Below are 288,358 nucleotides of genomic sequence, written 5' to 3' on the forward strand. Positions count from 1 at the left end.
AAAACTGACATTGTCATTCAGTGTCCTTTCCCCATCATTCCTTAGAGGTAGAGGGAACTCACCAGAATTTAGTACTATTGAGGGAACAAGAGCTTAAGGGCGGATCTGATCATTAAGGCATTTGTTAACTTGAGACTATTTCAGGGCGTCCAAAGAATAGTCTTAAAAAAAGAGACATCACGGAATGCTGGTCAAATCCTGTGAAAGCAGACATTTCTATAGTGACAGTCAGGATAGCTGCAGATGCCTCTCACTGATGAAGCAGCCCGTGTGCGCCCGGCTTTGCGGATGGCGGGCACAATGTTCAGAGCTTGAACCCTGAGGTTAGGCCGAGGTTCCCGTCTTGGCTGCGCCCCCAGCTAGCTGAGTGACCTGGGGCAAGTGACCTAAGCTCTCTGAGCCTCGGTTTCTCCATCTGTAAGATGGGGATAATAATAGTATCTCCCTTATGGGGGGAAGATTAGCTAAGATGTAAAGCACTTGGCACAGTGCCTGGCATGTGGGAAGCACTCAGTCATCATGACCCGCTAGTTTTTTTTTTTTTTAAAGATTTTATTTTTTCCTTTTTCTCCCCAAAGCCCCCTGGTACATAGTTGTATATTCTTCGTTGTTGGTCCTTCTAGTTGTGGCATGTGGGACGCTGGCTCAGCGTGGTTTGATGAGCAGTGCCATGTCCGCACCCAGGATTCGAACCAACGAAACACTGGGCCGCTTGCAGCGGAGCACGTGCACTTAACCACTCGGCCACGGGGCCAGCCCCATGACCCACTAGTTTTTAATTTAATCCTCACCACAGTCCTGCTGGGCAGGTAGTGATCCTGCCATTTTACACATGAGGAACAGACATAGAGAGGAAAGGGGACATGGAAAGGCCACACAGCTGGTAGTAATAAAGCTGAACTCTGATGGGGAAGCCCATGTTCTTTCCACCACCCTCTGGTTCCTTTCTTTCTTTTTTCTTTTTTTTTTTTTTTAAAGATTTTATTTTTTCCTTTTTCTCCCCAAAGCCCCCCGGTACATAGTTGTGTATTCTTCGTTGTGGGTTCTTCTAGTTGTGGCATGTGGGACGCTGGCTCAGCGTGGTTTGATGAGCAGTGCCATGTCCGCGCCCAGGATTCAAACCAACGAAACACTGGGCTGCCTGCAGCGGAGCGCGCGAACTTAACCACTCGACCACGGGGCCAGCCCCTCTTTCTTTTTTCTTTTAATTTATTTTTCCTTTTTCTCCCCAAAGCCCCCTGGTACATAGTTGTACATTCTTCGTTGTGGGTCCTTCTAGTTGTGGCACGTGGGACGCCGCCTCAGCGTGGTTTGATGAGCGGTGCCATGTCCGCGCCCAGGATTCGAACCAACGAAACACTGGGCCGCCTGCAGCGGAGCGCGCGAACTTAACCACTCGGCCACAGGCCCAGCCCCCCTCTGGTTCCTTTCTTAAATGAATGCTTATTATTGGAGACCCTCAGGAGATTCTTCTGGCAGAATCCGGTCTGTCTAGGCAAACTTCACGTGCCCCAGGGACGTCTGCAGTGCTTGTCACCAGATGGTCCGCACGCAGTTACCTGACGTGCTTTCACAACACACACAACTCCTGTCCTGCCACAAATCTTCAGAATCAGACTCTCAGGGGGTGGCGTGAAGGCACGAGTATTTTGAAAAATCTCCCTGCGTGGTTCTGCAGGACAGTGCCCTGATTCCTAACAACTGTGTAACTCAGACATCTCTGCTCCCCCCACAGTTAGATCTCTCTCTCCATGTCTACCTTGGGTTTTTCTCCATTCATTTGGCTGTTTTCCTGCCAGCAGATTTGCATCTGCTTTTTCCCCACCCACATCCAGATTAGCGTCTCTGTAAACCGTAGCCCTTGGCCCACAGGAAACTCCTGTGCGGCTGTGGCAGGAGGAAGGAGGTGGTACTTCCTTCTGGGTGACGGGCTCTGGGAAGGGGAAGTGGGAAGACCAAGTCACCCAAACACCAAGGCCTGTGAGGGAAATGTCCAGAGAAGGCCACTTTGGTGGGGGGCCTGTGCTTGGGAGACCGTGTCCCATGGGATCTGATGCGCTCCATCTGCCCTCTCTGTCCCAGGCTCTGGAAGAAGATCTGAACCAGAAAAAGCGGGAGCAGGAGATGTTCTTCAAGCTGAATGAGGAGATGGAGAGCCCGAACCCCACCACCCCGAACAAGGCCACCAAGTTCTTCCCCTACAGCTCTGCGGATCCTTCTTAACAGCCCCCGGGACTGTGCTGGCAGGTCGGCGGGCCTCTGGGGCCCTCCTATTCTCTGTGAACAAGTAACTCAGGACCCCCTTCCTCTTGCTTCCATGCCAGCTCGAATCCAGCCCCTAGCCTTGTGCTACCCCAGCTGTGCCCGACAGCCCCACCCCGGTGTTCCTGACTTCTTGCTCACTCAGAGGGTGAAGTTTTATGATGTCACCTGATCCTAGTGAATGTTCTCTTTGAGCCCCAGATCCTGCCAAGATGTCAGTGATTTGGGCTGTTAGAGGGTCAGGGTCCAGGAGGAATGGGGGTGCTGTGGCCTCGAAGCCCCTCCTGTTTGCCAAAACACCAGTTTTGCTGTTTGTGGCCACAAAGTGCTGCCACTGAGGTCACCACAGGCCATCCATATGGTGGCTATTCAGCCATTCCCTGCAGTGTCCGACAAGAATCACGGCTCCTACCAGCCGTTTTGGTTCCCAGGGGAGCCTGGCCTGCAGCCAGCCGCTCAGGGGTGTCCTCGTTCCTCCAGTCCCCTCAGTTTGCTTTCCTCTTGAGACAGGCTGTGTCTATGACAGTGGGATGGGGGAGAGCCTGGACCATTCATCCTGCTGGTCTCGGGTGTTTTGTGCCATCTCGTGTCCCCACTTTCTACACACACATGTGCACACGCAGGGCTTGGCCCCTGGCACTACCCAGGCTTGCCTCTGCCCTGGCCTCTTGTGCCATGTAGGTGGGAACACGTTGGCTGCCTAGGCCTGCCCCTGAGGATATTAGGTGGAGCCATTGGTGTGGGGTGTGCTGGGTGTCGGCAGCAGAGACACAAGGTAGCACGGGCTGAACTGTCAGTCTGCTTCCTTTTGGCCCCATGTGGGATCCTGTCTTCAGGGATGAATTCCTCATCACACGAGACCTTCACAACCCAGTCCGCTCCCATCTCAGCCTTGCCCATCCCGTCTGCAGGCGATACGGGAAAGCCATTGCCTCCTGCCCTCTGGCCCTCCTAGTTCAGGAGTCTGGCCTTACGCTTCACACAGAGGAAGGCAGTCACTGGGACTTCTGTTCAGGAAGAAAAAGTGTCAGGGAGAAACGTCATGCCTCCTGCCCCCAGGAACATGGCAGAAGCAAAGCTTCTGTGTCTCAGATGGAGTCCTGGGCCTTGGGTCCCCCAGTCAGCCTCCCGCAGATTCCCATCCCCACCGGCTGCAGAGTGTGGATAACCCATAAAAGCAAAGCTCAACCCAGCATTCAGTTTATTTGCAAAGCAAACTTTTTTCCACCTTGATTTCTAACTTGAAACAAATATAAGTAAATGGCTTTTTCAGGAAGATACCTGCTTTAGAAAAATAAAACAGAAAATGGAAGATGGTTTCAAGGAAGCGTGTGGGCATATAGAGTCTGGGTACTGCTTTGCTGGGGATGGAGGGGCTCACACACCCGGGAGGCCGTTCTCCCTTCTTCACTCCTAAAGGTGAAGGTTCCACGCTTTGTCTTCCTGAGGCAGTTCCCTGGAAGGCTTCTTGGCACTGGTTCTAACTGGATCTTGGGAAGGAAGGGTTGCCATTGACCAGGAGAAGGACCCGGGGTTCCCAAGTCTTACATACGCAGTAAAGATGCCCTGGGGGCCGTGGGAAGGCAGTGGTCCTCTTAGGTTAGTGAGGTTCCACTTGCCTGCTCCAGTATTTGACCCAGATAGGACAGTTTTCAGGTCTCACACAAATGAGACAAGTGGAACGGTTGTCCCCGTTGGTTCTCCGTGGTGCATGTGCTGGGAGAACGAGAACTACAGCAGTGCAACTGCAGAACGCAGGCCCAGTGCCGCCAGGCGAGGCCAGCGCGGGCAGATCGTCAGGCAGGCCTCACTGGGGCTTTGTTCACCATCCTGCCTTTTCCAGCCGTCGGTGCGAGAATGAGTGTGGGTGAAACGCGGTTTTGTGGTTCAGGTGATGTCTTTAATCGTTCCCTTATTGGGCTTGTCATTCACATTGGAATCTCGTTCAAGGAGGTGCCGTTTCTCTGCTCAGTGCCACCCGAGCCCCAGGAGCTCCCGGTCCTTCCTGGCTGGGGCTGGTCGGGTCTCCCAGCCTCACAGTCAGTGCTCGCCGCCGAGAAGGCCCGCGCAGTGTTCCTCACGTCCCGTGCTAATGTTTGCTCTGTAAGGGCCAGGTGGAACTGTTTCTCATTTTCAGCCCATTTTTGGCAGAGTAAATATAACTAACTTATATTTTCCCTTTATGAAGGATAGAAGTTATTTTTATGTAGTTTCCAAACTTTATGCAAAACGTTTGTAAAATGTTCTCTGCAAAGTTAACTGCAAAAATGTAAATAAGCTTTTAATAAAACAACAAAGTGAGAAACTCGGTTTTCCACTTGAGGTCCTTCTCTTGGGTTGTGGGTGACGAGCAGGGCAGACTTACCCACATTTGTGGGTCAGGAAAGGGATTACCATCTTCTGAGCACACTGGGTTGTCCCGCAGGTCAGCCTGCGGGGTTTCTGTTCTGAAAGAAGTTAGGCGTGGCTCTGTGTGGCTGTTATCTCCAGACCTTTCATATCATTCTCATTTAACCACAAGCGTTCCACCTCTTAAGAGTTTTCACATGGTAACTTCCCGAATCCTTTCAACAGCCCGTGAAGACGACATTGCCATTCCCATTTTATAGAAGAAGAAATGGACCCTGGGCAAGGGGAGGGTCAGGCCAAACCTGCCAGCACCGGGATTCCAGCTGAGCCCTTCTGGCGGTGCCGTGTCCACCACACCTCCTCCCCCACCCCAGCTGCCCATCACACTCAGCAAGTCACGCAGGCACTTAGCCCCCAGCCATCTGTGCTGTATTTCACAGTGTTTCTCTGCCATGCCTCCCAAACGCCATTTAGGGGTTCTTCGCCTGGGATCCATGGGCCCCCCGCCCCCAACAGGGGATCCGTGGGCAGAATTCTGGGTGTCTCTGTTGCACTAATGTCTGAGATTCAGCATTTGCTTTCCTTATGGTGTAGGTAACGAACTCCAGTGGTCTTAGCCGTCCCTGTGACCATGTCAGGCATCAGAGTTGAGCTCACCTGACAGCTGTTGCAGACATCTCAAATTACATTTTTGTTCATCGGTTTGAAATTATAGTAGTTATTAGGCCTATCGCTAGGTCTTCTTACTTAATGAGAAATAATACATCTATCGTATTACATATATATCACACATAGTTTTTCTAGTATTTTGAAACCTGTATTTCATTATGATTGGCTGTACTTGTAATCTCTGTGCTTTATCTTGCGCATCTGAAAATAGCATTCTGAGAAGGGGCTCCTGTTCTTCGTGGAATCCCCTAGGATGAAGCACCCTGACTCTCCAGCCCTGAGCTGTCACTGTCCTAGAAACCTTCTGGCCAGCAGGTGGCGAGCCACTGTCACAGTGTCCTGCAGGTCTGTGAACTTAGAGGGTCTAGGATTTGCAGGCGAATAAGCAGCTGGCATGCCTCTCCCATTAAGGGCCAGCAAAGTGACTGGGGTTCCTGGGGAAGAGGATTCATGAGACTGGCAAAGACGACGACGCACAGGGGATGCGTAGAGCTTGGGAATGAGATCATCCCACGTTAACCGATGTTTCTTAAATACCAAGTGCTGGAGAGGCTGAAATACGTAAGACACTGACACTGTCTTCCAAATGCTTGTCCTGCTGGGGAAACAGACGTGGAGAAGCAGAGGGTCGGTTCAGGCTGACATAGCCGGGGAGAGTCAGGGAAGACTTCCCAGAGGCGGTGGTGCTGAGCCTGGGAAGACGAACTAGTATGTGCCCAAACACACGCACTCAGAGACTGGGGTTGAGGGTGAATGGTTTATGGGCCACGAGGCTGGAGAGGACAGGGCCAGGCCCACATGCTGGGCTCAGACTGCTCTCTGCTGCCCTGAGGGCAGTTAGAAGGCTGGGCGAGAGTTTACTCAGGAAGAACAGTTGAAATCACGACTGTAGCAACTCAAGAGACCAGCTGAGAAGGCAGGCGACGATGCTGCGTGTGAGTACTGGCGCACAAAGACTGGAGGCTTCGGGAAGGAAGGGCAGACCACAGGCTCCATGAGGACAAGGAGTGAGACTAGCTGGCTGCTAAGCACCCAGCACTCAGTGTGCTGGAACACCAGCGATACCCACGCTGGGCTCCTCATGCCATAACGGGTCTGCAGAGGGAGCAGTGGGGGTCTGGGGGCTGTGGACTGGATGCATATTAACTCACTATGCTCCCCGAGGTGTTCACTAGATCTGATTAACAAGTGTGTCTTTCATTAAAAATAAAACTGCAAGAACTTCCACTTTCAGTGATGGCAGACTTGGTAATTCAGGTCAGTCCTAACACTGAGGACAATCAGAAAAGCTGGATAAAAATACTAAACACATCTATTTCAAGGCATGTGAGGATTACAAGATAGAGGAGAATTACCAGACCTGGATTCAAGCAAGGATGGAGAGCCAGAGAGAGGATGCTGGTATTCTGCTCTGGGCACATTTGCTGATCCCAGAGTGGGTAACAGATAAGGAGCTGAGCTTCTGACCAACCTCCCAGGGCTAAGAGCATGAGGATGAAGGCCAGGGTCTGATAAGAGCAGGGTGGAGGGGACCCGGTGAAACCATTCCCTTTGTAGGGACCTCAAAGGGGTACACCCATGAATAAGAGTAAACCTGATGTTGACAGGCCTCCTAGGGACCGTATTTCTCTTTCAAATAATCAAAATCTCTGAAATTGGCCTGGGGTGATCCAGGATTGCTGGTGCTCACAAGCACCTGGCAGAAGCAATGGTGAGTGAATCCTGTCTGGAGGAGAACAGTGTCTTAGGCTTCAGTTATTTCTGCAAACAATTTTACAAATCAAATGCTTAGCACGCAATTAGGAAATAGCTCGGTGCATAGAGAAAACTTTAGAACTAAACCCAGCAGAAACATGGACATCAGAAGCAGACCAGGAGGGGCACCAGATGCTGGAGGAGTCTGACTATTAAAACACTATGCTTATTATGTTTGAGCAGATACAGGACATGATTTGAAATTTTCAGCAGAGAGCTGAAAATGAAAGTCTGAAAAAGAACTAAGTGTTCTAGGGGGCTGGCCCCATGGCCGAGTGGTTAAGTTTGCGCGCTCCGCTTCAGTGGCCTGGGGTTTCTCCGGTTCGAATCCCGGGTGTGGACATAGCACTGCTCATCAGGCCATGCTGAGGTGGCGTCCCACATGCCACAACTAGAAGGACCCACAACTAGAATATGCAAGTATGTACCAGGGGGCTTTGGGGAGAAAAAGAAGAAGAAGAAGAAAAGAAGAAGATGGGCAACAGAAGTTAGCTCAGGTGCCATTCTCTAAGGAAAAAAAAGAAGTAAAAAGTCTCGATGTGAAACAGAAATAACTGAAGCGCTCAGTCTGTAGGCACAACAGTGGACTCCTCAGAGGCCTCTGTCCCCGTTCTCTATCCTTCTTACCTCTACCAGTCCTCATCGTATCACTTTGACTGGGATGATGAGGCTTTGAAAAACATTTTCGTTACCGATTCCACAAGAAAGGGAACGTGCTGAAATCTGATGAAACAGGAGAACCAACAAGATGGGTGACTCTTCCTTCAGGACAGCGAAACACCAGCAGGGACAAAGCTGAATCCATCAGAATCTCTCTCCGGGCCAGTGAGAAATGGAAGTCGAGAGGCTGAAATGTCAGGACGGAGTGAGGAATCAGAGAGGCCAGAAGGTGCCAAGTGCAAGCTAAAGTTAGAAAGGAGCCGAAACTCCAGGATGGCTGCTGACTTCCTGGCTGTGCTGATCAAGCAGGTAGAGATGTCATTTACAGAATTAGAAAGGACTGGCACGGGACAAAATTTGGTGTGGTGACAGGAGGGAATCAGAAGTTCAGTTTTAAAGTGTGGGCTCCAAAAACATGTTTAATGTTGCACATATTAAATTTGAGATGTCTACAAGACAACCAACGAGGAATGTTGCTCGTCTACATACCACTCGTGCTCAGAGGAAACATCTGGGCTGGGGATATAAATTTGAGAATAAAGTATGAAGTGGGTAGTTGAGAAAAATGAAGTAGGAGAGAGAGGCGTGACCAGACAGACAGACGTAACCCAAGAAATGAGTAGGGATTTTATCCTGAAGGCCATGTGTGACGTCAGCCTCGCATTGTAGACAGGTGACCAGGCGCAGTGTAAAGGGTGTGTGGGAGGGGTAGAGGCTGCAGGGAGGATGATAGTTAGCATCTGTAGAGTAAACCAGGTAAGAGATGGGAATTCTCAGCTGCAGTTTTATATCCTGACTCTTTTCTCATATATTATGAGCATTTAACAACGTCACTGAAAGTCCTCTGGAAACACGGGTTTTTAAAAATTTTTATTTATTTATTTTTTGAGGAAGATTAGCCCTGAGCTAACATCTGTTGCCAATCCTCCTCTTTTTGCTGAGGAAGACTGGCCCTGAGCTAACATCCACGCCCATCTTCCTCTACTTTATATGTGGGACACCTACCACAGCATGGCTTGTCAAGCGGTGCCATGGCCGCACCTGGGATCCGAACTGGCAAACCCTGGGCCACCAAAGTGGAACGTGTGCACTTAACTGCTGCGCCACCGGGCCAGCCGCTGGAAACATGGTTTTAAATGGCTAAATAATCTACCCATTTGTCAACGTACCTAATCTATTTAACTGCTACTGTACAGTTAGGCACTTTGGTTATTTTCAGGTTTGTTGTCAGGAACTTTATTCTTTCACACAACTACCTATCCTTCGTGCCAGGTAAAATCTTTTTCCCCTGCCTTGGTGATAAAGTCTCTGGCAAATCTCATAGCTTTCCTAAAATTATTTGGTCAAGTCTAGTTACCAAGTTTACTTTCTCATTTGATTTAAAACTTTTTCTCATTCAGCTCAAGCCTGAACTAGACTTAGAAGCTTGTAGTGAAAAAGACTGAAAAGCCTGGCCTGGTTGGGGTGATACTCCCCAGCTGCACCATTTCATCCAGCCCCTACATTTCTCGACCCCTGCAGGTAGGCAGCGCCTCGTGACTCATTCTGCCCAACGACATGTGACTGTCATACCTGTGCTGAAGCCCATGCATAATCCTCCCCTTAAAACAATTGGGGAAGCTGTGTATTCAAGATGGTGCAGAACAGGGGCCGGCCCCATGGCCGAATGGTTAAAGTTCCGTGTGCTCCACTTTGGTGGCCCAGGTTTGTGGGTTCATACCCAGGCGTGGACCTACTCCACTCATCAGCCATGCTGTGGAGGCAGCCCACATACAAAATAGAGGAAGATTGGCAGAGATGTTAGCTCAGGGCTAATCTTCCTCAAGCGAAAAAAAAGGAAAACTGGCAACAGATGTCAGTTCAGGGCAAATCTTCCTCAACAAAAAAAAGAAAGAAAGAAAGGAAAGTGCAGAACAAGATGGTGGATCCTCTAACAACTTTAGTCCCTAGTGACCTTGGGGTGCACAGCCCTCTGTCAGTTCACATGGATATGAGGCATAAGCAAAACATACACTTGACTGTGACAAGCCGCTGAGATTTTAAGGTTGTTTGTTACTACAGTACAACCTAGCCTATCCCAATATAGTTTGCTTTTTCATCACTTCTGCTACTTTGCTCTCTTCCTCCTCCGCACTCCCAAGTTTCCATCTGGTTCCTCCAGGGTGGGGGGAGTGACAAGGGAACTGGGGAGGGAAGGAAAGGGAAGGTGCTTGCGGTGGATGCCGTTGGTGCCCCACCCAGATCCCCCTGTAAGCTTTCTGTTTGCCTCTCTCCCAGCGTCTGGGTCATTTGCTTCTAACAGTCCACACCCGAGACTCTCTTCAAAGGCCAGTTCTCGAGCTACTGGAGCCAGTGTGCCCACAGGCAGAGAGTCAGGAGTGCCTGGGAATTTGCATCTGCCCACCCTGAGGCAGGCCCTCGCCAGCGACTGGCTGGTGTGGGAGTATGAAAGCCCCGCTCCCTCACGACAAGTCAGGACAGACTCAGGCGAAACTTAGATTCTGAAGTTCCCGGGGGGCCAGGCTGAAGCTGCCCTCCACGGGACCGTGAGGTCGCACCCTGCTTCGCTTTCCCCTCCCCTAGCCTGCGTGTCCTCCTCATTGTCCAGTTTTTCCTGGGAGCATTTCGTAAGTAGATTACTTGCACACGAATTCCCATTTCATAGTCTGCTTCTGAAGAACCCGACCTAAGACATTTGGAACCAGTAGTGCTTGTAGGAAATAGACCTTAAGGATGAGATTTTGGAATTCGATCACTTGCTGACCAGATGGCAACAAAGACACCATTACTTCCAGTAAGTAGCGTTGTTAGCAACTGGTACACTCTAGCATTGCCATTACTAAAACGTGTACCTGTGGTAAACTGGAATCAGACCTAGCTGAAAGGGGTCGCACTGGCTTATGCAATACAGAGGAGACAATAATTTAAAGGACTACAGAATTAGTTTATTGTTGCTGGACGCTACTGATGCACGGAAGAGAGAAAATGACAGGCCCAGGCTGCCTGGTGGAGCAGAGGTTAAGTTTGCACGCTATGCTTTGGAGGCCCGGGGTTCGCCAGTTCAGATTCCAGATGTGGACCTACACTCTACTTGTCAAGCCACGTTGTGGCAGGCGTCCCACATATAAAGTAGAGGAAGATGGGCACAGATGTTAGCTCAGGGACAGTCTTCCTCAGCAAAAAAAAAGAGGAGGATTGGCTGCAGATGTTAGCTCAGGGATAATCTTCCTTGAAAAAAAAAAAGAAAAATGACAAGCTCAGGGCAGATGTTACCAATTTAAGGCAAGATGTAAAATCCAGAAGGCCTTTCTAGCAGTTTTAAAAAATCCTGTCAGGTTCCGTCGCTGGAAGGTAATTGTGCTAAAGACCAGGCACAGGACTCTATTGTAAGAATAGTACAACTTGAGTGATGGCTAACTTTGCAGCCTCAGTCAGTTTCCTACACGGAAGTCAGGCCCCTGATAGGGAAGGAGTGGGACTCTGAGACTTGGGATGGGGATATCTGGGAAGATGCGCTTGAGAACATTTAGCCCTTCAATCCCTTTGAACTTTCTGGGCTCGTGAAAGTGAACCACTCCCCGATGCTAGAGGACAATAGCACCCCCTCCTTGTAGAAACTATCCAGAAGCCTCAACTGAGGCAGATGTCCTGCAAAACTACATCTGCCTTCCTCAAGACCTCCCACAGCCCCTCCTGGACAACTAGGCCAATAAGCAGTGGTTAAGTCTCAGCATGACCCACCTGGGGAAGTGCTGGCCTGCTAAGCGTGCAAAAGGATTACTCACCAAAGGAGCCACAGGACCAGGCTAATACGTACCAGCAAGAACCAGGAGTGCTTGCTTTCAAATGCACCTTGAGGACGCTGAGCCAGGGTTTGGGGTGGTGGGACACTAGCCTAGTTAAAGGAGTGTTGGCTGATATGGGGTTACTCTTCCAGGGCTCAATATTTAACACCCTGACTGGAACCCAGCCTCGTAGCAGAAGAGTGTTTAGATATTTGGAAAAAATGATGCCCACATTAAATGAGATACTATACTGGGACTACCATGACAGAGTGCTAAGGAAGGGATTAAAAGGGGATCCAAAACTAAAGCATATCGAAGACTCATAATTAGAGTAGGGTTCTGGAGGTCAGGTAATAGATGTAGAAAGACCCAGGTCTTTCTTACGGTGGGTCCAAAGTCTTCACAGATATAGCTGGTAATCATTTCCTTGGTACCCAAATGCGTAATCAGGTTGTATATACTTAGCATCTGGGAGAACCCTCACATTAGTTCCTTGACCTGTGGAATAAGGACTATTGTAGTAGGAATGGCCAAATGAAAGCCCCCCTGAACCACTACCCTCGGCCCCCAAATCTGGCTAAGATACTAAATCACAAACAGTACTGCTACTTGGTGGAATGGTGTGCTAACCTCAGAAACTTACAGGATGCAAGGGTGGTAGTGCCCATTACATCTCATTTTAATTTACCAGTCTGGTCCCTACAAAAACCACATGGACTATGGTAGATGACAGTGGACTGCTGCAAACTTAACTAAGTGGTACCCGCACTGCAACGGCTATGCTGTATGTGGTATCTATACCAGAAGGAAGCAGCATAGCCTTTCTTACACTGCATGTGCCTATCGAGCTAATGAATGTGTTTCTTTCAACACCCATCAGAAAGGAAGATCAGAAGCAATGTGCATTTACATGGGATGGACAACAGTATACATTCATAGTCTTGCCTCAGCGCCTTCCTGTTAACTCCTGGTCTCTGTCCAAATGGACCTTGATTTTCTGGACCTTGCATGTAATATCACATTGGCCCATTATATGGACAAATAATACTAAATGCACCTGATGAGCAAGAAGTGCCAATTACTCTAGATGCCCCAGTAAAACCATGCGCTCCAGAGGTTGGAGATAAAAATCTTGTTATGCCAGTTTTGAAGCACTCAATGATCTGGGGCATGTCATGCCAGGACATCCCCATTAGGATATAGGAATTATTATTGCACCTTGCAATTCCTAACACTGAGAAAGAAGCACCTTGCTTGGCAGGCCTCTTCTGTTTTAGAGACTGCACTTGGAAATATTGCTCCAACCCAATTTCTTGAGTGACTTAACAGGTTTCCAGTTTTGAGCCCCATTGATGCTCTCCTTCAGCTGATACCTATGGCTTCACTGGGGGAAGGAGGTTCTCTACAACCAGCTGATGGAGGAGAAGAAAACTGGGGTATTTTCTGGTATGGCTGAGTAAAGAGTAAATCTGATGTTCCCACAAATACCAACTATACATTCTGGACCAAGTGCAAAACAAAAGCAAAAAACACAACAATGAACAACTATCTGAAGACACTGGAGAGGAAATAAAACTGAGTATATACTAGAGAGGAGTTAAAACTTGAAAGAAGAGGGGCCAGCCCGGTGGCACAGCAGTTAAGTTTGCATGTTCAGCTTCGGCAGCCTGGGGTTCACCAGTTCGGATCCTGAGTGCGGACATGGCACCGCTTGCCAAGCCATGCTGTGGTAGGTGCCCCACATATAAAGTGGAGGAAGATGGGCATGGATGTTAGCTCAGGGCCAATCTTCCTCAGCAAAAAAGCGGAGGATTGGCAGCAGATGTTAGCTCATAGCTAATCTTACTCAAAAAAAAAAAAAAAAACTTGAAAGAAAAGAATAGCACAAGGTGAGTTTCCAATTTTGGGGGCTTTTAGCCTGAGGGTAGGGTGCAGTTGGTGCTGTGCAAGGCAGCTAAAACTCTGAAAGAAAATTCTCAGTCTTTCTGGCCTTAAAAGCCAGAGAACAAATTTCAGGACAATTATGATGCTGTAAAATGAGGAGGGATAACCCAGAAAGGAGAGAGTGAGAGAGAAAAAGTCCCAGCTTGTGTGTGTAAACTCTGCCTAAAGTCTAGCTGACTGCTGAACTATGCACAGGCCTGACTGAAGTCCAGGTAAGAATAAAAGAACTGAACTCAGATTTGAGCAGATGCCCAGGAGATGGAGTTGACAGTGTGAATCCAATGAAATCAATTGCCTGCTTAAAAGCAACAAGAAGAACAAAACTACTCTCCAGAGGAATATAACAGAATCCAATCTGTACAACACAACCTTCAGAACAGCCACAAATTACTCAACATACAAAGAAACAGGGAAATGTGACCCACTCTACAGAGAAAAGATAGTCCATGGAGACCAATTCTGAGATGACCTAGATGTTCAAATCTGCAGACAGGATTTTAAAGAGTTTATTACAACTATACTCAATGATATAAAGGAAAGTAAATTTGCAATGAATGAAAAGTTAGGAGATCACAGCAGAGAAATAGAAGCCATATATATGCAGACATACATATATGTCAACTAGAAATTCTAGAATTGAAAATAAATATCTGAAATTAAAAAATTCACTGGATGGGGTTTACAGCACAATGGGGGTGAAAGAGTTGTCAGGAAAAGAAATTACCTTTCTTCTGCAGAAGGAGAAAAAAAGATGGGGGGAAAATGAACAGAGTGTCAGGGACCTGTGGGACAATATCCAGGAGGAGAAAGAGACAGGGCAGAAAAATATGTGCAGAAATAACTGAGACTGACAGAAATCTGGTGAAAGATATAAATTTATGGATTCAAAGTCAGCAGATCTTAAGCAGAACAGATATTAAGAAAACCATGCCTAGGCACATAAGGTCAAATGGCTGAAACCAAAGATAAAAAGAAAAGCTTGAAAGCAGTAAGAGAAAAATGACAAATTACATGTCGGAGAACAACTTGAATGACTACTGACTTCTCATTATAGAGAAAGGAGGCCAGAGGACAGATGGAGGGGGTTGAATTGTGGACCCCAAAAAGATATGTCTGGGTTCCAGTTCAAGATGGTGATGTAGGAGGTCCCTGAACTCACCTCCTCCCACATGCACACTGAATCTGCAGCTACATATGCTACAATATCCTCTGGAAAAAATCCTCAAAAATTAGCTGAGTGACTCCCACACATTGGGCAAATGGGAAAAAACCCACATCGAAGCAGGTAGGACAGGATGAGATGCAACCTCGCCATAAAACCCACCTCTGATGCAGCTACTCAGAATCAGGAGGGAACGCAAAACCCTGAGTTTCTCCCTGAGAAGCAAATGGTTTGAATTCCACATCTGCCACCCCAACTTTCAAGACCTGCACCTGAGAGATGAACCCCCAAAACATCTAGCTTTGAAAGCCAATGGGGCTTGCATCCACGTGACCCACAAGGCTATAGCAAACTAAGAAATAATTCTTAAAGGACTAGTGTATGTGGATTCATCCACCCCAGGGCCCAGAACAGAGGCAGTCGACTGAAAAGCACCTAGACTTTCTAGGAAAGAGCCTTATTTCTTTATCTTAAAGCGCTGGCCTGAGGGGCAGACACCTAATTTAACATACATCTAGGGGTCTACTGAAATACTCTCCAAACATGGAGGCCAGCAGGCACCATCTTTTTATTCTTCTTCTGCCTTGCTCCACTTGCTGGTATCTCTCAGAAGGGATCTTTTACACTAGTCTGGTGCTCTGGTTTCTGTGGCTGCTGCTCAGGGACATCACTTGATTGCCTGGCTCTTGTGGCCAGTGGGGCCTGCATTCCTGGGTCCCATGGGACTGTAACAATTGGAGAGAAACCCCCAGGGCACAGTGCAGACAGCAGAATGAAACACATCTGTCTTTCTGTGAAGAAGCCTATTTACTTTCCCTGGATCTTCAGCCTGAGGGGCAGGATTCTGGTGTGGCACACATCTAGAGGCCTACTAAGGTGCTCTCTGGGGACAGAGACCAGTGGACATCCTTTCTGTGCTCTCCCTCTGCCTTCCTCCAGGTTGCTCACTGGTATCTCCTGGAAAGGAACTTGTATACTAGTCTGATGCCCCATCTTTACAGCTGCTGCCCAGGTGACACCTCTAGATTGCCTGGCTCTGATCACGAGTGGGGCTTATGCTTGTGGTCCCACAGGATTGTATATACTTGCATACTTTAAAGGCTGCTGCCTGAGAGTCTGGCTTTCAGTCAGCCTTAATCAGGTACTGACTGAGATCCTCCCCTCTGGGACACTGACAGCTCTGGGCACACCCTCAAGTACTGGAGCTACTAAAAATAAAGTAGGCTGCTTGAACAATCACAAGGTTTGAGAGACAATCAAGAGCTAGGGCAGGGCTGAAGGATAAGGTTCATCTTCTACCTGTGGCTACTTCTTAAAGACTGGGTAGGTGGTTGTTTTATCTAAGGCATAGAAACAAACAGAGAGAGTCAAGGAAAATGAAAAAAGAAAGAAATATGTTTGAAATGAAAGAACAAGATAAAATTTCAGAAAAAGATCTTAATGAAAAAAAGATAAGTGATTTACCTGAGAAAGAGTTCAAAATAATTATAAAGATGCTCACTGAGCTTGGGAGGAGAATGGATGAACAAAGTGAGAATTTCAACAAAGAGATAGAAAATACAGAAAAGTACCAAATAGAAGTCATACAGCTGAAGAATACAATAACTGAACTGAAAAATACAATAGAAGGTTTCAACAGCAGACTAGATGAAGCAGAAGAAAGGCTCAGTGAACCTGAAGTCAAGGCAGTGGAACTTAACCACTCAGAGCAGCAAAAAGAAAAAAGAATGAAAAGAGTGAAGATAGCTTAAGACACTTATGGGACCATATCAAGTGTACCAAAATTTGCATTAAAGAGGCCTCAGAAAGAGAAGAGAGGAAGAAGCAGAAAACTTTTTTTTTTTTAAAAGATTGGCACCTGAGTCAACAATTGTTGCCAATGTTTTTTTTTTTCTGCTTTTTCTCCCCAAATGCCCCCAGTACTTAGTTGTATATATATATATATATATATACATATATATATATATATATATATATTTTTTTTTTTAATTGTGGGTCCTTCTAGTTGTGGCATGTGGGACACTGCCTCAGCATGGCCTGACGAGCGGTGCCATGTCCACGCCCAGGATCTGAACCAGTGAAAACCTGGGCCACCAAAGTGGAGCAGGTGAACTTAACCACTTGACAACAGGGCCAGCCCCAGAACTCTTACTTGAATAAATAATGGCTAAAAACTTCCCTAACCTGGGGAAGGAAACAGATATCCAGATCCAGGAAGCTCAGAGAGTTCCAAAGAAAATGAACCCAAAGAGACCCACACCAAGAAACATTATTTTTTATTTTTTAAAGATTTTTAAAAATTTTTCCTTTTTTTCCCAAAGCCCCCCGGTACATAGTTGTGTATTTTTAGTTGTGGGTCCTTCTAGTTGTGGTATGTGGGATGCTGCCTCAGCATGGCTTGATGAGCAGTGCCATGTCTGCGCCCAGGATTCGAACTGGTGAAACCCTGGGCCACTGAAGCAGAGCACACGAACTTAACCACTCGACCATGGGGCGGGCCTCTCTAAGAAACATTATAATTAAACTGTCAACAGCTAAAGACAAGGAGAAAATCTAAAAAGGAGCAAGAGAAAAGCAACTTGCTATATAAAAGGGAACCCCCATAATATCATGAGCAGACTTTTCTGCAGAAACATTGCAAGCCAGAAGGGAGTGGCCCAATATATTCAAAGTGCTGGGGAAAAGAAACCCCTTCAAACCAAAAATACTCTACCCACCAAAGCTGTCATTCAGAATTGAAGGAGAGAAAAATAGTTTCCCAGACAAGCAAAAGCTGAAGGAGTTCATCACCACTAGACCAGCCTTACAAGAAATGTAAAAGGGACTTAAGATGAAACAAAAGGGCACTATTTATTAATAGGAAAACATATTAAAGTATAAATATCACTGGTAAAAATAATATATAGAAAAATTCAGAGTATCTAATGTTGTAAAGGTGGTGGTTAATTGCTTACAAAACCAGTCTGAAGGTTAAAAGACAAAAACAATAAAAACAACTATAACTAAAATAATTTGTTAAGGGATACACAAGATAAAAAAGATGTAAATTATGACATCAAAAACATAAATGGGGGAGGGGTTTGAATGAAAATGTAGAGCTTTAGAATCACTCAAACTTAAGTCATCAACCTAAAACAGATTGTTATAAACATAAGTGGTTTTATGTAAGCCTCATGGGAGCCACAAAGCAACAATCTATGGTAAGCACACAAAAGATAAAAGGAAAAGCATCTAAGCATAACACTAGATAAAATCATCAAATCACAAAGGAAGAGCACAAGAGAAGAAGAAAGAAGAAAGGAATTACAAATTAGAAAACAATGAAAAAAATGGCAATAAGTACATACCTATAAATAATTACTTTAAATGTAAATGGACTAAATTCTCCAATCAAAAGACATAGAGTGGCTGAAATGGATTTAAAACAGACTCATCTATATGCCGCCTACAAGAGACTCACTTCAGATATAAGGATACACACAGACTGAGAGGGAATGGATGGGAAAAGATATTCCATGCAAAGGGAAACCAAAAGAAAGGATAGGTAGTTATATTAGACAAAATAGACTTTAAGACAAAAACTATAAGAGACAAAAGTCATTGCATAATGAAAAAGGGGTCAATCCCAGAAGAGGATGTAACATTTGTAAATATTTATGCACCCAACATAGGAGTAGCTAAATACATAAAGCAAATAGTAATAGACCTAAAAGGAGAAGTAGACAACAATACAATAATAGGGGACTTTAGTATCCCACTGTATCAAGGGATAGATCATCCAGACAGAAAATCAACAGGGAAACATTGGCCTTAAATGGCACATTAGACCAGATGTACTTAACAGACATATACAAAACATTCTATCTAAAAGGAATAGAATACATATTCGTCTTAAGCACATGCGGAACATTCTCCACGACAGATCATATGTTAGGCCACAAAATAAGTCAATAAATTTAAGAAGACTGAAATAATATCAAGCATCCTTTCCAACCACAATGGTATAAAACTAGACACCAATTACAAGAAGAAAACTGGAAAACTCACAAATTCAGTAGCATGTAGTATATTAAACAACATGCTACTGAAAAGCCAATGAATCAAAGAAGCAATAAAAAGAGAAATCAAAAAATACCTTGAGACAAATGAAAATGGAAATACAACACAACAAAACGTATGGGATGCAGTAAAAGCAGTTCTAAGAGGCACATTCATAGTCATAAATGCCTACATCAAGAACCAAGAATGAAGGCACTGGCCCAGTGGTGCAGTGGTTAAGTTTCCATGTTCTGCTAGGGCGGCCCAGGGTTCGCTGGTTTTGAGCCCAGGTGTGGACCTACGCACCGATTGTCAAGCCATGCTGTGGCAGGCATCTCACATATAAAGTAGAGGAGGATGGGCACGGATGTTAGCTCAGAGCCAGTGTTCCTCAGCAAAAAGAAGAGGATGGGTGGCAGATGTTAGCTCAGGGCTAATCTTCCTCAAGACAACAACAACAACAAAAGAAACAAGAATGATCTCAAATAAACAACCTAACTTTACACCTCAAGGAACTAGAAAAAGAACAAACAAAGCCCAAAGTTAGCAGAAGGAAGGAAATACAAAGATCAGAGCAGACATAAATGAAATAGAGACTAAAAGGACAATAGAAAAGATTAGTGACATTGAGAACTGGTTTTCTGAAAAGATAAACAAAATTGACAAACTTTTAGCTAGACTCACCATGAAAAAAAGGAGAAGACTCAAATAATAAAATCTGAATGAAAGTGGAGATGTGACAACTGATACCACAGAATACAAAGGATCATGAGAAACTACTATGAACAATTATACACCAACAAATTGGACAACCTAGAAGAAATGGATAAACTCCTAGAAACATAATAACTTACCAAGACTGAATCATGAAGAAAGAGGAAAATCTGAACAGACCAAGTACTAGTAAGGAGATTGAATCAATAATCAAAAACCTTGCAACAAACAAAAGTCCAGGACCAGATGGCTTCACTGGTGAATTCTACAAAACATTTAAAGAAGAATTAATAGCAATCCTTCTCAAACTCTTCCAAAAATAGCAAAGGAGGGAAAACTTCCAAACTCATTTTATGAGGCCTGTATTACCCCAAAACCAGATCCAGACAAGGACATCACAAGGAAAGAAAATTACTGGCCAATATCCCTGATGAACACAGATGCAAAAACCCTCACCAATTTTATCAGCACACTGAATTCAACAATACATTAAACGGATCATATACCATGATCAAGTGGGATGTATTCCAGGTATGCAAGGATGTTTCAACATGGGCAAATCAATCAATGTGATACACTACATTGACAAAAGGAAGGATAAAAAATCACATGATCATCTCTATAGATGCAGAAAAAACATTTGACAAAATTCAACATCTTTTCATGCTAAAAACTCTCAATGAAGTGGGTATATAGAGAATGTACAATGTACCTCAACATAATAAAGGCCATATATGACATTCCCATAGCTAACATCACACTCAATGGTGAAAAGCTGAGATCTTTTCCTCTAAGATCAGGAAACAAGACAAGGACACCCACTTAAGTCCACTGTTACAGTATTGGAAGTCTTACACAGAGAAATTAGCAAGAAAAAAACTAGAAGGTATCCTAATTGGAAACGAAGAAGCAAAACTGTCACTATTTGCAGATGACATGATATTATATACAGAAAACCCTAAAGACTCCATCAGAAAAGTGTTAGAACTAATAAAATAATTCAGTAAAGTTGCAGGATACAAAACCAATATACAAGAACCTGTTGTTGGGGCTGGCCCCATGGCCGAGTAGTTAAGTTCACACACTCCGCTTCAGTGGCCTAGAGTTTCGCTGGTTCAGATCCTGGGCGTGGACATGGCACCACTCGTCAGGCCATGCTGAGGCAGCATCCCACATGCCACAACTAGAAGGACCCACAACTAAAAACACACAACTATGTGCTGGGGGGATTTGGGGAGGAAAAAAATGAAGAAGATTGGCAACAGTTGTTAGCACAGGTGCCAATCTTTCAAAAAAAAAAAAAAAGAACCTCTTGTGTTTCTACACACTAATAACAAGCTATAAGAAAGAGAGATTTAAAAAAATGCCATTTACAATTGTATCAGAAAGAATAAGACATCTAGAACTAAATTTAATCAAGGACATGAAAGACCTGTACACTGAAAACTATGAAACATTGATGAAAGAAATTAAAGGCATAAAAAAGAGAAAGATATTTCATGCTAATGGATTGGAAGAGTTAATATTGTTAAAATGTCCATACTACCCAAAGCAATCTACAGATTCAATGCAATCCCTATCTCAAAACTCCAATGGCATTTTTAATAGAAATAGAAGAAACAATCCTAAAATTTGTATGGAACCACAAGAGATCCCAAATAGCCAAAGCAATCTTGAGAAAAAAGAACAAAGCTGGAGGCATTACATTCCCTGATTTAAAACTATATTACAAAGCTATAGTAATCAAAGCAGTATGGTAGTGGCATAAAAACAGACACACAGATCAATGGAACAGAATAGAGAGCTCAGAAATAAACCCAAACATATATGGTCAATTAATTTATGACAAAGAAGCCAAGAAAATAAAATAGGGAAATCACAGTCTCTTCAGCAGACAGTGCTGAGAAAATTGGACAACCACATGCAAAAGAATAAAACTGTATCACTATCTTACATCATATACAAAAATTAATTCAAAATGGATTAAAGATTTGAATGCAGACCTGAAACCATAAAACTCTTAGAAGGAAATATAGGCGGTAAGTTCCTTAACATTGGTCTTGGTGATGCATTTTTGGATGACACCAAAAGCAAAGGCAAGAAAAGCAAAAACAAACAAGGAGGACTACATCAAACCAAGAAGCTTCTACACAGGAAAGGCAACTTCCAACAAAATGAAAAGGCAACCTACGGAATAGGAGAAAATATTTGCAAATCGTATATGTGATTTAATATACGGGGGTTAATATCCAAAATATATAAATAACTCCTACAACTCAATAGAAAAAAGAAACAATCAGATTTAAAAAATGGGCAGAGGATCTGAATAGACGTTTTTCTAATGAAGACGTACAGACGGCCAACAGTACAAGCAAGGGTGCTCAACATTGGTAATCGTCAGGGAAATGCAAATCAAAAGCACAATGAGATATCACCTCACATCTACTGGAATGGGTATGATCAAAAAGACAAGACATAATAAGTGTTGGCAAGTACATGGTGAAGAGGGAACCCTTGTGCACTCTGAGTGGGAATGTAAATTGGTGCAGCCACTATACAAAACAGTGTATGGAGGTTCCTCAAAAATGAAAAATAGAACTACCATATGATCCAGCAATTCCACTTCTGGGTATTTACCCAAAGGAAGTGAAAACACTAACTTGAAGAGAGTTATCTGTAGCCCCATGTTTATTGTAGCATTATTTACTGTAGCCAAGACAAGGAAGCAATCTAAGTGTCTATTAATGAATGAATGCATAAAGAAGATGTGGTATATACACACAACGGAATATTATTCAGCCATAAAAAAGAAGGAAGTCTTGTTGTTTGCAACAACATGAGGGCATTACACTAAGTGAAATGTCAGACAGATAAAGACAAATATCATATGATCTCACTTATATTTGGAGTCTAAACACAAACAAAAAACCAAACTGATAGGTTTAGAGAATAGATTGGTGATTGCCAGAGGTGGGGGGTAGGAGGGGGTGAGTGAAATGGGTGAAGGGGGTCAAAACGTATTAATTTCCAGTTATAAAGTACATAAGTCATGGGATATAGTGTACAGTGTGATGACTATAGTTAAAAATACTGTGCTGTATATTTGAAAGTTGCTAAAAGAGCAGATCTTAAAAGTCCTCATCATAAGAAAAAAAATTTGTAACTACGTATGGTGATGAATGTTAACTAGATTTACTGTGGTAATCATTTTGCAATATGTATAGATATCAAATCAGTATGTTGTACACCTGAAACTAATATAATGTTATATGTCAATTATATCTCAATTAAAAAAAAAAGATATGTCTTAGTCCTAACCCCTGGTATCTGTGACTGTGAGCTTATTTGGAAAAAGGGTCTTTGCGGATGTAATTAAGTTAAGGATCTTGAGATGAGATCATTCTGTACTAACTAGGTGTGCCCTAAATCCTATGACAAGTGTCCTTATAAGAAGAGAAATACAGAGGCAAAACAATGCCTAGAGCCACCGGAAGGTGGAAGAGGTAAGGAAGGATTCTTTCCTAAACCCTTTGGAGGCAGTGCAGACCTGCCCACACCTTGATTTTGGACCTCTGGCCTTTACAACTGTGAGAGAACAAATTTCTTTTGTTCTAAGCCACAAACAAACTTTGGGTTAATTTTGTACAGGAGCCCTAGGAAACGAATACAGAAGACCAACATCTTTAAGCGTGGAAAGAAAAACTGCTCAAACCAAAATTTTAAATCCAGCTAAAATATCCTTCAAGAATGATGGACAAATAAAGACATTAACAGATAAAAGAAAAACCAGAAGAATTCATTGCCAGGAGAGATGCACTACAAGAAATACTACAGGAAGTTCTTTAGACTAAAAGGAAATGATTCCAGATGGAAAACTGGATATTCAGCAAAGAATAAAGAGAATCACAAATGGCAAATAACTGGGTAAATACAAAAGACTATTTTTTCCTCTGATTTTTAAAAGAAATGCACAACGGTGTTTAAAGCAGAATATATAACTTTGCCTTGTGAGGTTTATAATGTATGTAGATATAATACATAGGACATTTACGGCATAAAAGACGAGAAGGAATAAATGGACCCATTGAGTTGCAAGGTTTCTATATTTTCGTGAAGGGTCAAAATATCAATTCTAAGCAGACTGTGAAATGTTAAGGAGGTATACTATAATCCCTAAGCAACCACCGTGAAAATAATGAAGAGTTATAGTTAAAAAGCCAATAGATCATGACTGGTGCTAAGTGGGTTGAGTGGAGTTCCTTAAGTAGCATGCAGCAGAGGATGCTAAAGATTGTTCTAAGGAAAAGGAACATAAGGATTGGTAGTAAAATTGCTTGTGGCAAAAGAGATTAGGATGGATATCTTAGTGGGCTGAATAGTGGTCCCTCCCAAAATATGTATATCGAGAATCTCAGAATGTTACCTTATTTGGAATAAGGGTTTTTGCAGATGCAATTAAGGTAAAGATCTCAAGATAAGATCATCCTAGATTAGGGTGGGCCAATGATGGGTTCTTTATAAGATACAGAGCAGAGGAAAAAGAAAGAGACAAAGGGAAGAAGGCCATGTGAAGACAGAGACAGAAATTGGAATTATGCTGCCAAAAGAAAAGAAATACCAGGAACCAGCAGAAGCTGGAAGAGGTAAGAAAGCCAAAAGAATAAAGCCAGACCCTTATTTTATACCATAAACAAAAATGAACTCAAAGTGGATCAAAGACCTAAATGTAAGAGCTAAAACTATAAAACTCTTAGAAGAACATAAGGGGAAAGGTTCATGACATTGTATAGGCAATAATTTCTTGGATATGACCCAAAAAACACAGGCAACAAAAGAAAAACATCAAAATTTATGACTTTTGTATATCAAAGGATCCTATCAACAGAATGAAAAGGCAACTACAGAATGGGAGAAAATGTGTGCAAATCATATATCTGGAAAGGAATCAATATCCAGAATATATAAAGAACTCCTACAACTCAACAACAACAAAAACCCAGAAAACAACCAGATTAAAAAATGGGTATAATACGTGAATAGACATTTCTCCAAATAAGATATACAAATGATCAATAAGCACATAAGAAGATGCTCAACATCACTAATGACAAGGGAGATGTAAATCAAAACTACAATGAGATACCACTTCACCCATTAGGATGGTTACCATAAAAAAACAAAACAGAAAATAAGAGGTGTTGGTGAGAACGTGAAGAAATTGGGACATTTGTGCATTGCTGGTGGGAATGTAAAATGGTACAGCTGCTTTGGAAAACAGTAATGGCAGTTCCTCAAAAAATTAAAAGTAAAATTACCATATGATCTAGCAATTCCACTCCTGAGTATATACCCCAAAGAACTGAAAACAAAGCTTCAAGAGAGATTTGTACACCCATGTTCACAGCAGCATTATTCACAATTATTCACAATTCAAAAGGTGGAAGCAACCCAAGTGTCTATCAACAGAAGAATGGATAAACAAAAATGTGGTATATACACACAGTGGAATATTATTCAGCCTTAAAAAGGAAAGGCATTCTGACACACGCTACAACGCAGATGAAACTTGAAGATGCTATGCTAAGTGAAACAAGCCAGTCACAACAGAACAAATACTGTATGATTGCACTCATGAACTATCTAGAGGAGTCAAATTCACGGAATCAGAAAGCAGAATGGTGGTTGTTGGGGGCTGTGGGGAGGGGGAATGGGGAGTTAGTGTCTAATGGGTATGGAGTTTCAGTTTGGGAAAAAGAAAAAAGTTCTGGAGATGGATGGTGGCGATGGTTGTACAACAATGTGAATGTACTTAACGCCACTGAACTTGTACACTTAAAAATGGTTAAAATGATAAATTTTGTTATGTCTATTTCACCACAATTAAAAAATGGAAGAAAAATTAAAAAAAGAGGAAAGGAAGGAATCTCCCTTAGAGCCTTTGAGGGAGTGTGGTCCTGTCCATGCCTTGATTTCAGACTTCTGGCCTCCAGAACTGTGAGAGAATAGATTTCTGTTGTTTTAAGACACTAGGCTTGTGGTAATTTGCTGTGGTAGCCACGGGAAACTAACACAGACAACTGAGACTGCAGAAGGGAAATAAGAGGGAAATGAATCCAGAAGACTCGGCTAGAGGAGCCCAGGCAGATGCGACGAACCATTGAGAAGAACCAGAGCAGGACTTGTACATTCCCTATGAGGGAGGATGGAAGGGGCGCCACGCACGTGCCTTCAGTGTACTAGCTCAGTGAGCCCTGCAATCTCAGGGCGGTTGTAATGGTGAACGGCCAATTACAGCAATCCTAGCTTGATAAAGGCGTGGGTATCCTGGGCCTCCGACCCCTCAGGGATGAAGGTCTGAGACACCCTTCAAGGCAGGCCGCCGCCAACAGCGGAAGTATCAGTCCAGGGTGAGGGGACTCTAGAGCACACAGAGAGGAAGGTGACGGATTGTTATTTACAGCCTTCGGACCAACTGCAGCAGAGGAGGTTGTAGTTCACCCCCTGACCTTCTTCTAAATCTCCCCCTAAAAATCGTGACCGATTCCGATCCTGAAGCAGCAGTGACGGGATGAATTTAATGTAAAATACAAGTAGATCTGAGCGGTACTGGGATGATCTCCGCAGACACTGTTAATGCTCCACCCAGATCCCTTTAACCTTCTCCCCTGGCTTCCAGTGCTCTCCCTTCTGACTCATACTGTTCTCGCCGGAAGCACAGAGAGCCAGAAGTGCCTGGGCGCTGACTGACTGACCTAGGACTCGGAAGCCCAGCGCCCTCACCTCAAGTCAGGACAAACTCTGAGGAGGAACCTCCATTCTGGAGCACTCATGCAGCATCAGGCTGAAGCTCCAACTCCTTTCTGTGGAACTCTGCCTGCAGAGCAACCTGCCTTTCTTGCTTCCCCAACTCCCTAATGGATTTCTTCTGGGAGCACTTCTTAATTATGCCCTTCTTAATAAACACTTGTACAGTATCCTCATCCCAGGGTCTGCTTCTGGGGAACCCAACCTCAGGCAGGGGAGAAAATGTCTTGACTTGTCCCTTTGGAATCTGGCACCAGTATCTCCTAAGTGTTTCATTTCATGTCAAATCCTGGTGTCTTCTCTCATGGGGTACTTTTGGGGGTTCCTGTTATTCCCAGATATGAAAGAGACCTCCTTTGGCTAGCTGCCTGAAACCCCCTTCCCCTCTTAATCTCTGGCTTCCTGTGGTGGACACCTCACAGGGCACACCTGTTGGGATCACCCTGACCCTCCAAATGGTCCTCTTGGTGAGCAGCTATTTCAAGACAATCTTTTTGTGGAATCTACAACTGGCTCCCACAAAACACGCATCTTTGCCCTTCAGAACTTTGGAAGTGTAGGACCTTCCTAAGAAGGTCTCATCTGTCTGTGGCCACAGGATGCTCCCACTCAGCCTCTGACCTACCTACACATTACTTTTTCAGACATGAATGAGGAACCAGTGCCCATGTTTCCTAACTCTGGGGACACACATCAGTATCTCTGAGTGGTCCCTGAAGACCCCTGGGGTGCACTTGGGCACTTCTGGGAGGGAAGAATTCTCTAACTCCTCTCCCAAGTCTGCCTGTCAGTCTCCAAGCCTCTCCTGGACATCCTCAAAGCAGGGGATGGGCTGAGTGGCTGGCAGAACTGGTTCTTCTGACAACCTTCTTTGCAAGCCTTCCAGATTTCATCTAAGACTTTGCATTAAAATGGCACCTATTGTTTTCACCTTTGAGGCCACAGCTGAAACTCTGGACTGAAAGAGTCCCATTTTGACATCCTGTTACAGAGATAAGGCTCCTTGCGCATATACTTGGCTCCAAGTTTGGTAATTCTGAGCCCCTACTAGTTACAAAGCTTCTCTAGCAGAGAGGAAAAAGGCAGAGGCAGGCACACAACTCCTATTCAGGTGGGAGGGAACAGAATAAGGCCATCAACAAGAGACCATAAACTGAAAACACGAGCAAAACTCACTGGGATTAATGCTTGAAACCTCAGTCTCATAAACTCTGTGTTCTAGCAGCTGGTATCGAGTTCATCAGGAGATCCCTATATAACTTCATCCCTCCTTGCTTGTTCTCTGCTGGCCCGTTTCCTCAGAATTTAGGATATTCCTTAGGATAAGTTTTTTTTTAAAAGATTTTATTTTTTTCCTTTTTCTCCTCAAAGCCTCCCGGTACGTAGTTGTATATTCTTCGTTGTGGGTCCTTCTAGTTGTGGCATGGGGGACGCTGCCTCAGCGTGGTTTGATGAGCAGTGCCATGTCCGCACCCAGGATTCGAACCAACGAAACACTGGGCCGCCTGCAGCGGAGCGTGCAAACTTAACCACTCGGCCATGGGGCCAGCCCCAAGATAAATTTCTCAATACTTGGAATCTGTAAGCTGCTTAGAGCCTCCAGAAGGGCCTGGGATAGGCTCTGGCAAAAAGTTCACAGCAAAGTTGCTGAATTCTGCACTGCCCTGCCTCTTGATGGCTCTCGTTTTGTACTCCATTTGTAAGCACCCATCTTGTCTTCCTTGGTATGGGAGAAGAACTGCCGGAGAGGGACCGGCAAGCATGAGGCAGGGAGCTGTGAGGGCTGATGGTCTGTCCAGAGAAATGCGGAGAGCAGGAACTGGAGGGGAGGGCCAGCAGTGAGAAGAGAGGCTGGAAAGGCGCGTCGGAGCTCAGCTGCTCACAGCCTTCAGCGCTGTGGCGGGCAGCCCACTGCAGAGCTCCTCGGGCTGAGAAGCGGGGCCAGTGGATTGGCTCTCTGATGATTACTCTAACTGGTAGTCTCCAGTTATTATTGAGGGGAGCTACTTTCCAAATCCACTTCTTTCACATCCAGGCCAAGGACTTCTTGGCAGATGTCTATGCTTGTTCAAGGTTGCAGGCTTGCCAGTCTGGCACTTGGGATACCAGGGCCCTTTCTGCAGTTGCCAGAGTCATCTAGAGTAATGGTCTTCAACCTTTTTTCTTCTGTATCCCCCAAAAGAATTTTGAAACGTTATGCAATTACTCATTTCTTAAAATATCTAAACTTTTTTAGCATAAATTCAAATAGCTGAAAAGAATGTAATTTTCAATGTATTATAAATATTGACATTTAAAAACAAAACTGTTGGTTGGGGCTGGCCTGGTGGTGTAGTGGTTAGGTTCGCACGCTCCGCTTTGGTGGCCCAGGGCTCACGGGTTTGGATCCAGGGTGCAGACCTACATACTACTCATCAAGCCATACTGTGGCAGCCTCCTATATACAAAATAGAGGAAGATGGCACATATGTTAGCTCAGGGCCAATCTTCCTCACAAAAAAAATAAAATAAAAAACAATAGGGGGCGGCCCAGTGGCACAGTGGTTGTTCTGCTCAGTGGCCTGGGGTTCGCTGGTTTGGATCCCGGGTGTGGACATGGCACCACTTGGCAAGCCATGCTGTGGCAGGTGTCCCACATATAAAGGAGAGGAAGATGGGCACGGATGTTAGCTCAGTGCCAGTCTTCCTCAGCAAAAAGAGGATTGCCAGCAGTTAGCTCAGGGCTAATCTTCCTATAAATAAATAAATAAATAAATAAATAAATAAATAAAACTGTTGGGCCAGCCCCAGGGGCCTAGAGGTTAAGTTCAGTGGGCTTCAGTTCAGAGGCTGGGTTAGGTTCCAAGGTGTGGACCTACACCACTTGCCAGTGGCCATGTTGTGGTGGTGACTCACATACAAAAAGAGGAAGTTGGCAAGACATGTTAGCTCAGGGCGAATCTTGCTCAGCAAAAAAAATTTAAATAAAAAAATAAACTGTTGTCACTTTTCTCAATGAAATTTAAATATATGACAATTTTATACCATTATCCTTTTAAAATATACCTGAGTAACCTATTTTCTAATAGGAGGAAATTTTTTATCATTCTTTTTTTCTCCCTGAACTCATATCTCCATTCTATTTTCCCCAAGGAATTTTATGTTTGAAAGTCTTTGCTCACCTTATCATACTTCTTTTCTGCATATTGTGCTATAATTTTTATTTTCTGTGATCACAATCTCAAAATATTAGCAAAAAAGTTTTTGCATTAAATTACCATTATAATTGTTATTAAGAACAATTGTCAAACACAATAAGTACACTGACATTTTGATAATGATTAAACATAAACACAGAATTTTATTGGAACTACATCTTTAAATCAGCAAATAATTAAAAAAAGTTTGCATATCCGTGCATGAATATTACTTGTTGCTGGAATGAGACAAGATTCAGCATCGAGTTTATTTTTAGGTCTCGGTTTTCCAATGTTAGTTCTGAGAAGACTTGTTCATATGAGAATGAAAGTTGTTTCACAGCCATGTTATACAACTTCTTTGGATTCTTTCCAAGTTATTATGTTAAAAATTACATAGTGATCTGTCAGAGAAATTATTTTAAATTATCATTAAAACTCAGTTCAATCCTCCTGCAATTTTGTTGAGCAAACTTGGAAACCACCTGACTAGTACAAGGGTTTTTTATAGTCACTGGAAAAATTCACTTTCTCATTTTCTAGGAAGTATACCAAAAAGTCTTTCCCAAGATTTATTAAATGATGATTAATTATATGATCCTATGTGCTCACCAAATCCTGCTTCCTTTTCTGTCTTCTGGGCATATCGGAAAAGGGCATTGTTCAGCTTCCCTTGCAGCTTCTTGGGGCCAGGTGATTATGTGCTGTCCACCAAACAGTGAGCAGGAATAAGGTGCTTCTGAGATAAGGCTGGTGAGCCTCCCCATCGCCCCCTCTGCTCCAGTAGTACTGGAGACCATGGATTCCAGACGGCATAATTATAAGATAGAGGGCTAGCTGACCCCTTTGGACTTTACATGAACAAAATATATGTATTAAGCCACTATGTTTCCAGGATGTGGAAACTTAGTAATGTGTCAGCTTGGCTAGGCTGAATTACATTTCCCTAATTCTATTCCTCTGTGTTTCTGAGGGTGGGCCACAAAATAGATTCAGTGGGACTTGGAGAGTGGAAGTGAAACTGTAGCCATTTTGTAGCCCATATACACAGTCATTGATCCACTCGCACACCTCCTTCATGTAAGGAGTGGCTGGGTCTGCAATTGCTCCACGTTCCTTTAGAGCCTCCTTCAGTTTCTCCAGTTCTAGCGTCAGGTGTCTGTGCCTCCGTGACAAAGGGCTCCAGCCTCTGCAGGACAGCCACACCAGCAAGTTTAGAGGCTCTAAGAACTGACACAGGTTTCATTCTGTCCTATGGACTCCCGTCCGATTCATGCTTGCTCTCCCTCATCTTACATCCATCTTTTCATCTTGACTGCCTATCCCAGGGACTTTAAGATCCAGTGTATACTGTGAAGACAACAGCCTTACAAAGATTGCTTAACTAGATTTGACAATCACGTAAGGTCGACTCTTTGTAAAAAATCCCTTAATACACTCAGTGGTTCTGCTTCTCTGACTGAATTCTGACTGATACACAGGGTTAATTTGCCACTGTGGCATAGAATATTCTCTTCTGACTAACACAACTGTTCTTTATCAGCTCACTGGAGGTGTCTTATGTAACCCGATAAGTTTAAAAAGGGTTGGGAAAAAACAAATATTGATTTCAATACATGTTTGCCAAATAAATTAATTCATGAAATGTTTTTACTTATGTGCTTTAAATGTATTTACCTAAAAATTGTGGAAGTAAAGATTCAACCCATCTAATATCTATGATTGGCAAACACAGTCTTACCAAACCAGTCAACCAAATTAGGCTCTGTCAGAAAAAAGTCTGGCTTGTTTTTCAGTTCAAATAAATGTGCTAATATGTACTTCATGATAACTACCTTTTTTTCTGGATTCTACAGATAGCTGAATAAGGCACGGAGCCTTGTTATGTGGATAAAATAGGGGGCTGCTGCCCTTAACACTTCTTACCAACACCCTCTTTCCTATGGTTTCACAAGATTCTCCCTCAACAGAATTGCATTCTCTGATGTTAGTTGGAAATGACAAGTCAAAATTTCAGTGCACTATCCCTCTCTATAATGTATCTGAATTCAAAAACCTTGTCATAGGTCAAAATATACCACTTGAAAATGCTACTCTTTACCTTCAACAGCATTCATAAGAAAAGGAAAGAGACAAAGCCCCACCAAGGGTTTATGGTGCCTCGATTAAAAGAGATTTGAGCCCAATATTTTGAATTACCTTTTTTTCTTTTTGGTACCTCTCTTAGTATTTACTGATGTATAACAAATTAGCTCAAATTTAGCAACTTAAAATAAGAAACACTATCTCACACAGTCTCTTGTGGGCCAGGGATGCAGGAATGGCTTAGATGGGTGGTTCTGGCTCAGGGTCTCTCACTAGGTCAAGATGCTGAATGAGGCTATAGTCATCTGAAGGCTTGAGTGGGGCAGGAGGAGCCACTTCCAAAATGGCTCACTCACAGGCCTGGCAAGTAAGTGCTGGGTGTTGGCAGGTGGCCTCAGTTCCTTACCATGTGGACACCTCCAGAGGGTTGCCTGAATGTCCTCATGACATGGCAGCTGCTTCCCCCAGTGAGTGACCCAAGAGAGAGAGCAAGGAGGAAGCCACAACCTCTTATCATCTAGTCTCGGAAGTGACACACCCTCACATCTACCATATTCTCTTAAAATTTAATACAGAGAATTATTAACTAGCAACAAAGTACTAGGTACTAAGGGGTAAAGACAACTCTAAAGAATACAGAAATAGCAGCTATAGGGAGCAGCCACTACCTTTGGTGCTGAGGCAGAGTACCCAAAGAAGCAACAAACTTGAGGAGCCTTCCCAACCTCACTGCTAGGCTGAGATTCAGGCTTCACAGGAGACAGGGTAGTTACGGCCCATCGGAGGGTGAAGTTTGCTGAGTGCTACAGATTGGGGCTGGCAAGCAGGAAACGGCCTGCTGAGCTGCCACTGAACTCACTGGGAAGCTACCCTCGGGATGTCCCAGCCACCCGTGTGGAAGAGCAGGGGATCCAGTTCTGCAAACCATGTGCTGCTGTGTGCCACAAAGGCAAGAAGGAAAAGAAGGTATACTGGGACCAGGAAGAGGAGGCTCTCCATTCAGCTGTGTTCTTCTAGAGCTCTCTGTCGACAAAGTTAAACACTGCCCCAGCTGGCAGAGGAGAAATATTTACAGGGTCCCACTCCAGTACTTCAAAGCATGGAAAAGAAGGATGGATTTGGAGCTGAGAGGGTATAAATTGATAACAGGCATGCGCATGTTCTGCTGCAGAAAAAACAATGTATTTGATTATGAAGTGCTGTCCTAGACCCCACTGGGAGTGTTACATTACAGTACGTACCCCATCCTGCCTTTGTACAATATAAGCGATTCTGAATTCTGAAACATATCTGGACCTCAGGGTTTCAGTTAAGGGATCACGTACCTGTTCCACTTCATTGTTATGATGTCTTGTAAACCCCAGTGCAGAGCTATCTGAAAAACTGAGGGGAAAATATGCCTCAAGGTTTTCTGCCTTTATCTATGACCAAATCTAATCACAAGCTAGCACCAAGTCTGAAGCAAGAAACATACGGAGCACCTGAGTTCTTGTTGGAGAAGAGGAGAGAGCAAAGTGCTAAGCCTTGGTTCATCAGCCTTGGTTGCCTCTCAGCTAGCTTGGTTAAAACTTCTATCACATGCATGACTTCATAATCTCACTGCACTCCTAGAATCTGACCCAATAATATTAGTACTTTTTCCTCTGAAGGTGGGATATGGTTTTAATAAAAGGACAAAAACCTGGAGTTATCTCCAGTACAGATCCAACGCCAAGGGTTGCAAACTCAAATATCTACATGGTTAGGCACACAACTTAAATGAGGGAAGCACCCATATATGACAAACAGGGAGTGATGGTGACAGAGGAAATCTATAGAGTACATGCTTCGTATAAAGAAGGCAGTTGCTACTTAACCCTTGTATATTGTTGCCATTCAGATCCAGTATAGTGAGTTGAATTTTTCATGAGAAGCTGGAAATTCAGATTTTAAAATGTGAAACTGTCACATCTTAAAATGATAAAATAGATGGTGTAGAATGAACATACGTTAGGGGATCATATTCAGCTTGTGACTCTTACCCTAACCACACGTGCTAAGTTCTGTGGCGAGTACTGGGACCTTAGAGGTCTTGGTTGGCTGTTACATTGGTGGCCTCTAATGAACCCTGACTCTCTGTATTCATAAGCTTGTCTAGTCCCTTCTTACATTGACTCTGGGCTTGACGATATAACCTGCTTTGGATAATGGGACGTTAACGAGTGTAGTGCAACCAAAGGTTTGACAAGCATTTGCTCATTGAAGCTTGTCCTCTTGAAGCTAGTTGCCATGCAGAAGTTTGCATGATAAGAAGCCAGGTGGAGAAGAGAGGCCTTAGAAGATGAGAAGCTGCTTTGATGAGCTCCCAGCTGACTGGAGTCCCATGAGTAATCTCAGCTTATACTATGTGGGCCCAGCTGAGTCCGGTCAACTCACACAATTGTAAAAAATAATAAACCACTTTTATTTTAAGCTACTAAGTCTTGGGGTGATTTATTATGATGCAATAGGTAACTGAAACAGAGGTCGTTTATTCCAACCCCTTTGTTTTACTAATGAATGTCCCAAGGCCCAGAAAAGGGAAAGGGTCTTGCAAAATTCAGACAGCAAGTCAGTGGTAGTAACTTTCCAATTCTGTGCTCCTCCTTCCTATCACTTCTTTTTCAGTTTCCTTGGTGGAAAGCACTAGATAAGGACAATGAAACTTCAAACTCTACCTGCACAGAACTTACACTGTGTCCTGCATGCATACAAATTTCTGTCAGAACTTGGTCCTTGGAAATGGAAAGATTTCTAGGTCATCCAGTTCCCTCAATTTACAGGTGCAGAGAACTCAAAACACTTGAGAAAGGGAAAGCAGCTTCTGACATTTGGAAGCTGGCCTGGCACAATCGGCTGGGCTGTAATGTTACTAGATGACAGCCTGGCCTCTGTGGAACATAATTTCACAGAATACAAACATCAGACGAGGCCATTCGGTGACCGTGATAGATCAAGACAAAAAACAAGACCAATCCTTAATTATATCTGAACACAGATACAACATGAACATTGCCCAAACCACAAAAAATGAGCAAACATCCCCTATGCTGGCTAATGAGGGGCTTCAGCTTCTTTACCAACTACAGTTTCAGCCTCAGTCTAGTGTTCCCTCCTTTCAGGCAAGAATTCTGGAGATGCCCAATCAGAGAATTACCCCCACTTCCTGACAGCATCTAATCCAGAGTAAAGCCTCACTTCCTTAAACCCTCTCCCGGATAACCTCACAACTCTAACTGAGATGCCCCGACGGTTCCTCATGGTGTGTGTCCTCCCTCACTGCAACCCATAACACACCTAGCTTGTTCACCTCTGTGTGTCCCTGGCGGTCTTTGGTTAGAGGGCACTGACAGATCTGACCGAGTTCACACAGAGCTGGAGGCAGAATTCACTAGGAGTTCTCCAGGTCTCCAGCTGTGTTCTTCGCTTTTGGTTAATGTCTGTCTTCTCCCTATCAGAATTAAGCTCCGTGAGAACAGAGGCCTTGTCTGTAATGTTTCGAACTGGTACCTGGCAGTGGCTGGAAGTTTAATAAACATTTTCCGAACGAACGAAGAGGGGCTCACTATACACAGGTTCCCTTTCATCGCTCAACTCCTCAGTTCGCGGTGCATATAGACAGAACCACAGTTCACTTCCATAACCCCTCTCCCCAACGAAATCTCCAAATCTCTCGCTCCAGGGGTGCCCAAACTCGCAGAGCCTCCTCCCTTGCCCGAGCTTCTCTGGCTCGCTGGCCCCTCTCACACCTGAGCCCCAAGACCATGCCCTCCTAACGCACCTAGAACCCACCTGTCTCCAACATCTGTCCCTACCACCCGGCGCTCGCGGATCAGCCGCGCCGCTCCCTAAGCGTCATGTGGGGACTGCGGACACCGACGGCGCATGTGCGGAAATCGGTCGCACACGCAGGATCTCTCAGACAAGTGAAGAGTTGCCGCGGAGTTTCCGTCCCGGTCCGGATAGCCTTGGGCTGCCAGGAAGTCAGGAGAAACTAGCCGGAAGGAGAGCCCACTCGCATGGCTTTCTGGGATATGAAGTCATGGCACTTTCGAGGTCCTACCTTGAGGGACCCCTTAATTCTTTAGCTTTGCACGTCCCGCATTCGCAGTCCAGAGCTACTTTCGGCTCAGAATTCAGCTTCGGGCTACCAGGAGAGATTGGCGTAGTGTGCGCTTCCCGTTCCCACAAAGCTCTGCGGGGCACGCGGCGCCTGCTGGGAGCTGTAGTCCTCGCTCTGCGTACTGCGTTCGCCGAGGGGGAGGGCGGAGCTGCCGGCGGCCCGGGCGGGCTGGCAGCTAGAGTGGGTGCGAGAGCCGCCTCCGCCGTCGCCTTCTCCGCCCGGGCCGTTCGCTGCTGCGCGGGGAGAGCGAGGCGGGGCCGCCATGGAGCCCGACTCGGTGATTGAGGACAAGACCATCGAGCTCATGGTGAGTGCGGCCCGCTGGACCGTCCGTTCTTCCGTCCGTCCGGCCCGGGGCGGGCCTGCCCACCTCAACGGCCGGCGCAAGGCCGGCTCTGGCCCTTCCCCGCCGCCTCGGCCCCGACCTGGGGCCCCCGCCTTCCCTTGCCTCGGGCCCGGCGCAGTTCCTCCGAATCCCTCGAGATCTCAGGCCAGACCTGGCCCGGCCCCCTCCATGCCCCTCGGTCCTCCCTCCCTCTGTCCTGTCTCCGGGCCCATCTCTCGAACGACCCTCGCTCGCTTATGCTCTGGCCTTAGCTCACCCTCGCTCTAGCATCTCATTCTCCTTCTTTTAGAAGGGGATTTTTTTTTTGTCTATTTCTCCATCCCAGGCCTGCCCCGCTCTTGGAAGCCCCACTCAGGCCGAGTGAGATGTTGGTGGGAGGGGGTACGAAGGAGATCGGCCAGGGCCTCGGTCTCCTCGTCCTACTAGGGGTCTCAGCACCCTCTCCCCAACCCAGGGCTGTGCGGATGCGAGGATAGGCCTGCAGGGATGGAGGTGGGGAGCTCTTGGGTTTGAGGCTGTGACGGATAAGGGGCCTTTTTACCCGGGCCCCTGTGGTGTCCGGCTTCTCGGACAAAGGGTTTCCTTCTCGGCCGAGAGGGATGTTTGCATAGCAGGGCCCCAGGTACTCTGGATTCCATCTCCCAGGAAAGCAAAACCGTAACTTCACGTTTTCCAGAGGTGCTTTGGGAAATTGGGGAAGAAGGGGGAGGGGTGGTCCTCATCACTGCCTCCAGTTCTTTCTTCTTACAAAAACAAACAAACAAAAAGGAGAATCCTAGGCCCCTGGGGAAGCGATCACTCTTCTGTTAGAAACCAGTGGTAGACGGGCCAGACTCCCTGGCCCCACGGAAACCCCAACCCCCTTCTGCCTTAGGACTTGGAGCCAGAAGGCGTTTTTAGAAACAGGACCATGAGAGGGTGTCTAGTAGAAGCGAAGAATTTGCTACTTGGTGAATGATTTGGTGGAAGAAATAAAATATGGCAGCTATGACCTGCCAATTTGAACATTAGGGAAATCAAACTGGGCTCTGGAGAGTTTGTAGGAGGAAGTCTTTGCCTCAGCAAATGGACATGCCCAAGGTTTCTCCTGTGGAAACCTTGACAGTTTCTTTGTATCTCTCTAACAACTTCTACTCCAGGGTTGAGAGGAAAGGTGAAAGAATGTACTTAACCCAGCAAAATGTTCTCCTTGCCAGATTTTCTCCAGTGTGAAAATGTTTATTGAGTCAGTGATTCCACTGAGTAGGGTCGGTGACATCAGAGCCACTTCCCTCATTTAACGCTATAAATAATAAATGGTGACACTGAAAGTCTGTTGGATAGCTGCATGGTTTCTGTGGATGATGGTATCTGGGGAGTTGAGATGCATGTTTGAAAAATGGAAGTACAGTACCATAAATACAGAGGCAGCTTAATATTTGCTGTCCTTTGCGTAATTCACAGAACTAGACTTCTCCGGGATTCTTGAAAACTAGGGGAAAAAATGCTCCGGTAGTTTCTGATTTGTGTGTCTGTGCGTGCGTGTGTGGTTGCTTTCTAAGGGATACTGTCACTTGTGAGTTTTTGGTTTTCATTTATTAAGTAATTTTTCCTTTTCAGTATAATTTATCAAACTATTATTGAAGTCAAGCCTTGGATATTCTCAAATTTTGTAATGGGTTATTTTAGTAAAATACCTTAACTGAAATGACATAGTACATATTCTTATAGATGTACAATACATGTACTTACACAGGAGGAGTACTTCATATCAAAAAATCGTAACTTGGTACCTCTTTGAAATTGGCTGTTCTGTGCTCCTTCCATTTCCATTCATTTAAAAAATAACTAAAATGTCTTTATTTTCAAAAGAATTAGAAGAAGTACAGTGTACTCCACTTGCTATCTTTGAGTGTATGGTGAAAAAAAAACCTGTGGCCTAAATTTACTGACTTCCTATACTTTTAACTTAAAAAAATTTTGATTTTACATGATTGTGCTTGTCTATGATCTGAAAAGATTTCAAGGGCATCATAAAGTGGGATTCTTAGAAAATTTAACGAAGAGTTTAGTAGTTATCTAGATCAATTTTGAAATGGCTTTTCATATGCAGATTTTGGTATTCCTTCAAAAGGATACCAGTTAAGACTCTTAGGCAACCCTTTTCATGAACATATATGTATTTATTTAGATAGCACAGGTGCTTAACAACTGATTTAGTAAATCTAGCATCAGATGTAGGAGTGATAATGCCTTAAAATCTAATTGTATATGGCTTTTTGTGTTCACTGCATTTTAATTACAGTTTCCAGAACTAGGTTAAAAATATTTTTTACATTGGTTTCAAAATAACATGATTAAAGGAGGGCAAGGGGTTAAACTTATGGTATTTTGAAGGCCTAAAGCATGAAATATTTTTAGGTTTTTATGAGTCAGCTTCAATACTCAAGTATTTGTGATTGTGCTGCCTGTACCAGTTTGGTACTTAATGGTTAACAGGATAACTTTCATTTGATATTCCAGAGCGGGCTATAAGAAAGAGAGGAAACAGACTTCTTGGGTATCTCCAGTTTCTTAATCTTCATCCTTCTACTTTCTTTGATTTTGATTCTTTCTCATTTGTTTTTTTTCCTCGGACTTTTTTAGTTTACTAGGAAATAAAGCTGGTGATAGCAGAATAATTAAATCTCCAAGATGTAACCCTCCTTGTGACTCCTACCCCTGCCTGAGGCTGGGTCCAGAGTGCTTCTCCAACTGCCCTACTTCATAGGGATTAGTCTTTAATATAGACTATAAACTCTTGATTGAGACAACGGAATTTACAATTGCTGACGGTAATTTAACCACCAAATGACTTTCATGGCCTTGTATTGGCCTAATACTGTACGTAGTTTATGGGACTGTTTTTCAAACTTAGGACTCCGGTGAAATCAGCTTTACTATTAATGAGGTAGAAAAGTAGTAATCCATTTTGGAAATATACAAGATTCGCCAGGCTGTGTCTAGTGCTGTGGACTGGAAAGAATGAAAACTGTATTTTATGTATCATATGATATTTCTTAACGCTTGCGTTAGGAATATGAGTTGATGTTCAGGCGCTCATCACTAGAAAGCACTCCAGAGCTGCTGACTGGGAGAAAAATGGTTAGTCCTCCCTGTTAGAAGGTAGCAGAAGTTGATGTTAAAAGTTGAGGAAAGGTAATTTTGTTCCATGTGTGTGAGTGCGCCCACCCCCAGACAATTAATGGGCAGTTTATACTCTATCGTTCGCTGTCAGATGGTTCCCTTGTTTGCTAAGTGACCTTAAGTGAGTCATTTCCCTTCTGTGTTGCCTCTAAATGGCTATGTTACTCATTGAATGTAGTAATTTAGGTAAAATACATTGGATCTTATTAAGAAGGTGTGATATAAATGATATTTTTAGAGCTGTTTGAAGTACAGGCTGGACACAAGGCCAAGGAGATGAGAGAAACTGATGAGTGAAGTTACTGGAAATTTTTCTCTTTTTTTCCCCTTCTTGTCATTGGCTTCTTAAGTGGAGTGAGTGAGTTTGTTTAGTGACTCCTTCAAGAGCTTGGATCTTACTTTGTCACTATCACTTATCCTCATTTACCTCTAGCCGTGTGCTGATTTACCAAAGGCAGATTAAATGGACAAAGGTTTAAGTTGGGTCCAAATGAAATAAACCACATGCATATTTATGGACCTCATTGACCTGCCTCAGGTGGCTGTGGCTCAAATATATCAATTTTTGCCCCGATTTTGGACTAAGTTAGACGTCCTTTCAGATTTGACAAGGATAAACATGATCTTGCACACAAGTCTTGGCACTCTTGGCCCTAACTGCTGTACCCTGAAAATGAAGAGAGCCAGCACAGGGGAATCACTGGCCCATTACGTAGATTCATGGAACATCACATATTTCCCTCTGAGTAGTGCTGTGTGATCCTGGGAATCCTAGAAACAAACTTCAGTGCTGCGAGGTAGCTAGGATCCTGGGTTCCACCTGGTGATATTTACACTTTAAGGGAAAGAAAGCATTTCAAGTCCTAGTAATTCGAATTCCACCCTCCCTTCCAGCTTTTCTTCCTACATTCCTCACTTGTTCTGTATTCAAGCCAAAGTGTGGAGGACCATGGTTCTTCACATCTGCTCGCACTGTTTTGTTTGTCAGCAGTGATGTGAGCTGACCTAAGCCCATGTGTTGAAGGCTGCTGGTGTTCACGGGAAGGACCTAACAGTAGTTGGCTCCTCGGCCAGATTGGCTTAGGTCAGATCTCAGGAATCCTCTCTTCCACCTATGCTGATGAAGTCCTGTTCCATCAAAACACAATTTAGATGCCACCTCTTTTGATGTCAGTTTATATTTTTGGTGGCAGATACCTCTTTGTTTTTATATCTGTTATATTGCCTATATGATAATCATTGTTAAGTGAAATGAATGAATTCTACCACGTTGTATTTATCTCATGGTCCTTAACGTATTCCGGGCTTGTATTATAGTTTGCTGTTTGTGTCCCCTATGAAATGATCAACTCCTCACGGTGCCTTCTTGCAATTCAACAAATGTTGAGTTGACTTTTCCTCTTGATTGTTGACATACGTTATTGCTATTTGCCTGTATCTAAACTATCTTCTGGAAATTCTTACCTGTATCACTAATTCTCATAGTAATTTGTTCCAAACTCTTATGGGACTTATCATACCTTCCTGTATATCACAAAGGCTTGTGATCATGTCTGAGCTTCTATCCAGCGGCTGTATCTCATTATCCTTTGAATCCTTCACAATGCATAGCACTTGGGTGTGCAATACATAGTTATTGATTTACATTCATGTTAGGTATTTTTTTTTCATACTGTGAAACTTTTTAAGATTTCCTTTTGATAACCTTAAGACAAAGGTGGAAATGAATGGAGGAGAAAGACTGGTAAGAGGGAAGTGGAGGGTGGTGTGTGGCACACAGACATCCATAGACATTTTGACCATTATTTTGAGGCTTTTGCACAACATACAGACTGATTTACATACATCCCAGAAGGTAGTTGATACCAAAGTATTAAGGAAACCAGACTTTTTATATCTGTTGTGAACTTGCCAAACAGTCGCTAAGTTCTAAGGATTCTGTGACCTTAGAGAAGCATGATTTAGCACAAAGGGCTTGGGCTTGAAAGTGAAACACCCGAGTTTGTATCCTAGCTCTGTCACTTGCTAGCTGTGTGGCCTTAAGAAAGTTATCCTTTCTGTGGTATGTTTCATTGTCTGTAAAAATAAGAAGATGCAGGTATTGCTCCGAGTGTTGGGAGGATTATATGAGAGATGGATGTGGAAGGACCTTGCGGGGGGCGTGTCTCTCAGCACCTGCTTCCCGTGCTAACTTTCCCCACAAGGCCAGGGACCGTGTTTTGTAAAGCACAGTCGAGACAGATGGTATGAAGATTTTTTAGTTTTTCCCTCCGAGTTGTGAATGTATTTATTTGTGAAACTTTACAGAGGCCTAAAATTCATTTGCTTTTAGCCATACATTTAATGAGGCATCTTTGGGGGAAATGATGACATCAGACAGAATCAGTACTATCTTGGAAATCTGGGAAGTACTGTTACAATTATGAAGAACTACCAATTAGACCAAATTAGACCGGTACTCTAACTATGGCGAGAACCCACCCAACCCTGTTTTAGGTTTCGTAGTAGAAGGAGACTGGTGATAAGTTAATATTAACATTGAGTATTGTGATTTTGTTTGATCGGTTTAGTTTAGATGAGGAAATTAGGATTTTTGAATTCTTATTCTTGTTTTAGCAAAGCTAATGATTTTGACCTTTAACAGAATAAGCAGTGAGTATCATACAAGATTTCCTCCTCAGTTGTTATGTTGTTCGTTAAATTAGTTGACAAAAGAGGAAAAAACCTGTTGGTCCAGAATGTGCTTGTTAACCCTCAGTTAAGTTTCTGCTGATCACAATTGCCTAACAGGAAGTTTGTCTTTGCAGGCAAATGAGAGACAACCAGGAAGACCTGACAGTCCAGTAGGGTATCTCTAACCTGGATCTTATAATTGTTTTAACAAAATTCAGAAATTGCAGGGTCCTTTGATGTCAGCAGGAAGCATTTTTAGGAAATTCCCTTTCAGAGTTAGTCAACAATGATGAAGACTTCACAGAATGGAAAGCTGTGAAGTAGAAACAGTGGGACATTAATATGTAAAATGAAAAAAAAAGTCTTTGTGAATAGAGAGATATGTGAATATAAGTATAATGAATATAGGAAACCATTCTCTAATAGCAAGCCTTTGATCCACAGAAGAACAGGAAAAATTAAATGAGGCTTTACTATTGAGAAAAAAGGAACTTGAGTAATTTATTTTAAAGATTTTAAATTTTTTTATTTTTCCTTTTTCTCCCAAAGCTTCCCAGTACATAGTTGTGTATTTTTAGTTGTGGGTCCTTCTAGTTGTGGCATGTGGGACGCTGCCTCAGTGTGGTTTGATGAGCAGTGCCATGTCCGCACCCAGGATTCGAACCAACGAAACACTGGGCCGCCTGCAGCGGAGCTCACGAACTTAACCACTTGGCCATGGGCCGGCCCCTATTTTTAGTTTTATTAAGAGTTAAATTGAGAACACTTAACCTGTTTTGAGAACAAATAATAAAATATGTTTTGATTCTGTGATCACTTGGGAGGCTAGAAGAGAAAGGGGCAGAGGACAGGAAGAACTCAGTCCTTACATTCCTGGTCTGGCATTTATTAGTCTTTGTATCTCTAGCATAAGGCATACCACCAATTAGGCATTCAATAAATGTCTATTTGAAGGGAAGAGGGGAAAATGAGCTCACTAACACAGGGAAAAGGCCTGACGATTCACGAGGTTCAGAAATGAGTCCATTAGTCAAATTGTTGTGGATGTGTTTTGCTGTAATTGTTCAGCATTTTGGTTCTAGCAGTAAGTTATATTTTGAAAAGCAGAGTATATTGCTTTAGCAGTTAGTTACTGGCCATAGCTCACTAGGTGCTTTTATCAAAATAGGGTTTCCAGGTTATAATTACGCTCCAGAGTAATGTCGCTTGATGGGAAAAACTTGAACCCTTGTTCTTTGCTTGAGATTTTACTTACGTGATTGGTCTCTTTTAAGTTGTGGGTATTAAGACATTTCCATTTGATTATGGTGAGGTTAGTCACAGACTAGCATTTCAGTCACTTCAGTTACTTAGCCTACAACGTGAAAAGTCAGAACATCTTTAGTCATTGCCTGTGGACTATTTATTAACAAATTTGGGAATTTAAAAATTCGCTGGTTTCAGCTGGATTTGAGATTCTTTGTCACAGACACAGTCTTTTGCTGCTAAACACAAAGACTACTTGGGCAACATTATAATGTGTTTTGTTTTAATATTAATATTGTGGACCTTAGAATTGTGTGGCTCTGTTAATGAAATCCTTTTTTTTAAAAGATTTTATTTTTCCGTTTTCTCCCCAAAGCCCCCTGGTACATAGTTGTATATTTTAGTTGTAGGTCCTTCTAGTTGTGGCATGTGGGATGCCGCCTCAGCATGGCCCGACAAGTGGTGCCATGTCCATGCCCAACATCCCAACTGGTGAAACCCTGGGCCGCCGCAGCGGAGCATGTGAACTTAACCACTTGGCCACGGGGCCGGCCCCTGAAATGCTTTTTTAAGTGGCAAGATCTAGTCAGGATGGTTCCATTCATTCAGTTGTGTTTTAGTTCAGCTAGGCTGAAATTTTACTCCTCTGTATTTTTGTAGTTCTCCATTCTGACGTTAGTTAACTTAGGGGCTTTGAGAGTGAAGTTTGGTTTCTTCTGCCTCAGGAATTAGGGCTTTTCTGATCTTTGGACGTGGGAGACCGCGTGCTCTGTGAAAAGGACCTGGGCTCTACCACCTAGTAGATGTGGGGCTTTGGGCAGGTTATTCCTTCTCATCTTTTTTGAGAATTAAATATGAGTAATGAATGTAAAGGGCCTGGCCCGTTTTCAGTAAGGTTCAGTATTGTAATTACTGCAGGAACATTTTGGCACTAGTGTGGCAGTTGGGGAAGTAGCAAATTTATGTGCAAGCAAGTTCACCGTTCATAGTCTTCTGATTTTTTAAGTTTTTATCTGTGTCATCCTGTTGAGTGCCTTTTTCTCTCTCCCTCATAGTTTGTTTAGAATTTGCAGTCTAATGGAAAAGCCGGCCTGGTGGTAAAAGCATGTTGACATAATGTGGACTGGGCATGTGTATTTACAGGTGTCCTCTGGTAGATTGTTTGCTGGTGTTCTTGATTATTTTTCCTAGTTTACCCACTGCCTGGCCACTGTGGGGGATTGGCCTTTGTTGAATCAGAAGTTCACTCTGAAAATTATGTCATGTTTTTAAATGTCCTATATTTCAGCTGAGTGTTGAAAATTTGGGTAATGTGTAGATTTGATGTCTTATATGTAACAAACCAAAAGATTTCTTGTTAATATCTTTATTGAGAGATATTTGAGCTCTCCCATATCATTAATTTTGGCTGACAAACATTTTGTAATAGTGGAGGAGGTGTTTTAGAAAATGGATAAGGAGGTTCATTGTAGCTCAATGGTCTGAGACAATTTGTGTGGAGAAGAGAGTAAGTTTTTAGCTGCTCTTATTTGGAAATTAGATGCTATTTATCCTGAGTGAATATCACTGTTAGGGACGTTTCCATCTTTGCCGTGTAGAGTTTCTCAGCCTTCTCAGCACAGAGTAGGAGTGCTGTCGCAGACCTTCTGTGCCAGATAGCTGACTCAGGGGTCGTAACTTCTTTCCTGTGCCTCAGATCCACCACTCCGTTGACCCTTCCTTCCATTTCTTGGTGGCTGTCCTTTGCCACTGGTGCCATGGTGGGTGTATGGATTGCTTTCTATCTTTCAACAGTTACCGAAGTGCATGTTTGGGATTTTGTTGAAGAAAGCTGGATACAGTAAACGGAAAGAATCTTGGAAGCTGCTTGACTGCTGTCTTTTCTCACACTAGTCTGAAAGGGAATACTCCCATTCATTCTGGATTGGTGGATCTGAAGTACAAAATATTTTCCAGGTAAGCAATTACCCTGTATTGTTTTGTTATGTAGAACTCAACTCACTGAAAGAAACTTAAAAACAAGATTTCTTTACTTTTTTCCATTAATAGGAAAAGGAAGAAATGTTAGACATTTGTGCTTAGTGTTCATGTCTGAGTGTGGATTAGTGAAGATATGTGTGGCGGAATTGCTAGTACAAACTTTGTTTCAGTGTAAGAAGTGCATTTGTTTTTATTATAGGCTCAAATGGTTTATAGTAATAGTTCAGCAGGAAATGCAGTAAACAAGAAATTTTGTTTGGGAAATAGTTTGTTAAATATGGAAAACAAATGATAATTTTGAGGCATTATCTCATGGTTTCTGGTTAATACCTAGTCAAAATAGTTTTTGTAGTTACCATGTAAAGTAGTGGTCTTTTATTCTTAGGACTCTAACTGTAGCAACTGTTTATTGACCATCTGTTAAGTGCCAGGCACCGTTGTAGGCTCTTTACATATATTTCTTATTCAGCTGGCACATGCTTTACCTATGTTTTGCAGATAGTGCAATGAAGCTCCTAAGCGTTAAATAAGTGCGAGTTGCCCAGGGTCCTACAGCTAGTAGGTGGCCAAGCCAGGCTTTAAGCTTGAGTCTGTGTGTCTCGAAGCTCTGCCTCTTTCAGTGACCACATGTGCTCAAATTTGTGCTTCAACTCAAATTGCCTATCTGCAAGAGCAAGGTGCAGTTTTTTATAACAGGTTTCCACTCAGAGAACACATGATAGATCATTGTTTGGTGTGGTAGTTTAATGATGTCTGGTGCTCTCCCAGCTTAGTGAAAAAATCAGAAGACCCTCAGTTAGTTCATCCAACAAACATAAAGGTAACTTAGCGAGTATAAGAGAGGCAGTGCGTTTAAATGTCAAAACATGTTTTATACAGGGAAGTATCATTTGGTCTAGTGAACTCAAAGCTGCATCTTCTCACTTCCTCCCTAGTTTTTAATGGTTATTTAAATAGCTCAGTAGCTTATTATGTAGACTTCTTTTGACCTGTGGTTTGTCAGCCTTACAAGTAAGACATTGGCAAACAACTCTCTTGAAAACATGAGTATTTTGAGTATTTAATATTCTCTCCAGATTACCTATTCCCTTTAATATTAAAAAAATTTCTTTTTATCATAGACTGACTCTCTGACTTTTGTGATCCTTGTTTTAGTTTAACTCCTTTATATTTGCTAATATTTCTCCTAGGTGAGCATTTGTCACACTTGTCATCTGAAGAACTGTTGGAGGGGGTGGTGGTAGTAGAAGTTGAAATAATAAACACTTACTGGGCACTTATTCTGTATTGAGCACAGTTATGGGCGCTTTCTCTGTGTAAACTCATTTTATTTTCATAGTAACCCAGTGAGGTAGGTACCATTATTTCTACTTTACTGATGAGGAAACTGAAGGATGGGTAGTTAAATAACATGTTAAAGGTCACGCATCTGGTAAGAGACAAAGGTGAGATGTGAATCCAGGCACTCTGGCTTCAGAGAACGTGCTTTACCCTCTATGCTATATTGCCTCTAGAGTGTCATCCAGTGGTAAAAAGAGGGGCTGAAATCCCGAAGACTAAAACTCGATGTTCTGATTTGAAGAAGCCATTGCAAATAGAAAGGAAACAATTGTTGTTGAGCATCTATTTGTTACCTTCTGTAGAGAACAGTAGCTCTCCGATTCTGCATTAGCCAGCTGGGACCATCGGGCTGTTTCCCCAGAGGACTCACAATAGGGTTAGTTTGAGATTATCTTCCAAAACGGTGCTGTGATGATGGAAATGTTCACTATCTCTGCTGTTCAGTATGGTAGCCACTAGCCACATGTGGCTGTTTTGAAATGTGGCCCTGTAACTGAGGAACTGAATTTTTAATTTTACTTAATTTAAATTTATATTTAAATAGCCACATGTGCAGTTTTAGAATTTCCCTTGATCCTAGATTTGATCCCTTGTTTAACATCTATAGAAATTTGATCTGGTCAGCATGCTCAAAGCATCTCGTTATCCCGCTGTTGGTCTTCCATTAACCAGCTCCATGAGACTGATGTGTAAAGCCAGAATTCCACTTTATTAATTTATAGCGATATATGTGTGTTAGCATGTATTAGTATAAACTTTTCTGGTAGGTAGATTTGCTTACTGGGTCCTAATTAATTTGCCAGTTTAAAATTTTCAAATAAGAAACAAGAGTTTGAGGGACCTGAAGACTCGAGCCATATCACTAGAATATTCTCTTAATGTGGGTAGACTTTACCTATCAGGTCAGATCATAGTCGGGTGGCTTAGTTAGCATGGACTCAACCGGGGAGGCGAGATGCTTACTGGACGGGGACTGAGGCAGCCTCCTTCAACTTCCTTTAGGGATGGATGATTTGGCAGAACCTCTTCCTTCAGCTTCTCTGCTTACTTTTACTTCCCAAATCCTTTGCTGATTAAGGCATTCATTTTTAGGCATGTTTGTACATTCAGCTTGAGTGCACTCTTGATTTATAGGTCTGGGAAGCCCTTTGCTTTCCTTAAGGTGCCTTTATCACTGCTATGATCCATTTTGTGCTCATCTTTGACTCTAAGAAGGCAGTTGAATTTTCCTTGCTTCCCTGTGGCCTCTTTCTACTGAAACGCACGTATTAGCTTATTTAATTTGGTCATATGGTGCGGGGTAGAATACAAACATACTCATAAAGACTATACCTGGTGGGACATTCTCTTTGCATTAAATCATGTTATTAAATGAGCTTGTTTTTAGCTCACTTTATCGCTATTTTGAGACTTGTTGTTCCTGCTGCTCTTAAAGTAGAAAGAATAACATAACCAGATTTTCTTGCATGTGTAGGATAGATCGAAAAGACTGAAGGCAAGGAGACTAGTTAGTTCAAGTGAGCAGTAATGAAGGCGAACCAGAGCATGGACCGTGGGCATGATGGGGATGGATGGACTTGAAAGAGATGTGGGTGGGAGGATCTGCAGAACTTGGGGCTGATTATAGGAGTAGGAGATGGAAGGAATATGGTATATGAATTTTAGATTTTTGCCTTGGGTACCTGGATGGATGTTTGTTCTCTTTTCCAAGATAATGAATACTTGAAGAGCAGATTGGGGAGGGGAGTCGGAGAAAGTATGAGTTGAGTTTGGGTTATAATGTATTTGAGTTGCCTGTGGTTGAATCCTCTAAGAGAAGTATCTGGGAGGAATATTGATGTGGAGCTCACCAGAGAGAGCAGGGATAGAGAGAAAGATTTGGGAGTTTTTAGCCTCAGTGGTAGCTAACTTTACTTAGTAGAGTTATGAGATTACTCAGAGTATTGATTGAAGACTCTATCTATTGGTGTATGGGAATGCCGACATAAAGGAATGCGCCACAACTAAGTTCAGATCCTGAGATCATATGTGATACGATGAAGAGCTGTTAACACTCTTCTTTTCATCTCCATCTGGGAATTCTGTTACAACCTGTCCCAGTCAGCAAATTAGCTCATTATGTTTGGGTTGTGGTTTTCTTTTCCACTGTAATGCTTTGTTTAATTAACAGAGGTACTGTTTTTGAAATGTGTTTTTAAAAACTCCATGTTGTCACTGCACATCTTACATACATTTATGCAAATTCAATTCCATGTATCTGGTGACGAAAACAAGGGAAAAATAACCTAAACAGTGAAGGTTCTGGATCAAGCGTGAGAGGGGAAATGGAGGTTTGCTCTTCTCTCAGCCTGTCTCGGTTCTTGAATGCTTCTCATCTAGCTGTGATGAGTGTGATTATGGTATTTTAAAGATATACATTTTTAACGTCACAACATGAGACCTAAGTACAAGCCAGCTATTTTATCTACTGGTCAGTTGAAGAATCAGTGAACTGTTCCAGTGCTGGAGAGAAAATTAACTGTGTTGGAATTATTGAGATAGTGTGTTGGTCCAGTGTGGCATATCTTTGAGGCAAATTTTTACTCTATGCTGTGTTCACCTTATGCACTGACTTCACACCCTGATTCTCAGGTGAGCTGTAGCTCCACTGTAATTAGGTTTTGGTAATAAAGGCATGGAGATATGAAGAGTTCATTACAGCTACAGTCAGTCAATACTTAAAACAATTTTTTGAATGTATTATATATGTCTATGGTACAAAATTCTTAAGGTACAAAAAGAACTATGCAGTAAGAAAATGAACAGTTTCCGTTCCCTCTAGCTGCAGCTACTCAGCTGCATCCCTTTTTTTTTTTTTTAAAGATTTTTATTTTTCCTTTTTCTCCCCAAAGCACCCTGATACATAGTTGTATATTTTTAGTTGTGGGTCCCTCTAGTTGTGGCATGAGGGATGCCGCCTCAGCGTGGCTTGATGAGTGGTGCCATGTCGCGCCCAAGATCCAAACTGGCGAAACCCTGGGCTGCCGAAGCGAAGCGCGCGAACTTAATCACTCGGCCATGGGGCCGGCCCCATCAGCTACATCCTTGTATAGCCTTGATATATGTGTGTGTGCTGGACACATTATTCTGCACCTTGATTTTTTTAATGTAAAATATGACATGTCCATCTTTCATGTCAGTTCCCAAAGAGCTCTCATTATTTTTTGAAGAGATAATTAAAAGATGCATGCTGATTTATTGTATGTGCTAAAATTTGTGAATCAGTCCGGACTGATGTGCATACAGGTTATATCCAGTCTTTTACTATTACACATGATGCCATAAAGAATAACTTAGTGTATGTGTCGTTTGACATGTGGAGGAGTGTATCTTTAGGACAGATTCCTGGGAGTAAGCCTCACTGGCTAGGTGCTTTTAAAAATCTGATAGAGATTGCCACGTTGCCCTCCAGTCACATTGCACCAGTTTAGTCTCGCACAGGCTTTGCTTGGGAGTACTCTTATTTCCTGACATTCTTGTGGTGTTATATGGATTTTAAGCTGATTGCTTTTTTAATTGTTCTTCTCCCTTCTTCCTCCATAACTTTTTGTTATGAGAAATTTCATATGTACAGAAGAGTTCATACGTACATAAGGGGATAAAACCAGTACGACAAACACCTATGTATGCTCTCTACCTAGGCTCAACAATTGTTAACATTTTGCCATATTTGCATCATTTCTCTGCTCCCCGCCTTGCTCTCTCCTTTCTTTCCAATCTCCCTCCCTCCTTCCTGTCTTCTCTCCTTTTATTCTTTACTTTTCTCCTCCCCTTCCTGTCCTTCTTTCCCCAAATACATACCCGTTTTTGTTGTTAAAAAATTTGAAAGTAGGTTGCAAATGTGATACTTCACCGACTAAACATTTCAGCATGTATCTCCTAATAAGGACAGTATCTCTCTCTCTCTATAAAACCACAAACACAACCATATATATATATTTCCATGTGTAAACCGCATATTATATGGAATCACATATACTTTATTCATATATAAAAAAATCACAATACTGTTTTTACATCTAAGAAAATTAAAGTAATTCCATAATATAATATCAAATATTCAGTTAAATTAAAATTTCAGGAGCCGGCCCCGTGGCTGAGTGGTTAAGTTCATGCACTCCACTTTGGTGGTCCGGGGTTTCGTTGGTTCGGATCCTGGGCACAGATGTGGCACTACTCATCAAGCCATGCTGAGGCGGTGTCCCACATTCCACCACTAGTAGGACCCATGCTAAAAATATACAACTATGTACCAGGGGGCTTTGGGGAAAAAAAGAAAAATAAAATCTTAAAAAAAATTTTTTTCCTGATTGTCCCAAGAACGTCTTTTATAGCACCCCCCCACACCTTTAAAAAAAAGCAAAAACAAAGCAGGATCCAAACAAAATACACCCTTTTATTTGGTTGTTAGTCTCTTTAACTTATTTATTTTTTTTTTTGAGGAAGATTAGCCCTGAGCTAACTACTCTCAGTCCTCCTCTTTTTGCTGAGGAAGACTGGCCCTGAGCTAACATCCATGCCCATCTTCCTCTACTTTATATGTGGGATGCCTACCACAGCATGGCGTGCCAAGCGGTGCCATGTCCACACCCGGGATCTGAACCAGCGAACCCCGGGCCGCTGAGAAGCGGAAGGTGCTAACTTAATCGCTGCGCCACGGGCTGGCCCCCTCTCTTTAACTTATTTTAATTCAGAACAGTCCCTCTGCCCTTTTCCCTCCTCTCCTCGCATTGATTTTTTCTGGAGTCCAGCTTAGTTGTCTTGTGGGATGTGCAACATTCTTTACTTGTTTATTTCCTCACGGTGTCATTTAACTTGCTTCTCTAACTTCTGTGTTTCCTGTAAACTGGAAGTTAGGTGAGAGGCTTGATTGAAGCCAGGTTGAACATTTTGACAAGAATGCTTTGTCGTAGTGAAGTGTGCTTCCCATTGCGTCACATGGGGAAGCACTTAATGACAGGTTACCCCATTATGAGCTCTCCTAAGTTTGATCCCTTGGCTAAGGGGGCAACAGCCAGATCTTTCCATTATAAAGGGACAGTTTTATCCTCTGCAATTAGAAAGGAATCTATGAGACAGTATTTTGGCACCTTGTAAATATCCTGTTTCATTACAACCTTTCACCCAGTGGTTTCAGCATCCTGATCCTGAAATCACTTATTACAAGAGGAGTTAGAAAATTTTGGTTTTCTAATTCTGTCATTCCATGTACATTTATTAGCTAGTAGTCACAGAGGCCATCCCCGTTTCTCCTGCTTCCTTTTGTGTATGACCATACTCTCGTGGACTTTTATTTATTCAGTGTGTTAACAATTAATTATGGTCTTTATCGATATTCAAATTGTCCCACATTTGGCTAATGAGAGCCCCTTCATGGTGGCTCCTGCTTCCTTTTGACATGATCCCATCAGTCTTCCTGTGTTCCTTGGCTTTTTACTTTCCCTGTGTATTTGGAATCAGCCATTTCTCCAAGAAGCTCTGGTTCCTTTTAGTGGGGAACAATATTTAGAAACCAAAATCTTTGCTGTTAGGTTGTCATTGCTTCCGGTAGACAGAGCTAAGAAGTATATTTAAAAAGAACCATGAGTTCATGTTCTTTCTTTCTTTTTTTTTTTTTTTGAGGAAGCTTAGCCCTGAGCTAACATCTGCTGCCAGTCCTCCTCTTTTTGCTGAAGAAGACTGGTCCTCAGCTAACATCTGTGCCCATCTTCTTCTACTTTATATGTGGGATGCCTGCCACAGCATGGCTTGACAAGTGGTACATAGGTCTGTACCTGGGATCCGAACTGGCGAACCCTGGGCTGCCGAAGCAGAACATGCAAACTTAACTGCTGTGCCACTGGGCCTCATGTTATTTCTGATTCAAATTTACAGTCATGCCTTGCTTAACGATGAGGATACGTTCTAGAAATGTGCCATTAGGCAGTATCGGTGTGTGAACCTCATAGAGTGTACTTACACAACCCTGGATGGTCTAGCCTACTACACACCGAGGCTGTATGGTACTAATCTTATGGGACCTCTGTCATATATGTGGTCTGTGGTTGACTGAAATATTGTTATTTGGTGCATGACTGTATTACAGGGATATTTTTGTTAGCTTTTTTTTTCTTTCTGCTTTTTCTCCTCAAGTCCCCCCAGTACACAGTTGTATTGTTTTTTTTTAGTTGTGGTCCTCTAGTTGTGGCACATGGGACACTACCTCAACATGACCTGACTAGTGGTGCCATGTCCACGCCTAGGATCCGAACTGGCGAAACCCTGGGCCACCGAAGGGGAGCGTGGGAACTTAACCACTCAGCCACGGAGCCTGCTCTTTTGTTAACTTGTTGATTTTCAAAATCTAAGGGACCATACTGGTGCAATGACTATCAAATTGAGGTACCAATTGTTAGGTAAACAGGCAGATAAATAGCTTTGTTCATTCATTATTGAGCGTGTACTTGAAGAGGTACTGTTTGCTGATATGGGGAATACGGACAGAATCAGATGTGCACTTGCTTCCAGAAGCTTGCAGTGTTTTACATAAAAAAGTGTAGTATAATGTGAAAACTGGTAAGTATCATAAGGGGTGGACATACAGTCTGTGGGAGTTAGAAAAGGAGGGGAATTTTGTAAGGGACATTTTTAAAAAGGTACCCCTTGAGGCCTGAGCAGAAATTAGGCTTGGCAGTGGATGTATTGGGGCAGGGGAGGGCTTTCATAGCCAAGATAACCCAGTGAACAGTGGCTCACAGGTATCCGTGTGTATTGTCTATCGGGAGGGACAGGTAAGCAGTTTTGTGGATTGTTGGAGTATAACTTGTGTGAAGGGATTGAGATAGATAAATTTGCAAAGACGGAATGTAGCCAAATCTTAGACTTTATCCTTCAGGTCATAGGTAGCCTGTGGATAGATAGAGCTCCACAGATCTATCTTATATGGTCTGCATAGATTTAAAAAATTGAGACATTTCATATCAAAACACTAATTTCTGGCTTTGCCTGAAAATTGGAGCTGAGTAATGGCTGCCCTTTTGAGTCAGGGCTTATCATACTTCCCTGGTTACCACAGCCCCTAAGAGGCCCTCTTCATCTGGCCTTCTGCCTGGCCCTACAAGCTTTTCAGCTTGTGATCCTGTAGGTATTGGAGGTGGGGTGAGGGTGGTGGATGTCGTTTGAGAAGAGAGGTGACTATGAAAGTTTGTGCAAGATCTGTGCTTTAGAAAGATTACTCTGGCAGTCAGTTTGGAGAATAAATTGGAGCAGAGAGACCAATTAGCAGACTGTTGGAATATTCCAGGGAAGAAATGACAAGAGAGTAACAGATGGTGCGGAGAGGTGGAAATGAGACATTTTAAATGTAGAAGGATGGATTGTATTGATAGATATGAGTATTTGTGTGTATATACTGACAAGAATGTAAATCAAACTCTATTATAACATGGAGTCCTGTTTCTGAAAAGCTTTGCATTCATAAATCGGCTTCTGGAAGTTAACCACATGTTTTTGTAATCTACTAGCCAATTTTGGGAGACAGTAGTAATAGTTTCATGTATTGTTGTCACTGTGTAAAGTTTAGTTTTGCAATATGCAAATAACATACTTAGACAAAAAATGTAACTCTGACCTAGCTTTATTTCTCAATGTTGTATATAAAGTGAATATATTAAGATTTTTAAAATAACTTTCTTTATAATTACAGAGTTAAATTTTCAAACAGAATTATTAGCAATCCTGTATACATATTTTCAAAGAGCTGGCTTCTTGTATTTAACTTTCCAACAATCTGCAAGAAGTTAATCAAAAGGATAGTGAATTGACAAGGGCCTGTCTCTTACACTTAAAATTACTCTTCTGTTAAGACCATGTGTACTGTTAATAAGTATTTTGGAAATCTTCCCTGTCTGGTTGGGGCATGACTTTATCCAGTCCTATTGCCAATGCCGTTACTCAGATACTTAGTAGCACCACGAGCTCAGACTGTCTGAGGGAAATAGACATGAAGAACATGTAAATGACTAGACTGGGAGTGCGAGTGACTCATACTGACACAAGCCACACCTGGAAACTGTGTAATAAGCTTCCAGCTTCAAGGGATGAACAAAGATTGGTTGAAGGGTATTTGTGTATATATATTTGTTAAGTATAGCTTACACACAGTATAGAACACAAATCTTAAGTGTATAGCTCAGTGAATTTTTACATAAATGTACACTGTACTGTGTAACCACCACCTAAATCGAGATGTAGACCATTTCCAGAGCCCCTTGAGGGCCTCCTCATGTCTGTGCCTCAATAAACCCTCCCAAGGTCTATTCTGGCCTGTTTCACTATAGGTTAGTTGTGGCTATTTTTGGATTTTATATAGATGGAATCATACAGCATATACTCGTGTTTTTTCCCCCTACTCATTATTATATCTGTGAAATTCATCCATTTTGTTGTGTGTAGCAGTGGTTTTTTTTCCCTGTGCATTATTCCATTTTGCATATAGTCCATGGTTTGTTTATTTTACTGTTGATTTTTTCCCAATTTTTGGGTGCTATTATGAATAACATAAGCACCTGGTTCTATTGGTTCTAAAAACTCCAGAGTGTAATTACTGGCTCATAGGGTAGGCATGTGTTTAGCTCCAGTAGGTCCTGCCACGCTGTTTGCCCAGTGCTTGTGCCTATCGACACTCCCACCTCTAATGTGGAGAGTTCCAGTCATCACTTGATTTTGCCAGTCCTTTTAATTTTAGCGATGCTGATGGGTGTGTAATCTGTATTATGGTTTTTGTTTGTTTTTTATTTAATCAGCTTATTGAGGTATAGTTTACATGGAATAAAATAAACTCATTTTAAGTGTGATGTTTGAATTTTGAAAACCGTATACACTCGTATAACCACCACTACAATCAAGATAGAGAACATTTCTACGCCCCCGAAACTTCCCTAATCTTCTTGGCAGTCCCCCCACCCCCTCCTCGGCCTCAGATAATCTGCTTTCTGTAATTGTAGATCAGTTGTGCATGTTCTGGTATTTCCTATGGGGGAATTGTACAGCATGCATGTACTGCATGTACTCTTGCTGTGTTTGGCTTATTTTGCCCAGCATGTTTTTTGAGATTCATTCTTGTTGTATCAGTTGTTTGTCCCTTTTCATTGCTTAGCAGTATTACATTATATGAGTATACAACAGTTTTGTTTATCCATTCTCCTGCTGATGAATATTTGAGTTGTTTCCAGTGTTTGTTATGGATGAAACTTGCGTGAACATTTGTGTTCAAATTTTTGTTCGGACATTTCTTTTCCCTTGGGTATACCTAGGAGTGGAATTGCTGGGATAGAGCGTAGATGTATGTTTATAGTTTTTCAAGAAACTGCCAGATCTTTTCCCAAAGTGGTTGTACGGTCTTACAGTTCCTCCGACAATGTATGAGAGTTCCAGTTGCTCTGCATCTTCATTAGCACTTGGCATTGTCAGTCAGTTTTAGCCATTCTGATAGGTGTATCTCATTGTGGTTTTAATTTACATTTCCCTAATGACTAATGATGTTGAGCATTTTTTTCATAGGCCTGTTGGCTATTTAGATATTGTCTTTAGAGAAGTGCATGTTCAAATTTTTTGACCCTTTAAAAAAATTGAGTTGCCTTTTTCTTGTTGATTTGTGGGAGTTCTTTATAGTAAGCTAGAAGTGAGTTCTTTGCTAGATATACATATTGCAGACATCTGCTGTTCTGTGGCTTGCTTTTTTAATGTTTTAATATGGTTTTTGATGAACAGAAGGTCTTAATACTAATGAGGTTTAAGTAATCAATTTTTTGTTTCATAGTTACTGTTTTTTGTGCCCTATTTAAGAAAATTTTCCCTATTCTTTTTTTTTAAAGATTGGCAGCTGAGCTAATAACAGTTGCCAGTCTTCTCTTTTTTTCCCCCCTGCTTTTTTCTCCCCCAATCCCCCCAGTACATAGTTGTATATTTTAGTTGTGGGTCCTTCTAGTTGTGGCATGTGGGACGCTGCCTCAACATAGCCTAACATAGCCTTACAAGTGGTGCCATGTCCGCGCCCAGGATACGAACCCTGGGCCGCTGAAGTGGAGTGTGCAGACTAAACCACTTGGCCACGGTGGCGGCCCAAATTTTCCCTATTCCAAGGTCTTAAAGATATTCTGTGTTTTCATCTAGAAGCTTTAGGATTTTGCCATCTCAAAATAATTGGTTTTTATGGTTGAGATAGGGATCAAGATTCATTTTTTCCCCATATCGTTATCCAGTTAGCCCAATACTGTTATTTGCACATACATTCAAAAACTATTGAAGATTGCTGAATAAGAAATTTTTCTTTTTACAGAAATAATCCATGTTTATTATAGAAAAATTGATAGTAAAAATAATGTAAAATAAGAAACAAAAAGAATAAAAAGTTCCCCTGAAAACTACTATTAATCTTTGGTATACTTCCCTTCCTTCATATACGTATTTTTTTCTTGCACGTATGTTTCACGTACATTTGTTTTTCACACATAAAATTATTTTGCAAACTGCTTATTTTTTTTTAAAGATTTTATTTTTCCTGTTTCTCCCCAAAGCCCCCCTGTACATAGTTGTATATTTTTAGTTGTGGGTACTTCTAGTTGTGCTATGTGGGACGCTGCCTCAGCATGGCTTGATGAGCCGTGCCATGTCTGTGCCCGGGATCCGAACCAGTGAAACCCTGGGCTGCCAAAGTGGAGCACGTGAACTTAACCACTCTGCCACGGGGCTGGCCCCCTGTAACCTTCTTTTAAAACTCAACATTGTGGCATCTTTCTGAGCCATTATACATTTCATTATAATATTTTGAAGGGGTGCCTAATATATACATGAATGTGCAGATGGCTAACTAAACTACTCCTTTATTAGACATTTAAGTTATTTCTCATTTATAGCAACTTAAAGCTCTGGCTCTTTCTTGTAGTTTAATCTCTGAACACATCCGTGAGTGTTACCTTGGGATAAGTTCTAAGAGGTGAAATTGTTGGGTCAAAGGGTACGTACATTTTTAAGAACGTATTTTATATAGCCACAGGTTTTACCCACTTTCTATTACCTGTATGAACGTGACACAACAAACCATTTTCTCTCTGTGAAAGCGCTGTTTTCTCCACGTTTATGCCATTTTAGGGTATTAATAATTTTAAAAAAACCCAGTTTGGTTAAAGAATTTAAAAACTTATTTAATTACTAGTGATGTTGGATATATTTTTCTTATGCTTATGGCTGTTTGTTTCTTTTGTGAAGAAAGGGAAATGCTTAGATTAGCCGCAGTTCTGCTTTGCTGGTTCTAGATCCAGGTGCACTTGGGGAGTGGCGGAAGGAAGTCACCAGGGTGAGGAACTTCTGAGTTTGTTGTGGCTTGGGGCAGTGCTGCCCTTTTGTGATTGAAATGGCCATTTTTGTTAGAAGCCAGGTATCTCCTTTACTCAGCATGCTGTCTGTGGCCGGCCTAAACCAGAGCCCTGCTCTGCCTGGCCCCCCCTGCCCCGCTCCAGCTGCTCTGTAGGAAGCACTTTCGGATCGATCATGTTTGGCCTCTGGCTGCTTCAGGGACTCTCATTTCTACTAGCCTTTGCTGCTCTGGGCTGGGCGATAAGGTGCTGCTGGGAGTTCCTTCTGCTTCTCAGGCCAGCTTTTCTTTGCTTGTACAGTGAACCCTATTCCACTCCAGTTTTTTCTCTTTTTTATAGAAATTTCTTGAAATGTCTGATGTATATGAGGGCACCTTAGCCAGATTTCCAGTGCCAATGTAGATTGTCTTTTATTTAGATAGTCCTTTGATGATTTCAGTTGCTCCAGTCAGAAATGCCAACCTCGACACCTCTCTTTTCCTCCTGAGTCTTGTCTATTTCTGCTCTTTTTCACCCTAGCTTTCTGCACTTCAGTCACAGTGTTTCCGCATACCCCTTCTTCCAGTGTACCAGATTCTGTCTTGACCTAACAAGCATTATCCTTTGTTATGTGTTATCAGGGAGACTTCGCCCTTTCCTTCTTTCTTGCCTAGTCAACATCTCCTTGTCCTTTAGAGCTGAGTTCAAGCATCAGTTCCTCCACAATTGTGTCTGGGTCCCCTCGGTACCCCTAAAAGTTAGGTTCCCTTGTCATATCTTTACAGCACTCAGTTCTTTTTCTTCACAGCTGTTAACATAATTGTACTTGATAAATGTATTGCATAATCCCCCACTAGACAGCTCCTTTATTAGAAAGTAATCTCCATGGGGACGAGGGTCATGTCTGTTATGTTATATTCAGTTCATAGCATATTCCCAGCATTTAGCACAGTGTATGCCGTACAGTTGCCCAGTTGAGTAAGGGACTAAATTTGGGAGGGCAAATGAGAAATACCATCTTATATCAGAAGTTATATACTTTTAAAATGACTACATTCACTCCATTTAATGTCTGTTTCAGTATCATCTCTTAATTTTAAATGACTTGATCCTGAAAATTAAGCTGTTGGCATCAGAAACTCCTTTCAGAAGATTGAAAAGCATGCCTTTTCTCCCTCTCTGCCTCTAAACCAGATTTTTAAACCTGCCATTGACTTTCTAATCTGTCCAGATATTCTTATCTCAGTAATACTTCAGCTGTCATTTTGAGGGAGTTGTCAACTGCTATAAACTGCTAATCTTATCTTTTCTTTCCTTCTTCCCTCTCTCTTTCTTTCATTCTTGTCTCTGTGTGTATGTGTGTATATCAGTGATTAATAGGATCTCGGTTGCTGGGAGTTGCTTTCTTAGGTCAAGTAAGTTTAGTAAATGCTGTATATAATCCTCTCCGCTTGGAAATTCAGTTGATAATTGTTGTTTTAGTACTGTGTTTCCCAGCATTTCCCAAACTTGCTGACCCCAGCATTCCTCTCCCTCTATTTTGATTCAAATCCGATGCAATCCAAGGGCTATTCTTTACTATTTTTTTTTTTTAAAGATTTTATTTTTTCCCTTTTTCTCCCCAAACTGCCCCCCCATACATAGTTGTATATTCTTTGTTGTGGGTCCTTCTAGTTGTGGCATGTGGGACGCTGCCTCAGTGTGGCCTGGTGAGCAGTGCCATGTCCGCACCCAGGATTCGAACCAACGAAACACTGGGCCACCTGCAGCGGAGCTTGGGAACTTAACCACTCGGCCATGGGGCCAGCCCCTATTCTCTACTATTTTTGTGCATTTCATTCCAGTTCCTTTTCTTCACCAAGAGTTCTCTGTCACTCTGCTGCAGTAATCAGAGAGGGCACTAGCACTTGTTAAATGCCTGATTTACGTCTCCTATTCCTTTTAACCTTCACTATGACCTTGAAAGGTCGGCTTATATTCCACATTTTAGCAGGTGAGGAAATGGAGCCTGGAGAAGGGAATTATTTTTTTGCTCAAGGTCACATAGTGGTTTTCTCTCTCCAAAGCCTTGTGCTCTTTCTCATCCCCCCCTGGGGTGAGAAAAGAAAAACTTGTGATTATTTTGGGGGCTGCACCTCTAGCTGTCAGCTTAGTTTGAGGAGTGTTAGGTGGTGGCTTGGGACTCTCGAGAGCCAAAGGATTAGGAGCAGCAGGGTCTCGAGGCTCTAGGTGGGCAGCAGCAGATTCTCAGTGTTTGGGGAGATTGAGTAGAAAAGGGAGAAGCCTTGACTGCGCCGCCCAAACTGCCTGTGTAAGCCCTCACACTTTCTTCCCTCCTGCATTCCAGGCTTGACCCCTTCTCCTCTGTTGTCTTTCCGCTGTCGGCGTTTAAGTTGGCTTTTGTCAATAATGTAGTAGTTAATACTTCCTGGGGGCCTGCTTTGCATGCAGCAGGTGCTGTCCCTCTCCAGCCCTTTCCCACAGCTGACTTGCTTAAGGTCACGCAGTGTTGGACTGGGATCTTAATCTGCCTCTGCCTGGGTATTTTTTTAGCCTCAATAGGTTTTTTCATGAAAGAAAGCTACCCTAAGTAATTAAAATCTATGAAATCATGGGTTTGATGTGCTAGTTATACATTTTGTATAATATATATTTAAATTAAATGTATAGCTATTAAAATAGCTATTAAACATTAAAACACCTTTATTTACCACCAGAATTCACCTTGAATACCAAATCTTGGGGAAACATTGCCTTAATCTACCTTCTTAAATTTATTCATCCATCCATTCATGAATAGTTCAGTATGTATCTGTGAAAGATAAGGACTTAAAAACAGAGCAAAAGACTGTAAAATATACCCACAAAGCACACAATTCCATTATTGCGCCAAAAAAATTAACAGTAATTTCTTTAATATCCACTTGCCTAATTTTCTCATAAATAACTTTTAAATTAATAATTTTTCTTAAAGCACTGTTTCAGATTTACAGAAAAATTGAACAGATAGTACACAATTCTCATGTATCATCCCTCCCCCTGCACAGTTTCCATTATTAACCCTCTTACGTAGGTGTGGTGCATTTGTTCAGATTAATGAACCTTATTGATCTGTTATCATGATTAACTATAATCCATAGCTTATTCAGATGTCCTTAGTTTTACCTCATGTCCTTTTTCTGCTCCAGGGTTCCATCCAGGATCCCACCTTCTGTTCAGTTGTCATGTGTCCTTAGGCTCCCCTTGGCTGTGTTAGTTTCTCAGACTTTTTTTTTTATTTTGTTTTAAAAGATTCTATTTTTCCTTTTTCTCCCCCAAACCCCCCGGTACATAGTTGTATATTTTTAGTTATGGGTCCTTCTAGTTGTGGCATGTGGGACACTGCCTTAGCGTGGCTTAATGAGCGGTGCCATGTCCATGTCCAGGATTTGAACTGGTGAAACCCTGGGCCACTGAAGCGGAGCATGTGAACCCAAACACTCGGCCATGGGGCCAGCCCCCTCAGCCTTTATTTTTGGTGCCTTGCCAGTTTTGAGGAGTACTGGTCAGGTATATTGTATGGCTCTCTATTGGAATTTGTCTTCTTCTCGTAGATTGTTTTTTATAGTTGGTTTTTTTCAATTCAGGAACCAAACTTGGTTCACACTTTGCATATAGTTAATAGTTTCTTAGCTCTTTTTTTGTCTATAAAAATTACTTTTCCTATCTTTTATTCTTGCCATGTATTTGTTGAAGGAACTGGGTTGGTCGTTTGTTCTGTATAATTTCCCAAATTCTGATTTTGCTGATTATGTTTTCATTAGATCTACATATTCTGTTGCCTTTGTATTTCTTGTAAATTGATAATTAATACAGAGGTTTGATGGATTCAGATTCAATGTGTTTCTGTCTCAATAGAAAAACAAAATAAAACAAACAAAAAACCCACAACCTGTGCTCTTCCCACTGTGCCATGGTGCTTTCTTATTTTTGTGATACTCTCTATCCTCTCCAAGTAAGTGATTCTTGAAGAAACATAGGATTTCTATGCATGTGCATTTTTTTCTGAGTTAAAAACTGCACAATTTATTGATGGTGGATAGTGAAGAAATAACCTGGTTGTGGAATGCCCACCTGTTGTTGTCAGTTTTGCCAAGGACAATGATAATACATTTTATGGCATTGACAATCAGTATTAGAGTAGTATTCCTATAGTTTTTTATTTTCAGCTTTTTCCTTTTTCTCAATTCAGAAATGTAATGACTTTTGCTGTTAGTATACACTTTATAAACCTTACTTTATTCCAAAAAAAAAAAAAGGATTTGAGTGGCTACAGTGACACACACAATGTAGAAAGATAAAAAGAAAATAAGTGGGGGGCCAGCCTGGTGGCGCAGCGGTTAAGTGTGCACGTTCCGCTTTGGTGGCCCGAGTTCGCCAGTTTGGATCCCAGGTGTGGACATGGCACCACTTGACAAGCTATGCTGTGTTAGATGTCCCACATATAAAGTAGAGGAAGATGGGCATGGATGTTAGCTCAGGGCCAGACTCCCTCAGCAAAAAGAGGAGGACTGGCAGCAGATGTTAGCTCAGGGCTAATCTTCCTCAAAAAGAAAAAAAATGAAAAAAAACAAAAATCAGTGGGAAAGTGAAGATGAAAGGAAAAATAAATATAGGAAAATATGATGAAGGCAGGGATGAACTTATACAAAAATGCGGAGAACAAGGTTAGTTGTCATGGGAAGGGCAGAGATTAGGGCTTGCTTGTAATAGTATTCTGTGTCTGCGGCAGTTTCTGATTCTTAGATGATAAATATATTCCTTTCTCGAAGGTCATTTATTTATTTATTTGGTGTTTGTACTTGGTAATACCAACCTTGTTGCTTATTTTGAATGAAGTGCCTGTAAAAATGTGGGTCAGGTTTCTCAGTATTGGGTTTCAGAGTTCTTTGGAAAATCAGGACTCTCCTTTTTTCTAGGGTGCTTTCTTTCTGCAGTCCTTTTGGAGTTTTGATTGGTTTATCCTGTTATATATATATATATATATATATATATATGTAGTTTCTTTCTCTTGTATCTGTGGTATAGCATGAATGAGATATTCTTGGAACATTTAGCTTTGAATCCCTTTGTTTATCAATAGAATAAAATGACTTCGTGGGAAAGTAAATATAAATTTAAGAATATTTCATCTGCAGAATACTGTATCTTTATGATGTTGGCCATGTCAGGTACCTTTTGTGGGTTTCGCCTATTTTGTTTGAACTAAATGTTCAAGGTGTGTTATGCCTTTTCCACTTGAAAGTGCAGAAACCCAACTCAAACTGGCTTAAGCCAAAAAGGGAATTTAAAATGTGTGGAGGTAGATTCAGGTTTCTTCCTCATACTCAACGTGGTGCCTCCCAGTGGTAGCTCCAGGCTCTCCCTTGTGGGAGCATGATGGCGTCACCAGCTCCAGCTTTCATCTTCTCTTGTTCAAGCTCAGGAGGCAGGAGTTTTTCTTGTGGTTGTGGTTCCCGTAGAAGTCCTGCGATTCAACTTAGAGGATGTGCCCATCAGTCACTGTGATTAGGCGATGTGGCCGAAAAACAAGTATCCATCATCAGCCCCTTAAAACTCTGACATTCTTCTCTAGCCTCCTGATCAAGTTATTGCTCTACATGTGAACTTTCTGGACTTGACATTGTTAATTATTTGATAATTTAACATATTTACTTTCTACTGTGTACAGGCACTGTAAGGACCTAAAAACATTACATTGTAAATTGGTAAATTGCATTAGTGATTGCTTTGTTTCTTGTAAATTATTTTGGAAATAAAACAGCCAGTTAAGATAAGTTAGTCCAATTCTTATAAGAAAATTTATTACTTTAAGTATTTTCCTGTGGTTTATAGACCAATTTTTGGTTTTTGAATTTGATTATTTTCAAAGTAAGAATAATGTCACCCTTTCAACCTTTCTCACTCACATTCAATCTTGGTAGCTGTTTCTGTTGTTTCTCTGTAGACTTTTAACTCATCAATTAAAAGAAATGTGGATTATGGATTGTTCTTTCTCTTAAATGTAGCAGGAATGTCCTTATGAGGTTTGTTTTCTGATCCTCCCCTCAGTTCTGTATTCTCTCCAAGTTAGTGAAAAATTTATTATGATGGTGACATCTGTGTTCTTTGCTTTGTAGAACATCTTAACTACGGCTTATAGCTGAGTCATTCATAAAGTTATTAAAATAATGGCATTGAACAGGATTTTTGGCAAAGAAGTCCAGTATCTCTTAAATGTCTCTTGGGCCTTTACATCATGACTTCCTTACTTCCTTTCTGTGAGGAGTTCCAGTGCTGTAGTCTACCCATATTCATATGTGCTCTTGCAAAAGGAGCCTGTAACTTATCGGTTAACTTTATTGTAGCACGTGTTTAGCAGTAATCTGCTATGGAGACTGGGTGCTTTCAAGGGAGTACATACCAAAAGTACCACGTGAGAGATTGAGAGGTCCTGGGCTCGAAAAATGTTTTAAGAAGATGGACAGAATGCTCTATAAAGTCCCTTTCAGCTGCAGAATTTAATGAAATCTCTGACTTCAAGCAGTGAGAACTCCCCCTACCACCCAGTTGCTTACAGGAAGCAGACAATGTGAAGTGAATGAAAGACGTCCTTGCTGTGCATCGAGCAGCAGGGAACCCTGACTGAGGCAGTCCTGGCCCTTGGCTGGAAGACAGATTCATTGTTCTTAGAGCCCTGCGGATTGTGAGACACACAGTCTCATTCTTATTTGAAACCAAGGTCAGCTTGGGATACGAGAACAGTGGGACTATATGAGAAAGTAGAGCAAGTGTAAAGTTTACTATCAGTTTAATTAAGGGATGAGAAAATGTGTCCCTTTATATGCGTTAGCTTTGATAACTCTCTTTTCATGCTTTTCCTAGCTAAAGAAGCAAAATTTTGATTACCACTGTTTTCTAAATCCGTGTGTGTGTGTGTGTATGTGTGTGTATGTGTGTATGTCTCTCTCTGTACCTACTTGGAATATGTATTTCTTTGGGATAGGGGCTGGTTAGGTCTGTGAAAATGAGTATGTATTTGAGAAATGAGCAGTGTTTAGAAAAGAGTAGAGGGCTTGTTTAAGTGGCGTAAGGTTTGCATTCAGAAGGTTTCTTAGGACCAACTTTCATTCTACAGGTGCTTATCCAGAGCTTGTAATCAGACAGGAAGCATATTAGATGATGGAAGCTTTGAACGTCTTTGGAGGTGATTTTTAAAATACTATTAGTTAGTTGGGTTTAAGTTTTAATACTCTTGAAAGCAGTGAAACTGCATTTCTTTAAAATATTTTGTACTTCTTTAGGAATTTAGCCATCTTTCTTCCTTTAGAGAACTGGGAAATAATATAGCTTTATTTCTAGAAATAGTTTTTGATATGAGAATATTTGATTTTGAGAGTTCTTGTGTTGTCTGTTGAAGCATTTAGTATACCAGCATGTTCAGTAAACTTTTTTGAATGAATAAGCAGTTGAAAAAGTTAAAATAGGATTATGATAGGGTCTTACTATAAGTGGGTCAAACCCATTGACAGTAGATGTAATAATATTCCTCAAAGTAATATCTCTTCCTAGAAAAAATGAGAATGCTCACTGTATCAGGAGAAGAAAAGTTTTCACTTTCTCTGTGTTCTAATGTTCTTTTAAAAACATGGTAAACTTTGCAGTCTCACATGAAATTAAGGTAAGGATTTTGGCTCAGTGTATGATAGGGCAATCATATCTTGTTGTGCAGATACTTCCAGAAATTCTCTAAAGTGTTTTGGCTTGTGAGAGTTTGTAGAAGGACCAGGAAGGGATGCAGCCAGCACCCGTGTCTGGAATGGTATGGAAGGGAAAGTTGGACTAGCTCAGAGCGGGGCCAGGTGCCCTGGTATAGATAATGAGAGCCCATGTCGCCCAGTTTTCAGATGATGTCTAAAAAACAAGGTAAGTTTTTAGTTCTGTCACCTGGAAGTCCTCTCAGGTGTCATGTAATATGAAATATGGATTGTCAGATATTTAGAAGTGGTAGCCTCATAAAACGAAACACCATTGCTTAAGAGTTTTTTCGCTACTCTCACTTAGCTATCTAGAAGCCACAGGCATTGAGATGAATTTAAGATTGTATCTTTGTCACCTCAGAGGCCAACCAAACTCTGAGCAACAGTGAAACTAACTAGCTTAACTCCAACTGCTTTCCACCCTTATTGAAGGAGAATGGCCTAGAATCAAGGGGCAAGTGCCGAGACTAAGATCCCCAAGTAAAAGTGTGGAAATGCCAGTTACTCTATTTTGAGGTGGCCTGGAGGAGAGAGGACTGAGAAACTTGAGGACTGCATTGCCAGTTGTATACTGGCTGCATCTGAAAAAATATAGTAGACAAAAAGAATAAAATAAAAATCACCTGTATTTAATTCCAGATTTTTATATGTATATTATATTTTATTAAGCAAAAATGGGATCGTAATGTGAGTCCTGATTTGTAACCTTTATTTTCTTAATGTTTCTTGAACGTCTTCAATGTATTGTAACTTTATTTCCATATATTGTAAACTTCCTCCTTTGTCAATAAATTTACTTCTACACCATGATTTTTATTTGGTGGACACATAATATTCTATCTTCTGGATGATCTGTAATTTATTTAACCAGTCCCTATTGTCCAGCATTTTATCCTTTGCTATTATGACAGTGATATGCTGAACATCTTCTCAGCTATATTTTTGGACATGTCTTTGTGTGAAATTGCTGAGTCGGATAATGTGTGTGTTTTTCAAGTCTTGAATATGTATTGAGAAGTTGCACACGAGAGGTTGTACCAGTTTCACTTCATCAGCGATATAGATGAACGACAAGTAGATAACATTTGAAAATAAATCAAAGGAAATTTCTGCTTTAGGGAGTTTAATGTCAAGCAAAGGAAGTGATAGGCAGTATAATTCAGGGACGAGGGTCGGGATTTTGGAGTCAGAGAGAATTGCAGTTCTGCCACTTGTGACCTCTGGCAAGTTATTTGATGTCTCTGGTCCTTAGTTTCTTCCTCTGTAAAACTAAGGTACCTGTCTGGGTAGAGGTGGTGTGAGAGTTAATGAGATCACCATACCTGTGCAGTGTCTGGCACATAGTAGGCACTCGGAAAATATAAATTTGCATCCTCCTCCCACTTTATCTTTTTTTTGTAAATATTCATTTATATTTTTATTGAAAATGAGGTTAAACTTAGAGTTTAGTGGTCTTCCCCTAGTCCTGAATAATGTTCCTAACTGGACCACAGATGCTAACTAATGAAGGCTCAGATGTGCTTAATTTAACTGTCGTTTAGTTCTGTCCAGTCTCAGGATTTGTGCCTCTTGGATAAACCCCATTGGGATTTGGTTCAGCCTGATCTGACCTGGAGCTTGTGGGGGAATCTCTTCCTTTTTGGCAGCTGAACCTCAGACTGATCTAGTACAACTGAGGACCCATGTGGCTATGCCGGAAATAGATTATTTTGTTACATCCTGTTCTCTGTCATGCTCTTAGAATAGAGATTCCGCTTTCCCCCCTCATACATCTAATCCTTTCCCTCTCCCCCTTCTGTAAGAGCTCTGAAAAAGCTGGTGACATTTTTGAATCATAGTTGTGAAGTGGACAAGGATTTTTTTTCCTTTGGAATTAATTACCCAGGAATAAGCTGTTATCATTTTGACGTTCACTGCCACCTCTGAAGGTCACTAGGTAAAATATTTTTCTAGTATCCAGCATTTTAACACATTGTAAACTACAGGTATTTAAGTTGGACTCAAAATTAATTCTTGAAGAAAGAATTTGTTTTTAAGTTGTCAAGCTACTCTTTATAACAACTTATATAATGTATGATTAAACAAAATAAAGCATCACTTAAAATTACGCAGATGGCATTAAAATATTACCATAAGTACCGGACAGTAGTTGGAAGAAAATCAGAAAATATCTAGATGAATAAAAATTCAAAAAGAAAAATTACCCTTTGTTCCTCTACCATAGATCACTGCAAAGATCCGTTTCAGTTTTGTTAGCTTTTGGGTTCTGGTATCTTTTCTTAAATAATCATTCAAGATAGATAATTGGACATTTAAAAGATTTTTTTTAATAGTGGGGTTTAAGGAAAGCTTGGGCTCTGGCTTTGAGTCCTAATTCCACTACTGTTTGGCTGTTTGTTTTTTTTTTTAATTGAGGTAACATTGGTTTATAACATTATATAAGTTTCAGGTGTACAGCATTATCATTTGCCATCTGTATACACTACGGTATGCTCACCACCAAAAGTGTAGTTTCCATCGGTCACTATACAGTTGACTTCCTTTACCCGTTTTACCCACTCCCCAACCCTTTCCCCTCTGGTACCATCAATCTCTTGTCTGTGTCTATGAGTTTTTTATTATGTTTGTTTGTTTTTTATTCCACATAAGAGTGAAATCATATGGTATTTGTCTTTCACAGTCTGACTTTTTTCACTTAGCATAATACCCTCAAGGTTCATTCGTGTTGCAAATGGCAACATTTCATCTTTTTTATGGCCGAGTAGTATTCCATTGTGTGTGTGTGTGTGTGTGTGTGTGTGTGTATACACACACACCACATTTTCTTTATCCATTCATCCATCATGGACGCTTAGATTGTTTCCATATTGTGGCTATTGTAAATAAGCTGCAGTGAACATAGAGGTACATGTATCTTTTCAAATAAGTGTTTTCATATTCTTTGGATAAATACCCAGAAGTAGAATAGCTGGATCATAAGGTAGTTCTCTTCTTAATTTTTTGAGGAACCTCCTTACTGTTTTCCATAGTGGCTGCACCAGTTTACGTTCCTACCAACAGTGCACAAGGGTTTCCTTTTCTCCACACCCTTGCCAACACTTGTTATTTCTTATCTTTTTGATAATAGTGTTTTGCTGTTTGAATCTCTAAAACTTGGTAGATGGTGAATTTTAGTTTTCTTTATTCTTATCCTTTCTTCTCTTCCTCTTTCCGTTACCTCGTTCTCCCCATATTCCTTTCTTGCCTGAACATGGAGCCCAGTCTGAACATACCCTGTGGAGTATTGTCTGCAGTTCTACAAAACAGTTGCTGAGAATTAAAGATGAACTTTCTTGGTTATATGTCACGTAGTTGCTGTCAAATTCTGTTATGATAAAACACCGTTATAAGGAAAAGAAAGTCTCTTACACGTTAAGGCAGTGGACCAGTTCACTTCTTTAATGGCTTTGGAAAATACCTTTAAATTGTGAATTAACTTTTATTTTACAACCTAATGACTATATGATGATTCTTGGTTTTAAAAACAATACAGTTATTTTGGTAAGAGTTTGCTATTTCTTAGAGGTTGCCGTGAAACATTTTAACAGCAGAAGCCTAGGTTCTGAATCTTAAAAGATGCTTTTAACAACTGTGTGGCCCTGTTTTCATTACGACTGCTGCTGTTTCTTGAAAAGCAACAGTCTGAGAATTCAGGCACAATAGGATAGTTCCTAATTTGGATTAATTTTAATATGTGCTTTATGTGCTGTGAGATGAGGACAGCCTCCAGCAGGAACTTACTGGATACTCCAGCTTTCACACCCAGGTTTAGAAAGCTGCAGTTATGTAATCTCTTTGAGCCCACCTACTGTGTGATTCTTCAAAACCAAATCCCCACTACCCGACAGAGATGCCCAGTGGAGAGGTGTTAGCGCCAAATGGTTACCGTAAAGAGGATCTTTTATTTCACTTGTTCTGTATTTGGTAGCCCCCATTTCATTATCCTGGGGTTCTTTCCTTTATATCCTATCAGTAGGGCATGGTGAAGTTTTCTTGGAAAAAAAGAACCTAGACTGAGTATGAAAATTGACTTTAGACATGTACTTCCAAAGGTAAGTGCTGGCCCTGTGGCTACTCTTTGTAGCCCAACTGAAAGAGATTTGCATTGGTTGTAAAACAAAAATGAGAGGTTGTCTTGTAGGTTCTATAAAAGACATCTTTCTCACTTCTCTGCAAATCATGCTTCACTCCAGCTGCCAAGGGTTATTCCTCTGCTTAAATAGTTTAATAGTTGTCTCATTGCCTCTAGCAGTGGTTTGAATATTAAAGTTTTTGATGTCTCACTGGAAGGAATTAAAAGATTCAAAACACTGTTATTTCACAGTATCTATAAAAACACATACATGTTTTTTGTACTGTTTATGTTCTCTTTCGTTGGGTTACTGTTGAGCAGACTTCCCTCTATTTTGCATGTGGCAAATGTTCCCCAAATGTTCTGGAAAACATAGAATCTTTCTTTGATGCTGGCTTGAATTGGCTTGGCTTTGGCTTGATGTTTTGCTTTATCCTCTACCGCTTAGTCTAAAAACCTTACCCCCACCAGTGCGTTGCATGACACTTCTATTCCTCCGACAGATATTGTTGAAATAGCATGTATGCCGAGTTGTAGGAAAAAAATCTTGTACCTATTGATAAAAAATTGGACTGCACATCTGGGAAGGATTGGCTCTTTACCAGTGAGCTATAGCACATGGTTTAAGAGCCATTGTCCTGCAGGACGAAGTCCCAAGTTTGATAGAATGATAAGGAGAGGCCTCTGTGATTTGACCCCTCCCTATCTCTAAGCTTTCCTCATCTCACACTTACATACTTTAGTAATGTTAAATTAATTGCAGATCCTTGCATAAGATGTGCCATTTCTTAGCTCTGTGGCTTTGCTTATGCTATTTATTCTGCCTGGAATGTCTTTCTCTTCTTTTCTCTGGCTGCCTCCTACTCATGGCTTAGTTCAGGCATCCTCCTCCTTTGGGTGGTTAAGTCTATTTGTGTGTGTGTGCACGCGCGTGCGGACGCGTGTGTATTTACACTGCACATTCTCAAGATGCCTGCTTATGAGCTCCTAGAGGTGAGAGAGAATATCTTAAGTGCTTTTCTGTCTGCAGATAGATATAAGTTCAGATAAATTTTTTGCTGAATGGAATAGTATTTAAGCCACTCAAGTTGGTTATCTCAAGCATGATGATAGGAGTTAGAAGAGGCTGATAATGATCCTGTGGGAAGTGGCTTAATGAAAAAAATTGGGAGGATTTATAGAAAACCTGTAATAAGGCAGATTTCTGAATGTGGCATTAGAGAGAGGATTAACATAAAATACCTCTTTCGGTAGCTTTTAAAAGAATTGCTTCTTTGAGAAGGAATCAGGGCAGGATATTCAAAACAGTCCCATCCAGAAACGGACCAAAGTTAGCTTTTGTGAGTTCTTCTTCAAGCCAGCCAATCAGAAGACAAGGTGCCTGCAACCACTTTTTCTTTTTGGTTTGCGGTTCCTATGGCAATAGGAAGAGAGCCTAGGACATTCCTCTCCTACCTCTTTTAATAATTTTTGCTTTTGAAAAATGGCAAAAGCTATTATTCTTCTTGTCTTTACTGACTTACGGTGTTTCTGCATGGTGGCCCTGATTTTGGTTTTTGATTGATCACTGGTTATGACAAAATTAATAAACACTATCAGTTTCCTTAACTAATGTTATTTTCTTTGGCTATGGAACTTACAAATATAATCAATCTAATTGAGTATTTGCTGTTAATATTAGAACCCTGTGTGAATTGTTTCCTGTTCTCTTTGAACAGTCCTAAATTAGAATACTGGTCATTGCAAGTAGCTAAATGTGAAATTAAAGCAAACGTTTCTTGGGAGTTTTCTATTCCTGAAAGGCCTCTCTGAGGTATTCCCATTGTGATCCCCCTGGGTTTCTCTTGAGCTAGAGGCTGAAATCGCAAGAGGAAAGAAACTTAGTTTGTATTGTTGTTAGCTTAATAAGTTGGTCAATAAGTATCTGTTAAAATTGGTAAATAGCCATGGTATCAGGGTATGTTCTTCAGATATATTTTAACAGTGAGGTAACATTCCAGAAGTTTAAAGATAGACCACTATTAACTTAAAAAAAAAAAAAAAAGAGAGAAGCAATAGTCTATACTGTAAATATAGCTAATATAAAGAAATTTTTGCCTTATTCAGTTCAAGAATGATGGATAATGGTTATTCCACAATAGTCAACATGGGATTCCAACCAGGTCCCTAGATTTTAAAATTAGAAGCTTCAGGAATCAATTCCTGCTGTGGTCCTAGCTGCATTTTGTGCTCTTAGGTTGATAAATGTGGAACTTTTATTTTTATCTGATATTTTCAAATTAGATCAATATTCTCTTGGTCCATTAGACCTAAGAAGAACCTTGTTTAGACCACTAGATACAGAGTTCCTTACTGAAAGGTCAGCGTATTTCCTGGAGTTTTTTGTGTTGAGTAAAGACTAATTTTCAGCAATGTGGTTGGTCACTTAGCTTCAAGGAGTGAAGGTCTGGCAGTTCTAATACCTTAGATAAGTACTGGCATCATTCTCCACACCCCACAGCATCTTCATGGATGTTACAAAAGATAAATCCTTGGAAATGAGACCTTCAGAGGGTCGTTTAAAAATCTTTTCCTGAATATACAAGTTCAATATCAAGCTTTGAATACTTATAATAAATGGTTAATATTTTGAAATTAAATTTTCATAAAATTTTCTTTATGTTAATTGTCTTGCATATTTTTATAAGTATTGATTAGATCATAAGATGGTAGGAAACCTTGGGAAGATCATTATTTTTCTTCTTTGGGCTTTGGTTTCTTCAATTCTAAAATCGGGGGCAGGAGATTGGTCTAAGTGGTCGTCCAGTTCTCACAGTCTATGATTCTTTGATTTATTGAAAATAAATTTTTTTTGAGTTTTAGATCTGAAGTTGTTAGCAGAATCTAATCAGGGTACAGTACCTTATGCATTTATGGTTTTTACTCTTTGACACAAATACATATTAAACCTTGCAGAAGGAATCTCACTGTTTGTACTGAATAAATGAAAATTGATTTGTAGATGAGGTTTGGTTTTAATTTGGTATTAGTTGCTAATTGCAGGTGTAATCCTTAAAGTCTATTCTCAGATCTGAGTGATTCTGTGATTTGGATAACCACAAAGATTCCAAAAAAAATTTCAATTGAATTATGAGGATGTTGGGAGTTTATTTAAATTAAATAATCTATATATAACTATAATGTGTCTGCACCTTTTTGTTGCCCATCTGCTTCTGATACATGCTAATGTAAGCATTCTTTGAATAAGCATTTGCTAGATATCTCTGGACAGAGAGAGTTTGTTGTAGTGGAAAGAAAACAAGTTTGCTTCGAGTCAGACAGGAGTAAACTCTAGTCCTAATTCTGTCCTCAGTTAGCCCTTGCTCTCCCTTGCACCTTGAACAAGTTGTTATTTGAACAAATCAAGCTCTCCTTTCCCGATCCTTGGTTTCCTCATCTGTCAAATGGATATTTGCCGGGGTTTACTCTGTCAGCTCTCTAGCATATAACAAGAGCTTGATAAATGGCAGCTGCTTTCATTATATTGTAGAAATATTTATTTAGCATCTTTTGTGGCACTCTGAAAGTATTCAAGTGACAAAATATGTATGGTTGGAATATCACTGATACACTTCTATACTGGCTGTGGTAAGCTTTGAATAAAGGCACACATTGAAAATGCGTGGCATTTCGTCGTTACCAAAAAGCTGCTCAATTTTTAAATGTCGTTTGATTTGGTTTTGTATTCTTTAGAGCCTTTTCTAAATGATCTCAATTATCTAGTTAGATTATAGATGAGATGTAACTAGAAAGTGACAGATGCTGGACAGGAACCTAGGTCTATCTGATTTCAAGCAAAGCTGTTTTTGGTTTTATTATAGTTGGGCTGACCATAGAATTTATCTCCCAAAGCAGAACACTTTTGAGAGTGAAAGTTATGCTGAGACGAGTCTAAACGTGAACTATCCTAGGAAAATGAGGGTGTTTGACCATCCTAATTATAGCTAGGATAAACAAGTTTATGAGGTCAGGTCTAAGACCTCTGGAATATTTTGGTTGAACCCAAACACCCACCTTCAGTTTTTTTTGGCATGATTATTGATTTTGCTTTAGTAAATTGACCATAGATCTGAAAAAGTATTTATTGAATACCATAAATAATCTAATAGTTATTAAGTACCACCCATAATGCATATGTCCATTTTTGTATTTTACTTTTTTTCTTAATTCTCTTAAAAACCAGCACGCTTTTAAAAGAGAATGGGAATGGATAAATGAAGTAAGCTTTCAATTCTTACGTGTGTCAAATGGCCTTTGCACACAAAGTCCAAAATGAAAATTATGATGTTCTCAAGTTTTATGGGGGGAGGGAAGGCAGCGATGGGGTGACACTGAAAATCAGATGTGTTTTTAATTGGCCCTTTTATTGCCTTTATCTATCAATCTGTCATTCATCTTTCTTGTTCCTTGTGCTTTATGTCTCTAGGTCTCCTGTGATTTATTTTAGGGAAGTGCAAAACTGTACCCACGTGATAAAAATTTGGATGATCAAAGTTTTTACAATAGAGGCATCATGGTCTTGTGGAATGAATGAAATTCTGGCTTTCCCTTCCTTTGCTGTGTATCCTTGTGCAAATGACTTAACCTCTGAGCCTCAGTTTCTTTACTGTGGTACGGGAATTAGAAAACATATTTAAAGTATCTGGCACATAGTAGGTTCTTAAGCAATGATGGCAATTACAATTACATGACACAGACTAGAAACTGTTACTTTCATGAAGTTATAGTCACAGTCTCACCACTAATCTTGTTTTGTACTGAGACTTTCACAGTTTTCTTTAGTGGGTTTTCGTTTAAATGTTCTCTCTCTTTCTTGATTCTGTACACTATAGCCTGAGGAATTAGCGGTTGGTAGCAGAAACCTCCTTTCCATAGGACAGAAAGTGGGCCCTCTCCCGACGTTGCAGTAAGCTGTCTGTCCCTGACCTCCAAGCTGCCAAGGGTGCGTCCCTGCCCAACTAACATTCAAGTTGCCTGTGTGAAGGAGTGATTTGTTGCGGCCTCTAACTGCTTCTTCTCTTCCTTCCTTTTTGTCATCCTGCAGTGTTCTGTGCCAAGGTCTTTGTGGCTAGGCTGCGCCAACCTGGTAGAGAGCATGTGCGCACTGAGTTGCCTGCAGAGCATGCCCAGTGTCAGATGTCTCCAGGTGCCTCTCTTCTTTCTTGTTGTAAATGTGTTTTTTACGTATGCCATGAACATTTGTTGAAACTTGCAGTAGTGTGTTTAATCCAATGTTAAGTCTGCTAAATGTTCTGTGTAACCCTCTGCTTTCCTCCAGCCTGGGTGCCCCACATGGAGGCGTTAGTACTAAGAGGGGCCCTTCTGAGCAATGGGTCTTTGGGCCCTGTTCTGCTCTTCTTTTTCTCCTCCTGCTTTTTATCTCCCCACCCCCTACCCTACCACCTCGAAGTTGTGATTCTCATGTTTAATAGTTGTGCATGTTCCCAAAAAGCCCTGACATTTTCCATTTGACTACTTTTAATAGTTCTTTGTTGAGTTGGGAGGGTTTCAGAATTAAAATGGTGATTTTTCTATTTTGAAACTTATCCTTTTGGCTTGCTTTCTCTCCCTCCTTCAAAAAAGGAGTGGGGAGGGAATCACTAACGGTATAAAGCCTCAAATTGAAGTTTATAAAGATCACAGCTTTATGCTGCCAATGACTGTCAGTTTGGGCCACCTCCCAAGGCTAGATCTGACACCTGTCCTCAGGGTCCACCCAGTCTTCCAGGCCGGGCCGGCAGAGAATTCCACAGATAAAAGTAAAACTTTTTTGGAGGGTGGGGAGGGGGTTTCACAGGCAAAAACTGTTAGCAGGAGAGTACAGCTGGACTGACCTCACTTGTTGGGATGGATTCTGAGAGGGACAAGGCAGAAAACATTGTGGCTTTATTGGGGAAGCTCTGTTTAGAGAAAGCATGTATTCAATTAAGTATGGTTTCAGTAGCAGTACTCACTTTTCATCACTGTGTATTCCAGACAGTTTGTTATATCTTTAAAAAGCAATATTAAATTCCTGGCATCCTGTGGAGACTGCCCTGTTTTAGGAAAACACTGTAAAATCAGGAAATGAGTTAGAGGGATATTATTGATGGCATGGGTGACTTTACTGTTCTCAAGGTTATCTTTCTATTCATGTTTACAGTCTTTAAATGGAGCTAGGGAGCCAGGAAGAAGGAAAATTTTCTGCATATTGGGATTGTACATTTCATTTACTTATTGGCAAACATTCAGAGTAGCATTGGTGTGGTTATTGATTAAAATTGCTTTCTTTAGAAAACTGAGCTGGAACCTCACTAATACAATTAACTAGAGAGTGAATTCATTCTAAGATTCGGTGTCTTAAGAGTCTATGTAAAAAGCTGGGTTAAACACTTAGGGTCCAGGGATTGGCTGCTTCAGTGAGGCTCCAGTGTAATGTGTATTTATCTTTGGAAAAGCGGCTTCCTGCATGCAATGTAACTTTAACAAAAATGTTCTTGAGATGGCAGACGTTATTGCATGTGTTCTTCTTGGTGCTAAACAATGGATATTTGCATTACTGTAATGATGTACATCTTTATCTCTGTTTTTCTGAAAATGCTTACTTGAATATTACAGTTGCTTTTTTAGTGGGCTGAGCCAGTTTTTTTCCCAGAAATTTAACTAGGGGAAGAATTGTAGTTGTTAATGAGTTCTGGAAGTGCAGATTCTTTTTACTGCATTCAGTTAAAAGTAATTGACCAATGGAAGGCATTATTCAATCTATTTTAGTGACGATATTGTGGATTCTCTGGAGGTGGGGTGAGTGGGAGGAAGTGTGGGTTCCTACCTTGTTGAAAATGGAAACCCAGCTGTGTTAAAAGTTCTTCTTTGACTCATCTTTCCCAGTGAAAATCATGTAAGAGAAAAAATGTAAACTTTTCCTTGACTAGACCTTGAAATAAGGTGAAATATTGAATGATATTCACTGAAATGTGAATGGAGCAAATATGGTCTTTAGAGTTATGTAGAGAATTATTTACTTAGGTTTTTATTTTCCCTAGTATATAATTGAGAGTATGCAGCACAGTAAAGTGAACTATGTACTCAGCTGATTGAATTAGCACATCGTTACTCCATTTTGTTCCATTTGTGAATGGAAAGTAAACATGTATTAATGAACCTGGAAGTTTTCTTTCCTCTCTACTCATTCGTTTTATGTGTTATTTTAACAGCAGTGTTCCTCTTCTCTACCTTCAGTCTCCAAACAGTGTTAAAATTTAGTGACTTAATTAGAGTTTGGGCTTTCAAAGAATGCCTGTTGCTTCTATGCTACATCTTTGGTGTATCACAAAGGTCACTCCTGCGTGACATTGCGTGACCCCTCTCAGCAAGCCTGTTTTAAGCAGGCCCCAGAATGGAAGGACAGACAACCTAAAGAGCCTCTTTGGCTTTGCTTGGGCTCTGGAGTTGCATGAAAGGGTCCCCCTTAAAATGATTACACTGAACCCATTGACAGTTGCAACTTTAGCCACTTTAGCCTATGCGTATGGCTGAGTCAGTTTACTTTCTGAAAAGCAGGAGTAAAGAAAGTAGTTGCCTTGAGGCTTAATCCAGTCTTTGTAGATTCTGCCATCTGTGAGAATGGGAAACGGATGGCAAAGACTTAGAAAATAAAAATCATTCATTTACCTCAGTCCAGCTGTTAAAAAAATAAAAGTCACTTGCCACCAAATGGACTTGGTGTTTCACATATATTAGTTTTGTGACAGCTCTGTGAGGTGATATTATTCCCATTTTTCAGATATGGAAACTGACTCTCAGAGGTAATATTTGTGATTGGACCCAAATTAATATTTATATAGCTGTGAAGTGGTGGAACTGGTCTTTGAACTCCAGATTTACCTGATTCCAAAATTGGTTTTCTTTCCTCTAGTCTGGAATGCTACTATTTCTGGAGTTTTCATCTTAATTTTGTTTGTGAAAACTTTACTATTAATACCTGGTGTGTGGCTTGTTTAGCCATTATTTATTTGAAGATAAAAAAAGAAAAACCTGCCAAATATCTATAGGGGAAAAAGAATTGCGTTCCCTTTGCCAAAATGAGCCCTCCTGAATCTTAAAGCTAGCGAGCTTCCTGAATGGCTTTTCTGCAAATTTAATTCTGTGAATATTTACTGAGCAAGTGGTATGTGCCAGCGTCTATACTGGTGCTGGGCTTATAAAGATGAACAATACAGACTTGTTCCCTGCTCTGAAGGAGCCCGTTGTGGTAAGCAGACCTGTAAACTAAAATCCCACAAACAAAGTCCAAGAGAGTGTGTGTGTGTGTGTTTGTGTAATAAAACTCTGAAGTTAGCTAAATCTATACGTGCTTTTAAAAAAATGTGAACCAGTTTAAACGAGGGCTAACTCTCAACATCTTTCAGAACAGTTGAACTGGAATATCTGGATGTCTTGGAACCAAGCTGAATTGAATCAATATTTCAGTTGTTTCAGATAACCGGATTCAATCAGTTGATTGTTACATCAGATAATCAAGAGTTCGGACCATGTAGAGTATTTACGAAGGTTCCAAGACGTCTCTGGCACAGGAGTAATATTAATGTTAATAATAGTATTTATCACTTATTTTCCACCTTCTTTCTGTGTGTTGGGCTCCAGGCACAAGGCTCTCTTATTTGCTCCTTTGTGGAGAAGTTGTCTGTCATGCCTTTTTTGTATATGAAGTCAGAGGATTGAGTTGGCTTGCCTAGGGTTACGTATTTAAGTGGCAGAACTGGCTTCTGAACCTAGGTCTGGGTGACTGCAAAGCAGTACTTTAGTCACCATGCTGTAGTGACATTAACTCAGCAGCTGCCATTTTTAGGGTGAAACAAATTCTTCTTTATTTTTAGTGTTAAAAAGCTAACATAACTGGAATGTTGAGGCCCCATGTAGTGGACTGACAGCTTTTCTTGGGAATGCCATTTGCAGGCTCTCAGCTAGAGAGAGTGTTAGTGAGAAGCTTTTTTCAAGGGAAGGACTGATTGCTTGGAATGACAGCGAGGATCATGTGCATCAAGTTTCAGTGCCTCCTTCCTAACTCCAGAGCAGATAGGGCTAGGCAATAATTAATACAACTTCTTGACAACTACCTATTTTCTTTCCTTACTTTCAATATGTGTAGTGGGCCACAGTGATTTGAGAATGCTGCAGTTGGAACTTAGCACAGCTCCCAACATAGGGGGCTATTTTTTAGAGAAGGGAGATAGATAGCTTGGTAGAAGGAATCCTGGCTCTGGAGCAGACAAACTGCAGTGCTTGTCTTGTGCCTGCTACTCTATAGCTCTGTGACACTAGGCAAGTTACTTTGCTTTCCTGTACTTCAGCTTTCTCATCCTTAAAAATGGAGGTAGTTTTATCTGCCTACAGTGTTTCGTGACATAGGGGACGAGAACAGCTACGTTTTACTGTTTGCCTGCTGTTGAGGGGACAAAAACCCATGTCTTTCATCACTTGCTCCTGGTTCTCTGTTCAAGAAGAAGGAATTCCAGTCTTACAGTCTTAGGTTCCAGGGCGGGATAAGGATAAGATAAAAGACTGCGTGTGATGCAGCCTCTGCTGTTGGGTGTTCTCCTTTTGTTCGGGGCCTGTCTTCTTAGGTCAGACATGGCGGTTCCATCTCACTGCCCTTGTTTCTTTTCTGGTGCACATGGGGGATGTATCATTTCTTGTTGATTATCCTGTTGTACTCTGGAGCCAATAAGGTGATAGCTTGGAGTAACCTTTTGGGTTGTTTAGTGGTAGAGTCTGTAATATTTTTTGAACATTAAAAAACCCACATTTTTTTCTCTTTATAAGAAAATTTACTACAAAATATAGTTACTAAAGAAAAAATCCCTTGATAATCTCACCACCCATCACCACCCAGAGAGAATATTTGTTGCTATTTTAGGATCTGTCTTCTTCCGGCCTGTTGGGCAAGGAGGAATCCATCAAAGCGTGCAGGTTCTCTGCGTTACTATGGTGGTGATGAGTATAACAGTGATGTTGTAAATGTCCCATGGGACCCCAGAGTTTGGCTTTGGAGTCTCCGGAGGGATAAAGGGAGGCCTGATATAGTGCCCCTCCCACTTCTCCCTCATCGCGAATAGTTCTGGATTTATTTGTTTTATATAGCAGGGCTCTTAGAATTTTTCACGTAAAATCTTACTTCTGTGGAAGTTTCCAAACACACAAAAATAGAGAACCATTCAACTCAACCTTGAACAGTTTTCAAAATTATGCTGTTCTTAGTTCAACGTTCTTCAACTTTGCTTTTTCTGGGGCATTTTAAAGCAAATCCAAGATGGCTTAATAAAAAGAAAAAGAGTTTGACAAATCACTGTTTTATGTCAACATTTAAAAAATTTTAAACAAATTTCAAAGAATTAAAAATAGTATAATTGTTACTGAAGGTTATAAAAGACATACAGAGTTTCCCTTGACCCCATGTCTCACTTCTGAAAGTATTACTTCGCAGTTTCCCATTATCCTTTTGGACAAAAGCTTAAAAATACAGATAGACCCAGTCTGGATGGCCTAGCATTTTAGTTTGGCATGTTCTGTTTCGGTGGCCTGGGTTCCGTCCCCGGGCCTGGAACCATACCACTTGTCTGGCAGTACCCATACCGTGGCGGCGGCTCACATGGAACAGGAAGGACTTAGAACTATACACAACTATGTACTGGGGTTTTAGGGGTGGAAATGAAGGGAAAAAAGGAGGAAGATTGGCGACAGATGTTAGCTTAGGGTGAATTTTCCCCTCCAAAAACACACAATAACAACAACAACAACAACAAATAGAACCATACTATACATATTATTTTTCAATTAATAACTTTTTCAATTAATAGTCTACATTGACCGTCTTTTCATATCAGCATATAAAACCCTACTCTTTTGTATAGCTGCTGTAGTATTCCATCATATGGCTTTACTTTTTTTTTTTTTTTTTAGAAGTCTTGATTCCTTTTATTTTCTTTTGCTGGGAAAGATTTGCCCTGAGCTAACATCTGTTGCCAGTCTTCCTCCTTTTTCCCCCACCTCCCTGGAGCCCAAGTACATAGTTATATATTCTAAGTCCTTCTAGTTCTTGTATGTGAGCCACTGCCACGGCATGGTTACTGACAGACGAGTGGTGTGATTCTGGACTTGGGCAGTGAACCCAGGCCACCAAAGTGGAGCGTGCTGAACTTAAACCACTTAGGCTATCAGGGCTGGCTCTACTATTTTTTCCCCCCTGAGGAAGATTCGCCCTGTGCTAACATCCATTGCCAATCTTCCTCTTTTTTTGCTTGAGGAAGATTAGCCCTGAGCTAACATCTTTGCCAGTCTTTCTCTACTTTATATGTAGGATACCACCACAGCATGACTGCTGAGTGATGTAGGTCTGTGCCCAGGATCTGAACCCGTGAACCTGGGCTGCTGAAGCAGCACTTGTGAAACTTTAACCACTTGGCCACAGGCCTGGCCTCCCCCCCCCCCCCCCTTTTTTTTTTAAAAAATTGGCACCTGAACTAGCATCTGTTGCCAACCATCTTCTTCTTTTTTTCTCTTCCTTCTCCCCAACCCCTCCCCCGCCAGTACATAGTTGTATATTCTAGTTATAGGCCCTCTGGTTGTGCTATGTGGGATGCCGCCTCGGCGTGGCTTGATGAGTGCTGCTGGGTCTGTGCCCAGGACCCGAACCGGCGAAACCCTGGGCCACCAAAGTGGAGCACGTGAACTCAACCACTCGACCACAGGGCCAGCCCCCGTCTTTTTTTTTTTTTTTTTTAAAGATTTTATTTTTTCCTTTTTCTCCCCAAAGCCCCCTGGTACATAGTTGTGTATTCTTCGTTGTGGGTTCTTCCAGTTGTGGCATGTGGGACGCTGCCCCAGCGTGGTCCGACAAGCAGTGCCATGTCCGCGCCCAGGACTCGAACCAACGAAACACTGGGCCACCTGCAGCGGAGCGCGCAAACCTAACCACTCGGCCACGGGGCCAGCCCCCCCCCGTCTTTTTTTTTAAACATAGCCAGTTCCCTGTTGAAGGAATTTTAGGTTTCAGTTTTCTTGTTTCGCAACACTTTACTAATTTCACTGAACCTATATCTTCAGGCTTGCATGATTATGTCTGAAGAATAAATTTCTAGAAGTACAATTTCTTGGTCAAAAAATACCAGTGTTTTATTGTTAAGTTACCTATATACAGAAAAATTTAGTCTCTCCCTTCCAGTCTCTTCCCCTCCAACAAATGTTGATAGTTTGTTGTCTGCCGTTGCATGTTTGTTTTCTTTGTTCGTAGGAGGTTATGTAGCCCTACAGTTACAGGGATCCTCCCCCCTTTTTAACGGGGAAAATGGGCTCCCCTAGGAAAATCAACGCTGCAGCTTGCTTTGCTTCCTTTATTTCCCTAACGTTATGTTACAGACATGTCCCAGATTCATGAAGTCTAACTCTTTCATCAGTGGCACTTCTGTCATCTGTAGATTGGCGGTGGTTGAGGGAGAGGAGTACAATGCTTTTTTCTTTTTTGAATTACAACATATATATAGAGAAGTGCAGAAATCTTAAGTGTATAGCTCAGCGATTTGTCACAAAATGGAGTGCTTTATTTTGCTAGGTATGGCTAAATCGTCTTCGTGGAGGGTGGACCAGTTTATGGTCCAGTCATTGCCATAAGCTGTAGATATCATTTAAAAATGTTCTAAGGTTTACTTTAAAAATATTATTACAAATAACCTACACTTGTTCAAAATTAAACCAATAATAAAAAGTGACAAATAGTAACATGATGAATTAAGACTTCCTACCATCATTTAAAATCAGTGCATAATATTCCATTTAATAGATATGTTACTGATTTTAAGAAACCCTCGCTTCTGTATCACGGCTGCTTCCAATTTTTGAGTCATTTTAAGCCATGTTGAGTAGAATGACATTGGAGCTAAGTCTTTGTGTACTTCTGTGATTGTTTCCTTAGGTAAAAGAATGTGCATATTAAGGTACTTTAGGTTGCTAAATTGTGCTTTTGAGAGGTTGGGTCAAATTCTACTCCTAAAAGCAGTGAATGAGAGAGTCCCTTTTCATATGCCCTAGATGGCATTGGATATTTTAATTTTGTATTTCTTTGCCATGTTGACAGATAAAAATGTAGAAATAATATGTTGTCATTGTAGTGTACGTTTGTTTGCTTGCTGGTGAGATGGAATATATATATTTATTTATTGGCCGTTTCTAGTTCTTGTTTTATGAGTTCTCCATGCCTTTTCTTCATCTTTCTACTGATGGCTTTATATAATATATTTTTAAATCTGCTTTGTAGAAACTTTTTATATGTTAAATAGGAGAACTGTCATTTCTTGTACATATTTCCCCCCTTTGACATTGGCTCTTCAGTTTTGTTTACAGTGCTTTTTGCCTTGAAGAAAGTTTTGAAAGAAATGTTTACTTTTTACGTAGCCTTACTCCTTTTCTTTATCATTCCTCTAGTGGTTTATGGCTTTATGTTTTGCATTTCAATCTTTCAGTTTTTCTGCAGTTTATTTTGGTGTATGCTGTGAATTAGGGATCCACATTCCTTCTAAATGGCAAGTCTGTTTTCTTTATACTGTTTACTGATCTAGCTTTTTCTCGTTGATTTGAAATCATATGCTCAAGCATTACGTCTTGTATCCGCTGATGCGCACTCACAGAAGTCTCTTTCTAGCTTTTCTTCTTCTTTACTTTCCCAGTATCGTCGTCAGTTGTTAGCCCCTGTAGGCTCAGGGTCTGTGCGCTGTATCAATGCTGTCTTTTACATGTAATGCTAGTTTCAGAGTGTCTCGTTAATGATGATGGGCTTTGAAAGTTCAGCGCCAGACAGAAAGATTCATTTTAACATTTTTCTAAAAGTAATTTTTCTTCTGTTCTTACTATGAATTGAAATATTTTTTTAAAAAAAATCCTTTCTATGTCATATTTTCTGAAAACTATGAGAGTGACTTGGTGATTTAAGAAGTTGAAGCAGCAGCAGAACAGCAAGTAAATTCATATTTTGGAGAAAGTTCAAATGACAGCACAATGCCTGGCATGTGGTACTAGCACTCAAGACAGGAAGAGAGCCTCTGCCATGGGAACATTAAAGCTACCTGTTGTTTTACTAACAGTTTTAATTTATGGTTTCCAAAACAGTGTGCATGATGGATAAGATTTAACAGTATACTTTGAACATAGAGAAGAGGGTGAATGGGATTCGGATCACATTAAAAAAAAGTCTTTTTATTTTTTCAACAAAAATGATGTGATATACCTCATAGTACTGACGTTTATTATGTTGCTTATAAAAATGTTGGTTTTATGTATTTCTATTGATTTACATTTACTGTTCTTTTTATGAAAGTTACACTTTCTCACTGCAAAAATTTTAGGAAGTAGAGCTGTATAAAGAGGAAAGTAACCATTTATTCACAATCTCACTTTAGTTTAATGTCCATGCTTTGTTTTTTTCTTGACATGTTTTTCTGTACATGTTTGTATATATATATTTTTTGTTTGTTTTTGTGTAGGCTCATACTCTATATACCAAACTATATCCTAATTTTTACCAATTGATTCATATTAGTAAACAGTTTATATTTTTAATAAATGTATAGAGTTTCATTGTCTGGGTGTACAATCATTTGATTAGTCTCTTATTGATGGACATTAAGGTCATTAAATTTTAGTTGCTATTTATGATTAATTCCTTAGGTTATATTATTCATTGGAAAAATTCTGAGTCAAAGAACATGAACTTTCTTAAGGTTTTTAAACTTTGGTCAGACTTCAACCAAAAAGGTTATTCTAATTTACATTATTATTAGCAATATATGATTATAATAGAAATAAATGCCCAGTGTAGAAAACTGGAAAACGTAGGAATGCACAAAAAATATATTAAAAATCATCCTTTGTTTACTTGTTTTTTTTTCCTTCAAACTACAAATATTTGTGATGCTCCTACTGTGTGCCAGGGGTTATTGTAGGGACTGGGGTACAAGAGTGCACAAAGCAGACAAAAAGCCACTCTGTATTGGAGCTTCAGTGTTAGTGAGGAAAGAAATAAAATGAGTAAAACTCATCACATATTAGATGATCGTGAGTGCTGTGGAGCAAAGGGGGGATAGAGTCTTCCAGGGTTTGGGGCTTCTGTTTTGCAGAAGATGGGAAATCAGTAGAGAATTTTGACTGGAAGAGTAATTTATTTGACTAACGTGTTAACAGGATCTCTGGCTGCTGTGTAGCTATAGAATGAAGAGAGGAAGCGGGGAGACCAGCTCTAAGGCTGACCAGGGTACTTAGTCAGGATTCTCCAGAGAAGCAGAGCCGATAGTAGATGGAGGTGTATTTTAGAGTATTGGCTCACATGATTGTGGGGACTGGCAAATTTGAAATTTGTGGGGCAGACCAGCAGGCTGGAAACTCAGGTGAGATTTGTCTTCTAGTCTTGAGGCAGAATCTTTGTTCTTAAGGCCTTCAACTTACTGAATGAGGCCCACCTACATTTTGGAGGGTAATGTGCCTTACTCAGAGTCTGCTGATTATAAATGTTAATCCTGACTACAAAATACCTTCACAGCACCATCTAGACTGATGTTTGAGCAAACAACTGGCCGCTACAGCATGGCCAAGTTGATACATAAAATTAACTATCACAACTGGTGATTGAGAAGAGGCCACACTCTGGAGTTAGGGATACAGAATGGAAACAGAAGCAGTTCATGACCAAATGAAAACAGAAAAGGTGAGTGTGACATTAGTAAAGATGATATCAATCTTGTCAAGCCAGTATCATTTATATCACCAATATCTAACAAGTCTTTAGTCAGAGGTGGTTTGGACTTTGGAGTCTCTGGCATGGCTGGAAGATAAAACTATGCTAGGGTCTACTTGAGTAATGCAGGGCTTGCAACAGTGACTCTTCACGGAGGATCACTCAGGATGTAGCACCCATCTGTGGAAGGACCGTAAGCATGTAGGGAACGCACAGGTAACGAGCGCTTATGCCAGGCACATTGCTAAACTCTCTCCCGTACGTTATCTTTTTTAATTCTCTGAACAACTTTATAAACTAGGTGCTATAATGTCTGTTTTATACGTAGGGAAATTGTGACAGAGAGCGGGAGAGCTGGTGACTTGCCTAGGGGCACATATCTACTCAGTGGCAAAGCCAGGATTTAAACCTCATCTCTCTAGTTCCAGTGTACCTTACTGCCTCTTTAAGTAGAAACTCTTTTCCTACAGATGATTATCTGTATTTTAAGTTGTAAATAGACTTCTCTAAATCTTAGGACAATTACGCAATAGGGATGGCTATTTATGTTATTATACGAGTAGCTTACACAATCAGACATCTCTTCTTTAGAGGCCTTCTCTGACCACCCAATCTGAAATAGCTTTCTGCCTGTTGCTGTGTTTCTTTATTTTTTCTTCATAGCACTTAGTGCTGTCTGAAATTATATTCCATGTTTTTTCCCCTCTCCTGTCTGTCTTTCTCCTCTATCAGAACCCAAGTTCCACAAGAAAAAGGGTCATGTCTTAGTGTTCACTTGCATGGTAAACCCACCTGTTTCTAGAATAGTTCCTGAACAGGCATAATTAATTGGAATGTGAAGGAATGGCTGTCTTTAAGCTTTGTTAGGATTACATTGCTGTAGTAGTATTTGCTGTAATGGTCAGAAATATACTGGGCTTAGTTCTCTGAGTTCTTTGAATCCAGGATTGTGAGTTGAAAGATTACCTTGAGTAAAAATTGATCTTGCTTTGAAGACTAGCTTATTGTGTTTTTGTTTTGCTTAAAAAATACTTTTTTCTGATTATAAAAGTAATGCATATTGTAGAATGCTGGGATAAAAGTGGAAAGAAAAATGAGAAATAATCCTCAAATTAGGGAGTGCCATTCTTAATATTTTGGCATTTGTTTTTTAGTTTTTAATCTATGTGTATATTTTACATAGTTGAGAATATTTTATGTATATAATTTTACACGCTTTGTTTTACTTTATATGCTTTGTGCATTTATTCAGGATGATTATGTTAATGTTTTCCTATTATTAGAACTTTCTCATAACATAATTTGAAATTGCCATATAGTGTATTTCTTGAACATCCCATAATTTGTCATTTTTCTGGGTGCTTAGAATTTTCTTCTTTTTTTTGGTGAGGCAGATTGGCCCTGAGCTAACATCTGTTGCCAATCCTCCCCTTTTTGCTTGAGAAGATTCTCCCTGAACTAACATCCGTGCCAGTCTTACTCTATTTTGTATTTGGGATACCTCCACAGCATGGTTTGATGAGTGGTGTGTAGGTCCATGTCTGGGATCTGAACCTGCGAACCCTGGGCTGCTAAAGTGGAGTGCACAAACTTAACCACTATGCCATTGGGTCGACCCCAGAATCTTCATTTTTAATTATTAAAAAACTAATCACTATCTTTGTGCATAAATCTTTGCCTTCATTTTGAATTACTTAGGATATATTTCTAGGAGGTATACTGTATATATCTTGTCAAACTGTTTTCCAGAGGGTTTGCGTCTCATTGTACCCTTATTAGGATTGAACATTATTATTTTGAAAAAGTTTAACAAGCCTGCTCTGCATGATTCAGTAGTAAACTCTAAATTCACAAGCCTCTCTACAAGTGGCAGCCTTCCTCTCTGAGCAACTCGAGTATATGTTGAGTCAGCTAAGACATGGCCTACTGAAAGAAGATCTGCTACTACTGGATGTGCTTGGCCAAGAAAAAGAACTCCAGAGACATTTTCAAACACATTACAACTGTGCCAGCCTATGCCTTCCTATTGAATTGCCTGGGCACTATGACTAGAGTTCAAAATTGAAATCATTCATTTAGAATGAATTTATTCAGAAAATACTTAAGAAACCATAGAATCACTCATACATTTTGTACATATTTACTGACTACCTACCATACTCTGTGCTATGGCCTGGTAATGTGAAGAACCAGCTGCCAATCTTTGTAGACAGATTGCATATGAAGACTCTTCACCCTAATGTAAGGAAGGTGTTTTCTACTCCCTCCTCCCTTTAAGAAAACCAGAAGTCACTTACTGGAGTCCTTGAAAATCTCTTGTATTATAGAATGCTTTCTAGTTATTTAATTTGAAATAAAAGCAAATGTTAAATCCTTCATCTTTAAGGCAACAAAAAAGAATAACTAAGGATTAGAATAATGGTAGTCAGAAGAAACTATCACCTAATTAATTTCAAAGAAAAAGACTTTGCTAAAAGCAACATTGCCCAAAGGGGATCTGGTAGAGTTCACAGGAAAGGGATAAATGGATGAAACCCCATTGTCGACTAGCAGTGATGGCTTGGGGAAGACACGTGAACCTGTGGTGTCCTCAGTCAGTACTAGTTTGAGATGTTTACTAAGATCATCTGATGGTGCCGAAAAGGGCACAAAAGATTTCAGCACATGTTTTTCCTAGGGATGGGATCCCACAGTTTGAAGCGTTGGGTATTAATGCAAACCAGCCATTGAAAGACTGCTTTTTATTTTGAGATAGTCTTAAGCTTAGTTGTAAATATAATACAAAGAACTTCTTGTTTCCCAAACTACTTGAAAGTAAAGCTGACTGAATCATTTTCTAATGTTTTAGTGTCTATTTCTTACAAAGGAGGATGTCCTGTGTAATCATCATATGAGAATCTAATCAGTCAGTTAACATTGATGCATTACTGCCATGCAGTCCTCAGTCTCTGTTTAAGATTCATCAGAGGTCCAGTAATGTCCTTTATAGCAAAGATAATCCAGTTCAGAATGGTATGCTGCCTTTAGCTGTCGTATTTCTTTAGTTTCATTCAGTCTGGAACAGTTTCTCAGTCTTTGCTGAACTTCTGTGACCTTGACACTCTTGAAACTGACAGATCCCTTATTTTGTAGTGTGTCTGTTAGTTTGGGTTTGTCTATTTCCTTATGATTGATTCAGGTTGTACATTTTTGAAAGGAACATCACAGAAGCGATGCTGTGTTCTTCTCACTGCATCCTATCGGGTGGTATCGGATTTTGATTTGTCTCAGTACTAATGGCGATCACTTTGATTGCTTGAGTAAGGTGATGTCTAGCAGCTTTCTTTACTGGAAAGTCACCTTTTTTCCTTTGTAATTACGTATTTTGTGGAGAGGTACTTTGGAACTGTATAAATGTCCTCTTTTCATTAGAATTTCAGTTCGTTTATTATATCTGTATAGACTTGTGGTTTCTTATTTTATTCAACGGGTTATAATCTGTTGTTACTGATATTAATTTTGGTGGTTAGATTGTTCAGAGTTTGGCCAGTGGGTGCCCTTTTAAACTGGCTCCTGTGTCTTTTTGATCTATCCTCGTAGTTCTTTAAGCACTTCCTTACTTTCTGCTGCAATAAAAATGTTCCAGGCTCATCGTGTATTTTCCCAGACTCAGTTCTGGAATCAGTCAGTTCTCCAAGTGGAGAATGGTATTTAGATCTGGGTGATGGGTGTGCTTAGTGCTATGGGATGTCATTGCATCTAGGCCCTCTCAGCCAACAGTGTTAGGTAATATATATATAATTTTGCCTCCCTGTATAGAAAAAAACTAATTGCTTTTCTATGTATTAAAACCTGATTCAGAGTGATATCTCCACAATTCTAGTCTAATCTTACAGATTTCATTCTAGCCTTCTATGAGTTAACCCTTTGCATATTTCTAACTTCCTTCTCTAACAGTGAGAAACCTGGCTCCTATTTTGCACAATATATCTATTCACTTGCTCAGTTCTGGAAGGCATCTTAAGTAGTTTTAGAATTACTCACCTGCATCACTGAAACATAAATGTACTAACCATACTGAGTATTTCTTTACAGTTAAAAAAATTCTTCTGTTTGTGGCTATATAGTCTTAACTACTGAGTTCCAGAGTCATTTAGGTTAGTTTTACCCCACTATTAAGTGTGATTATGTTATTCATTTGAAATATACTTAGGTTAATTTGTTCCTGCTGATAATGCATCTCTCCCAATCCTTGTTGATTTTATCTTTTATTTGAGTATATAAAGCATTTAATGTACTTCCAAGAGTCAAAACAACACAAAAAAGTATAGTCATCCTCTCTGTCCTTTCCCATTCTCCCATTTCTTTCCATGGTGTTTCCACTGGGTGACCAATTTTATTAGTTTCTGGTTTATCCTTCCTGGGTTTCTTTGTGTACTAATGAACAGGTACACCTATATGTATTTTCTTATCTTGCTTGCTGCTTACATAAAAGGTAATATGTAGATAGTCTTTTGTACTTATGCTTTTTTCACCTAAACATGTACCCTGAAAATTACTTCATGTCAGTCCATAGAGGCCTTCCTTATTCTTGCTGACAGCTGCATAGTACCCTGTTGTGTTGATACGCCAGTATCTTATGTATGAGCACATAGGTTGTTTCCAGTTTTGTTTTTTTTTAAAGAATTTATTTTTTACTTTATTTTTTTTTAAAGATTTTATTTTTTTCCTTTTTTCTCCCTAAAGCTCCCCGGTACATAGTTGTATATTAGTTGTGGGTCCTTCTAGTTGTGGCATGTGGGACGCCGCCTCAGTGTGGTTTGATGAGCAGTGCCATGTCCATGCCCAGGATTCGAGCCAACGAAACACTGGGCTGCCTGCAGCGGAGCGCGCGAACTTAACCACTCGGCCATGGGGCCAGCCCCTCCAGTTTTTTTTAAGTAACAGAGATTGCTCCAGTGAATAACCTTGTGCACATGTATTTTCATGTTATTATTTAATGATGTTGTATCTTCAGGAAAAATTCCTATTAGTGGGGATGCAGGATCAAAGATAATGCTGGAACAAAACCTAAAACTATTTATGTAGTTTTGTTAGATGTTGCCAAATTCTCCTCCCAAAGGGTTGTACACACTTGCCTTCCCACCAGAAATATCGCAAAGTGCTTGTTTCCTCACTGTTTCACAACAGAATGTGTTTTCATACTTCTGAGTATTTGCCAGTTTTAGGTGAGAAATCTGTAGCTTTAGTTTGCATCTCTTTAATTATGAGTAAGTCTGAACATCTTTTATTTAAGTCATTTTTATAAATCTTTATGAAAGTCTGTTCATGTCTTTTCCCCATTTTCCTACTGGGATTTTGCTAATTTTTAACCCCCTCAATTTAAAGGAAATTTTTAGGCATGTAAGTCCTTTTATCTGTGACATATGTTGCAAATATTTTTTTCCAGTTTCTCATTTTCCTTTTGACTTTATTTATGGTGTTTTTAAAAATACTGCTATGTACAAGTTTAAAATTTTTATCTAGCTAGATTTTCCTATCTTTTCTTTTATTGCATCTGGATTTTGACTCATAGTTAAATAACCTTTCCCTACACCCAGGTTTTAAAGAAACTCACACATCTTTTTCTAGTACTTATGGGTTTCACTCTTTAAATTTCTGATTTATTCGATGTCTCCATGTATATTAAGTATGGATCTAATTTCACCTTTTTCCAAATGGCTAGCCAGTTGTCCCAGCGCTTCCTATTAGAATGTTCTCTAGTGATTTGGGATGCCACTTTTATCATGTACTAAATTTCCATATGTACTTGGTTCTGTTTCTGAACTTTCTATTCCACTGAACCAGGATTTGGCAAACTATGGCCGGCTGGCCAAGCGCAGACCTGTTTTTGTATATAACGTTATGGTGGAGCACAGCCACTCATTCATTTGCATATCATCTGAGGCTGCTTTTGTGCTACAGTAGAAGAGTTGAGTAGTTGTGACAGAATCTGTGAGGATTGCAGAGCTTAAAATATTTACCCTCGGGGCTGGCCCGGTGGCGCAGCGGTTAAGTTCGCTTGTTCTGCTTTGGTGGTCCAGGGTTCGCTGGTTTGGATCCCGGGTGTGGACATGGCACCGCTTGGCAAAAGCCATGCTGTGGTAGGCATCCCACGTATAAAGTAGAGGAAGATGGGCATGGATGTTAGCTCAGGGCCAATCTTCCTCAGCAAAAAAAGAGCAGGATTGGCAGTAGTTAGCTCAGGGCTAATTTTCCTCAAAAAAAAAAAAAACCCTCTGACCCTTTCCAGAAAAAGCTTGCTGACCCCTACACTGAAGTAATTGTGTATTCGTATGCCATAAAAGTACCTCATTTTAAATTAGAGTGGCATGTAGTGTATTTTAATGTCTGGTAAGGTTAATCCCCCCTTGTAGATTTTCTTTTTCCATGTTTTTTTTGGAATATTCTTAAAAGTTTGTTTTTCTATATGAACTTGAGTATCAACTGTCTATTTCCATAAGAAGCTTTTTGTGTGATTTTTGGGTGTGTGTTAAACTTATAAATTAGGGTAAATCGTCATCTTTATAATGTTGAGTTGTCTTATCTAAGAACAAGTTATGAAGAACAGAATAGAGAAACTTATCAAAGAACTACTCCACAAAAATGCATCAGATCAGCATGGTTTCACAGAGAAATTCCACCAAATCTTCAAAGGACATACAGGCCAGAAGCCTCTTAAATTGTTCGATAGCATTGATTTTGAAGGAAAACTCTCTAATTCTTTTTATGGGAATTATTTCTAGTTTTATTATCTTTTGATCAGAGACTATTATTATCTGATTTTTCTCGTTTATGGAACTTATTATTTCTTTGTGATCTAATGTATGATCAATTTTCATAAATTTTTTCACCTGTGCTTGAAAAGCAGGTTTAGTCTCTCTTAACAGGATATAAAAGTTGCTATCTCTAAGATCTGCCTACCTTGATTATGTTTATTCTTCTGGACTTTATTTTTTGTCCTCTCAATCTGTCTTGTACTGGGAGTAGTATATGTTAGTGTATTTTTAGTCTATCTCTCTTTGCATGTCTTTTAGTTTCTTTCTTTTCATGGTGTATTTTCTTTGCTCTTTTATTTATTTTTGTTTATTTTTTTTGGTGAGGAAGATTGGTCCTAAGCTAGCATTTGTTGCCAATCCTCTTCTTTTTGCTTGAGGAAGACTGTCATTGAGCTAACATCTGTGGCAGTCCTCCTCTATTTTTTTGTATGTAGCACCCTGCCACAGCATGGCTGATAAGCAGTGCATAGGTCCGTGCCTGGGATCTGAACCTGTGAACCCCTGGCTGCTGAAGTGGAGCGTACAAACCCAACCACTACACCACAGGGCCAACCCCTGTTCTTTTATTTTTGAAGTTTCTTTTTAAAATTAGGAAGGCTTGTATTTTTGTTCTATTGATTACCCTTTACTCGTAATATTCAAATGCTTCTAATTCTTGATTTCTTATATAAGGTTTTATTAACAAGTTTATCAGTCTTTACTGGTGTTCTTTACATCTCACCCATTGCTTGTACAACAATCAGTTTGTTTTTCTTTCCTTTTCCTGATGTCTTTTTCAATTTCTAAATTGCACTATTTCTACTTTGTCAGAATATGTAACATAGTCTTCTACTCTTGTATTCATCTTTGTTTTATTCTTAGATTTATAATTATTATTATTTTTTTATTTTCTTTTAAAGATTTTTTAATTTTTTTCCTTTTTCTCCCCAAAGCCCCCCAGTACATAGTTGTATATTCTTCGTTGTGGATCCTTCTAGTTGTGGCATGTGGGATGCTGCCTCAGCGTGGTTGGATGAGCAGTGCCATGTCCGCGCCCAGGATTCGAACTAACGAAACACTGGGCTGCCTGCAGTGGAGTGCGCGAACTTAACCACTTGGCCACGGGGCCCGAGATCTATAATTATTTTAAATGTTTATCATTAATCCTTTGCTAAAGTTTTCTGAGTCATCTCTTGGTTACTCAAGAAGGGCTCATGGATACAGAATTCCCTGACCTATTAACTTGTTTAAAGCTTTTTTGTATTGATTTTGGATATAAAATCTTTTCTTTACACTTTTTTTTCTACAGTCTTTGGAAAAATGCTGCTCCTCTGATGCCTTGCTTGGTATGTTGTTTTTAAGGTGTTTGATGCCAGTCTAATTAATGCTCTTTTTCTTATAAGTTTTTTTAATCAAAAAAATTATTTTGGACTGAAGACTATGAAAGTCTTTTCTTTATCTTTAGATTCTAATAATTTTCCTGGAATATCTCTAGGAATCTAATGCTGTGGGCCAATTTCCCCTAGTACTTGGAGACCCTTTTAACATACAGGCCAAGTTTTCTTTTATTTCTGGAGAGTTTTCTTGAATTACATTAAAAAAAATAAAAGCTTCATTGAGATATAATTCACATGTCATACAGTTTATCCATTTGAAGTATATAATTCATTGATTTTTAGTATATTCACAGAGTTGTGCAACCATTACCATAATAAATTTGGAACATTTTCATAGCACCAAAATGATACCCTTTTAGCTGTCTCTCCCCATTTTCCCTTACTCAGCCCGAGGTAGCCACTTAGATTATAGTTTTAAATGTTATTTCTGTTTCATGATTTTATTGTGTGTTTGTATTTATTTTTCTTTAGAAGCTCCAGTTATACATAGGTTGAATGTTCTTTGTCTTCCATTTCAACTACGTTCTCTCCATCCCATTTCACTTCTTTCTTTATCTCATTTTCATTCCCTTAGGTTATTTTCCTGCTTTTCTTCAGTGCCTCTTATTCCATTTTTCATTTGAATTTATCATTTTGGGGGGCATTGTAGTTTACTTTAATTTCTGTTATAATCTTGTTTTTATTTCTTTTCTGAGTTAAATCTTATTTCATTTCTTTCTGCTTTTGGTACATTTATGTTCTTAAGATTTGAATTTCTGATTCAAAGCATTTAAAAAATAATATCGAATGCTTATTTGAGCATATTTAATTCAGTTTGGAGTAACTCTTTTCATTCAGATTCCGCAAGAGCAATGTGCCATAATGCACTAAGACATATGTGGTATATGGTAAATTCACTTCTCTCATGTGTAACTAGAATGATAGTTTCTATGTACTGACCTTAGGAAAATTAAGAAAATAGTTACTGAAACCTTCCTCTTTTTGCTTGATGAAGACTCTCATTAAGGCTTATCTTGCAGAACCCCAGTTAAGAAAGGCTAGTGTGAGATGTTGTTTCAGTTTTCTTCTGCTCCCCCCCACTTTCTTTTTTTTTCTTTCATGCGTGGGGGGTTTCATTAGCTGAATTTTCTCCTTTTCTGTTCCTTTCTTTCTTTTTTTTTGTATAGATGGAGATTCCTTATATACTACATTTTTGGGGACAGGACTGGCAGTTCGAGGTTGTTTAAGTTTACAAGATTCCCAGTTTAAGAACATCCTTCGTCAGTGTAACAAAGTATAATTGTTTTACTGGATGGCTTTGTTTTCGGGGAGGGGAGCAGAAAATTGGAAGGAGGGGCTTTGTATCCTTTGAATGTTTTAAAAAATTCTATAATCTTGCAGGATCTTAAAGTCCCTCCCCTGTCATTTCTTTTTCGTTTAATCATATAGTGTCCAAATGATGCCTAGCCTTTCCTTTCTTCTTCTTTTTTAAATTAATAAACTTTATTTTTCAGTGCAGTTTTAGGTTCACAGCAAAATTGAGTGGAAAGTGTAGAGGATTCCCATATATCCCCTGTCCTCACACATGGCCAGCCTCCCCCACTATGACATCTTGCCCCATAGTGGTACATTTGTTACGGTCCACGAACCGACGTCATCACTCAAAGTCCATAGTTTACATTAGGGTTCACTCTTGGTGGTGGTCAGTTTTTAAGTGATTCCGTTTTCATCTTTACTATTGGCTTATTAGTTAAACTTCATTTGCTTAATTTTTTTCTCATGGTTGTTGTAGGATTTACAGTTTGTGCCTTTAACTTCTCACAACCTGTCCTAAAATAAGATACTGCATCATATATATGGGAAGAAAGACCTTACATCAATATACTTCTACTTCCCTCCTCCCTTCCTTGGTGCTATTGTTGCCTTACATTTTATTTCTACAAAGTCTATAAACTCCATGATATATTGTTATTATTTTTGCTTTAACTAGTTAATTATATGTATGTGTATATAACTTCAGAAGCTTATTTTTTTAAAAATGTTTTAATTGTGATAAAACATACATAGCATAAAATTTACCGTTTTAACCATTTTTAAGTGTGCAGTTCAGTAATGTTAAGTATATTCACATTGTTGTGCAACCAATCTCAAGAACGTTTTCATATCCATTCAACAACAAATCCTTGTTTCTCCTGGAGGGAGCAGGAACAACCATTCTACTTTCTGTTTCTCCGAATTTGTCTACTCTTGATACTTCATATAAGTGGAATCATATTTTGTGACTGACCTTTTTGACTTAGCCTAATGTCCTGAAGCTTCATCCATGTTATAGAATGTGTAAGAATTTTCTTCCTTTTTTTAGGCTGAATAATATTGCTTTGCATATTTATACGATATTTTGTTTAGCAGTTCATCCTTCAATGGATATTTGGATTGCTTCCCCACTTTTTGGCTATTGTGAATAATGCTGCTATATAAACATTCACATGAGTGTACAAATATCTCTTTGAGACTCTTCTTTTAATTATTTTTGATATATACTCAGAAGTAGTCTTGCTGGATCATGTGGTAATTCTATTTTTAGTTTTTTGAGGAACCACCTTACAGTTTTTCATAGCAGCTGCACCATTTTACATTCCTACTACCAGTATACAAGGGTTCCAATTTCTCTACATCCTCGCCAACACTTGGCATTTTCTGTTGTTTTGATAGTAATTGTCCTGATAGATGTGAGGTGATATCTCATAGTGGTTTTGATTTGCATTTCCCTAATGATTGGTGATGTTGAGCATCTTTTCATAAGCTTTTTGGTCATTAGTACATCTGCTTGGAGAAGTATCTATTCAAATCCTTTGCCCATTTTGATTGAGATTGTTTGTTTTTTTGTTGTTGAGTTGTTAGGAGTTCTTTATATATTTTGGATCTTAATCCATTATCAGATACATGATTTGCAAATATTTTCTCCTGTTTTTAGGTTGCCTTTTTGCTCTGTTGGTTGTATTCTTTGTGCACAGAAGTTTTTAATTTTGATGTATTCTAATTTATCTGTTTTTCTTTTGTTGCCTTATGCTTTTGGTATTATATGCAAGAATTCATTGCCAAATCAAATATCTTGAAGCTTTTCTCTTATATTTTCTTATAAGAGTTTTTTAGTTTTAGCTCTTACTTTTAGATCTTTGATCCATTTTGAGTTAATTTTTATATATGGTATACGGTAAGGATCCAGCTTCATTCTTTTGCATATGGATATCCCATTTTCCCAGCACCATTTATTGAGATGACTGTTCTTTTGCCATTGAATGATGTTGGCATTCTTGTCAAAAATCATTTGACCATATGTGTGAGGGTTGATTTCTGGGCTCTCCATTCCATTGGTCTATATGCGTGTCTTTATGCCAGTATCACACTGTTTTGATTACTGTAGCTTTGTAGTGAGTTTTAAAATCAGGAAGCATGAGACCTCCAATGTTGTTTTTAAAGATTGTTTTGGCTGTGCGTAGTCCTTTGAGATTCCACGTGCATTTTAGGATGGGTTTTTCTGTATCTGTAAAAACACCGTTGGGATTTTGGTAGGGATTGCATTGAATCTGTAGATTGCTTTGGATAGTATGGACATCTTAACAATATTAAGTCTTGCAATCCATGTGAACAGGATGTCTTTCCATTTGTTTGTGGCTTGTTTGGCTTTATTCAGCAGCTTTTTGTACTTCTCAGATAGTCAATCATTTTTTTTTTTTATTAATGTTATGATAGATTACAACCTTGTGAGATTTCAGTTGTACATTATTGTTAGTCATGTTGTGGGTACACCTCTTCCCCCTTTATGCCCTCCCCCCACTCCCCCCTTTTCCCTGGTAACCACCGATCAGATCTCCTTGTCAATATACTAACTTCCACCTATGAGTGGAGTCATATAGAGTTCGTCTTTCTCTGACTGGCTTATTTCGCTGAACATAATACCCTTGAGGTCCATCCACGTTGTTGTGAATGGGCCAATTTTGTCTTTTTTTATGGCTGAGTAGTATTCCATTGTGTATATATACCACATCTTCTTTATCCAATCATCAGTTTCTGGGCATGTAGGCTGGTTCCACGTCTTGGCTATTGTAAATAATGCTGCGATGAACATAGGGGTGCAAGGGACTCTTGGGATTTCTGATTTCAGGTTCTTAGGATAGATACCCAGTAATGGGATGGCTGGGTCATAGGGTATTTCTATTTTTAACTTTTTGAGAAATCTCCATACTGTTTTCCATAGTGGCTGTACCAGTTTGCATTCCCACCAACAGTGTATGAGGGTTCATTTTTCTCCACAACCTCTCCAACATTTGTCGCTCTTGGTTTTGGATGGTTTTGCCAATCTAACGGGTGTAAGGTGGTATCTTAGTGTAGTTTTGATTTGCATTTCCCTGATGATTAGCAATGATGAACATCTTTTCATGTGTCTCTTGGTCATATTTATATCAGATAGTCAATCATATTTTTAAAAAATTTAAAAATGAGAAAAATTATATGTACCTTCATTTCTACCTTTTTTTCTTTATTTATCTATGCATTCCTTCATTAGATCCAAACTTTATTCTGGTTTCATTTTCTTTTTGTCTGAAGAACTTTAACATTTCTTGTAGTAGAGATCTGAGAACTAGGTGAGGGCAGAGTCCTGGAAGCCAAGTGAATGAATGTTTAAAGTAGCCATGAAGGTTCATTGCAGTGTTGCGTATAACAGTAAAAAGTTTCATGTTCATTACTACCTGTATTGAGTTAGTAAATTATGGGATGAAGTAAACTGTCACCATTAAAACCAAAAATGTAGGGGCCAACCTGGTGGCATAGTGGTTAAGTTAGCATGCTCTGCCTCGTCAAGCCAGGGTTCGCAGGTTTGGATCCTGGGTGCCATCCCAGCAGCGCTCATCAAGCTATGCTATGGTGGCGTCCCACATAAAACAGAGGAAGACTGACACAGATGTTAGCTCAGGGCCAGTCTTCATCAAGCAAAAAGAGGAAGATTGGCAACAGATGTTAGCTCAGGACCAGTCTTAACACCCGCGCGTGCGCGTGCACACACACAAAGAAAATTTAGGTCTGCATGGAAAGATGTCTGTGACACGTGGAGAAAGCAGTTACTGAAGAGCATGTTTCAAACAGTTTTCATTTATGTGTGTATAGTTTTCAGTCTTTATACCAAAATACAAAAATGGTGATTGTCTTTGGGTGGCAGTTATTTGGTTGATTTTTCATTTTTTAACTTAATTTGGATGTTTTCTTTGGTGAAGTGCAAGTGTTTTACCCATTTTTTGGTTGAGTGTATATGTATGTGTTTTCCTTATTAATTTGAAGTTAGTGTGTTTTTTCTTTTTGTTTTTGATGTTCTGGATGTATTATCGATCTTCTCTCACTCTGTGTGTTGCCCTTTTTCTTTTAAATTTAATTCTTTAAGAAAATTGAGATAGATTTTGCATATCATAAAATTCATCCATTTCAAGTATGCAGTTCAGTGTTGTACCATCACCATAAATGAGTTTTAGGACATTTTGTTGTCTTAATAATGCTTTCAGTGAACAGAAATTCTTCATTGGAGTCCAATTTATAAGGTTGTTCTTTCTGGTTAGCAGTTGTTGTGTCCCGTTTAAGAACGCTTTGCCTATTGCAAGATCATTAAGATGCTCTGTGGTTTCTTTTAAAAGCTGTATTGTGTTACCTTTGCATTTAGATGTGCAGTCTGTCTAGGATGGATTTTTTTTCCCTTAGTGAGAGGGGTAGGTCCCAAAATAACAAGAATATCCAGTTGATATGGTCTTTATTGAAAAGACTGTTCTTTGTCCACTCACTGAAGTGTTGCCTTAGTGTTCAGGCAGGTGAAGGTGTGTGCGCCTGAGATTGGGTGCTGTTTGTTCCGTTGATCAATGCAGCTGCCTTTGTGCTTATATAACACCATCTTGTCACTCTAGTTGTGTAACAGAACTTGATATCTCAGAGTGTGAATTCTCTAGTTTAGATCTTCAGACTGCCTTGGCTTTTTAGATTTCCATATCAATTTTAAAACCATCTTAATTTTTGGGAGGTGGAAAAAAAGCCTGCTGAGATTTTGATTGGTATTGTGTTGAATTCATCATCTCTTACTCTTTTCCCAGTTTTTGTTAAATGATATAATCTCTAACAGGTGCTCAATAAGTGGTAGCTACTGTGATGATGAACATAATTCATTGCTTTGTAATTTCCTGGGTAAGTTCTATGTTTGAATTGTAGATGACTCTGCCAGGTTATACTTGAGCACAGTAATTTAAGGAATGAGTGTGTTGCAGTATGGTATTTCTCTAGCTTTGGCTGACATCATTGATAAATGCAGATCAAATGACCTGCAGAAGGATTTGACTGTCAATCGTTTAAAATAATTAACAGTAGAAGCCAAAAAGTAAAAATGTTTTTCCAGTTTATTTTTTCCCCCTCTGAGCTGTGCTATGTGGTCGCTGGTTTGCACATGTTATTCCTGTTCCTGCAGCATAGGCAGTATTATCTCTGTTCTATGAAAGAGGAAACTGAAGCCGAGAGAGAGAGGTCAGGTAACTCACTGGCCAGCACACGGTTTGTCGTTGGCAGAGCCCGGGGCTTGCACTGGGGCTGCCCGGCCCCAGCAGTCTGCTCTCTCTGCTCCAGCTGGCTGCCTGACTCCCTTTTGTGGTGCCGTTCTTCAGGATTCAGTGTCCTTTGACCATTCTGGGACTGCTTCTAAAGCACCTCTTTTTCTGGCTCTTTTAGTGAATATAAAACACTTTACAAGCTTTATTTTTAACGTGCTCTTGAAAGTGTTAAGTACTAGGAAGCATTTAAGTATACATCTTGCCACCCCTTGTCTGCCTTCGACGGGAGACTCCAGCGGACTTGCATCTGTCCTTCTTGTGGACCTTTTTAAACGGCCTCAATAATTAACGAAGTGTGCTTCTTTTATCTAGGGAAATGAATGCTTCAGGGGTGATAAGGATGATTGCCTTTCTGGAAATAGATGGTTTCTTACCGCTTTTTGTGAGGACCAGAAATGGTGTTGCATGTTTTTCTTTCCCTATATTTTGAATTCTTGCTCATTGTAGACAATTTGGGAAATATGGGTAAAGTGTAAGTAGAAACAAAATTACCATTTTTGTCATTACAGTTAATAGGAAGATGGTAGTAACTATAGCTGATATTCGTTATCAACAAATGTTTATTGTACTTCCGTTCTTCACTAGTATGCCAGGAATTATCCTAAGTGGTAAGAATACAGAATGAATAGAATAGGCAAACGTCTCTGCCCTCTAGAGGTTAAATTTGACTAAAAGAGCCCTTATTAAGTACCAGGATGATCTTTCTCAACTTTCTGATTCACCCTGTCAGGGAGGCCCTGTTTTCCCCTCCATCTTATGGATGAGGAGACAGGCGCGGAGAGGCCAGATGACCCGCAGCAGGACTGGACTCCTGCTGGAACTCTGCAGTAGCTAGTTTCTGTTTCCTTAGACTAGAGCCTGTATGTCTGGGGTCTTGGCCTGGCTCTTTTGTTTTTTAAGTTTAATTTTAAAAATCACTTTTCTTCATTGTTAAAAAGAACTGTGTCTTCCTTAAGGAAAATTTAGATAGGATATGTAAGCAAAAAGAAAAATTACAGGGGCTGGCCTGGTGGCATCATGGTGAGTTCGTTTACTTCGCTTCAGTGGCCTGGGGTTCACAGGCTTGATTCCAGACGTGGGCCTAGCATCACTCGTGAAGCCATGCTGTGGTGGTGGCCCACATAAACAGAGGAAGACTGGCACAGACGTAGCTCAGGGACCATCTTCCTCAAGCAAAAAGAGGAAGATTGGCAACAGATGTTAGCTCAGGGCCAGTCTTCCTCACCCAAAAAAAACAAACAAAAACAACCAGAAAAATTACAGAGATAATATTGTTAGCATTTTACACACTTTTTCCAGTTACTGTTCTAAGTAAAAAATAAATGAATACCTAAATAGATTAAATTGTATTTGTAAAGATAGAATCATGCAGACATATTTTGATCTGCTTTTAAATTTTTAAAAAATTTTATTGAGGCCATGATAGTTTATAACATTTTGAAATTTCAGTTGGGCATTATTATTTGTCAGTCACCATATATATGTGCCCCTTACCTCCTTATGCCTACCCCCAACCGCCTTCCCCTCTGGTAACCACTAATCTGTTCTCTTTGTCCATGTATTTGTTTGTCTTCCACGTATGAGTGAAATCATACAGCTTTTGTCTTTCTCTGTCTGGCTTGTTTTGTTTGACATAATACCCTCAGGTTCCATCCATTTAGTAAATGGGACAATTTTGTCCTTTTTTGTGGCTGAGTAGTATTCCATGTATATACATACCACATCTTCTTTATCCATTCATCAGTCAGTGGGCGCTTGTGTTGGCTTCCACATCTTGGCTATTGTGAGTAATTCTGCAATGAGCGTTAGTCTGTTTGAATTGTTGATTTCAAGTTCTTTGGATAAATCCCCAGTAGTGAGATAGCTGGTTTGTATGGTATTGCTGTTTTTAATTTTTTGAGAAATCTCCATGCCGTTTTCCATAGTGGCTGCATCAGTTTGCATTCCTACCAGCAGTGTATGAGGGTTCCCTTTTCTCCACATCCTCTTCAACATTTGTTGTTTTTTGTCTTGGTGATTATAGCCATTCTGACAGGTGTAAGATGCTGTCTCACTGTAGTTTTGATTTGCATTTCCCTGATGATTAGTCATGTTGCACATCTTTTCATGTGTCTGTTGGCCATCTCTGTATCTTGGGAAATATGTCTGTTTGTATCCTCTGCCCATTGTTTGATTGGGTTGGTTTTTTTTTTTTTTTTTTTGCTGTTGAGTTGTGTGAGTTCTTTATGTATTTTGGAGATAACTCCTTGTCAGATATATGATTTACAAATACTTTCTCCCAGTTGTTGGATTGTCTTTTCATTTTGTTCGTGGTTTCCTTTGCCTTGCAGAAGTTCTTTATCTGATGAAGTCCCATTTATTTTTTCTTTTGTTTGCCTTGCTTAAGTAGACATGGTATTCGAAAAGATCCTTCTAAGACCGATGTCACAGAGTGTGCTACCTGTATTTTCTCCTAGGAGTTTTATGGTTTCACGTCCTACTTTTAAGTCTTTAATCCATTTTGAGTTAATTTTTGTGTGTGGCAAAAGATAACGGTCTACTTTCATTCTTTTGCGTGTGGCTGTCCAGTTTTCCCAGCACGATTTATTGAAGAGACTTTCCCCTCTCCATTGTATGTTTTGTGCTCCTTTGTCGGAGATGAGCTATCCGTAGATGTGTGGTTTTATTCCTGGGCTTTGAATTCTGTTCCATTGATTTGTGTGACTGTTTTTGTACCAGTACCATGCTGTTTTGATTACTGTAGCTTTGTAGTATATTTTGAAGTCATGGATTGTGATGCCTCCAGCTTTGTTCTTTTTTCTCAGGATTGCTTTAGCTATTTGGGGTCTTTTGTTGCCCCATATGTATTTTAGGATTCTTTGTTTTATTTCTGTTAAGAATGTCATTGGGATTGCATGGAATCTGTGCATTACTTTAGGTTGTATGGACATTTTAACTATGTTTATTCTTCCAATCCATGTGCATGGAATGTCTTTCCATTTCTTTATGTCATCATCTATTGCTTTCAATAATATCTTGCTGTTTTCATTGTATAGGTCTTTCACCTCCTTGGTTAAATTTACTCCTAGGTACTTTATTCTTTGTTGCGATTGTAAATGGGATTGTGTTCTTGAGTTCTCTTTCTGTTAGTTTGTTATTAGAGTATAGAAATGCAACAGATTTTTGTAAGTTGATTTTCTATGCTGCAACTTTGCTATAGTTGTTGATTATTTCTAATAGTTTTCTGGTGGATTCTTTAGGGGTTTCTATACATAAAATCATGTTGTTTGCAAACAGAGAGAGTTTCACTTCTTCCTTGCCAATTTGGATACCTTTTATTTCTTTTTCTTACCTAATTGCTCTGGCCAAAACCTCCAGTACTATGTTGAATACGAGTGGTGAGAGTGAGCACCCTTGTCTTGTTCCTGTTCCAAGAGGGATGGTCTTCAGTTTTTCCCTGTTGAGTAGGATGTTGGCAATGGGTTTGTCATATATTGCCTTTATTATGTTGAGGTACTTTCCTTTTCTACCCATTTTATTGAGAGTTTTATGGTAATTGGATGTTGGGTCTTGTCAAATGCTTTGTCTGCATCTATTGAGATGATCATGTGTTTTTTATTCCTCAGTTTTGTTAATGTGGTGTATCACGTTGATTGATGTATGGATGTTGAACCATCCCTGCATCCCTGATATAAATCCCACTTGATCACAGTGTATGGTTCTTTTAATGTATTACTTTGTTTGGTTTGCCACCATTTTGTTGAGGATTTTTGCATCTATGTTCATCAGTGATATTGGCCTGTAATTTGCCTTCTTTGTGTTGTCCTTGTCTGGCTTTGGGATCTGAGTGATGTTGGCCTCATAAAATGTGTTAGGAAATGTTCTGTCTTCTTCAATATTTTGGAAAAATTTGAGAAGGATAAATTCTTCTTTGAGTGTTTGGTAGAATTCTCCAGAGAAGCCATCTGGTCGTGAACTTTTATTTTTTTGGGAGGTTTTTTATTACTGTTTCAATCTCTTTGCTTGTGATTGGTCTATTCAGATTCTCTATTTCTTCTTGATTCAGTTTTGAGAGGTTGTATGAGTCTTAAGAATTTATCCATTTCTTCTAGATTGTCCAATTTGTTGGCATATAGTTTTTCATTGTATTCTCATAATCCTTTGTATTTCTCTGGTATCTGTTGTAATTTCTCCTCTTTCATATCTAATTTTATTTATTCGAGCCTTCTCTCTTTTTTTCTTAGTGAGCTAAGGGTTTCTCAATTTTTGTTTATCTTCTCGAAGAACCAGCTCTTAGTTTCATTGATCCTTTCTGCTGTTTTTTTGGTATCTATTTCAATTATTTCTGCTCTGATTTTTGTTATTTCCCTCCTTCTGCTGAATTCTGAATTTGGAATTGGTTTGTTCTTTTTTTTCTGGTTCTGTCAGGTGTAGTTTGAGATTGTTTATTTGAGATTGTTCTTGTTTGTTAAGGTGGGCCTGTATTGCTGTGAATTTCCCTTTAGGACTGCTTTTGCTGCATCCCATGTGAGTGGGTATGGTCTGTTTTCATGTTCATTTGTCTCCAGATATTCTTTGATTTCTCCTTTAATTTTTCAATGATCCATTGGGTGTTCATTGGCATGTTGTTTAGTATCCACATTTTTGTCACTTTCCCAGCTTTTTTCTTGTAGTTGATTCTAGTTTCCTAGCATTATGGTCGGAAAAGATGCTTGATATGATTTCAGTCCTCCTAAATTTATTGAGGCTTGCCTTGTTTCCCAACATACGTTCCATGTGCACTTGAGAAAAATCTATATTTGGCTAATTTTGGATGGAGTGTTCTATACATATTTAAGTCCATCCAGTCTAGTTTTTCATTTAGTTCCACTATTTCCTTGTTGACTTTCTGTCTGGATGATCTATCCATTGATGTAAGTGGGGCGTTGAGATTCCCTACTATTGTTGTGTTTCTCTTAATATCTCCTTTTAGGTCAATTAATATTTGCTTTGTGTACTTTGGTGCTCCAGTGTTGGGTGCATATGTATTTATAAGTATTATGTCCTCTTGGTGGAATGTCCCTTTTATCATTTTATACTGCCTCTCTTTGTCTCTCATTACTTGTTTTGTCTTGAAGTCTACTTTGTCTGATATAAGTATGATAACATCTGCTTTCTTTTGTTTGCTATTAGCTTGAAGTATCTCTTCCATCCCTTCACTCTACACCTGTGTTTGTCTTTAGAGCTGAGACGTGTTTCCTGGAGGCAGCATATTGTTGGGTCTTGTTTTTTAATTCATCCTGCCACTCTGTATCTTTTGACTGGAAAATTTAGTCCATTTATATTTGGAGTGATTATTGATTTATGAGGACTTACTGCTGCCATTTTATCACTTGTTTTCTCGTTGTTCTGTATTTCCCTTGTTTCTTTCCTGTTTTTCAGACTGCCAGTTCAGTTTCACGGCTTTCTGTGATAGTTTTCTAAGTTTTCTCTTTATTTGTCATTTGTGTCTCTGTTCTGATTTTTTGTATAGTGGTTACCATCAGGTTTGTATAAAAGATCTCGTAGATGAGATAGTCCATTTTCTAATAGCCTGTTATTTCCTTAGTCTAAGCAGGTTCCACCCCCTCCTCTTCCCCATCTAAGTTATTGTTGTCACAACTTATTCCATTTTGTGTTGTGAGTTTGTGGTTAAAATGAAGTGATTATATTTATTCTTGATATTTTCCTTCCCGTTATCTTTAAGGTTATGATTAAGTGTTTCCTAACCTGTTCTCGTAGCTGCAATTTTCTGATTTTGTCTGCCTAATTATCTCCTTGCTCAAGGCTTTGTAAACCCTTTTTTTTTTTTTCGGGTACGAGGGCTTTCTTGGTCATTTCTTGGGGTGGGGGGTGTCTTGTAGCAATGGTCTCCGTCAGCTTTTGTTTATCTGGGAAAGTTTTTATTTTGCCATTGTATCTGAAGTATATTTTTGCTAGATAGAGTATTCTTGGCTGAAGGTTTTTGTCTTTTGGTATTTTGAATATATCATTCCACTCTCTCCTAGCCTGTACTGTTTCTGCTGAGAAATCTGCTGAAAGCCTGATAGGGGTTCCTTTGTAGGTCATTTTCTTCTGCCTTGCTGCCCTTAATGTTTTTTCTTTGTCGTTGACTTTTGCCAGTTTTACTAATAAATACCTTGGAGAAGGTCTTTTTACATTGATATAATTAGGAGTTGTATTAGCTTGTTTTCCTTGTAATTCCACCTCCTTCCCCAGGTTTGGGAAGTTCTCAGCTATTATTTCTTTGAATAAGCTCTATGCTTCTCTCTCCCCCTCCCCACCTTCTCCCTATACCTATAATCCTTATGTTGCATTTCCTAATTGAGTCGGATATTTCTCAGAGAATTTCTTCATATCTGTTTAGTCTTAGTTCTCTCTCCTCCTTCACCTGAAGCATTTCTATATTTCTATTCTCTAAATTGCTAATTTTCTCCTCTATAATATCAGCTCTGTTATTTAAGGACTCCAGATTTTTCTTTATCTCAATAATTGATTTTTTCATATCTGACATTTCTAATTGGTTTTTCTTTATAGTTTCAATCACTTTTATGAAGAATTCCGTCTGTTCATTAATTTTATTCCTGATTTCATTGAACTGTCTTTCTGAGTTCTCTTGTAACTCCTTGAGTTTTTTAATGATAACTATTTTGAATTCTCTGTCATTTAGATTGTAAATTTCTGTGCCTTTGGGATTGATTTCTGGGTGTTTGTCTTTTTCTTTCTGGTCTGGAGTAGTAACATACCTCTTCTTAATATTTGATGGGGTAGATTTGTTCCTTTTTGCACAGTGATAATATCTGGTCACAGATTCCACCTGCCACCACTGGTGGGGCGGGCAGGAGCTGTGTATTCTGAGCCTGCTGTGATCCCTGACAGCTGTGCCTGTCTGAGCCTGGGCCACTCCTTGGGACTGCAGATCCCCTGTGGGCTCCCCTACCAAATGAGAAAGCTGTTACATGGGTGCTCAGGGCTTCTGCCACCTGCTCCCACAGTCCCACCGAGACATGCTTCCTGCTTTGGGGATGCAGTAGTACTGTGGGCATTCACAGCAGCCGGGAACTCATTTGGCCCAGCTGCTGTCTCCTCCTAGGTCACACCACCAATTGTGCTTGGTAGGTGGGGCCTCCCCACTGGGTCCGAGCCTGGGCTGCTCCCTGGGGACTACAGTGGCACTGTGGGCTCTCCAAGAAAGCAATCATGCAGGGGCTCAGGGCTGCTGTCTCCTGTTCCTGCAGTCGTGCTGAGGTGTGCTCCACCCTGAGCCACAGCAGTATTATGAGCACTCCAGCTGGGAGAGCAGTTGCAGGCATGCATAGGGCTGCTGGGGGGCTGGAGAGTGCTCACCTATCTTCACCACTTCCCAGTAGTGGTCCATCCACCTTCTGATGTATAGCTGCTTGGGTCTCTCAGGCATCCTGTTGTGCTGTGTGGGTATCCTCTATTGATCAGTGAGCGTCCATTTAGTTGTAGTTCGAAGGGGGAGAGACAAAGGTAACAGCTCACTCCACCATGTTGGTGACATCACTCCAACTTGCTTTTTTTCCATTTAAAATACAGTTTAGACCTCTTTTCCTGTTAGTATTCTTCTAAGATGGTATGTCTCTCATTTTAGACATGTGAGTACAGCCTTCACAGTTTTTGACATATCTCTATACCATTTGTTCTTTTACCTACTTCACATATTTTAAAAAAATCTGCTGTCTTAAAAAAATCAGAAAGAGAACTGTATGTCACTTCATGACTGGAAAATCAGTGGCACTTGCTCAGATAGGTACCATAAAAGTAAATGCCATGATAATGAAACCCATAATGAAATTGTAGCCAGACCCTGTTTGTTACAGTAAACTGAACAGGAGGCCAGCTCTTTTTGTTACAAACAGACAATTGGAGGTATTAGATGTGAAAATATCTTTGGATATAATTAGAAGAACAGAAAGAGAACTGAAAAGGCAGTAACTTTTGCAGTATGGGATTCATTGTACTCTAATACCTTAACCAGGGGTTTCCAGTGTTTTTAAGTGTTTTCACAATAAGAAATAAAATTTACATTTAGACCTAGTACACATGAGCGTGTGTTTGTGTGTAATTTACATATATGTACATAGATGTATTTATGTATATGTGTTATGTATACGTATTTGTGTGTGTATCACATATATGCACTCCACACATCCTCCCTCATATACTATATTCCATTATCAAATATGACAGCAAGTTGTAAGACATGCATTATTTTATATAGCATTCAGAAAAAAAGCTAGCATTTTTAATTGTAAGATGCCATTGATTTTAAGACATATCCCAATTTCGGAGATGTTAAAATGTAAAAAAAATGTATGTTAGAATTGATGAAATCAGGGATATGCTTTGTGTTCTATTCTTTTCTATTTCAGTTCTTTAAAAAATGCTGGATTAAATTGATATTGCAAACTATAATGGATTGCAGCCTGAAATTTGAAAAACATTAAATTTGAGTTGTAAAGTATGAATCCTCAGTCTTACTTTACATAAAGATTAGTGTAGATGAATTTTAGATATAAATGTAAAAGGTAAAATAAAACTTCTAGGCTGCTACATGGAAGTATATCTTTATGATTGTAGGAGGAGAAATCTCTCTTACGCAGGACACCCAAAGCACAAGTTATAATAAAGGAAGCAATGGTTAAATTACACTTCATTGAAATTAATTACATCTTTGTATTGAAAGACGCCATTAAGAGAAGGAAAAGTTAAGCCACAGATAAGGAGACCTTTGCAATAAATATATTTGAAAAAGCACTCCATTCTAGAATATATAAAAAACTTATAGAAATCAATAAGAAAAGACTGTCCAATTAAAGAATGGTCAAAAAAACTTTGTTTTACAAACCAAGATATCCAAATGGCTAATAAATTTATGAAAAGGTGCTCAATATCATTAGTCATCAGGAAAAGGGAGATTAAAAGCACAGGGAGATACTACTGTGCTCCCAACAGAATGTTAAAATTAAAAAACAAACAAACAGAAAACCAAACTAAACCAAAAAAAACCCCCAAAACTGTACCTAGTAAGGAGCAGCTAGAACTCACATACACTGCTAGTGGGAGTGATTTCTAACTTTATTTAAGATTGCTTCTGTGGCCTAGGATGCTCTGTCAGTTTTTTTCCAACGTTCTGTGGAAAATCAAGTGTTTTGTTTTTTTTATTCTGCTTGATCTGTCAAAGATGGAAAGATGTTTAAAAAAATTTTAAGGGGCTGGCCCCATGGCCGAGTGGCTAAGTTCGTGCGTTCTGCTTCGCCTGCCCAAGGTTTCGCTGGTTTGGATCCTGGGCACGGACATGGCACTGCTCATCAGGCCATGCTGAGGTGGCATCCCACATAGCACAACCAGAGGCACTTACAGCTAGAATATACAACTATGTGCTGGGGGGCTTTGGGGAGAAGAAGAAGACGAAGAAAAGGAAGATTGGCAACAGATGATAGCTCAGGTGCCAATCTTTAAAAAAAAAAAAATTAAGAATATTTCTAACTTTTTTCCTTGATGTACTTTACAGAATTTTATTCAATATATTAAAGCAGACATTATCCTCTTTATACATTTTTCCTTTTAGAGGTTTTCAGCACTCTTTATGTTATTCAATGGGTTGACTTGAATATTGTTCTACTTGCAGTAATGACTTGTGCTTTTCTTTTAATTTGAATTTTCCTGTTATGTTTTTGCTCGTTCCTTTTAGCCTTTTTGTGTGATTTTTCTTATGCTTACCCTTGTGGGCAGGGGAATGCCCAGATTCAATTTCATTTTATTGAAAAATGCTGGTTGCAGCCCACCAAATTGATTTCATAGGCTACAACTAGTAGTTGGAAAACACCTGAGATATATTTTTCTGTGTGGAAAGTACATTGACTTCTTAGTAGAACAGAGCTGGATCTGAGTCCCATGTCTCTCATTTACTAACTATGTGACTCTTAATCAGTTACTTAATTCTCTGATCCTTAGTTTCTTCTGTAAAACTGGAATGTTTACTTTTATATTTTTTTCTGAAGATTAAAAGACAATGTATGAAACAAGCCTAGTACAGGGACTTAATAAGGTTAGCTAATAGCATTTTGCATTATGTATTTGTCATCCTTAATGTCTTAAATCCAAAAATTTAAAAACACGAGAAAATGGCAAAGTGCTCCCATGTCTTCCAGATTCTTTGTAGGTTTTTTTTACTTCTTCTCAGGAGTAAAGATGCTTTTTGTATGAAAATCTTACATTGTATCAGCATTTCTTATCATGAAACTCAAAATACAGAATTTGCAGCATTTTTAAAGTAGGAAATTGGTTCCTCTTGTGTAATTTTTGAAGTAGGGAATTTTCCAAGTGTAATATATTCTGTGTGTGTTAGTGGCACCTACTGGCAAAGATATATCGCTGCTTAGAGCCTGCTGTGCCTATACACAGACTAACCCTGTGTAGCAGTCTGGGAAAGATGATGTGGAGTAGGAGAGGAATATATTGTGTTTACCAAAAGTGGGCATTTCCTCTGTCTCAGAAGTATTTGTCCGGTGAAGTAGGAGGAAGGAATTATGCCATGCTATTGTCCTAGTCCAGTGGTTGCCAGTATGTGCTATCTGTTATTAAGAGATATGACAAAAGGGGGATGTCCATATCCAACAGACTTGGGAAAGCTAGATTAAGCTAACTTAACCTGATTTTTGAATTATGAAACATTGCAGAGCCGTTAGTTTCTTAGGGAAGAGTATTGTGACCTCTGGGGGTGGGGCTGCGGGGAGGGTGAGAGCACTCACGCAGGGCACAGCATTTGTCAGACTTCATTAGACCCTGGGATCCTTTTTTTTTTGAGCATCTCTTATGTCACCCGGAAGACTCTTTGGCAATGATCCTCTGATCACTGTGGCTTGAGACTAGTATTTCCCTTTTGGCGTCTTCTCCTGAAGGCTTTGTAAGAGAAGAAACGGCGTTAGATTCTCACGGCGTTTGGTGGTTCTGAAATACCACGTATTGGGATGGAGTCTGTTGTGATAGTATCAGTGTAGTTTCCTTACTTAGGATGGTGCTACTACATGGACCACAGTATTTTGCCATAGCAGTGATTTTAAAGCAGAGACATACAAAAAAATGACCTGGAGAACTTAAAAAAAATATACATAAATGCCTAGGCTCCATCCATTCTGGTCAGCTGTTTGGTGAAAGACATGCTTTGCTGTCTTCCTGCATTTGGGATACCTTTGACGAAAGCTCTGGATCTTTCTGGAGGCATATATACACACTAACTTTTGTAAGTGACTTCATGATATTCACAGCTCTCATTCACACCCCCAAGCCCATGGATCTCTAAAGAACTCCTCATATCAAATTTTCCCAAATAAGAATTTACTGGCCAGCAGGACTTACCCCAGAATTTAGATATGTCCGATACTCCATGAATTGCTTGGTCATGGTGAGAACAGACTGTAGTTGAAGTCACGTGCTGTCACAGGGGCCAAAGGACAAAAGCCCAAAGAGAAAGGTGGGCCAGGCCTGAGATAGCGGTGATTTAGTGTATCTTCCCGAGGAGGCAAGTTTAGGAGCTCACACCCTTAGAGCAGGGGCTCTCAAGGGGGCAGCTTTGCGTCCACGGTCCGCCAGGGGGCCCGTTCCCCCCCCCCCCCCCCCCCCCCCCCCCCCAACATTTGGCAATCGAGACATTTTTGGTTGTCACCATTAGGTCAGGGAGAGGCTGCTACTGGCATCTAGTAGGTAGAAGTCAGGGATGCTGCTCAACATCCACAGTGCTCATGACAGCCCCCTACGACAAAGAATTATCTGGCCCCAAATGTCCATAATGCTAAGGTTGATCTGCCCCCAGAGTCTAGCTGCTTCTTCCTAGATTGTATCTTTCATAGGGGGAAGGTCTACATTTTTATTTACATGTGATACTTCTTGGTAGATGTAGGAGGAAAGAGCTGATAATGAGAAGGGTAGGAAGCCAGGTTGGTATTTCAAAGAACTTTCCTTTCCCAGAAGTGTTGGAGACTTAAAGAGGATGTCGACTCTCAGATTGGCTTACCTCATGGTTGCGTCTGAGAGTTGGATGTAGGAAACCACCTTCCTTTTCTCTTGGAAGGCTCATTGTTGTTTTTTTTTACCTCACCCTTGAACCTGTGAGCTTTTTTCTGTTTTACGTTTAAGGAATAAAAGTCAAAGTGATTAAAAAATAATGTGGCTCTAAAGAGAATTTTTGCCATCCTTCCTCATCTCCACAACCCTGTATAGCAGGCTGAGAAAGATGGTGAGGAATAGAAAAGGTATGTGTTGTGTTTACCGAAAGGTATGTATTGTATTGCATTTCCTTTGTCTCCCAGAAGTATTTGCCTGATGAAGTGGGAGGAAGAAGGAATTATGCCATGCTTTTGCCCTAGTCCAGTGTTTGCCAGTATATGCTAAGCTGTTATTGAGATATTATTATAAAAAGGAAGTGTTCATATCCAGCAAACTTTGGAAAGCTGGATTAAACTAACTTGACCTGGTTTTTAAGTTATGAGATGTTACAGAGCCTCTAGTATCTTAATGAAGTGCATTGCAATCTGTGTGGGCCTGTGTATGTTGGGGGGAGAGTGTGCACATGAGCATGCAGCATTTCTCAATCTTACTTGACCCTGGGACCCTCTTTTCTCTGAGCTTCTCGTGTCACCTGGAATACTCTTTGGAAATGGTCCTCTTATCAGTGTAACTTGAGAGCAGCATTTTCACTTTGGCACCTTCTCCTGAAGGCTTTATAGGAGAAGCTGAAAAAGTATGTATGATGGAGGAGCTATTCCAGCCCCACAGGGCTTTATTAAATGCAATTTTATTAAATTATGTATCTTTATCCATTTTCATCAAGCCATAAGAGATAGATGCTATTTTTATCATAGGGGTTGTTTTCGTCCCTGCTATGTAAATAAACACCATTTCTCTGTTTTGGAATGAATGAGAGGAAGAATTAAATTTTCTTGCTGGAAAGACAGTTGTTTCTTGTGTAGTCTACAGGGACCTCTAACATTTTTTTGTTTCCTCCCTAAGTGAGGAAAGTATTAAGGTAGCTTAGGTCAGAATAGCTCTAGTGGATTCAGGCTCCTATATTGAAAAGTTTTGAATTCAAAACACTCCACATATATGTATCCCTCCTACATTTCCTGAGGTGCCTGGAGCCAGGCGGGTGGAGACTTACTTCCCATCTCTCTTCCACTTTACATGCTCAACTCTTCATGTTTCCAGTCATTGTTTTTCTTGCCACTATCTCAGAACCCAGGACACTGTGACATTGCAAGGTTGGCTTTGTAACTACCAGTCAGACCCAGGAGATAATGCACTGAGTCACTGTTCCCACTTTATTCATTCCCCTAAGGACACCTGCCAGTTTTATTAATCCCTGAGTCCTTCAAGATAGCAGTAAAAGGAAAATTACATGGAGAGAGAAATACTACTTTTATCTCCACATGTTTCTTCCCATTGAGGATCCTTTGCTGCTGGCACCACTCTAGACCTGTTTTGGGTACACTGCCTTCCTCCCTAGCTCAGGCTTGGCTTTCACACTTGAAGCCCTGCCCTCCCGCCCCACTCCCCTATTGCACACCTTGGCGCTCTGCAGCTTAGAAGATTTTATTGAGGAAGCCAGTGGATTTTATCTATATGCAACCACCTGGAGCCATTCTGTCGAAGTCTGAGATTAGAAAAGTGTTAAGAAGACGCCACTTTGGGGAAAGTGGCATCTTCAAAGCAGGGCGTGAACAGATTTTTTTGAATACCGGTTACACATCAAGCGCTTTGTTGGCTAGTCCTGATCCCCACAACAACTCTGGATGGTTTGTGTTTGTCCGTGGGTAAATCAGCTTCAGCTTGCTCAGGGTCACACCACACACTGAGTGACCAAATCAGGATTCCAGCTTGTCTCTTTGGTTTCAAGGCCTTTGACTTTCCCACTATGTCCTACCCGTCCCTGATCAGAGCCGACTCTGTGGCCTCTGGGGCGCTCGTGTTCAGTGGTGCTTCTGCCGTTACGTACGTTGGGTATTTTCAAACGTATTGTTTGGAAATATTGTATGGGTCCAAACATTTTACGACTTGAAGGGCATTAAAAAAATAGGGAAAATCTGAGAGACAGGCTTATCCTCTAGAGGCAATAAACAGGATTTTGTAAATAGTGATAACTTAAACAGATCTATAAAATCCTTTTGTATATACTATGGAAAAATGTAGTTTAAACTTTGTACCCCAATCTTAGAATTTTAGATTTGGGAAGGACTCTTATGGAGACTGCCATCCATAAATGAGTTACTCCTTTCAGAATACGACTCTCCCACTTCCCCTTCTCGTTAAGTTTCCATTTAGCCATTAGGTAGGAGCTTCAAAAGGGAAAATCCAATCATGTATAATCTCCAGTTAATGGGCGTCTATTGAGCGACTCGGTCACCAGAAAGAATAATTACACAGTGGCTCTTTGTGCAGTAAATACAAAAATCAAAAGCTAATGCATTCCCAGGGCAAGCCAGATTGTTACTGGCTAACAGCATCCTCCTCATCAGGGAAAAGGCTGGGGCACCCACCATGCTTGCTAAGGGAGATTGCAAAGCCATTCCAGAAAAACAAGGCTATCAAGGGAGGAAAGAGAGGGAGGCAGGGGGCCTTCCAGGGCTTTGTCAGTCCTAACTGCTGATGGTTGGGGTGGATTACTGAATAGCAGACATTCTAGTCACTGTTTTGTGCAATCATCAAGAATGCAGTGGGTCTCTGGGGCTTCTTGCTGCAAGTAAAGAATTACAGTGATGATTGAGATAGAGCTTCAGCCCTCTCCCATGATTTAGCCTGTTTTCTAAGCGTGCTCAACCTTCATAAATGAAGACTTTATGCTTACTTTTGTCCCGCCACTAACTGTATTGATTTATGAAAGATGAGCCCCTTGACCCAAAATGGCATGTGTTAGCCACAAGCCGAATAGTTTTTGGGTTTGTGTTAGTACACTCTAGTTTGGGTTTTCAAAATTATATTTTGGTGTAGCTATTTAGGATTTGCAAAACTCGGCGTGATTCAAATAACCTGTTTTTCCCCCCTTAGAACACTTCAGTTATGGAGGATCAAAATGAAGATGAGTCCCCAAAGAAAAGTACTCTTTGGCAGGTAGGAATGACGGCGCACAGATAAGATAGCAGTTGACTGACTGTAGATAAGATGCTCCCTCAGCTCACGTCCTTGATGAAAACAAGAGCCAAGCATTTTTGTTTTCTTTTGTGCAATTTTGCTAGTTTCAGAACTCACTCTAATTTATCTTCTCTTCCTTAGGGATGTGTCATTATAAATGCTAAAGAACTTGGGAATTTTCACAAAGATTCTGAAGTGGCTGTTGCCTAAAATGTTGGATCTGTGGCTACTGTCTAAGCCAAAGGTGGACAATGGTGGCGTCCTTTGTCACCAGAATGGCACCCTGCCACACACCATTGCTGATTTTCTCTTCTCCTCCTGGCCCTCTCCCCCATTTCCTATTGGTTTGCCCTTTCCTTTTAAACTCAATTTCTTTCTTTCCTGGCTCTATTTTATTTTGCCAGTTTTGCCCCAGTTTTTTTGCGGGGTGTGGGAGGGAGCATGTGAAGTTTCATGATTTGGTGTTTTCATCAACCATTATGATACAAATAAAGTTTCCATTCATGAAGACACAAAGGCAAAACAAATCAAAATCTGAAGAGAATAATGTTAAAAAAATGTTCTGTGGGTTCATTTGATTTGAACTGAAAGGGATAGATTTGTTAGCAAGAATAAAGTGTACCCAACAAATTTATAATGAAATGAAACAAAGCAAAACGATGCCAGGAAGATCTTTCTGAGCCAAGCAGGTGGTTAGACGGAGAAATGGAAAATGTGCCATAAAATCAGTTGAACACTTGCCGCTATTTTTTGGGAACTGTGTACAGACTGACTTGTGTTCCCTCCCTCATGTTTGGTCTTTTGCAGTAGGATTCTAGGATTCTCTTCATTTACTGTTGATCTTTCGGCTCACAGTGGTTCTGAGCACTTCGGCTTTCACTTTCTCTTTCGTCTGTGTTCCAGTCAACTAGTTAATCACATACCAGTGCTCTAGGGAGCCAGATGGTGTGGAACCCTTCTGTAAATGCAATAATAACCCTTTTGCTTATCAAAGGAGATAATAGGTGTGAAAGTATTTTGTAAATTATAAAGCAGCACACAAATGCAAGTTGTTATATTTAATCTGTTATGAAAGCAATTATTTTGTCCTTATTTTGAAAAAATATGGAAAGAAAAGAGGAAGGAAAACAAATATAGTTTCCTTTCTCAATATTAATCACTTTTTAACATTTTCATATGTATCTTTTACTCTGTCTTGGTGTGTTCCCTTTCACACAAATTGTGATTCTAACGCTATATAAAATTTTGCATCTTGCCTTTTGTTCCTTAATATTACTTAATAAACACGTTTTCTTGTTATTAAAATCTCACTTTATAAAGTTAATTTTAATGACTACTTTATAGTACTTTGTGTAGATGTATTAAAATGTGCTTTAAGCAGTTGCCTATAATTGGGCAGTTATTGCCAGTTTTTCTCTAACATTGTGGTGAACATCCTTTGCTTAAAAGTAACAAAGATACTCTTTATAGCAGCCTATTTTCACCACAACAAAGAATTTTCACTTCATCTGACTGTTTTGAATGCTGATTTTTTGGGTCTGTTAGATATGAAGGTTTTACTACCAGCAACTTTAAAAATTTCTGTTCAATGCTGCCCTCTGGTGGTAGCCGGTGTCAGTGAGCTCTCTTTCACCCAAATTGCAAGGGAAAAAACATTCTTTAGACAGGGAGATGGTAAGATAAACGGGGTAGGAGATAAATGCCTTCCAACTTTATACCTCTAAATGTGAACATAAGAACTTGCTTCAGACAGAAAAGATTTATAAGAGTTTTTCAAGGAAGGCCAAAGACTCCTTTGGATATTTACAAAGGATGTCTTCTTTCTGGGATGGGTTCAGGCCACTTTAAGTTAGGGGACATACTGACAACAAAAGCTCTTGGTTCTTTCTATGTAGACTTCTGAGATAAGCTAATGGAATTAATGGATGTTTGTAATGCAAGTCTAATTTTTCAAAATTCTCGTATATGTTATTCCTTGTGGTATTACACTTGAGGGGTCTGTCAGAGGAGTGATGAGCAGATAGCTTGGCACATGTTTGACAAAAGCATTGAGGTTATTTTGCTTTTAAACAGGGATGTTACTGAGCCTCATAGCATCAGTAGCAATTGTGGCTTCAGTCTAAGGATTTCGATTTTCTTTTTTTTGATGCTATTGTCCAGATGCAGTGTATGTAGTTTCACTTTTAAAAAAATATACTGGTTTTATGCAAGGACCATGCAGATTTAATGAGAAGTGCAAGTTATCACTGTGGGTTATCCATCAACTAACTACATAGGATGAAGATTTTTCAGGTTATGTGGTTTATGTTGGGTCGCTTTCTGAGTAGGTGATCCAAAAGGGAGTGAAAGGCTCACCTGTTTGCCGGCAGTTTAGTAGCCCTGGAAGCAATACAGACATTGAAACTGTTGGGTGTAATGAAGCTTTTTCGACTGAGTTGTCTTCAGATTTCCCCATTAGATAAAGCGGTGGGTTTCAAAGTGTCGTCCCCAAAGTGTCCTCTCTGGACCAGCAGCGTCAGCATCACCTGGGTACTTGTTAGAAATGCAGATTCTCGCACTCTACCCAGGCCAGGAGGATCAGAACATTTGTGGTGGGGCCTGGCCATCTGTGTGTTAAGAAGCCCTCTTGTTATTCTGATGTACCCAGAAATGTGAGAACCATTGGCGTAGACGAATATGTCGTTAACTTTCAACTTTGAGGAAGTAAAACAAGCTATTAATAGTCAGTCAGTTGCCACTTTGCCCAGTTGAGCAATTTTTCTGAGATGGTCATCTCTGTCATTAGTTATCTAATAACAGCATGGTTTTGGAATAAGCAGTGGAGAATGATGATTTAAGACACCGTTTAGCCTTAGAAATAACTGTAACTTTGGCGTTTACTTTAGAGACTAATTTGAGGACACAGGCCCTGAATATATTTTTAAATTACTTCCTGAATGAATTAATAAAGGATTGAGTTTGGCTTTAGGGTAAAACTGGCATTTTAAGAGTAAATACACAGAGTGAAAAATATTTCTAATGAAATACTAATTAGATTTCTTTTCCTTGTCAAACTAATTATTTTTCTGTTTTTCTAAAATAGATAAGTAATGGAACATCATCTGTGATCGTCTCCAGAAAGAGGCCATCAGAAGGAAACTATCAAAAAGAAAAAGACTTGTGTATTAAATATTTTGACCAGTGGTCTGAATCAGATCAAGTGGAATTTGTGGAACACCTCATTTCCCGAATGTGTCATTACCAGCATGGACATATTAACTCTTACCTGAAGCCCATGTTGCAGCGGGACTTTATTACCGCTTTACCAGGTAACTGCACTTGTCTTTGGAAAAGCTGAGAGTGGGAAAATGCCCCTCCCAAGAGCTTAGGCAGAGCTGAGCAGATATTTGTGAAATGAGTGGATGAGGACAGTGTGAGGCAGCATTTCTTTGGGACCTATACTGTATTTTAATCTATGGCACTTGAAGAAGAGTTATAATTTAGCATTTCTCTAGAAAGTGTAGGTAGTTTTTTTGATTAATAGTGTTAATTATTCATCAATACTGTTGTTTTATTTAGTTTAATGAGTTAATGCTGTGCTGTTTATTTTGATATAGTGTCTATGTAGTCTGCATTTTGCCTTTATAAGTAATATTTTGAAATACGGGACAATATTTCTTACAGTGTTTGTATTTGGGAAGTGTCACAAAGTGCAGGATGTTCACTTGTATCTCAAGTGACACTTAGGGAATGGCAAAAATGGGTTGAGAAAACTGATTGCATGTCTTTATTACATTTCTGAAATTTCTTTCTGTACCCTCTCCCTCACTACCCATCTTTCTCTCTCTCTCTCTGTCACACACACTCCTATGGTTAAGATTACTTTGGTTATTTATTTTTTTAAATAGACTATTTTTTAGAACAGTTTTAGCTTCACAGCAAAATTGAATGGAAAGTACAGAGCTCCCATGTTCTTCACTCCCCTCCCTTCTGTGTACAGCGTCTTCACTGTCAACATCTTCTGCCAGAGTGGTGCATTTGTTATGGTACATGGACCTATGCTGACACGTCATTGTCACCCAATCCATAGTTTACATTAAGGTTCACTCTTGGTGTTTGTTGTACGTTCTGTGGGTTTTGACAAATGCGTACTGACATGTATTCACCATTGTAGTGTCATACAGAATAATTTCACTGCCCTAAAAGTCCTCTGTGCTCTGCATTCATCTGCCTTTGACTTTTGATTGCTCATTAATTCTTTGCTCTCTTTCTCTGTCTCTCTCTGGCTGCTTTAAAGGAATTTTTAATTTAAATATGGCTAGGTATGGAGCTGGCCCGATGGCGCAGTGGTTAAGTTTGCACAATCTCAATTTCAGCGGCCCGGGATTCACCGGTTTGGATCCTGGGGTGCAGACATGGCACTGCTTGGCAGGCCATGATGTGGCAGGCGTCCCACGTAGAAAGTAGAGGAAGATGGGCACGGATGTTAGCTCAGGGCCAGTCTTCCTCAGCAAAAAGAGGAGGATTGGCAGCAGATGTTAGCTCAGGACTAATCTTCCTCAAAAAAAAAGTAAATAAATAAATATGGCTAGGTAGTTAGAGAGATTTCACTCCTGAAGAGAATACTGGCTAGAACATTTTCTTCTAACATGGTCAGTGTAGTCTGGAGGTTACAGCTGCCGTGCCAGGTTAGGCCTAGAAATAACCAGCAATAAACCGATGTCATTGCCACCAACCCTACCCCTGTCAGAGCTTCTGGATGGCTCCTCAAAGAGCAGCTCCTCGCCTTAGCTGTCTGTGATTACAGGGCTTCAGGACTTCACGTTCTAGGTATTTCTGCAACTACAGGACCTGGGCTGCGGGCTCAGGCCTGAGACCTGGGGCTGCAGATTGATAGGGCAGCTTCTGACTTCTAAGCCCTGTTCCAAAACTTGTGAGTTTCCTTTCTACAGTGGTTGTATTTAAGGATATTTGAGAATTAGCTTAGAAAATTTTGATTCTACTTTTGTTTTTATGTTGAAATGTAGCACTGTTTGCCCCATTTCATCCATTAGTATTTCTAGGAAAGCAAAATATGAACCTCACTTTCTGGAATCATATCTTTAATTGCTGCAAAGGATCTTGGCCATCACTTAGTTCTTTCTCATTGTGTAGACTAGGAAGCCGAGGATCAGAGAAATTGAGTGAAATGCCCAAGATCATGCATTTCGGTTATTGTGGTCATTGTGTGGATGATGGTGGGGCTTGCTTCAAAAGTTAGTGCAAAGGCTGAAATCATTTATAGTTAAGATTACTCTGGAAAATTCCTTAAATTGACCCTAAGTATAGACTACATGATTTACAACCCAATTCAGTAATTTTTATTTTTAATTGTGAGAAAGAGAGGCTTTTAATTGTGTGAGAGAGGGGGCGACAGAGAGAATGAGTTACAGGTGGAGTTGAGTAAGGTGAGTGCGCTGTGATGCAGCTCCTCTGTGCACTCCCAGAGTGCAGAGCCCTCACCGTCCAGGCCTTTCGACTGCCTTCAGGCTGCAGGAAAAGACAGGGTAGTTTTTAAAGTTGACAGTTGTACTTGTTCCATGTAAGTGCTCTTAACTAAATGAAGCCATGCCTCTGTTTTTTTCAAGCAAATTTGTTTTTTTTTTTTTTTTTGCTTGCTTTTTACTGTCTTGGTTTTATTTTATTTTTCCCTATAATTTGCTTCTCAGATGTTTGAGTGCGCCAGGGAGCTCACCTTATATTCACAGAATATCCACTAGGTGGCACTGTTGAAGTTCCCTTGATTTGCAGAGTATAGTTCAGAGACAACTCCTCTTGGGGAGTGTACAGCCTTGGAGAAGAGACAGAGCAGATGAACATGTGTTATGTATATAAATATGGTTAGTATAATTGCATACAATTCAGTTTTCATTACAGCAAATTTTAAGGCATTGTCCATATCTCTGTTAAAGTGGAATTTTGTGGTATTGAATATTACATGAAGTGAATGGACCATTGGCTGGGACATGGAAATATTTTTGTTAAAATGCTATTTGTTTTAACAGGATTTGATCTGAACATATATACATATGTCAGTATATATCATACATATGAATCTAATAGCAGGGGACAAGCTGGCCAAGTTAATTGTGCCTGGTAGACTAGGATTAAACCTGGCATTAGTTCCTTAACACAGACCTCGCCTTAAGAGCATTAGGGGAGAAACAGGTCCATGTGTATGTTCATACTTAGATTTAATAATGTGTGAGCAACTTACTAATCGTTATTCTAGTTTGATGTTTAACTTTCACTGTAGATGATCTTAAATTTGAATTTTTACTCTGTTGAAATTGACAGTCAACTTAAGACTTCTTTGATTGTGAAAACCCTTAATTCTATAAAAATTGTCTGTAGTTTTGACTTTTTAATGCTTACTGTGAATATTGTACCTGTCAGTATAGGGAAAATGGAAAATGTTTGTGGTCGTTGGCTCCTTTTGGTTCAGTGGAAAAAGTGATAATTATGATATGCTTTTCTAAAAATCATGGTAAATGTTTAGTCTGCAATGTCAATTTCTGCAGGCTAAGTTTGTGGTTTGTAAGAACTGTTGTTAAAGGGAAAATTTATACCGTTTGAAGTAGAGGCAGATTGTCCTTCAGAAAGGCTGATAAGCCTTGGTGATCTGTTTAGCGAGGTGTCTAAGCAATGAAAAATTTGGAAACACTTAGCTTGCCGACCATGGTTGATTCATTTATCTTATCCCCAAGTGAGGATGACCAATCTTACGGACTGTGAATGTGAGAGACTAGATCCGAGGTCTTGGGAGATGGAAGACCAGAGCGTGGCTCGGGCTCTAGGCTGGGTGCACAGGCCCAGCACGGCGCAGTGGAAGGGGCATGGGTGTTGATTTAGACAGCCCCGAGTTAGATCCCAGCCCTGCATTTACTGCTCGTGGAAGTGCTGACTTTTTGGAGCCTCAATTTGCTCATCTGTGTGGGAATAATAATAATACTTCATGGGATATTGTGAAGATTTAAGACAACGTATATAATATGCCTGGCATCTGGTGGGTATTCTGAAGATGAGAGTTAAAAAAAAGGCCCAGAGAGGCAGGAAACACCTGCTTCTCCAGAGGTAATAAGATTTATTGCAGGGAAGGTTTAATTACTCACTCAGTAGTTTCCAAGTTGATTCATCCTGCCATCATGTAGGTAGGGGTGTGTGCCACCTTGTTGGCACAGCAAAACATTGGATTTTGTGACCTGAGCATCGTTTCACTTCATTTCTGTCGGAATCCTTAGGTCAGGATATTCCAAATTCAAGACGTCCATTGACAGACTGGTGCTGTCAGCGGTTGCATTGTTTTTCTTTCAAAAGCTCTCTAACGTCAGATTTTACAACCAGATCTGTGACTAGGAAGGGGAAAGGGACAACAGGGGTGAGTGGGGAAGGAAGTTTCTTTGCAGCTGCTCTTTGAAATGCGTTTCTAAAATAATAAAAGTTTCTGTAATTGTATGATCTAAGCAGCTGTGTTAAAACTGGCTGTAGTCAAGGGCATTGAACTGACATTACACATTGAGTTTCATTTGGATACAGTGTCATTTACATATTGAGCTTTGAAATTTGTGCCTTTTAATTATTTTAATTTATTATTGAAATTTTTCCAGACCTTTTTCTGGGGCCTATAATTAGCAACAGCACATGTCTTCAGCATTGTGTGTGCAGAATTCTGGCCTCATTTTCTAAGGTCGTAATGTGTCCTGTGGTTGCCTTGGGAAGGGGGGTGGCAGTGAGAGTGGGGGAGTCTCAGCATGATAGAGCAAATGAGAGCCAGACATTGGTACTTAATGCTTCGTTTTAACACCTCAAAGCACTTTTTAGCTGGGGCAGATGGACCACCATATTCAGTGACTTCTTTGTTCTGAATAGGCTTGAAACCAAAAAGTTACAAGGCCTGCGTGGCTCCTGGGGACAGCTACTCTAAGATGCTGCAGTAGAGGTGTGCTTCCTGTTCTTCTCCAGACATTTAAGGGATATGAAACTTATTCCAAGATATTAGAAAGTGCTTAGCGCTTTGCTAGAGGAGGTATTAATATTTTCTCTGCAGAAAATGACAAAGAAGAGGAACACTGCTTAGCTTCCTTGACCAGCCAGACCAGCTACTGGCATTTGGGGATGAGGCAAGGAGAACAAAGACTGACACTTAGCGAGTACCTCTTCTGTATCTGGCTCCTTAATAACCTCCTCTTGATAATCTCCTTAATAACCTTCCCAACAAGGTTAGGAAGTTGCTCCTCTGTAAAATGAGGATACTGAGAGTACGTATCTCAGGGTTATTGTGCAGCTTATACGAGAGAATCCATTTCAGGCATTTAATATCATTCCTATTTTCTGGAAGGCTGAGGTCCAAAAAGGAAGACTGATTGATTTGTTTCAACCCGGGTTATGTGACTCTACAGCCGATGTGTTTTCCAAGAGACTAAAACATGCTGCGTCCTCAAAGGATGAAGTGAATTTAAAGTATTATCCAAAGGAAATAAATTAAATCTCATAGGCGTCACTGAGATGTTGCTGAATTGGAGTGGTGGCATTTGAAAGAGGAGGAAATGTGTATTAATAAGGGATTTCCGTATGCAGAAACTTGTTGATAGCCCAGTGGTGAGCTATTAAGGGGGAAAAAATCAAAGAGGACTAAAAGGGATATCATTGCTATAAAGCAGTAGTTCCCAATGTGTCAGAATTCTCTGGTGGCACCTCTTAAAAGACAGATTCCTGGGTCTCACCATCTAAAAATTCTGATTCCGTAGATCAGATGAATGTCCAGGCAGTCTGTTTTTGTTCTTGCTGTTTTGTTTGTTTTTAAAATCAGTAACCCTAAGTAATTCAAATACAACCACACAGGATTCTGAGAACCAGCTCATAGACTGCCCAGCCAGGTGGAACACTGGGACGCGGCTGTCCCAGTTCATAGACAGACAGTGGGCATGTTGCAACTATCGAGGTGTGAAAAGGCAGCTACCTAATGCATTCTTGTCTTGTTATTTGTTTCGTTTCTCAAAGAGCAGAGGACTCAAGAGGGAAATTGGTTAGGGGTATGTTGGTTACCAATTAGGAGGATTTGGTTAATGATAAGGAAGTAATGTAGACCTTGAAAAGTGGCTGTGTTCTAATATTAAGTGTAGAAACTAGAAGATAATCAGGTAACTACCCCAGAATTAGAAAAATTCAGAGAAGAGCTAAGTTTATTAGCCCATGGCTAGAGACTCTAAAGAAAATATCATTAAAGAGGTTTGAGGGCCAGCCCCAGTGGCCTAATGGTTAAGTTCGGCACTCTCCGCTTTGGTGGCCTGGGTTTGGTTCCTGGGCGTGGACCTACACCACTCGTCTGCCAGTGGCCATGCTGTGGTGGCAGCTCACATACAAAAAGAGGAAGACTGGCAACAGATGTTGGCTCAGGGTGAATCTTCCTCAGCAAGAAAAAAGAATAAAAGGTTTGAGAGATTCTGAAATTTGAATTTCTGATTAATGATTTGTCAGTCCTAGCAGTGGAGAGGCACAAGTAGAACCCCATGTGATTATCAATGCATTTCCTTGATTTTAAATAAGCATGGACACAAGATGGAAGAAAGGGGCACATGATCACAGAGGTATGCAGAAAGGTAACCTGAACCTTTGAGAATGGTATCAAGAAGGCAAAACCTTGAGTAATGTAAAGTTGTCCAAAATGGTTAAGTAATCTGGGAGAGTTGAAAACAAAGTAATCAACTTTTTGGAGCAAGAGTCTGAAGGATGAAGGGATGGTATGCTTGGAATAGATGGTGTAGTGATAATAGAAATAGCATATTTTTCACTCCACATTTAACTTTTTTCCCTTCCGCACTAAGAATAATGGTTTTAAAACCAGAAAGCATAGAAAAATTGTAGTCCAAGGAAGATTTGAAGATATTTAGGAAACACACAGCTCCTGTGAACAAGTAGATCTAAAGACGCTGCCTGCCAGCATGGTGACAGAACATGCAGTTGTGATTTTCACCGTGTTCGCTGTGGAGCCCTGAGCAGTGGTTGTGGACCAGAGGCAGCGCTGCTGGGCCCTTCACAGCGTCTGCAACTGTGTTTCTAGTCCTCCACGATAGTACCTGAGATGACTGATGAGCAGATTTCCTGGTTTTAAGAACTGGAAAAGGTGTATTTGGGGTATTTTGGCTGGTAAACTTGATGTTACACTCTAGCAGAATTCTTAAATGGATTTTCAAAAGTTAATTAGCAGCTGAAAAGACTCTCCAGGATTGCGTAAGCCTCGAAGGAAGTATACAGAAGGTTAAAGCCATTATCTCTGAGAAATGAGATTTAGGCATTGAAAATTTTTGCTTATATGCGTTTTGTAATTTTTCTGTAATGAACATGAGTTATCCATGTTAAAAAGGGACAGGAAGCAGCTAGTGCTGACTTCTAAACAAAAAATGCAATACCAACTTTATGTAGTATGCACCAGCAAGGGAACACAAAGAGTAACCACACCAGATTCACCTGGTTTCCTTTTTGGATAAGGTTACCAGACTAGTAGGTCAGAAAAATGGTGTAAAGGTGGTAGTGTCTTCATGGGGCAAAGCTCCTCCAAATATCCCTGAGGACTGAATAGAGAGCTGTGGCCTGGACAGTAGTACATCCAGATGATCACAGGACTGGTAGCTCAGTGTTGGTGCCTTGTGAATGTTTAGTGAATGGATCAGTGATAGCCTGGAGGGAAATATCTAGAATCATGGGTGCTGTCCTTGGTTCTGACCCATTTAACACGTTTGCCAACAACTTGGACTAAAGACTTACTACATTTGCTTGTCGTGCAGATCCGGTGTGGAATACCGACTCTTCTGGATGAGGATAGAATCAGAACTCTAGAGGCTAAAATGAAAGGGTCAGATAAAGCTTCGAAGTGAATTATAGTGAGGGTAACTATAAACTCCTGCATGAAGCCCCTCCTCCTCCCGACTAGCCATACAAATACAAAATTAGGGGGATTTGTAATAGATATTTTGGGGTGAGAGGACTAGGATTTTGTTCAAACTTACTGCCACTTTGGAGCTGTGATATCACTGTTAGGTGAAGGCAGTGTAGTCTTTGAGTGCATTAGCTGTAATATAAGGACGTGTGCAGGAACAGATGGTGGTCCCAGTGTAGTCTTCATCATCAGGTCGGAACTTGGGTGTTAGGTCTAGTCCAGAGGAGGAGAATTAGTACATGAAGGGCCTGTAAACCATAATTGATGGTGTAAATTATCATTCTTAGAGTTGAAGAAAACCTTAGTTTGTAAAGCATTTTATGCATGATCTCATTTTGATATTTTCAAAATAGAGCAGGGATTATTATCCCCCTTTTATACAGAAGAGAAAACTGAGGCTCTGAAAGTTTAATGATTTACCTATACCCTGCCAAGTTAGTACTACTATACTGCTTCTATTTGTCTTGAAAAAGAGAGCAAATATTAACCTTATATGGTACATTGTTGTCTTTAAAATCTTTTCATAAAACTCTTTCATTTGATCCTTACAGATAATGTGAGAAAGGACGGCTGTTACTGGTGATTACTATTTTATGTGGTAAAAGCCCAAGGGGCAGGGATGTTTCCGTATTTGTTTCGTGTCGTAGAACTACTACGTGTGAACCCAGACCTGAAATTGGAATTTTCTGCCTGTGTGTTTAGTGTTCCCACCACTGCACAGAATAGGCCTGGGGAATGAGCTGTATTTCTTGTAACTAGAGGACACGCCTTGAACCACGGGATGGGAGTTTACAGGTGGCAACAATATTGATCGTAATGATCTTCTTACTGTTGTGAATGTCAGGCAGAGGTTGAATCTTGATTGCCTTGAGAAGACCCTTACACTGTGTGGGATACACCTCTTAAGGTTATAGAATTTGCAGGCATATGGCTCTTGCTTTTGATGCTTTTAGCTGTGCAAGGAGATGAAGAAATGATTGAAAAAAATACGTCAAAGTACACCTGCCTTTAACTCTTGGATTGTTATTTAACTTTTCATAAGCATTTTAAGATGTGTCAGTTTCATCTTTTCTGTCTCCTTAGCCCAAAGGGGTTCACATAGGTGGATTTATGGGATGATTTGTTACAAGAGACACTAAATCCAAGGGGAAAGAACACGGACTTGGACGCAAGAGAGCAGAGTTCCAGTCTTGGCTTTTACTACTTTAAGATTGTGAAACCTTGAGTGCTTTACCTCTCTCTACCTCATCTTGTAAAATTTGGGGTTGCTCCATAGTGGTTATGTGAAATAAAATGAAAATACGTTAAGTCTTTATCATAATATCTAACAAATATAGAACTGTGCAGAGTCGGCTTTTACACACAGGAACTGTTGCCATCAATTGTTTCATCTTAAAAAATCAGAACCAAAAATAAGTGTACATGTTTATTACTCATGCACTTGTGTATCTGCAGAATGTTTGATGTTACTCAGGTGTGTCCCTTGCTTCAGGATTTCTTTATTCCTCTTATCTGTACAGAAACGGTGCCCAGTATGTTTCCATCTTGCCTCCCTTTCCTTCATTGTCGTTTCTATTTTGTAGAGCAAGGCTTAGATCACATAGCAGAAAACATTCTTTCCTACCTGGATGCCAGGTCTCTGTGTGCAGCAGAGCTGGTATGTAAAGAATGGCAGCGAGTGATCTCCGAAGGAATGCTTTGGAAGAAGCTGATTGAGCGGATGGTGCGCACCGACCCTCTGTGGAAGGGGCTTTCGGAAAGAAGAGGGTGGTAAGTACTGGGTTGCTTACTCCCTTGGAAAAAGTTACTTTGACATAGTGTCAGTTTGATTACTCACAAAAGCAATTACACTTGCCACTTGTGCTGGCCTGTTTTAAATAAGCAGGAAAAGATGAGCGGGCAAGCGTTGGAAAGAAAAGAGTTAAAGCTGTTAGAATAACCACTTCTGAAATGTAGATTTCCTCTGTATTTCTTAACTGTTGGGAAGTATTGTATAGTTTGAATGAGTGATTTGGCTTTTCAAAGTTGTGTAATTCTGCTTTTCCTTTCACAATTTTCTTATGTGATGATACCATTACGAAAAGAAGGATGAGAAAAAAGAAATTATGAGAAAGTCAAATAATGCCGTTTTGCTATTTGTTATTGCTCCTGGTTGAAGATATTGGAGGCACTGTGGGCAGGATTTTTCAGAGAAAACCTGATAACTAAAATATAGCTTTATAGCTCTCTGCATGTCAGCAAACTGGTGCAGTTGGCACAGAGAAAGAGAGAGCTCCAGATAGAAGAACAGGTGGTGGTGGGAGTGAGGGTAGGGCTGCATTTTCTTTATGGGAGGAAGTTTGATGTGTGTAAGTTAAAGTTTTCACACAGCTACATTAGCAGTTTATTTTATTAAACTGTGGAAGGAAAGGTTAGATTATTGTGTGTTGGGTATTCAGAAAATAAAAGGTCAGGATCATGTTAGAGAGCTGTAAATTGAAGAAAACTTGTGTCTAACATGTAAATTTAATTGTCAGAAATCTTGCTTTTGAACTATTAAAGCTCAGTGCAAGTCAAAAGACTTGAAAAATAACAATATCTTTGTCAGCACTATGTTTAAATAAAATTCACCCTTTTATGTAAAAAGTGTAACATCTGTTTGTTTTTATTTGCCAGGGATCAGTACCTGTTTAAAAACAGACCCACAGATGGCCCTCCCAATTCATTTTATAGGTCATTATACCCAAAGATTATCCAGGATATAGAGGTAACTTTATGATTTATCTTTTTTATGGGCTCTTTGTGTCTTGTTCTCAACTTTTTATGTTGCCTTAGAGTGTTCTGTTGATCTAAAATCGTGGAACTAGTAATTTTTTTTTTTTAAGTTGAACTCTTGGAGCAAATGTGTCACAATCAGGGTATAGTCTGCAGCTATTTTTCAGAGTAGATAATGCCTTTTTGTAAAAAGTGATCTAACTTTTCTAAAATATGAAATGCTTCTGCAAGGCTGCCAGCTAATTAAAACCTTAATCAAAAATCAACTTTTTATTCTAATTTGATAAACTTTCCAAAATCCAAGGCCCAGGTTTTCAGGTAAGCATAGTTTTACACTTTTGAGCCATCTCTAGAGAACTGGAAAAGGCATGGTCTCAGTTTCCTCTGTACATTTCCCATAATTTTTCATAAAAATGACTCAAATATGATTCTAAGCAATAGTTAAGTGGGTTTTATAGAGCAAATTATGCTCCTGGGCCATTTTGTGTTTGAGTGTAACTTCACCAGCCCAGTAAAACTCTGTAAACTTGATGAGAAACATAGGAGATGTTTGATATTGTTCATGTGTTCTAATTAGTTCAGTTTTATTATTTAGCCCTTTTCCTTGAACCAGGAAAGACATGCACAGGCATTTCTCATTAACTCTTTCACATGTGTGCTTGGCAGGTCTTGCTTACTTCGCTGTTTCCTCCTTGGCAGGAAAGTTGAGCTTTCGCCAGGCAGTGCTATGTCACCCATAAACTTATACTCAGTTTCCCAAACGTGAAGTAATCCTCTCCCCCAGGTGATAGACATAAAAGTTATTGTGCCAAAATTCATTAATGGAGAAACATGTGCTTTTCTGGGAGCCCCTCCCCCCACCTTAAGGCAGATGTGAACTAATGGAATCTCTTGGTTAATGGTAAATCTGAATGCGACTGGAATATCATTATTGAAAACACAAATCCTTGTCTTGAATATTCTGCTCCCTAAAATGAGCTATAAAGTAACATTTTATGGAGGGTTAAATAATTGAAAACTTCTGCCAGACAAATCATAAAGTTTAGGAATTAATTGATCCGTTGGCAGTTCAAAAACTTGGAATAAATTGCTTCTGCAGTGTTAGTAGCTGAGGCCTAGTGCTGACGTGAGCTTCAGTTTGGCGTGTGTGTTTCGAGGGAGAGGGGCTGTCTCTTACCCCTAGAGTACTGTATTAAGACATTGCTTGTGCATGTATCTTAGGAACTATAGTACTTCCTGCTTTTTCCCCCAACTATTTATTACAAATTATCTCCGAATATCCTTGAATAATTTTAGCTGGTTTTTATTATGAAAAGGACGATGTTTAATGTCAATCATTAATAAACAGGAACTCTGGGAGAACTTTGATCAGGTTGAATATTGGTGGCATAGATTATTTTATTGAATCTCCATGAGTGCTATTATAATTGACAATATATCTCAGTATTCTGTGGCATGACAGTATGTGACACCACCTACCATAACCATTTCCTCAGGCTGAAATAATATATTAAAGTTAATACAGGAGGCAGATGTGAGGAAAATGGAGCTATGGGAGAAAACCCTATTTGACATAAAACCTCTGCATCGTGGTGGTCTACCCAGTGGTTCCTAAAGTGTGGTTTGGGAAAACCCACTGGTTGGCCACAAGAGTCTCCTCCAGATTTTTGTGGGCTAGATCTCTTAGTGTAAGGGATGATGTTTTATGCTTTGGTATATTCACTAATAGTAAGAATAAAAAATAATGTACTGTGTATAGAGCATTTACTTGTGCTGGATACTTTGTTAAGCATTTTATCATACGTTTTCTCATTTAATACTCTGAACAATACCTGAAAGGTAGGCCATGTCCTCATTTTAAAGTTGCCGAAACTGAGGCTTAGTAAGGTTAAGTGCTTTCCCAAGATCAGATGGCTAGTGTCTAATAGCCTCTGATCAACCTTATATTCTTCTGAACTTAATACAACTTTTTTGTGCTATAGGTCACTGGTGTCTCATCAAAATAGAGTTCTTTATCTCTGTTTGGGAGAATGTTTTATTCAGTCCAGGGTGGGAAAAAAATGTAGCGAGTTGTGTCAGTGATCCACAGATAACACAAATAAGAGACTTATGGGCTTGGCTCTTGTGCATATGGCTGGTTATGAAGCCCTCCTAAGCAGAATATAATAGTGAAAAGCACCCTATTTTGAGCCCTTGCAGTGTATCATGAACTGTGTTTTGTGACTTACATAGATTATTGCATTTAATCCTTACAACAAGTTACATGTTATTCCCATCTGTAATGAGGGGAACCTGAGACTAAGAAAGTTTTAGACCTGCTGCATAGTTACATAGGAGAGATGGGATTTTAACTGAGGTCTGTCTAACTCTAGGCTTAGTGGTGTTGTTTGTCATTTTCAAAGTGGAAAATTGAAGAAGTGAAGGAGAAAGAGGTATGTTGTTATATGCCTACATATTTTTCAAGGTGATCTTCTCATCTTTCTCCAATTGTGTGAGTACTCAGTGTCCTTGACTGTTAGTTGAAAAAAGGGTATGAGAAAAGGGTGTGAGTTAAGATAAGATTAGTTGGCCTTGCTTTAGTCCAGTTACGGGAAAGGCAGTGCTTTAAAGGTTTAAACACATTGTCAAAAGATAAATTACACCCTGAACGTCAAGTGGATGTGTGTGTCCCCCTCCCCAGTTGCCCATACACAGCTGCAGAGTCTCCGTTTTTTCCCCATATACTTTGCAAGGTTGCCAGTTCACAGCACCTTTTTTTCTTCCTCTCATTCTTGCTTGATGGCTTTAGTTCATGTGCTAGCTCCTGTCATCTATCCATTCCCAGATTTGGCTCTGATGAGCTGATGACCTTGCTTTTGCACATTGACCCACCAGAAACTGGCCAGTTTTTAAGAAAAAAGTAGAGAACCTGGCTTTGTGTGGCCAACCCCCATTATTCAGGAAATGAGGATGTGAGAAATGAAGTCTGGGGAGAATAAATAAGAAGTCTTAGCTTTCTGCAAAGGTTCTTCTCTCATGGGTGTTCTTGCCACACAGAGAGAGGGTTTACAGTGCCTCTGAACTGAGAAGGAATTCCTGGAAAACCTGAGGCACATTCCTAAAAACAAGAGCCATATTTCCTTTCCTATATAGAATCTTAATTGTTATTATGATGATGATCATTATTATTGTTAATGGTGAGCTAGCTTACTATTAGATACGTTGCCACAGTGATTAAATTTAATCCTCAGATTGTCAAAGCTAAGATTCTAAGTGGAAAGCCCATGTTCTTTTCACTCTGGAATGCCTGCACGTGTCCCTCAATAGAGAGATGGGAGTCGTTCTAATAGACTCCATCAGTCGGAGTTCTCACGTCCTGAACTTGGACTTTTCTCTTTTGCCGTCTCAGAATAGTGGCAACTCTTCCATGTTAATACGCCTTTTCCCTCTTTTTGTTCACTGGATTAAAGCCTTTGAAGCACACTCCTTGGGACAGACCACTGGTAAAATGATGGTGTGTTGTATCACACCTTCTAATAAACCACATTTTATTCAGGGAAAGTGGGGAGCTTTTTTGTGGTTTGCAAACTTGATATTAACATTGTCCTGACTAGAAAATGCTGAAACTTGCCCACCCACCCAGTTGTGTTTAGGCTTCTAAAAATAATGTTATTCCTCCATACTCAGACATCTGTTTTCACTCTATTGCCAATTTAAATGCCGCTGTATACTCTGTGTATCATGGCTACTTTCCCAGTATTTTGAAAATTTGCACAGGGTAAGGGGATTTTACAAGTTCTCAAAAACATGAAATATTCCCCTACAGTAGCCACACCACGTGATGTCTAAGTGAACTGGCAGGTATCTGCATAATTAGAGGCGTGCACCTGTGTATGCACTATGTTCCTGCTCTGCAGTTAAGATAATAGTCGAATTGCATTTGAAGGCTGAGCCCCTTCCTGGGAATGCTTAGGGAGGGCTCAGGGCTATCAGCATTAAAAATCAACGTAGACTGAGCCAGCCATTCCTGGCAGTTGGGTGAGAAAATTTTTTTGGTCACAGCCTCCTCCTTTTGGTTAGTATTCTCCACAAATAAGAGAGCGTCACTGCTGCCATTTGTAGGCACTGTGGGAAGCACTTTACGTATGTAATCTCATTTGATCCTTGCAACAGTTTTGAGGAAGTAGAAATTATTTTTCCCGTTTTTACAGAGGAGGAAAGTGTAGCTCAGACAGGCCAGGTCATTCGCCAGAGCTGCTAACTGACCTAGGTACTTTCTGCCACAGTGGGCTGCCTTCCATTTTTAAAGGTCTAGCTTTCCTAAAAAAGACCTGACTTACAAGCATTCTAGTACGAGTTGAGGTTATCGCATATGGTGGAAGGTAGTATTTTAGGCAGGCACAGTCAGCAGGAAGTGCTCCTTTCTTTTGTGGGTGGCCTAGGGAATTGAGAAGAGTGAAGTCTTAGGAATTACACGTGGTTGGTGTGCAGCAAAGCCATCAACTCCCTGATTTGGTTTAGTGTCACTTTCCTGGCATTTTGAAACAAACTACTCTTGTTTTGGGATTCAGGAACCTAATAATTTTTAAAACAGCCCTAAGTGGGAACTTCCTAAAATGATCCATCAAGAATTATTTGGCAAACTTTTCTTTTAAAGTTTAGAAATGTATTTTAGAAAATTATGCTCTTTCTAAGGGTTGAGAAACTAAGTCATTTCCTAATTTCCATTTGGCTTAGAATGAAAGCCTGTTATCTAGCAGAGCTTTTGAGAGGTCCTGGCCAAGGCTTGTGTTTGAGGGTCAGAGATAGAAGGTATGGCTCAGCTTGTCATGTTGGATGATGTTCTCTGTCCAGACATCTCAGGGGGTGGATGTATCGCAGGCTGTTTTCTTACTCCAGTGTCTCTTTGGTCCTCTGCTGTGTCTTCAGCGCTTTAGGTACAGTAAAAGATTATAACCAAGTCACCCTGTTCTAGAAAACATTTTATGGTAGTGGGAGAGCATGTAGGAAATTCTTTTTTGGTATAGGGATTTCCTTACCCCCTCTTTCTTTTGCTGAGGAAGATTCACCCTGAGCTAACATCTGTTGCCAATCTTCCTCTACTTCATATGTGGGTCGCTGCCACAGCTTGGCTGACAATTGGTATAGGTCCACGCCCGGGATCCAAACCCATGGACCTGGGCCACTGAAGCAGAACACACTGAACTTAAACACTATGCCACGGGGCCAGCCCTGCACCCCCTTTTTAAATTAAAAAAGATTTTTTTCAAACTCCCATATGATAGTAAATGTGCTTTTCCTATTCATTGAAATGTACAGAGTAACAAAGCTGCTTGCTGATTCAATAATGTTTTAAAGAATTTTGTATGTTGTAAAACTAAGAACAGCTGTATGAATTTTAAAATTAACACCTGATTTCTGTGTAAGACATGTTATGTATCCATCATGTGGTACTTAGGGTTTATGTGGAGTCATACATTCAGCAGCAACCCTCTGGGCCCCCGAAGGGTGTGGCCTGAACATCCGGAACCCCTGCCAGGAGTCACTGGCCACAAATAAGGCTTGTTACCAGCACATCTGCCTCCTAAGTCAGTGCTTTCCTGGGGTGTGTAACATGCTGAGGTAGGCTCAGTCACCTATCTATCTAAAATACACTATCTAAAAATATGTTATTTCTCTAAATTATTCCAAGCATTGAGTTCGGTTTAAGAATTCTTTATATTCTGGAACCCTTTAAAAAGAACTTGGTTATAAGACAGATCTTTGTCTACCTTGATGGCGTAGCAGTGGCAGGGTGAATTTTTTGTTTTGTTTTGTTTTGAAATATGGTTATGCCTGACATTTTGCAAACTCAGTAGAGATGATGCTGTGGCTAAGAAACTGACTTGGGAGCAGACAGGCAGATGAGCATTCCCTCACTCTTGGCATGTGCGTGGTGCCTCTGCATCCCCTGGATGTTAGAAATATGCTATCCTGCCCTCTCTCAGGGCTGTGAATGGGAGCTCTTTGAGGGCAGACATCGTATTTCCAGGCTCCTGTGCTAAGTACTGAGGCCACAAATGATGAAACATTTTCCGTTTTAAGTGTATGTGTGTCATTGTCTCCAGCCTTCCACTCTTCTTCTGTAAAGTGAGGATAGTGATTTCAGCTGCAGAGTTGTGATGATTAAATTAGCAATCAGATGTGTAAAGCACATAGCATAGTGTTATGACAGCATAGTACCTGGCACATAACATTCAGTAAATTTTAACGTTTTAGAGCGTACAGAAGCACACTGTCTTCAACATAAGAGAAAATATGGTTTGTTAGATGTCAGCAGAGCCAGTAATTAAGTGCTTATCATGAATAAAAATGAGATTATCTCCTTTCTTCAGTAAAGCAACTAATTAAACTTTTAGCTGCTCAGATAATTAGCTGCTAAGAGATAATCTTTTGAACTATATCCTGAACTCAGGTGTAACCAATTATTGTAGTCCCTAAATAGTCCCCTAATTTCTAGGATCAGGAGTTTACGCTTTGGTTGTTCTTCATGGAAACATTGTATCTTTTGATCCTGAAAATCCCTCATACCTACTGGCAGACGGTAGGTCTTCTAGTCCTCTGGGCATGACTTGCTTCCTCAAACTTTGCCCGCAGGTCTCAGGCCTTAGGGCTGTTTCTCTCCCTTAAGGCTTGCAGCACGTACAGTGTTTGATCCTTCATTTGGCACTTACACTTTATCTGGAATTGGTACTGAGCTTTTTGTGTTCTGCGTTCACTGCCTCGGTAGCTAGGGCTGTACTTCTTCATAGATGCTGCATATTTTGGTGGACAAAGAATGGGCTCAGAGTCAGGAAGAAGTGCGTGGAATTTCCAGCTTATCTGATTGCTAGTCTTACGGCCTCAGGCAAATTAAACTCTTTCCTTGTTTGTGAAAGGGAAATAATAAGAGCTCCCTTCCCAGGTTACTGCGTGGATCATTTAATCAAACAGACATGTTTAGAGTATGTCCATGTCCAGACACCATGGGCCTAGGTACTGGAGTGGGCCTCCTTTGAAAGCAGTATGCTTCCTGTTGATCTTTAACCCCCAGGGCCTGGTCCAGTCAGTACCTAGAACATCCTATAGCATCTCAGTAAACGTTGCATGAACGATGAAATGAGGAGACTCCCGGGCTGAAATATGCCACTCTTCTTCTAAGGGAGCTTCAGTCTGGTGGAAGGTTAAAAACGGATGACAAATAAAATTTTTTCTATAGTAGTTGGCATGTAGTAGTTGTTCAGTTTCTCTTCTCAGTGATCAAGACAATGCTTTGGATGGATACACAGATTGTCAGTATATGCTTAATGTTGGTGGTGGTCTTCTGCCAAATATTTTAATTGGCATTAGAGAGTGACCAAATGAGTTACTATTTATTTGTATGTTTTGGGTGCAAATGGCATTCTTTAAACATATTGAATTCTGTCTAGGCCATTTTTTCAAACCCAACCCAAACTCATTGGAAATCCTATGATAGTTGCCAGACAGGCAGGGAATGTTTGAGAAAAAACATTGTTGGGCTAATGTCTTACTTGGAAAAGAGCATGATTCCTATCCACAGACAGTTATGCAAACCAAGATGGGGTATCAGTGGTATGCTGTTTCTGAAGCAGGGCCAAAGTCTGAAGCCTCATAGAATAGTTGATTCACAAAAACTCATCTGTTGCCTCCTTTTCCCCCTAGACTATAGAATCCAACTGGCGGTGTGGACGACACAACTTGCAGAGGATTCAGTGCCGCTCTGAAAATAGTAAAGGTGTCTACTGTTTACAGTATGATGATGAAAAAATTATCAGTGGCCTACGAGATAATTCTATTAAGGTGAATGACTGCATTTTGTATGTATTATTTTTAGAATTGTGGTTATGTGTTCGTCACTAGATGTGACAGTCTCTCCATTTACTCCAGATTGGTTTTTCTGTGTTCCGCTCCATCTTGGCAGCTCTCGCTGTGGTTCTAAAGAGCCAGAGTCGGAGCGTTCCCGTGACTGCACTGGAGCCCTGGACCATCTCACGTCTCATCCTTCTTAAGCACATTCACGTTCCATGTTCTGTGTTTAGGTGCACATAGAAAACTTCTCATTATCACAGGTCTCTTGATTACTTTGCTAGTTGTTAAAAGTGTTGCTAACTTGCTTTTAAATGAAAATCATTACCTTTTATGGTTTCTGAGAAAGGCTCAGATGATAACACAAAAGAAGGATAGAGCAATTTATATTGTTTTCATTCACTTTTTAATAGTAGATACACTGGATTATTTCTCTGTGTTTAATGTTTGATGGCTGATCTGACAGGTTTTGTTTTACATTGTGTATACTTATTTTCTCATATCTTAGAAAAGAGTGCAGGATTTTTTAAACTTTTTTTAAAGTTATAATTTACATAGGGGAAAATTAACTCTTCTTGGTGTAAAGTTCTGTGAGTTTTGACAAGCACAAAGAATTGTGTAACCATGACAGCAGTCGAGATACAGAACAGTTCCATCATCCCCGCAAATTCCCTTGTCCTGTCCCTTTGTGTTCGGTTCTTCCCATCCATCCCCCTTGGCCCTGGCAACATTGATCTTTTTTTTTCTGTCCCTATGATTGTGCCTTTTTGAGAATGTCGCCTTTTGAGTCTGACTTTTTCTACTTAGTGTAGTGCATTTGAGATTCATCTACGCTGCTGCGTTTAGCAATAATTCATTCCTTTTTACTGCTGAGTGACATTCCATTTTATGGGTGCACCACAGTGAGCTTATCCGTTTACCTACTGAAGGACATTTGTGTTTCCAGTTTTTCACAATTATGAATAAAGCCACTATAAACATATGCATGCAAATTTTTATGAGAACGTGAATTTTCAGTTCATTTGAGTAAAAACCTGGGAGTAAGATTGCTAACCCATATGGTAAATGTATGTTTCACTTGCTAAGAAACTGCCAAGCTGTTTTTCAAGGTGGCTATACTATTTTAAATTCCCATCAACAATGTACGGGAGTTCCTTTTGTTTATCCTTGTCAGCCTTTGATATTCTCAGTTTTTTTGACATTAGCCATTCTAATAGGCGTGTAGACATACCTCATTTTGGTTTAAATTTACATTTCCCTAATGACTGATGATAATGAGCATTCTTTTGCATGCTTATTTGCCATCTGTATATTCATTGGTAAAGTTTCTATTCAGATCTTTTGTTCTTTTTTTTGAGGAAGATTAGCCCTGAGCTAACATCTGCTGCCAATCCTCCTCTTTTTGCTGAGGAAGACTGGCCCTGAGCTAACATCCGTGCCCATCTTCCTCTACTTTCTATGTGGGACGCCTACCACAGCATGGCTTGATGAGCTGTGCCATGTCTGCACTTGGCATCCCAACCTGCGAACCCCTGGCCACTGAAGTGGAACGTGCACACTTAACCACTGTGCCACCGGGCCGGCCCCTGCTCATTTTTTTAATAGGTTCTTTGTTTTTATATTCGTGAGTTTGAGAGTTCTTTATATATTCTGCACACAAGCCCTTTGTTAGATATATTTTGCAAGTATTTCTTCCAATCTGTGACTTGTCTTTTCATTTTGTCCATGGTATCTTTCATAGAGCAGAAGATTTTAATTTTGACGAAGTCTTGTTGACCAATTTTTTTTTCATGGATAATGCTTTCAGTGTCATAGCTAAGAAGTCTTTCACTGAGCTTTTTGAACCTGTACATTTATGCCTTTCATTCACCAAATTACAGAAGTTTTTGGCCATTACTTTTTTGAATATTTTTTCTGCACCAATTTCTTTCTCCTCTCCTTCTGAGATTCTAATTATATAAATATTAGACACTTTGTTACTGTCCCTCATTTTTTCCCATCTTTTTTCCTCTCTTTTCTGGGTAATTTCTATTAGTCTATCTTCAAGTTGACTAAAATTTTCATTTCTAGTCTGCTATTACCCACCCTGCCCTGAGTGACTTTTTAATTTCAGATATTGTATTTGATAGTTTCTATTTCTCTGCTGAAAATGTCTGTCTTTTCATTCATATCAAGTGTGTTTATCTTTACCTCATGGAATGTAGTTGCAATAGCTGCTCTGAAGTCTTTGACTGTGACAACATCTGGGGAACCTCCAGCTTGTTATGTATTGATTATGTGTTCCCTTGAGAATTGGTCACTTTTCTTGGTTTTTGTATGTCATGTAATTTTGGATTGTATCTTGGATATTATGGATGTTATGTAAAGACTATGGATCCTGGAGAATATATGTGTGGGTGAGTATGTTTTTACACTGGTAGTCAACTTAATTAGGTTTACAACACAAGTTCTGGCTCTGGTCTCTTTTCGGCTTTTCAAAGCCCTTCCCATGCTACTTTGAGTCTGTCTGGGTTCACACTACTCAGAGGTTAGTCTGAGACTTCAGCAGCAGTGTAGATGTCAGTTCCCTTTGTACAGCCTTTGCTGTGCTGGTTCAGTCTGTCCTGTGCATGCGCAGCTCATGAGCAAGTCGAAGTCATGTGTTGTGTGGGTTTTCAGATAGGATTTAGGGGATCCTTTGTCTCCAGCTCTTTCCTCTTGGATTTCCCAAAGCCTCTTCAGCCCACAGGAATCCTTTTTTCCTTTTCCTCTGGCCAGAAAAATGGGGTTTCTCCTGGAATTTTAGTTATCTGTGCCACTGCTCTGCAATGCATCTCCATGACTGGGGCCTGTCTTTGAATCAAAGCCGTGGGAGAAAAGAGAAAAAAATGGGGTCCTCCACAAATTCTTTGGCGCCCAGCAATCCCTTTTTCTAGCCCTTCTGTCCAGAAAGAATGGTTTCTCTCAGAATGTTAACTGCCAGTGCTGCTGGTTCACTGTGCAGCTCCCTGATCTGGACCCCCAGCCTTTGGGCCAGAGCCACAGTAGAAGAAATGAGAAAACAACAAACAAAAGGAATGGTAAACTCACCCGTGAGGATTGCTACTTCAAATTTGTACTCCTTGCCACAATCCACTTGCTCTTTTCCGCTGCCCCTCCCCGCACCCTTTTCAGAGTTCTCAGCTAGTCACGTTTGTATTTTGTGTAGAGTTTTTAGTTATAATCAACTGGGAAGATAGGTTGTAGTGGGTTTTCTCCATCTTGCTCTGTTTTCTATGTTGTTTTACTTTGGGTGAGTTAAAGGAGTTTTCTGCTTGTTTGTTTTTCATTTGAAAAATATATAAAAATAGTAGAATTTCAGTAATTCAGATAACTAGGGCAAAAAGCACTCTGAATTATAGCATATAAAGAAACTGTCTTGTTGGTTTCCTATATGTTTGGCATTGTTTCCCAAAAGGTATTCTGTGGATGTGAATCTAAAGGATGTTAATTTGAAAAATAATTCTCGTCAAAGAAGTTTAGAGAACACTGCATGTGGTATCTCCTTCTTAGAAATTCACAGGATACAGTAGCATATAAAGGCTCTGAAAAGTCTTACAGTAGAGATACCCTATTTCCCAACTTCCAAAACATATTGGACCACAGAACTCTATTTTTATGTAATACTTATTGATAGCCATAACCTGTGGCCACAAACATACTCTAGAAAGAGGAACATATGTTATTATTTAATTTTGGCAGCTCTTCTTTAAGGAATAGATAAGAATGGTTTATAAGGACCTTGTCAAAGCATAGGCTGGCCAATGGGCTTGCGTTTCATTTATAGTGCATGTGTTTCTAAAGAATTCTTCTAACAGAGACACAGCCATGTTTAAATTAGGCTTACATTTGGTCTGTAAGACAGAACAGTGGGACAGAAATGCACTTTAGAGAGGAGTCGTCTAGACCGGTAGTTGGAACCTTTTGTATTTCATTCTGCACCAGTCCTTGGTCACTAACCATTCTGAAAATAACCATGCTTCTACTAGGTCAGGAGTTAGAAGCAGGCCTTGCTATTTTATAGAAAGACACTTCAATGTCTCCAGCACTTGTAATATTTTGGCCATTTGCAGTAAACTTTAGGGACGCTGCAAATTATGATAGTATTAGTGTACAAGGGAAGAATCCACAGGTCCACAGAATCTGTATTTAACAATCCAATCTACAAAAATCAATTCCCGTCCCCCACTATATGTGAACACGATTGAGAACTTGGGAAACACTGGAAAGACCAAAAGAGGGGAGAAGAAGAACACTCAAATACAAAACCAACTATTATTAACATTTTACTTCCTTTTAATCTGTTTTTTCTTTTTTTAAATATATGTAGTAGTTATGTCACTATATAGACGACTTTTATTGTGATTTTTTAAAAACCTAGCTCTGTAATAAAGCATTATATTTTTCCATTAAAAACTCTTCTTAGTTTATTTTCAGGTTTTTCTGAAATGTTGAACATTTTTTATTTTTAAATTTTTGTAAACTAATCTAATGGGTTTAAGGAGTGTGCATTTCTAAAGGCTCTTGATAGATGTTGTCACATTGTTTTCCGGAGGGTGAGCCAACTCCTTCCACAGAGGTTATTGAAAATTCCCTTGGTAAGGCTGTTACGTATGATGAGTACAGTAGTTAGGGGGACAGAATCAACAGCATAGTGCATCCACTCCGGAAGTTACTCACTGTTGCCTTTGCCCTTCTTGTCATTTCCCACCTGTTTGATGTTTAACTTCTCTTATTTACAGTAACATACATTTGTTTTATTTTATGATTCAGAAAATAAGATGAGACAAAAACATTTGTCAAAATGTGATATACTAAATCGCTATTTGTGGTGCATCTTGTCTCAATAGATTTGGGATAAAACTAGCTTGGAATGTTTGAAAGTGTTAACAGGACACACTGGCTCTGTGCTTTGTCTCCAGTACGATGAACGTGTCATTGTGACCGGCTCTTCAGACTCCACAGTGAGGTAAGTGATTGGGCCTGAACTGTTTACCTTCCATGAGCAGACTGAGATCACACCATCTTCTGCAGTAAGCACACACATACTTGGTGTAGTTGTATACTCTATTTCAGAACCACTTTTGGTGTAGGTGCATTTGAGCAAAGTTGGCAGGAAAGGTAACTTTTGTTAAGTAGGTCCTATTCCCATTGCCTTATGTTATAGAGATGGCAACATGCTTTCCCATAAAAGCACTTTGCCTGGTATTAGGCTAGCTTTCTCCTCCTGGGAAACTGTGCTCCAGAGCAGAGAGGAAGAAGGCTAGCGCACTAGGAGTATGCTGGGCAGTAACCACGAATACTGAGAGACTCAGAAGCAGTTGTTTGCAGAACGTTTTGAAGGACACAGAGAGTGTGCTCATTGCTTTGTATAATGTTAGCCGATTGAATTCTCACATCAACCTTTCTAAGTAGGTAGATACTATCTTTTTCATAGGTGTATTAGGAAACCGAGATCAGAAAGGTTAAGTAATTTGCTCAGTCACATAGTACTTAGTTTTGAACCTTGAGTTTATGTCCGTCAAGATTGTCTTCGTATTATGTAGCTTTCTAGTAATGGAGATGCCAGTTTTTAGATGCCACCCCAGAGGGAGAGTGACGAAGTTGGAAATGGCACTGTTCCCTAGTAGAAGGGAAGCAGTGTTGGAAGTTGAGAGAGTAGAAAGGAAACATCATTGGGATCCACTCCTAAGCCACTGAGACAAGGACATTTTCGCACGCCAGATGGCTTTGGATTTCAGTGTGGTGATGAATTCATCAGAGCCTGGAGATCATATGGTAAAGCCTCAGCTGGACTGCTGGTGGCTTGGAAAAGGCATGTCGTGTGGAGGGGAAGGAAATCCCTCTTCTAGGCTGAGTCAGAGACTTGAAGAGGATTGTTTTATAGGCACACCTAAGAGACTGGAATAGTCAGCAGCGTGCCTAGTATCCCGTCCCTGACTCAGTGCTTCCAGGCCGCTGCTTCTGCCACAGGTCATGTCTAGCCTTAGAAGCCGGAGTCTGTCCTCCTCTGCTCTGCATGAACTTGTTCTCTTAGGAGACTGGGGTTACAGAAGAGCTGTGACGTGAAAGGGCTGCCCCTGAGAACGCCCTGTCTCAAAGGGGAAGCAGTTAGGAGACACTGGCTTTATCCGTAAAGCAGTTGGGTAAATAGATGAATATGGGGATTGATGACACATCGTGACTGGCAGTCTCCAGTTTGCAGTGGAGAAACAATAGACTCAGAGGCCTGTCAGAGGTCAAAAAGAAGGTTAAGCTTGGAACTGTCCTCAGGTCCCCAGACACCGAGCCTTCTTCCCTCGTCATCTCAAACTCACTGCAAAGCCCATTTACATGAAGAATTATTTTTTGCCATCAATACAAACCCGCAAACACCATCCTTAAATACCTGACTGTTAAATAAACCTAAACTTGGTTAGAGCCAGAATTGGCCTTCTTTTTTGTAACCATCTCAACTCTACCCAGCAAATAGAGAAATTGTTTGTAGGGTCTCCTTCTAAGCAAGTACTTCGGTGCTGATCGCCAGATCCATGTGAAGTCCACACCTCCCTGGCCTACTGCCAAGAATAAGCCCAGAGCACAGACACCAGCGTCTTTTCCTGTTTGTCTCAATAATTAAGCATTGTGCTTCTCTGTTCTCATCTAGAGTCTGGGATGTGAACACAGGTGAAGTTCTGAACACATTGATCCACCACAATGAGGCTGTACTGCACTTACGCTTCAGCAATGGACTGATGGTGACCTGTTCGAAGGACCGCTCCATTGCTGTGTGGGACATGGCTTCAGCCACTGATATCACTTTACGCCGTGTCCTGGTCGGCCATCGTGCTGCTGTCAACGTAGTAGATTTTGATGATAAGTACATCGTGTCTGCCTCTGGTGACAGAACCATCAAAGTAAGTGTGTCTGCAGCCGTAACACTGCTTGCTGCTGTCCCTCTTAGAACAGAAAGAGAGCAGAGGTGGCTTATACCAACCTGATACCTGGCAAGATCTTTCTTCTCCTCTATTGTGCTTATGAGCCCTTGAGGCACTCTTCCTCTACATGCTTCTAGAGTCACAGGCAAGGTAGGAGGAAAGGGTCATGCGTCCAGGATAGAGAGCAGTCTTTTATTTCATGAAATGACATTGTTGATAACATTTTTAAGGCAGAGAGAACTAACCTATTGAACGTGACCGGTGTGCCAGGAGCTTGTACATTACCTCTCACTTCACCCTCCCAGCACCTGCTGAGGTGGGCATTGCCTGCCTTTTACAGATGTGGCTCAGAGGGTGAAGAAGTGTGCTGGAGACCACACAGCTAGTTAGTGGCAGAGCTGAGATTTGATTTATTCACCTAATTTTGAGAACCTGCCATGCCATAGACCCTGGGTTGGGTGTTGGAGATGGATGATGAACCAGACTTGTCCCTGCCTTCAAGAAGCTCAACCTGTGGAGGGAGGCAGACATGTGACAAGCACTTGTAGTCGAGGGTGATCCATAGGGTATAGGAAATGCAGTTCTGATTCCAGTATCCGTGTTAACTTTTTAAAATTTCAGGTTTCTTAAAATTTTATAACAGCTTTGTTGAGTTATAACTCACGTACCATAACTTCACCATTTTAAAGCACACAGTTCAGTGGCCTTTAGTATATTCACAATGTTGTATAACCATCACTAGTTCTAGAACATTTTCAGCACCCACCAAAAAAAGCTCATACCCATTAGTAGTCAACTCTGCTCTCTCTCCCTGGTCCCTGGCAATCACTAATCTATTTTCTGTCTATGGATTTGCCAGTTCTAGACATTTCGTATAAATGGAATCATACAATAAATGGCCTTTTCGTGTCTGGCTTCTTTCATTTAGTGTGATGTTTTCAAGGTTCATTCATGTACATTGTAGTGAGTATCAGTACTTCATTCCTTCTAATGACAGAATAAAATGTCATTGCTTCGATGTACCACATTTTGTTTATCCATTGATCAGCGATGGACATTTGGGTTATTTGCACTTTTTATCTGTTATGAATAATGCTGCCATAAACATTTGTGTACAAATGTTTTTGCCTGGATGGTTACACCATTTTACAATCTTACCAGCAATGTATGAGCCTTTGAACTTAGCTCAAAAAACCTTCTTTTTATGACCAGCACTAGACAGCATTCTAGTTTCTAGCCTCACAAAGAGCAGGTAACATCAAACTTTAGATCGGGTGATGTGGAAGCTGAGCAACTGGGATGTGTATGCAGTAAATCACTCACCACTCAGTCACACCAACTCGTATGAGACCAGTGCCTGGAAGTCAAGAGAGTTTAGGCCTTATTACAAAACTGCTGTTGCATAATATCAGCCTGGAGGACTTCTCCATGTCTTCGCCGACACTTATTGTTTGTGTTTTTTATTATAGCCATCCTAGTGGATGTACGGTGGTATCTCTGGTTTTGCTTCCCGTTTCCCTAATAAGCAATGATGTCGAGCATCTTTTCATGTGCTTATTGACCATCTTTATATCTTCTTTGGAGAAAAATCTATTTAAATCTTTTGCTCATGTGAAAAATTGGATTTTCTATATTTTAGGTGCAAAAGTTCTTTACATAAAGAACTGTAAGGGTTACAAGTCCCTTATTAGATAAATGATTTGCAGATATTTTCTTCCATCCTATGGGTTGTCTTTTTAATTTCTTGATGGTCTTTGAAACACAATTTAAATTTTGATCAAGTCCAGTTTATCAGTTTTTTTCTTTTGTTGATTGTGCTTTTGTTGTCATAGCTAAGAAACCATTGCCTAATCCAAAGTCACAAAGAGTTACTCTTACGTTTTCTTCTGAGTGTTTTATAGTTTCAGCTCTTATATTTAGGTCTTTGATCCATTTTGAATTAAATTTTTGTATATAGTGTGAGGTAGAGGTCAAACTTCATTCTTCACATGTGGTTATCTCGTTATCCTGTTCAACTACCAATGCAGCTGGTACCATAATTCAGGGCACTTAGTTGCTTTGCGTCTCGGCTTGTAATATATTAAGTGCGTCTCTGGACATCTAAGCCTTGCAGATGATTTCACAAAAGAGGGATTATTTATTCCACACATATAATATTAGGAGTGATGTGTCAAAACAAATGGAGCTGTTCAAGAAACTAGACTGGAAAAGAGGAGGATGCGAAAGGTGAAGCTTTTTCACATCAGTTACCCTGGGTTTGACATGTCAGTTGGCGTAAAAACATAAAATCTGGCCCAGACTCTCCTCTCTAGGCAAATGAATGTCTGAACCATCCAGGAGATGTTCCTCTGGGACCATCGCAAGGTTTGGAGACTTCACAGTTTCCCTCGATTTCATTCCGGTTGGATCACTCAGCAGCCAAGACATTTTTATGCTGTCCAGTCTGTCCCCCAGCCTCCCAATTGTATTTCATAATCAAGTATTTTGGTTGTTATTAGAGACTCTGATCTTTTTAGAAAGGTGTATTGTGGGAGGACTTTTCTCCATTGCTTCTTAAAAATATTGTTAATTTGTTACACAGGTCTGGAGCACGAGTACCTGTGAATTTGTTCGTACTCTGAATGGGCACAAGCGAGGCATTGCCTGTCTCCAGTACAGGGATCGGCTGGTGGTTAGCGGATCATCAGATAATACCATAAGGTGGGTGGAAGCTGGTGTGCTGGGACAGAGCAGGCTGATTTTTGCCATAGTGTTGATTCATCTCCCAGTCCTAATGCTCAGAAGACTCAGAGTCTTTGAGGATGCTTCAGATCAGAAAACTTTGGGTAACTTATGTAATCTGTTTGGCTCTGCATATAAAGTGGGTAAACTAGTATGCCCTGGGTGTTCTCCCAAGATTCCCTCAGTACACAAGGTTATAACCTCAGCTCCACCCAAGATCGCTTAATACCGGAACACCTCAGAACGCAGGATGCTCCCGCCTGACTCTTCACTTCCCCTTCCCTGTGAGTCCTGCCTCCCTCCCCATCAGATGGGAGTGTACTTATTTCTCTCCCAGGACTGCATTACAAAACCATCCATTCCTGTTTGTTCATTGATTTTTGTCTCTGTTTTTTCTTCTCAGCACTCAGTATTCTTGCTTTCTAATAAATATAACTATCCTTTAAACACTATATCTTATTAGGAACTTCCCTTAAATATCTATTTAATTATCCCAAGTCATTTCTCCACTATCCCAGTATACACTAGTAGCTTTTTATAACCGAATTGTCTAATATTTGGGCAAAATAAAGATTGGATTCAAGATTATTTGCAAAAAGAAGGGAGGGAGGACAGAAGGGAAAAGCTATAACTACTATAAGTTTTCTTTACCATTTTAAGTTTTAAGATATCATAAAAGTCAGTCTTGTACTTGAATTTTAGTTGTCTTGTGTTCATTATGCTTTGTATGAATTAGTATTTCGGCAATAAACAGTCCTTAACTTTCTTATTGGAATCTGAGGTTTTACAAAATAATGGATGTTGCTTTTTATAGTTCATAGAAGGGAATCTCTTTGGAGTCATAGTGGCAGTGCTGAATGGCTGCTCATAGTAAATTAGAGAGGCCGTGGCCACAGCACTGGCAAGAGGCCTTCCTGAGGGTGGATGTATGATAGGAGCAGGTGGAGAGACTGAGGGAAGATCATTAGAGAACTGCTTTGCTTCCTTTATTTTGTACATGTTAGTTTGTGTGATTTCTTATTGCAAATAATGTAGAAAAATCAATGATAATGTAAAAAAAACCCCCTCTATTTCCAGAATCGTTATATAAATCATATACAGAAAAAAAAAGGCTAGATGTAGTCAGTGGGTTTATATTTCCAAGACAGTGCATATCTCTAATGAGAGTCTCCACTCTGACCTGGTACACTGGACAACCCTAGTATGCGGTATGTGTCTAGGAAAGGGTGGCCCAAAACTGGGCAGGAGACGGAGCCCACCATGCTGGTCCACCACAGCGGTCCTCGGTGGACCTCATGGACTCCAGGCTAGCAGTGCCTGGGCTGTCAGCCTAACCCCCTGGCTGTATGTGTAAATGTCCCCCGCCCTCAGACGTGTGAGCATGCGCTGCTTCTCCGTTACCGCCTGCCATCCTATCTCCCCCTCAAGACATCCTTCCTAGACCACTTGGCTATATGGTTTTATCAACTCAGACATCAAGAGCATGCCTAGGAACTAAATATAATTGAAGTTTCCTGTGGGTTAATCTTGTTTAACAAATAGTAACACACCACGCGATTAAAAACCGTTTCAAACTGTTTCAAATGATACAAAAAGAAATACAATGAAAATTAAGGCTCCCTCCCAAGTTAGTGCTTAAAAAGACACAAACGGCATAAATGTGCATATCTATCTTTGTGTATAGTGTGGCCTGGGAGTCAGACAGAAGTAAAGAATTCCAGGATGGTGAAGACCTCGTACAGGACAGATAGAGCCTGAGGGTGGCTGGGTCACGTGTGGGCAGTTGTTTCACAGAGATCTGGTTTTCGTTCAAGGCTATGGGATATCGAATGTGGCGCCTGTCTGAGAGTCCTCGAGGGACATGAAGAATTGGTTCGATGCATCCGGTTTGACAACAAGAGGATTGTCAGTGGGGCTTATGATGGGTGTGTATTTCAAATGTTCACGTGCACTGCTCTAACTATATCGAGAGGGAAAAAGGGCTGCACGTTGAGTGGCTGTTCTGTGCCAGGTCCAGTGCTTGGTACTTTTCGTGTGATGGATGGCACGTGTTACTACATCACTCGATCACGTGAGGCCATTCAGTCCAGAAGGGTGAGCTGTCTTGCCCCATACCCCACAGCAGCAGAGCCTCTCTGACTCGTAAGCCTACACTTCTAACCATGATTGTAGACTCGAGGGGTAGCTTAGGCTATGCGGGAGCTCAGTTCTTTGCCTTACCCCTAAATGAAACCAGGCTTTTTTCTTGTTCTTTTTGTTTTGGTGAGTTCAGTGATAACTTTCTTTTCCCCCTTTGGTAAATTGAACAAATCTTCTTTAAAAAGCCTCATGATATTTTAAATAAGCAAATGGCAACTGTAAACCTTTCACGATCACCTTGTATATACTTAACAAACGGGTTAGTTTAGTTGGTCTGTTTATATTCCTATTATTAACTTTCAGCATTTTGCTTAGTTTGTGGAAAGGTATCCTTGGAATTTCACAGAGAACCCTAGCTTCTGTCAGCAGCACCTGCTCAGCCCTAGAGAGCCCCCTGATTAATGAATTTGGTGACATAAATCATCAAGTCAGGAATTGAATTTAGATAACCTGAAATTGTGTTCTTGTCTCCCTTAAAATAATATTTCTTCACAATTTCAGCAATTCTGAGAACGTGTAGGTCCTTATTTTTTCCAAAATCAAGTGTAATTGGTTTAAAATAACTTGTAAAAATGTAAACATGTTCCCCATTAGCTTTTATAATAGGCACTTCAAATGCACTCCTTTCTGTCAAGGAAATGCTTGACAATATATAAAATGTTAACTTTTCCACTAATCACAATCTCATTTTCCTTTCTAGGAAAATTAAAGTTTGGGACTTGCAAGCTGCTCTTGACCCTCGGGCCCCGGCCAGCACGTTGTGTTTGCGCACCTTGGTGGTACGTGATCTGTCCCCTGTGCTGGGGGATGGCCCCCGCACGTAGTCCTGCCTCGGTGTATCGTGGAAAGCGCGTCTCACAGCGTGCCTTCAGAGAAACGCACTCTTCTGTTCATTTTGTTTAGCCAAAATCAGAGAATATTTGACATTCCCATTCCAGTGAGCTCTTTCCTAAGGAGCATTAGTATATCTTAGAATATGAAAGCTGGCTCCTCATTTGTAGGTGAACTGGTTTCCTCATCGAGCACGAAGTATTTCCTTCCTGTAGCTTTGGGAGATTTCTTAACATGGGTATCTGGTTATGTTCTATTTTTATAACACAGCACATTTTTGTACTACTATGATGGAATTTCCCCACAATCTGCATTCTATGGATTGTTGCTTTGGGATATGGGAGTACTTTATTTTTATACGTTAATCCTGTTTTAGCAACTTTACCATGCCTCATTATTTTTAATAGTCTGCTTGTTTTTGTATTTTTGCGGAGACTGGTCTTTTGAAAATACTGATAGATTTTTCTTATTTTCAGTAGTTTCACCTTTTATTTCTGTTTCTTCGCTTCTTGCATTAACTCGAACATGCAGAACTGTAGTTAGGGCCGTTCTTGGTTTCTTGGTGATTTTAATGGGAATGCTTCTAATATTTCACCATTAATTTTGATGTTGGCTTTGGTTTGAGGTAGATAGTCTTGGTCATGTTAAAAACACTATCCTTCTGGTTCTAGTTTTTAAAGTGTATCAGTAATGGGTATTAAATATTGTTGTTTACCTTTCTAAGACCCTTTGTGAGATGATCCCATAATTTTTCTTCTTTGACATGTTAATGGATCAGGATCTAGGATACAAAGTTTAATTAAAGAAAAGGCCTAGAAGGAAAAGCAGAGTATTTGTTCCTGGGGTGAAGTACAAAGCTCAGTAAGCTCTGGAAAGTTATTTAGGAAGCCTGGATAAGTAGATGCATTTTCAGCCTGAGCCAAATCCCTCATAGTGAGATAGGAGGGCATGTAAAGGTCTCATTTTATTCATCAAGCTGTTGTATTTCATAGGAACATTCTGGACGTGTGTTTCGGCTACAGTTTGATGAATTTCAAATCATCAGCAGCTCCCATGATGACACTATCTTGATTTGGGATTTCTTAAATGTGCCTCCCAGTGCCCAGAATGAGACCCGTTCTCCCTCCAGAACATACACTTACATCTCCAGATAACAGTCTGCACTTTACCCGTTTCAGGTGAGTACTTCCCCCACTTGTAATTTTGCTGATTGAATTTGCCTTCTCTTTGGGGAGATTTTGTGATTTGGCTCCTTTCTCAGTGATAGGAACCAAGGCAGTTAGTCTTTATGAGATGCACCAACTTTGTGGAATTAGAGCATAAGGCCAGATCTTTATGGCCACGTCAAAAGAAGGGCTGAATCGGAATCCCACATAGTGTGGGTTTTTATATGGGCAGACAATGTGCTTCCTGTTTTTTAAAAATTGGTCTAAGTGATTTCCCAGGTCATATCAATTTAACACCGTTAAGTCCCTCAGATTCTGTTTCGGGGTGTAAGAATCTCTTTTTTCTCGTTCTTTCCTGTTCTTCGGTTCTATCTTTTATTTAAAAAGAAAATCACCATGAACCAAACACTCAGAATCCCCTCCTCCCCCATCATGAGCCCCTCCCCACTACCCTTCCCTAGAAGAGAGCCAAGAAGTGTTTGTTGGGAGAGCCCTTAACACCTGTTCTTCATCCGTGAGACACAGTGTAGGTGCCCAGGAAGCAAAGGTCTTTGCTCTGTTACAGGAAGACTTAGGGTCATTATGACCATTGATGATGGGGTGTTTGATTACTAAGGGTGGCCAGCGTAGAGCATGAGAAACTTCAGTTGGCTGTGTCCTAGGAACTGATGGCCTGGTTCATCTGGAGCAGTATTCCCAACTCTTGAGAATTTTGCCAGGGTGCCAGTGAATCCTATGCACAGTGAACTTTGTAGATTAAATAAATATGTTTGCACCTGTTTGACTACTATGTATGTATATAAAGACTGTGTGATAAAATTCATATTTATTTAAAAATGTTTAATTCTTAGTGGATTTTTATCATTATATATATTTTCCTATTCATTGAATATATTAAAATTGTAGGGGCTGGCCCAGTGGCGCAGCAGTTAAGTGCGCACGTTACGCTTCGGCAGCCTGGGGTTCACTGGTTGGGATCCCAGGTGTGGACATGGCACTGCTTGGCAAGCCGTGCTGTTGTAGGCGTCCCACATATAAAGTAGAGGAAGATGGGCATGGATGTTAGCTCAGGGCCAGTCTTCCTCAGCAAAAAGAGGAGGATTGGCAGATGTTAGCTCAGGGCTAATCTTCCTCAAAAGAAAAAAAAAAGTAAATAAAATTCATGTGCAGAATTGTGAAGTTTTTTTGATGAAAAGATAGGGATCTACTGGTTCCTAGATAACCAAGTTATCATCTTTTCAGATACTTCTTATTTCAAGTTTTTAAGATCCAGTAAATCTCTAGGAACTTTGTCTTACCCAAGGGTCAGAGGCCATATCTGACTCATTGCACAATCTTTTTTTCCCTACTACAGCAAGCTAAGAATAGTTTTTTACACTTTTAAATACTTAGAAAAAATTAAAGGAAGAATAATGTTTCTTTTTTTTTTTTTCTGCTTTTATCTCCCCATACCCCCCCTGTACACAGTTGTATATCTTAGTTGCAGGTCCTTCTAGTTGTGGGATGTGGGACGCTGCCTCAACGTGGCCTGGTGAGCGGTGCTATGTCCGCGCCCAGGATCCGAACCCTGGGCTGCCACAGCGGAGCGTGCGAACTTAACCACTCGACCACGGAGCCGGCCCCAAGAATAATATTCCATGACTTGTGAAAATTATATGAAATTCAAATTCCAATGTCCCTAAATAAAGTTTTATTGGAATACAGCCATGCTCATTTGTTTATGTGTTGTCTGTGGCTGTTTTCATGCTTCAGTGGCAGAGCTGAGTAGTTGCGACAGAGACCATATGGCCCACAACATCTAAAATATTTGCTATATGGTCCTTTAAGAAAAGATTTGCGGACCTCTGGTCTTGCCCCTGTTCCATCTATTGATGATAAACCAAGGGTCTGCAACAGGAAACGGCAAATAGGTTTTTTCTTCATCCCAACTCAGTTTAATTAGTAATGACTGGCAGGAGTGCTGCCTTTGGGACCCCCACGTGGACACCAAAGGACTAAAAGCCTTGATGGGTTTGCTGTGTCTGCCTGGGTGTGGGAGGTGAGCCGCGGTAGTGACCCGTAAGCCACATTTATAGTTGCTGTTCCTGGTCTCAAGTGTATTCATAGTGCCTCTTAGGATGGTGACCATCTCCCTTGCTGCTTTCTCTCTGGATAGGATCTTCATAAGTCAGTTGAGAAATGCGTATGGCAGAATTTTTACATTTATTGACTGGAGACTTAAGATGGCCATTATAGGGAACTAGAGAGGAAGAAAGCAAGGATGATTGCTCCTCCCCGCCTCCCCTCCCTTCCAAAAAAGCCTAGAGAAAATATAGGGAAGGAGGAATGGACCCAAATGAAAACTGGGTTTTTTCCTGGTCTTTCCTCTCCCTCTTCAGCCAACCTTCCATCCTGCTACCAACTAGGGTCATCTTAGCCCCTCCTCTGCCTTACTTGCCTCACTGGCTCCCTGTTGTCTTCAGGATCAAGTCGTAACTACTGAGATTAGCTGACAGGAATTTCAACATCTAGCTGTTACCTTCTGTCTTCTCTACCCTCCCCCACTCCCTGCCCCAACCCCCCATTGCTCTCTCCCAAAACTCCAGTGCTGCAACCAGCCTGGATTCTGTTTAATTTCTCTAATTATAGCTTAGTAATGCGCATCTCCATCACCTCCCTCCTCTGGCTTGTACACAGCCCCACCCTACTCCCACCCTTTTACTTCTTCTCACTTAATTCCTTGATAGTGAAATGGTTGCATGCCTGTCTCTCTCACAAGGCTGTGGAGCCCCTTTTATTGTGGAGTCCTAGTGTCTAGTAGGGTGCCCAGTGTATTAGAAGTGCTCATTGATATTTGTTGGGCAAGTGACCCCTAGGGCAAACATGACATATTTGTACCCTTGCTCCCAGGCCTCACAAGAATTTGCCCATAAACAGAGAAATGCTGTGAAACTATAGTGTATTCATGCAGTCACCTTCAGCAAACATAAAGATAATAACTCAGTAAAAGATTGGACTAAATTGTCTAAACTAGCATAGTCAGGTACTAGATGGACACTCTACTTAGAGGGCACCTAGATGTACACATCTCCGTCTGCCCTGCCCTCTTCACCTACCCACACCCCATTGTTGGTTTTTAAATCAACTGTATTGAGGTATGATTTGTATGAAATAGATTGTACCCATTTAAAGTGTACTGTTAGATAACTTTTTACAAATGTATACACCTGAACTACCTCCACAATCAAGATAAGAACAATTCTGTCATCCCTAAAATTACCTATGACACCTTGATAGTCAAACCCGGCCCCATCCCCAGCCTTGGCAAACACTGACCTGTTTCCATCACTAGATTGGTTTACATTTTCTACAGCTGCACTATCCACTGTGGTAGTCACTAGCCACATGTGGCTATTGAGCTCTTGAAATTTGGCCAGTGTGACTTAGAAACTGAATTTTTAACTTTAATTGAATTTAATTGCTTTTTAAATCACATTTAATTATACTTTATTTAAACTTAAATTTAAATAGCTGCGTGTAGCCAGTGTTTGGACCAGCATAGGTTTAGAAGTTTTATATTTTTAACTTTTACATTTAGGTCTTTGATCTATTTAGAGTTAATTTTTGTGTGCGGTATGGGGTAAGAATCTCATTGTTCTTGTTTTTTATATAATTATCTAATTGTTTCAGCACTGTTGGATTAAAAGGCTTTCCTTTTCCCATTGAATTGCTTTAGCACCTTTGTCAAAAAAAATCAGTTGACCACTTATTTGTAGGTGTATTTCTTTATTCAATTCTGTGATCTATGTGGCTGTCCTTTCGCCAGTACCACACTGTATAATAAATCTTTCAACTTTGTAAGAAGTTGTTTTGACTATTCTAGGTCCCTTAGGTTTTCATATTAATTTTTGAATGAAATTGTCAAATTCTATGAAGATGACTGCTAGGATTATGATTAGGACTGCATTAGATTTAAAGATCTTTTTGGAAAGAATTTCCATCTTAACAAATGTTGAGTCTTCCAATCCATAAACACAGTGTATCTCTTTATTATTTAGGTCTTCCTCAGTTTTTCTTAATCAGTGTTTTGCAGTTTTTAGTGTAGATGTCTCGCACATTCTTAACTTTTTCTTTTCTAAGCTATCCATTTCCCTCTATGTGTTGCTTTAGCTGCATCCCACCTCCGCTTTTATTTTTCCACATAAGCAAAGAACGTAAAATAGAGCATGACACCTACAGCTGTAGCTGAGCTTCTGAGCTGAATAAGCTCAGGGGAGTAGGTGTATCATAGAACAACTTAAATGTCACTCTTTTGTATTTGTGATATGTGTTTGTGTCTTTACGCTCAGTTTAAAGAGGCACATGATAAAATCGAAGACATCCACAGTCATCCCCCTCTCCCCCCCGGTGTAGATAATAGATGAATCAGAGAACATAGTAAACTCACACAAATTGGTCAACTTTTATATATTGTTTAAAAGTGCCCTGAAACAAGATTTCTTTGGTGGAGAAATGAAATAATGGTCACCAATGCTGTTTCTCTCATGGGCTGTGGTTGGAAAGGAAACTGGTGTTACTTCTTCCAGGCCCTCCCCCCCCCCAACTCCACCCTTTTGGGAACCTAAGAGCAACTGCCTTGTTATGATCCACAATTATAAATCAATGGAAAAATCTTATCTGCTTTTTAAGCAGCACAAGCAATGAAACCTCAAATGTGTTTGTCTCTTCAAAGTGAATTACTTTTGACAATCTTGGCAGTCAACTTTATAGATTTTATTGCTCTTTTCCAAATTCTTTTCATTTATTGTAACATGAAAAAAATGATTACCATGTGATACTGTAAGATTTATGCATAATAAGAAACACTACCCTAATGATGACTTAACCTTGCAGTAAAATATTAACCCCTAAAATATAAGGTAAGAATATTTCTATGTCAGGAAATTTAGCAATAGATTTATTTGCCAAGTCATTTTTTTTAATTACTAACTCCTAAGAGCTGTATATACAGTAGCTATCTTTTTTATTACAAGACAATGTAAGATCATTATTAGGAAATTAGAAAAAGTAGATAAGCCAAAAGAAGAAAATAAACAACTACTCATGGTGCACCATTGTTAACTTTTTTATATATGTCCTTCTAGGCTTTTAAAAATTATGGTTGATAACTGTACATGTTTTTAAAGTGCTTTTCTTTTCTTTATTGCGAAATTGCTGCATGTTAGTATTTGTCTAAATTATCATTCCTAAGGGCAAAATCATACTCAATTGTTTGGATATACCCTGTTGTTATGTATTTCTGGCCCCCTGCCCCAGCTCTTAGCTGTTATAGAACACATTGCCATGATCATTCTTTTAGCTTAATCTTTGCCCAACCCTTTATTACTTTTGGATAGAATTCTAGAAATGTCTGGCTTAGAAGGTATGCTGTTTAGAGATTTTTGATAACACAGAGTCATGCTGCCTTTCAGAAGAGTTACATCAGTTTACACTCCCACCAGCAGCGTTTGAGAGTGTCTACTTCTTATCTCTAGGTGTTAATGTTTTTAAAATAATTCAGGTACTCTTAAATATCCTTTATGGGAAAACAGTGGCAAATGAAATTAAATCTTCTTGAACTCATTGAGAAGGCTTACTAGGATTCTTGATCTTTATGAAAATTGACAACCTTTTAGGAAAGTTGCCTTTGAAACAGCATACAAGTGGGGCCGGCCCAGTGGCGCAGCGGTTAAGTGCGCACATTCCGCTTCTCGGTGGCCCAGGGTTCGCCGCTTCGGATCCCAGGAGTGGACATGGCACCACTTGGCAAGCCATGCTGTAGCAGGCGTCCCACATATAAAGTAGAAGAAGATGGGCACAGATGTTAGCTCAGGGCCAGTCTTCCTCAGCAAAAAGAGGAGGATTGGTGGCAGATGTTAGCTCAGGGCTAATCTTCCTCAAAAAAAAAAAAAAAAAAGCATATAAGCTTAAAAAAATCTTTCTCTCTCCTTTTTTTTTTTTTGCCATAGAATTTTAGACCTAAAGGTGACTTTTAGATCATCTAAACCAATAGTTTAGTGCAGTATCTGCAAAGGGTTGTGATCCATTAGTGATTGTGAAATCACTTTAATGGATTTTGACTTTGTTCTGATGAAATTTAGAATAGAAACTGTCAGCCTGCGTTGTACATAGCAACGATAGGTATTCTTTCATGAATGTTTGCTTGGGGTGTGTGTGTATGTGTGTATACATATACACAGATGAATGTAGATTGTGATTAAAATGTGTTCCTGACTCAAAGTCCTGGCCAAAAACTAGGGAACATTCAGTAGTCTTTCTCTCTAAACTGTGTTGTCCTTTTAGAAATGATTTATTTCGAAAAGAAGTAATTTCTGATTCTTAGCATTCTGTTTAGAAGGGGTACTTTATTTACGGACTTTTGCATGTTTTGTTTATGATGATAAATGAGGGCTCTTGGGCGGATGTGAGACAGGCCCTTCTAGGCTCTGGATGTCATAGAAGATATAAACTCTAACATTAAGCATATTGTGATAGATGCATAATTTTTAGCAGCAGCACTGAAAGATGATAGGTTACAGGGTTAGTCAACACTTTGAAACCTCTCTCTGTCACTTAATAGCTAATGCTTTGAACTAAACAATGTTTCTGAACCTTAGTTCTCTTATTTGTGAATAGTTCTCTTATTTGTATAATAGTTTCTGCCTCATAAGGTTGTTTTAAGTAAGGTTTAAAGAAATATGATGCCTGGTATGTAGTACACTCAAAACAACTTGCAACTTCTGTTTTTGATGCTGATTATTTGAAAATCAGTAATGTGTTCATGTGTACAAGTATGTGTCTGTGAAGATGGGCTGTGGCGTATATCTCCATGTCTAACCAGAGTGTCCATCCCCACTCCTCTTTGGTTTGGGTTTTTTCAGGGTTTCCTAGTCTTGAACTACTGGCTACGTGGCTACCAAATGCCTAAGGGAGTTCTTCACAGCTGAGTTATGAAGCTGGAATTGGTCTAGACGCTGGGTAGATGCAAAGCAGCCTAACTCTTCAAGTTCCGACATTTCTCACCTCTGATTCCGGCCTCTCCTTCGAGAAGGATACCTTAGCTTCACTGACTTCCACTAGAACAGAAGCCCGTTTCCTCCCCTCAGTGAAAAAATCTATGCTTCAGATGTAAATTGTTCATATGAAAGGAACGCACAGTCTGTTTCACGGAAGTAAATCGACCGTCAAGAGAAGACTTGGCCTCTAATTTATATTGCTTTGCACTTTGGTCTGATGTTAAGAAACAGCATTCTTCTTCGGTGAAATTTTGGGTGCCAAACACCTACCCAGAATGTCCAGGGCCTTCCTTTTCAGAAGTTAGCATTCTCCTTTTGACCATCCAAGTCATTATGAATTCTGACTTGTGTTAGGAACATGGTGGACAATGGAAAAATTTCTCTGGATTGTTTTAGTAATATTTTTGGGATTACACTTCCTTTCTGTACCAGTTTCTTTTAATTTAAAGAACTATAAGCCAGGTTATATTATCTCCCAACAGGTAATATAGCTCTTTTCTTTTATTAACTGTTCCCTGTACTCCAACCATCTCCTGATATTTGGTAGAGTAACACCTTTCCACATGTGCTTGCCTCCTAATTTAAAATACTGTATCCGCATGTAGATATAATGTACATAACAGTTTAACCTCAAGATCGCTGGAGTCAGGGCCCCCATGCCTGAGACACTAATACAGAGTGTGTTCGCACTTAGCCATGGGCTGGACTCAAAAACCTTATGCCAGGGTTGATGTGGATTACCTAGAACCCTTCCTGCAGTATTCATAGGGTGTTTTAATTTTGTTGTTGTCATTGTGTGTGTGTGGTGTGTATGTTTTTAATGGGACTCTTGTTTTAAAATGTAACTTTGAAAGTTTAACACAAAATATTTGTTGTGCAGTATACACAATAGAGAGGTACCTTAAAATTTTTTTGTTCTTTTCTTCATAATTACTCCTAACCACTAGTGGTCACTTCCCATAGTATTGATTTGACTTCACTGTCAAAGATCATTATTCTGTGCATTAGTAACCCTGAGAAGGGAAGAACAAGAAGGCCCTGTTGACTGGGTTTCCTGGCTCTAGAATTCACGCATCCTGGCCGTGGCAGGATGCTAGCAGGGCCCGCCTGTATTGGAGACTGTATACCAGCTCAGGCTGGTTCAGGGCCCATTTTGAGTGCAAGGGCAGTCCTCCGTGGTGCAAAGCCTCAAGCTCCTGAATCCCATCCCCGTCATCTCTGGCGTTACTTGCTGTCGTGGCCCCGGCAGGTTCTCCGGCTCCCGAGTGCTCCGCAGCTCGAATGTGGGAATGGCGCTGTCATGCTGACCGTGCCTGGAAGCGGCTCTGGCATCCGGTGGGCACTCCTTTTCCCTCGTTCAATCTTAGGTTTTGATTTGCCCCTTGCATTGTTTCCAAAGATCAACGAATGTCAGTACCATTTAAAGGACCAATGAGAACCTCCTGCTGGTTCCCCTCCCCTGTGGAAGCACACTCTACTACTAAAGGGACGGCCCTGGGCTGTGTGTCCTTGGCATTGAGAACGGTGTGGGGATCAACTGTATGAATGTGACTTGTTTCGTGGGTTGACTTTGCTTTCTAGTTTTTCATTTTCCTTTTTTTAAAAATACATCTTTCCCTCCCACATGTGACTAAATTAATTCCTATTTTTGAGAAGTCGTCTGAAAGTGTAAAAACAAAATAACTCGCCTTTCATAAGGTCGATGTTGTAAGCTTGACGGTGGCTGTGAAAGTGGTTTAACTTTTACCACTCTTCCTCTTACAGCTTCCATACCGACCTGCTTCGGAGAGCCCAGGGGCGGAGGGGGGAGGGGAGGAGGCAATTCTTCTGAACGAATGGACTTTTGTTGTTGTTTTTGCATGTTCTTGTTCCTTGGGCGATCATGGCCTTTGAATATGCACACAACCTTTGAATTGTGCCTACTAAATTATAGCAGGGGACTTCGGCACCCAAGGACTCCTCTCTTTGTGGGGTTATAGTAGGAATTCCCAGCTGTACTCTGGACTTTATTTTGCTAACCATAACTGAGCAACTGTAAATTACTGCTATATTAATGTTTTAAAGCACTGGGATAGTCTAATTCTAACTTGTAATTAATTATGTTTGCCAATTATCTGTTTGAAATAAATTTGTGTCTAAACAGCTATTGAAACTGTTAAATTGTACAGATATTATTCATGACAGCTTTGTACTGTGGAATGTGCTTAATAAAAAACAAAAAGTTTGACCTTTGTCCAATAAATTGCTAAGTAATGTCAATAAATCAAGTATGAGTATTATGCAGTACACCTAATCTGGCTTCGTACAATTGTGACTTCAGCTACTAGTTCAAAGCCGATACTCTTCAATAAAGTGTTGCAATACTCTGATGCTCTGTTAAGAAATTTTTCAAAAAACTTTTGTGCTATCAGTAATTCAGTGACATACAATTAAAGTTTGTAGGTTTAAAAAATCATCTGTTCTGTAAAATGAGGTTGCAGGCAAAGTGCCTTTGGCCTGTGAGAACTCGGGACGAGGTAAAGCCAGTCCGTGCCTTGGGGTCTCTGCTGAAAGCTGACTCGAACCTCTGGTGGGGCTAGTTCAAACCCTCCCCAGCAAATCTGCTTCCTTCCAGTACTGAATTGCTTCACAAGTTACCGTAAACATGAAAATGGCCTCTTAAAATGTCCCAAGTGACTCGGGTGTGAGTGGACCCTCTGGTTCTTGAAGAAGGGGGTGGCAGTGTGAGACGTGTGCCTGTGCCCACCCCCTATGCACTGGGCTCAGTTTCCATGTTTGCAGGGTCACCCAGCACCGGTGGCCCTAAAGCAGAGAGAGTACAGTTAGTATCTGCAGGGCTCTGCTCAGAAGTGCTGAGTGGCAGCAGAGTTTTGCAGATAACTAGATTTTCCCCCATTAATCAACTGAATTGGTAATGTGGACTTCGTAGATGAAATAAGAGTATATCCATACAGTCTTGCCCCACCCATTTTTCTTGTAAAAAATGTTATTAAAATATGTAAAATGCATGTGGTTAAGAAACCCATAAAAAGAGTAAAAAGTGATTCTCCCTTTCACCCTTGACCCTCAGCCCCCCAGTCACTGTTCATGAGTTTTTTGCATGTCCTTCGACAGATAATGCTGTGTAAAGAGGGGAGTGTGTAGGTGTGTGTGGCCCACCCCTCCTCTAGCATCAGTGGCAGCATGCATGCTCCCCAGGCTCCACTCCACCTTGCGTTTTCATCCAGTATTCCTGAGGAGACCGTTCCATGCCAGTACCTGGGAGTCCTCCCTCTTCCTGTTCATGGCTGCGTAGCATTTGGTTCTAAGGATGTGCCGTAATTTATTTACCTAGTTCCCTGAGGGTAGAGTTTCTGGTGGTTTCTTGCCTTTTCCTATAGCGACTGTCCTCTTTTCATAGATCTTTCTATTCCTGCCTGTGCTCAGCACAATAAACTATTCATGGTAATTTGGGCTAATTGTTACGAGCAGCAGCTGTTGAACCCAAACACCGCTGCAGGGTGGGAAGAAGCTCAGGTGTCGGGCTGGCTCTTCACCTCTCCAGTTGTCTCCTTCCCTCACGTGCTTGGTGTTCAGTAAATTGTGGTTTCTTTCTTCCTTGATAGGGGAGGTGTTGCTGCAAGGATCATGAGTGCATCCCATATTAATTAGGGAGATTGTAAGAGGTTTTGCAGGACTCCTTGGATATATAATCAGAGACTAGAATGGTGCTTTGCCATTGCAGCCTATTTGTTTTCCAGTTAATAAGGAGAAAGAATTGGGCCGTCTGGCTGATACACTTGTTACTAATTAGCTGTGTGGCAATACCCTCTTTTGGGCGTTAGCTTCCCTATGTACAAAAGAAGGTTTCACTAGCTCCAGTCCTGGAGGGCACACGGCCCAGCCCCGGACAGCCTGTTGCCTTGCAGGAACGCAGACCCAGTGATGCCAGGTCTAAATTTTCAAGAAAAGCTAGAAATCCAGATTATGTAGAGATTCAATATTTAAAAGTTGGGAACTTTTTTTTTTAAGTCAATTGCTGGAGCACCAGTTTGCTGTCTCTGAATTAATGTGATTTTAAGCATTTCTCGTAGTGACCTGTTGAAGCATTGTGTCTGAGTGCAGAGACGGAACTCTTGAAGAACGGAAGAGATTTCAGAGAAAAGTGACAAATTAAATGATACGTCTTGTGGCAAAGTGACCAGCACACAGTAATCATTCAGTTCGTGTTTGTTTATGAAAAATCACTTAAAAACGTATTGAAAAGACAAGAGGAGGAGGAGGAAGGAGCCAAGAGCTGGCCGCCACTGTCTTCAGTCACATTGTGAGTGTTCAGGCCAGCTGCCTGCTTTTGTGCTGGGAATGAGTTCTTATTAAACCAAGGCAGGGTTTAGGCCTAAGATCGACTTGGTCTTCCAGCTGAAGAAAACTGGGAGCTCCAAGTCTCTGACCTGGTTGTTGGTTGCCCAAAGCTAGGTCTGACACCTTGTAGGCACTCAGTAAACATCTGTGGGATGACTGAGAACATAGCCATCTTCACGGGTTTACTTGCCCAACGATGGTGCGATGGGCCCTGCACACCACGCACTGAAATGATAAGTCAGCGTTTTCAAATGTTTACTGGTTATGTGTAGCCATGTGAAAGAATCACAGGGCAGATCATAAGGAACGTTTTCTCTGTGCGTGCAGGGTCACCTGGAAAGCAGAATCCTATCAATGGAATTGTATTGTTCCCTTGCTTTCAACATTGTGGCCATCTACTCATCCTGTCTCCAGGAATTGCTTAGCTGTATTTCTCGCAGTAGGTATGTTATTGTTGGGCTGGCCTGGGGGAATCTGGGAGTGACAAAGCCAAAGACTTGATCTGTCGTGAGGCAAGCTTTAGGAACAGCGTGAAGCTGGCTTTCTGGTGAGATCTCAGAGAGGACAACTTAAGCTCCCTCCACCCTTCACCCCCTTTCAGATCCAACGGACCTTTCCGTTCTCAGGGGCTGTTTGTCCTCCCAAACACCCTGCAGCTCTGGGTTTGGGAGGGGATACTCTTAAGATGTCATGGCCTTTGGATCTTGATGGAGACCATCCCACTGGGGTCACTAGTCTACAGGATGGCAGGAAAGAGCATGAGCTTTGGGGCCCGGCAGACCCAGCTTGGGATTGGAGCTCTGCCACCTAATTGAGAAGGGCATTCCCTGCCCTGAACCTGAGCTGCTTCGTCTAGGAAGTGGAGACAGTAGTTTAAGATCACTGTAGGGATTAAATGACATAATCTAAAGAGCCTAGCACAGTGCCTGGTATATAGTAGGACTCCAGTGCAGCTCTTCTTGCTAGCTTCAGCTGTGGCATTTGAACAGACAGTACGGAATGTCCCGAGCAGAGAAAGGGGTGAGGGCTAGGCTTTGGGGTGCTGTGAGATGAGACAGAGTTCAATGTGCTCAGGCAGCCTGGGGCCTGTCTGGGCCTCGGGAGGGGAAGTACAAGAGCTGACACTTGGAAGAATGCTGACAGCCCCCAGTGAGGACTCCAGTTCGTAACCAGGGCCTGGGCTGTTCAGTGGGTGAAACAGGGAGAGGGCCCTAGTGACGGCGTTTACACCAAGTTCTGTTTGTTGATTTTGTTAAGAAGAATTCAGCTTTGAAGGCAGTACACCGATCATATCTCCAGAAGTGGTTCTGGAGAGAACGAGACCTACCAGCATTCTCAGCTAACTGTAGGTCTCCGCAGGGGACAGGGAATTCCGTGTCCTCGGTGTGTGTAGCTGCTGGGGGTGCGGGTGGTGGGTGGGTGATGCAGGGAAGAAGGTGGTGAACACCAACTACAGCGACAAGAAGAAGAAAATAACCACCGTTTAGTGAGTGCCAGGCCTGCTGGGAGGGCTGTCCACATACTCCCACCCTCACAATAAGCCCTGTGGTATATATTACCGTTTCACAGCTGAAGAAACTGAGGCTCAGGGCTGCCTTGCTAGCCAGCAGCTGGGCTTAGCTTTGATTCCAGTCTGCCTTGGCTACCACGGCTGACCTCTTGCCACGCCACCGTCGCCTCTCTCTCTCCATGCTCCATGGGCACTGCGATGCCAGCAGTCTCCCTGAGGAGCCAGGCCTCGGGCTGTGCAGGCCCCTTGCATTAAGAGACCCTCTGCGTATCTTCTTTCCCTCCCACTGGTATGTCATTAATAAATGTGCACGATGTGCCTTCAGCACTGCAGAGTGTGGTGGAGTGAAAGCAGCTGGATGGGATGGGTGCCAGGGGCCCGGAGGGCCACGCTGAGGAGTGGGGGCTCTGTACTGGTGGCAGTGGGCAGCCACCGGTGGGTTTTAAGCTGGGCGTAACCAGTTAGGAAGCTAGTAGATCAGGGGAGAAATGTCAAGGTCCAGAATAAGGCAGATCACTGAGGGGTGAGACAGGCCGGGTTGAGGGGTGTTAAGACGAGGGAACCACGGGAGCTGGCTGAGGAGTGGAGGGGCTGACCCATGTTTCGGGCGTCTCCTGTGCGCCACGAGGTGGGGCTGTCATGGAAAGCAGACGCCGTCCCTGCTCTCAGGAAGCTTCCTTTCCAGAAGTCGACAATGTGACTGCATGAACTCACAGGATAAATTAGATTGTGGTAAGTGCTGTGACAAGATGACACTGGGCAGTGGGTTGCAGCGGCCTGGGGGACATTTGAGCCAAGACCTCAGTGGTCAGCAGGAGCCAGCCACGCAGTGTTCCAGGCTGAGGGGACGGAGATGCCAAGGCCTTTAGGGAAGGCCCGTGGACCCAAGTGGCTGGAGGGGCGCTTGGCCTCCGCGATGCGGGCAGGAGGCGCGGGGAGAGGCCGTGGAAGGCGATGCGTTTGGGTTTGGACGTCGCAGGTGCCCGAGAGACATTCAAGTGGAGCTGACTTGGGCTGTCTAGAAGAGAGGCGACGGGTGGCTCCGAAGGAAGAGGCCTGACACCGAGTCCGGAAGAACGTCGCATCGAGGCAGAGGGCGCAGGACGAGCCAGCGACAAAGGCGGGGGCGGAGCAGCGGAGGGGTAGGCACGAGGCAACGGCAGCCTTGGCCGCGCGGGCCACGCTCAGAACTTGGCAAGCCCTCTTTCCCAAACACTCGCCCCCAGCCGCCCCGGCCTCCCGGCGAACAACGCCTGTGCCTAATCGCGCCGGGGACACCTAATCCCGCCGTGCGCCGCTCCAGCCCGCGCCGCGCTCCCGAGGGCAGGGGCTCCAAGGGCGAGGGCTCCTGATGGCCGGGGCTCCGAGGGTCTTGGCTCCGAGGGCGGGGGCTCCGATAGGAGGGGCTCCGAGGGCTGGGGATCCGATGCTTGGTGCTCCGAGTGCGGGGCTCCGAGGGCGGGGGCTCCGATAGGAGGGGCTCCGAGGGCGGGGCTCCGAGGGCGGGGGCTCCGATGCCTGGGGCTCCGAGGGCAGGGGCTCCGATAGGAGGGGCTCCGAGGGCGGGGGCTCCGATGCCTGGGGCTCCGAGGGCGGGGGCTCCGATGCCTGGGGCTCCGATAGGAGGGGCTCCGAGGGCGGGGGCTCCGATAGGAGGGGCTCCGAGGGCTGGGACTCCGATGCCCGGGGCTCCGAGGGCGGGGGCTCGGATAGGAGGGGCCGGCGCGGCAACTGGGCGCTCGGGAGCCCTTCCCGCCCGCGCTCGCCCGGCCCTTGGGCAGGTTCCCCGCAGCCCATCTGCACAAACAGACGGGGGCCAGGTCTGCGCCTCAGGAATGAGGAGATAAAAGGGACCATCGGGGTTTTTCCACCCAAGGCGAAAGCATTTTATAGAACGGGCTGCGAGTTTTTGTTTCAGGAAATTTCATCATGTCTCCAAGAAGGGGAGGGGAAAAAGAGAGAGGGAGAGAGGCCGAGAGGCCGAGAGAGAAGTTAATTGGCTTCAGGTTTTCTCGCTCCCTTTTCATGTCGGTAACACGAGGCGGCCCGGGTCAGCCGCAGGTCAGCGACGTTTGGGCTCTTTAGTGCCCCTCTGTGAATACCTCATTTCTGTAATAGTTTTTCCTTTAAAAACAGCTCTGCCTTCTTTGGCAGATGGTGACATTCCATTAGCATATGGAATATTTTTCAAAACACATCCGAAAGCCTGTCTCTTACAGAGGAGGCTGGGGAGAAGCAAACGAATGTTTGAGAAGTATGTTGGGAGCAACTCAACATTTAACAGAAGGCTCCCACCCCCCGCATCCCCCAGCCCACACGTCCCCACCACCGCCGGGATTGGTACCCTAACCAAGAAGAGGAGAGGATTTCCCCCAGAGCTTAAGCTGTAGGACCATCAGAGCACACGGAGGATAGCTCTGGGGGGCTTGATCCAGAGGACAAAGAGCGTCTCTTGGCCCAGAATGGAGGTTGGCAAGCTGCTGTGGATGTGGCATCAGGGGCAGTGGCAGATGCTTCTTGTTCATTGAGCACCTATTGTGTGCCACACGCTGTGTGTGATGTACAGTATTGTCTTGCCTGCTGAAATCCATCTGCCACACAGCGGGCAGAGTGATCTCTTGAACACGTGAGTTGGGTCATGACACTGCCCTGCCCGGTACTCTCCAGTGGTTCCCCGCTGTGCTGCATTAGAATCAAGCTCCAACTCCTTGTTATGGTCTGCAGCCATCTAGCCCCTGCCTGCCTCTGCAACGGCATTTGGATCATGCTTCCCTCTGTCACTCCCACTCATGCTTCCCTCTGTCACTCCCACTCCAGCTACGTGGCATTCTTTCCATTCTCTGTCTCTGCCTTAGGACCTTTGCATGTGCTGTTACCTCTGCCCAGCATGCATTTGCCAGAGCTGTTCATGTGGCTCCTTCCTCGTCATTCAGGTCTCAGCTCAAATACCTGCTTCTCCAAGAAGGCTTCTCTGACCAGGTCCTCTCAGTTATCCCACGTTGCTCTCTGTTGCGTCCTGTTTTCTATTTACCCTACAGTACTTACCATTTTATTACTTAATTTGTTTACTCGTATTTATTCAAGACATTTATTGAAGGCATACTATGTGCCAGGCACTGATCTAGGCAGTGACAAAACAGACAAATATCCCAGCTCCCTACAGAATGACATGGGAAGACAAATCATATATTTTCTGACTTCCCTCACCAGAAACATCAGCTTCCTGAGGCCCGAGCCCCTGTTTGTCTTCTTCAGAGGCCACTTTGGGGCGTAGCAATCACAGAACTCAGGGAATCACAGGTCCGTGAAGGACTGAGCCCCATTTATGGACAGTGGCCTTGAGGCATGGGACAGGAAGTGGCTTTCAGGACACTCTGCTAAGATCAGGGCTCTGACCCCCCGTGTGACTCTGGCCCTGGCACTCCACAGGCCGCCCAGCCCGAAGCGTCTGCTGAGTGCCTTCCCCAGCGCTGCCTTCCTCAGCCCGATGTCGGGGTCCCCCCGTCCCCCATCCATGCGGACCTCTCCCATAACTGCCCCCTCAGCACCCCAGTCTCTGAGGAGCCACAAGCTCTCTACGTCCCTTTGGGCTGTGTCTTTCAGGGCCCCGAGCCCCAGAGTTTCCCTGTCAAAATGAGAATTTAAGCCACAGTAGATCTGCTAAAGCTCTTGAGATTCTATTATCTTGCCTTCTGCTCAACCAACCTGTAAGTCGTGTTCAGTAAGAGGTTAAGGGGCCGGCCTGGTGGCGCAGTGGTTAAGTGCGCATGTTCTGCTTTGGCGGTCCGCGGTCTGCCAGTTTGGATCCCGGGTGCGGACATGGCACCGCTTGGCAAGCCATGCTGTGGTAGGCGTCCCACATATAAAGTAGAGGAAGATGGGCATGGATGTTAGCTCAGGGCCAGTCTTCCTCAGCAAAAAGAGGAGGGTTGGCAGCAGATGTTAGCTCAGGGCTAATCTTCCTCAAAAGAAAAAAAAACAATAAGAGGTTAAACAGTAATTTTGATTTCTCCATCCCAGCTGAATAATCATGTTGAGGTTTAATGTGGTCTCAGCAGCTGCCACTTCTCAGACTAGCACTACTAGTCCTCTATTCTGCTTAATCTATTGATCCAAGGTACAGGAGCCCATTTCAAACTGGCTTGTAAAAAGAAGGGCATTTATTGGCTCATATTACACATAAGCTCAGGAATGGATTGCCTTCAGGCATGGCTAGATCTGGGAGCTCAAACTGGATCTGGGAGCTCCAACGATGTCGCCAGCTTTCGAGTCTCACTCTACGTCCCTGTCTGCTCTCCCCTCTCATGGTCTCATTTGAAGGCAGGCTCTCTTCCCTCACGATGGCCAGGTGGCTGCTAGCAACCCCATGAGCACCTCCTATCTTTCGAATGTCTCTGGTAGAGCCGAGTCTCTCTTTTCAGCAGGACAAAGAGTCCTGGAATTAGCACTCAAACTGGGAAATGTGCCCACTCTTAAACCCATCACTGTGATCAGAGGAATGAGATGCTCTGACCAGGCCTGTGTCATGTGGCTATCCTGGAGCCCAGGGGTGGGGTCCACCTCACAAAAACCACATGGACTGAGAAAGGAAGGGAGGCAGATTCCCAAAGGAAAATCAGGGTTCTGGGGTCGAAATACAAAGGGGAACCGAGGCCGGGCAGACGAAAGCCAGTGTCCCCTGCTCTTGCCACAGGCTTGCCTCTTCCCCATAGGAAATGACTACTTTTGCACGTTATTTGAGGCTCAGCTCAAATGTTCCCTCGTCCTCCACCCCCAGAACAGGGGCTCAGTCCTCCAGCCCCTGGACTCTACTCCTGCCTTGTCACCTCCTCCTTGGCATCACAGCTATTAGTGTGCACATCCGAGGCCCTGCGGGTGGAGAGGGTAAAGAGCCAGCCTTTGGGGTCAGAGGGTTTGGGCTCAGAGCTCATTTCTGCCCTTCACTGGTCGGGTGACCGAGGACAAGGCACTTCTTTCTAATTATTTCTCCCTCCTGGGCCTGCTCTGAGCATTAAATGAGATGAAGCCAGCGCAGCCTGGGGTCATAGAGGGCTTCTGATCTTCACACCGGGCTCCATCCTCGGTCATCTCTGTGTCCACAGCCCCCATCAGAGGTACTAATAAATGTGTCCTGTATGAACAAACCCATGGATTCCAGAACTGTCAGGGTACAATGGGGTCTCCCCTTTCGTGGTGCTCAGATTCCAAACAGAGCACTTGAGGTGAAAAACCTTACAAAGACTCTTGAAAAACCTTAAAATGTGAATTCAATGCAGCACACAAGGTGTGTGCTATATGACCCAGCGCGGTAATTCTTAAACCAATTTAGAGTTTGAGAACACTAAGCTGGTCAAGGGAGACCAAAGAAAAGTCTAAATGGAGACACTCGGTCATTCAAATGATTCTGCTCTGAAAATAACTCTTGGGAGGGATAGAGAGATGAGAGAGCAAAAGAAGAGAAAATGGCAAATTCTGAATTCAGAGTTGCCTGCGAGGTTTCCTCCATTCTGGCTTAATATGCAGCCTTATTCTATAGCTTTAATATGTGTCAAGAGACTTGTTTGTTATGGGAGAAGAAATGTGACTGTGTACGTAAGTGCCCCGAGGATGGCGTGTAGAACAAAGTGGGGGCTCAGAGCATGTGGGGGATAGAACCCTGGTCCTGCTCGGTGGTCTGACTTACACATGAGTCCCTGGGTTGCTGCAGAGGGGGTCCGGCCCGACTGCCTGTATCTCCTCCTGGTGGCCGTACCAGACTGGCTCCACACTCATGCCCCAGGCCATCAGTCCCTGTGCTGAGGTCCTACAGCCTGGGGTGAAATTCAAGGCTATGTGGTGTCGTTCTGCTGCCCCTGCTGCCTCCATAACCCTGTTGGCTGGGGAGCAGACTTCAGCAAGTGAAGGTGACCTTGGCCCCTTTTTCCTGAGTCTTGGTTAGCATAATTTCATTTTCAAGACAAGTACCTAACCTTACCTATCCCCTTTCCCCATGCCTACACCCTGGCAAGCCACCCAACTCTCCAGTCAAGAGCACTGTGGCAGTGTCCTTCGAGGAACGAGGTGCTGTGTTCTTGTGTTTTTGCAATGCTCTCCATGTGATTTCTGGGACGGCCATGTCAAACCCTGGGTGTGACTTTAGCCATGGTATGTCATGACCGCAGAGTCTCCCTTGGGAAGAGAGGACGCTGTGAAGGCCAAATGGTCCTCGTCTGCAAAGGTGCCTTTGGAGGTGAAGGGTCTCCTGCTGAAGGCCAGGCCCATCCCAGCCAGCATTGGATGCCGACCGTCACTGCCGAGGTCCCGGTCCTCCTGACTGCATGCCTTTCCTCGGGCAAGGTCGGCTGAGAGTGGTTCTTCACGAACAGTGGGGTCCCGGGCTCCTTGTGCTGACCCGCTGATGAGGAGCGGGGCCTCTGGGTCGGCAGCCTGGGGCCCATCCAGGCTCTGCCTGGGAGTGCCCGGAGGTCGGGAATCAGGAATCGGGCAGGTTCTTTGCTGTTGGAATCCTTCACGGCAGGAGTTCACGGACATTCACTCCGTTGCTGCAGTGTGAGCTTGTTTCTTGTGCATCTTTCTCTTCTGCCACCACCGTGCTGCTTCACCCCATGTTTTCCTACTCAAATCCCAGAGGGACAGAGCCTGCTCAGCTCACTTACTTGAAGTTCTTGGGTGGGGCTTTTTTGTTCTAGCCTTCTCATAGGTCACCAAGCAGCCAATGGATGGGCTGCATCTCTTGTCCACTCCGTGGCCATCCCTTGTTCAAGCACAGCCCAAAGTTACTTCCCTCCACAGTGGCCTTGGGTAGGACCACCTCCCTTAGGAGGGGCTAAGGTGTGGCTGCTCCCACCCCCGCTCCCGGCCCAGCTCCTTAATAAACTTTGACAAGGTCAACATAACTGACGGATATGTAGGACTTGCATGCTCCTGAAATTATGTGATGTCTTAAGTTTCAAGGCACAAATGCCCCCATCCTCCACTGCGGGAGAAGGCTCCCAGGAAGGCTCATTTTCCCAGAGCAAGGCCATCCCTTCTGTGGCAGCTTCTCCAATTCCCCGCTCACTGCCGTCTCCACTGGAGTCTTATCTGTAGGTCCCAGTATCTAGCACAAGGCTTGACCTGCTGTCGGCCTTCAGGAGACTTTTGGAGGAGCACTAAGAATGTAGGGATGCTCAGATGAAATTAGGATGAGCCATCCCGAGAGGGTCAAGGCAGACTTCTCTGGCCAGAGGGCCTTGCTCTGTTTCCGCCATTACTTGGCTTCCCTGGATCAGCTTTTACATCTCATTAATATCTTATATTTCATTTTCTCTGTAGTTCCCTTGACATTTTTCCCAATGTGTGTCCTGCGGGACAATAGTTCCATGGGATATTAAGTGAGTATTGTAAGTGAAAGAGGATTCTGTGACGAGGTGAGTTTGGGAACTGTTTCCTGTGCTAATAGGTTTTTTACTGCGGGACTTCTCAGAGCCTTTAGCGTGCTGATGCACGCTGCCACTGCCCATGCAGATCATGGAGGCTTTTGTGTTTCCCGCACTTGTTGAACCTCAGAATCATTTTTCCCCCGTGAATCTCTCACAGGACTAATGTTCCGTGGGGCAACACTGAGAAACGCTCCTCTGGACAGAAAGGGGATGCTGTCTCCCCTTTTGTTGGGTATGTGGGATGTATATCAGTTGCTTGCTCGTCTGATCCATTATTGCTGCATGTGGGGGACATGCCTGTGGCACTGGATGGGGCTGTCTGTCTGCACAGAGATTCCCGCTTTTCCTGTTGGTCCGCTAGTTGTGGGCTGTGGTCGTTGTGGCGATGGGACGGTGGCTGCAGACCCGAGGGGGGATAACGCGTCACCTGTGTGGAAACTTCGGACCGCTTCTCTGGGTTGGTTTGAGTCACAGCACTGCCTGCTCCCAGAGAACGCTGGGAAGTATGGAAAGCCCCCTGATAGCTTGGTGTTTGCCTTCCAGGATGTAGTATTTTAAGACCTCAGGGAGCTATGGTTGCTAAAGGAGGGGCTGGCAGGAGTAACAGATCGGATGATGTGTCACCTCTGGGCTTCTCAGGCTCAGCACTGTCGATGTTTGCATGGGACCATTCTTTGTTGGGGGGAAGGGCTGTCTTGTGCATTGTAGGATGTTGGCAGCATCCCTCACCTCTACCCGCTAGATGCTGGTCGCACTGACTCCCTCCCCCTTGCCCTATTGTGACAGCCAAAAATGTCTCCAGACATTGCCATATGTCCTCTGGGGAGCGACATTGTCCCCAGCTGAGAACCATTGCTTTAAGGAAAGCTTGGCCAAAGTCTGTGAAAGTCTTTCAGAGTATATTAGTATACTCTTAGAAGAAAGAAAGTAGTGCTATGGTGCTCAGAGTATGATCTGAGAACCTATAAGGCATGCCAACTAATTAAACTCTTCCTTTTAAGCATTTTCTTTACTTATCCTTAGGTCTCATGTATCTATTGAGGTTCTTGGTTGCAAGTTACAGAAAACCCAACCAAAAATGGCCTAAGCAAAAAAGTGAACTTTTTGGCTCGTGAATGGAATAGTCCAGCATAGTGGGAGCTTCAGGCACAGTTGGATCCAGGTGTTTCGGCAATGTTTCCAAGAATCAAGACTTTTTCCAACTCTTTCTCTGATTTCCTCAGTATTGGCTTCCTTCTTAGACAGGCTCCTCCCCTGTGGTGGTGAGACCGCTGCCAGCAGCTCTGGCCTGCTCCTCACTACAACAGATCTGCTGGAAAAGGGAGAACTTTTCTTCCCTCATAGCTGGAGTAAAAGTCCTGGATCGATTCCCATTGGCCCAGGAGACTATGCAATTCTCATTAGCTACACCTGGTTTGCATGGCTGTCCCTGGAGCCTGAGGTGGAGCCAACACCAGTTGAACCACTCCATTGGGAATGGGGAAGGGATGGTTCCCCAGAGGAAAACTGGGGCGGTTACCTGAAGAGAGGTCAATGGATGCTGGTCGGGCAAGCCCCTCTATTGCCCCATTAATAATGGAAATGATAACAACAATAACCATCAATGGCAGCCCCCACTATGGAATATGAGCTCTGTACCAAATGTTCCACTGCACCCTTCTGGTTCCCACCAGCATCAGGAAAGGTAGCTATTGTCACCCCATTTTACAGACAGCTAAGTGGAGTCTCAGAGGGAGAAGAAATGACACAGCCAAAGTCACACAGCCTGCGGGCAGAGGCCGAGCTACAGACCCGGGGCCCCACTTAGCCTCCCGCAGGGCCCCCTCCCTAACCAGCTTTTGCTCTGCAACAATCCGGAAGGTTTCACAAGGTCTCTTTGGTAATATTCTGGAAGGAGATGGAGGGATACTGAAGGGCCACCCGCTTCAGGTCCAACCCGTCCAAAATTCTCTTGTCAATTTGTTGCCAGATGGTAACCCCTTAAGGACCAGTGCTGACTCAGCCAGACAGCGGATGCTTGATTGGCATTTTCAAATTCGGCTCTTTTTTGCCTTCTTGGTCTGTTTTCCTGGCCTTCCTCTTCGTCCACTCTGCCGTTCTATCTTCACCCCCCTGGGTGCATTATTAATAATAGTTAATGGCTCTAGAGAGCTTACCACGTGCTGGGCATTGTGCCGAGGAATCTCCTTGACATAATTTCATCTAGTTTTCTCAAATATCATATCAAGTAGATGCTACTATTATACCCATTTTACAGATGAAGCAATGGAGAGTTGCAGAGGCTAGGGCCCCCACCAGCAGATGGGACAACTGGGGTTTGACTCCGGGCAGATACCGTGCCCTTGACCAGGACACAAAACTTCAGCAATTGCCAACCTGTGGCCTATGAGTCAAATTTGGCTTACAGATATGTTTTGTTTGGCCCACATAGTACTTTAAAAAAAATATTTGAGTTAGTTGCCAATGTTTAAAAATTGGGAACCTGCACATTTAAAAACAAAATCAGTTCTTTCCTACTTCCCTTGAAAAAAAAATCACAAGATTGGCAACACTGGGCCCACATTGCTGCCTGGCAGAGATTGGCTGGGGCTGACAGCTCAGTCCCAGCTGTCCTTAGCACCACAGTCCCCATCACTCCCTATTGCCTTCCCAACACTGAGGCTGAGTGTCATTTGTCCCGGCTGATCACATGTGTTCTGTTGTTTGCTTTTTGTTCTTCATGCTTTACCTGCACAGCCTTGAAGGGCATTTGAGCTTGCTGTCCCCCACCCCCATCAAGCTGGTACCCCGCCTAGCTTCTGACCACAGTGGTTTGGGGTTGCTGGTGGTCTTTCTCCACAAATTTAGTGGAATATTCTGTCACTGGTGAAGGTCTGACCTGGGCACTAGAAGAGTTGGAAGGAGCCCCACTTTTCCTTCCCATCAGTGCCCCAGTCCCCGCGCCCCCCGTCGCTGGTTTATTGAGCCCCTGGGCCACTCTCTTGGCCCTGCTTGCCTCGGGTACATGGCCACTTTCTCCTGCTTCCCTCAGAGCCCCTGCCGCTCTCTTCTAATCCTCCTCAGGAGAACCCGCCGCTGGATTATCGTGAAACCCGAGCTTGCGAGTGCGGGGCGCACCCTTTGCCGACCAGCGGACCTCGGCGTTCCTGCCAGTTCTGTTTGTTTAAACTCTGCTGGCGGACCGGCTTAGGGGCAGGGCTCCAGGGCGCTCAGGCAGATGCTCTGGCCTGTGGCAGGGGGCCTGCGGGAAGAGCCAGGACAGGAGAGTGGGGGGCTGGAATCCAGGCTGGAGGGGGGTGGGGTGGGGCGGGGTGGAGCCAGGTGGGGGGACCTTGCAGGTGTGCTGAGGGGGCAGAGGGATTTGGGATGAAAACCACAGCTCACAGCACTTTGGTAAATGGGACTCCCAGGCCCCACTTCGTGCCTGAGGACACCAAGGCTCAGAGAGGTGGAGGCACTAGTCTGATGTCACAGAGCTAATGAAGAAGGGAAGAGAACAAGAATATTCTGTATTGTTTACAGCATCAGGATATGCCAGATTACAGGCATGTAGGTGATGATAGCAACTGAAAGGCACCAGGGGGGGTCTCGAAGGTCTTCTGGAGTGCAGACGCGGGACCTGTCAAGGTGTTACCCAGCTTCTGTTACAGCCTGTCCGCTGAGGATGTTGGCATCTGCACAGACTGAGTCCTGGCCTGCACTGACTGGCTGAGTGACCTTAGGTGACTTGTGTAACCTCTGTGAGCCTCAGTTTCCTCATCTGCAAAATGGGAGGGAGGTGGGAGAGGGCAGAGTTGTTCACAGGAATTTTGTGGAGAATAAATGAGATAAAGCAGCAAAGCGTGGAGCATGGTATGTGATGCTTGCTGAAGTTTCTGTTTGCCGTGAAGCCTCTGCAAACCCTGTGAAACCCAGGGTCCTTATGCGGAGGCAGTGGCCTGAGGCCGGGTTCAAGTGCCAGCCCCTCTGCGTCCGGCCGGGGACTCGGAGCACCACGCGACCTCACAGGGCGCCTATGTCCTCGTGGGGCGGGGAGACCCTTGCAGGTTAGTTGGGGCATTAGAGATGCTGCCTGTAAAGCGCTCAGCACACAGTGGGTGCACGACCAAGTTCTTATTAGTGTTGAGAACCCGTCTCCTGCCTGGCGGGGCTCCCCTCTGTGGAGTCAGGGTCACACACATTTCCTTTCCTCCAGGACATCAGGATAAAGGGACAGCCCCTCAGCACAGTCTCACATGCAGGCCTGGGACCTGGTGGGTTCCAGAAGAGCAGAAGCCAATTTCAGGAGAGAGGGAAGCAGACAGGAGGACCACCTCTCTGCTCGCTTTGCCTCCGTCAAGCGGGTTAATTTCTCTGTCCCGAACTCAGGTGGGCAAACATGCAACTGTGTTTCTGGAACACAGGCCGGCACTCTGGACCCCAGCTCCCCGTGGCCTCATGGCAGGCTGCTTAATGGAGGCGTCTTCCCGCATCCTTCCTTCCAGTCCAGGGGTCTCAGCTCCATTGACATGGGGTTTGCTATTCGGTCCGGGTCTGGCCTGACTGTCCGCTCTCCCAGGTTCCTCCCTCCCTCCCTCTCGGCGGGATGGTGGTGGGGTCTGCCTCTCCCCCGGCTCCCTTGGCCTGGAGGGCTGTTCTACCTAAGGGCGGCCTTGACCTCCGGCTGGTGCTGGCCCTGGAGCCCCGTGAGATCTCAGCTGTCTGAGGTCTGCGGGAGCCTGCCAGGAAGTGAGGGACTGGGAACTCCCTCTGCTTCTCTCGGGGGGAGAGGGGAGGCTGACAGCCAGCGTGGCCTTCTGCAGGGCCCTCCCTGTGCCCCTCCCTGTGCCCCTGAGTGGGGCCACGTCCACCTTCCCACGTTCCAGGGACGCTGTCATCTGTGCACCCACAGGAGGGTCTCACCTTGGCAGCAAGCCTTGGGGCTGGAAACAGCCATGAGCCCGCTTGGCAGAGCAAGGTGATGAGAGAGACGGTTCCTGGCTTCACGGTGTTCAGCTGGAGATTCAGCTTTTGAACCTGGGCAGTCTGACTCCAAAGCTTGCCCTCCTTCTGCCGCATAGACTGCCTCGAACCTTCTGTTAGCAAGAAACCCAATTCTGACAGTAGGAAAACCCTTGCCTGCTTAACAGTTCACAAAAAGTGCTTTCAGAGTTCCCACATTTTCATGGAGAAAACAGAGGCCCAGGGAGGAAGTGACTTACCCAAGGTCACATACCTAAGAGGCAAGATCAGGATTCGAGCGCAACTTTCCAGTGCTCAATTCACTGCTCCTTGTGTCCCAGCCCTGGAGGGCCTGCTGGCTGGAGAAGCCATCACTGAGTCTGAGGATGACATGGATGTCCACTGGATGTCATTATTTCTCTACCGAAAGCTAGCCAGGCCTTCTCCTTGGCAGGAAAATAGGATTTTCCCCCTTCCTTGGGCAAAGAAATTGCATATGTGATGCTCAGGTGTGGACTCCCTCTCCTTTTGGCTCCAAGACAGGACGTGAAGCCTGCTTCTTGTTTTCCTAGGGTGGGGAAGGTCTGTGCACAGCGAATCTGCTCCCTCCTGGAGACCTGTGACCACTGAGGCCTGTCTGCATCCCCTGTGGACCCTCCTCACGGCCTGGGCCCAAATGCCCTTGGTGAACTCTCCCTTCCCCCAACCTCTAAAATAAATATTCTTCCCAAGCGTTCCCTCCATCCCTCTCCACCGGTTCCACGTCAGTTCAGAGCCCTGTTCACTGGGCAGCAGCTCTGCCCAGCCCTGAGGGTACGGAGAAGCAGGAAACACTCCTGGCCCGTGGGGGAGGCCGGCAGGAGCCGGGCGATTTTAACTCTTTGAGGTCAGGTCTATGCATGGAGATTACAGGGAACGGAGCACAGGCATTTCTGGGGCAGCACCAAGTGCAGGAGGAGGACAGGAGGAGTAGGGAAGGCCAGCCTGGGCAGGGCGCGGCCATCAGAAGGAGGGGGGGTGTGTCGGGAAGTGGCAAATGACTGGAGCACGAAGTGAAAGACAGGAGGGGTGGAGGATGGCAGGGTCTGTCACAGGGAAGAGGCCTGGGGTCCCCGCCATCGTCCACACCCCCACACTCCCTTCCCACCCACCCCTAGCAGGCAGTGCGGAGAGGCCAGGCTCAGTGCCAGACAGACCTGGCCTCTTGTCCTTCCATCCGACTGTTGGCGAGTGACCTTGGGAAAGTCAGTTGACCTCTCTGAGCTTCCGTTTTCTCATGTGCAAAATGAGAACCCCACCTAGCAGGCAGCGGGATCATAGATGTGGGTAAAGCAAAAAGGGCTGTTCTGGTGTTTGTCAAATGAATATGATACCATTCATCCAAATAATCTTCATTCAGTATTCCAAGAGCAAAGCCCAAATGACCAGTGGACATACAGGGAATGGGGAAAGAGCTGAATTAAGCAGTGGGGGCAAATTTGGCAATAACGAACTATTACGGGATAGACTGTGTCCATTGTCCCCCCCAACCCCCCACAAATTCCTATGTTGAAGCCATAACCCACAGGACCTCAGAATGGGGCTGTATTTGCGGATGGGGCCTTTAAAGAGGGAATTAGGTTAAAATGGGGTTGTTAGGGTGAATCTTAATCCAGTATGACTGGTGGCCTTGGAAGAAAAGGCGATCTGGACACAGACACCAGGGATGTGAGTACGCAGAGGAAGACCATGCGCAGACAGGAAGAAGGAGGCCGACTGCAAGCCGCGGAGAGAGCCCTCAGAAGGAACCAAACCTGCCGACGCCTTGACCTTGGACTTCCAGCTCCCAGGCCTGTGAGAAAGTGAATGTCTGTCCTGTACGCGGCCCGGTCTGTGGTAGTTATTTATGGCAGCCCCAGCAGACTGACACAGCACTGAAACCCCATTTCACAAGAGGGGAGGAAAGGCATTTCCTCCTTTGTTTAACAAAGCTTTATCGGATGCTGACCGTGTGCTGGGCCTGCCTCTGGGTGCTGGGAGAGTGCAGCCAACAAGCCATGCACGCAGGCAGGCTGCCAGACAGAAAGCGTGTCCAGCACTTTCACAGCCAGGCTCCCCTGTCATTGTGCCACCAACCCAGTGAGGCAACAGGGGCTTCGAGAGGTAAAAATGACTTCCCAAGAATGCACAGTGAATAAATGTTAGAGCCCAAGACGAAAGCCACATTTTACTCCAAAGCATGCTTTCTTTTCTCGACAGCTCATGGTCTCCCCAGGACTGAAGTTTCTTATGTCATGTGTACACCTGTTGATTAATTAGGATGTATTTGGCTGCAAGTAACAGAATAACCATCTAACAGTAGCATAAGCAATAAAGACATCTTATACTAGATATCTGCAGGCAGGTAGTTGGTCTCAGGTTGGTTCAATGATTCAAAGTTAATATCAAGGTCTCTCTCTTTTTATTCTGCCATCCTCCACATATTTCTTTTAAGAATCCAGCCTTCTCACCTCATAGTCTTAAAATGGCTGCCGCAGCTCAGAGCATCATATCTTCACACACAGTGTTCAAGGCAGAAAGTAGGGGTTTTCCATTTACTACTAGGGAAGAAAGAACTTTCCCAGAGGCCTTAGCAGACATCTCTTCAACCAGAGCTGGTTCCGTGATCAGGCTTAGTTACAAGGGATGGGAAAGTGAGTATTTAATAAAGTAAAGGAGAACGTGGGGGGGGGGGGGCCCTGGCTTTCACCCCTGACCAAGACGGGGTTTCTGTTAGTAAAGACAGAGTGAGAGGATGGCTGTGGGGGTTAGAGGGCACCTGGGTATGTCGCTACCCCTGGCCCCATCTCCTCCGCAAATGCTTACTTCTGGAAGCGAGAGAGGAAGTCCCAGCCGGCCCTCAGAGTCACCCTACTGTCGTGGGTGTTGCCGATGGGCTGGGGGGATGAAGGTGACGGCTGAGGAGGCTCCGCAGGTGTCCGTTCTGAGAGCGAAGGGACCAACGTGGGGACAAATGAGCCTGCAGTTGAGGGATCACCCGCCCTGTCACCCAGGGTCCTTTATCCCGGCAGCGCCCCGACACATTCCTTCTGGAGCCTGGTTCCAGTAAAAATGTTGTCTCTGCCGAGGTTTGAACATGCTTTCTGTTGTCGGAAAATGAAAACTATGCAACCCGGTGTGTTTCTCTTTCTGCCTTAGCCGCCAGAAGCCGGAGCCAAATGTGTCGCGGGGCCGGGCCCGCGCCCCCCGGCTTCCGCAGCGCCTCCTCGGCTCCTCCAGGGGGCGCTGTTCCGGCTGCCCCGCCGCGTCCAGCTCGGTCCGGCCCGGCCCCGCGGGAGGGGCGGCTCCCAGGAGGCTCCGGGGGCACGGAGGACCGCAGCGGGTCAGGTGTCTGCTCAGGCCCCGCCCCCGCCGATCTCAGAGGAGACACGACAGGGAAGGGGGGGGGGGGCGTTCCGTCACCGCCGAAACCGAACGTCTTGGCTATCTTAACGACCACTGAATCAGCGAGTCCACCGTGTTTTTCCACCGTCAAGTCGTTTCTGGGCTGCTGTGGAGACACGCCCTTCCTGGGTTTAATGGCTTCGCTGTCCGGCGCTGGGGAGGAGGCGTGTTTACTTTTCGCAGGGAAAATAGCGGTTCACGGTGGGACGGTGGACCTGTTTAGTAATCGGGTGATTTATCCCAGGAACGTTCTTTGGGTTTTCCTGGTGGTTTGCGTTTGAACTTCGGCCGAGTGAAGGGGGAGGAGGCGGTAGGAGGAAGGTGGCTTCGGGGAGAAAAGGATGGGCTCGGCTCAGGGACGAGGCCGAGCTCGAGGGACAGGTGGAGGTGTGCGCAGATCTGGGAGGATGCCGCTCCGCCCGCTCTCCCCGACTCCTCCTCAATGTGCATTCACTCGCTTGCTCACGCCATCCCTCACTCGTTCCTGCCTTCAGGGCTTCGAATTCCGACCACCTTCTCTGTGCTGGGGAAGCAGCACACCTGCTGAGGCCCGGGCCCGGGTTCCGCGGCGATGAACATGCTTTCCCTCTTTCGGAGGAGAGCCCAGACTCCGCGGAGGAGACAGATGGCCAAATAGATCGTTCCCAATAGGGCTGTGTTCAAATGACAGGAGGTAAGAACAGCTAAGTGCTGGACACTGTTCCAAGTGCTTTTCATGTATTAAATCGTTCATTTCTGTCAACAATCCTAGGGGCTAGGTCCTAAGAAATTGGAGGCACAGAAACGTAAGTAACTTACTGAAGGTCACACAGCAAACAGATTTGCACCCAGGCTGTCTGTCCAGCCTTTTACCATCGTGATCTCCAGCTCTGCTTTGGAAATGAGGTAGGTCTGCCGCAAAAAAGGAGAGAAGGATTTTTAGAATCCGGGTCTTGAGGAGGAAGTAGGGAAGTTTTTGAGGTAGAGGAAGCAGCAACACCAGGCCCCTAAAGTTGAGTGTGCCTGCCACATGCAGAAAGCCGCAGGGCTGGACGTGACCTGAGAGGGGAAATGGCAGGCAGGCACGGATGATAAAACTTTACTGAAGGAGAGGGGCGGGATGGTCTGATTTTAAACGAAGAAAGAGCTCTCAGGCGGCTCAGTGGAGGACAGATTGTGGGCGGGAGTAGATGAGAGCCAGGGGGAGTGGGCTCCTGCCATTTCAGCCTTCTGGGGCCCTGTCCCTTTCGCCCTGATCTTCCCCAGGGCCCGCTGCCCCTTGCTCTCAGGCGCGGTTTGGCTGACTCCGGCTAGACTTGAGGGTGGGCACGTGACTCAGGTCTGGCCAATCAGCCTCTTCCATCCCTCTGGCCGCAGGGATTGGCCCAGGAGTGTACCTGTGACTCAAGTCAGGCCAATGAGACTCAATTCTGGGGTTTTCGTTAGACCTGCTCGGGAAGAGACTCTTTCTCAGGTTGCTGGGTGGGAATGTGAGTCCGGGAGAAGCCTCTGCCTGAGAATGAAGCTGCGTTAGTTTGCTGGGGCTGCAATAACTATGCACCACACAGCTTAAACCACAGACATTTATTTCCCCTCATTTCTGGAGGCTGGAAGTCCAAGATCAAGGTATCGAAAGGCTGGTTTCTCTGCTTGGCCTGCAGATGGCCGTCTTCTTCTGGTGTCTTCACGTGGTCTTCCTTCTGTGTCCTAATCTCTTCCTTTTATAAGGACACCAGTCATATGGATTAGGGCCCACCCGTGTGACCTCATTTTACCTTCATTACCTCCTTAAAGAACGCATCACAAAATATAGCCATGTTCTAAGGTACTGGGGGTCAGGATTTCAATATATGAATTCGAGGGGAGGGAACACAATTCAGCCCATAACAGAAGCCAACACAGACAAACACATGGAGGTAGGGGGAGAGATCAAGGCCTGACCTGATTTGAGCCCCTGGATCCAACTGTGCTTGAAGCTGAAGCTAATACTATCCTGGACTCTTGAGTTTCATGAGCCAATAAGTACCTCAGCCTCATTCCCCTCTTTTTTCCTTAAACTAGTTGAGTTTCTGTTACAGCTAAAAGTCCTGAGCGGTACACGAGGGAACCAGTTAGCAAACTAAGATAGTCTACACCTGATGAAATGACAACTTGCAAGGACAGTGCTTGTATCTGCACCCAGGGCTGTCCAATTCCAATAGGCAGAGGTAGCAGGTCAGAAGAAAGTGGGCCGAGCTGGTGCCAGCCTCTTCCCACATAGGCAGGCGGTGCCACCTTATCCCAGAAGCCGTGCCAGACAGAGCCGGAAAACCCTCCTTTCCCACCAGTATTGACTGTGTGGAATAGGCGGGTGCTGGCGGGTGTTGTTGGGTTGTAGAAGGCTTCTGAGAAGGGCAGAAAGCATTTTGGAAAGCCTTGGCAATGAGCTTGGGACATCACCTCACAGGTTGGCGGGTGCTGCCCAGAGATGCTCAGATGGAACTCTAAGGAGCAGGGCCTTGGTTCCAGCAGGTTCCCGGCAGGAGTGGCAGAATGAGCTCCCCGGTGAGTTGCTTCCTGCGACTTCATTCGGGAGGTGGAGCAGGAGGGGCAGGGCCGAGGCAGACCCTGTCAGCCATCCAAAACCGGGGAGAGAAGTGGGAATGGGGTGAGGGGGCGGCTCAGGCTCGAGTTCCTTTTGATTTGAAGTAGATGCCCTGACTTTTCCCTGGTTTTTGTCTCTGCTGTGCTCACTGCACCTGAGTGGAGCTTGGAGTCTCTTTCAGTGAAAGAGGGGTTTTGAGGGGCCTCAGCTTCCTCCAGGCATGCTTGGGGGTGGGCTTCCTGGCGGTAAGATGAGGGCACCATGGCCTGGTGGGTTCAGACAAACCAGCATTCACTCAGAGCTCTGGTCCTGGTCAGCCTGGTGACTTGTGGTGAGTGGCTTACCGTGACTCAGCCTGTTTTATCCTCACCATTGGCAAAATGCTCCCAGATGATGTGTCTCTTGGCCTTCCCATGAAGCTTCAGTGAAGCCAAGTAATAATAAAGAGACGGGCTCTGGAGTCTGGGTTTGAATCTCAGTTTACCTACTTACTAAGCTGGGTGACCTTGGGCGAGTCACTTACCCTCTCTGAACCTCAATTTCCTAATCTGTAAAGTGAGCATACAGTAGTGCTTACCTCATGGGATGAATGTGAGTATCGACAGAGATAAAGCGTGTAAGCTTCATGAGGGCAGGGGTTTTGTCATTTTATTTTTATTCCCACTGTAGTTCCTGGGACATAAAGACACTAAATGAATTGGGGCAATTACTGTTATAATTCCTAGTTGTCAGCATTGGCTGAGACTGTTCTGTGTGGCATCCTGCAGGGGCTGTCTGTGGGCATGTGGTCTGGGTGGGGAAGACAAGACCCCCACAGCAGGCACGCTTCGCGAATTCTGCCTGCCAGGATGGGTTAAGGTTCCAATTCTGCGAGAGAGGGCATGAGCAGAGGCTAGCGGGTGTCCTGGGCGTTGTTTAAGTGCCTCCCTTGCGTCACTTTGGTGCATCCTTACCAAGCCCCACAACCTAGATTCATTTACTCCTTCCATTTTACAGATGAGAAAGCTGAGGCTCAGAGCCGGACAGTGACTGAGTTCATACTGCCAGGGTTCAAACCTGAATTTGCCCAGCTGCGAACCTCTTGTTTTTAAGCAGGGGAATGTAGGGAGGAAGCGTATCGGTGGGAGAGGTGGAGGGACAAGTCAGCGGGCGAAGGACAGGTCCCCTTCGGTGGGCTGCAATGGGGCCATCAGAGTGAGCCGCAGTGACAGGGCCCCTCACCTTGGCGGGTGCTGTGTCCTGCTGCTCCGTGCCTCGCCAAATTCTTTAGCAAGTGGCTTGATCAACCAGCTCTCAGTCGAAAGGGGACCCGAGGGGCTCTTTACTGGTGGAGGATGGAGCGCAAATCCTGCCTGTGCGCTTGCCTGCGCTGACCTGCTGAGGCGAATAAAAGGCAGCCAGCGTTGGGACAGCAGTGCCCGACTGCACTGAGACCCACCTGATAAATGGCCCCTTTCCTGTGAACCCACAAAGAGCAGAGAAGGTGGCCAGAAGCAGCCAGAAGCACTTCTGTGGCAGGGCCAGGCTTTCCAAGTCAAGGGCGAGCAGAGCGGGCTCTGGGTACCCGCCCACCAGGGGGACACGGCGGGCGAGGCCCTTTCTGAGGGCTGGGATCCGGGTGGGGCGGGGGTTCTGGCCCCTGCCCTGGGCTGGGACTGCCCCCCAGACCTACTGAGAGTGGAGACCATCATGCGGGCCTTTTTTTTGACTGAGAAAGGAGATTCATTTGGAAGCCTACAATTAAAAATGCATTATGAGGAAAAGAATTTCTTGGATGATTTTCAGAGCTATCTGAGGAAGGCGAAGGATGAGCTTTAGGCAGGAAGGAGGAAACTGAGGCACGGAGAAGACACTGCCCAGCGATGGTTCCTTTCACATAATGCTGCTGGCACCATCGCCATGGGTCACTTGCTGTCCCCAAGGGCACTGCCAGCGCTGGGTGTTGCTGTGCTCGCTGGACTCTTGACCCCACTGAGGCCACTGTGAGCCACCTCTCAGGCTGTGCCTGTGGGTCACTCCCCTTAGAGGCGAATTCCCCAGGGGGAGGGGTGCTGGATAAAACTTGGGGTGCCCGGGTACATTTGAATTTCAGATAATAAAACGATTTTTTTAGTAGACAAATGGGTGTTTATATGAGATTCAGATTTAGCTGGGCATCCTGTAGGTTTATTTGCTAACTCTGGCTGCTCTCTTTAGTGGTTGGTGGGGGGGACCTCTGCCTCCTTCCACTTCTGTGGTGAGAAGGTCAATCTTGAAGGACTGAACTGATTGCATCGTTGGATGTAGATAGGCAAGAAAGCAAATATCACCTGCAATTCCTCAAAACCTCCCTTTTTAAAAGTCACCTGCCTGAATTGTTTTCAGAACTGCCTTCACCCGCAGAGGGCCTGGGTGGTAGGAAGGACTCACCTGGTTGTTCCTTTTCTGTGCCTACTTTGCATAACACAAAAGATGCCTCCTCCTCACCTTATCCCCGCTGGGTCATCTTGGAGGCAGAGAACTCAAGGATCTTTTTGGAAGGGCCCTGCAGTCTTTCCCAATGAGTCCTTGTCACTCAAGAGCAGGTGAAGGAAGTGGCTGAGCCGAAATGGAAATAATCTGTGGGGTTGACTGTCTAGACAGGGCTCGATCCTCTGCATGGGGAGGAGAGCAGACAGAGCGGGCTTTGGCCAGGACTGAAACTCAAGCCTCTCCCGCCCGTCCTCCCAGAGCATCCTCGGACCCGGCTGTCTGGGCCAGAGCCAGAATGGTCCTCGGGCCGTTTCTCACCCCAATTTCAAAGGCTTCGTCTTCCACTGAAGGAAAAGCTTGCACTTTCACAGTGAAAAATTTAAGGAAAGGTAAGAAACAGCGGATGCTTCCTTCTCTTTCTTATCTTTTTTTTGGGGGAAGGCCAATAAGAGAAAAGGAATATTTTAGCTATAAAGCTTTGGCCTGAGATCAAGTTTAGAAAGAAAGGCATCTGCTAATTGAAAACATCATTTCTGGGGCCTTTAAATCAAGGGAAACAGGTGCAGGTTTGTGGTTTTAGAGAGAGTATTTCTTTTGGAAAAAAGAAGGAAAAATGCCCCAAATAGGGTCCCTCCAAAGCTGTCAGACTTACTTTTCAGCCCTTAATTACTTAGAAGGTGATTGAAAAGATTAACTGAGAAGTTAAAAAAAAAAAGAAAAAAATCAACTCTCACCCTTCTAGGTAACACTCCAAATCCTCTTTTAAATTGTTTCATCCTTTCCAAGGCTGCAGAGGGGCAAATGTATCCAGCCATGTTGATGACTCTCTCTTACAGTCCTGTCCCACGCCTCCTCTACTTGTATTCTTCATCCTGTGAGGAACAGCCGGGGCCTTCCCTTCTCATACGAGCTCAATAGAGCTGGGATTTCTCCTTTGCCATTTCAGTGGCGTATTTTCCAACGTTTTCTCTGGTTGTGAAGGGCAGAAACTTCAAGGTCAAAGAGTCTTGGGAGAAGAGAGTGATATTTCCGTGCCTCCTGTGTGCTGGGTGCTCGCATGCCACAGTGAAACCATGTCAGGTCGGTGAGCATGTTTCCTTTTTCAACTTCTTTTGCCTGTTGAGGAAAATGGAGGCTCAGAGAGGAGAAGTGACATGCCTGAGGTGGCCCAGCTAGGAAGTATCAGAGTTGAACTTGAAAGCCAGGTCGTCTCTCTGTTAAGCCCTGGCCCCTTCTGTCACACCACATTGCCTCCCACCTTTGCAAGAACAGGATGGCCGATCAAGCTAATGGCTATGAAAATACCCAGAAGCTTTTTCCTTCAAAATAACTCAGAGCATCTTCCTGTCTTAGGGAACTATTCAACAGGTTTATCTTCAGTCAAATTTATGTTATTGCCATGTTTTTAGGGGAAATTCTGAACTTCACGTTACTGATCAAGCAAGGTGGTTAATGGAACCAGTTTCCTCAAGAAACCAGTATCATGTGTTAGTCACTTGTTGCCATGTAACAAATGACCCCGAAACTTAATGTCTTGCTATAACAGCATTTCTTATGTTGCAGTCTCTGTTGGTCAGGAGTCTGGGTCCTCTGGCTCAGGGCCTCTCACAGACTACTGTCGAGGCATCAGCTAGGGCCTTGATGTGGTCATCAGAAGGGCCACCTGGAGAAGGATCGGCTTCCATTCTCACTCACGTGGTTGTTGGCAGGTTTCAGCTCCCCAGGGCCTTTGGGCCTCAGTTTCTTGCTGGCTGATGGCTGGAGGGTGCCCTCATTTCCTTGCCATCTGGGCCTCTCTGACGCGGCTGCTTGCTTTCTCACGGTGAACAAACGGAGAAGGCAGTAGGAGTATGTCAGCAAGAGGCAAGAAGCCACAATCCTTCACACCCTAGTTGTGGAAGCGCCATCCCATCATTTGCTGTGTTCTGTTCATTAGAAACAAGTCGCTGGGTCCAGCCCACACTCAAGGGGAGGCCGTCACACAGGTGGGGATTCTAGGAGGTTGGGATCCCTGGAAGCCATGACAGCAGCTGCCTATCACCCATCGGAAAACTACAGATAGTGGTCGTAATAATAAGCATGAGGCTGGTGACGACAGCTGGCATTTATTGGGTCCTTTTGCTATGCCAGGCACAGACTAAATCCCTTCTATGCATTGTCTCATTTACTCGCCTCTGCTCTCTGACCCAGAAAGGTCGATGAACTTCCCTGAGTTGCTGTAGCAAAGACGTCAGGGCCAGGCTCTGGTGGGTCCCACCCCAGAGACCCTCCATTACATGATGCAGATGCTCAACCTGAACCCATGGAGCTGCCGGGGCCAAAACAAGCCCCCTTGAGACAGGAGTCAGAAAAATGAAGCCGAACCCAGTACTCATCAGAAAATTGCAAGGGAACACAACCAGAAGCTATTTCTTTTGCATCAGGTTGGAGAAAAAAAAAAAAATTTAAGTTGGTGAGAGTGTGGGGAATTCTCATGCACTCCGGAGAGACTATAAATTTGTGCTGCCACTTTGGGGAGAAATTTGGCAGGACCTATTAAGATTTTAAAAGGACATAAAAATAAAAAATGTGCATAGCCTATGACCCAGCAATTACACTTCTGAGTATCTACCCTAGAGAGATATTTGCACATGTGCATGAAAGAGCTGTGGACAAGAATTTTCATTCCAGCATTGTTTCTAAGAGCAAGTAGTAAATAGTGAAATTGGAAACAGTCTAAATGTCCATCAATTAAAAATATGGCTAAATGAATTGTGGAGCATCTGTACTATGAAGCAGGTAAAGACAATAAGGTGGATCTATAAGTATGGCATGGAAATATCTCTAAAACGTATTGTTGAATCAAAAAAGTAAGTTGCAGAATGAAACCTCAGCATGAGACCATTTATGTAACCCCTACCAATATTATATATCATCATATATATATATATATATACACAAATATATTTATTGTATATAAACAAATATGAGTATAGTCAAGTGCATGGGAATGATCTGGAAGCGTGCACAGCAAACTGATAATGGGAGAGGGAGAGGCTAGAGTTGAGGGATGGTCAAAGGAGACTTCAGCTTTGTATGTAATATTTTTGATATTTTTAAACAAAAGCTTTAATTGCTTTCCTTATGTCAGCTGAGCCTCTCTCTTTTAAAAAGCTCTACTGGAAGCCTAGCCTGATGATTGCCTTACATTGTATTGGGCAGAACTGGGTCACATGGTCACTGTTAGCTGCAGAGGAGTCCGGGAAGATGAATAGTTTATGGCTTTGCTAGTAGGGGAAAGCAAGGAAGAAGAGAGTTGTGAGTGGCCATTGGGTGGCCAATTAAAAACATCTGCCATTGTTCATCCTTTTAGTTGCCCAACCTCCACACGTGCCTTTCTTCCTATACAGATCCTCCATGTATCGTCCAAAGTCAATTACTGCATCCATCCTCAAGTCCAGGGTCTCTGAGTGATGAAGTGCAGCCCACTCATCAGGTCCAGATGTGAGAAGAGACTGCCTGTCTGTTATCTTAGCTTCATCTGAGACAGAAGTCAGGATGGCTGTCTTTTCTGGGGGCTGCACATTTTTTCTTGGTACAAGTTTGACCCCCAAGGATTTTTTTTTTTAAAGATTGGTACCTGAGCTAACAACTGTTGCCAATCTTTTTCTTCTTTTTTTTTTTCTGCTTTTTCTCCCCAAATCTCCCCAGTACATAGTTGTATGTTGTAGTTGTGGGTCCTTCTAGTTGTGGCATGCGGGACACCTCCTCAGCATGGCCTGATGAGTGGTGCCATGTCGGCGCCCAGGATCCAAACCGGTGAAACCCTGGGCCACTGAAGCAGAGCGCATGAACTTAACCACTTGGCCAGAGGGCCAGCCCCTCAAGGATTATTTTTAGGGTTTAACTGTCACCAGCTATCATCGGCCAGGCTTGGACTGTTTCAGAGATATTCATCCCTCAAAAATGTAATAGAGATCCAGTCTTTGATTCCAGAGACTTCCGTGTACAAGTCACCACAGCAAAGGTTTTCGTCTCGACGTGGTCTGTGAGCCTAAGTGGTCCCATGTTCCACCCGCTCTCTCTCTGCTCTGCCCAGCCCTCTAGTCCTTGGTCTATTGGCTGGTTCTTTGGGGCGATTTAAAGTAGGAACCTTGGGTGGAGAGTCTCTTCCTTTAGTTTGATCTTTGCATGTTGCTGTTCCTCCTTTACTAGACAGAGAAAGTTCTAGACAATAGCCTGAGGCACTGGTCTAATTTCCTGCTAACGCTGTAGCTTCATTGCTGTTACTCGGGGTTTTTCAACTTGTAACTCTTCAAATGATGGGATTCTCGGTCGATTTCGATTATATGCTGCAGATTATGTGCCCCTCTTAGCAAAGCTACATGGCTCCCATCAGCTTGCACACTGGCCAACTCTGGTCTGAGACCATCTTTCTCTTTTAGGATTTTATTAAAAATGACAAAAAGTAGCCAGCATGGACTAATATTCGGAATTTTCCTATCATTTCTTCTGACTCTATGACCTCAATTGGCATGAAGTCTTATGATAGAGCAGGCAACAGTTTGACTAAATGTTTGTCACTGCGTGAAAAGGGCCACCTGCTTCAGCCATTAATGATCAGGTCCTTCTTCCCCCATACTTTAAGTTCTGATACTTTCCTTACCCCACTCCTGGTACCCATATTTTTTAAAAAATCAGAACTTTTAGTGTGTGCAACAGAAATTGACTCTAGCTTATTAAGCAGAAAAAGATACTAATTAAAGGATATTGGGTAAATTAGAATTGTTGCAAGGGCTGAAGAATCAGATTTAAAGCTAAGTCTACAGGATAATGTCCCTAAAAATGCTGGGGAACTGAAATGATGAGAAAACTCGCCACTGATAGAAGCAAGCGCTAACTGCCATCGCTTGCCCTGCTGTCAGGAACTCGACTTCAGTGCAACTAATGCTTCTGCCGGCGCTGACGCCATTCCTGCACCAGCCAATAATTTGACTTTTCGAGCACCACCACGCTTGCAATGATGCTCTGCTGCTACCTTCACCAGCAACTTGTGTTTTGAGCAGAGCCTCCTTCCCCGTGTTGGTTACTTTATATTCAAAGTCTGCACGAATTGGTGGCACCTAGAAATTCAGGCCCCTGGCTGGGTGTGAAGGGGCTAGAGAGGCGGGTTTTCTGAGTTCTACTGTAGGGAGGAAGGATTCATAAGGCCTAAGAGTCCATAGACATGTTGTGATACTATGATTTATAATAAGAAATAAATATTTGGTCTTCCTCCCCATTTCTGGCACAGAGCTCCCCAAATGCTTGGAATTTCCTAAGAGACAAGTGGTAAAGGTGTCTTTTGTTGTGCTAATGGTGTTTTTGGCAAGACCCCAGGTAACCTAAGTATACTATGTGATTAGAGGGTTGGAAATTTCGGTCCTGCCCCCACCTCCCAGGGAGGTGAGAGGGGCTGAAGATTCAGTTCAGTCGCCAACGGCCAAAGATTTAATCAAACGTGTGTCATTTAGTCAGATGCCTCTGTACTGAAGCCTCCGTAAAATCCCTAAAGGACTGGGTTCAGAAAGCTTCAGGATTGGTGAACACGTGGAGATGCTGGGAGAGTGGTATGCTCTGAGAAGGGCGTGGAAGCTCGCAACCCTTTGCATATACCTTGCCCTGTGCATCTCTCCCATGTGGCTGTTCCTGAGTTATATCCTTTTATAATAAACTAGTAAACATTAAGTACATGTTTCTCTGAGTTTTGTCAACCACTCTAGCAAATCAATCAAACCTGAATAGGAGGTCATGGGAATCTCCGATCTATAGCTGGTTGATCAGAAGCACAAGTGACCGACCACCTGGACTTGCGATTGGCATCTCAAGTGTGGGTGGGGAGGTCTCGTAGGACTGAGCCCTTAACCTGTGGGATCTGATGCTGTCTCCAGGTAGACAGTGTCAGAATCGGTTGAGTTAATTACTTGGTGGTGTGGGAAAAAACACACATATCGTGCATCCAGACAACATGACAAGTCTACACAAAAGCTTCACTCACAGCTTCTGCAGGGTGTCCTCAAGAGTTCCAGGCTCTTCCCTTATGTTGATCAGATGGCTGAGCACCTCTACACTCACAGTCTTTCAAATTCAAGCCCAATGGGAAAGAGTAAGGGGTTTGTTTTTCTCCACAAAACTTTTGAGATTCTCTTTGATTGGACAGCCTAGGACAAGTCCGTCCCTGAATGAGTCCCAGTGGCCAAGAGCATCCTGCTTTGATGGGCCGGGACGGATCATGTGCTCTACATCTGAAACAGAGATTCCCATCTGGAGCTCATGGCCTGAGAGGGGAGGGGGGAACCACAAACAAATGTTGAGAAATGGGGAATTGATTCTGATAAAGAAACCTTCAAACCAATAAAAAGAGTTCGTCTTGCATCCTATGTGTAGAGCAGGCATTTTGCCCATGTCTTCTACAACGTCTTCTAAATATTTTCTTTCGTTGAGTACATATATGTCATCAGTATGAAGCTGTGGATTCCTATCTTATTCAATGGGTTATAATCTTTTACTATCATTACTTATTTTGATGTTCAAATTGTCCCAGACTTGGCTAGTGAGAGCCCCTTCAAGCTGTGCTCTGTATCCTTTTGATGTATCCCCATCTTTCTCTGAGCACTTCCTTATTTTCTGGTAAGAGATATTCTAGCCATGTCTCGTACTTTATCTGGCCCACCCCTGAAATCAGTTATCATCAGATCTGGGATTTGGTTTTACCCTACTTACAAGCTGATAAGATCCTGTCATTGTTTCATGGATGCTGGTGGAATATGAGACTCCTGAGTCAGAGACAAAGGACTTTATTACTCACAACACAGGAAGTAACATGAGCATCAGCATAAACGCATCAGTTTTCCTAGACCCCCGTCTGATGGGAGCAATGTGATACAGCCCACATGGGTGCATGGCAGTGTGTTTGCATTACAGTGGGGGAAGCACTGAGCTTGGGGAATCCCCTGCTTTTATAGCAAGCACTAAGCAAGTCTGCTCTTTATCCTTGGGGGAGACGTTACTCATTCCAAAAAACTGTTTACTGAAGACACAACCCTGGACAGGCCTGGGAAGGGGTGGTCAGATCCTTCCATTCTTGGCCCACCAACTACGAATGTGCCGGGATGCTCAGGCCCACACAAATTGCCTCTTTCAAGGGCTATTTCTCCACAGATGCCTAGTATCTTTTAGTGGAGGATGGTGTTTAGAAACCAAGATCTACTTCCTAGGTGTGCTCATTGCTGGTGAGCTATTGTTTCTAGATGCTCTCTGATGACAGAGCTAGGGAATATATGTGTACACACACACACACACACACTTATGCTTATCAATCTATCTATCTGTCTATCTATCCATCCATCTATCTCCATGAATTCACATTGGTATCTCCAGTACCAGGTTCATTGTAATTTTCTGCCTTTCCATAGTTGTAACACTCTTCTCTGGCAATGGAAACTCAACATATACTTACTGATTTGCTTAATGCTCCTGCAATCTCATCACGCCACTTCTACCCACCCTCCAATCACATGAGTGACCTCCTGACCACTTGGGTTCTGACCTGATGTGCTTGGATGCACCTCCCTTCCCCCCACGTGGAGGCCTTCCCGACCCTGGTCAGGCCCCGACACCCCATGCTGGCCCACTGCAGCTGCCACTGCTCATCAGGACACTCTCCTCCTCCCACTCAGGCTCTGAACTCCCGTCACAGCCTCCTGCATGGGTCCTCTTCTCACCTGCCTGGTGAGACACCCTGTGCCAGGCCACCCTCCTGCATGGACACTCATGCTTCAACACCAGGGGCTGGGCCTCCCCTGCCACTGCCACCACCCTGTGTGGATGCACCCCTCACCTCGCTCAGGCTCTGGACCTCCCCACCCTCGCCTTCTGAAGACACCTACCTTGAACAGCTGCACCTAATGGCTTCTAGACAGAATTCATTGGGAAGGGAAGGGACAGCAAGGGGAGAGGACCTAATGGTTGTATTTAGTGGTTGCACACCCTACCAAATGTGGGCATGATCTAGTTTGCTTAACCACCTCCCAGCTGTACTAAGTCGAGGCTGTTTGTATTTTTTTCCTTTTCTAGATATGATTCCAAGAATCAAACAATGAACATAAATCTCTGTGCTTCTCTCCACGCACCTCCCGCGTGATCTTACTAGGACAGATTCCTAGCAGGGGGGTGACTCCTGGGTCGGAGGGTAGGGCCATCTTCAATGCTCCTGGTCTTTGGAGCCCGGCTTCGGTGTTCATCTCACAACCCCCACACTCTGCAATAAATAAATAAGCCTGACTCTGTTCCAGAGACTGCTTGGGATTTTCTACAGATGATAGTTGTTTCACTGCTTGATGACATCACCTCCCTTTTTACACCAAGATTGATGTGGGAAAGTCTGTATAAATAGCCTGCATCAACAAGCCATTGTGTCACCAGGCCTCTTAAAGATGGGCACTCGCTGCGGCGCCACTGGCCCGGCCTGCGCGGGCCAGGCGCCCGTGATTTATAAGGTCCAAAGATGAAGTCTTCGGGAAAGTTGGTGAAGTACTTTATAGGTCACCTGTATTTTTCCTACCATAGATATTTTGACTCACGGGTTTCCTTTATGTCACTCTGTCCATAGTCTAGGTATTATTAAAATGGAATAAAGAGGTTACTGTAGCAGACGCTGAGTGGCACACGGGAGGGAGTTTGTGATTCTAAATGAGAGAAGAAATTAATTAGGGAATTAATTAGGACAAATATTGGCCACCAGGCAACCAAGTATTCGTTGCATGAGGGGCCACTGGCCTAGTTTTGTGCTGGGAGCTGTTGGGAAGTTCATTTGTTCGTTCACTCAACAAACATTTGCCAGGCACGGACTCTATCCAGGGCCTGTGGGGGGCCCCGGGGACCTTGTCCCTGCTCTCAAGGGGCTCGCAGTTTAGGAGAGGAAAAACCATGTCAACAGTGGACTATCTCCCGGAGCCCCGAGTCCAGCCTGGGGAGGGTTCTGTGAGGGTTTTGAACAGAGTGCTTGTATCTGTGAGGGGCTGAGATGGGCAGAGTTTTTCTAGGCAGAGGAACCAGCTTCAGCAGAAGCACGCTATTTTGTCAGCTTATCAGCAAGGTTTTACTGTGTGTGTTCCGCATGTCCAGCACTGCTCCAGGGACCGAGCGTGGAGTGGATTTCATACTCCAGACTTTAACTGGGAAGGTTATGAGAGGACTGTCTGCATAAAATTATTAAGTGACTTTCTTCTGCATCCAGGATAAATTCCAAATGTCTTACCTAAGCATACAAGGCGGGATCAGTTAGCATTTGCTGTGTAACAAATAACCACAAACATCTGAGTGGCACACCACAATAAGCGTTTATTGTTCTTGCTCATGCATCTGTGGTTTGGCTGGGAGGGGGCTGATGTTGGCTGGGCCCAGCTGGGCTTGACTCCAGGCAGCGTATTGAGTCCCAGGTCTGCCCCCTATGTCTCACCCTCCTTGGGTCAGTGATTGCCTAAAGCATGTTCTTCTCATGGCAAAAGGCAGGGGTCAAGAGGACAGTCCTAGCATGTTCTTCTCATGGCAAAAGGCAGGAGTCAAGAGGACAGTCCTAGCATGTTCTTCTCATGGCAAAAGGCAGGGGTCAAGAGGATAGTCCTAGTCTTGGAAGGACATTTCCAGCCTCTGCTCTCCTCGTGTCTGCCAACATCCATGAGTCAAAGCAAGTCAGGTGGTTAAACCCAAAGTGAAGGGTCAGGAAGGTGCACTCTGGGGACCATAGCGACAATGGGGTTGTATAACACATCTTCTGCAAGCTGGTCCCTGCAGACCTCACCTGCCTCTCCTCTTTCTTCTTCCCTCTGGACCTCTGCTGTAGCCACACAAGACCCCTTACATCCCCTGGACGTGCCATGACTTTCACACTCGGTACCTGTGCACATGCTGTTCCATGAGCCTACAGTGCTCTTTCCCGCCCCGTCCACCTGGTCAACCCCATCTCTGCATTGCTGAATAAGCAGGGCCCGGCTCCAAGGGCCGGGGACATTCTTATTTGTCTTCCTTTTCCTCTCCACAGTTATGGGTGGCTCAGGGGGATTCCGGGCCCCTCTTGGTGCCTGGTTCTCTCTCCTGGTCGTCCTCTTTCTCTCGCCTGCCCCATCCTCCCCCCTCCCTCTTGTATTTATTCTTAGCATGCATTGGTGTGATGCTTTTAAGACTAAAGATTTGGAGTAGAGATAGGTGGCCTTACTTTGACCTTGAACTTTGTCTGGGGTGCTCTGTCTCTACGGGTCACCCGGGCTGCTCTTTCTGAAATGGTTCCTGTTTCTCTGGTGGTGGTGGTGGTAAGGGCGGGATTCAGGTGCTCCTGGGTCCTGTGAGGTGACACCGTCAAATAGTTCCCAGTTCACCCCAGTCACCTCCGGCACGGAGCAGGTTGCACAGAGTAGCCGTCCACAAGTTTTGGGTGGAAGAATGAAGGACTGAGTGAAAGAGTGGATGCCTGTCCTCCGCGCAGCTCTCTGCTCACCGTCAGGACCTCGGTAGAGTCTAGCAGCTGGGCTTCCCAAAGCAGGAGGGTTGGAGCAGCAATGAGAAGACGTGGACCTGCGCCTCTCAGCTTTTGAAGGTGCTCTCAGCAGCAGCAGAGAGAGCGGCTCTGAGGGGCGGCATGTGTGTAAGTGGACCAGCCTTGGCGTGGGCTCTGAGCTCCAAGCATCCTATCTGGAGAGGCTCTAGAACGTTATGGAGCTCTGGGGAACCAGCCTGGGGCCACTCAGAGACCACTTAATGCAAGTATCGTCTTTAGGGGCCTCTAATTCCCTTTATAAAGAGCTTTTTTTTTTTTTTTTAATGGAGCCTGGATGCAGTTAACACTAATGTTGAACAGGTCAAGCAGTTCCAGCCATTATTGATAATAAAAAGAGAGATTCTGCAAATTTAACAGTCATCCCAGTGCCCCAGCAGGCAGCATTTTTTTTCTTTTTTAAAGATTGGCACCTGAGCTAACACATGTTGCCAATCTTCTTGTTTTTTGTCTTCTTCTTCTTCTCCCCCACCCCCCCCCCCCCCCCAGTATGTAGTTGTATATTCTAGTTGTGAGTGCCTCTGGTTGTGCTATGTGGGACGCTGCCTCAACATGGCCTGATGAGCGATGCCGTGTCCGTGCCCAGGATCCGAACCATAGAAACTCTGGGCCGTCAAAGCAGAGTGCACAAACTTAACCACTCAGCCATGGGGCCGGCCCCCCAGTAGGCAGCATTTTTGTCGGTCCAAACTGTGGATTGTTATTGCAATTTAATAGAGAAGAAAACTAAGGCTGAGAGAAGTAAAGTGACGTCTCCAAGATCACAGAGCGAGGGGTCTGCTCGGGGCCACGAGGGAAGACAACTCAGGGACGCGGTCCGAGGACTGAGCTCACTCACGAGCAGGAGACTGGGCTCTTGAAGGCAGAGGCTGCAAGGGTTTCATATTTGCCTAGGATGTGGAGCAGGGTCAGAGACCAAGGTCAGGGCTGCAAATAACCAGTGTGTGTCTGAGACCCATCTGAAGGCGGTACCAGGGGCAAATGTGTGAGCTCAGCGTAAAAGAGGGGGATCCGCAGCCTGACACGTTTAGCATCCTCCATCCCCAAGCACCCCCTTTGCAATTGCAATGGCCCCCGAGACTGCTCCATGGACAAAGTACTCCTTGTTAAAAAGTTTGGAAACCAGTGATTCAGGGAGCTGGACAGCCCTGAGTCCCTCCACTAAGACGTTAGTCAATCAAGGAGCCCCGTCTACACTGGAGCGAGATGCACTCTTCAGATTTGCTCGTCTGCCTTCAGGGGGATGGAGAGCAGTGGGCGCAGGGGGAGAATCAGAGCTGATGCATGTCCAGGGTGAGCAACGCATTTGATGGGGTCATGCACATCTGCTGCTCTCGGCTTCCCAGCATTCATTCCCCCTAGCTCCAGGAGGTGGCCCCTGGTTGGCCTAAGCATGTGCTCACAGCTCCATATCCTGGCCTCTGTGATTGGCAAGTGTCCCAGGGAAGCGTTTGCTGGGGACTTCTGAGAAGGAAGATTTTTTTTCTTGTTGTTCTTTCACAGAAGCTATCTTGGAGGAGCTCTCTTTTCTCTCTGGACTAGGATGCCCTCACAGCTGTTGGCAGCCATCTTGTGGCCAAGAGGGGAGGCAGACTCAGGCAGAATGCAGAGTGAAGAGATGGAAAGAAACAAGCTTCTTGGATACTCTGCTGAGCTGCTAACTAAGCTTAGCTGAAACCTGTGCTGCCTCTGGACTTGTTGGTTGCAGGGGCCAATAAGTTCTCTTAATTCATTAGTTTTGTATTACTTGGGAATGAGCCGTTTCTAAGTGATTTAGAGGGCTACTGCCCCCACAGCATTCTTCTCTTTGGAAGCATTTCCAGGCCATCTTGCAGATGCAGACTCTGAGTTAAACCCCTGCACTGGGCTCAGGGGACAATGTGTGGGGGAGGTTATGGATCTCTGCATGGCTGCCAAGGACCAGCCTCTCCACCCCCTCCGTCATGCTCCCCTGCCACGGTCCATATGTCAGACGAACGCGGCAACCACGAATGATAGCTAAATCTCAGAACCTGGAGTGAGGAAAGACGCCTTCTAATGTTTTTCTTTTTAATAAAGTGTTGTCTTGATTTCCTTTCTTGAGATCTCTCTGCCGTTTTGGATGAGGTCAGCCATCAGACAGTGGCCCCAGGGGCTGTCGGAATTGAATATTCAGCTGAAGCTTGGACACCATGCCTTCCCTGGCCCATTCCAGCTCTGACAAGCTCTGATTCTGTGAAAGCTGATCCGTTATGGTAAAGGGGCTCCAAGAGTGTCTCCTGTGTGCCAGGCACCCCACAGCCTCTCTCTCCTTTGGCCCGTGTGAGCAGTCAATTAGTATTCCCATTTTGCAGATGTGGAAACCGAGGCTCTGAGAGGCTATGTGGATAACTCAAGACCACACAGAGGCAGAGCTCTGATTTGAATTGGGTTCCTTCTGATACCAAAGCTTCTGTACTTTCCGTGACACCACATGGGGTGCCCTTGCTGTGGGGTATTTTATTTTGTAAAGATGGTTACCCTACTTTGGAAAAGGTCAGACGGAGTGACACGACAGTAGCCCAACGGGGATTTTTTTGGAATAGTTTTCCACTTTTTTTTTTTTTTTCTTTTCATAAACATACTCAGTTCAGCCAAGGGTGCTTCAAGAGGCCAATTTTCAGCTTCTGTCCCCACTGAAACCTGGAAGAACGTGAACCAGTGCCAGCAAGCTCGCTGGATCGTTTTGGAAGCCGCAGAGCTCTGTCGGACTTGGCCTGTTTCTAGCCCGCTGTGTACAAGCGGAGTGATGTTTGTTGTTTCAGCGGCCGCCGAGCAGAGCTCAGGGAGAGGGTGCAGAGGGCTGGGAGGCCAAGCGTCCTGGGAGGGTAGGGTGTGTGCGCACCACAAACCAGCTTCAAAAATATCCACATTTCAGGGGGGGAAAGCGACCTGACTTCATCAGCTCTCCTGATTCATATACAAATTCCCCTGAGGAAACCCTCTCTCCTTCAAGGTGGTCTGGAGTTTAATTGAGCGTTCCCTGTGTTCACTGGGGGGGAGGCTCGATGAGAGTAGATAGCTAAAAGATTTGGAGTAGGGATAGGTGACCTTACTTTGACCTTGAGCTTTGTCTGGAGTGCTCTGCATTTAATAAGAGTCACTAGGACGCTGTTTCTAAGATGCTTCTCTTCTGTTTTTCTTCTGCTCTTGCTCCTCGGGTGTCCTCTCAGGGAGGATGGTGGAGGTGGTAAAAGGTCTTCTTGGATCTTGTGCGGTGACACCATCAAATAGTTCCCAGTCCACCCAGCCTCAGCCTCAGGCACGCAGCAGGTTGTAGAGTAGCTGTCAAGTTTTGGGTCAATGAATGAATGAACGAGTGAACGAGTGAATGGATGAATGCATTTCCTTGATGCAGCTTTCTGCTCACTGTCAGGGTCTCAGGTGAGCATAGCAGCTGTCCTTTATTTTGGAGGGGATGTCCCCTTACAAAGTGTGTTAACTCTTAGGTGCTTCAGACGACAATATCCCTAACAATTTCACTGATGTGGAGAGTGTCTGCATTTTTGTAAGGCTTATTTCCCAACCTCTGGAGCTCATGTGTCTTATCAAGGCCTGCAATACGTCTGCCACTTCTTGTGCCTCCAGTTTGATTAACATGATGTCATTGATATAGTGAGCTCTACCATGTCTGTCATTGATGAATGGGATGCCCTGCAGAATGTCCAGATTGTCCAGATCCCTTTGGACTATATTGAGAAAAAGGATGGGAGAGTTAACATAGCCCTAGAGTAAGACTGTGAATTTACCCTTTGTTCTGTGGAAATGCAGACTGCTTTTGGTACTCTTTCTTGACAGGGATAGAAAAGAGTACATTTACCAGAGCCAGGGCTACATACCATATATTGGAGCTGTGTTAGTCTTCCCCAGCAAAGATACCACATCTGGACCAGCAGCTGTGATGATAGCTACTACTCAATTAGTTTGTGGTAGTCTACTGTCATCCTCCAGGATCACGTGGTTTTTGTAGGGTCTAGATGGGTGAATTAAATGGGGATATTATGGGGATCACCACTCCTGCTCCTGAAATCATTAAGGGTGGCTCCTTAAAGATTCCTCTTGGGATGTGACATTGTTTTTGATTTAATATCTTGGCAGAGGGATGGGGGCAGTTTTAGAGGCTTCCACATGGCTTTCTCCACTAAGATGGTTCCACAAGTCAAGGAACCATTATGGGGATTCTCTCAACTGCAACAATGTTCATTCAACTTATATATTTGAGGACCAGGGAAATGACCACTAGGTGGGTCCACTGTGAGCCATACTTGGCCAGGCCTCCGCTGAGTACCTGGCCCCTTATGCCCCTACTCTTCCAGGGGACTATGATGATCCTGTAACTCAGATCTGGTGTCTGAGAGTCCTTGAAAGGTGTGGACATTTTACCTGAGTAAATGGCGATAGATCCTTGTGGGGAATGACTGGGGGATTCATTACTGTTTGTACTTGCTGCAGTGTCCCAGAGTCCTTCCTCATGGGGACCTGGACTCTCCTTTAATTGACAGCTTCCAGGTTTGAGAAGCAGACAAGGGAGCATAACTTTTTCTTGATGGAGCTTCCCTCAGTTTCCTGTTCGATCATCCTTGATGTCTTGTCATTGTATGGTTTGCGAAATCTCCTCTGGGAGTCCATCTGTTTCGCCTCTGGGAGCGCTGCATTCTTCTCACCACTCCCATAGATCTCGCGGGTCAGCCCATGGCTGCCACTGCACCTTGCTATTCATTACTATGGTCGCCCCGACCTTGCTTCCGATGGTTTAGCACCACCGCCTGACCTCTATTATTTTGCGATCCACTTGCTATCATGGAGTCCTGGAGTCCTATAACAGCATCTGCCACTATCAGCCCTAGCCTGTGGAGCGCAGCCACCCTGAACTTCAATGATATCTATCTCTCTTGCCAGCACGTCACTTGTTGCATCAGTCGATGGAGCATCCTCTATGCCCACCTGCAGAACAGAGATGGAGAACATGTCCACCCCAGTGTGCCCAGGTTTCTGATCCCTTTGATCCCTTCTTCCATCATCTGTGATGGCAACTCTGGCATTTCTACTTCACTTAGCGTCGGCCATTCTAAAAGCCTTCAGGCAGTGTGTTTAGTGCTTTCTCCTGGGGTTCCTGCCAGCGTGTTAAATTCTATATCCTAAGTGATTGGGCCCGTATTGATAAACTTTCCCTTTTTCAGTTATTTTCTGTCCCCTTTATCAAGCATCTGATCCCTTCTGCGGGTCCATGTTGCCCTCTTCAGTGTGTGGTCCCTTTCTACCCTTAGCAGGCCCCTGTACGGAGAGAGGGAAGCAAGACCAGGTAGAGGAAAAGTTCAACTGTGACGCAGGTGCAGCAGAGGATTCCACTGACCCTTGGGGAACTCGGGAGCTGAGATGGCCTTTCGGGGATATCCAGAATTGAGGCAAGGAGGTGGGGCCTTTGCATCCCTGTACCAACGAGCCATCTGATGTGGGCTTCTGTGGGGAGAGAGGGTAACTGCGGATGAGGAAAAAGAGAAAAATTATTCTGACACTTTTTAAAAGGGTAAGGAAGACTTTGTTCAACACTATGGCAATAGGGAAGAGAGATTGGTCTCAACTCTGAATACAAGGATGGGTGGGGATTTATCCAAGGAGTAGGGTGAGGGGGTCAGTAGATAGAAAATTGCTAAAAGACACATCAAGGGTAGGGGGATTCTTGCTAAACTGGTCTAGCAGGATTCTTGCTAAAGGCAGGCCAAGGACTTAGACCTCAAAGGTGGGGATGAGAAACTTGATCAGATATCAAGGGTTGGGGGGAACTCTTGTTAAACTGACTTAGCAGGATTCTTGGTAAGACTAGATTCAGCAAGATTGGACACAAAAGCCCCAAGTCGAGGCCTAGTTGAGAAGAGAGCTCAGAGGAGCCTCACTAAAGTTTGGTCAAGCAGAGAGTCTTTGTCAAGGACAACTCCCAGGATGGACCTCAGCTATGAGCCGTCAGCAAGTGTGGAGAGTGAGCTCCTTGGTCTTCAGATGGTCTCAGATCTACCAGCGTCTAATATTAAGGTTCCCTTTGCCTGTTGACTGGTTGTCTGTGGGTAGATTGATCAGAGACTGGTAGACGACCTGTTTCGGGGACAATAGTCATTTTCTGGCCTTCACATTTCCTGAATAAACACTACCTGGGTAGATTCAAGCAGAGGACTGTTAGGCTGAAGGGAGAAGCAATGGGGTTATTGGAATGATTAGAGCCAGAAATGGAAACTTGGTTACTTAAGCCAACTTCCTCTTACCCTTGTTGGGCTGTGCAAGTTAATGAATAAATTGAGTTGGTGTCTGAGCCTCTGCCCTGACTGGGAAGCAGAGATAATTAGCCATCTGGAACAGGTTGTGGCAGTTGAGGGTGTCTCCTACCCATTGCTCTGATGCAAAGAGCCGGAGGGGACAAATACATCTGGGAGAGGGCTGAGGGTCAGGTAGAGGTACAATTGGCTTCAAAAAGTCACTAAAGAAAATGTAACCTAATTTTTTCACAGGGGTCTTCAGTTTCCTGGTGTAAATGCACTCAACTTTCACTACATTCACACAATAGAGGACATTGGGCTCCCCAATGTCTCCCTGGTTATTTCTGGGAATCCCTGTGCATGTCTCCTGTGAACCCACAAACTGTCCTTTTAGATGATTCTCTAGTCCCCTTAATAATGTCTGCTGCCCAAAAACATACTTGAGGGCAGTGCATTACCAATGTCAATGCCACCAGTGAGTTCTGTGACACTGAGATGTTTGGATGAGTGCTCTTGTAGCCCCAAACCTCTAAGGGGCCAATCTGGCCAGTGTTCCTTGGCACCTCACTCAGTGTGGGGCCAGGGTGAGTTCCAGGCAGAGTGGGGAGAATGCCTTCTGGGAAAAGAAGGTTTCTCACTGTTTTCAGAGGGCTGCAGGGAGCCAGGCTCTCTTCCTCTCACAGCAAACCTGGTAAGGGCGCAGTAGCTATGGCTGCTGCTGATATCCATCTCATAGACACAAGGAGGACCAACCTCAGGATGAAGTTGACAGTGTGGTCAGAGGATAGAAAGATCCTAAGTCTTTGATGACACCTTGAGACACTGGATCAACTGAATTTGAAGTTCGCCTCTCCCCCTGCAAGACTTACTCTTGTATGAACAGATAAGTTCACTATCTCACGCCACTTCGAATTGGGTTTTCTTTCATTTGCTCTCTGCTTTTTGACATGCACGTAGCTCTTTTTAACTTCTGTCTTTATATCCTCTCTTGAAAGGACTCAGATGCAAATCTGTGAGCCTTGATTCTTGGCTGTCTACAGATACCTCCTGTCTCCTCCAACCAAACACTCCCCGACCCAAATCCATCCCTGGTGGCCATGCTGTGCTCTCAGCCTCGGCTCGGTCTTCCAGTGGGGGCTCCCCAAATAAGGAGAGCCTAGGGCAATCACTGGTAGCCAGAATATGGCACCGAAGGCTGGAGATTCTGGGGGGTTAAGAACAGGTACCCAGAACAAAAAGTTCTAGAATCAGTCTTCTGGTTTCAAATCCCAGCTCCACCACTGTAGGACCAGGAGAAGAGTCATTTTACTTCTCTATGCCTCAGTTTGAAATTGGGTTTGATAATAGAATCCATCACAAAGTTTTGTGAGGATTAAGTGGGATAATGTATCTAAGGTACTTAGAACAGGGCTTGGTATAGAGTAAGTGCTTAACAAATGTTACCCATTGTTGGCTGTTCTAATGAGTCAGCTGCTGTGATCTGGGTAGTAGCAAGCAGGGAAGGTATCTTTTACCTGCCCTGGGTCTCTTAGGTCTTCCTGAGGTGAGCTGGGCTAGGATCTCGACCGAGTCTGCTTAAAGAGCCAGAGAAGGAAGGGACAATTGGGTTTCTTCTCGGTGAAATCCTTTGCTGGCTTTCTCTGACTTTGTATACTGAATCCAGACAACTTAGTGGTGGTGATGGAGTGGGGCAGGAGGAGGGTAAATTACTGGTTGGCAATTTTGAAAGTATGCCCCTTCCTTCTTCTGTGTGAGGAATTATTCTGGAGTTGAGTGTTCTGAAGGCCTCAGAAGGTGGCTTTACCACAGCATTAAACTTCTTCTTTTCATCTTGCTGGGCCCCTGTTGCATCTTTATTGGGTTTATAAACTCTCTTTTCCTCTTTCTTTTAAAAATCACTGTTTATTTGTAGAGCCACTAGTTTTAAGACTTGTGCAATATCTTAAATGTCATTTTTGCCCCGGTCTGCTCATAATGCGTGAGCTAGTGCCTCTTACATAATGAACTAGGAGGCCTTTGAAAATAATGATTCCCAGCAAGCATTTAGCATTGGCAGTTGTTACATAATGTGGAACATGTACAACTTCCATCACCAATTTGATCTAGTCTTTTAAAGTTGAGGACATAGGGGCCACATATAGACCTTGCCAACAAAACTGGTTAATTCAAATAATTCAGGCTGGGTCTGCCAAGGGCCTCAAGGTGACCTGATACAACCAAATTTACCAGTCAGTGTGGTGAAATAACCAGCCAGATTCAGTCTTCAACTGGGTCATCTCTCTCAGACAACTGCCTTTGTTTATTTTCTCTTTCCACTGTGTTGGCCAATGGAACTGGATTAATTGGCCTGTTGTTTTGGCATTGGGTACAGACACAGTTACAGTCAAATCGTTGGCCAATTCAGTGGGGAAAAACATCTGTCAAGCTTGTTGTTCTACTAGCCGATCTGGAAGCCTTGTGGAGACACAACTGTAGTTAAGATCAGATGAGAAATGTAGGCCCAAGGGACATGATGATGAGATGCATTGTTTCTCTTTTTATATGACTGCGTTATGTTTGTGGCCCCACACCCATTCTTCCTACATGACGTCTCAACTTTACTAATACATTCTAGGTGACTGGTTGGTTAACAGTTGATAGTGGAGGCCTTGCTGAGGGGGGTGGAGAGCTCTAGAGTCAGAGGGACATGGGTTTGAATCTCGGCTCTGCCGCTAATTACTCATGTGGCCTTTGCCAGTCATCTTCCCTTTCTGAGCCTCAGTTCCCTCATCTGTAAAGTGGGAACAATTCCAATACCTGCCTCATGTCATTGTTGCAAAGTGTGGGGATCAACCATGCTGGTTTGCTAGGGATTGAGGGAGTTCTTGAGATGGGGCACTCCTGGGAAAACTGGAATGAGTGGGGCGCTTGTGCTGTGAGGATTAAATAAGATAGTGCGTGCAGAATATTTAAGACACATGGAAAACACTTCATAAAGGTTGAGTATATTATTTACTGTCTAGTTTCGGACCAAGTACCTGCTGACTGGGGCTAGTAAAAATAGAGGTGTTCTTTTCTCCAAGATAGCAGAAGTTCCCATAGCATAGGACAGGCCACTGTCCTCTCTCATATGTGGCACTGTCCACCGCAATTCTTCATCCACATGAGATGAGGTTGATAGGCGTCTTGAGTTTCAGGGACAGTCAGTCTAAGAAGGGCCCAGCTTTTCATCACAGTCCAGAACCCATTGGCCTCAAAGCCAGGAAGCCTGGTTTCTGTGTCTTGCTCTGTCACCTACTGGTTATGTATATGCGACAGTAGCAATTTACTTCTGTGAGTCTCAGTTTCCTCAGAGAAAGAGAATGATCCAGCTGCCTCCTGAGACTCTTGTGAGGCTCAGACAAAATCATGTGTGTGGAAGGGCTATCTGAACTGTGAGCCGTCAATCAGAAGGGAAGTTTTTTATTAAGGGCCGGATTCAGCAGCACTAGCTTAGCCTCAGGAAAGGAGTGGCAGCTGAGAGCTGGACTTTGCACTTCAGGCCAAAAATTCACCGGTTTGCCACACTGCCACCGGGCATCTCCACTGTGCCAGACCCCTGCCACGTGATGCATGAACTGGCTTTACTCCCAAGGCGCTCGTGATCTATAATAAGGTAAGTTCAACGTCGTGCGTTGAGATAAGAGAGGAGCTGGGTCTGGGCACTGCAGGAACCCCAAGGAGAGGGAACCCTGATCTGGGTGCAACAGGAACCCTGAGGAGAGAGGCAGATAGCCCAGCCTGCAGGGTCAGAGCAGGGCTGGATAGCTGAGCAGGGAGTGAAGGAAGCAGGTCCCAGGTGGAGGGAACAGCTTAGCAGATGTGGAGGTGAGGAGATCAGAGTGCACGCAGGGAACTGAGTGTCGTGGGACGTAACTTTTGAAGTAAGAACACGAAAGAAGATAAGCTAGATGGGGGCCAGACCAGGAAGGCCCTCCCGTGCCATGTTAGTCTGGACTCTTTTCGTTATAAGAGGCAACCAAATTAGGGTAAGCAAAAAATGGATTTGTGGAAGGATCCTGGGGTAGCTCAGAGAGTTGAGGGCAGAGGTACAGAAAAGCCAGACTTGACAGCACCTGGTCTCTGTTTCTGGCTCTCTCCATTGTTCTTTCCTGCCACAGGTGGTCACGTGGCAAGGAACATGGTCATCAGCAGCCCAGAGACACATCTTTCCAAGTCTCTCCTCCAAATTCAAGAATCTTCCCTCTTAGTTCCAGTAGAAAAATCCCAGGAGAGGTCTCTGATTGGCTGTGTTTGGGTCACGTGCCAATCTCTGAACCAATCGCTGCAGCCGAGCGGACAGTGCGTTAGGATTGGCTCTTTGTGGTCATGTGCCCATCCTTGGGTTCACTTTGCTCCCAGATGGAAACGGGAGAAAGAGGTGCTGGGCAGGCAATGATAATAGGTGCAGTTGATCCTTATTATTCACTTACTCGCTAAAATTTATTTGTAAGCCCCAAATCAATACTTTTGTGGTCATTCACGGACATGTGGAGAGCAACAAAAAATTTATGCCACCGGCTGCACACATCCCCAGCTGAGGACGGGCAAGGCAGTGCTCTGCCTTCCTGCTTCAGCTCTCACACTGTCACCAAGTGTCCTTTGCATGATCTATTTAGTGTCACATTTTCCCCATTTTTGAGTTTTTCAATGGTGATTTCGCTGTTTAAGATGGCCCCAAGCATCGTGCTGAAGTGCTGTCTAGTGACCCTAAGCTCAGGAAGGATGCGATGCGCCTTATGGAGAAAACACGTGTATTAGGTAAGTGTCATTGAGGCATGAGTTGCAGTCCTTGCTGGCCGTGAGGTTAACGTTAATGTTAATGCATCACCAATGTATATTAGTGTATAGAAAAATTAAACAGAAACACACACACACTAAGGTTACAGATTATCGGTTGATGAAAATGATGTGAGCAGAGGCTCACAGGACCCTAACCCTGTGTTTCCTCTGGGAGGAAGGGGTCAGTAGGTGCTACTTTGGTGTTCGCAGTGACTTCACAGACATGACTATTGTGAATAACAGCAATGGACGGTACTGTGCAAAAGGAGGTTTGGCTTTATTCGGGAAGCAATAGGGAGCCATTGAAGGGTTTTAAACAGGAGAGAAACAGGTATGATTTGTGTTTGAGAAAGTCCCTTTGGCTTCTGGGAGGAGACGGGATTGGAGGAGCTCAGACTGAAGGCAGGGAGGATAGTTAGAAGGTGGTTCTAGACTCTGAGTGAGAGACAATGAGGCCCAACCCAGGCAATGGTCCTGCAAGTACAGAGAAGGGATGACTGAGAGAGGTGTTTAATGGGTAAAGTGGGCAAGAATGAGCCCTCACTGATGAAGCGGGCAGAGAAGGAGAGCCCCAAACATCTCAGGACTTTAAAAACATCTACATCTGATTTTTTCTTTATATTGAAGAAATGTCTCATTGGTCTGAGCCATATGTTTCCTTCCGAGAGAGGTGGTGGGGACCCTCGGCCTCTGGAGGGGAGCTAAGCAGCTGTAAGGGCTGGTGTTTGGGGACAGGCACGCATTCTCCCAGCGCCCTCTCTGTAAACTGCGTGCAGGACCAGCTGTGTTTTCTCTGCCTCCTTACATCATCACCAGTCATAAAAACCCTACCAGGGGGAATTGGACTGACGATCTGGGCTGTGATGCATGAGACAAAGGAGTCCAGGGGCTGATTTCAGAGCTTGCACAGTTCGGACTCCTGTCGGTTGGGAGAGAAGGCAGGGCGGACCTGGCATGCCTTATGTTTGATGATGGTGTACAGTTGCTCTCCAGGTCAATAATTCGTGGCTTTAAGCAACTCTGGCTGTTTAGTTCAACCCTGGTCTTTTAATACAGCTGGTGCTCCCCAGCATGGTGCCGTGGCTGGGGTGGAACACCTCCTCACGCCCCTCCCGCAAACCTCGGGGTCTCTGGCTCCCTGATCACAGATGACCTGCTTCCCTTGCCTTTGGAGTCTTGCTGCAGTACCTCCCTCTGGCTTTGCTGTCTGATCTTGGCTCTCCGGGCGACCTGTTGGAACACCTCACCTGGGGCACAGTGGAGTCTTGTGTCTACGTATCTTGGATCTCTCTCTACAGAATAAAGAGCTCTCTGATGGGTGCCTAAGAACCCAGTCCCACTCCATTCACACAGGGGCCTTTGTGTGGCTCTACTCTGCCAGTGGGCAAAGTCCATATCCTTATTTTGGAGGGAATGTTCATCTGGAAAACCCATTGGATTGGACCCTACCAGGTACTGGTTTAGAACATAGGAATGCAGAAAGAAGACCCTTCTTATGTGTCCTAGATGAATAATAACACATTTTAGAGTGTTCACCTGCCCAGGAGCTGTGCTAAGTGCTTGTTCTTTCCACCTGTTGGGATCCCGCAACTGCCTTGTTAGGGAGCTTCTATTCTCACCCCCATTTTCTAGCTGAGAAAGTGAGGCACAGAGAAGTTGAGGCTATCTTAAGTGCTATTGCTTGTGAGTGGCTGAGTTAGGATGTCAGTCCAGGCTGGCGGATCCTTCCTGTGCCGCTAGACACATGGATATCATTGTCGAGGGGCAGCTCCCGGGACATGTGTGTCTGCCAATGTGCTTTGTGGGCTGGCGTGACCCAGTCAGGGTGTGAGAAAGTCCAGAGACTCAGCCTAGCGGTGCCCCAGGGCCATGCCTCCCACACACTTGGGGTTGTGGCTTCTTCAGCTTTCAGGAATTAGGGGCTCAGCGGGGTGCTGAGACACTGCCCCCAACATGCCCTTTTCGTATTATTTTATTATGGGCATTTCTCTTTACACAAGTATTTCTCATTGTAATGACTCCATTCTCGCTGCAAACATTTCAAGCATATTCCAAAGAGAATATGAAAGCCTCTCCTCACCTCTCGAGCCTCCCATTGCCTCCTGGGGGATGGTCACTATGAATGGTCCACCGTCCCTTCTCCTGGCCCATTTCCTATGCATTTTCTGGCGTGTGTGTGTATACGAGCATACACCTTTGCTCCCCCAGTCCCTTTTAATAAGTGGGATCATCTTACCTGTCTTTTTTTTTTTTCTTTTTTTTTTTTTGCAGGTCGATTTTTTTTTCACTTAATACATCTTAGAGGTCTTTCCGTGAGAGTCCGTGTCATTCTCCCTGATTCATTTGAATGGTTATGCAGTATTCCATGTTGTGGATTTACGATAATTTGTTTAACCTGCCTGATCAGACACTTTTTAAGCAACGCAGATCATTCGAAAAAGGAAATTATCCATAGTGACTGAGTGGTAACAAAATAAATAATAAAGTCTGAAGTGGGAGAAGGTTGTCAAGGGTGGAATGTAATTAGGGTACGGGGAAAGAGAAGAGAGGGTGCGGTGTCTGTCCGTGTCCCCCTCCAGCCCATTGGCTCTGACCCAGAACATCACCTGACTGCGTCTATCTGCTCTGCTCATGCAGCTCCCCGCCTGGCTGTGGGCTGCTGTCTTCCCTGATGTTAGGGTTTCCCACAGAGTGAGGACACACTCCTCCTCCATCCGGGCCCTTCAAGCCCCCCTGACCACATAACCCCACGTCTGTCCCCGCCGCCGTCTGAAGGAGGTTCGCACACAGGTTACCTGAGCGCCAGGACCGTCGTGGCACCGTCGAATGCTGCAGGGACAAGAGCTGGTTAAAACTTGTCTGCTGTAAGCTGCCAGAAGGTCAGTCTGTAGCAACTCAGATTCCACATGGGCATCTCACCCAGTTTTACTCAGTAAAACCCAAACACCCGTTTTTGTTGAGACTTTGACGAGCCCTTGAAACCACGGAGGGCCCGCCTTGCCTGGGCACACGTCTGAAATATGTCAGGCAGGTGTTTCCAAAGAACTTATGCTACAGGAAAATATATCCTGATGTAATCTGACTAATTTGGCTTTTGCTTTACTTTCAAGAGAACTGGCTATTTGTAATGGAAACAGTTCTCGGGCCACTTCAGACGGGGCTTTGTAATGTGAGCTGGTAAAACCCTGCAGGTGCTGCGGGGGCCCATGTTTTCATTTTACATCTCAAGTTTGTTTACTTTAATGTGTTTCTCTGGGAGGAAAAAAAAAGTGACCCAGGAGGCGTTTAACAAGTCATTTTTCATTTCAAAAGAAGAAATGGGTTTGTATTAAGAAAATTAGCATCCAGCGGCCCGCAGGAGTCCTTCTGGCGACAGGAAGCGCACATGGCCAGGAGGGTATGTTCCTGAGACTAATTCCCCAAAGACACGTGTCCAGGAGCCGGGTACCTGGGGCCCTTGGCAGAGGCATCAATTAGAAAGTGGGAAGCAGTGTTTTCCTTGCTAATTCTTGGCTACCGGCTAGGGGTTACTGAAAGCTCCCCTCTCCCCCTCGGAGTTAGGCAGTTTTGAAAAATTGTAAAATTATGAATTCAACCTTGTTTTCAATCAAGGGAGAGGGAAGTGGTTTCCAGGGTGCAAAGCCTGTGCAGTGGGTGGAGGGGGCCTTGTTTCCAGAGCACCCATTGCCAGCATCAGAGCTCGCCCTGCTCAGGGGAGGGTGCCCTCAAACGAGAGGTCAGTGGGGGTGGGGGTGTCAGGGAGGCAGCTGCCACAGGCCCAGCGCCAGAGCAGAGATTCTGGCTAGAAAGGGGGTAGGGGAATGAGGAGAGCGCCCCTGTCCCCTGAGGTTATTTCATGCAGGTTGAGGGCAGCGGACAGCTGTCATCAGCAGAGAAAATGGGATGTATTTGCCACCCAGGACTCTCCCGTGCCCCAGGGATTGGATTCAGCAAAACTCCAGCCCCAGTGCCCTGCCCTTGATGTGAAAGCTGATTGTCCCACGATATGCCAGTCCCCACGAGAATGTTTTCAGGCCCCTGTGTTTGCGTGAGCTGCCCTGGGACTGGCCCATGTCGGTCCGTGCAGGGAGCTCAAGCCCCTCACCAGTCTTCACAAGGAAATCCGCCCCAGACGTGTCGTGAGTACTGACTGGGGAAGGTACGGGAAGCAGTGGCTTTATGGATCACACAGCCTTCAGCCGTCTTGAGAGTCTATCTTGGCTTCTCTTTTCCTTCCTCTTTCTTCTTCCCTCTCTGGAGAAATAAGCAAAACTATCTCCTTTCCTCCTGCAGGAGAGCCGCTTCCTTGCACCCTCAGGTGCCCATGGGGGCTCACAGTGCTCAACAAACACATTTCCCTTCTGTACCCATAGGTGCCTCTCAGAGAGTTTAGAACAGTGCTGTAGATCCAGACCCACAGAAGCGTACGTGATTCATTCCACACTGAAAAAGGCCTTGGAGACCCGCTCACCAACCCTGCGTTTTATAGGTTAGGAAACAGAGACCTGGAGCGGGAAAGGGACTTGCCCAAGGTCCCCATGAAGCAGTGGCAGAGCTGGGCTGAGAACCAAAACTGACAGATACCGGCCGCAGGTCTCTCTCCTCCAGGCCACGTGTCTTTAGACGCTGCCCCCGCCCCCGTTTGTCTAAAGGCTGCTTTCAAGAATGGACTCTAGCGGCATGCGGGAACACTTCGAGCTAAGTCCTGTTGGTACACTCTACTGCATCTCTTGCAAATTCATCCCTTCCTCTCCTTTCCCACTGCCTTGGTGGGGGAAGGAGTGGTAGAGACAGTGAAACAGTTTGATCTGAATTCATTGTAGCTTGGGATGTGATAACTGTTTGCTGGCTTGTTGGATAAAAATCAAGTTAAGATGAAGCTAAAGAATGTCTTGGGGGGCCGGCCCAGTGGCGTAGTGGTTAAGTTCACATGCTCCACTTTGGTGGCCTGAGGTTTGAAGGTTCGGATCCTGGGTGCGGACCTGGCACTGCTCATCAAGCCATGCTGTGGCGGTGTCCCACATAAAATAGAGGAAGACTGGCACAGATGTTAACTCAGCAACAATCTTCCTCAAGCAAAAAGAGGAAGATTGGCAACAGATGTTAGTTCAGGGCCAATCTTCCTCACCAAAAGAAAAAGAATGTCTTTGAAGATTATAATGCTCAATATTTGGGAGGGTTTGGTTGGGACACCCGTCTTATACAATGCTGATGGGAACTGGTCCAATTTTACCCAAAAGTAGTTTGGCAATATGTGTCATGAACTTTAATAATACTCGTATGCTGGGTTTTGCTAGACTTTTAAACCAAAGGATAAGACAGTACAGTTACATGCATGAACCTTAAGTGAACAGCTTGATGAATTTTTACTAAGTGAACCCTTGTACATACTGTTGATGCAAATAATCCATAATCTATAAATCAAAATTGGGGTGAGTTTATCATGAGCCACGTTTGAGGACTATAGCCTGGGGACCTTCCTTCCTCAGGGAAGGAAGGGCAGCAAAGAAGTGGGGTGTACAGAGTAGTTACATGCCGTCTTGGGACAAAGAGCATGCATCACATTGACAGGAACATCTCTTTTACTCCTGTCATGAGATGCTGAGCTGGCACAGCAGGTGAGTGGTCAGCAGGTCAGTGGTCACAAGGTGAGCTCAGCAGGTCGGTAATTAATCCTTAGTTTCCAGGAAGAGATGCTTATCCTTAAAGAAATGCCGATATGGGGAGAAGCCACATCCCTATCTTTGGGGGCATCCTTCTTGTCTCTGGGACATTGTGAAGGTTTAAAGCAGATGTACAATGCATGCTCAACAGGCCACGTCAGGGCCTTTTGGAAAAACAAGGTCAGGCTGAATTAGTTTTACACCAAATGGCTTCCCCATACGCTCCAGTATATACTATCGCTTTTCATTTCTTTATCAGTACTCACCATCCAGATCAAGGTATGGAATATTAGCAGTGCCTCAGGAGTCTCTTTTGTACCATCTCCTGATCATTACGCTCCGAAAGTAACCAATATCCTGACTGAGCACTATCAATTAATTTTGTCTGACTCTGAATTTCATGTGAATGGGATCGTAGAGAACTGTGCCCTTCCATGTCTGACTTCTTTCCATCACACTACATCTGTGAGACTTATCCATGGCCTTGCGCCGACAGTCATCCCTCAGCATCCGCAGGGGCGTGGTTCCAGGACCGCCTTCTGCATACCAAAATCTGAGGATGCTCAGGTCCCTTATATAAAATGGTGTCGTATTTTCATGTAACTCGTGCACATCCTCCTTATACTTTGTCATCTTTAGATTATTTCTAATAATTAATATAATGTAAATGCTAAGTAAATCATTGTTATCCGGTATTGTTTAGGGAATAATGAGAAGAGAAATAAAATCTGTAGATGTTCAGTACAGATGCAGCCATCACAGGCCTCTTGATGGCTGAATCCGAGGATGTGAAATCCTTGGAGGGGGAGGGCCAGCTGTATTGGTTTTCTCTTTTCACTGCTGGATAGTATTTCTTTGGGTGAATGGAATACTATTTATTTATCCCTTCTGCTATTGCTGGACTTTTGAATGGTTTCCAGTTTCTAAGTATTAAAAATAATGCTGCTATGATATTTGTGGACATGATTTTATACACTCACACACACACACACACACGGACACATTTCTGAGAGTATACATTTGGAGTAGAATTTTTGGGTCATAAAACACATTTACGTTCAGCTGTAGTAGGTACTGCTAACAGTTTTCCAAAGCAATTGTCCCAGTTTACGCTCCAGCAGAAGTATATGAGATCGCCAGTCGCTCTGCGTCCTTGTAACATGGGGTGTTGGTTTTAAAAAATGTGGACATTCTGATTGTAGGTGATGATGCCTCATTGTGGTTTTAATGAGACTTTTGTGAATAACCAATGGCCATTTATGTATGCCCTTTTGTGAAGTGTCTGTTCAAGGTTTTACCCATTTTGGGAGGTGTCTTTTTCCTATTGATTTCTAGGAGTTCTTTATATATTCAGTATACAGGCTCTTTGTAAGAGACATGTATTGCAAATATCTTCTCCCATTCTGTTTGCCTTTTTACTCTCTTAATGTGTCTTTTGATGTACAGTAATTATTTTATTTTATTGAGGTCATAATAGTTTATAACATTGTGACATTTCAGTTGTACATTATTATTTGTCAGTCACCATATAAATGTGCCCCTTTACCCCTTATGCCCACCCCCAACCCCCTTCCCCTCTGGTAACCACTGTTCTGTTCTCTGTGTCCATGTATTCATTTATCTTCCACACATGAGTGAAATCACATGGTGTTTGTCTTTCTCTGTCTGGCTTATTTTGCTTAACATAATACCCTCAAGGTCCATCCATGTTGTCGTGAATGGGATGATTTTGTCTTTTTTATGGCTGAGTAGTATTCCATTGTGTATATATACCACATCTTCTTTATCCATTTTTAAAATTTTATTTTTTGATGAATGGTAATTCTTAATTTTAAACTAGTCTAATTTACTGATCCTTTCCTTTATGTTCTTTGTGTTTTGTTTAAGAAATGTTTGTATATCCATGGTCATAAATATATACTCCTATGTTTTATTCTAGAAGCTTTATTGTTTTACTTTTCACATTTAGACCTATGAGGCACCTCACATAGCATTTTGAGTATGATATGAGGTAAGAGTCAACGTCCACATTTTTCCTAAGGTTGTGTACTTGATCTGGCACATTTATTGACAGGACAGTTCTTTCCCTACTGCACTGTAGTGGCACCTTTGCCATAAATCTGGTGACTGTATAGGTTTGGGTCTGATCGAGTTTGTTCATGTCGCTTACGTGTTTGTATATCCTTATTAATGTTCGTATCTGTTTGTGTCATCAGTTACTGAGAGATGTGTTTCAAAATGTTCCACTATGATTACGGAATTGGTTGTTTCTCCTTTTAGTTCTTACGGTGCTTGGGCTCCAATATTAAATTCATTTGAATTTAGGGTTGTGATAGATTCCTGTTGAATTGCCCCCTCTTTAATTATGAATTGTTATTCTTTATGTCTAAAATACTTCTGGTCTTAATGTCTATTTGATTGGACGATAACAGATCTATACCTGCTTTTAAAAATCTCTATTTTTTAATGTTTTTATGAATATGTTTTCTCATCCTTTTACCTTCAACCTTTTTGGGTCCTTAAATTTGTGTCTCTTGTAAGCAACGTGCATTAAAAAAAAATCCAGATTAATCATCTTTCTGTTTTAATTGAAATATCTAGTCCTTTTGCAGTTTTTAACTCTTATGAATAAAGTTGCATTAAATATTTTTATACAAGACTTTTTATGGGTATATGCTTTTTTCGTAGGTAAATATCTAGGAATGAAATTGTTGGGTCATAGAGTTGGTGGATAATTTTATTGTTTTTAATTGTTATTGAAGCATAATTTATATACAATAAAAAGAGACTTAAAGTGTAGTTTGATGAATTTCAACAAACACAAACACTAATGTCACCACTGCCCCAAATTAAGATATAGATTACTTCCATCACGCCAACAAATTTTCTTATACATCTCCCCTAAGATGCTGATCTGGTTTCTATTGCCATAGTTTAGTTTTTCCTGGAGTCAGACAATAGATACTCTTTTGTCTTGCTTATTTCATGCCAGGTGAAGCTTTTGAGGCTCATCCATGCTGTTGCATGTGTCAGTAGTTCATTCTTTTACTTATGGGTAGTATTGTACTGTGTGACTATAACCACTATTTGCTTAGGGAACTTTGAGTTATTTCCAGCTGTCTTTTATGAATAAAGCAGCTATGAACATTTTTGTGCAAGTTTTTTTTGTGTGTGTGGCTTCATTTATTTTCATTCTCTTGGGTAAATACTTAGGATGGAATCACTATGACACAGTGTAGGTGTGTATTTGTAATGAATGCATAACTGATTTCCAGATTGGCGCACATAATTTTATACCCTCCCAGAAACATATGAGATCTGCAATGCTCTGCCTTCGCCGCCAACTGGTTGTATGGTCCTTGAGTCTCATTTTGATTTTAATATGCACGTCCCTGATGAGCCATGATGTTGAGCATCTCCCTCACGCTAGTGTCCATTCATATATCTTCTTTTTTGAAGTATCTCTTCAAACCTATGGCACGTTTAAAAAAAAATTGGGTGGCCTGTATTTTCTTATTGATTTGTAGGAGTTCTTTACATATTCTGGATACGAGTCTTCTGTCACATATGTATTGTGAATAATTTCTCCCAATCTATGGCCTGCCTTTCATTTTCTTAATGCATTTGTTAATAATAGTGAATAGTTCTTTGAAGAAAAGAACTCCCTAAATGCTGAACAATGTTATTCTGGACATGGGAAAAATGCTTATGACATCTTGTTGGATTAAAAAAGGAGGATACATGGGCTGGCCTGGTAGCGCAGCGGTTAAGTTCACACGCTGCGTTTCTCAGCGGCCCGGGGTTCGCCAGTTCGGATCCCAGGTGTGGACATGGCACCGCTTGGCACACCATGCCGTGGTAGGCGTCCCACATATAAAGTAGAGGAAGATGGGCAACGGATGTTAGCTCAGGGCCAGGCTTCCTCAGCAAAAAAGAGGATTGGCAGTAGTTAGCTCAGGGCTAATCTTCCTCAAAAAAAAAAAAGGGGGAGGATACAAAACCATACTTGCAGTATGACCTTAACTATTTAAAAAATCCGCATAGAAAACAAAGTGGAGAGAAATACACAAGACATTGCTCTAGCTGACCCTGGGTAGTGAGGTTATGCTCTCCTGCAATTTTTTTTTCATTGTGGTAAATACACACAACATAAAAACGTTTTAAAATTGTGGTAAATACACACAACATAAAACTTACCATTCTCACCGTTTTAAAGTGTACAATTGAGTGGCATTAAGTACATTTACACTGTTGTGCAACCATCCCCACTATCTAATCCCAGAGCTTTTTCATCACCCCAAATGGAAACCCCAGAATATTCAGCAGTCACTCCCTCTTCCCTCCCCCCACCAGCCCCTGCTGGCAACCACGAATCTGTTTTCTGTCTCTACATGCCTGCTGTTTTTAAAAAATATACATTTGTTTTATTTTTTTCTGCATTTCGGCTAGTGAGTATGTGCTTTTATATAAGTAAAGCAGAAACCAAGAACAACAAAGGGTGTCTTACAGAGGGTAACAAGTAAGTTAAACGAACTGATGCTAAGCTCTGTCAGACGGAGTGAGGCCGTAGCCTTCATTTTGTGACAACAGCTAAATGCGTTCAGCTCTGACTGTCCTGCAGGCCCCGCTCGCACGATTCTTCGCCCACATCTCCTGCAACCACCGGGCAGCCAGCTTCTAACATTATATCCCATTTACCCAGGACGCTGAGTCCCCTCCCCAGCTCCCCTTTTCTCTGACTCCCCCACCACGCTGGGAGCTCCACGTGGGCAGAGATCATGTGGGTTCTGGTCTCCGAAATCTTTCTAGTGTCCAGTATGGCCCCGGCTCATCCTTGTGGTCATGAAGCGTTGCGGGGCGAACGCATGTGCGTGCGCATCCAGGACCTTGCCCGGACTCTGGAGAGCACAGGATCAGACGGGTGTCGGTGCAGCCGCGGAGTCAGGGGCAGGCTGGGAGGAAGCGCCGCGAAGGGCCCGAGTCTAGCGCTGTGAGAAAATATCTGGACGGTACATTCATTGCGTCTCTCACGGCTTTAATGACCAGGGCGGGAGGAGAGAAGTAATAGCGAGTGACATTTATATAACGTGTTACAGTTTACACAGCTCTGGCATGCACATTACCTCATTTAATCCGGAAGGAGCATAGGGTGGGGCTTCAGCACAAGGCCCGGGGTTGCCTGTCTGAGTTTGCACCACTTGCTAACTGTGTGACCCTGGAATATTTACGTACCCGCCTTCCCATTTCCTTCCGCGTGCGAAGAAGACACTGATAGTACCTGACGCATACGTAGATTTGTTGTGATGATTAAATAACGTAGGCGATGGCCGTAAAGCACTTAGAATCGTGTCTGGAGGTTAGTAAACACTAAATAAAAGTTGGCTGTTATTACTTAATCTTCTCACTAGGCCCTGGAGATGTGTAGACATACCCCATTTTATGGGCGGCAGGCGGGGCTCAGAAGGATGGAGTGACCTGTCTGAGGTCACCGTGGAGCGGTGGGGGTCCCCAGGCAGGGTTGGAGCAGGTCTGTTTGACCCCGAAGCCCTGTCCTTTCAGCTCCTTCATGCCACCTCCTCTGACGTGCACTTTGCCTGCGCTCCCAGGTAGAAGTAATTTCTGCCGCAGCCGGCCCCTGCGCCAGGGTGTTAACAAAGATCATTTGTCCAGGGTTGCTGAGCAAGCACTTTACACCCCGACGGAGTCTGAGGGAAATGTAAAGAATTGCTGCGACTGATACTTTAACAAAGTAAATTTTTCCTAGCACCCGTTTCCTCCATTCTGGTAACAGTGCCCTGATTTGTTGCTCCATTCAGCCCATGCTTAGGATTATCTGTGGCTGGAGGGGTGGGTGTGTGAACCGGGTGTGGCCAGTGTGTCTGTCTCTTGAGCTGCGAGCAGTAGCTCGGGATCCGGCTCGAGTTCTTATCCCAGAGCCACCAGGCTCCGCCGCGGGACTTTGATCAGGGAAGAGCCATTGTCGTTCTTCCAGGCAGGCTGAGAGGATGTGAGACAGCCTGGAGCTCCTGCAGCCATCTTGTCACCACAGTGGGGACAGCCGGTCTGAGAACGGGCCAGCCCAGAGGCAGCAGAATGGAGAGCTGGAGAAAGGGGGACAAGGCCCAGCGTCCCCTGGATTTACCTGGACTCGTGTCTACATCTGCTGGACCTCTCTGCGTGCTACCTTTTCTAAACCGCCAGGTTTCTGGCACCGTGCTTTACCGTCACTATGCCTCTTAATATCCCAGCAGCCACTCAAAGAGGGCTCCTTTCCCTGCCCTCAGGCAGGAGGCGTGTCCTCTTGGAAATGTCACAACAGAAGGGATTCAGATGCCCCGGAAAGGCGTCTTCTTTGGCTCCATCCCTCACCCTCCAATTATCTTTCTGACAGCCAAATTTGAACCAAATTGGATTTAGTGCATTTCACAATGTTGAACAAATTTGTGGATTAAGGGAGCAAATTAAATCCATATTTTTATTTGACATCATCAAAAATATGACAAGCAGACTGGAAATGGACCTTCCTGGCCTTGGAATAATTTCAGTGAAGCCCAAATTCCTGCTTCCCAAGAGTATTTTTTAAAAAAAATCCACTTCTCACAAAGACCTTTGGGAAGCCGGCCCCAAATCTTACCTGAGACCTGGGATCTGACCCTTGGGCTTAGGCAGGGCCGCAGCTCCTATAGCTGAGATGCGATTCTAGAGGGCCAGCCCCTCTCTGCCCCCACCCATCATTCGTCCCTCTACAGTGTCCCCACTTTCCCCTTGCCCAGAGCCTCGTTTATTTTAAGTGTCAGCATTTTTTATAAGTGGACTAACAGATTTTCATGTTAGCGCTGAAGTGCCCTGTGCCCTCTCTGAACTCTTAGGCAGGCCAATAAATAGATGGTTCATTGGTAATTAATTAGATGATTTTGGCACTTCGCCCAATGGCTTTTATAACAATGTAGACATTTCTTTTTCCTCGTCTTTGTTTCTTGGCTTCTGGTGGAAAGACAAGCTACACATGGGCGGGCAATGTGACTTCTCCTTCTCTCTATAGGAACCCAGCATGTAGCAGCATGCACTGAGTATTTATTGCCTTATAATAGCATCTGATTCCTTAATGACAAAATGTGAACTTTTCGAGAGAGAGAGGACGTTCCCGTGGCCGGGCTTGAGGGAGAGAAGGCAGTGAAGCGCACTGGTTTAGTGTGAGGGCTCTGATGCCAGACAGCCTGGGTTTGCATCCTGGCTCCCCATTTATTGATTATATAATTGTAACAATGATGTAATCTCTCTGTGCCTCGGTTTCCCCTTCCGTGAACTGGAAATAACAATAGCCCTTGACCAAGTGCCTGAGATGGGGACGCAGGGAGCATTCTCTAAATGCCGGCTGTCACAATTTTATTATTTCGTCTCAGTAATCCTTATATTCTTAAGAAAGACATATGGCTATCTATAGGTGGTCTCTACCTTATCCAATTTTTGTCTGGATTATCAGATTCTTATCTTTAAAACATGAATTATCGGAATGATTGTGGTTTTTCCTCCCATTATATAAGTTGGAGGAACAGCAAAGAAGCTAACCAAAAGCAATAAAACAAAGGAAAACAGAATGAATCAGTGTTAGCAAGGGAGAAGGGCCTGAGGGAGCATCAGGAGGGCTGCCAAATAGATCTGTTAAGTAAAACAGAGATGACGAGAAAACCAACAATTAAAATTAATTAAGATTTTTCATTGTGATGCTGACCTCATGCTCCAGGTACCTGAAACAAAGAAATGTGGATAATTGGGTAGTCATGACATTGCTCCAACTGGCCACTTTCCCCTTAACATGAGCGAGCCTGTCTCTCCCACCTGGCCCTCGTGGGCTTGGGTCAGGACCTGAATCGTGGCTCAGCTTCCTCTGCGCTGGAAAGAGGGGAACCTGAGGCCTGGCAGACAGCTTTCCAGCCCTTCTCCCTCGGTCTCATCCGTCAGCCTATCCTGCTGACTATGCTTTCAGGCTGCATCCTGGTTCACTGCCCTTCTCCCGGTACCAGCCTCCATTTCCACCTGGAAAGCTGCAGTGGCTGCTGAATGGTCCCTCATTTCCACTCTTAGATTTATCACTCTCTGAATTGCCCCATCATGACTTGTCTACTTGTTTTTTACTTATTTCTCCCACTAGCCTATAAACTTCTTGTTCACTAGTGGCTGGCCAGTGCGTGGCCCAATCAATACTTCTTGATCGAATGGAAGGAGCTGTGAATAGTTCCCTTCTCAAGCAAAAGACATTTTTCTCTCCCAAAGGGAATTCTACTCTGTAGACATGAAAGTGGGTCCCTTGATAGGTCTACTGGGCAGCATTTTGCTAACCTCATTCAAATAAGACTTCAACCTTATAAAAGGTAGTCATACTCTTCTTTTTAATATTTTAATACACATTTTAATACCAATACTTGTCATTTGTATTTTTCACACCCAGGAACTGAAAGCAGAGAGTGAAATAGTCCCAAATGGGCCTGACCCACTCACCTATGGTGACTCTGGAGGTCAGGCCCTCCCACCCCGTCCTCAGCAAGTGTATTCAGCTGCTCATTTCCTGCTGGCCCCTGCTCAGCCTGGATCTGCCTTTGCGTGTCTGTCTCACACAGTTCTGCTGCCCTGGTCTTGACTCTCGGGCTCGAGGAACAAGGGTTGCCATCACTCTCTCCGCCATGTTTGTGACCACCTTGGGAAATGTAGCTTGGGTCATCTCACAGGATCCAGAGCCCCTGATCCGGAAGGGACCCAGGCTGTTCGCTGTGTGAGGGAGCCCTGTTTTGGAGCACTTGGTCCTCCACTCTCCCTCCTGCCACAGCTAAGTGGATCGAGGGTGGCGGTCCCTCAGTCCAAAGGCTGGCCGGTATGGGGCCTGGCTGGCACAGGAAGCTCCAGCTGAGGAGATGAGTCAGTCAGATCCCACCCACTCCCGGCAGTGTGGCCTGAGAAATGTGGACAGAATCACATGGTCAGCCAAAGTTGGAAAGTCATGAAAATGGGAGAAGCCTTGTGGGAGTGAATCTGAGTTTTGAGGAATCAGAATCAGAAGCACTGAGCTGAAGAAGGGATAGACAGAGTGAGGGCAAGGAAGCCACTGGAAGCGGAAGAGACAGGGCAGCCACACGAAGGGAGGCAGAGACCCGAGCAGCCAAGTGGAGGTGAAGGCAGGGCGCTCAAGGGAAGCCCCGGGAATCGTGCCACGGGGCTCCTGGCGCACCTGGTGAGCTCCTCAGGTTCTCAAAGACCTGCCTGTTCCCGCCTCCACCCTCCTAGGGACGCTCCCATCCCCTCAGATGCTGGCTCCCTCGCTGTGCCACAATAAACCCTCAGTGCCTGAGCCACCCAGAGAGGCTTGCTGTTCTTTATGACTCACAAGCCCATACAATAAGAAGGACCACTGTCGGGGCTGGGGCCACAGCAGCAAGGGCTGTCCCCATGAGGCCCCATGTGTGGGCGCCCAGAGAGTGTCCAAGAGCTGTCAGGGCAGTGACCCCTCGGCTCACAGGCTCTGCTCACATGTGTAGGGAGCGTCTATGCCTCAAGGGGCTAGGCTCTAGTTTCTATTTTTGCATGTATCCGCCAATTTATATATACATATATATGTACATTTTATAAAAATATCTGTAACTATTGATAAATAAATGAAAAGCAATAGGATATATTGGAGTATATGGGGAAGCCATTTGGTGTAAAACTAATTCAGCCTGACCTTGTTTTTCCAAAAGGCCCTGACGTGGCCTGTTGAGCATGCATTGTACATCTGCTTTAACCCTTTACAATGTCCCAGAGACAAGAAGGATGCCTCCAAAGATAGGGATGTGGCTTCTCCCCATATCGGCATTTCTTTAAGGATAAGCATGTCTTCCTGGAAACTAAGGATTAATTACCAACCTGCTGAGCTCACCTTGTGACCTGCTGACCACTCACCTGCTGTGCCAGCTCAGCATCTCATGACAGGAGTAAAAGAGATGTTCCTGTCAATGTGATGCATGCTCTTTGTCCCAAGACGGCATATAACTACTCTGTACACCCCACTTCTTTGGTGCCCTTCCTTCCTTTGCGAAGGAAAGCCCTGGGCTATAGTCCTCATACCTGACTCATAATAAACTCACCCCAATTTTGATTTATAGGTCGATTATGGATTATTTCATCAACACTATATTATATATAATATAATTACAGATACAGTAGAATTACAACTGAGACAGGGGCTAGAGTCTACAGTGTGTGTTAGGCTAAAATTGTGTATGGTCAAAATTGTGTCTGAGAACTGTTTAAAGTACCTATAGAACACACACACACACACATATACAAGATTTCGGTTGTATAACTACAACTTTGTATGGTAATAGTAAGTATAAATGCAAGGAAATAGTGCACCCTTCCTCTAGAGCTCTTGCTGAAATGTCTACAAATGAGAAAAAACAGATTCTGGTTTCCACCTCCTGCCAAATATTCAAAGTGGCAAAATTGTGACCGCAACTTGCAAAGACTTTTCCCATCCCAAATGGCAGCTGGTTAATTCCTCCCGGCAAATGAATTGCACCATTATCCATAAGTCAGATGTCCTCTGAGATTAGTTTAATTGGCAACCTCATGACTTTCCAAAGATGTGAGGTAGTTCTAATAATTGGCACATGTATGAGAACTCCATTAAAATAGAAAACAAAAGTCACAGAAAGAGGGAAATTAATAACCTAAAAAAGTTATATATAATTGCTATAATGGACAACTGAACTCTGAGCTTCCTGGAAGTGAAGGGAAAAAGGGAAAATCTAATATAAGAATTCTCATTGTTTAATCAAAATAAATCAAAAGAGAGAAGTTTCCTCTTGGCACTATTTTAAAAGAGTCACTCATAATTTCACATAGTGATGAAATAGTGTTATTTTTGCTTGTATACACTATATTCCAGTCCTTGTCTGCAAACAAAATAACAATTCTATTTAAAAAAATATTTGAATAGGGCCAGCCCCGTGGCCAAGTGGTTAAGTTTGTGCGCTCCGCTGCAGGTGGTCCAGTGTTTCGTCAGTTCGAATCCTGGGCGCGGACATGACACTGCTCATCGAGTCACGCTGAGGTGGCGTCCCACATGCCACAACTAGAAGGACCCACAACAAAGAATATACAACTATGTGCTGGGGGGCTTTGGGGAGAAAAAGGAAAAAATAAAATCTTTAAAAAAAATATTTGAATAGGCAAAACATTCACATAGTTTGAAAAAACTAAAAAGTATACAGTGAAAAATTTCCCTCCCTACCTTCTCATACGTTTGCCCAGTTTCAACTCCCTTCACCCCCCGTTTTTGTCTGCTTCCAGTTTTTATGCATATTCAGTAAGATCATCACCATCGTCAACAAGAAAATACAGATTCCTATCCCTGCCCCCTTCTTACGCTTTGATTTCTTTCATTCAACAACGTATTTTGCAGACTTTTCCGTGTGAGTAGGAAAGTTTCCTCGTTCTCTTTCAGAACTATGTGGTATCTCATTGTTTGGCTGTACTGTTACTTGGGTACCAGTGCCGTACTGGCATCATTGGAATTGTTTCCATTTTTTCGCTATTATAAACAGTAGCCCCACGTGTATGTAATTTCACGCATGTGCATGTGCATGTATCTATATATGATGAGCCCCTGCAGCAGATTGCTGGTCAGGGCAAATGCCTCTGTGAATCCGATTGCTCTCACCGAATTGCCCTCCACAGGGCTTTTGGCGACCTGTGCTTCTACCAGCAACAGCAGAGGGTTGAGTTGCCACATGATACCTATACACTCCAGGACCAGTATCCTCCTGTTAAGCTCCAGGGAGGAAGGAAGAGGAATGTGAGAAGGAAAGAACTCTTTATCAGGCACCTACTATATGCCAGACACACTCTATATATACAGGTTCAATCCTCACTGTAATTCTGTGGGGCAAAGTTTCTGTCCCTGATTTTTATGAATGAAGCTTTTTTTTTTTTTTTTGGTGAGGAAGATTGGCCCTGAGCTAACACCTGTGTCAGCCTTCCTCTATTTTATATGTGGGATGCCTCTACAGCATGACTTGATGACTGGTGCACAGGTCTGCGCCCGGGATCTGAACTGGTGAACCCTGGGCTGCTGAAGTGGAGTGTATGAACTTAACCACTACATTACAGGCCTGCCCCCCGAAGGAAGCAATTTTGTCCCAGAGAGGTTAGGAAAATTTGCACAACATTGCAGGTAAGTGGGAGAGAAGGGTCCTGACCTGGGGCTGGCTCTGAAGCCTGTGTTGGTTCCCATGCACCAGTCCTGGGGTCCTTCCGACACAGTTTCATGAACCAGCAGTGGCACCAACAGTGTTCTTAGCATCCCAATTATTTTATTTTCTTGCCTCGCTTGAACTTCAAGTGTCACAGCTCAGCCCTCATTAGAGGAGCTCCTGGCAACTCTGTCCTGCCTTCGCTTGGCCTCCTCCCTAGGTCCCAGCCCTGGCCCCTCACAAGTGACTTTTGAAGGTGGAGCAGAGTGCCTCGGGGTGCCCCTCTCCCAGAAAGGCATCTAGCCACTCCTCCAGGTCCTGTACCAGCTGCTCCAGCTCTCGCACCTCTTTCTCTAGCTTCTCCAGGAAAACAAGCAGGTTCTCCTTCAACCAGGTCCTGATGACCTTTGCCGGCTCTTCTGAGAGTTCATTGGTCTGGTATTCAAACCCCTGAAAGGCAGACACCGAAGTTGCATCTTGAGCTTTTTCACGTAAGACCTCTTTGTCACTGGTTTCAAAAGGTTCCCTGAGCCTTTGCACATGCTATTCCTATAGCCTGGAGTACCCTTCCCCACCTTCTCCACCTGGCCAGCTCCTACTTATTCTGCAAGACCCAGCTGGCCAATGACACCTCCAGGAAGCCTTCCCAGATTTCCTCAGCCAAGCTTGATGTTCCCTCAGTACCTTCCTGAATATGTTACCTGAGAAGCCACAGGATTCTGGGGGTAGTTACATTCTCTGATCCTTTCTGATACCTCCCAACTTCTTCCTGAAACAGGCACAGACACACCTCTTAGTAAGTGCAAATGAGCAGTGGTTGAAATCAACATGGTTGCTCATCCCAGTAGGATACAAGTGGGTGGGGGAAGGCGAGCTGTGGAGGCCCCCTTAGCATGTAACCATCTCCAGAATACCTCTCCTGATTCCATGTGGACTCGGCGCCTCCTTTCTCAGATTCCAGAGTGCTCACCTGATATCCCTGTGCCCACATACAGCACCAAGATGAGCATCGCCAACAGCATCTGGGGGCAAGAAGAGGAGGAGGGGGAGGTGGGTTCCTCGCAGGCAGACGGGCGACCCTACTTCTCTCACACAGGGCTGGGTGTGGGGCTGCAAGAAGATCGTTTTTCAGAACTTAACTTTGTTCTGCTTATCTAGGTCACATGTGCTTACTTACTACAGACCCTCAAGCATTGCAGAAATAGGTAACATGGCAACTTACTGGCATTTCATTGATGTCTTCCCTCCTTTCTGCCTGCTGAGAAGCAAGGCCCACCTCTGTTCTCATACCTTGCCTCACTTTTAAATGTTTTGTTTTAGATGATCTTTAAAAGGGATCGATTTTATTGTGGTGTAATTTATGAGCAATAAAACACACACATTTTAAATGTACAGTTTGCATTTTACAAATGTCTATGCCTGTGGACTACCACCCCAATCAAGATATAGACATTGCCATCATCCTAGAAAGTTCCCTTACGGCCTCTGCGATCACGTCCCTCCTTCCTGGACCCTGCCAGAGGGGACCGCTAACCTGCCCTCTGTCACTGCGGCGGAGTTGTGCCTGTTCTGTGGCCTCATATAAACGGAGCTGCAGAGCATGGCTTTTTTTGTGATTAGCTGCTTTTGCTCAGCATAATGCTGCTGAGATGCCTCCATGGCTTTTGTGTTCAATGTTATTGATGAGTAATATTATATTGTATGAATACAGAACAATTAATGTCTTCACCTGTTGACGGACTTTTGGGTTGTTTCTACTCTCTTAGCAACTTCTAAATATCTGATATGGTATTATTAACGATGGTCACTGTGCTGTACATTACATCCCCAGCCTCACAGAGTTTGATGGAGCAAAGGGGCTGCATGAAGACACCATGGCTCACTGGTACTTGGGACGGTGCAAGATCATTTAGGAGATTCTGATGGAGGTCCCAGGACCAGGAGGGAGACAGGTGAGTGCCTCTGGAGAGATGGGAGAAGAGAGAGGGGGAGTCTGAATCTGGGAAGGGCCTGGCACCTACTCCAGTGGTGCTCCATGACGTGCCTGGGCAGGCACGGGGGTTCAGATGCACCTGCTTCTGACAGTGTGCATTGGGACGGTGACAGCGTCAGGGGCAAGCAAAAGTGGATAGAGGATTAAGATGGACATAGTGTTGAGTGACATTGAATTTTCCCCAAACGCACCAGATGTGGGCTGAGCCAGATTTAATTTGACTTGAAATCATATGTTTCTTACATACCCAAGTTTGTAAAGCAAGATTTAGAGCTGCGACCACAACAAAGATAAAAGCTGTATATACTCTGCCTCTCCCCAGACCGCTTTCTTGATATATACCAGCAACTCTATTGTTATTAACTTTAAAAAGAAATAGATTACCCAGCAACCACGTGGCTGAGCCTCACAGAGACACTGCTGAGTGAAAGAAGGCAGACAAACGTGCACACTGTCCATTCTGCTCCATGAAATTCAAGAGCACGTAAAACTCATCCAAGATGACAGAAATCAGAATCGTGGTTGGAGGGGTGTGTGCCGCCTGGGAGGGGCCCTGAAGGAGCCCCTCACGGACTGGAAATGTTCAATAGCTTGATCTGGGTGGCTACTGCCCAGGTGTTCCCACCTGGTGTGAAAGTGAGTGCACTGTCCACCTAAGAGGAGGGCGCTTTTCCCTTTCTCAGCAATGTTCCCTGGGAATCTTTTCCTGTAAGACGCACAGAACCATCCCCTTCTTTACAAGGCGCATGAGTATTCTGTGGTCTGCATGCTCTTCTCTTTTCACCCACTCCTCTGCCCATGTGCTTTACAGGTTGATTTCTTCACCACCATGCTCACTGCTAGGTTTCTGTTTTGGCCTCTGGGGAGGCAAAGGGGGAGCAGGGACTAAGATTAAGTTTTCATCTTTTTCCTTTGCGCTGTCTTGGGGCCTGAGCCAAATCATTTCTTCCCTCTGAGCCTCAGTTTCTTCATCTGTAAAATGGATTTTAAAATATGCTGAAAGTTCTTTCAAAAGGAAAGATGGGACTCTGTGGTCGAATCGAATTGGGAAGTGCTGTGGGAAACAAAGTTAAGCAGATTTCCTTGCTGCACGACTTCTCAGAGCCTTCATTATGGGAGTGAGCAGTATAAACCTCCAAGAGGCGGCGAGGGTCTAAGTGTCCCCCAACCGCAGAACTCTTTTTGTGATTTTTCTAAAAGGAGCATTCCTGGGGTTTGGGGTTGTGGAATGCTTTAGGAAGAGCTGTGGCACGCTGGGAGCCCCTCTTGCTATGAGGTCCAGCATAAAGGAGGCACTTGGCACGTGTATATTAAATGAACGAGCGAACAAATCTTTTGAAAACACGTATAGATCAGTCATCCATTGCTCTGCTGAAAACCCCTCAACGGCTTCTTGTTACCCTCAGAATAAAAGCCATCCCCTTCCAGGGGTGACCCTGCTGACCTGCCCAGCCTTCTTTCACATCCATCCCTCCGTCGTTTCTCCACCTGGGAGCCTGCGGAGTGCAGGGTGTTCTTGCAAAGTGTCTGGAGTCAGATGGACCTGGTTTCAAATAGAGGGATGTCCCGGCTATGTGGCCTTTTTACCTTTCTGAACCTCTGTTTACCCATCTGTGAATGAGATTGACAACAGCTGCCTCTCAGGAATGTTGTACGTCAGGAAAGAGAAGGTGGAGGCGCCGGCTGTGCACAGAAACGGTTACTGTTTTCCACTTTGACAGAATCCCATGTGAGGTTTGAATTTCAGTCCTGAGAACAAATGCTCTAGGAGCTCGACAATTTGGGTGTGTTATCCTGTTTATTTCAGCTTGTTCATTCATTCATTCATTCATTCATTCAGGACCTATTATGCCCTGAGCACTATTCTAGGCACTAGGGAAATAGCAGGAAACCAACAACACGCCCAGCGCTCCCGGAGCGCACCTTCTGCTGCAGAGCCAAGGATGAAATAGCGTCCGTGCCGGCTTTGGGAGAAGCGCCCGAGCCCTGTGCTGTGTCCCACAGGGCGGGCTCCAGGGACAGTCGGGCTGAAGTCCCATCCCCGACTAAATGTCTTACTGTCTGTCTGGAGTGGCAGAGGGAGCCCAGACGGGAGGACCACACCCTGCACCTGGTCTGACCTCACCTGCCTCTTGTCCTCACGGTGGCTGCCCCTTCTCTGGTCCAACAGCTCGGCAGCCACTCGCCCCCTGCTGCCCACTTGTCGGATCGCCATGGCCTTGGTCAGGCTGCCTGCGGGTAACAAGGTGCCCCCACTTGACAGGCAGATGGGCACCCTCGCCTCTCCCTGCCTCTGGTCACCAGGCATCCCTCAGGCCATGTGTTCTGATGTCACAGAAGGTGGGGGACAGTGAGGCCCCCACTTTGTCACCACCCTGATTTTTAGCCCCATCCCTCAGGTTTTCTTCATATAAATATAAAAATACAAAGACCAGAAAGAAATGCAACAAAAGATTATATTTCAGGGTGATGATTTTTCTGATCTTTTTCCTTCCATCTATTCAAGTTTTTAATAAAATGCGAGTTTTTAAATACAAAATGATAAAAGTTATTTTAATTGAAATTTTCATTGAGATAATTGTAGATTTACATGTAGTAGTAAGAAATAATAGAGCAGACCCAGTGTACCCTATACCCAGTTTCCCCGATGGTAACATCTCACATCACCTGTAGTACGATATCACACCCAGGACACTGCCATTGATACAATCGTCGATCTTCCTCGCATCTCTCCGGTTTCAGTTGTACTCATTTGTGTGTGTATTTAATTCTAAATAGTTCTATCATGTGGGTAGGTTTATGTGTCCACCACTACAGTCAGGATATAGAATTCCCAAACCAGAGGCTCCTTGTGTTGCCCATTGACGCCTGCTGCCCTCCCTCCGCCCCCTCCCCCACTGTCCCTAACTCCTGGCAACCACTAATCTGTTCTCCATTTCTAAACTGTTATCTTCTCACAAATGGCATATCAATGGAATCAAATAGTGTGTGATCTTTGGAGACTGGCTTTTTTAAAACTCAGCATAATCCCCTGGAGATTCCTCCAGATTGTCACACGCATCAGTAGCTTCTTGCTCTTTATTGCTGCATAGTATCCCATGGCATGTAAGTAGCACAGTTTGTTTAATCATTCACCCCCTGAAGGGCATCTGGCTCTTTCCCGTTTTTGGCTCTGATGCGTAAAGCTGATATGGACATTCTTGTATAAGTTTTCGTGTCAACGTAGGTTTTCATTTCTCTGGGATGCCTAAGAGGGCAATTGCTGGGTTATGTGCTAATTGCATGATAGGGTTGTCAGAAACTGTCAAGCTGTTTTCCAGAATGGCTGCACCATTTTACATTCCCATCAGCAATGTCTGAGTGACTTGGTTTCTCCTCATCCTCACCAGCATTTGGTGTTTTCATCATTTCTTATTTTAGGCTTTTGGTCGGAGTATGGTGAGAACTCATTGTGGTTTAACTTGCATTTCCCTGACAGCCAGTGATGTCGAACATCTTTTCACGTGCTTGATTGCCTCCTGTACCGCCTCTTCAGGGAAATGTCTATTCGTAGCTTTTGCCCATTTTCTAATTGGATTGGTTTTTTTACAGTTGACTTTTGAGAGTCCTTTATATCTCCTTTTTGGGGTGTATGATTTGCAAATATTTTCTCTCAGTCTGGAGCTTGTCCCTTCATTCTCTTCCTGTGGACTTTAGCAGAGAAAAAGTTTTTGATTTTGATGAGGTCCAACTTATCAATTTTTTCTTTTATTGTCTTATTTCTTTTATTTCTTTTTTATTTTTACTGTCTTATTTCTTTTTTTCAGTCTAAGAACTCTTCTCCTAGCCCTAGAAACAGAAGATCTTCTGCTGTTTTTTAAGGTTTTGTAGTTTTATGCTTTACAATCCGGTCCACGATCTCTTTGGGGTTAATTTTTATGTAAGCTGTGAGGTTTGGAGTGAGGTTCATTCTTTTTGCCTGTGATGTCCGCTTGCCCCAGCCGCATGTGTTGGAATGCTGTCCTTCCTCCTTTGAATTGCTTTTGCACGTTTGTCAAAAATCAGTTGAGCGTATTTGTGTGGATGTATTTCTGGGTTCTCTGCTCTGGCTCATCAGCCTGTCTGCCCGATGCCGCAAGGTCTCCGTTCCCGTAGTTCCACAGGAAGTCTTCACAGTGAGTGAGGTGATTTCTCCTCCTGTGTTCTTCTTTGTCAAGATTGTTGCAGCCTTTCTAGGGCCTATTCCTTTCCATATAAACTTTCCAATAAGCTTGTCTGTGTCTACAAAACCCTTGCTGGCTGGGATTTTGATAGGAATTGCACTAAACCTGTGGACCACTTTGGGGAGGACTGACATCGTTGCTATGTTGCATCTTCCAATCCATGAACACGGTGTGCTCCTCCTTTTATTTAGGTCTTCTTTGTTTTCTTTTATCAGCATTTTGTAATTTTCAGCATACAGATCCTATACATGTTTTATTAAGGGTATACTTAAATATTTCATTTTCTTTGGACTTCGTCATATATTAAAAGCTCCATCTACCAAACAAATTTTGTGTGTTAAGAAATCATTAATTTTTCACTTTTTTTTTTCCTGAGGAAGATTCGCCCTGAGCTAACACCTGCTGCCAGTCTTCCTCTATTTCATATGTGAGTCGCCACCACAGCATGGCTGCTGATGGACACGTGGTGTAGGTCGGCACCTGGGAACTGAACTCTGGCTGTCCAAGCAGAGTGCGCCAAACTTAAGCCCTCGGCCACTGGAGCTGGCCCAGCTTTTCACATTTTTATGAGCTAACTTTCCCAAAGTTACACATATACAGCTTCTGATTAGCAGCCAGATAACTTTTATTGACTGAGCACCTATTCTATGCGAGGCATCTTATTACCTCTTCTCCGGGCTGTAATTCTCTGGTAGTTGGGGATTGAAGCTGTTTTACTGGCCATTGTGTCTCTAATGCCTGTTGTGCAGCCTGCTACATACTAAATGTTTAGTAGAAATATTTGTTGACTGGATGAATAATGAGCAGCTTCAAACTATGGGTTCTGAGAGGCCATGAACTTGGTCTGGTGAATACATTTTTGTATTCACAGTCTTTGGCTCAGTAAATATTTGCTGAATGAGTAAAGCAGGTGATACGATTTTCATTTTACCAGTGAAGACACTGAGGCCCAGGGAGGCTGAGGAAGGATATTAGTTGGAGTGGCCGTCGCAGACTGAGGGTCTCCTCGGTGCCAGATCCCGGGCTCGCTGCTTTCCGTGCATTATCTCATTTCATCCTCGTGACTGCCTGCAAGGTCGGGGTGCTGTCAGTCTCTCTGTCTGGACGTTACTCTCCTTGTTCAAGGTCGCACACCCTGCCAGGGCTCTGAGGGCAGGTCCATTTAACTCCAGCATCTTTTAGTTTACTCCAGGGAATTAACGTAATTTCAGCCAAAAGCAAAGAAAGTCGCCCTTCTTGTTATCTTTTGTGGCTTTACTGTGGGCAAGTGGATGTGGGAGTCCCATGAAACTTCTTGAAATATCAAAGGTAGCTCCACGTCTACCCAGGCTGGCACTCAGGGATTTCCTGCGATCTGCACTCCTTCTCCTGCATATTGTTAAAGCACAAGATTCAGCTGAGTCAGTTTGAAGACCTGCTTGGCTTCCTGAGGCTATTCATGAATGGGGCAGCATCTCCTTTAGCAAGCAGGGAGGTCCTCCGAGGGGCTGGGGCTGTAGGGAATGGAAGGTTTTTATAGGGAGGAGGGTGGGGCGAGGAAGTCATTAGCAAAAGAAAAGAAAAGGTTATTTCGGGCCTAGACCTCTTCTTTTTTGGTGGGGGAGGAATGGCGTGGGTTTTATCATGCGGATCATCTCCCTAGTGAAACTCAGGAAACTTCAGATTGACTGTTTAAAGGTCACTTACCTGGGAGGGCCTGAAAATGTAATTACGTCTTGGTTTGCTGTCACGGGGACCATTTTGGGCCTGTTATTTCTTTTTTAAGCAATTTCATTATTATTATTATCATCCGCAGCTAAGATATTTCAAGAAATGACTGAGTAACGGGCACAGTGCGAGTGCTTTGCAGGAATTGGCTCACTGTATTATTTCAACTCTAGGCGGCAAATAATATTATTATCCCCATCTTATAGAAGACGAGACTGAGGCTCACAGTGGTTAAGTTACTTCCCCCAAGTGACACAGTTAGGACTGAGATCTGAACTCGGGGTCTGATTCCAACACCCAGGCGTTTGGTTGCCATGAGATACTGCCTCTTCCATGGGAAACTCAAGACCAGAAAAGGAAAGGGAGCTGCCCAAGCCAGTTGGAGGAGAGACCAGATCTCAAGTCTCTTGCTCCCACATGGGGACTCTGCCAATGGCCATTTGCGTTGTCTCGATGGTCCTGCACATGCCCCCTGCACCTACTGGCCTCTTCGGCTTTACCTGGGGGAAACGTTTCAAATGTCAAATGCAGATGCTCAAGGACTGCCCATTGAACGAATTATGGCACATTGAAAGTAATGAATAACAGTCATGGAAAGAGAAGACAACCAGAAGCGTTTTCTGGGAAACCCAATGAATTCTTCCAAGAAACTGCTCTGAAGAGCAGTGATGAGTTGGGGGGCTTCTGGGATTGGCTCTGAAGGCCATTTCCTGGGGGTTTGGTGTCAGGGCAGGGAAGAGAGGGAACAGAGGGCCCTGCCCAGCCCTCAGGGCACATGCCCAGAAGCTGGTGTGGGCTGCAGGCTGGAGGAAGGTCTGCACCGGGCCAGGTGCCTCCCAACCTCCCCGCCAGTGCTGCCACTTCTCAGTAAAGGAAAAGGGAGGGGATGGGAAAGGAGGGAGGGGCCGTGGACCAGGGAATTAGGCGTCCAGAGTGAATGTGGGAATGAATGGGGGAGGGAGGGAATGAATGGAAAATGTGTGAATGAATCAAGAGTTCCGGGCAAGTCACTAATCGAAAAATTACACCCTGCCGAGGGAGAAGTCTGCCCCACACCTAAGGAGCAGACACGAAGCAGTGCTCTGTGCTGAGGCCTGAATCCCAGACACATCTGAGTTCAAATCCTGGGTCACTGTGTTTCTGAGTCTCAGTTATCTGAAAAAATGAGGCCAGTGACAATGTATGTCTTGTGAGGTTATTGGGCGCACCAGCTTGGAGGAACTCATTGGATAGTGCCTGGTTCAGAGTAGGAGCCTCCGTTAGTCCCCTCCCTCCCTCTCTCCTTTCTTATCCACCCTCCTATTCTGTTCCTCACTTCTCCAAATGTTATTGACTGGCTGCTTCTGTGCCACCTCAATGCAAATGTCTCTCCCAGTAATTTAAGCATGCGAAGACTTTATGTGAAAAGTCTATCCAGAAAACTGATATGAATTGTATACTAGGCAAGCCTGGATAGGAGGGGGTGGGGACACATGTGGTGTGAAGGAAGGGGCAGGATGGCTTCATAAAGGAGGAGACGTTTTTTGGCTAGCTAGAGGGGAGAAGATAGGATATCTGGGGAGACTGAGCATATGGGCAGAGACCTCCCAACCTGGGCCTTGCCTGTCCTAGTGTGGGTCTGCACCCTGCCTTTGTCTGATGGAAGAAAGACTTCTAAGTGTAACAAAGATTTCAAACTCAGATGCACAGAGGTACTGAACAATTAATAAAATGAGAGGATGGGGCTGGGTGAACGACAAAAGGGCCTGGTTGGGACTGTGGCAAATTATACCATGCATGTCTAAAAGGGCCAGCCAATTGTTGCCATGAGAATATGGGGTCTGGTGTTGCAAAATCTTCTGATTTTTTCAACAGAAGCTAGAAATTCAGTCTCTTATGTAAAATCTCCTGACTTGTAAATGTTGGTAACAAATTTAGGGAAAAAAAAGTCTGAAATGCAGACCATTGGTCTGTGAACTCTGACATATTGTGTGTCTGCTGGGTGACAGGCACTATGCTTGGCCTAAACATGGCTTGTCCCTACTCCTCACAAGAGCCCTGCCATGTGGGAGTTCTTACCTATGATGGCAAGTGACAGAAATCCCTACGGCTAACTAAAGTCAGAGATGGCAGATTTTGGAGGGACGTTCAAAGGGAGCTCCTGGAATTTATGGAGAAGCTGAAGATCCAGGGAGAGGCACAGCCATCAGAACCACAAACAAGGGCATATCACCAAAGCAGTCTGATCCCAGAACTGTGTACACGGGCACATGGAGGCTCTGGCTGGTTGGGGTCCAATGCCACGAAAGAGTTCTGAGTTCTCTTGGTGTCTGTACTAGATACCTATGGCTTCTGTAACAAATTGGCACAAATTGGGTGGCTTAAGACAGCAGAAATTAATTTTCTCACAGTTCTGGAGGCCAGAAGTCCAAAGTCAGTATCACTGGGCTGAAATCAAGGTGTCAGTGGGACCACACTCCCCGTGGAGGAGCCAGGGGAGAACCTGTTCCTCGCCTCTCCTAGCTTCTGGTGTTGCCAGCACTCCTTGGCTTGTGGCTGCACCCGTCCAGTCTCTGCCTCCATGGTTACTTTGCTGTCTCCTCTTCTCTGCATGTGAATTCTTCCTATGAGGATACCTGGAATTGCTTTGGGGCCCACCCAGATAATCCAGGATAATCTCATCTCAAAATCCTGAATTTAAGGACATCTGCAAGAATAAGTAACATTCACAGGTTCTGGGGGTTATGATGAGGATATCATTTGGGGGATTTTTCTGGCCTACCGCAGTCTTTGGGGCACTCCTTGAAGATCCAAAGCTCTGGGCAGGGGCAACCACTAGATCAGGCATTGTCACAGGCTTGGCCCCTGGCTGCCGGGAGGCGGGGAGCGGGATGGGGGCTTCTGTTGCTTCTGCAGTGGGAGGCGGGACTGTGCCACCCCTCCGAGACTCACATAATGGGGGGATTCCTCCCAGTGAAAGAGGGCTCTGGGCTGCAGATCAAACCATAGCTTGCTGCCCCCATCTCCTGTCTGCTCTGAGGTGAAGACCCGGCTCAGATCGGCTGGGGCACATCTGAGCTCTCGTGGCATGAGGACAGGGGCCATCTCCCTGTCGTCCTCTGCGGCTTCCCCAGGATGTAGCACAATGCCTGGCGCTTAGTCGGGGCTCAATATTTGTTAAGGGCTTGCTGCTTCCAAAGTCTGTGCTTTGTCCCTGCTCCCGTAACTGAGGCAAGTGGCGTCTGGGATGCCAGACGAGTGAGGGGGCAAATGTGCACATTTATACACCGCCTGGGCATATGCCTGCCTGCTGGGGGCTCGGGCCACACCAAAAATACCCTTCTGCATGCCCCATTAACCAGAGGGCTAAAAGAACTGTGAACAGTGGACCAAAAAGGAAAAAAAGCAGGATTAATTTATGAGGCGTTCTGCTGCCTGGATGGCTCATTGCATACCCGTTTTGGCAACGCCGCGCCGTAATGTGCTCCTACACTTACTGTACTTCGACATCCAGGGGCTCTTTTGTAATCTGCCAAATATTCCGCCGTTATTGTTCTAGGCACCTCCTGTTGGTCATTGGGCTAATTTATTTCAGTCGGAATTTCAGGACCAGACACAACTCTTATTACTCACTGCTTCGAAGAGGGAATAAAAGAGCAATTGATATTTGGAAAAATGAAAAATATGTCCAGAATACTTTGGGCCCTGAGGCCAAGAAGAAGAAAAGGGGGGGAAGCTGGAGGGAAAAATCAGGCGGGCTCACCTCGTAATGCACTCTGTCGTGGCCTGTCTCGGAGACGTGGAGTCTAGAATGTCTGCAGACAAATGAATCAACCACAGGGCTCTGAGAATTCCTGACACCTGGGTCCTCCCGCACATGACTTCAGCCGCCACCTGCAGGAGCAGGGCTGGGAAAGAGTGCAGCGTGGCGTGCTCACCTCAGTTAGCTGAGCGTGTTGAATGGCGCCTCAGGTTGGAGGGTGAGGGAGAAACCCCAGTGGGGTTGTCGAATTCCTAAGGCCGCTTGCTCCCGAGCCCAAGACTCTTCATGGAAAATTTACCTAGGGGTAGAATTCCGAGATGCGACAGCCCGTCCACTTGATGTCAGGGGCGAGACGATGTTAGTGTGAGAAGGGTCTGCTGACGGGCAGAGCAAGGAGTAAGAGTACAAATCCCATAAAGGGGTCTTGCGGGGCTGGCAGGGCCGTCCTCTCCTTTGCCGAGTGAGATGCCGGTGTGTGCAGGTGTGAACCTGTGACTTCCTGTTCCTGGAAGTCCGGGTTGAACGCTGCGCTTGGGCAGACACAGGGCCTCCCGCAGGTGCTGGTAAGAGGGGATGGATTCAGCTCCTCGCTGGCCGACAGAAGCTGCGCACAGTGACGGCGTGCGTGAACAGGAAGGGGCCTATGCTCGCCTGGGCTCTCTTTAAGGGCTTTCTTTGGGGTCCTGGGCTGCAGAGCGGGGCGGTCGTGAGAACAAATCCCACCCTCGTCGTTCCTTCACCGTGAGACCTTAGGCTGCACGCTCTACCTTGCCAGGCCTCAGTTTCCTCATCCGTAAAGTGGGCATAAAACACCTGCCTCGTAGGGTTGTTGTAAGGAAAGAAAAGAGAATACGTGGAAAACTCTTGACCCATGATGATAATACTGCTCCCTTCCATTGCACGATTGCCGTGAGGCGTCGTAGTGAGCGCTCTGCATCCATTCTCTCATGGAATCCTCAAAGCGAGTCTGAGGAACACTATCTCCATGGTACAGATGGGAAAACTGAGGCCAAGGGAGATTAAGGGCTTCACCCAAGATCACACAAATAGGATAAGAGTTAAGGTCTGTCTGTCCCCAGAGCCTGAGTCTTTACATCCACTGTCTTTACATGAAAATCGGGATCTGAAAGAAAAAGCTCATGGCAAAAAGTATGTATAGTCAGGTAAGAAGGGACGAAGTCTCTTGAAAAGTCTAATGCAGCCTCATTTTGTTGTGGTGATGGGAAGATCCCTGTATCTTGATTTGAGCCCAGCCCAAAGCTGTTACAAGGACATGTTGAAGTGAAAGATCCTTTTAAACAGTCGAGTTACCCTCCGAGGGACACGTGGCAGCCGGGCCCGAGGGAAGCGGGGACGCTCAGTCCTTGGTGCTGGGTTCGGAGGCAGCATGGTTTGGTCTGTTCTGGATGTTTCTTTCCCTCTCCGTTTGTTTATATTTGAATTGGAGTAAGGTAGGTGGCCAAGGGCCCCTGGGACGAGAGGACCGCGTAAAGGTACTGCAGACGCGTGGCATTCCTGGAGCACAGCGAGCGCTCAGTGTGTCTAATGCACATGGCCCAGGCTGAGTGTCGGGGCTTGGCACCAGCCCTCCGAACCCCGCCTCAGGTTGAAATGGCTTCAAGATGGGACCAGAACATCTGTGTTTGGGCCGCTTCTGGGCTGAGAGTGCTGCCCAGGTTGAGCTGCCCGCGCTCCCCGCTTCCACATGCCCCGTGTCCCTTCCCCAGGGCTCCTCCGAGGAAGGCTGAGCCTGCGCTGGGGAGACATGCCCTAGCCCTGTGGCTCGGGAGCCTTCAGGCCAAGTTAATAAAAACAGAGTGAGTGTGTAGACGCGGCCCGAAATGAGGCTCCTGCAGATCTTGAGCCAATTTCTTTTTGTTTTAAGCTGTTTTGAGTTTCTGGCAATTGGGCATAGAGGGATCATTGACACAATAGCTGCGTGTCAGGTTGCGCTTTTATAAAGAACACCATGAAACCTTTTCTGCGTCCAAGGCGCTTCCTGGGCTTTGTGGATGAGCTTGCAACCCAGTCCAAAGGAGCCTTTGATGGACTTGGATGGTGGGGCAGCACAGGCTAAGGCTGGCATAGGCCTACCTGAGATGAACCCGCAAGAAGCTTGCAGGGTGTGGGGCTCCTGGAATCCAGTACACACAGGGACACACACAGACATCCACGGAGTGGGTCTTGCAGGCACAGGCGGAGCAGATGGAAGGTGAGCGGTGGAGCCAGGGAGACCCAGGTTCCCATCTGTTCTCCACTGACTCTCTGTGTAACCTTGTGTGGGTTTCTTCACTTCTTTGTGCTGCCTCAGTTTTCTCATCTGTTAAATGGAGATAACAATGTTATCCTCAGTTTCACAGGGCCACTGGGGCAAGGTAGGGACAAGCATGGGCTCTGAAAATGGGGTGGGTTGGGGTGGAGGGTGGCAGAGCTGAGTATGCCATTGGTCCCTGCTCCAGTAACCACAGCAATTATAGCAGCCAAGATGCTTGGGATAAAAAAGGCTAGGAAGACCAAGCTCTTGGCTGTCCAGAATCTAAGGAGCTTGATCCCACTTGACCCTTACAACCACCTTCTGAGTAAATGCCATTTTCTTGTTTTGCAGATGAAGAATCAGACATCAAGACCATAACCACTGAGCTACACCACCTCGTAAGACGTGTCTACAAGGTAAGCACCCAAAGAGGCAAATCGAAATTCCACTCTCCACTCTAGGCCTGGAGTGAGCCCCACCTCCTTGGTGGAACCCTCTCACCACACTCTCTCTCCCTACCCATTTGGCCTGCAGACAGATGTTTAAATTTGTCATAAACTATCAATATTTAAGAATTGAGAGCCTTTACACACAAATACAGATTTCTGGTTTTTCTTGAAGAATGAGGAATTTGGCCACACTGACCCGCGTCCCTGCAAGGTGACATTGCCTGGTGCCGGCTGCTCCTTCAGATGGGGCCTGGGCTCTCCTGCTGTCTCCTAGCACTGCGCTGCTACCCGCTTGGTCCTGGAAGCACGGCCTGGGGAGTCTTCCTCTTTATTTAGCTGTCTAATCACAACTTTGGGTTATCAGCAAATACGTCCTGTACATTTTTTGGTCCACCTTGTCCTGGCATGGACTGTGTGCGATGCTGGGGAAATGCCCTCAGTGGCTTTAGACTCCCTCCTGTCGGGGCCCTTGTGCTGGTCCCAGGGTCCACGGCCTCAAACTGTCTGCTGATTAGCTTGATGGAAGCAGGTGGCAAACTCTGTTTTCTTTGAAGGCACCAGATGGAGGGCTCAGAGGGGTTCAGTGACCTTGGAGAGACTACGTGTCTTCATCGCTGTACTATAATGGTGGCGCGATGGGTAGGAAACCAAAGCGTCTTAAACCCCTGCTGTGTCCCAGGCATGGTGGAAGGAATCATGCAAACGTCATCTCCCTGAGACCCTACGGCCTCTCTGAGGCAGAGGTCCATGCCCACATTTTACAGATGAGGAAAGCTAGACTCAGGAAAAGTGGAGAGGCCCACCTGAGGTCAGACCGGCTCACTGGTGGCAGAGCCAGGATTCGAACCCAGGTCTGTTGACTCCCACGTCTGACTCTTTCCACACACACCCTGGGCTGACTCTCCACGGCAGCCCCTCGCTGCCAAAGAGAAGACCTTTGCGATGTTTTGTGTCCTTGAAGACAAACCAAAAGAATTCCCTACAACTCGCTGCTGGCATTTCAAGTATTGGTTTATGGGTTTTTTGGTGAGAATGCATCCAGGGGCCTATCGCCCTTAGTGAAATAGATACTTTTCCAATCAAAGAGTCAAACCAGAACTTGGCTTCTCAGAAAACCACTTGTCTGGAATGCTTGCCAGTGACCAGACGGTCCCACAGTTCAGATTTAAAAAACTGTCTCGAATGTATGGAGAGACCCTTGGGGTGGAGGCTGGGAGATGCGCCTACCTTGCTATGGAAACACACGGAGGTTCAAGTCTTCAGGACTCCTTGGCCGGCCAGAGGCAGGTCAGCCCTTTTGGGGCGTTCTCAGGGGTCTCACTGCCTCGCTGAACCAGAAATGAGCTTTTATTTTATGGGACTTTTCTTTCATGAAACAAAAACAGCAATTAAAGAGAAAAACCTTCTATAAACAAGTGTCTATAGTTCTCGTTTGCTTAACTTTTTCCAACCTTATGAAAAATTGGAACTGAAATCGCCTTCTGAAAGACGGTTCGGGAAGTATTTTCTTTCAGGTTCATTCAAAATAGTCACACCCCCTTCTCCACCCCTTCTCGAATTCTGATGTTTCCGATGGTCTCCACCATATCCTGGAGACTAATAGTGTGGTGTGTTTTCATTATCTCTCACCACGATTACGGGGACATGCAAATGACTGAAGAGCCTCATCCCAGATCTGGAACCTGAGACCCCAAATGCTTTGACCGTTTGGACTGAAGAGGTGGGTTAATTCCGTCCAAGAGCCACTTGTGGGCTGGTCAGGGACTGGTTAATTCATTCCAAACGGTCAACCGAGGATGGTGAGCAGACATAACCTGTGGTTCGGAAAGGTTCCCCTTAACCCTTCCTGAGTTTTGATCTGAAGTTTATACAAACAGAAATTATGTGTGGGGTGGAGCGCAGCCAGGAAGTCTCTGAGAAAACTCCATCTTACACATTTTCTTTGAGACGGCCAGACATAAATCTTTGAGGATATCCGTCTTCCTAACAGAGCGGCTGGGTTTTATGGTTACTACACCCTGGTTAGATTTTAATGGATAAAATGCTTTTTTGAGTCCGAGAGAAGGGCTAGTATTCCCTGAATAGCTAATACGGTCTTTCAAATAGAAAGAAACAATCATTTTTTAAGAGTCACAGACTATACACCTCAAAGGGGAGAAGGGTGTGTGTGTGTGTGTGTGTGTGTTTGGGTGGGTGAATAAAAGAATTTTTTGGATAAATTTTCATTTCTTTTCAGAATAAGTAAGTAAGTTTTTCTGCCTCTGAAATAACAGAGGAGGCTGGGAGACTTTGGCTCTTTCAAAGGTAAAGTAAATATACATTTCCAACCCAAACTACCCTTCTCTGTGCCGTTTTGAAAAATCATTAATAATAATAAAATACCAATTTTTAAAAAATCTATCATTCGTTATTTATCCCCAATACTCAGTCTGCTTTTATCATCCCTCCTTCTCTTCCTTTCCCCCTCCTTCCCTCCCTCCCTTCTCTCCTTTCTTCCCTCCTTCCTACAGATGTTTTCCCAAGTACCCACTAGTGCCAGACACTGCCCGAGGTTCTGTTGAGGTCCATACAAAGACCACCAGGGAAACCGAGTTTGTTAAACTGGCTGAGCAAGGGAAAGCACCACCCTGGCAGTCTCATGGTGCCTCAAAAGGGGACATTAGTGGAGGATACTTGTGGGGGTGTGGGGGATGGAGGTTTGAGGGTGCTCTGTTGGGCACTGGGCACACAGAGACAAACGATCCAATTTGATTTCAAGGAGCACCAAGTCTACTGAGGGAGGTGGCCCTGTAGGCAGACTGTCACACTATAGTATAAGTGTATGGCAGATACCAGCGAATACAGAAAAGGGCCTCAGCCTGAGGTCTATGGAGAAGGACTCCAAAGAAGCCCTCTAAAGAAGTTAAATCTTAAAGGAACTCACTAGTAGGGAAAGGAGTCGGGAGGGTCATACAGCAGGACAGCATGTGCAACATCAGGCAGACCTAATGGGAAAGCATGCTGCATTTGAGGAGCTGCCTGCAGGAGGGTGCTGGTGGGAGGCAAAGTGGTGGAGGGTAGCAGGAATCAGTTCATGCTGGACCCTGGATGTCTGGTTATGCATCTTGGGTTGTGTGCAGGAAGGATGTGAGGATGGCTTTTGTACCATATGAAAGCCAAGCAGTAAATACAGCTGGAATTCGGGGTTCAGAGGGGAGAGAGCTCCAGGAGCCTGGGCTAATCAGACTGCCCCCAGAGGAAGTGAGGTGAGTGGATTTGGAGAGAAGGAAGGTTTCTATCATCGGCGTAGTTAAAATCCAGTGGACAGAAAGCATGGGGATCCTGACTGGGAAATACTGTGGCAATAAGCAAGATGCTCATCCATGCTGGTCAAACACATTGGAGACGCAGCTTCCATCCTTCAGCTCATACTTATTGAGCATGTACTATTGCCAGGCACTGTGCTTGTGCTGGTGTCAGCACACCGAGACAGATGAGGTCCCTGCTCCCAAGAACCTGACTTATTTCCACGTCAGTGGTTCAGTCTGTCTGTCATCCATTCAGCCCTCAGCAGTAAACATTCATCGAGTGGCTACTCTGCACCTGATGCTTTCTCTCTCTTTTCTTTTTAAAACTTTTCTTATTGAGAACTAAAATACAGATAAAGAAAAATCATGCAAACCAAATGTAGATCCTGGAGGATCATTATAAAGTGAACACTCTTGTAACCACACCCATTGCAAGAAATAGAACTTTGCCGGCCACCCAGAAGCCCCTCCATGTGCCCTGTCCTGAAGCCAAACTGGCTGTCCTCCCAAAGGGAAGCAGTGTCCTGGCTTTTATAGTCATCTTTTCCTCATTTTTGTTTATGGCTTTATCACCCAAATGTGCAACCCTAGACACTATAGTTTAGTTTTACTCATATATTAAAAACTTGCTATCTCTTTTGTCTCTTTTAATCTATAGGTTCCCCCATCTCCTTTTCCCCCTATAATTTATGTGTTCAAGAACTCAGTTCAGTTGGCCTGTATACTCCTCAACACTAGGAATTTTGCTGTTTGCGTCCTCTTGGTGCAGTTTAACATGTTCCTCTGTCCCCTGTGTTTCCTGAAAATTGGCAGCTGGCAGAGGCTTGATCCGGCTCAGGGTCAAGCCCTTTGGCAGGACTACAGGTGGCGGTATGTACTTTTCATCAGGAGCCACAAGATCTGGTTTTTGCTTTTTCGTGACGTTGGCAGTCATTGCTGCCTCCATTAATTCACTGGGGGTTGCAAAAATGGTGATAACCTAATACAATCATTTTGGTTTTATATATTGGCTGCAATAATTTTTTAAGTGATGCCTCCCCCGATCTACTTGGGTTACCTATTGGTAAGTATACAGCAAAGACAAGGTTAATGCTTGATTCCTTCCTTTTATGTACCTAGTTTTCAAGATGATAAATTGGATCCCTATCATCCACCAAAAGTAACTAGTTACTTTTTAAAAATATAATTACAACTCACAGATTTAAACTTATTTGATGGGTGTCAGTCCATTGCAACTTTTAGCCTCACTGAAGCTCAGATGGTCCCATCCTGGGCAAGTGGGAGTCTTCATGTTGGTTTCTGGTTCCTTTTGATGCAACTTCAGCAGCCTTTGATAGCTCTGAAGCTGTCTGGTATGTCTAGATATTCCAGGCTCGTCTTGTGTATTTCCAGTTCCAGACTGGGAATCAGCCACTTCTCCAAGGAGCCCTGGTTTCTACTAATAGGAAGTAGTCTTTAAAGACCACAGTCAGGGCCAGCCGCAGTGGCCTAGTGGTTAGGTTTGGTGTGCTCCACTTTGGCTATCTGGGTTTGGTTCCTGGGCGCGGACCTACACCGCTCGTCAGTGGCCATGCTGTGGTGGCAACTCACATACAAAAAGAGGAAGATTGGCAACAGATATTACCTCAGGGTAAATCTTCCTCGGCAAAAATAAGTAAATAAACAAACAAATAAATAAATAAAATCAGGATCTGTTAGTAAATAAATAAACACCACAATGTGGGTGATAAGGTTGTTCATTGCTACTGGGTTGGTCATGGTATCTAGGCCTCATCAGTAGAACACACATGTACGAACATGGATGTGCCCAGGCACACACATACACAAATATCTTATGAGTTTATACTGATATTTCAAATTCAAATTCAGGACTTCAGAAAATTTAATTAACCTCTTCTATGTTGTATTTGTGTCTACTTTTTTCCACACTGAGATCCTGGTTCTTGAGGACGCAGGAGATGATGAAATTAGAGTATGCCATAATTACTTATTTGCCTTGTTCCACTTTATACATACAGCAATCTCAAAGTGACAATATTAATGCCACCACCACTGATTAAGATTATTGAAAAGTTATTCTTTTCATAAATTAGCTTCATTTTTTCTCACTTAAAAAAATGTTTGTAGTGTATCCATATTGTCAGAATGAAGAACAATTTCCTACTGCATTCTCTCCCTCTTAATTCTCACTTAGTCTTAGCTCTACACATCATTTGTATCGGCAGGTGTTTTATTGTCTGAAGCTTGTTCTCTAGTGGATTCTACAATAGGCTCATGGGAATAATATTCCTTGAGCTGATAACGTTTGTTTAAGGTTTGATATATTTGAAGGTTGTGTTGAAGGTTTTATATTTGAAGGTTAGTTTTGCTGGATGTAACATCCTTGGCTCACTTTTTCTTTCCTGTGTCTTCTGGCGTAAAGCTTTGGTATTAGAAAGTCTGATGGCAATTGCATTTTCTTTCCCTTACAAGTCATATACTTTTTTTTTGCCTAGATGCCTAAAAGATTTTTTTCTTTTTCGTTAAAGCTCAGTAATTTTACTAGAATATGACTTCGCATTGGTCATCTTGAATCAATAAATTCTCAGGGACATGGTGTCCTCATTTGATAGGCAGTTTCAAACAATTTTGGTTTAGGAAATTTTCTTTCTTCTCCTTCCTCTTCTTCTTCTTCTCCCCAAAGCCCCAAGTGCATACTTGTATATTTTAGCTGTAGGTTCTTCTGTTTGAGCTATGTGGGACGCTGCCTCAGCATGGCCTGACGAGTGATGCCATGACTGTCCCCAGGATCCACACCAGTGAAACCCTGGGTTGCCAAAGCAGAGTGCACAAACTTAACCACTCAGCCGTGGGGCTGACCCCTAGGAAATTTTCTTGAATCATAGATTTTAGTATTTGTTTTGTTCTCTTGCTTGGTTTTCTTCTGGGAGTACTTTTATTCATATATTGGATCTCCTTTGCCTCTGTTCAGTATTTGTAACTTTCTCTCTAATTATTTCTATCTTTAAAAAGTATTTTTATTTTAAAAAACTTTCCCTTTTTCATACCGTATTTCTCTTAAGGCATTATTTGTTGTATTATCTGCATTTGGGTTTCCTCCAGTTTAGTCTTCATTTATAAAATTGCTTTTTTCTTCAAATTCCGTCTTGAATTCTGTCATCTCATTTCTGAGGTTTTTAAATTTTGATTTCTGTTGCTCTTAATGCCTTTTACTTATTTTGAAATAATATGTTAGAATTTTTATCTCTTTTCGAAAAGACTTTTCTGGCATGCTCTTCTTATCTGTAGGAATAATATTCTATTCTTTAATCTCTTTTTTTCTTACAGTAACTTTGTGTAGGATTTGTTCTTGATACTTTTTCTATTAATCATTTTTGTGTTAATTTCTGTTAAGTTTCCTGAACTTCTAGAAAGGAAGTTGTTTTAGGAAACTTTCGTAACTTCACCGTTCTCTTTTCTGTTATTTTCTTGTAAAGTTAAAAAATGTAGCCTCTTGCTTTTTGAGATTTCCTGGTTCTGCTCCCCTCCTCTATTTATCTGTGCTTTTTAATTCCTTTGTGTCAGTTTTCTTTGTCCTGTTTCATTTGATTCCACTCTGAGCAGTTTCTCCTCAGGGCGGGACTCTGTCCTAGAAAGGAGCACTGTGGGTCCATTTGGAGAGTCTGTGGGGACTTATCTGCACGACCTCTCAGGCCTCACTGATGGCGCTCATCCCCTGTTGAATTCAGCACAACCCCTCCGAGTTCCTGCTGCCGGTTTCAGATTGGCCTGCTGCACAGTCTCAAGAACGCCTCTTGGCTATTTTGGGTCCTTCTGTACTCAGGGCCTCAGAGGCCTCGTTGCTTCCTCCTTTCTCTCTCACGGATGTCAGTAACACGCAGGGCGCATGGCTGTTGGTGCTTTATGGTTTGTGGGCATTCATTTTTACCTAGTTTGGTTGTAAATGTTGTACATGGTTTTTGGATTTCCAAGGGGTTGTTAATGTAAATCAGATGATATCGCTAGCTTGCTTAATACCCTCCAATGGCCCTACCATACTAGAAATAAGATTTTAGATCATTATCTCGACTTATCAAAACCCACCTGATCTGGCCCCGTTGACCTCTCTGATCCCGTCTTGGACTACTCCCATTCCCAGCCACATGCTCTGACCACCCTGACCTCTCCGGGCTTTTTGACTATGCCAAGATCATTCTCATCCCAGGGCCTTTGTCTCAGCTATTCCAGCTGGCACAGATGCTGTCACAAGGGTGGCTCCTTCTTGTGTCTTTGGAGAGACCTTTCCTCACCACCTAGCATAAAGTAGTCCCTTAATCATTCTCTGTCACGTCATCCTATTTTAATTCTCTGCACAGCACTATTGCTATCTGATGACGTCATTGTTAGTTAATTTATCTGCTGTCTCTCTACACTCATCACATTATAAGCATTATGAGAGCAGGAGTCGTCTGAGCCTTGGTTCTCCTGCAAGCAGACCTTGACTGAAGGATTTAGGTGCAGGTAGTTGATTTGGGATTTGGTCCCAGGAAGCAGGAGTGAGGGAGCAGGAAGAGTGGGGGAGGGAGGGAGGAAAAGTCCATCGGAGGGTGTGCTATCAAGGTTGTCATTGTAGGCAACAGGGACTCGCTTCCCCTAGGACCTCTGGGAAGTGTACAAGAAGTCTCCCAGAGTTGTCTGTGTGAAGGACAGGCTGCTGGAGGATTTATCCACTGGCTTTGCCCCCCACTGATTGACAGTTACCCCAGGAGTGTTAACCCCAGACTTCTGGGCCGCCTCGGCACCGGGTCCAAATAGGCCCTTTTGATGTCAGACAGGTCCTCGGGACAGGAAGCAGCACGCAGGCATTGCACCTGTTAGGCGGATGCTGCGAGCACGAGGCCAGTCTGAGTGTGCATGGAGATGTCTGTCCCAGCTGGGGCTGGAATGAGAGGGAGAACCACCAGGACCTGCTGCGAGAACCATGCTGGTCCTGCTCTCTGCTGACTCCTAACGCGCATGAGAACTCAGTAATCTGTGCTGAATAGATGAGGGAACAAAGTCATAAGCACTGAAGACAGACTGTTGGTCTCTGAAGTCTGTGTTTTTAACCGCCAGGCCACATGGTGCATGCTCCTTCCCCTTCGTAAGCTCTCCAATGTGGGCTGAGGGAGGAGAGAGACCCATAAGACACATTAAAAAAATAAATGAAAGAGGGACTGTGACAAGCTGTCAGCTGGAAGTTGGGGAAGAGGAGATGAATTCAGACTGAATGGAGATATGGGGACAAATCTTGGAAACACGAGACCAGCTCCCACTTTACCAAGCACCTGTTATTTGTTTGACAAACACTCTCTCTAATTTTCCCAACTCTGTTAGAAAAGTATTTCATTCAGGTTTTACAGATAACCAAGGCACAGGGGTCAAGGAGCTCACCCCAGGCCACAAGGCTGGCGGGGATTCTAGCCCAGGCCTCCCTGGCTTCCGAGCTGAGGTGGTCCCCTTGAGATGAGGAAGAGCTTCAGAGAGGCTTGATGTGACCGTCATCCCGTCCTGCTCTGAAATCCAGCTCAAGTGGACCAGTCCCCAAGATGGGCAAGACTAGTTTTCTTCCTTCCTGTGCTGAGGACTCCATGAGCCTTGTCGGAAGACCTGTGTTTCCACACTGAAAGGGAGGCAAACTGGCGGGGACAGGACACCACTCTTACCTTTCCCAGGGGCAGGGCGGGGAGCCCACGCTATTGAACCCAGATTGGGTGGTGACGGAGGAGAGGAGGGGGTTGCTTCCCTCTGTGCTCTGCGCCCCCACAGCAGCTGATGTGGGTTCAGATAAGCATCTGCACTTTGGGAAGTCGATTCCCACTGGATCCAGCCCCTGCGCTGTCTGAGGTCCACCCATCACTAATTTTCATATGAGTTACATTAAAGAGTCTGATGGGAAAGTATGTCTTGGTTTAAAAATAGAATAATACAACAATAAATCAAGAAGAAAAAGCAAACTGAAAAAATGCAGAAAACAGATGAAAAGAAAAGGGAAAAAGTGAACGGTATAAAAATACCCTCCATGCCAGGCACTTCAAATGCGATTTCCTGTGGCCTGCACTTTGAAAAAGGCTGCTGTTGTGCCATGTGCTACATCTGAAGGCCAGCGGGGCAGACAAAAAGGGCTGTTTGAGACTTGGAGGCCAGGGTGACATCTGACCTGCTAGAGCTCCAGACGCATACACCGAGGACACGTCAGAGGATTTTCCGTTTGGTGGAACTGAGCCCCGCGGGCCTGCTCCACCCACCCTGTGCCCACCCGGCTCTGACACACTTCCTGTTATGGGCGGCGGGGCACACAGTGGGGCCACTGGTAGAGGCAGAACTCTGGCTTCTCTGTGGGCTGGGGCAGACGACTTCAAAAGCCGCGTCTGGCATGCAGAGAAATGATTTAAAAGTGAACTTGGGTGGCTCCCAATACGACCTAGTCCAAGTAAGTAGAAAGAAAACATACATTATCTCATGTTAAAGAGCAGGCTGCTTTTAAGGCCCTGCCAACTATTTATGAAATCCTAACTTATTGCTGAGAAAAGCCCCCTGACAGTCCTAGCAACCGCTGGCAAGGCCAAAAGGACATAAACATGATGTCAGAGTGCCAATTCCAAGTTGGCCAGGATTGCATGACAAATTTGTAATTCTAATCAACCAGGATCTCAAATGTATGCCCCGAGAATATACTGTCTGCATCAGAGATGCACTTGTCTGATATTAAATTATGCCAAGGACAAGCAAAATAAACATCTTTTCCAGCAGGCTGATTTGGGAGGGGTGAGAGGAGGTGGTATATGAGTGGAAAAAATAATATTTCAATAACGTGAGAGAAAAAAAGAACAAATCAAGACATGACCAATGCGGTGTATGAAATTGTCAAGTTCAGATGTCTCTGGTGCTGAGGAGCTCGCTGTGCACCACGGGATGCAGAAAGGTTGTTGGGGTGGAGTGCGGGTGTGGACGGAAGGGGGCTCGGAGCCCCGTGAGCACCTGACACAGATGGACTTGAACCTGAGAAGTGTCCCAAGATGGGTTGGGATCATATTTCTAAACCACTAAAATGTTTCTGGTTTGCCAGGCAAGAAATTGGCAGCAGGCATCCTCTAAACATGAGTGTGTGCATGTGTGTGTGTGCGCGTGTGCGTGTGTGCACACACGTGTGTCCTGGCTGTCAGCTTGAGACCAGCTGCTTGCTCTTGGTTAGTAATCTCCAGCTCACCCACAAACACGCATGTGACCAAGGGGATAGTATGCTATTGAGAAAATATGATTTGTTAACACCATGCTGTGGGTCCCGGCTCCAGTGTCCAGCCTTCTGTGCCTTGGGAACGGTGTCCCAGGACGGGTGCTGGTGGGCTCCCTGTTGAGGCTGGGCTTCAGGAAACAGGAAGGGACTGTGGGGAAGAAATTTGCTTAGGCCTCTGCCCGCTTCCTCACAGCACGGCTTCCACCTGGGAGGAATAAAGATCCCGCATGGCCAGCAGCCCCAGTTTGAAGTCCTGGCCCTGCCTCTGAAGAGACAAAAAGAAGAGACGAGGCACTGACTGTTGGAGCTGAACAGTTTTTAACCTCTTGGAATCATACAATGGAGAGTCATTACTTCCGCTCCTTTCTTCAAGACAGAATGATTAATGAAGATCAAAAACAAAATTGAGATTATCAGTTGTAAGTGCATTTTTATTGAAGGAAGAAAACACTTCCCATCCCAAACTGTCCTCTGAGTGGGCCCTGCCCTAATGCCTGCGATTTCTCACATTGATCACTGCCTTGGGTTCGGCATGCAAAGTTATGTCCAAATGCAAATCCGACCAGAGAAGAGGGAACCTGTTGGGGCGTGTCATGCCGAGCTGCTCGGCTAGCATGGCGGCTCTAAGGCAGGATTCTTAAACTTCTGGGGTCATAGACCTCTGACGTGCCTCGTAAAATGGGCACTCCCATGTTCACACAACCTTTATTTATAATTCCACGGTGTTGATGGATCCACTGAAATGGGAGACCAGGGACCTCATAGTAAAATCCTTTTGCTCTAAAAGTTGGGAACATCAACTAGGTACATTTTGAAGATTGTCAGGAAAGGTCAAGGGCAGTAAGTACAGTCTTGGAGGGCAGATAATCTGCTGAGGCACAGAGAGGTGAAGTGACTATCTCAAGGTTGTGGAGCCAATGAACACTAGAGCTAGGATAGAACCCAGGCTACGGGACCCCCTGTCCAGTGGAGTTAGGAAGCCTGGGTTCAAGACACCTCTCTGCCACTTACTTCTGTGTGGCCCTGGGCAAGCCATTTTTAACCTCTCTAATCTTCAGCCTCTTCATTTACAGCCAACTCATAACCACATACTCAGGTTTACTCATCTGTGGACGGAGAAACTGCTATTTACCTTAGGTACCCCATATGACTTTGACTATTAATGTATGTGAAACATTTTGTAAACTAGAAAGTTCCATACAAATTGCTAGCTGTTAATGCTATTGCTACGGAAGGACAGGGAGTGTAAATATATGGCAACTTTTGTTATGGGAACCCAGTAGCAGCTTAGTGAAAATTCAGGACCTCTTGGTCTAAAATACTCTGGTTCAAACCTGGCTAAAGTAGGAGAGAAAATTGCGGTTCAATTTCTGCCATGGCTGCTGTGATGTCAATGGGCTGGCATGGGCAGTGAAGGCCCCTGAGTGTGTCAGTTAAGAATCTTTCAACGGTGGGTGATAGAAACCTACCTCAAAATGGCTTAAGCAGAAAGGGAATTTATTGGCTCACGTAATTATTTCTGTTGTTTATTTTTTCACTTTGTTCATAGTCATATGGTCTTTTCTCTTGGCATACCTTGTAATTTTTGATTGGGTATCAGACACTGTGTGTAAAAAGTTGTAAGTCTCCAGATGATGTTCTCTTCCTTCAGAGAACATTCACTCGCCTTTTCCTCTAATAGGCAGGCAGTGTGGGGCCTGCTCACCTTAATCTAACGAAACTGAGCTGAGCCGAGGCTGGGTTGCAGTTTTGGTAAGGCTCCATCTGCCTCTGACTTTCTCCTGCTCACAGGGCACAGTCTTCCAGGACTTCCAGTTGAGAGACTGGTGTGTTCACGGGGGCCCCGTGCCCCTGGCTAGGCCTGAATTCCAATCCTCGTCTCCCCAGTGCTATGAGATTGCCGAAAACTCCACTCTGCTTTTTAAAGGCTTTCTGTTTAACTTCAGAATTTGGCAGATATCTTGAGGGGAAAATTAGTGCCAGGCTCAGATCTCTGTCCCCTCCTTCTCATAGGAATCTTGGCCCTTTTAGTCTCCAAATTTGTCTCTCCAGACCTGCAAGACTTACAAAAGCTCTGTTGGTTTGTCTGTCCCCCAGTAGCGGGCTTTGCCCAGGAGGAGTCTGAATTCCTGTCTTCTTTCCCTGCACCCCAAATGGGCGAGTGCCCCCAAGGAAAAAGTAACTTCAGGATCCAGCTCGCCTCTGCACAGTCCTACTCTCTGGACCTTGTCCCCTCTACTTCTGGTTGTTTCAGTGGATTTCCAACGCCTTAAAATTTTTTTAAAAATTGGCGTTTTTCTTCAGCTTTTCCAGTTGTTCTGAGAGGGAATGCAGATCTGCTGTAATCTCCTTCATCTGACCTGAGAGCAGGAGCCACTGGTTTACATAACTGGAAAATCTAAGGGGAGATCTGGAACTCCAGGAATGGCTGACCCCGGATGACTAATGATATTATCAGGCATTTCTTTTTTTTTAAATTTATTTTTATTTTATTTTTTTGAGGAAGATTAGCCCTGAGCTAACATCTGCCACCAATCCTCCCATTTTTGCTGAGGAAGACTGGCCCTGAGCTAACATCCATGCCCATCTTCCTTTACTTCACATGTGGGACCCCTGCTGTAGCATGGCTTGCCAAGCAGTGCCATGTCCACACTGAACAGGCAAAACCCTGGCTGCTGAAGCAGAACATGCGAACTTAACCACTGCGCCACTGGCCGGGCCCCCATTTCTTTTTCTTTTTCAGCTAACTTAATTTTTTACAGATGTCCTTCTCAAACAGGCTTGCCCCTGATGTTGCAGAGATGGCCTCTGGCAACGCCAGACTTATATTATAGCAGACTAACAGTCATAGCAGAAAGACACTCTTTCTTAATAAACTCAACAAGATTCCTAGGAAATGCTCTCGTTGGCTTAGTTTGGGTCATGTGTCCGCCCTAATCCAATCACTGTGGTGGGACAATAAAGTATGGTAATTTTCAGGCCTTGTCACCTGCCCACCATAGAGTCTGGGTGTGGTGAGCCACTCATGATCCGGATGACTAAACATAGGGGAGGGGTGGTTCTCCAAAAGAAAAATAATAAATGAAGCAATTTGGGTTTTTTTCTGATTTCACTTATTATTTTTTTCAGGTATACATCATTATATTTCAATTTCTGTGTAGACTATGTTGTAGTCACCACTCAATGTCTAATTGCCATCTGTCACCATACTCATGTGTCCTTTTACCCCTTTCAGCCTTCTCCCTTCCCCTCTGATAACTACCAATCTATTCTCTGTGTCTATGAGTGTGTGTGTGTGTTTTATTTTCTATGTATGGGGAAAATCATGCGGTATTTGGCTTTCTCCATCTGACTTATTTCGCTTAGCATAATGCCCTCAAGGTCCATCCATGTTATTGCAAATGGCAAGATTTTATCTTTTTTTATACCTAAGTAGTATTTCATTGTGTGTGTCTATGTATATATACCACATCTTCTTTATCCATTCATCCGTCAATGGGCAGTAGGTTGTTTCCAAATCTTGGCTATTGTGAATAACGCTGCAATGAACATTGGGGTGCACATATCTTTTTGAGTGAGTGTTTCGTGTTCTTTGGATAGATACCAGAAGTGCAATAGCTGGATCATATGGCAGTTGTATTAATTTTTTGAGGAATCTCCATTCTGCTTTCCATAGTGGCTGTACCAGTTTGCATTCCCACCAGCAGTGTATGAGAGTTCCCTTTTCTCTACATCCTCTCCAACACTTGTTGTTTCCTGTTTTTTTTAATAATAGCCATTCTGATGGGTATGATGTGATACCTCATTATAGTTTCAATTTGCATTTCCCTAATAATTGGTGATGTTGAACATCTTTTCATGTGTCTGTTGGCTATTTGTATATCATCCTTGGAAAAATGTCCGTTCAAATCCTCTGCCCATGTTTTAATTGAATTGTTTACTTTTTTGTTGTTGAGTTGTGTGAGTTCTTTATATATTTTGAAGATTAACTCCTTATTGGATATATGATTTGGAAATATCTTCTTCCAGTTGTTAGGTTGTCTTTTCATTTTGTTGATGGTTTCCTTTGCTGTGCAGAAGCTTTTTAATTTGCTGTAGTCCCATTTGTTTATTTTGTTTGTTTGTTTCCCTTCCCTGAGGAGACATGATATTAAAAAAGATACTGCTATGGCCAATGTAGAAGAGTGTACTGCCTATGTTTTCTTCTAGGAGTTTTGTGGTTACAGATCTTACATTCAAATCTTTAATCCATTTTGAGTTAATTTTTGTGCATGGTGCAAGATAATGGTCTACTTTCATTTTTTTGCATGTGTCTTGTTTTCCCATTTATTGAAGAGACTTTCTTTTCTCCACTGTATATTCTTGGCTCCTTTGTTGAAGATTAGCTGTCCTTAGATGTGTGGGTTTATTTCTGGGCTCGATTCTGTTCCATTGATCTGTGTGTCTGCTTTTGTACCAATACCATGCTGTTTTGATTGCCATAGCTTTGTAGTATAGTTTGAAATTAGGGGATGTGATATCTTCAGCTTTGTTTTTTTTCTCAGGATTGCTTTGGCTATTTGGGTTCTATTGTTTCTCTATATAAATTTTAGAATTCTTTGTGCTATTTCCATGAAAAATGTCTGTGGGACTTTTATACGGGTTGCACTGAATCTGCAGATTGCTTTAGGGAGTACGGTCATTTTAACTATTGTAATTCTTCCAATCCACAAGCACGGAATATCTTTCCATTTCTTCATGTCTTCTTGGATTTCTTTCAACAATGTTTTTAGTTTTCAGTGTACGTGTCTTTCACCTCTTTGGTTAAATTTGTTCCTAGATGTTTTATTCTTTTCCTTGCGATTGTAAATGAGATTGTATTCTTGATTTCTCTTTATGCTATTTTGTTGTTAGTATGTAGAAACACAACTGATTTTTGTATGTTGATTTTGTACCCTACAACTTTATTATATTCATTTATTATTTCTAATAGTTTTTTTGTGGATTGTTTAGGGTTTTCTATACGTAAAATCATGTCATCTGCAAATAGTGACAGTTTTACTTCTTCCTTTCCAAATTGGATCCCTTCTATTTCTTTTTCTTCCTGATTGCCCTGGCTAGGACTTCCAATACTATGTTAAACAAGAGTAGTGACAGTGGGCATCCTTGTCTGGTTCATGTTCTCCGAGGGATAGCTTTCAGTTTTTCACCACTGAGTATGATGTTAGCTGTGAGTTTGTCATATATGGTCTTTAATTATGTTGAGGTACTTTTCTTCCCATTTTATTCAGAGTTTTTATCATAAATGAGTGCTGTATCTTGTCAAATGCTTTCTCTGCATCTATTGAGATGATCATGTGATTTTTATTCTTCATTTTGTTAATGTGGTGTATCACATTGATTGATTTGCGGATGTTGAACCATCCTTGCATCCTTGGAATAAATTCCACTTGATGGTGGTGTATAATTCTTCTAACGTATTGTATTCAACTTGCTAATATTTTGTTGGGAACTTTTGTATCGAGGTTCATCAGTGATATTGGCCTGTTATTTTCTTTTTTTGTGTTGTCCTTGTCTGGTTGTGGTATCAGGGTAATGTTGGCCTTGTAGAATGAGTTAGGAAGCATCCCCTCCTCTTCAATTTTTTGGAAGAGTTTGAGAAGGATGGGTGTTAAATCTTCTTTGAATGTTTGGTAGAATTCACCAGGGAAGCCATCTGTTCCTGGATTTTTGCTTTTTGGGAAGTTTTTGATTACTGTTTCAACCTCTTTACTAGTGATTGGTCTATTCAGATTCTCTATTTCTTATTGATTCAGTTTTGGAAGCTTGCGTAATTCTAAGAATTTATCCATTTCTTCTAATTTATCCAATTTGTTAGCATATGACTTTCTGTAATATTCTCTTATAATCCTTTGTATTTCTGTGGTATCCATTGTAATTTATCCTCTTTAATTTCTGATTTTATTTATTTGAGACTTCTCTTTTTTTCTTGGTGAGTCTAGCTAACAATTTGTCAATTTTATCTTTTCAAAGAACAATTCTTAGTTTCATTGATTTTTTCTATTGTCTTTTTAGTCTCTATTTCATTTATTTCCACTCTGATTTTTATTATTTCCTTCCTTCTACTGATTTTGGGCTTCATTTGTTCTTCTTTTTCTAATTCCTTTAGGTGTATTGTTAGATTGTTTATTTGAGATTTTTCTTGTTGCTTGAGGTAGGCCTGTATTGCTATAAACTTCCCTCTTAGTACCACTTTCCTGTATCTCATAGATTTTGGTATGTTGTATTTTCATTTTCATTTGTCTCCAGGTATTTTTTGATTGCACCTTTGATTTCTTCATTTGCCCAATAGTTGTTCAGTAGTGTTTTGTTTAATCTTCACATATTTGTGACTTTTCCAGTTTTCTTCTTATAGTTGATTTTTAGTTTCATAATGTTCTAGTCAGAAAAGATGCTTGACATTATTTCAACCTAATTAAGTTTATTGAGACTTGTTTTGTGACCTAATGTGTGATCTATCTTGGAGAATGTTCCATGTGCATTTGAAAAGAATGTGTAGTCTACAGTTTTGAATGGAACGTTCTGTATATATCTATTAAGTCCAGCTGGTCTAGTGTGTCATTTAAGGCCAATAGTTCCTTATTGGTCCTCTATCTGGATGCTCTATCCATTGATGTAAGTGGAGTGTTAAGGTCCCTTACTATTATTGTGTTACTATCAACTTCTCCTTTTATGTCTTAATATTTGTTATATGTGTTTATGTGCTCCTATATTGGGTGCATAGATATTTACAAGTGATATATACTCTTATTGGATTGTTCCCTTTATCATTAGGAAATGCACTTCTTTGTCTCTTGTTAGAGTTTTTGTTTTAAAGTCTATTTTGTCTGATATAAGTATTGCTACCCAAGCTTTCTTTTCACTTTAGTTTGCATGGAATATCTTTTTCCACCCCTTCGCTTTCAATTCATGAATGTCTTTAGGTCTGAAGAGTGTCTCTTGTATGCAAGATATATATGGGTCTTGTTTTTTAGTCCATTCAGCCACCCTATGTATTTTTATTAGAGCATTTAGTCCATTTACATTTAAAGTGCCTTTTGATAAGTATGCACTTATCGCCATTTTGTTACTTTTTTCCTGGATGTTTTTGTAGCTTTTCTGTTTCTTTCTTCTTACTGTCTTCCCTTGTCATTTGTTGGATTTCTTTAATGTTACGTTTAGGTTCCTTTCTCTTTATTTTTTTGTGTTTTTACTATAGGTTTTTGGGTTTGTGGTTACCATGAGGTTCATATATAATAACCCATGTAAAGAGCAATCTATATTAAATTGATCATCTCTTAAGTTTGACTTCTTACTGAAATCCCTACACTTTTATTTCCCCTCCAAGTTTTATGTTTTTGACGTCATATTGTACCTCTTTTATTTTTGTGTATCCCTTAACCTCTTATCATAGATATAGAAGATTTTAGTATTTTGTCTTTGACCTACATACTAGCTTTCTAGGTGGTGATCCACTACGTTTACCAGTGATATTTTTTTCTTTAATAAGTTTCTTATTCCTATTTTCCGCTTTCTCTTTTCCACTTAAATAAGTCCCATTAACATTTCTTGTAAGGCTGGCTTAGTGGTGATGAACTCCTTTAGTTTTTGCTTGTTTATAAAGCTCTTTATCTAGCCTTCCATTCTGAATGATGACCTTGCTGGGTGGAGTATTCTTGGTGGTAGGTTTTTTCCTTTCAGCTCTTTGGGTATTATTGTGCTACTCGTCTTCTAGCCTGTAACATTTCTGCTGAAAAGTCAGCTGATAGCCATGTGGGGTTTCCTTTGTATGTAACTTGTTGCTTTTCTCTTGCAGCTTTTAGGATTTTCTCTTTGCCTTTGATTCTTGACATTTTAATTATAACCTGTCTTGGTGTGGGCCTCTTTGGGTTCATCTTATTTGGTACCTTCTATGCTACCTGCATGTCTGTTTCCTTCCCCAGGTTAGGGAAATTTTCAGCTATTATTTCTTCAAATAAGTTTTCCACCCCCTTTTCTCTTTATTTACCTTCTGGAACATCTATAATGTGGATGTTAGCAGGCTTGATGTTGTCCCAGAGTTCCCTTAGACTGTCTTCATTCTTTTAAATTTTTTTTTCTGTTCATCTTGGGTAATTTCCTCTACTCTTTTGTCCAGATTGCTGATCATTCCATGTCACCATTCCCTCTAGTGAAATTTTCATTTCCATTTTTGTATTCTTCAACTATGACTGGTTCTTTTTTATATTTTCTAATTCTTTGTTGAAGTTCTCACTGTGTTGCTCTACTCTTCTCTCCAGATCAGTGAGCATCCTTATGAGTTTGTAGTCTTTATCAGGTAGATTGTTTCTCTCTGTTTTGTTTAGTTCTTTTTCTGAGGATTTGTCCTGTTCCTTTATTTGGAACATTCCTTTGTCTCCTCATTTTGCCTACTTCTCTCTGCTTATTTCTATGTATTAGGTAGATAAGCTTTGTCTCCTGAACTTGGAAATGTGACCTTATGTAAGAGATGCCTTAAGGGGCCCAGCAGTGTGCTCCCCTCTGATCATCCATGCCAAATGCTCCAGAGGTGTCCCCTGTGTGGGCTGCATGTGCCCTTTTCTGGTGGTGAGGATGTGATTGCTGCAGGCACACAGGTAGGCTAGGCTGGCTCCTGGCATGGCTAGCTGTGAGTTCAGTAGCATGCAACTACTGCAGTTTTGCTGATCAGTGAGTCAGGCCCCCACTGTGTCTGGTTGCTAGGCCTGGAGGCACACAATTGCTGCAGGCCCCTGGTGTGGCTCCCTGTGACACTCAGCAGCCTCTATGTTGGTGGGTGGGGCAGGCTTCAGGTGAGGCTAGCTGTGCAGCTTATGGCTGTTGTCAGCTTGTTTTTGGGCAAGGCAGGCCCCAGGAGCAGCAGTGCATTACCATTTCAGGTGTTGGAAAGTGGTGCAGATCCCCTGTGTGGCTATTTGTGATGGCCAGCAGCACAAGTCAGCTGCAGACCCACAAGACCCCCACAGACCCACAAATTTACTGCAGGGCTTCGTGGTGGGCGGTACCAGTCCCTGGGGTGGTCAGCATGCTGCCTGGTTGCGTTAAATTGCCTTGATTGCTCTAATGGGCAGGGCAGACCCCTGCACTAACAGACTAGAGGGAGGATTCTGACGGTGCTTGCCAGCCCCTGTGTCAGCAGGACTGAACTAGGTCACAATAATGGCTGCAGCCAGTGTCTCTGTCCATGGGGCATGGGCCCAGCTGCCTCCTGCCTCTCTGGGATGCATTCTGAGCGTAGTGAGTCTCTTTTACCAATGGACTAGCAAAGTGCTTACTTTTCTATCTGGTGTTTTTGTGCTGATTTCCAGGTTGAGTGAGTCTGTGCGTGGGCCTTTTAAAAGCAAGTTTTTCTTTCCCTGAAGCTCTGTAGTTTTCCTGGGCATCTTCCTGTTGGTATTTGTAGGCAGCAAAGCCAGGTATTATGGGATCTCATCTCTCCTGTGCAGGATCTAAGGGCTGGGCTGCCTAATGTGGAGCTCAGATCCTCGGCTCCTCCGGGAAAAGCTCTGTCCCTTTGAGATGGCTCCCGACCATGACGTGCCATGGCTAGGGTGTGGCCTTTTCCTCAGCGGGTCTCTTCCACCCCCATCTGTGCTGTCGCTTGTTGTGGAGGTTCTTTTACCCAGTTCCAGGATTTCTCTCGGAGGAAATTGTTCCACAGGGAGTTGTAGTTCTGTTGCACTCATGGGAGGAGGTGGGTTCAAGATTCTCCTATGCCACCATCTTCCACAACTGTCTCAAAAGAATTATTTTTTGAGGAGAAAGGGGAATAGATGCTGCCCAGGCACAGTCTGCTGATGTTCTCCGCAGTGAATGTTGGACAAGTGAAGGCAGGACTGAGGTTCAGAAAGCAGTGATCTTCCTCTTCATCCCAACTCCTGCCTTTGTTCTCAGAGATCCCAATTTCCATCGATTGAAACAACTCATCAAAACACTCGTCTCAAAAGTTCCTTGGCCGTCTTAGCTCTCGCACCCATTACCTCCGCTCCACTTCAGCACTGCTCTCCTGACTTTGTCATTACCCGCACATGCTCTAGTGTCCCATCACTTGTCCCCCACACTTCAAGCCTGCTCTGCGCCCTACTGAGACTCCCAGGCCTTTGACCTCCCCATCTTCCATCCATCTATTAGCTCCTTTCCTGGCACTCCTTTCCTGTGTCCGACCTCCTGACAGGTACTCAATTTCTTCCCCGTCCAAGATCTTCAATTGCTCTGCACCCCTGGCCCTCCACGCCACCCACCTGGCAGACCTCCAGCCCTGGGACAGTGTTCCTCTCTACCGTCTCCACTTCTGTCCCAAGAGTGGCTGAAGCCAGAAGAACTCATGCAGCTGAGAAGACTGGTGCCATCATGAAAACCCTGCCGTTCCTGCTGTAGTTTATGATCTTCGTCTCGTTTTTGTTTAGCTCGATCTCCCGCACCCTTCACAGACTCATCCAAACCTTCATCATCTCCTTCACAATGGCCCATTGAGGCCATTGGGGGAAGATCTTTCACAATTTCCTGTTTTTTTTCATCATAAATTTGTTATATCTGCTTTAGAGAGGGCCTCTGTAGGTTTTGCCTGCCCAGCGTACACACCCCCTTCTTCTGGTCATAGTGTGTCAGGTCTCCTTTGGGAAAACACTTGCCCCACTCGGTCTGTCTAATTTGGATGGGAATAATCCTATCTTTTGAATTTAGGCATCCAATAAGCAGAGTCAATCACCCTGGCCATGGTGATTGGTGATAAAGGGCCAAAGAATGTCCAGTGAGAAGTCACCTCAGGATTTTGTTGGAATGATTCAGACTGAGAAGCTTACATTCTGCTGGGATGACTAAGCTAGGAGGATAAAGGTTGGGAGCTACTCATGGGTCTCCTTTCACCATGAGAAGAGATCCTACATGAGACTGAAACCAAAATAGCTCTAAGAGATGCAGAAAGAAAGAGAGAGGGAACCAATGACATTATTTGAACCCCTAGATCCAGCTATTCCTGAAGGTAGTGCAACTACTGGACTTTTTAGTTAAGGGAATCAGGAAGTTTAAGCTGGGTTTCTCTTACTACTAACCAAAAACGTTCTGATCAGTACGCACCTACATCTTTATCTTCTTTATTCTAGTATCAGGGGACAATACATCCTAGTTCTTTTTAAGGTTAGCCCCTCCATCAGTGCTTTTCACTCACTCAGCAAATACTTACTCAGAGCCTACCTTGAGTCAGGCAGTTTCAGGCACCAGGGGATAGCACAGTAAACAAGTAAGTGAGGTCTTTCCTTCATGGGGCTTAGTGTCTAGTTGGAGAGGGGGGGAAAAATGAAACATTAAAAAAGATTCATGCTATGATTGGAGCTAAGATGGAGAATGACTAGGTGGTGGAGGAGGTGGGGGCGGGGAACACTTTTGCTACTTTCTATTTTGATTGCTTATTTAGTTCCCCTTTTGTCAGAGGACAGACTCTGTATAATTTTACTCCTCTGATATTTGTGGAGACTTTTTAACGTTTGTTTTATATTCCATGTGCACATATGTGTATTCTGTAGTCACTGAGTATAGTGTTAAATAAATGTCAACTGGTCAAGTTGGTTAATAGTGTTGTTTAAATCTTCTGTATTCTAACTGATTTTTGTCAACTTCTTGTATCAGTTACTTAGAGAGATGTGTTAAAATCTTCAATCGTGCTTGTAGATTTGTCTATTTCTTCTACTTTTTTAATAGTCTATTTTTGCTACATATATTCTGAAGCTATATTATTAATTGCACACAAATTTAGGATTTCTTTGTCCTGTTGAATTGACCCTTTTACTACCATGAAATAAATGTTCCTCTGTATCTCCAAGTACTACTCTTTGGTTAAAATTTGCTTTGGCTGTATATTCATAGATTAGTAAGCCACACAACGTCTTTGTTTTCATGATGTATCTTTTTTCCTCCATTTACTTTCAACCTATCTTTGTATTGAAAGTGTATCTTGAAAACAGCACATAGTAGGGTCTTTAAGAATGTCCAGTCTGACAATCTTTGTTTATTGATTGGATTGTTTAGTCCATTTAGTTTTATTTTTGAAATATTTTTATTGTGGTAAAAATATATAACCATAAAATTAGTCTTTTTTTTTTGAAGTTTTTAATGTTTATTAAGTGAATTAAGGTATTTTAGTAGAAATCTCTAGCTGAAGAAAGTAATAAATTTTCAGAAGCAGTTTAGGAAGCCAAAATTAGTGTGTAAGCGAAGACCCTCTATGGGGTATGGATAGTCAGTGGTCATTAAGTCCTGTTGATTATATCTTCTAAAGACTTCTTGTTTGCTTTCTTTTCTCTTTTTCCCCTATTGCCTGTACCTTGGTGCAAGGGCTTATGCTCAAGTATATGGACATTTGAGGCAAATAATCATGAGTTTGTGTCCAGGCTCTGTCACCTACTAGCTGTGCTGACTTCTGGAAAATGACTTAACTTTTCTAAACTTTAGTTTTCTCTTTTGTAAAATGAGGCAGTAGTGGATTTTTTTCATGAAGGTTGTGTGGATCAAATGACAATGCACGTAAGATGTGGCACACAATCATTGCTAAGTTGACATAGGTTGTTGCTCCTGCTACTGTTGTTTAGTTGTTTGTATTATTGTTGACACCACCCCATTTCACTTCATATTGCAGTAATATCATAATTATTGCAGTAGTGTTCTTCTATCTTCCACCTCCCAGTCTCTCCTTTTAAATCTGTTTTCTACATTGTCATCAGTCAGCTTTCTAAAAACATTATTATGTATCAGATTCTCTGTGGCTTTCTGGGTGAAGACCAAACACCCTGTCATAGCATATACAGCCTTCTGCAACCTAGCTGCAAGCTTCCTTTGTTGGCTTAATTACTACCATTCCATGCCCATGCATCCTTCCTCTTTCTTCCCCCTGCCCTGGCCACTCAGGACTTCTGGTTAGCTAATTGTGCTCTCTACATTCTTGCCTTTGTTTGTGCTGTTCTCTACTTTTTTTTTTTTTTTTAATTTTTACTGAGTTAATGATAGGTTACAATCTTGTGAAATTTCAGTTGTACATTATTGTCTGTCAGTCGTGTTGTAGGTGCAACCCTTCACCCTTTGTGCCCAACCCCCACCCCACCTTTCCCCTGGTAACCACTAATCTGTTCTCTTTGTCCACATGTTTAAATTCCTCACATGAGTGGAGTCATACAGAGATTGTCCTTCTCTATCTGGCTTATTTCACTTAACATAATTCCCTCAAGGTCCATCCATGTTGTTGCAAATGGGACAATTTTGTTCTTTTTTATGGCTGGGTAGTATTCCATTGTATATATATACCACATCTTCTTTATCCATTAATCTGTTGATGGGCACTTAGGTTGCTTCCACATCTTGGCTATTGTAGATGATGCTGCAATGAACATTGGGGTGCATGGGACTTTTGGAATTGCTGACTTCAAGCTCTTTGGATAAATACCCAGCAGTGGGATGGCTGGATCGTATGGTAGTTCTATTTTTAATTTTTTGAGGAATCTCCATACTGTTTTCCATAGCGGCTGCACCAGTTTGCATTCCCACTAGCAGTGTATGAGGGTTCGTTTTTTTCCACAACCTCTCCAACATTTGTTACTATTTGTTTTTGTTATTTTTGTCATTCTAATGGATGTAAGGTGATATCTTAGTGTAGTTTTGATTTGCATTTCCCTGATGATCAGTGATGATGAACATCTTTTCATGTGCCTATTGGCCATCCATATATCTTCTTTGGAGAAATGTCTGTTCATGTCTCCTGCCCATTTTTTTAATTGAGTTGTTTAGTTTTTTGTTGTTGAGTTGTGTGAGTTCTTTATATATTATGGATATTAAGCCTTTGTTGGATGTATTACTTGCAAATATTTTTTCCCAGTTAGTGGGTTGTTTTTTTGTTTCAATCCTGTTTTCCCTTGCCTTGAAGAAGCTCTTTAGTCTGTTGAAGTCCCATTTGTTTATTCTTTCTATTGTCTCCCTTGTCTGAGAAGACATGGTGTCCAAAAAGATCCTTTTAATACTGATGTCAAAGAGTGTACTGCCTACATTTTCTTCTAGAAGTCTTATGGTTTCAGGTCTCACCTTTAGGTCTTTGATCCATTTTGAGTTTATTTTTGTGAATGGTGAAAAAGAATGGTCAATTTTCATTCTTTTACATGTGGCTTTCCAGTTTTCCCAGCACCATTTGTTGAAAAGAATTTCTTTTCTACATTGTATGCCCTCAGCTCCTTTGTCGAAGATTAGCTGTGCATAGATGTGTGGTTTTATTTCTGGGCTTTCAATTCTGTTCCATTGATCTGTGCACCTGTTTTTGTACCAGTACTATGCTGTTTTGATTACTGTAGCTTTGTAATATGTTTTGAAGTCAGGGATTGTGATGCCTCCAGCTTTGTTCTTTTTTCTCAGGATTGCTTTAGCAATTCAGAGTCTTTTGTTGCTGCATATGAATTTTAGGATTCTTTGTTCTATTTCTGTAAAGAATGTCATTGAGATTCTTATTGGGATGGCGTTGAATCTGTAGATTGCTTTAGGTAGAATGGACATTTTAACTATGTTTATTCTTCCAATCCATGTGCATGGAATGTCTTTCCATCTCTTTATGTCATCATCCATTTCTTTCAGAAAGGCCTTGTAATTTTCATTATATAGGTCTTTCACTTCCTTAGTTAAATTCACCCCAAGGCATTTTATTCTTTTTGTTGCAATTGTGAATGGTATTGTGTTCTTGAGTTCCTTTTCTGCTAGTTCCTTATTAGAGTATAGAAATGCTATTAATTTATGCAAATTTTGTTATACCCTGCAACTTTGCTGTAGTTGTTGATTACTTCTAAGAGTTTTCCAATGGATTCTTTGGGGTTTTCTATATATAAGATCATGTCGTCTGCAAACAGCGAGAGTTTCACTTCTTCTCTCCCTATTTGGATTCCTTTTATTCCTTTTTCTTGCCTAATTGCTCTGGCCAGGACCTCCAGTACTGTGTTGAATAAGAGTCGTGATAGAGGGCATCCTTGTCTCATTCCTGTTTTCAGGGGGATGGCGCTCAGTTTTTTCCCCTTGAGTATGATGTTGGCTGTGGGTTGTCATATATGGCCTTTACTATGTTGAGGTAATTCCCTTCTATCCCCATTTTGTTCAGAGTTTTTATCATAAATGGCTGTTGGATCTTGTCAAATGCCTTCTCTGCATCTATTGCGATGATCATGTGGTTTTTATTCCTCAATTTGTTGATGTGGTGTATCATGTTGATTGATTTGTGGATGTTGAACCATCCCTGTGTCCCTGGTATGAATCCCACTTGATCATGATGTATGATCCTTTTGATGAATTGCTGTATTTGGGTTGCCAAAATTTTGTTGAGGATTTTTGCATCTATGTTCATCAGCAATATTGGCCTGTAGTTCTCCTTTTTCGTGGTGTCCTTGTCAGGTTTTGCTATCAGCGTGATGTTGGCCTCATAGAATGTGTTAGGAAGTGTTCCATCTTCCCTAATTTTTTTGGAATAGCTTGAAAAGGATAGGTATTAAGTCCTCTCTGAAAGTTTGGTAGAATTCCCCAGGAAAGCATCTGGTCCTGAGGTTTTATTCTTTGGGATGTTTTTGATTGCGGTTTCAACCTCTTATCTTGTGATTGGTCTGTTCAAATTGTCTGCCTCTTCTTGAGTGAGCTTTGGGAGATTGAAGGAGTCCAAGAATTTATCCATTTCCTCTAGGTTATCCATTTTGCTGGCATATAGGTTTTCATAGAATTCTCTTATAATCTGTTGTATTTCTGCAGAGTCTGTTGTTATTTCTCCTCTTTCATTTCTGATTTTGTTTATTTGAGCTTTCTCTCTTTTTTTCTTTGTAAGTCTGGCTAGGGGTTTGTCAATTTTATTTATGTTCTCAAAGAACCAGCTCTTTGTTTCATTTATCCTTTCTACTGCCTTTTTTGTTTCAATAGCATTTATTTCTGCTCTGATTTTTATTATTGCTCACCTTCTGCTGACTTTGGGCTTTGTTTGTTCTTCTTTCTCTAATTCGGTTAGGTGTAGTTTAAGATTGCTGATTTGAGATTTTTCTTGTTTGTTAAGATGTGCCTGAATTGCGATGAATTTTCCTCTTAATACAGCTTTTGCTGCATCCCATATGAGTTGGTATGGCATGTTATCATTTTCAATTGTCTCCAGGTATTTTTTGATTTTGTCTTTAATTTCTTCAATGACCCATTGCTTGTTCAATAGCATATTGTTTAGTCTCCACATCCTTGTGCCTCTCTCAGCTTTATTCTTGTAATTAATTTCTAGCCTTATAGCATTATGATCAGAGAAGATGCTTGTTATTATTTCAATGTTTTTAAATTTGTAGAGGTTTGCCTTGTTTCTCAACATATGGTCTATCCTTGAGAATGTTCCATGTGCGCTTGAGAAGAATGTGTATTCTGCTGTTTTTGGATGGAGTGTTCTATATATGTCTATTAAGTCCAACTGTTTTAGCTTTTTGTTTAGCTCCACTGTTTCTTTGTTGATTTTCTGTCTGGATGATCTGTCCATTGATGTGAGTGAGGTGTTGAGGTCCCCTACTATTATTGTGTTATTTTTGATATCTTCTTTTAGGTTTGTTAATAGTTGCTTTATGAACTTTGGTGCTCCTGTGTTGGGTGCATAGATATTTATAAGCATTATTTCTTCTTGATGAAGTGTCTCTTTGATCATTATATATTGACCCTCTATGTCTCTCTTTACCTGCCTTATCTTGAAGTCTATTTTGTCTGATATAAGTATTGTGACACCTGCTTTCTTTTGTTTGCTATTAGCTTGGAGTATTGTCTTCCACCCCTTCACTCTGAGCCTGTTTTTGTCCTTGGAGCTGAGGTGTGTTTCCTGGAGGCAACAAATTGTTGGATCTTGTTCTTTAATCCATTTTGCCACTCTGTGTCTTTTTATTGGAGAGTTCAATCCGTTTACATTGAGGGTGAGTTTTGATGCATGAGAGCTTAATGCTGTCATTCTGTTGCTCGTTTTCCGGTTTCCTGTGTTTCCTTTGTTTCTTGTCCTGTGTGTTTTAGCCTATGCGTTGACTTCTTCAATTTCTTATGCTGGGTTTCTTAGATTTTTCCTTATTTATGTTTTGTGTCTCTGTTCTGTTTTTTAGTTTCGTGGCTACCCTGAAGTTTATATTCAGAATCTCATGTATAACATAGTCCACTCTCTGGTGGTCTCTTACTTCCTTAGCCTAGACTGTTTGAGGCCCTTTCCTCCTCCCCTCCTAAATTATTATTTTCATCTTATTCCAACTTGTGTTGTGAGTTTGTGGTTAGAGTGATAAGATTGTCTTTGCTTTGGTGATTTCTTTCCCTTTATCATAATGCTATAGTTGAATATTTTCTATCCTATTCATATTCTATCTGTCTCCTTACTCTGTGTTTTGTGATCCCTTTCTCCCTTTTTTTCTTATTTCAGGTATGAGAGCCTTCTTGAGGATTTCTTGTAGTGGAGGTCTTGTGACTACAAAGTCCCTTAGCTTTTTTTTGTCTGGAAAAGATTTAATTTCTCCCTCATATCTGAAGGATATTTTTTCTGGATAGAGTATTCTTGGCTGAAGATTTTTATCCTTTAAAGTTTTGAATATGTCACTCCAATCTCTCCTAGCTTGTAAGGTTTCTGTAGAGAAATCTGCTGAAAGTCTGCTGGGGGTTCCTTTGTAGGTTATTTTCTTCTGCCTTGCGGCCCTGAGTATTCTTTCTTTGTCATTCATTTTTTGCCATTTTTACTACTGTATGCCTTGCAGTAGGTCTTTTTACATTGACAAATCTAGGAGATCTGAAACCTTCCTCCACACACATTTCTCTCTCAATCCCTAGATTTGGGAAATTCTCTTCTATTATTTTGTTGAGCACACTTTCTGCTCCATTTTCCTTTTCCACACCCTCAGGAATTCTGATGATTCTTAAGTTGCATTTTCTCATTGAGTCAGCTATTTCTCTGAGATTTTCTTCAGTTTTTTTAATTCTTACTTCTCTTTCTTCCTCTGTCTGGAGCCATTCAGCCTGTCTATCTTTGATTATGCTAATTTGCTCCTCTATGGTGTCTACACAGGCATTCAGGGAATCTGTGTTCTGTTTTATCTGATCCATTGTGTTTTTCATCTCTAGTATTTCTGATTGATTTTTCTTTATAATTTCAATCTCTTTCGTGAAGTAACTCCAGAACTCCTTGACTTGTTTCTCTATATTTCCCTTTACCTCATTGAATATTTTGATGATAGCTATTTTGAACTTATCTTCACTTAGTTTACCCATTCCTAAGTCCTCGGGACCTACTTCTGTATTTTTATTGTTTTCCTTTTGGACTGGAGCTTTTATAAATTGCTGGATGGTAGAGGAGCGGTTTTTGCGCATGATGCTGTTATTCGGTTGCAGTTACAGCCTGTCGCCACTAGATGGGGGTCGAGAGCCGTACATTCTGAGCCCTGCGCCTTCAGCTGCGATGGCAGCATGCAGTGTGGGTTGGGGGAGGAGCGGCACTTTCACTCACGCCTACACTTATTGGATCAGCTCTCGCTTTCTGGTCTCCCGGGGCCCTGGCTTGCTGGGGTTCCCCCATGCGAAAGCTTTCCTCCGTTAGAGGGTTTCCACTGCACCGTGGTGGAAGTCCTTGCCGATCCCCGGATGTTCAGCCCCTCCCCCACTCCTTCCCTCACCCATGGCTGGGGAGGGAGCAAAATTCTCTCCTACCCTGTTCCAGCTCCTCTGAGGGCGGCTCCAGCCTCTCCGCCTTCCATCGTTTGGCTGCTGATTGGGTCTCTGATGATTTCTGTTATTAGGATTTTTTTTGGTTGGAAGCAGTTGCTCTTTTTGGTTGTAATTTGGAGTGGAGAGAGTCCCAGGTGAGCTCACGCTGCCATGTTGCTGACCTAAAATTAGCCATTTTTAACCATTTTTATGAGTACAGTTCAGTGCATTGATTAGATTCTCAATGTTGTGCAAAAGTCACCACTAATTATTTCCAAAACTTTTTTATCACCCCAGACAGAAACTCTGTAATCATTAAGCAATAACTCCCCATTCTGCTCTCCACCCGTCCCTAGTAAGCTCTATTCTACTTTCCGAGTCTATGAATTTGCCTACTCTATGTCCCTCATATAAGTAGAACCATATGATATTTGTCCTCTTGTGTCTAGCTTGTTTCACAGCATAATGTTTGCAAGGTTCATCCATGCTGTAGCTCATATCAGAACTTCATTCTTTCTCATGGCTAATAACATGCCACTGTTTGTATGTACTGCATTTTGTCTATTCATTTGTTGATGGACAATTGGGTTGTTTCCATCTTTTGAGTGTTGTGAATAATGCTTCAAGAGCATTGACGTGCAAATATCTGTTTGAGTCCCAATTGCAATTCTTTTGGGTATACAACTAGGTGTGGAATTGCTAAGTCATATGGTAATTGTATTTTTAGCTTTTTGAAGAACCATCAAACTGTTTTCCACAGTGGCTGTACCATTTTACGTATCAGCAATACATGAGGATTCAAATTTCTCTACATCCTTCCCAACATTTGTTTTTCTGTTGTATTTATTATAGTCATTCTAGTCAGTGTGAAGTGGCATCTCCTTGTGGTTCTTATTTGCATTTATCTAACGGTGTTGAGTATCTTTTCATGTATTTATTGGCCATTTTATATCTTCTTTGAAGAAATGTCTATTCAAATCCTTTGCCCATTTTTTAATTGGGTGGTTTTTTTCGTTGTTGAGTTGTAGGAGTTCGTTGTGTGTTCTGGGTATTAAACCCTTATCAGATATATTATTTACAAATATTTCCTCCCATTCTGTAGGTTGTCTTTTTACTTTCTCAATAATGTCCTTTGATGCACAAGTGTTTTTAATTTTGATGAAGTCCACTTTATTTGTTTGTTTCTCATGGTTTTTGTGTCATATCAGAGTCCACTGCCAAATCCAAGGTCATGAAGATTCACTCCTATGTTTTCTTCTAAGAATTTTATGGTTATAGCTCTTACATTTAGGTCTCTGATCCATTTTGACTTAATTTTTGTATGGCATGCAGTAGGGATCCTACTTCATTCTTTTTTTTTTGAGCTAACGTCTGTGCCTATCTTCCTCTGTTTTGTATGTGGGACGCTGCCAAAGCATGGCTGCTGATGAGCTGTGTAGGTCCATGCCTGGAACTGAACCCTGGGCCACTGAAGCACAGCATGCCGAACTTAACCACTAGGCTGTGGGGCTGGTCCTCCAACTTCATTCTTGTGCATGTGAAAATCCACTTGACCCAACACCATTTGTGGAAGAGACAATTCTTTCCCTTTGCATGGACTTGGCACCCTTGTCAAAAAATCAATTGACCTCAGAGGTATGGGTTTATTTCTGGGCTGTCTATTCTAATCCATTGGTCTATAAGTCTATCCTTATACCAGTACCACACTGTTTTGATTACTGTAAATTTGTAGTAAATTTTGAAATCAGGAGTGTGGGTCCTCTGACTTTGTTCTTTTTCAAAATGATTTTGGCTATTCAGGGCCTTTCCAACTCCATATGAATTCGAGGATTGACTTTTCCATTTCTAAAAAAAAGAAGGCATCAGAATTTTGTTAGTGATTGTGTTCACTCTGCAGATCACTTTGGTAGTATTGTGACTGTAACAATATTATGTCTTCCTACCCATGAGAGTGGGATGTTTTCCCACTTATTGGGTCTTCTTTAATTTCTTTCAACAATGTTTTGTAGTTTTCAGTGTAGAAGACTTTCACCTCCTTGGTTACATTTATTCCTAGATGTTTTATTCTTTAAGGTGCTATTTTAAATGGAATTGTTTTCTTAATTCCCTTTTCACATTGTATACTGAAGGTATGTAAAGAAACATGACTGATTTTTGCACGTTGGTCTTGTATCCTGCAACTTTACTGAATTCTTTATTGTCTCTAGTAGCATTCTCCATTATTCCCACCATTTATGTTGTTATCACAAATTATATCTTTATGCGCTGTGTTCTCAATAACATAGATTTATAAATTATTTTTTAATGTATTTATTTTTAAATCCTGAAGGAAATGGTAGAATTATAAATCAAAAATACAATAATACTGGCTTTTATATTTGCCATTGTATTTATCTTTACTCATGTCTTTTATTTATATGGCTTTGAGTTACCGTCTAGTGTTCTTTCATTCAACCTGAAGAACTACGTTTGGCATGTCTAGTGGTAATGAATTCCTTCCACTTTTATCTGGGAATGTCTTGATTTGTCCCTTTTTTTTGAAGGACAGTTTTGTTGGACATAGGATTTTTAGTTGAAAAGTTTTTTTCTTTAAGCACTTTAAATACGTCGTCTCATTGTCTTCTGGTTCCATGGACTCTGATGAGAACTTGGCTGTTAACTTTATTGAGGATACCTTGTACAGGATGTATCACTTCTCTCTTGCTGTTTTCAAAATTTTCTCCTTGAATTGCTACAAGCCTTTGGTTAATGTGCAGAGTTCTGAAACTGTTAATTTTGATCATCTTTGTCAGTGTTCTTGTCGCTTTTCTGGTGTAGCAGATTTTTAGAGGTCCTTACTCCACCATTCCAGAAGCGCTTCTTCTAGTCTATTTACGTTTAATGTCATAATTGTTTTAGGAGGATTCAAGTCTTCACTGTCTTCTCATTTCTCTTTGCCTACAGAAAGCCTGATCCATAAGGAGTCCCCATGCTTGGCAACATCCCCAGGTAGGAAAATGGCTGACACCTCGGTCACCTAGGAAAGGCTCTTCCTGATTGAGAACTTAGTTCGTCCAGTCCTCTTTGCTTCCCTGGTTCTACAATGTCTTTAAAATGTGACTTTGATAATTTATGCATTTTTTTGGTTGCTGTTGTTGGAGTAGAAGCTATGGCCTGCTTCTACTTACTACATCTTACCAAGGAGCAGAATTTAGGAGCCTTACTTTACAATGGATAGTTATGGAAGTCCTTGCTGAGAAGACAACATTTTAGCTGAGGCCTGTGATACTGTGATTTTAGTAAGAAATATATATTTGGTCTTTTACTGTATTCTTGGCAGAGATCCTAAAAACCCTGGAATTCCTAAGTGATGAGAACAATAAAGGTGTGTTTTTTTATGTTAATGGGGTGACTTTTGGAATGCCCGTAGGTCACCTGAGGATGGGGCTGGTCACCAGTGGAGCCACCCTGTGATGAGTTGGAACTTTCAGTCCTCCCTCCAAACCTCCTGAGAGGGCAGCAGGGCTGGAGGCTGAGGTCAATCGCCAATGGCCAATGATTTAATCAATCAAGCCTGTGTAAGGAAGCCTGTATAAAACCCCAAAGGGATGGGGTTCCGAGAACTTCTGGATTGAACACATGGAGATGCAGGGAGAGTGGCTTGCTTGGAGAGGGCATGGAATCTCCCTGCCCTGTCCCCATACCTTGCCCTGTGCATCTCTTACATCTGGCTGTTCCTGAGTTATGTCTTTTTACAATGAACCAGTAAATAATAGTAAATAAAATGTTTCTTGAGTTCTGTGAGCCACTCTAGCAAATTCATTGAACCCTTGTTGGGGCTCCAATCTGTAGCCAGTGGGTCAGAAGCACAGGTGACAACCTGGACTTGCAATTGGTCTCTGAACTGGGGACTGGGGGTGGGGGTGCAGTCTTATAAGCTTGAGTCCTTAACCTGTGGGATCTGATGCTACTTCTGGGTAGATAGTGTCAGAACTGAGTTGAATTGTACGACACCCAGCTGATGTGAGAGAATTGTTTGGTGGTTTGGGAACCCCCTCCCCCCCATCATAATTGGTGACCAGAATCCTAAGGCCCAAAAGATAAGAATGAACCAGCCATATGGTGAGTAGGGGAGAAGAGCATTTAAGAGAGACTGGCACGTGCATGTGCGTGGTCTTGAGGCAGGAAAGAGATGGGCCCTCAGGACCTGCGGGTAGGTCAGCGTGGTGGAGCGCAGTGAGGGAAGGAGAGAAGGGAGGGAGATGAGCATAGAGAAGGAGGCTGGGCTCTTCAAGGCAGGGCTCTGAAGTTCACGGCGAGGGGCTGGATTTTACCCAATCTGGGTTAAGGAGATTTTGGAGGTTTTAAACAGGAGTGTGATGCGGTTGGATTGGCATCTCAGGCAGATTGCCACGGCTGCTTGGGAAGCGTGGATTGGAGGGCTAAGAGTGGGAGCAGCGAGCCCATTAGGGGCTGGCTGCAGTCACTAGGGGAGGGGGAGGGAAGCCTCGAGGAGGGCTCTTCCTCTCTTTCTTCTCCCATTTCATCCAACCCTTTACTTCAGCAGCCATCTCCTCTCTCTGCCCCATATTTTTAATCCCTTTCTCCCCAGTCTGTATACGTAATCATCTCCTGTATTATAAAATAATCTTTGTTTCACTCTCCCTTTCCAGATACTGCCCATTCTCCTTCTTCTGCTTCTCATACAAAATTTTCAAAAGAGAAATCTACAGCTGTTGTCTGACTTCTGCTCTTTCCCCTTCCTGCTCAGTTCTCTGCGTCCTTATTTCTGCCTTCTCCACTATTCCACGGCTGAGTATCCAATGGCTTTCTCACTGCCATACACAATCCACCTCATGTCTCTCTCCTCATCTCCTACAGTGAACAGCTTGTTGACTGCTGTCCCTGTTGTCCGACTCGACCCATGGACAATATAGCAGGTGCCAAGTAAATCTTTCTCACATAAGTGACTGACTGCTGATATCCTAGAGACAAGGCCAGCTATTCACATGGGGGTTTGTCATCACCAGGGGCCACAGGGAAAAACCAGTATGCTCACATATCTTTATCTTCCTTCTTCCAGTATCAGGAGACGGAACTTCTCTGTTTCTATTTAAATTTAACCCCTCTGTCTGTGCTGGCTGTTAATTAATTAACTCATTCATTTATTCCACAAATATTTCTGGAGGGTCCCTCTTGTGTGGAGGACCATTTATAAGGTACGGGCGCTGCGATCTGTCTCGTTCGGGGTCTGGCACGCTGCCTTGTTCTAGTGAGCACTTGATAAATGTTCATCAACTTGATCTGATCTCCTCTAGGATGTGCTAGTTCCGTTCCCCATGTTCCAGCTTTCTGTAGAATTAAAGCCAGACGCATTTTTGAAAACTTTTTATTTAGGTGTATCTTATCTACAGTATAGTACACAGGCCTTCAGTGACTCGATGCCCTTTTCACGCACACACGGGGTGGCCACTACAGACCACGGCATAGAACTTGCACCATACCCTACAAGGCTCCCTCATGCCCCCCACCCCCATGCATTTTTAAGCACATACACAGGAATAAAATCCTTTACAGTTATATTACATGTTTTCTTATATAAGGAACCGTAAATGTGCTAGAAGAGAAAAAGGAGTAGACGCTCAAGGAAGGTGAAGCATGAAGCTGAATAAATAACAAGCTTTAATACCAACTGGTGGACTATTCAGGGTCAGGAAGCTTTTACTTCACGGAATAGATGGCACCCAAGAAAGTCTGCTGTAAAGCGAATTTCTGTCAAAAGTAATCTTTCCCATCAACTCCTATTATAAAATTGGAAACAGTCTCTTTTGCGGGAACAAATGTTGGCCTCTGGCTGGAGGCTCACACTTAAAAAAACCAATTCCCTGATAAAAATCTCACCAATAATCCCCAAAACGTGAATGGGACACACAAAACAGAATTCTCTACAGCATTCTGAATAAATGACAAAATCAAAGCCCTGGACGTGGAAATGGAATGAAGGAGCTCTGTTAATGTGACGGCCTCCTGTCATGACCCTCCCGCAGCTGAGTGATCCCATGAGGTAAGAATTCTGGGCGCCTGTCTCGGCTCTGGGCCCTAGCAGTGTGACTTAAGTCAACCTGCTTTTCCGAGCCTCAATTTAGTCATTGTCAATATTAGTACAAAAATATACAAGCCCTCTCTATCCCGCATGGCTTGTGCGAGGATCAATGAACTAATGCTTATGGTTTTTCTTGTTCATTTGTTTAGTTATTTGTCCATTCAGATAATATCTCTCTGTAAAGATTCTCCTCTGGACTTGGTATTGTGCTAGGGCATAAAGGATGAACAAGACAGTCATGTTTTCTGCTTTCGTGGTTTACAATCAATTATAGAACAGAGACATTAAACAATTATAGTGTGATAGGGAATGGTAGCAAGTTAATTTAAAAAAACTTGGTAGCCGTAAGAAATTATAAAAATGATACCTATGGGCTGTAAACAATTTCTTTTAAAGATTTTACCTTTCCTTTTCCTCCCCAAAGCCCCTCAGTACATAGTTGTGTATTTTTAGTTGTGGGCCCCTCTAGTTGTGGCATGTGGGACGCCGCCTCAGCATGGCCCGATGAGCAGTGCCATGTCCGCACCCAGGATCTGAACCGGCAAAACCCTGGGCTGCCCAAAGCAGAGCATGTGAACTTAACCACCCGGCATGGGGCTGGCCCCTGTAAACATTTTGTTTTAACTAAAAACATATACATATATACTAATTTACCAACATTTTGATGTAGGAAAGAGTCTTTTCTTGGGGTCTGAGTTTGCAGAGTGGAGTTCTGTATTTTTTTTCATAAACTACTTTCTTCAATGTGAAGCAAGATTTTGTGAATTAATACAAGTGCATAATCCTTCTGAAACGTTATCGTTATTGTCTCCAACTGTCTAGAGTTTTCTTCTCACTTCCGTCCACTAGATACTTTTTCTAGGACTTGGCTTTATTCATTCTTTCCAAAGTGGTCAATTTAGAAAGAGCAATTTTCCTTTAATGCACTTATTTGATTACTTTGCATAATATTTAAGTGAATTATGTAGTTGTAGTACTGAGCATGTCCACCATAAGCAATTTAGATAACAAACAGAATGGTCTCTTGGTCAGTAAACAACTCGGCTGGTCAGAGTTGAAGTTCCTGGGCATGCTAAAGAGTGGCTGTGCGGGATATGATGCATTTGGCTGCAAGTAACAGAGTCTTTAATGAAAACCAGCTTTTAAATTTTGCTTTCACAAAACCTTCAATACCAAGTAAAAAATATCTTTTACATTGTCACTCAGTGCACACACACAGACACGTGTGCAGAGTGTGAGCTGAAACACACCTTCACAAACACCACTTACCTTTACTTTTTTTTTTTTTTTTTTACATTTCAATTTTTTTCTTTAAAAGGAGTGAGTTGTGTACAGGGGGGTTAAATGCTTTATAGACAAGAAAAAAAAACTGCGCTAGAACCAACTTATTCATCATCATCATCTTCTTCTTCATCTTCATCTTCTTCATCTTCCTCCTCCTCCTCATCCTCTTCATCTTCCTCGTCTTCCTCCTCTTCCTTCTTTTTCTTGCTTTTTTCAGCCTTGACGACTCCCTTTTTCGCTGCAGCAGGTTTTCCTTTAGCTCGGTATGCAGCAATATCCTTTTCGTATTTCTCCTTCAGCTTAGCAGCCTTCTTTTCATAAGGCTGCTTGTCATCTGCAGCAGTGTTATTCCACATCTCTCCCAGTTTCTTTGCAACATCACCAATGGATAGGCCAGGATGCTCTCCTTTGATTTTGGGGTGATACTCAGAACAAAACAAGAAAAAGGCCGAAGGAGGCCTCTTAGGTGCATTGGGATCCTTGAACTTCTTTTTTGTTTCCCCTTTAGGAGGGATATAAGTTTTCATTTCTCTTTCATAACGGGCCTTGTCCGCCTTTGCCAAGTCTTCAAATTTTCCCTTCTCTTTACCAGACATGGTCTTCCACCTCTCTGAGCACTTCTTAGAAAACTCTGAGAAGTTGACTGAAGCATCTGGGTGCTTCTTCTTGTGCTCCTCCCAGCAAGTTTGCACAAAGAATGCATATGATGACAGTTTGCCTCTCGGCTTCTTAGGATCTCCTTTGCCCATGTTTAATTATTTTTCCTCAGCGAGGCACAGAGTCGCCCAGTGCCCATCCGGCTCTCACTTGCCCCGGCGCTGTCTCTATGGAGCTCAATGTACTGCGATGGCTGTGAGAGCGGGAGCCAGACCACTACTTACCTTTACTTTGTGGGATCCTACTTGCTGTTTTCTATTCTCATCTGTTCTTTCCTATTCTATTAAAGGAAAATTCTAGTCGTGACCCACTAACATAATCTCATGCCCTATTAAAGTGTGCAACCCAGTGTGAAAACCACTGGCTGAAACAATGAAGACATTTATTATCTCAGGTAGGAAGCAGTCCAGAGTCAGGGGAGTCCCTGAGCTGCTGCAGTGGCTCAGCGAAGTTCTCAGGTCACAGGTATTTTCCAGAGATTTCTTTCTGCCGTCCGCAGAGGATTCGGAATGTCTCGCCTCATGGTGCAGAATGGCTCCCACATTGAGCAGTGGTTCCAGGCAGACACAACTTCACCCAGCAAAGACGAGCGAGGGGAAACTTTCCCCAGAAGCCACCAGCCCACTTCTCAGCTCCCACTGGCCAGGGCTCATCACACGCCTATGCCCCGACTGCAAAGGAGGCTGGGATAGCAGGTGACTGGTGTCTTCTGCCTCTCCCAGAAGGGGCGACGGGAAGGAGAAGCAGTGTCAGGGAGGCAGCCCAGATGGAGGGCATTGTGCCCTGGCAGGATGAGCTTTCGGGTTTCTCTGGATGTCAGCTGTTTATCTTCTAGAGGGAGGGGCTGGAGAGCGTGTCTTAATCCAAGGAGCAGGTGAAGTAGAGGTGGGTTCGGAGAGCATCTACTGAAGCGTGGCAAAGGCTATGAAAAAAGATGCACAGCTGTGATTGGTTCATGTGGCAGGGTGCATACCTGGGCCAGGGGATCTGGGAGGCCTCCCCAGGGAAGTGACCCCATGAAGCCAGACTGGAGCGATGGCCTAGTGTGGAGAGATAGGCCTTGGTGGTGGTGGTGGGAACGGTGTTTGAGGCAGAGAGGGAACAGCTTGTGAGAAGGCTAAGAGGAAGGAGAGATCACGACTGAGGTGGCACGTTTATCCCACTAGCTGTCCACCTTCTGGGGGCCAGCCCTGTGCTAGGCACTGAGGGCTTTGAGAGGAGTAGAGAGCTCCTGCCGTTGGAAAAGTCACTGTCCATTAGGAAGAATGACATAGGAACATTCACGACTAGAAACTAAGGGGAAACATGTCTTCAGAATGCTACAATCTCTTCTAAGTGTGGGGATAAAGGAGGATTTCTGGGCAGCACCCAACAGGACGGCCTGGGTGTGTAGCGTTAGCAGGGGAAGCACCTTCTGGGGGGAGGGCCCATCATGAGCAAAGGCGTGGAGGCTGGAAAGCTGGGCCAGGCGTTGCCCACTTGGCTGGAGTGCTCAGCCTGAAGGGGCCATGGGAACCGAGGCCAGAGGGCGGGTCAGGCTATCTTTGCTCCAGCTCCCTCCACTGAACCCCAGCCATCTGAGGCCTCCACCTTGGCTAACCTTCCTGGCAGTGCATGTGACACTGGGCCTTGGAAGACAGAAGGAATGACTCGAGGCTTGTTGCCGTTTAACATAGTTTTTCCCCCAAAACAAAGTGAGTTCCAGGGAGAGGCCCCTGCCCGTCTCTCCCTCTTGGCACCGCGAAGGCACCTCCCCAGTCTCTTTGGAGAAAGAACAGTCTCTGACTGGTCAGAGGGATGCTGGGTCTGTGTCTCCCTGGACCTTCTGGGAGGGCTGCCCAGGCGACACAGGCCTGCCGGGGAGACCTCTGGAGCTGGGGCAGTGGGACTGGAGACGGGGCATCTGTGGTCCTGCCCAGAGCGGGTGCCCAGGCCTAAAAGTTGTGGGAAAAAGCACGGGCTGGACACTCAGGGACAGGCGTCAAGGATGAGGTGAGATGTCGTGGCAGGGCAAGCCTTTGTGGTGGTCCCTGGGAGGCCTAGAAGGGGGCACCAGGACGTAGGTTTGGCAGCTTCACCTTAAGGCAAAGTTTCTCAGCCTGGGCACTACTGGCATTTTGAGTGGGCTAATTCTCCACTGGGCGGCTGTCCTGTGCATTGCAGGACATTTAGCAGCATCCTTGGCCCCTATTCACTAGATGCCAGCAGCATCCCCCACCCTCAGTGTGACAACCAAAAAAGTCTCCAGACATTACCAAATGCCGCCTGTGGGTAAAATCACCGCAGATTGAAAAACATGGTCTGAAGGTGAACGAAGAGGCATCTTGGACCTCTCTTGTGCAAGAGGGTTCTGCCAGGACCACAAGAAACATTCCTCACCACTCTGTGGCCACTTTGTCACCTTCCACAAAGGCTAGGACCTTTTGGTGAACTTGATCCTTTGGAGAGTTGGGCCACATGGGCAATAATTTAGAGAGGGCAAAGCTAGCGACCAAGGTCCCGTCAAGGGAACCTCTGGGGTTGCTCTGGAGAGGGGTGACGGGGAGGCGTCCTGGAGCTGCGGTTTGGATGTGGGATCTGGGGAAGAGGGAAGAGTGGAGGGCGACTCCCAGGTCCGGCTTGGGCCACTGTGCTGATGGCTGTTCCAGGAGCCAAGAAAGGGTGCCTGGACAAGGAGTTGCTTTGGGGGATGGAAGTCGGGGAGAAGGTGAGTGCCCTGAATTCAGTCCTCCTCCTGTCACTCATGTCTTCTTTGGCCCTGTCTGAAATTTGTCCCGGTACCATCTCTGGGGACAGGCTTCCATGGCTGCTGCTCTCCAAGGCGAGGAGAGTGAGTGGAGGCAGGCCGGGTCACTGCCCTGGCTGGAGAAGCCTCATGTCTTTCCAACAGAAAACTCTGGCTCTGGCTATGTTCTTGCTACTGTCTGACATTACTTCAATTTGGCTTTATTGGGACCAGAACCTGGAGCGGGATTTCTAGCCAGAGTTTGAAGGGGGAAGGCAGTCCCAGGTTGTTAATGGCTGAAAGGGGGAGCGGGAACTGGAGCGGGTGTTGCCCCAGCCCCTCTCAACTGTGTGCAAGTGGAGAAGGCCTTGGGGTGAAAGGACTGGGCACGTGGCTGTTGGCCCTTTAACAAGAACTGTTCTCGGCAGGGTTCTGGTGTCTTCTGAAAGGGTAGTTTTTATGTGCAAGGATGACCTTCCACGAAGGCTAGGATCCTGTGGTGAGCTGGACCCGTTGGGGAGTTGGGCCCTGGACAAAGGGGTCCTGCATCATGGCTCTGTCCTTCTACCACTGTCACCTCCTCCTTCTTCTCAACTGCAGTTGGACATTTCTGGAACCCTTGGCACCCCTCCAGGCCTTCTGAGATCCGTCAAGAACAGAGTCTGCCCTTGCAGACAGAAGACATTGCAATGCAAAGGCAAGCTGTCCAAACAGCAATTCAGGAGGCATAATTCAGCACTAAATATATGCTCTGAGCAGGATAGTGACCATCTCATTGCTCTGAGCAGCCCAGTGACCATCCCGTTGCTCTGAGCTAAGACAAGCACGTGCTTTCTGCGCCTTTACACAATTTGTTCCCTTTGCCTTAAATGCCCCCTGCAGTGGACACTTGGCACTGTCTTTGGCCATCCAGCATCTGCATGCTCTTTCTTTGACTCTTGGTGGGTGCAGAGCCCATTCCCAGAATAGGAGCTGAGAATGCCAATGCCTACTTTCCCAGCCTCCCTTGCAGCTAGGGCACAGCATGTGACTCAGGCTCTGGAATCAGATGCACTTGGCCTGGCCTTGAGATCAGGAGCTGTTGAAGCAGAGTAGAAGGGACCTGTGGAACCCACCCTGTGGGGTGGGGTCAGAGCTGTGGTGCTGAGGGGTGGTGGCTGTGAGGTCCTCACTGGACCAGATCTGTGACATGATTTAGGGCAATGCTGCTGGCTGTGTTTCCAAGAATTGGTTCTCTATTCCTCCCAGCAGTTCTGTGAGCTCCCAGCATCCTTTTAATGAATTATTTTCCTGCTTGAAAGAGTCAAAGTCAGCATCTGTACTTGCAGCCGTGAACTCTGACTAGTACATCCTCCTTCTCCATTCCATTTGTTTGGCAAATTCCAACTCATCTTTAAATACTCTACTCAAATAACACCTCTTCCAGGAAGGCTTCTTGGATTCCTCAGGCAGTTTAGCATCTGGGCTCCCAGATGTGCCCAAGCTATTATGGGGGCCATAGCAAGACAGGAGACAGTATGGATGCAACCACAAAAAACGTTTGGATAATTTGTCTGTCTACTAGGTAGTAGGGAGGGGAGAAGGAATAGGAGATAGAAAAGCAAAGCGGTTACGAGCTTGGCTCTGGAGTTCAAATCCTGGCTCAGTCACATGCTGGCTATGTGGTTTTAGACAAGTTACTTAACATCTCTGAGCCTCAGTTTCCTCTTCTGGAAAATGCAGTTAATAATGGGACCCATTCTCATAGGACTGTTGTGCGGTTTAAAGATGACACGTGAAGTGCTTTAGAAGAGAGCCTGGCACCCAGCAAGCGCTCAGTAAACATCAGTTATGCTTTTTGGAGGCAGCGGAGAGCAGCAACCAGTCAGGAGATGCGCGTTCTGCTCCAGCTGGGCCACCACCATCCTGCGATCTTGGCAAGTCTGTCTGAGAAAAACAGACTCCTACTTCAACCCAGTTTAAGCAAAGGAAATGGAGGTCTTCCCTAGAACCCAAAGGTGATGGGAACTCACAAGGGCCTGGAACCAGGAAATGGAGGGTCAGTGCCACCAGGCAGCCATTTACTCCATCTCGCTCTCCCTTTCTGGAGCCATTAAGTCTATGTTCTCTGCTCCTTTCTACTCGTCTGCACACAGACTGTCTATGTCTCTCTGTGTCCTTCTCTCCCAAATTTACATGCAGGAACTATCTCGTTGTCTCTGAATCCCAATTCTCAATTCCCAGCAGAGAATCTCAGATGGACTCAGCTGGGTGAGGTGTCCATTCCTGGTCCAATCCACTGTAGCCTCGTGATGGGGTTGTGTGGTACAAACATGGCTGCCAGGGACCCATGGGCCACTGGGAGCTGGGCAGACCTGTCCTCTCTCCGACTCAGTTCCTTATCTGTATATACAGCACGGTTTCATGCGTGTATCACTTGAAATGCTTTCAGTCACAAGTAACAGAATATTCAGCTAACAGCGGTTTAACTACCAAGTACTTTCTGTTCCCTTACATAACAGGAAGTCTTGGAAGTAGGTGTTCTGGCATTGGTTCACAGCTCAACCTTGGCATTGAGAAGCCAGCATCTTCCCTCCTTCAGCTCTGCCATCTTTAGCCTGCTGCTTTTTTGTCTTTAGGCTTGTCACTTCATGGTTACAAAATGGCTGTCGCAGCTCCAGGCATCACAACTTCATGGGTAATATCCAAACCAGGAAGCATAGTGCCTCTTCTTCTGCATCTATTTCTTTTTATCGAGGATCTCCTTGGAGATTTCTCCTTATGTTTCATTGCTCAGTACTATACGTGCAAGGGAATCTAAGAAAATATCTGCCATTCTCAACTTCTGTTATTAGAGAGAAACTTCACCAGGAAGGAAGGAAGTGGAGGGGAAGGGCTGTTGCGTATGCAACTAAACGGTGCCATTGTGAGAAGTAAAGTTCGGTCATCTCTAGACAATTCCATTAATTGTCTGGTTAAAATAAGGCAGTGCTCAGTGCTGTTGCTGCTGATGGAAATTCAGAAAGCGTCCATGTACAAACACGCATCCACAAGGCTGTGTTTAAGTCCATTTCTTTCTAAGCCCAAAGGGACATTTTCTAGAAGCCACTGCCGTGTACGTGTCAGTGTAAAGTTGAGTTTCACAAAAGAACCAGTGATGTGCTGGCATTGATTCTGGCTCTAGTTGCTTCTTTTCAGCTCTTCAAAAATGTATCCAAAGATGTTTTTACTTTGACTTTCTTCTTTTCATGGTAAGAAGACACTTCTTTAAACAGCTCATGGGCCAACACTGATGAATAACGCGATGGCCAAGACTGAAATGGATGTGCATGACCGCTTCACACCATCTGTGGGGAGCAGGCAGGGTTGGCCTACTTTTTCTTCAGTGCCTAGCTCTGCTCTTATCTGTGCATGTTTGTAAGTAGAGGAATTTCAGCACAGATGTGAAATTGCTTTTGAAATAGGGGTGGCCCCTATAATTTGTGTTCTTTCTTTCTTTTTAAATAGAAGCTTTTCTTTTGTCTGGCGCTCGCTGAGGGTAGAAAGGGAGCCCAAAGAAAAGCGGTGAGGGTCCTATCATGCCGCGGGCCCTCCCCCACTGCACGGGTGCAAAGTCACAAAGTCAGGAGCGTGCGTGTTTGCAAGCGCTGTGTACGTTCTGGAGACTGAGAGAGTTTGTCGATGTGCTGGGTGGGCCTCAGACTCTGGGAGAGAGCCCAGGCCTTGAAACGAACTGACTTGGGTTTCACATCCTTCTCTGCCACTTCTTTGGCTCAGAGACCTGGTGCAAGCTCTTCTTCCTTCTGAGCCTCAGTTTCCCCAGTTTGGGCAAAGTCAAGTCCTATGTCTTAGTGTCTTTGTGTAGATCACAGCAGTTGGATGACCCAGGTGATTTTCTAAGGTCCTCTCCAACTCTGAGCCTCTGAACCTGAAGACTAAGGGTCCAGCCCTAACAGCATCATTATCTCCTCTTCTTTCTCCTCTGTCCTCTTTGTCATCATCATCATCATCCCCACCATGACCAACAGCCTCATCACCACCACCTCCTGAGTGTAATGTTGTCCTAGGCACTGTCCTGAGTCCTCTACCTGCATAAACGCATCGAATCCTCATGGCAAACCCACAAGGCAGGTATTTTTACTGACATCTCAGAGATCAGAGGCTGGGACTCAGCAAGGTGAGAGGACTTGCCCAAGGCCACCCAGCAGGTAGATGGCGGAGTGAAGATCAGAGCCTCCAGCCTAAGATCTGATTGAGAAGCCACTCTGTCCCTTTGACTGTTTCAGACGCTTCTCAAGAAGGAGCCCATGTTTCTTGAGTAAGCGTGCTCCGGGGTGAAGCTGTGATCTCAAGGACAGGCCTAGGCAAAGCCTTGTGCAGGGTTAGGCGCTGCAAGTTTCCTCCTACAATCAGACAACCTTCCTGGAGGAGAGCGGGGGTCTTCTCCCAAGCAGCCTCTGCCTCGAGAGGACTGCACTCTGAGAGGGGCACATCTGGACTTTCTGCCTCCTCAGCGTCCACGACCTCTTCTTTTGGTGACACCTCCCCCCAAGTTTTCCTTTGGGAGAACAACCTCAGCTCCACTCTTCGTTCATGTGTTTGGGGAGACTGACTCTTCTCCTCTCCCCTCATTCCCCAACTCGCATGGCAGGAATGGTCACATGATCTGGCCTTGACCAATCAGAGCATTCCTTCATCTGACCAAAGTTCAAGGCCAAGTGCCCAAATCATCTGATGATCTGCAATCCTGGGGCTTTTGTAGAACTCTTAGGAGGGACATGCTCCTTTTCTGCAGGTAAGGATGTAAGTCAGGCTGCTGGGCTCACTGAGTGTGAAAGCCTGTCTGAGAAAGAAACTAAAGCAGAGGGAAGTAGAGCTGAGAGGTGACAGAAGGCACATTTGAGCACCTGGATCCATCAGTTCCTGAAGCCAGTGTGAGCTGGGTTTCTGTCCTTGTAATCGGAAGAATCAAAACTGATATACCAGCAGCTCGGGCAATATGCTGATGGCAGAGGCTAGGGAGGCACTCACTCCAGCACAGTTTTCGACTCATCTTTCCTGAAACAATTCTGTGATTTTTCACGTATGTAGGCTGTTGGCCCTCCGCCACAAGCTCAGATACAGTTTCTGGTATATAACTTCGGCTTGGAGGTTGCTTCAGTTTGGAGATTACTTTTTGGTGCAAGTGACTGCTAGCTGCCTCCTGGAAAAGGAGGTTCACTGAGGGACGCCCTCGGTGGGGACGGAAATTGCGGCTCAGGTAGAGAGCCAGGCCTTGGCACAGCGGGCTCTTGTGTCTCTTCTCTGTGGCAGCTCTGATCTACTTTCATTCACAGCATCCTCTGTTTTCCCATGCATTCTGCTTCCTCCAATCTCCACAAGCAGGTGGCCCCTTGAGGCCCTGCCTCTGCCACATAGCATCCTTTCAGCCTCAGTTCTCACCGGAAAGTCCCGAAGGAGGGATAGGAGAGGCCAGCCACGCTTCCTGACACACCTCAGGCTGCTGGGCAGTCTACGGATTCTTAGGTCGGATATCCAGGCCGGGTCCAGACAGCCTTGCCTGGGGTCACGTGAGGGTCAGCTATCCATCTGGTACTGCATCAGCTGGGGTGTCATGGGACCCTCTCGTGGCTCCCGCCTCGGCAGGGGCTGTGAGTGGGCAGTGCTGTGGTGACATCTCCACGACAAAGGCTGTTTGAACATCCGGAATAGGCATCGAGTCAGAGGAAGGACTGTTTCACGTTAGGGCTCAAACCAATAAGTCAGCTCTCATGGAGCTTATGGCCTGGGTGGGGAGATGGACAATAGACAAGAAAACACCTCAGATAAAAGTAGCCACAGTCCATCGGAAAAGATGGGCAGTGGGAGGCTGAGTGGGCTGTCCGCCAAGCAAGTCTCCTCAGAGGAGAAGTCCTTTGAGCTAAAGCTTGAACAATCAAAGGACCCGGATGGGTAAGGACTGAGGAAGGACAGCCTTGTGGGCAGAGAAACTGCATATCTGAAGGCCCCACAGTGGAAATAGAACAGCGTATTTGAGGAACCAAAAATGAAGGTGTGACTGGAAGATCTGGGGTGAGGGGAGTGTTCTGGGGTGTGTCAGGGATGCCAGCAGGGGCCAGACCCTTATAGGTCCTGATACGATGTTTACGCTTTATTCTAGGAACAATGGGAAGCCACCAGAGGCTCTCACGTAGGACAGTGACACGATCCGATTTATGCTTTCAAGGTCCATGACCTCGGGAAAGGCATGTTATGTCTCTGAGCTTTTCTTCTTCTCCTCTGGAAGATGTAGATGAGAACTGGGCTAATTTTTGAAGGAGCCTCTTTGAGAAAATGCACTAACTGAGATAAACCTATTGGAAAGTGGCGGGCCTTGGCAGACCTCTGCAAAGATTCTCCTTTCTTCTTTTTCTTTTTAAAAGAAACTGCAAATTGTCATCCACCGGCAAGCTCCCTTCTGCCTTGACCAACCCAGGCACAGTTTGGCCTCACGGTTTAACTTTTCTATTTGCTGGGCTTCCACCCACATTTGCCTGTGGTCTGCTCCCTCCCCCTTGTTTTGTTGAGAACTTTGCACACTTACTGTTTGGGGTGATTGCATTTCATACATCTTTTTTATTGTTAATCATTTCAGATCTGGTCTCCATTATTTCATCCCTCTCTCAGGGCTTTATTTTCATCCCTGTCCTCGTTGAACATTTATTTAAATGGTCTTACATAGGCCTTATCTTGATTTCATCTGAACGGTCCCACTTTACACAGATTTTAGCTGAATGCAGGAGATGCTGATTTTATCATTGGCCTAGTGGTAGAGAGAGGTCATCACAGCTGTAAGGATGTGCTGGAGAGAACCTTCGAGCCCGACAGAACAGAGTCCAAACTCTAGCGTTTGTCTTTTCGGGCCATGTGGCTTTGGGCAAGTGATCTCACCAATCTGAGCCTCAGTTTCCTCATCTCCAAAATGAAGGTGTGAATAGGGCTGGCCTCCTGGGCTTGTAGGTATCCAACAATATTAGTTCATGTCTCTGCCTACCAGGCCTTCGCCGCCACCCATGCCTCATTCTTTGACCTTTACAATGGTGATCTCTGGCCTGGTTCCCGGCATGCCCCTTCTCAGAATCCATGGGCCTCCTTATAAGCTTCTTTCTATGTTCCTCGGACTGTGGTCTTTGGGGTTAGACCGACTTGGGCTCCAATCCCCATTCTAACTCCTTACCGACTGTGCCACTTAAACGCTCGGAGACTCACTTTCCTTGTGTGCTAGTGGGATACAGGAGGAGCACCAACCTCTGAAGTGATCACAAATATTGACTGAAATAATGCTCTGGCACTCATACCACACCTGGTACTGTAAGTGGGCAGTCAATGGTGGCTGCTGTCGCACATCATTGTAACGCTAGACTGCGCTCCTGGAGAGCAAGGACTGTGTTTTTTCATCTTTGTTCGCCCTTGGCATTGCAGAGCGCCTGGCACACAGTGGGGCCTCAGCTGGTTTCAGTCCTTTCATCTCCTATAACAAAAATAGAGCTGCTGTGCTGCCAAGTTGGTCGGAACACTGGCGTCCCCATAAAACCCTACCTGTTTACACAAATGCCACTTTCTAAGATCCTCAGCGGCAGGGCAGGATGGCGAAGGGAAAATGCCTCCAGACTTTATGGAGCGATCCAGCTGCTGGCCGCGGTTCCCGGGGAGGGCTGAGGAGGCCGCGACCATGGGAGGGCCTCTCTGTAGGGAAGGGCCCTGCTTTTAAGAGCTGCTTGTCTTATTTATGTGTTCTCTTCTCATTATTTTTCTGAGAACCTTTTTAGAATTTCACTGGGAGTCAAAAAACACATTTTGCCAAATTCTGAGGCCTTGTAACCACAAGGCCTGGTCCCTGTGACCAAACCAAGACCAAACCGTACCCTTCTGGCTAGGGATGCTGTTTACTGCTGGCGAAAGACCACTTTGGGCTTCACAGTAAAAAGGGTTAGAAAATTGTATGAAAGGGCTCAGAAGGCTCATGGACATCAAATAGCTCTTACAAAACCAATGTTGTAATTAGTTAAGTATAAATGAATCAGAACCATATGGCTTAAAAGTTAAAGGAAAAAGGAGTTGGAGGAAAAAATGTCTTTTGGGATTTAATCAAACAAAAAATGCTGGAAAAATCGTTGATGTTCACCATGCTCAGATCCCATCTGGGTCCCCCACCCCCCCTCAGCTTCTTCCTCCTGCCCAGGTCCTCCCCACGGGGCAGGGGCGACGCTCTCTTGATGCCCGGCCCGCCTGGCGGGGTGGAGTGCTTGTGTCGCCGTGGGGGTTAAGCTGGGGAAAGGCGCAGGGCACCTGGGGAGCACAGAGAAGGGGTGCCCAAGCTGGCTGTTGGCAGATTGGGAATGCTCCCCTGTGGAGATGATGCCGAGCCAGCTTTACAGGCAGAAGAGGAATTGGGGCGGGGGACGTGGAGCGGGCATTGTGGAGGAGGCAGTGGCTGCGCGCATGCGCCGAGGAGACACCAGGCACTGGACCGTCAGGGAACTGCAGGTCATTCGGAAGGGCTGGTTTTCGACTCACGTCCCGCTGCCTTTGCTGCCCACCCTACCTCAAGGCGCCCGGCCGCCTCCCCCATCACCTTCTACCACCTCCCCCTCTTGCATTTTTCTTGTGGCACTTTTCACAGTCTGAAATGCTCCTATTTCTCTCTTTCTCTTCTCTCGTTGCCATTTACATCGCACTAGAATGCAAGCTTCTTAAGAGAAGGGATCTCATTTGTCTTGTCCCCTGGCCTGCTAGATTCCTAGCAGATGAGAGATATCGGATTTAGAGTGGCCGCTCAATAAGAGTTTGGGGAATGAATGAATGGAAAAAGAATGAGTGAATAGCTGGTGGTAGAAGGCATGAGGGACGCAGAAGGAAGAAAGGCTGGAGAAGTGGGCAGGAGCCAGGGCCTGAAAGGCTTTGTCACTTTGTGCTAAGAGGCTCCTGAAGTGGATGGAAAGTCAATAAAGGGTTTCAAGCAAGGACGTGACAAAGTCAGCACTGTATTATATTGGAAACAAACGATGAGGCTGGGGAACCTGGAAGCAGGAGAAAATGGGTGGTGGAGCAAATCCTGTGTCTGCTTTGCCTTCCTCTGCCGTCCCTTGAAGGCGTGTAACAGAGTGCTCCATATAGAATAGGTGCTTAATAAATGTGGGGAGTCAATCAATGATAAATGCTTTGGCTCCAAATTGCTGCATAGAAGCCATTATTTTCTCATTTAGAAAATGGATCTTGTGGCTAACTGTGGAAAATCATCTTCCAGAAAAAAGAAAAAGAGAGATGTGTATGTCTGCTCTGTCTCGAATGTTTTCACTGAACCAGATTCTCTTTCCGGAGGGTGGCTGCCCTTGGCAGCTCTCGGGTTACAGGAAGCTGGGCCGGGGTTCCTCTGACATTTCAGCGGAGCCTCGAGTGGGTGGGGTGGGAAGATCTGGGCTGTGGAATAGGTAAGTTGCTCAATGTCCCTGGAAAACCTTTGGGAACAGAGCTGAGTGGTATTTGGGAGAGTATTTTGGGCGTGGAGGATCTTTATGTTAGGAGAGAAATACATAGGCCAGGCTCTCGGAGTTGTTAATAATGGTGTGTTATTGCTGGAAGCCCCAGGAGAGCCTGCGCTCGGAAACCTTAGCGGGCGTCTGTGCCTTCTCTGAGGAGGCCGTTTACTTCCTGGCCCACGTCTGCAACATACTCGTGCCACGTGGGAGTGTGGCCACCCCTTGCTTCTCTGCTTGGGGCTCCAGGCTGCGGAGAACCTGCCCACTTCTCTGTGCAGAAGACCCCACAGTGCCCCCAGCTCCCTCTTGCTGTGTCAGCCATGTGCCGCTCTTGCTCTGGCGCATTCTAGGTGGAGCATCTTGTTGGACCGTCACAGCTGTTATTTCCCAGCCCAGGACAGAAGCTCAGCAGGTGAAGTTGCTTGCCCAATGTCCTCCAGGCAGGATCAGTGGAGGCCTGGGCACTGCCCCTCTCAGCTCCTGTCACCTCAGCTCATTGCATCCCCTGTAGATGGAGCTTGCCGGAGACCCACGCCTGCCCTTCCCCTTGGTGCTGTCTAACCTCGCTCCTGGTCTCATCAAGAAGCATCTGCCCCCTGGCCTGGATTTAAATAGTAATGTCTGCAGCACGCCTTTGTGGGGTCGGCCTACTCAGCAGCCAGCCTGCCTTCTCACA

The 288,358-nt window shown here is 43.4% G+C and overlaps 4 protein-coding genes across 9 annotated transcripts in view; 2 read left to right on the forward strand and 2 right to left on the reverse strand.

Annotated features, from left to right (window-relative positions):
• STK10 (serine/threonine kinase 10) overlaps nt 1-4,567 on the forward strand; it is a 108,020-nt gene extending 103,453 nt beyond the window's left edge. Inside the window, exon 19 of the mRNA XM_046665737.1 lies at nt 2,083-4,567. Coding sequence (XP_046521693.1) covers nt 2,083-2,223 — 141 coding nt within the window. The 3' untranslated portion in view covers nt 2,224-4,567. The remainder of the gene's footprint in view (nt 1-2,082) is intronic.
• A 31,101-nt stretch (nt 4,568-35,668) lies between these two features.
• FBXW11 (F-box and WD repeat domain containing 11) lies at nt 35,669-159,873 on the forward strand. 6 transcript variants are annotated; one of them, XM_046666644.1, is made up of 14 exons: nt 35,669-35,851; nt 74,639-74,740; nt 115,205-115,267; nt 118,371-118,596; nt 127,826-128,012; nt 128,898-128,988; nt 136,677-136,814; nt 141,689-141,807; nt 143,485-143,734; nt 146,337-146,455; nt 148,291-148,401; nt 149,316-149,394; nt 150,439-150,624; nt 152,080-152,139. In XM_046666644.1, the coding sequence occupies exons 1-13, from the start codon at nt 35,807-35,809 to the stop codon at nt 150,598-150,600; spliced, it is 1,692 nt and encodes a 563-aa protein (XP_046522600.1). In that variant the 5' UTR covers nt 35,669-35,806; the 3' UTR covers nt 150,601-150,624; nt 152,080-152,139. The 6 variants fall into 6 exon arrangements, with proteins under 6 accessions (XP_046522600.1, XP_046522599.1, XP_046522602.1 ...); XM_046666643.1 differs by lacking the exon at nt 152,080-152,139 and adding an exon at nt 157,512-159,873 and having other exon boundaries at nt 35,670-35,851; XM_046666648.1 differs by lacking the exons at nt 74,639-74,740; nt 152,080-152,139 and adding exons at nt 44,768-44,929; nt 157,512-159,873 and having other exon boundaries at nt 35,696-35,851.
• Nucleotides 159,874-224,059: 64,186 nt separating this feature from the next.
• On the reverse strand, nt 224,060-228,030 carry SMIM23 (small integral membrane protein 23). Its single transcript, XM_046667769.1, has 4 exons — nt 227,941-228,030; nt 224,793-224,844; nt 224,524-224,591; nt 224,060-224,272 (listed from the first exon to the last, which is right to left on the reverse strand). Exons 1-4 carry the CDS (start codon nt 228,028-228,030, stop codon nt 224,060-224,062), a joined length of 423 nt encoding a protein of 140 aa, XP_046523725.1.
• Nucleotides 228,031-274,904: 46,874 nt separating this feature from the next.
• Nucleotides 274,905-275,658, reverse strand: LOC124242439 (high mobility group protein B1-like). Its single transcript, XM_046667480.1, has one exon. It carries the CDS (start codon nt 275,550-275,552, stop codon nt 274,905-274,907), a length of 648 nt encoding a protein of 215 aa, XP_046523436.1. The 5' UTR covers nt 275,553-275,658.
• Between the last annotated feature and the right edge of the window lie 12,700 nt (nt 275,659-288,358).

This window comes from Equus quagga, chromosome 7 (genome assembly GCF_021613505.1).
Source record: "Equus quagga isolate Etosha38 chromosome 7, UCLA_HA_Equagga_1.0, whole genome shotgun sequence".
Classification (NCBI taxonomy): domain Eukaryota; kingdom Metazoa; phylum Chordata; class Mammalia; order Perissodactyla; family Equidae; genus Equus; species Equus quagga.

Bases quoted from the DNA above. Each gene is read 5' to 3' on its own strand.
- FBXW11 (XM_046666644.1), top strand. From the start codon at position 35,807: ATGGAGCCCGACTCGGTGATTGAGGACAAGACCATCGAGCTCATG. The intron at 128,013-128,897 runs GTAAGTACTGGG...TTTATTTGCCAG, and splicing joins CTTTCGGAAAGAAGAGGGTG to GGATCAGTACCTGTTTAAAA. The intron at 146,456-148,290 runs GTGGGTGGAAGC...TTTTCGTTCAAG, and splicing joins TCATCAGATAATACCATAAG to GCTATGGGATATCGAATGTG.
- SMIM23 (XM_046667769.1), bottom strand. From the start codon at position 228,030: ATGGCGATCCGACAAGTGGGCAGCAGGGGGCGAGTGGCTGCCGAGCTG. The intron at 224,845-227,940 runs GTGAGGTCAGAC...TCTTGCCCCCAG, and splicing joins ACCGTGAGGACAAGAGGCAG to ATGCTGTTGGCGATGCTCAT. The intron at 224,273-224,523 runs GTAACATATTCA...TCTGCCTTTCAG, and splicing joins AGAATCCTGTGGCTTCTCAG to GGGTTTGAATACCAGACCAA.
- LOC124242439 (XM_046667480.1), bottom strand. From the start codon at position 275,552: ATGGGCAAAGGAGATCCTAAGAAGCCGAGAGGCAAACTGTCATCATAT.